This window comes from Strix aluco, chromosome 11 (assembly GCF_031877795.1).
Source record: "Strix aluco isolate bStrAlu1 chromosome 11, bStrAlu1.hap1, whole genome shotgun sequence".
NCBI lineage: Eukaryota > Metazoa > Chordata > Aves > Strigiformes > Strigidae > Strix > Strix aluco.
Genome location: NC_133941.1, coordinates 3,169,672 through 3,444,280, shown reverse-complemented (window position 1 = coordinate 3,444,280; position 274,609 = coordinate 3,169,672). Strand labels below are relative to the sequence as shown.

At 52.1% G+C, this 274,609-nt stretch overlaps 18 protein-coding genes and 1 long non-coding RNA gene across 41 annotated transcripts in view; 6 read left to right on the top strand and 13 right to left on the bottom strand.

The window, feature by feature from the left end:
- PRRT3 (proline rich transmembrane protein 3) overlaps positions 1-1,272 on the top strand; it is a 4,298-nt gene extending 3,026 nt beyond the window's left edge. Inside the window, exon 4 of the mRNA XM_074836268.1 lies at positions 1-1,272. This exon is cut by the window's left edge and continues 505 nt beyond it. Coding sequence (XP_074692369.1) covers positions 1-1,255 — 1,255 coding nt within the window. The 3' untranslated portion in view covers positions 1,256-1,272.
- A 261-nt stretch (positions 1,273-1,533) lies between these two features.
- CRELD1 (CRELD disulfide isomerase 1) lies at positions 1,534-5,054 on the bottom strand. Its single transcript, XM_074836079.1, is given in 11 exon segments — positions 1,534-2,574; positions 2,661-2,804; positions 2,893-2,988; positions 3,099-3,182; positions 3,296-3,391; positions 3,519-3,695; positions 3,808-3,899; positions 3,983-4,093; positions 4,176-4,258; positions 4,847-5,035; positions 5,037-5,054. Coding segments are annotated over 11 exon segments (1,311 nt in total). The 3' UTR covers positions 1,534-2,353.
- A 671-nt stretch (positions 5,055-5,725) lies between these two features.
- Positions 5,726-10,080, bottom strand: IL17RC (interleukin 17 receptor C). The gene is given in 18 exon segments (XM_074836200.1): positions 5,726-6,356; positions 6,723-6,761; positions 6,845-6,940; positions 7,079-7,136; positions 7,206-7,274; positions 7,352-7,464; positions 7,575-7,620; positions 7,693-7,743; positions 7,828-7,856; positions 7,859-8,008; positions 8,108-8,162; positions 8,336-8,395; positions 8,593-8,732; positions 8,899-8,943; positions 9,017-9,128; positions 9,322-9,692; positions 9,783-9,804; positions 9,881-10,080. Coding segments are annotated over 18 exon segments (2,157 nt in total). The 5' UTR covers positions 9,974-10,080; the 3' UTR covers positions 5,726-5,748.
- Positions 10,081-10,428: 348 nt separating this feature from the next.
- Positions 10,429-14,786, bottom strand: IL17RE (interleukin 17 receptor E). The gene is made up of 16 exons (XM_074835871.1): positions 14,680-14,786; positions 14,576-14,591; positions 14,047-14,202; positions 13,846-13,952; positions 13,650-13,773; positions 13,425-13,564; positions 13,269-13,337; positions 13,098-13,164; positions 12,833-13,020; positions 12,621-12,668; positions 12,481-12,526; positions 12,226-12,374; positions 12,077-12,145; positions 11,944-11,995; positions 11,771-11,872; positions 10,429-11,565 (listed from the first exon to the last, which is right to left on the bottom strand). The coding sequence occupies exons 1-16, from the start codon at positions 14,773-14,775 to the stop codon at positions 10,958-10,960; spliced, it is 2,037 nt and encodes a 678-aa protein (XP_074691972.1). The 5' UTR covers positions 14,776-14,786; the 3' UTR covers positions 10,429-10,957.
- Positions 14,787-14,896: 110 nt separating this feature from the next.
- Positions 14,897-16,125, bottom strand: JAGN1 (jagunal homolog 1). Of its 2 annotated transcripts, none has more exons than XM_074836123.1 (3): positions 15,994-16,125; positions 15,706-15,803; positions 14,897-15,596 (listed from the first exon to the last, which is right to left on the bottom strand). In XM_074836123.1, exons 2-3 carry the CDS (start codon positions 15,792-15,794, stop codon positions 15,134-15,136), a joined length of 552 nt encoding a protein of 183 aa, XP_074692224.1. In that variant the 5' UTR covers positions 15,795-15,803; positions 15,994-16,125; the 3' UTR covers positions 14,897-15,133. The 2 variants fall into 2 exon arrangements, with proteins under 2 accessions (XP_074692224.1, XP_074692225.1); XM_074836124.1 differs by having other exon boundaries at positions 16,027-16,051.
- A 41-nt stretch (positions 16,126-16,166) lies between these two features.
- Positions 16,167-18,042, top strand: RPUSD3 (RNA pseudouridine synthase D3). Its single transcript, XM_074836122.1, has 9 exons — positions 16,167-16,241; positions 16,545-16,612; positions 16,686-16,730; positions 16,825-16,921; positions 17,003-17,110; positions 17,182-17,266; positions 17,346-17,472; positions 17,556-17,695; positions 17,780-18,042. The coding sequence occupies exons 1-9, from the start codon at positions 16,177-16,179 to the stop codon at positions 17,957-17,959; spliced, it is 915 nt and encodes a 304-aa protein (XP_074692223.1). The 5' UTR covers positions 16,167-16,176; the 3' UTR covers positions 17,960-18,042.
- Positions 18,043-18,194: 152 nt separating this feature from the next.
- Positions 18,195-22,088, bottom strand: TTLL3 (tubulin tyrosine ligase like 3). Of its 3 annotated transcripts, none has more exons than XM_074835688.1 (11): positions 21,980-22,088; positions 21,792-21,895; positions 21,362-21,700; positions 21,087-21,215; positions 20,888-21,002; positions 20,655-20,762; positions 20,234-20,402; positions 20,010-20,158; positions 19,679-19,925; positions 19,162-19,597; positions 18,195-19,068 (listed from the first exon to the last, which is right to left on the bottom strand). In XM_074835688.1, exons 1-11 carry the CDS (start codon positions 22,044-22,046, stop codon positions 18,352-18,354), a joined length of 2,580 nt encoding a protein of 859 aa, XP_074691789.1. In that variant the 5' UTR covers positions 22,047-22,088; the 3' UTR covers positions 18,195-18,351. The 3 variants fall into 3 exon arrangements, with proteins under 3 accessions (XP_074691789.1, XP_074691790.1, XP_074691788.1); XM_074835689.1 differs by having other exon boundaries at positions 20,234-20,399; XM_074835687.1 differs by having other exon boundaries at positions 19,679-20,158.
- A 672-nt stretch (positions 22,089-22,760) lies between these two features.
- On the bottom strand, positions 22,761-25,098 carry ARPC4 (actin related protein 2/3 complex subunit 4). The gene is made up of 6 exons (XM_074835698.1): positions 24,655-25,098; positions 24,389-24,507; positions 23,913-24,024; positions 23,737-23,832; positions 23,438-23,608; positions 22,761-22,991 (listed from the first exon to the last, which is right to left on the bottom strand). Exons 1-6 carry the CDS (start codon positions 24,655-24,657, stop codon positions 22,986-22,988), a joined length of 507 nt encoding a protein of 168 aa, XP_074691799.1. The 5' UTR covers positions 24,658-25,098; the 3' UTR covers positions 22,761-22,985.
- On the top strand, positions 25,098-27,755 carry TADA3 (transcriptional adaptor 3). The gene is made up of 8 exons (XM_074835696.1): positions 25,098-25,669; positions 25,793-26,043; positions 26,214-26,319; positions 26,530-26,671; positions 26,779-26,882; positions 26,958-27,067; positions 27,194-27,379; positions 27,487-27,755. The coding sequence occupies exons 1-8, from the start codon at positions 25,463-25,465 to the stop codon at positions 27,677-27,679; spliced, it is 1,299 nt and encodes a 432-aa protein (XP_074691797.1). The 5' UTR covers positions 25,098-25,462; the 3' UTR covers positions 27,680-27,755.
- CAMK1 (calcium/calmodulin dependent protein kinase I) lies at positions 27,672-32,506 on the top strand. Of its 2 annotated transcripts, XM_074835691.1 has the most exons (12): positions 27,672-28,607; positions 29,117-29,229; positions 30,043-30,174; positions 30,419-30,493; positions 30,563-30,701; positions 30,812-30,938; positions 31,095-31,170; positions 31,270-31,382; positions 31,474-31,552; positions 31,665-31,752; positions 31,851-31,977; positions 32,055-32,506. In XM_074835691.1, exons 1-12 carry the CDS (start codon positions 27,672-27,674, stop codon positions 32,108-32,110), a joined length of 2,061 nt encoding a protein of 686 aa, XP_074691792.1. In that variant the 3' UTR covers positions 32,111-32,506. The 2 variants fall into 2 exon arrangements, with proteins under 2 accessions (XP_074691792.1, XP_074691791.1); XM_074835690.1 differs by having other exon boundaries at positions 31,851-32,506.
- On the bottom strand, positions 32,452-34,410 carry OGG1 (8-oxoguanine DNA glycosylase). The gene is made up of 7 exons (XM_074835697.1): positions 34,138-34,410; positions 33,771-34,039; positions 33,518-33,697; positions 33,256-33,434; positions 33,042-33,183; positions 32,911-32,960; positions 32,452-32,824 (listed from the first exon to the last, which is right to left on the bottom strand). The coding sequence occupies exons 1-7, from the start codon at positions 34,245-34,247 to the stop codon at positions 32,720-32,722; spliced, it is 1,035 nt and encodes a 344-aa protein (XP_074691798.1). The 5' UTR covers positions 34,248-34,410; the 3' UTR covers positions 32,452-32,719.
- A 148-nt stretch (positions 34,411-34,558) lies between these two features.
- On the bottom strand, positions 34,559-47,309 carry BRPF1 (bromodomain and PHD finger containing 1). 6 transcript variants are annotated; one of them, XM_074835681.1, is made up of 13 exons: positions 46,584-47,309; positions 44,436-45,395; positions 41,896-42,052; positions 40,649-40,780; positions 40,172-40,318; positions 39,013-39,325; positions 37,824-38,135; positions 36,577-36,864; positions 36,335-36,482; positions 35,718-35,854; positions 35,513-35,631; positions 35,233-35,387; positions 34,559-35,166 (listed from the first exon to the last, which is right to left on the bottom strand). In XM_074835681.1, exons 1-13 carry the CDS (start codon positions 47,177-47,179, stop codon positions 34,962-34,964), a joined length of 3,669 nt encoding a protein of 1,222 aa, XP_074691782.1. In that variant the 5' UTR covers positions 47,180-47,309; the 3' UTR covers positions 34,559-34,961. The 6 variants fall into 6 exon arrangements, with proteins under 6 accessions (XP_074691782.1, XP_074691781.1, XP_074691784.1 ...); XM_074835680.1 differs by having other exon boundaries at positions 37,824-38,138; positions 46,584-47,307; XM_074835683.1 differs by having other exon boundaries at positions 34,559-35,145; positions 46,584-47,304.
- A 464-nt stretch (positions 47,310-47,773) lies between these two features.
- Positions 47,774-54,902, bottom strand: CPNE9 (copine family member 9). Of its 3 annotated transcripts, XM_074835692.1 has the most exons (20): positions 54,756-54,902; positions 53,205-53,245; positions 53,010-53,056; positions 52,634-52,737; positions 52,384-52,423; positions 51,669-51,745; positions 51,388-51,451; positions 51,179-51,282; positions 50,993-51,097; positions 50,587-50,628; positions 50,397-50,472; positions 50,270-50,323; positions 50,090-50,151; positions 49,784-49,830; positions 49,502-49,683; positions 49,207-49,334; positions 48,991-49,093; positions 48,856-48,913; positions 48,636-48,709; positions 47,774-48,521 (listed from the first exon to the last, which is right to left on the bottom strand). In XM_074835692.1, exons 1-20 carry the CDS (start codon positions 54,830-54,832, stop codon positions 48,369-48,371), a joined length of 1,638 nt encoding a protein of 545 aa, XP_074691793.1. In that variant the 5' UTR covers positions 54,833-54,902; the 3' UTR covers positions 47,774-48,368. The 3 variants fall into 3 exon arrangements, with proteins under 3 accessions (XP_074691793.1, XP_074691795.1, XP_074691794.1); XM_074835694.1 differs by lacking the exons at positions 52,634-52,737; positions 53,010-53,056; positions 53,205-53,245; positions 54,756-54,902 and having other exon boundaries at positions 51,388-51,476; positions 52,211-52,522; XM_074835693.1 differs by lacking the exons at positions 52,634-52,737; positions 53,010-53,056; positions 53,205-53,245; positions 54,756-54,902 and having other exon boundaries at positions 52,211-52,522.
- A 418-nt stretch (positions 54,903-55,320) lies between these two features.
- MTMR14 (myotubularin related protein 14) lies at positions 55,321-89,521 on the bottom strand. 5 transcript variants are annotated; one of them, XM_074835673.1, is made up of 19 exons: positions 89,366-89,521; positions 89,126-89,271; positions 83,911-84,019; positions 82,814-82,889; positions 82,033-82,093; positions 81,355-81,477; positions 80,748-80,821; positions 77,159-77,229; positions 76,492-76,566; positions 74,013-74,079; positions 72,900-72,985; positions 72,522-72,598; positions 72,245-72,281; positions 70,728-70,798; positions 70,046-70,095; positions 69,687-69,825; positions 66,796-66,972; positions 58,876-59,031; positions 55,321-55,683 (listed from the first exon to the last, which is right to left on the bottom strand). In XM_074835673.1, the coding sequence occupies exons 1-19, from the start codon at positions 89,486-89,488 to the stop codon at positions 55,506-55,508; spliced, it is 1,896 nt and encodes a 631-aa protein (XP_074691774.1). In that variant the 5' UTR covers positions 89,489-89,521; the 3' UTR covers positions 55,321-55,505. The 5 variants fall into 5 exon arrangements, with proteins under 5 accessions (XP_074691774.1, XP_074691776.1, XP_074691778.1 ...); XM_074835674.1 differs by lacking the exon at positions 55,321-55,683 and adding an exon at positions 55,692-58,635; XM_074835675.1 differs by lacking the exon at positions 58,876-59,031.
- Positions 89,522-91,188: 1,667 nt separating this feature from the next.
- On the top strand, positions 91,189-101,805 carry LHFPL4 (LHFPL tetraspan subfamily member 4). The gene is made up of 4 exons (XM_074835679.1): positions 91,189-91,633; positions 100,820-101,056; positions 101,256-101,272; positions 101,539-101,805. Exons 1-4 carry the CDS (start codon positions 91,228-91,230, stop codon positions 101,545-101,547), a joined length of 669 nt encoding a protein of 222 aa, XP_074691780.1. The 5' UTR covers positions 91,189-91,227; the 3' UTR covers positions 101,548-101,805.
- SETD5 (SET domain containing 5) lies at positions 96,838-174,546 on the bottom strand. Of its 3 annotated transcripts, XM_074835672.1 has the most exons (26): positions 174,351-174,546; positions 147,856-148,030; positions 143,933-144,038; positions 142,839-143,050; positions 142,460-142,518; positions 141,864-142,051; positions 140,775-140,813; positions 139,008-139,250; positions 133,993-134,141; positions 133,550-133,667; positions 133,011-133,120; positions 132,479-132,725; positions 132,188-132,268; positions 129,510-129,779; positions 128,342-128,662; positions 126,483-126,725; positions 122,828-122,957; positions 121,317-121,570; positions 118,751-118,807; positions 116,797-117,264; positions 114,934-115,220; positions 111,831-111,964; positions 107,252-107,325; positions 103,241-103,313; positions 100,365-100,583; positions 96,838-97,645 (listed from the first exon to the last, which is right to left on the bottom strand). In XM_074835672.1, exons 2-25 carry the CDS (start codon positions 147,924-147,926, stop codon positions 100,387-100,389), a joined length of 4,131 nt encoding a protein of 1,376 aa, XP_074691773.1. In that variant the 5' UTR covers positions 147,927-148,030; positions 174,351-174,546; the 3' UTR covers positions 96,838-97,645; positions 100,365-100,386. The 3 variants fall into 3 exon arrangements, 2 of the variants coding, with proteins under 2 accessions (XP_074691773.1, XP_074691771.1); XM_074835670.1 differs by lacking the exons at positions 96,838-97,645; positions 100,365-100,583; positions 103,241-103,313 and adding an exon at positions 104,697-107,051 and having other exon boundaries at positions 174,351-174,545; XR_012624659.1 differs by lacking the exons at positions 96,838-97,645; positions 100,365-100,583; positions 103,241-103,313; positions 107,252-107,325 and adding an exon at positions 113,137-113,237 and having other exon boundaries at positions 174,351-174,545.
- Positions 174,547-175,080: 534 nt separating this feature from the next.
- On the top strand, positions 175,081-184,374 carry LOC141928282 (uncharacterized). Of its 2 annotated transcripts, XR_012624714.1 has the most exons (4): positions 175,081-175,541; positions 176,043-176,123; positions 183,234-183,468; positions 184,045-184,374. It is a non-coding gene; the product is annotated as an uncharacterized LOC141928282 (long non-coding RNA). The 2 variants fall into 2 exon arrangements; XR_012624713.1 differs by lacking the exon at positions 175,081-175,541 and having other exon boundaries at positions 176,019-176,123.
- LOC141928281 (SRSF protein kinase 3-like) lies at positions 175,922-185,289 on the bottom strand. Its single transcript, XM_074836247.1, has 11 exons — positions 185,244-185,289; positions 184,958-185,066; positions 184,342-184,429; positions 181,994-182,081; positions 181,635-181,741; positions 179,865-180,027; positions 178,572-178,648; positions 178,018-178,125; positions 177,518-177,587; positions 177,340-177,432; positions 175,922-176,109 (listed from the first exon to the last, which is right to left on the bottom strand). The coding sequence occupies exons 1-11, from the start codon at positions 185,287-185,289 to the stop codon at positions 175,922-175,924; spliced, it is 1,137 nt and encodes a 378-aa protein (XP_074692348.1).
- Positions 185,290-189,368: 4,079 nt separating this feature from the next.
- PLXNB1 (plexin B1) lies at positions 189,369-273,249 on the bottom strand. Of its 5 annotated transcripts, none has more exons than XM_074835789.1 (38): positions 273,188-273,249; positions 250,033-250,094; positions 231,565-232,708; positions 226,863-227,045; positions 226,318-226,446; positions 224,475-224,575; positions 223,671-223,803; positions 222,826-222,982; positions 219,874-219,982; positions 219,672-219,780; positions 218,209-219,066; positions 217,650-217,775; positions 216,439-216,561; positions 214,284-214,377; positions 213,718-213,884; positions 212,557-212,708; positions 210,590-210,695; positions 208,808-208,944; positions 208,012-208,188; positions 207,664-207,832; positions 206,302-206,544; positions 204,772-204,948; positions 204,297-204,445; positions 203,810-203,910; positions 202,765-202,982; positions 202,406-202,584; positions 201,614-201,680; positions 200,917-201,063; positions 199,746-199,923; positions 198,798-198,901; positions 198,058-198,142; positions 197,297-197,463; positions 195,919-196,079; positions 195,532-195,679; positions 194,785-194,849; positions 194,620-194,695; positions 194,152-194,226; positions 189,369-193,424 (listed from the first exon to the last, which is right to left on the bottom strand). In XM_074835789.1, the coding sequence occupies exons 3-38, from the start codon at positions 232,696-232,698 to the stop codon at positions 193,320-193,322; spliced, it is 6,609 nt and encodes a 2,202-aa protein (XP_074691890.1). In that variant the 5' UTR covers positions 232,699-232,708; positions 250,033-250,094; positions 273,188-273,249; the 3' UTR covers positions 189,369-193,319. The 5 variants fall into 5 exon arrangements, with proteins under 5 accessions (XP_074691890.1, XP_074691891.1, XP_074691894.1 ...); XM_074835790.1 differs by lacking the exon at positions 273,188-273,249 and adding an exon at positions 260,433-260,499; XM_074835793.1 differs by lacking the exon at positions 250,033-250,094 and having other exon boundaries at positions 273,188-273,210.
- Between the last annotated feature and the right edge of the window lie 1,360 nt (positions 273,250-274,609).

Below are 274,609 nucleotides of genomic sequence, written 5' to 3'. Positions count from 1 at the left end.
GGCCCAGCTCCGGGGGCTACCGGCGCTGGGGGCTGTGGCCGCCCTGCAGAGCATGGTGCTGGGGGCTGCCGACCTGCTCCCACCCCGGCTCGGCCCCACCGCTGGGCTGGGGCTGCAGGCGCTGGGCTGCGGGGCTGGGGCCCTTCTGCTGCTGGGGGGGCTCTGGGGGTGCTGGCGGGTGCTGCGGGCACCCCGGGAGGGTGGCGGGGGGCCGGAGCCACGACGGGGGGCCCGGGCGCTGCTGGCAGCGGCAGTGGCGGGGCTGCCGGTCTGTGGGCTGCAGCTGTACAGTGCCCTGTGGCTGCGGGGGGTCCTGGGCTCCCCCGGGCGCTTCTCCCGGCCCAGCTGGGTGGCACAGCTCTGGCTGCGAGTGGGCGAGCTGGGCACGGCGCTGGCACTGCTGGTGGCCGCCGCCGAGCCGCTGTGCTGCCGGTGCCGCCGCCGCAGCCCCGCCGGCCACTCCTGCTGGGCCAAAGCGCTGCGGTACTTCTGCGCCGGCCGCAAAGCCGAGGCGCCCGAGTACCCCAACAACTGCTACGACTGGGCCGGCGGCGGCACCAGCAGCACCGGCAGCACCGGCCCGGAGCGGGCACCCGCCAACGACATCTCCAAGAGTCTCATTCGCAACCCAGCGGAACAGCTGCCTCTGCGGGCGCTCAAGGACAGCAACGAGGCCTGGGCGGCTGCTGCCGGCACCGCTGGGATGCCGGGGCTCAGCCCCAAGTGCCCCAACTCGGTGGCCGCTCGCTCCTGCGCCGCCTTTGAGCGGGGCTCGTCCCCCTCGCTGGGCGAGCTCGTCTTCCGCCCGCCATCCCCCATCGACCTGCGCCGCAGCATCGACGCGGCGCTCTGCCGCCGGCACCTCCTGCACGACGGCCTCTTTGGGCGGCCACGCCGGGGATCCGGCACCTCGCTGCACGGCTCCCCCGCCGGGACCCCTGGTTTGGGGCGCATGGTACGTTGCAGCTCGCTGACGGAGCTACCGGCCTCCCGCCAGCCTCCCGGTACCGTCACCATCACCGTCACCGCCTCGGCCAGCTCGCTGGAGAGCAGCTCCCTGAAGATCAGCTGGAACCCTTGGCGCCACGGGCTCTCCTCGCCCGACAGCCTGCCCCTGGACGAGGCACCCAGCCGGGCCCCCCTCCTGGTGCCCGCCATGCCCCCCACTTGGGAGCGTGAGGGCCCCCGTGGCTTCCCGGCCCTCGGCAAGGCGACGGACACCCGCAGCCTCTCCAGTGACACCATCGAGCTCTGAGCTGGGGAGACACAAGGACGGGCAGAGACTGCAGGGGGGTGCAGGGGGACGAGCCCTGTGTGGGGAGCCAGGGGTGGGGGGGGAGTCTGATCCTGCACCCCTGCAGGGTCAGGCAGGAGCGGGGAGCTGGGCTGGACCAGCTCCATTTGTGCCAAACCAGAGAAATAAAAAGTTTATGTCAGGAGGAGGCAGCCCCGTTGGCATGCGGAGGTGGCAGTGGGCAGCAGCACCCCCAGCTCCCCCCCCCCCCACTGCCCACCCACCCTGAGCAGCCGAGCTGGGTGTGCAGAGCTTTATTTCCTGAGATATGGACACACAGACAGATGGGCACACCCGGACGGACAAACCACGGACAAATGCAACGGCCACGCTCATGCATCAGGCAGAGCCCCGCCCCCCCCGCCCCTGCTGCTGGCTTGGCACCCTGCGAGCAGCGAGGGGCCCCCGACCCCCCCAGCCTGGGAGGGGAGAGATGGGCTCTGCCCAGGGAGGTAGGGAGGAGGGGTTGGGGGGGGGCAGCTCTCCCAGACCCACAGCTCAGGGCAGAGGGAGGACCCAGCCCCCCGCTGCCCCATGGGGAACAGTCTCACGGCAGTGCAGGGGGCAACAAGGTCCCCTGTGGCCGGCAGCCCCCAGCCTGGGGGATGCTCACAGGGGAAGCAGCAGTGCCGAGCTCTGCCAGCATCATTGCCGTGGTGCCAGAGCACCCCCAGACCTGCCCCCACGCCCCCTGCCCCCGCCAGGCCTCCCTCCAGAGCACGAGGGGCTGGGGGCAGCATGCTGTGCCCCCCCCCCACTCCAGCACGGTGCCACACTGCCTGGCATCACCACTCCGGCCGGAGAGGGCTGCGCAGGAGCCCCTGGGGATCAGGGACTCCCTGGGGATCAGGGACCCCCAGCTCATTCTGCGGCAGGGGGGAGAGAGGGGTGGGGGCGAGACCCTACGCTAATGGGGGGCTGGGGAACGCATGCAGGGCACAGCACCGCGTGCAGGACTTGGCCTCAGCAGCCAGCCCCTGCTTTGGGGGGGTGCCCTGCGCCCCAGGCTGAGCCTATGAGCCTACACGCCCCCCCCTCCTACACCCAGCAGCCCCAGAGCTATCTGCCCTTCATGAAGCCATCAAGGACGCGGTCGCTGCGGTCGGAGAGCCAGTAGCCGGCCATGGCGGCCACGGCACCGATGAAGATGGCGGTGAAGACCATGTCGCCCTTGGCAGCCAGCGTGGCGAGGGCGCAGATCATCACGCCGAAAAACATCTGCTGCAGCACCACCACCTCGTCCTCCGTCACGTCGTCAAAGAAGCCCTTTTCCGGGGCGTCTGCGAGGACGGTGTTTGTAGAGCGGGGGGCACGGCTGAGCCCCCATCACCACCACGCCCCCACCCCGTACCCCCTCAAGCCGTACCGGGGGGCTTGTCCTCCACGCAGTGCCCGTCCCGGCGGACGTGGCCGCGGGCGCAGACGCAGCGGTAGCTGCCCTCCGTGTTCTCACACACCTCCTGCGCCCCCGTGCACACCGGCTCCTCGGCGCTGGCACACTCGTCCACGTCTGAGGAGGGGAGGCAGGGTTCAGGCAGGGTTCAGGCAGCGGGGAGGCGGGGGACAGAGCCTGCCCCCAGCCCACGGGAGGCACTCACCCAGGCACTTGGCTCCATCCCGCCAGTAGCCCTTGTTGCATTTCTTGCAGCGAGCCGGCCCGGCGCCCATGCAGCCGATGCAGGCTGTGGAGCAGTCTGCGTGGGGAGAGGAGTCGGGGTCACCGCCGGAGACCCCCTTCCCAGCCCAGCAAGCGCCAGGAGGGAGCCACCCACATGGAAACCAAGCCCCCCAGCTCCCGCCTGACCTCGGCACTCGTAGGACCCCTCCGTGTTGACGCAGAACTGGTTGGCTCGGCAGTGAGCCATCTCCGTGCCGCACTCATCGATGTCTGGGGGAGAAGATGGGGGGGACCGGACAGCCCCCGCTGAGCCCCGGCTCCTGCGATGCAGCGCCCCCCCCCTCCTCGCCTGCTGCCCTCCCCGGTCCCGCCGCAGCCCTCACCGATGCAGCGGTGCTCGTGCAGCACCCAGCCCCTCTTGCAGCGAAGGCAGCTGGAGTCCTCCGGCCCCGTGCAGCGCCCGCACGCCCGGTAACACTCTGCGGGCAGGGGAGAGCAGGCATGGGCGCAGGCAGGGGGGGGAGCTGCCTGCACCCGGTACGAGGGCAGCCCCCCGGCCACACAGCCCCCCCCACCTCTTCCCCACCAAACCAGACCCCTACCTACCGGCACATACCAGGTGGCTCTTGTTCCGTGAGGCCTCGTAGTAGCCGTCGCCGCACTCGGCGCAGAACGGGCCACCGTAGCCTGGGCTGCAGACGCAGAGGCCGGTGCCGCGGCGCGTCCCGTCGCCGTCGCATCGCCCGTTGCCGCTGCAGGGCTGCTGGGGCCCGCCGGCGCAGGCTGCGCGGGGAGAGAGCAGACAGCTGGCAGACGGGGTGGATGGGGAGGGCAATGTGCCAGGGGGGGCTCCTCCAGCCCGGGCACCCCCCGCCAGCACCCCGCAGCTACTCACGCTGGCAGTCGGGGCCGTAGGTGCCGGGCAGGCAGCAGAGCGCCAGCCTGTCCACACACAGCCATTGGAAGAAGTCGGGGTGCTGCTGTCGCCTGGGGAGGTGTCACATACGGCGCTCAGCCCCCTGCCATCCCCCTGTGTGTCCCCCCTTGCCGTGTCCCTGTCCCACACTCACTCGTGGAACCACCACTGCTCCACGTGCTCCTCGCTCCGCTCCAGCAGCTGGTGGCAGGCGAAGTCCGAGGGGGCGCAGACACCCTCCAACACCTCCAGCAGACGGGTCTCGCTGTGGGGACAGGGGGGTCAGTGCAGGGGCAGTTGGGCCCCCCCAGATCCCCCCCACAGCCCCCCACCTGGGGGGCACCCACCTGTGCTGGTACTTGGCCAGCTTCTCCTCCTCCCAGGCCGTGTTGCCCCCGCCGAAGCCTTCGTGCTCCGTCCGCTCCAGGCCCTGGGTACGTCGGGGCGAGGGAGGGGGGCAGCAGCACAGGCGTGGGACCCCCCGATAACCCCCCCTCTCCCTGTAGGGCCCCCCTGGGCCGTGCCACCCTCCTCCCCCCAGGGACAAGTCACCCCAGGGACCTGCCACCCTCTCCCCTCCCCAAAGCCCAGCCGCTGTGCCCCCCCGGGACCCCCTCCGCTCCCTAGGGATGCTGTGGCGAGTGCCCCCACCTCACCAATGTCCCCCCAGGCCACCCCCCCGCTTCTTTGGGACCCTGTCACCTCCTTGCCCGACCCCCCTTCCCAGCCACTGCTCCCACCGGGCCCCCCCACCCAGGATCCCCTTTGTCCCTGCTCACCCATCACCCCCAGCCTGCGCCGGGCCACCCCCCAGCACCGCAGGCCGTGTCCCCCACGTCTGTCACCCGTGGGCCCCCCCCACGTCATTGCCCCCCGTCTTCATACCCCCCCCCAGGCCCCATCACCCTCCACGTCCCGCCCACGCCACAGGCCCGTGTCCAGTGTCCCCCCGCCCCGATCCTGTGTCCCCCCCCGACCCCCATCACCCCCCCGTGTGTGTGTCCCCCCCGCCCCGCACCCTGCTGAAGCTGTCGGCGAGGCCGCGGCAGGCTCGGCACGGCTCGGCGCCGTCCCCGTCCCGGTCCGGGTGGGCGCGGGCGGCCGCCAGTAGGACCCCCCCGAAAAGGGCGGCCCCCAGCAGGGCCCCCCCCAGCGCGGGCCCCCCCCCGCCCCGCCGGGCCGGTCCCGGCAGCAGCGCGGCCCCCCGGGCGCCGCCGCGGCCCCATCCTGGCCCCGCCCCTCCCGCACCACGTGGGTCCCGCCCGCTGACTCAGCGCCACCGCCCCCGCCAATGGCCGCACCGCCCCCCCGCTCCCAGCCAATCCGCGCCGCGCGCCGGGACCCCGCCTTCCCGCGCCTTAAAGGGGCCGCAGCCAAGGGCGATCCGGATGGGTCGTGGCCCGGGTGACTCCGCACGGGGCGGGAGAGCATTCCCGGAACGCACCGGCCCCGCTCCCGCCTGGCCTGGGCGAGGCCCTCAACCCCCGACCCGAGTGGGCTGTTCCCCATCACCCCCCCACAGCCACTCCAGTCCAGGTCACCTCCCCCCCTCCAGCCAGACTGGCCCAGTTCCCTCTCACCCCCACGAACTGGCCCAGTTCCCCACCACCACCACCAAACTGGCCCAGTTCCCCATCATCCCTCCTGAACTGGTCTAGTTCCCCATCATCCCTCTGAACTGGCCCAGTTCCCCCCCCACACCAAACTGGTCCGGCTCCCCGCCATCCCTCCTGAACTGGCCCAGTTCCCCATCCACCCTCCAACCACACCAGCCCAGTTCCCCTTCACCCCCCCACCCAGCCCAGCCCCCTCCCCTGCCCCCAAACCCCCCCATCACCCCTCTCCAGTCCATCCCAGTCCCCGCTCTCCCCCCGCACCGCAGGGGCTGGACTCATGCTTGGCAAAAGCACCGTCACCGCTTTATTCCCCGAGTGCCCTCCGCAGCCCCTCGGCCACCGCCACCACGTACGGCTCCGGCCACCGGCCCCGCCGCCGATTTGGTCCCGCCAGCGCCCGCAGGAGACCCCCCGTCTCGCTGGGCAAGGCGAAGGCAGGGGCTGCCCGCAGCGCTGGGGGCACGGCCGGCACCGAGGCCTCCAGCCGGACCACCACATAGCGCCCATTGCCCGCCGCCAGCGCTGGCATGGCGCAGGACAGAGCCGCCGCAAACACCTCGCAGGGGGCTACGTTGGGGACATCATCGGGGCCGGGGCCGTGCCGGGGGCCGGGGCTGCTTTCAGCAGCCCCGGCCCCCGGCACGACCCCGGCCCCAGCGTCCCACTGGCATGTGGCAGCCACAGCCGCCGGGGAGAGGAGGAGGATGACGGTGTCACCGTCACGCAGCGCCCGGCGATGCTGAGCGTGCAACCAGGGTAACGGCCCCCAAGCCGCTACCCCGCTGCCACCTCCCGGAGCTGCCACCACTGTCAGCCCCAGCGGGCGCAGGGCCGCCATCAAGGCACACGCCGCCCGCTCTGCCACAGGCTCCGCCGCGTGCACCAGCAGCGCCCGCCGGCCTTGCAAGGGGCCTGGGGGGAGAGTGTGTGGGGGGGTGTCATCATAGCCCGAACCCCCCAGGTACCCTGTACCCACCCTCTGGGGCAGCCATGGTGGGAGGCAGGTTGGGACCACCCACAATGGGGGGACAACCCCCTGCTCGGTCCCCCAATCCCATTATCCACCCTAAGGGACAGTTCTGGTGAGAGGCAGGTTGGAACGCCCCCCCAAAAGGGTTCCCACCCTCTGTTCTGTCCCCCTAAACCCCTACTGGGAAGAAAGTGGGGACCAGCCCTGATGGGGACCCTCCCTGCTCCGTCCCCTGACCCCCGCAGGGAAGGCACAGACATCCCTGCCCCTCCCTGCCCCCCGAAACCCCAGGCTCGCCCCACGCTCACCCTCGGAGCCATAGTCAGCCCTCAGGGACTTCAACCAGCCTGTGGGGAGGACAGGGTGGTGAGGTGGGGTACCAGAGGGGGGGTCCCAGGCCAGGCACAGCCCCCAGGTGGGCACCGCTCACCTTTCACATCCTCCTTCTTCAACAGGAGCAGGAGCAGGAGGCAGGTAGCCCCCAGCAGCACCCCCATCCACACCAGCGCCCAGCGGGCACGCAGGTCTGCGTGGCAGGGGTTAGTGTCCACCGAGGGCCCCTGGCACCCACCGAGGGTTCCCAGCATGTGGGTCCATGAGGTGGGTGCCCTCCCTCAGCCCCACACCGGCCTCCCTCTCCCCCAGCGTGGCTGGGGACACTCACACTTGTGCAGGGGACAGGCCCAGAGCGTGACCCCGGTGCTGTTCTCAGGGTGCCAGATCTGTGGGCACGGGGATATGTCAGATGCTGCCCGGTCCTTGCCCGCTGCCCACCAGCTGCCCGCACTGACCTGCCTGCACTGTCCTGCCGCCACGTCCTGCCGCAGCTCCTGCTCCAGCAGCCCGGGGTGCCCCGCTCCCTGCAAGGCAGCAGGGGTTGAGCCGGCTGTGCCACCAGTGCCACTGCCACCGCGACACGGGGGTCCCTGTCCCTCACCGTGGTGGTGAAGCTGGCGAGGGGTGTGCAGGTGCCCCGCTCCAGGGCGCACAGCGAAGCGTTCCCCCCGTGTTCCAGCAGCAGGACGTCGTCGGGGCGGCCGGGCAGCGCTCCTGGGGACGTGCCAGAGGGCTGGGAGGGGGCGGCGAGGGGAAGCCAGGGGGGGTCACCCCCCAGCCGGACCCCCAGACTGCCCCTGCCCTCCCACCCCAGCAGTACTCACGGTCCCGCAGGCACTGGATGAGCCGGACCTGCCCGCCACTCCACACCTGCCCCAGAGAGTGGGTTAGCAGGGCCTGGGGCTGCCCGTGGGGCAGCCGTGGGGCAGAGGGGTGTCCTACCTGCACGCAGAGGTTGGGGTGCGGCCGCAGCCCCCCAAACTCCTGGTGTCCCTGTGGGCAGAAGGGATGCTCCGTCAGCGCGACTCGCATCCCCCCCCACCCCGTGCACTCAGCACTCCACAGAGCCCCACTCACCTGCCCCACGGCGGGCTGCTGAAGGCCGGTTGGCAGGGCCCAGCAGGCACCGGCTGCCAGCACAGCACCAGCTCGGCCGGGAGATCGCAGGGGGCTGAGAGGGAGCATGTCAGTGCCTGGCTACCGACGACGTGCAGGACCAGCTGGCTGCGCGCCCACAGCCGCTCCCAGGCCTCAACATCTGTGGTGGCACCGGGACAGGGGTGTCACACCATGCGGTGTCCCCTCGGGTCCCCCTGCATCCCGGCCACCTCACGCCCCAGCCCCGCGGCGCAGGTACCGTGGGAGAAGGGGCACAGGGTGGCCCGCAGTGGGTCCTGGGTCTCCGACCAAACCTGGTAGGGGGAGAGAGAGAAAAAAAAAAAAAAAAAAAGGATTTGGGGTGTCCATGCTGTGACCACAAGCCAGCTGGCCCCCACGGGATGCCGGAGGGGGACATACGGTGCCCGGAGCCCCTCTGCTTTGTGGCAGCCCTGCCACCCCCTCCGGTGCCCGCCCAGGCACCCACCTGCAGGCAGAGGCAGGGCAGCACCTCGTCGGCCGGCAGGCTGTAGTTCATGGGGCTGCTCTGCCACCGGCAACCAGACATGGGTCACCCCGTGGCAAATCACCCCCCAGCAGGGTCACCCGCTCCCAGGGGACCCTCTCCCAGCACCCTGCCTGTAACACAGACACAACTTCCCGGGGATGGGGATGGGGATGGGGGGGCAGCAGCCAGAGCCTGGCCAGCATGGGGCGGGGGTCAGGGAAGGACTTCATGCTCACCGCGGTCACCGCACGCTCCGGCCCGCTGGTGCCGTGGCTCTGGTTGTGGTAGAGCCAGAGGGTGTAGCTGTGCCCCGCCGCAGCCCCCTGCACCTCCACGACCACCTCCTTTGGCGCCGAGGAAACCTGCAGCCTGGGCACTGCGCCGGAGGCGGCTCAGGGCATCTGGCACCGCACGCCCGGCACCGTGGCACAGGGCACGGCACCCCGGGGGTCACCCTCTCTCCCAGCATCCACCGCCCAGGGGATGTGCACCAAGATGGGGGGATCCCGGCGCTGCCACGGCTGGGGGACACCAGCACCTACCTTGGCACTGGGGGACAGCAGCCTGTGCCGCGGGCCACGAGCAGTCTGTGGGGACAGGGGGTCAGCGGGCAGGGGGGGACAAGGCCACCACAGCGGGGCACGCAGAGGGGTGGCTCACCTGGCACCCACTGCCGCTGGCTCAGCCTCCGGTGGCCACGCGAGTTGGTGTACGCCATGACGTGGAGCTCAGAGCCCAGCGGCGCCTCAAAGCACCGGAAGGTCACCCAGCCCTGGGCAGGAAAACCACCACCGCGCTGCGGCGAGGCAGCGGCACCGCCGGCACCCACCTCATTGGGGCACGGGGAACAGGACCACCGTGCCACAGAGATGCTTTGGTGCCAGCACCCACATCCCCAGGCACCGCAGTGCCCGGGGACTGCCAGTACCGGAGACACCCACCTCCAGTGCCCCACGTCTACGTACCAGGGATCGGCCGGGCAGCGCCGGGGCCAGGGGCGCCCAGACCTCTATGGCCACACAGCGGGAGAAGGCGTACGCGTGGCCGGAGAGCAGCAGCAGCCCGGTGATATTGGGCTGGGACGAGGTGGCCCCCTCCACTGGCGACCCCTGTTTCCCCTCACCGCCATCCTCTGTCCCGGGGATGCCCGACGGCGCGGGGCGGTGGGGCTTGCCGGTGCCGGTACCGGGTGGCACGGCCAGGCGCAGGCGTACCTCCAGGCAGGGCGAGCAGGCCGCGGGCCCGGTGCAGCGCAGCGCCGGCTCCAGCCGCAGCCGAGCCAGGGCCAGCCCGCGGCCACGTCCCGGTGACTCCGTCCCACACAGCACGTCGGTGTCTGCGGCGGGGGGAGATGGAGGGCGGCCATAGGTGCGGGGCCCCACGCCCCGGGTGGGCCGGCGGCCGTGGTAGTGGCGGTGGCACTTACCCAGGAGGCGGCAGACGAGGCCCTGGGGGGAGCCGGGGGTGAGGCTGGTGGCGGTGCCGGGGTGCCCAGCCGGCCGTGTGCCGGCGACGCCAACCCACCTGGGTGCAGGTCAAGGTGTCGCGGGGGGCCCCGCGCCCACCCGCCACCTCCCCGACCACCAGCAGCACCAGCAGCTGCCCCAGCACAGGCATGGCGGGGCCGGGGCCGTGGGGCGCCCCGGCCCCACGCCGTCCACTCCCGCTAGCCCCGGTCCCGGTCCCACGGGCCCCACCGCCGCCGCCGCCGGCTCCCGCTTCCTGCTCCGATCCCGGACACCCGGGTCCTAGTGCGGCGACCGCCCCGGGGTGGGGCCTCCCCGCTCCCGCACCGACCCACGGACGCTCTCCGGCCGCAGTCCCGGCACTGCCGGAAAGACTCGGGGCCCCACGGGGCCCATGGCGGCCCCACGGCCCAGGCCCGCGGCCTGCCCCACAGCGTGGGCACGGTGCCCAGGCTGGCCCCACGGGACGCGGTGCGGCAGCAGTGCCGGGCTGTGCCCTGCCTGGTGCGTCCTCTTGCCCCCACTGTGCTGCAGGGGGGCACCGGGCAGCCCCCACCCGCCGTGGGGCACCGGCTGAGCTCCCCCCACACCATACGGACAGCGGGGCAGGGTGGAACAGTGTCTTTATTGTTTCCATCCCAGACGAGCTCCTGCTGACGATGCGGGAGCAAGGAGCAGGGATGGGCTGTGCCCAGCACCTGGCCCCCCCAGCCCCCGTGCCCCAGGCAGGGCAGGGAGCCCCCACCCCACTGCCCGGCTTCTTCCAGCACCGCCCCGGCCCTTCGCCCCGCTGTGGTGTCCCAAGGGGCTTCGCCGGGGGTCCCAGCTCGCCTCTGGACCACCCTGTGTAGAAATAAAGCTGCCCCTGCCCAGGACAGCACCTCTGGTCCTGGTCTCAGGAGCCCGACCAGACACTCGTCCCACTCCCTGCAGCACATCCCATGGCCAGGGCCAGCCCTTCTCGGGCCCCTGCGGCACCCACGGGCACCCCATGGGCACCCCTCCTGCCACCGCAGGCAGCACACTCAGCCAAGCCCTGCACCTCCATGACGGGGAGGCCCCTGCCCTCACCGGGGGGCTGTGCCCAGCCCCGCCGGCCCCGCAGCAATGCCCAGCTCAGCCCCAGCGCGGGCACTCAGGTGCCAGTGGCCACCCCGGGCGGCCGAGGTGGGGGGCTGCTCTCCCCAGCGCCCGCTTCCAGCAGCCGGTGTAGGAGCCCCCCCACCCTGCCCCGGCAGCAGCGGTGGGGGGCCGGGGGGCTGCCCCGCAGGGCACCCAGTAGCCCGGGCAGCTGCCGGGGCAGGCGGTAGGTGGGCAGGGGCCGGAGGGGCCTGGGGACATCGCGGGGGCTGCAGAGGCGGCTGAAGTAGGCCAGCACCCAGCCCCCGCCGCGGCCCGCCGCCCCCAGCTCCCCGTGCAAGCAGGCCATGGCCGCCCCAAAGATGTCGTGGGCATCCCTGGGGGTCCCGCCGGCTGCCCCAACTCGCCACCGGCGGAAGAGCCGGGTGCTTCCCCGGCTCCAGAGGAGGAGGACGGTGCCGCGCTGGCGGCCCACGCGGCCCCGCTGGGCGTAGAGCCAGGGCAGGGCGCCTGCCCGCCCCACGCCGCCGGCTTCCCACAGGTCCAGGCGCACGTCGCAGCCCAGCCCCGTGCGCAGCCGCTCGGCCAGGGCGCACACCAGCCCCAGGTGCTCCTCCGAGTCCGGCGAGTACAGCAGCAGCACGGGTCGCCCGCCTGGGGCACCTGTGGGATGGAGGGGACAGAGGTGACAGTCCTGCCCCAAACCCCCTGGCATCCCCTGGGGATAACCCAGCACCCCCAAAGGCATCCAAGCATCCACCATACCACCCCAGGACCCTCTTCAGCCCAGGGAGCCGGCACTCCCTGGCACCCCCAGCCCCACAGCCACTGCCCCCCTCATCCCGCAGCCCCCCTGGGTGCCCCTCACCATCAGCCGGCCTCCAGGCGCCACGGCAGTTGAGCAGCAGCACGGTCACCACCAATCCCAGCGTCAGCGCCAGCCCCAGCAGCCCAAAGTGTCTGCGGGAGACTGGGAGAGGGGCAGTGAGGGGAGGGGGTGTCTGTGCACCCTCCCACACACCCTACGGGACCCCCACTCACCGTCGGGACAGAGCAGCTGCTTCCGAGCAAAGTGCACATCTGAGCGCCACACCTGGGGAAGGAGCTGAGTGAGGGGGGAGCCAGGTTGGGGTCCTCCCCCGTGATGCGGGTGCCAGTGCTGGGGTCACCTTACCAACACGCAGCTGCCCAAGACCTGCACTGGCAGCAGCAGCGCCAGCTCCCCTGGGGCAGAGCCCTCCGGCTGCAAAGCACAAGGGTAGGGTCAGCTCGGGTCGGTGTCCCCCCCGCCCCGATTTCCTCCCCCAGCCCCACATCGCTCACCCGCGTAACGGTGTAGAGGGGGGCCTCGGGCTCGCACTGCCCACCCCGGCGCTGGCAGAGGGCTGCGCTGAAGGCTGCAGGGATGCTGGAGATGAGGTGCAGGCGCAGCTGCAGCCCCCAGACGCTCACCGAGACGTTCCAGGCAGTCTCTGCAGCCACCAGAGAGAGGGGGGGGTGTTTGCGGGATGCCTGAGGGGATGAGGGGTGCAAGGGGCCCTGGGGCAGGGCAAAGGGCCCCCCACCCACGGGGCTCACCTGGCTGGTGGGGACACTCCACGTGGCTGCTGTTGCCGTAGGAGAACTGGGGAAAGTGGGGATCAGCAGAGGGACTGGGTGAGCCGCCACCACTGCCCCCCAGACCCTTCCCACCCACCCACCCACGCGTGGGGGCTTACCCGGAAGCAGAGCTGGGGATGCACATCCACCTTGTCCAGCGTGTATGCCTGGAACAGACAGGGAATGTGTCACCATCCCTGACCCACACAGCCCATGGACACCCCAGCACCCACCTGCTGCCCTCAGGGGACCCTGGGGTCCGGCGGGTGCCCCAGTCAGGGGCATGGCCCCACAATCCTCCCCATGGCACCCCGAGACCAGGACCCTTCACCTGCTCCTCCTCGCTGGCTGTGGAGTTTGGGACGTCGTGGCAGGGCGCAGTCTCGGCCGCCACCTCCCTCCAGCACAGGGTGGCCCGGGGGTGCAGGGGACAGCTGGCACTCAGCACCATCGCCATCTGGTCCTTGCTGCTGGCGCTGTAGTCATGGAAGCGCACCGAGGACCACAGCTCGGGGCCATCTGCGGGGCAGCGTGTCAGCAGGCTTGGAGGGGGGGGACACCCCTGGGACCCGGCTCCCCTCCCCGCGAGCACTCACAGGCTGCCGGCTCTTCACGGAAGGGGCAGCGCTTGCTGCGTGGGCTGTCATGGTGGAGGTAGGAGGCCTGGGGGAGCAGAGTGGGGTGGTCAGGGCAGGATGTGCCCCCACTGCACAGGCAGAGACAGGCAGAGAAACGAATCCCAGTGGCCACAGGGGAAGGCGACACACCTCGATGCACAGGCAGGGCACCAGGAACTCGTACGGCAGCGAGACACGGTGGCCCCCCGGCACCAGCACCTGCAGGCACAGAGGCAGCGTCAGCCAGTGGGGAGCGCAGCCCCCAGGCCGGGATGGGGGTGGCTGTGGGGGGGCCAGAGCCGTTACCTGCCGGTGGAAGGGCCGGGGCAGCTCCTCACACTCGAGGGCCAACTGGTGGCACAGCCGCACCATCAGGGCAGGGCCCTCGGGCACCCACACCTCGATGGCCCGCGCCTCGGGGAGCCAGGCGTGGGTGAAGGCAGGCCCTGTGGAGCAGGCAGGGGCGGGGGGGGGTCAGCCAGCACCAGCATCCCCCCCGGAGACACCCCCCGGGGTCCCTCCCAGCCTCACCGGGTGGCTCGGCGGCGACCAGGCAGCTGCGGCTGAGGGCCAAGCCTCGGTCAGGGATGGTGCGGAGGGACACGAGGACCTGCCGGCCACTCTCCACCGGGAAGCAGTCGAACTGCACCTGCCACTGCGGGGAGCGGGGCCGTGAGTGGGATGTGCCACCCCACCATCCAGCCCCGCCGTACACCCCGGGACTCACCGGCGAGCTTCCCGGTCCCCGGTGCCGCCGCCACACCTGCAGCCAGCCGGCCCGGTTGGAACCCAGCTCCAGGAAGTTGAGCTGCAGCCCACGGACACCACCGAGCTCTGCGAGAAACCAGTGTGGGGTGCTGACACGGGTGGGGAGGACAAGGTCCCCCTTCAACCCGGCGGTGTCCGGTCCCGCCACCCCTGCCCGTACCTGCGGCGGGGAGGGCCAAGCGCACCCGCAGGCAGGGCTGGCAGGGCTGCGCGGGCAGGCACAGGCGGGCCCTGCTCAGAGCCAGGGCGGGCGGTTTCAGCGGGGGCCCGGCCCGGCCCGGGCGGCGGCAGCGGGGCCGGCTCAGCGTGCTGTCGGCTGGCGGGGGGAGAGCGGAGAGGGGCGGCCGTACACCGGGGGGTCCCGCCTAGCGCGGCCAGCGGGAGCCCCCTGCAACCGGGAGCCCCGGGAGTCCCAGGCAGGAGGGGAAGTTCTGCACACCGGGAGTCCCGGGGAACAGGAATCCTGGGGACGGGGGAGCCCCCGGAGACCGGGAGTCCCAGGCGGGGGACGGAGGACGGGGGACGGCGGGGGGGAAGTTCTGCGCACCGGGAGTCCTCGGGAAGGGGGAGCTCCACGCCGCAGGACCGGGATTCCCGCCCCCCACCCCGCCCTCCAGGACCCGGTAGCCGCGGGTCGGGGGGCCCCGCGCTCGCAGCCCTTCCCCGATCGCGGCCCCGCCGCTACTCACCGGTGGCCCGACACTCCTGCAAGCAAAGAGACGGGGGGTGAGCGCGGCGCCGCCCGCCCCCCCCGCCGCGCCCCCCACCCCCCCGCGCCGCCCCCGGTGCTCACGAAGTTGGCGGAAACCCGGAGGCGGGTGACGGCGGCCCCGGCCTCGGGCAGAAGCAGCAGCGCGACGGTAGCGGCGAGCAGCACCGGTCGCCCCATGGCCGAGCCGCCGCCGCCGCTCCCCGCCCCGCCCCGGGCCGGCCCCGCCGCATTCCTCCGCCGGCACGTGCGGCCCCGCCACCCCCCCCGCCCCGCGGCCGGGCGGCGCAGACACGCGTGGGAGCGTGGAAGGGACTTTATTTCCATAGAGCAACACGCGGAGGAAGGGGGAAAGGGACCCTCCACAGCCCGGGAGCCGCTCCCCACACCCCCACGCGAGCCCAGCGCCGTGGCGTGGCTCAGACACGCACATTGGTCCCCGTGGACGCCCCCCCGCCACGGGAGCTGCGCCAGCGCTGCCCCACGGGGCCCGGTGGCAGAGCTCCAATCCCCCCCCCAGGAGCCCACCCGTCCCCGCTCATTTCTTCTTTTTCTCCTGCGTGCTGGTGAACCAGGAGTCCAGCAGCTTCTTGCTGTAGTAGAGCTGCCAGCCGTGCACCTGGGCGGCCACCACCACCACCAGGTACATGACGGAGACGGCCGAGAAGCCGAAGATGAAGCGGTACGCTTTGCCGTGACGGTAGAGCTGCTGCGCCATGGGGAACATCTCCATAGCGCCGTAGATGAGGGGAGCCACGGAGAAAAGGCCGGTGCTGATCATGGAGAGGACCAGGTAACTGATGTTGTTGCGGGGGAAGGAGAGGAGGCCCAGGAGGGAGGGCAGGATGCTGAGCAAGTAGGGGTACTCCCACTGGTAGGGCATGGCCACCTGGTCGTGGGGCAGCAGCTTGAGGTGCCCCACACACATCTGGGCCAGCAGCAGCAGCCAGATGCCCACGTGCGTGTAGATCAGCTTCTTGATCTCCGATTTGAGGGCCACGCTGGGGAAAAGAGCGCGGGGCCGTCAGGGCCTGCTGGGGGGCGCGGCCGCTAACACACCCAGCGCCCCCGGGGGAGGCCACCGGGTCCCCGCGGCGGCGGGACACCCACCTCATCTGGTAATGCGAGGCCACGCGCTCCCGGTGCTGGAAGTCGCTGCCGTCGGTACCAGCGGCGCGGGGACCCCCGCGGGAGGCCATAGTGCTATCCTGGGGAGGCACAGCGTCAGGCAGGAGCCGGCCCCCCCGCCACCGCCGCCCCTCGCTCCCCCGGCGCGGCCCCGGGCCCCACCCGCAGGCTCCAGCCCCCCGGGGCCTCCCTCCCGCAGTCACCGCGTGACTGCCCCGCCCGACTCCCCGGGACACCCCCAGGGTCCCCCCCCCCCCCGCCTTCCCCTACCCGCTACGGGCACCGCACCCCGCCGCGCCCCACCGGCCAGCGGGACGCTCTAGGCCGCTCTTCCGCCTATCTATGGTCGCGGCCGCGGGCTCCGAACGCCCGGGCGACCGCTCTAGGCGTCCGGGAGGCTCAACTCTATGACCGGGGCGTGGCGCTCCGCCTCCGCGCAGGCGCAGTGCCGCCATGGCGGCCGGGGGAGCGGCTGCGCGCGCGCTGGCACGCGCCGGGCACGGGGCGCGCGCCGCGGGGTCAGCGGGGCGCGGGGGCGCGCGCGGGGGTGCGGGGGAGCGTGTGGGAGCGGGGACGTGGGGCTGGACACGCGTGAGCAAACAGGGGCTGGGGGCAGAGGGGGTGCGGGGAGAGGCGGGGGGTGCGCAGGGGGGTGCAGGGACACGCGTGGGGACAGGCAGGGCGGGGGGTGTGGGGTCAGATTCGGGGACACGAGTGGGGAGGGGGGGACGCGCAGGGTGGGTGGCCAGGGAGGGTCCCGAGGAGGGGCGGTCCCCACCCGTGCTCCCACCCGTGCTCCCTCCCCACTCCACCCCCCACAGGTCGGGGCGGCCGCTGGGCCCCGAGGAGACACTGGGGCTGCTGGAGGCCTCCGTGGTGCACCAGGAAGGTACCGGGGGTGTGGGGGGTGCTGGGGAGGGGTCCAGCGGGGGTCCACATCCTGATCAACGTCCCCTCGCCAGGAGCCCTGCTGGCGCTGAACAAACCCCCCGGCCTGCCCATCCTGGGTGAGTGTGCAACAGGGGATCTGGCTGGGAGTGGGGCGACTTGGGGGGGCCCCCTGGCCACTGACACACCCCCCCACACACACCTTCTCCCCAGGGCCCTCCGGGGAGCTGAGCCTGACAGCGCTGCTGCCGGCGCTGAGACGGCGCCTGGGCCTCCCCGCTGAGCTCCACGTGGTGAAGGCTCCCACCAGGTACGGTTGTGGGGTCCCGGGAGGGGGTGTCAGGGGGTGCCAGCCCCCCCCTTCAGATCTCAGAGCTGCCACGTCCCCCAGGGAGTGTTCAGGCCTCGTTCTCCTGTCCGGCTGCCGCCGTGCCACCGAGCAGCTCCAGCAGTTCTTCTCCGATGCCCGCCGCAGAGGCCAGTACCCCGCCACGTACCGGTGAGTCCCGTCCCCCCGCCGTGTGCCAGCACGGGGGGGACCCGTCCCCTCCTCACCCCCTCTCCCTGCAGCGCTGTCACCGTGGGGGTCCCGGCAGAGGCGGAGGGCGAGATCCGTGTGGGGCTGCGCTGGCAGCAGCAGGGTGACACTGCCACGGTAAGGAGGTGCTGGGGGGGGGCGCTGGGGGTGCAGGTTGGGGGGGCGCAGAGGGGTGCTGAGGGCTGTGCTGCTGTAGGTGGTGCCAGTGCCGGTGCCGGGGCGCCGCAGCCTGGCCAGGAAGGAGGTGAAGAGCACCCTGACACGCTACCGGGTGCTAGGCGCTGCGGGGGGCTGCGCCCTCCTCCAGCTGCAGCCCAGGACAGGTGAGTGGCCCCCCAACATCCCTCCCTGTGCCCCCCACACACCGGCACAGTCCCACTTACCCCCCACCTCGGTGCCTCCCCAGCCTTCCCAGAGCAGCTCCCGGTGCACTTGACGCTGCTGCTGTGCCCGGCCCTGGGTGACCACGAACACTCGTCCCGCGTGGGCAGGGTGCTAGGGGTGCCCTTCCTCCTGCCCCCCGAGGCCGCCCCGACCCGCACACAGGTACGTGGGGGAGGGGGGGGGGGGGGGCAGGGGGCTCAGCACAGCCCCCAGGGACCCCACTGAGCTGCCCCCCCTCCCTTGTAGGTCCTGGATGAGGAGCTGCTGCGCCGGTTGGGGCTCTCCCCACGGCAGCTTCGCCGCCTCCCGCTCCACCTCCATCTGCAGCAGCTGGTGCTACCCCAGGGCCCGCTCTGTGCCCCCCCGCCGCCCCCCTTCCTGCGCACCCTGCGCCAGCTGGGGCTGCCTGGGCACCAGGAGCCCTAGCACCCACGGGGGGGGACCCCCACCCCAACCTGCTCCCCCTCTACCACCCCATTAAATCCCCCCCTGCTGCCGGGGTGGCTCAGCGCCTGTTTCTTTTCTTGGCACACGTCAGATACGCGCCCCCCGCCGTTCCCACAGCATTGCTGGGGGCACCAGCACCCCCCCACACCCCAAGCAGAGCAGGTGACAGCAGCCCTGCCATCACCCCTGTGCCTGACCTGGTTCCCAGCGCCGGGGCACGGCCGCATCGCCCCCGCCATGGCTCCGGCAGGCAGGAGCGGGGGTGTCTCTTCCTGCCCACACTCAGCCCCCAGCCCAGGAGCTGCCCCAGTTCCTGCCCGCAGCCCTGTCCCTGCCCACACACAGAAAGAGGGTCAGAGCCAGGCTTCCTGTCACAGACGTGTTTTGCAGCCCCTGCGGGGTGTGGGCTGGGTGCCCCCAAGCAGCGATGGGGTCTGGCTGGGGTGGGGGGTTGCTGGGTGCCGCCGTGTTGCCGCAGGCAGGGTGCTGGCCCCTCCTGGGTGTCCTGCAGCGTCACAGCTCTTCTGCGTCCCCCTCGGAGCTGCCCTGTGCATCCTCCTCGCAGCAGGGCTCGGCTGCCCTGGGCAGGAGCTTGGGGTACAGGCGCTGGGTGCCAGTCCAGGTAGGCGCAGCACCCCAGCAGGAGGGGAGGAGGGTGGAGGCTGGCCCGTGGGTCCCCAGTGGCTGCCAGGGACTCCTTGGGGTAAGGGCACGGGTGCCCTGGGCAGGGGACGGACACAGAGCTGCGGCAGAGCTGCCTGAGGCTGCCTGAGCAGGCAGCTGAGCTGCCGCAGCCCCTGGCTCCCGGCACAGCAGTCTGGGGGCTGTGGTGGTGCTGGGGGGGCAGAGCCGGGGGGGCAGCAGCGGCTCCATCGCCCCAGAGGAGGCAGCTCCCCCTGCGCTGCTCCCGGCTGGGGGACCCCGGTGGCTCTGCCCCAGGAGTTGGGGGGCACAGGGGGCTGGGGGGCACTAGGTGCAGTCGAGGGGGCCTTGCCCTGGTATCGGTGCTGTGCAGGCTGGGGTTTCCTCAGGCAGCAGCCTTCCACCATCAGCTTCAGCCCCACGTACAGAGGCACGGGCACGGCCGTCTGCAAGGGGACATGGTGGGGAAACACGGGCTTGGGGTGCCAAGGGGGTGCCTGCCCCACAATCTCTACCCTCCCACACCCCCCCCAGCTCACCTCCTTGTAGATGAGCTCAAAGGCACCAGTGGGGCAGGCGGGGTTGTCCCTGCGATCGATGACCACATGCAGCATGTCCCGCTGGACGCTGGCACAGAGCCGGCTGGTCACCGCCGAGGAGGGGGCCATGGTGGGGCTGGCGTTGATCTCCAACAGCCAGGGCTGGCAATCCTCTCCGAAGACAAAATCAGCCCCGTAGAGCTCAAAGCTGCTCTTGCGGGACCCCACCTGGTCCTGGGCGCTGCGCAGGGCACCCACCACCGCCGCCTTCATGCCGGGTACCATCACCTGGTCCCAGGCCTCTGTCCGCCCCACCTGAGCCAGATACGCCTGGAGCTGCTGGCAGGACCAGATCTGGTCGGGGGGCAGCTGGGGGTGCTGGCCCCGCGCCGGCCTGCACTGCTTCTGGATGGAGACATTGCAGAGGTGCCGGGCGCTGGGGCAGGGAGAGCGGGGCTGGGTTAGTGGGGTGCCAGCAGGTGCTGGGGTACCGGGGTCCAACATGGGAGGCACTCACGGGTCCAGATGGTGCAGGGAGAAGGGCTGGGAGCAGAAGCGCAGGTAGCTCTCACGGTAAAACCAGACGGTCAGCGGGTTCCAGTCGGTCACCAGGAACCATTGCCGGATATCAAATTTGGTGCCAAAGATGAGCAGGGGCCGCTCCACGTACTTCTGCACCACCCACTTGCCCGCCCGCGCCAAGGGTGCCACGCAGCCCCCCGCCAGCCGCAGCACCTCCTCCAGCCGCGCCACGCAGACGATGCCTGGGGGGAGCAGGGGGGGGATGCGGTGATGGTGGGGCCCCTCCTCAGCACGGCGTCTGTGCCTCCTGCTTCCCCCAGCCTTACCCCTGCCGCGGGATTTGGCGCCGGGCTTGAGGATCCAGACGTTGTGGTCGCCCTCCATGCCGAGCTGGGGCAGCCGCTCTGCCAGGCACCGCAGCAGGGCCCGGCACCGCTCCCGCTGCGCCCCGCTCAGCACCAGCCTGGCCGCCTCACTGCCGGGGGGGGACACACGAGGGGCTCAGCGCCAGCCCCGCCACAGCATCCCCCGTGTCCTGCTCAGCACTCACTGCACCACACGGTAGTAGTCCTGCAGGAAGCGGTCCCTGTCGATACCCGTCGTGGCAGGGGACTGGGGGTCCCCGTCGATGTCCTGGTGCCCCAAGCTGCCCAGGTGCTGCCCACAGACCAGCAGGGCCTCCTCCACCAGCTGGGGGGACAGGGAGGTCCCCGGTCCTGCTGTGGATGGCATGGGATGAGGGACATGGCTCCTAGGGACCCACTGTGCCTCCCTCAGGGCCAAAGCACAGAGCTTTCCCTAGGGATGGGTGATGTTGGGTGCATGGGGATAGGTGGGGGCGGGGGCAGAGCACCCATAAGGGAACGGAGGGTCCCAAGTCACAGCACCAAGCCCACAAGCTCCACCCTCAGACATGTCCCTGACCCTGAACTCCCCATTGTCCCCCACAGGCCCTTCTCCCCGCAACTCACCTGGCCCCTCGCTGGATTTCAGGGGCTGCTCCATCCCCACCGGCGTGTCCCCAGCCCTCTCCAGGGCCACTTTGAGCAAGCTGCGAGCTGCCGTCAGGCAGAAATCCTCTGCAAGGTGGAGGGCATTGTCCCCACCCAGTCCTGCACAGGGCACGGGGGGGACCAGGAGCACAGGGGGTGGGGACAACAGGAGGGTGACAACCCTGGGGGGTTCACACCAGCCCTGAACTCACCGATGAAGGCTTGCCGGTCATCCACAGCTCCCAGCCGGTAGCACCGGGGGAAGAAGGTGTCGGGGTCGGCTTGGTCAAACCAGGGCAGGTTTCGCAAGTTGAGGCACAGCCCGTCCTGTTCAGAGAGGGGTGGCAGCCCCCACTGGACCCCCCTCACCCCCATCGTGTGTCCCCCCCCCCGGGGGCTCCAGGCTCCCACCTTGGTGGTGAAGGCGCCCACCCGGGCGTAGTGGTTCACCAGCTGGTCCTGCCGCAGCAGCCGGCAGTCAACGGCATCGCAGCGGTTGGTCCAGATGAGATACGGCACCTGGTCCCGCACCAGGCGGGACTGCGGGAGGGAGGGGGCCAGGGTGAGGCACGGAACCCCCCATCCCACCCTCACCCCCTGCCCCAGGCTGGCCCTTGCGCCTGGGGGTCCTGGGGGAAGGGTCCTGGGGACTGTGGCAGAGCTCAGCCCTGGCCCTCTGGGCTAACCATGAGGTCGTGGATGCCATCGGGGTCCTCATCCCACCGCTCTTCCTCCTCCTCTTGCTCCTCCTCCTCCTTATCGGGTGGCCATGGGGAGCACCGGGGCTCTGGGGTCCCCAGGGAAGGCCGTGCCCCACAGCATGCTGACCCTGGCTGTGGGTCCAGCGCTGCCCCCCTTTGCTCAGCACCATCACCTCCTTCCTCCTCCTCCTGCTTCTCCTGGCTGACATGCTGCCGCTCTGGCCAGCTGCCCGCGCCGGGGAGCTTCCTCTCCACCCAGCCCCGGGCCCGCAGCAGCCTGCGGATGACGGGGTAGGGGCCCTGCACCGTGAAAATCTTCTTTTCCTGGGGAGGGTCCCACCAGCTCAGCTCTCTCCCCTCAGCCATCGATGCAACATGGTGGGGGGGCTGGGGGGTGTGAAATCAGGCCCCTCACCTTGATGGCCCTCTCCACGTGCAGCCTGGCCCTCTTGAGCCTCTCAGGGTCAAGCGAGGGGTGGCGGTAGCCCCGGTGGCCAGCGGTGGCAGGTGCCACACGCCCTGCGAGGACAGGCCTGGCTGACCCCACTGGCTCCAGGTCCCCAGCCCCGCGGGGTGGACAGGGAGGTGGGAGAAGGCGCCTACCTGCCTGCCGCTGCCTGACCGACCCGGGGGTCCCCGACACCATGTTGACTGACCTGCCGAGCCTCATGTGCCCCCCCAAGACAACTCGCTCCCCTGCTGTGTCCTTGTCCCCAGCCTGGCAAGCCTGGGGACAGCCAGGACATCTTTTGTTCTGGCAGGCCCCCCCGCCTCGAGCCGAGCACCGTCCCTGCTCAGGGGCCTGCGTGCCCACAGCACTGCTCTCCCTGTGGCACCGTCCCACAGTGGCCTGAGGGCGAGGGGAGCTGCGGGTGGCCCTGCCTCCCCGCCAGGTGCCAAAGGGGTCCCCAGTCCCTTTACCCCACTGGGGATGGAGGTGGGGGCCCAGCGCAGGATGCAGCCCCCCCCACACCTCAGCACCGCTGTGATGGCAGAGCCCTGGGCCTGGCCAGCACCCTGGCTCCACCACCCCGAAGGGGGGACAAACACCAGCCCCCCCAGTGCTAAACGTGCAGCCCCCCTGTGCCCACCCCTCGCTGCCTACAGCTCCCCCCAGCCCCCCCCACCCTTCTGTGCCCCACACCCAGAGACACCATCCCCACTACACCCCCCTTGGTGCCCCCAGCTCCCCTTCAAGCCCTTCCATACTCCCCCCCCAGACACCCCCATACCCCTCCTTTCTCATCCCCGGACCTGCCCGCACCGTTGGGGCCGCTCCCGCTGTTTGCCGTTGCCATGGCGCCCTGCCAGGCCCCGCCCCCCCGCCAAGCCCCGCCCCCCCGGTGCTGCCGGTGCGGCGGGAAGGATGAGGCGGAGGCAGCGGTTACAGCAAACGAGACCGTTTAAAAAAAACGAGACGAGACAGGGGCAGCGACCGGGGCCGCTCTGCCGCAAGCGGGGGCTGCTCCCAGCACGGCCGCCCGGCCCGGGGAGGGGCAGGCGGGGCCTGGCCCGGCCGTCCTCGGTGTCGGGGGGGAGCGGGAGCAGGCGCAGGCACGGTGCCCGGCGGGCACAAGCGTTGGGGAGCCACGGGGTCCTGCACCACGGCCTAAAACTGAAAAGCGAGAGGAGAAGAGACCCAGCTGTCAGTCCCTGCCCGCCGGTGCTTCTGAGGCCCTGACCACCCTCCCGGTCACCGGGGAGGGAGGTCAAGGGCAGCTGCTGCTCACAGAGATCCATGTTTTCTGCTTCTCCCGCTGCCTCTCCCGGGGCACTGCGCGTCCAGTCGCAGCAGTCACCGAAAGGGCCATGTCCGCCACGGCTGCTGCCCGCTGCTGAGGGCGCTCTGGGGGTCTCAAAAGCTGGCACTTCATGAGCAAAAGGGGGGTACTGGCACCCCTGGGATCCTCCCCCCCTGTTCCCAAGGTTCCTTGGGCAAAGCGTCCCAACCGTCCCCGCAGACAGGACAGGGGGTTCTAGGCACGAGGGCCACTCCGGCTTGGAGCCCCACATCCCGCTCCTGAAATAAGGGACCCGCCTCCTCCCATTTCAGAGCCTCACGTTCTTGAGGAACTCCTCTGCCACGATGCGGGCCCTCGCGTTGACAGAGAGTTTCATCTCGCTGATCTCCTTGTCGATCTCCTCCATGAAGTGGATGACAAAGTCCACCAGCTTGTGCTTGTACATCTGCTCCGTGTGGAAGTTTGTGATCAAGAAGCTGATGTCGTAGCCCTGGGGAAAGAGAGACGCACCCTGGGGATGAGCACCCAGGCCAGTGACCATGCAACATCGCGTCCCAGTTCCGCACTGGAGAACCCGTCGGTGCCAGGAGCTGCTTTGCCCCCTCCCTGCCACCTCACCTCCACGGGCTTCCTGCGCAGGATGAAGAAGTTCTCAGCCCTCATCATCATGAAGCGCATGAATTTGTGGCATAAAATCTTCTCGATCTCGTCAGCCTGAGGAGAGGAAAGGGAAGCGAGTCTTCCCCCGCGCCGGGCGTGAGCTGCCAGCCTGCTGCCCGCACCCCCCATCTCACCTGCTTCACCGCGATGCTGACGCGCACAGAGTTGATGGAGCCCTCGATGAGGACCTTCTCCTTCTCGTTCCTGCTGATGATCACCGGCTGCAACAGCAGCTCTTTGCTGCTCCTGTGAACAGAGGAAGGGCAGGGCAGGGCTGACTCAGAAGGAAGCATTTACTGGTCAGAAATGGGGATGGGGAGTGCGCAAGTGGGGAGCCACAAGGATTGCAGAGACGTGGAGGTTTTGCTTCATGCTGCTACAAGACGCTTTTTGCCTCCTGGAGGAGCCCATCCCCAAGATCCTCTCTCGGTCCCAAGCCAGACCCCCTCCTCCCTGCCGTTCCTCGGCTCCCTGCCGGCACCAACCCTGCGACTAAGGGGCGGCAGCCGGTGGGTGCGGAGGCCTGCGGGCTGCCCAGCGAACCGGCAGCACGGCGGCAGGGCCCGGGCGGCGGCCCTCTCCCGGCGCCCCTCCCCTCTCGCTCCCATACCTGACTTCCACCTCGGGTTTGTTGTGCCGCTCCACCACCTGCGAGGAGAAGTTCTCCAGGCACAGCGCGGCCTGCAGCGTGGCGCGCACCGCGTTCAGGTACGGGCGCAGCGTAGCGGTCTGCGGGGACACGGCGGCGTCAGCCCCCAGCCCAGGCCCCGCCGCCAGCCCCCCCCCGACCTGAAGCCGACCCCGACCCTGCTCACCGCTGCCCCCAGCCCCCTGCAACCCCCGCCCCCTTCCCCAGCCCGGCGCCCCCCGCCCTACCATGGTGGCGGCTGCGGTCCGGTCCCGGCAGGCGGAAGTGGCCGGTCCCCTCTTCCGGGATGCGCGGGATCTCCCACTGCGGCAGGAGGGGGGAGGCGGGAGGCTCCTTGCCGGCGCCGAGGGCCTGAGAGGCGGCGCCGAGGCCTCTCCGCGGCACAGAGCGAGGATAAAGAGGAGCTGAAGAGCGGGCGCGGCGGCGGCGGCCCGCGGCGGCGGCGGGATCCCGCACGGCTCCCCCCGCGCCTCGCCGTGCTTGGTACGCTCCTGACAGCGCTTCCATATTAGGGAAGGGAGATGGAGAGCGAGTCGGACCAATGGGCGGTGGGCGCTGGGCGCAGCTGGGCCAATGGGGACGCGCGGGGCGGGGCGCCCACCGCCCACGGGGCCCGGAAGGGGCGAGCGGCCTAGGCCCGGCCCGGCCCGGCCCCGCGGCCATCCCGCCGCCCCCGCCCCGCGGCGCTGCCCGCCCGCCCGCGGCCCCGCCGGCGCCTCTCCGCCCTCCGGGCCACCTCAGCGCCCCGGTGCAGAGCTCCTCGGTGCCCCTCAGCAACCCGGTGCCTTGTTCCCCTCAGCGCCCCCCCGGTGATCGCCCCCCTTCCCCGGTTCCCCTCAGCGCCCCGGTCACCCCCCCGTCGGTTCCCCACAGCGCCCCGGTGATTCCCCCCGCCCCCATCCCCGTTCCCCTCAGAGCCCCGGTGCCCTCCGGCTCCCCGTAGCCCCCCACTCCCTTTCCTCTCAGCTTCCCCTGTCCCCAGTTCCCCCACAGCACCCCGTGGTGGCCCCCCCCGGTGTCCCGGTCCCCGCCACCATGAGCGAGCTGAAGGATTGCCCGCTGCAGTTCCACGACTTCAAGTCGGTGGACCACGTGAAGGTGTGCCCCCGGTACACGGCCGTGCTGGCCCGCTCAGAGGACGACGGCATCGGCATCGAGGAGCTGGACACGCTGCAGCTGGAGCTGGAGACGCTGCTCTCCTCCGCCAGCCGCCGCCTCCGCGTCCTGGAGGCTGAGACCCAGGTGCCGGCACCACAGCCGTAGGGTGGTTTCCTCGTCCCGCTCCCTCCCGCCGAGGCGGCTGCCTCCGGTCCGTCCCTGCCCAGCGCCGGGTGCGGGACCCGACGGGGCATCGTTCTCTTCCAGATCCTAACGGACTGGCAGGACAAGAAGGGCGACCGGCGGTTCCTGAAGCTGAGCAAGGACCACGATGTGGGCACCTCTGTCAAACACGGGAAGCCCAAGAAGCAGAAGCTAGAGGGCAAAGGGGGCCACGGGACCGGGCCTGGCCCTGGCCGGCCCAAATCTAAGAACCTGCAGCCCAAGATCCAGGAATACGAGTTCCAGGATGATCCCATTGACGTGCCTCGCATTCCCAAAAACGATGCTCCCAACAGGTGCGTGGGTGCTGGGGGGTGTTGGGAGCAGCCGTCTCCGTCCTTGCAGCGCCCGGCGTGAGGGCTGCCTCCAGCCCGAGGGAAGAGGTGCCCTGGGAGGAAGGGGAGGGGGGTGTCAGCTCCCGCGGGCTCCCCTGCTGCTGTCCCCCACAGCTCATCCATCCTCGCAGGTTCTGGGCATCGGTGGAGCCGTATTGTGCTGATCTCACCAACGAGGAAGTCAGAGTCTTGGAGGAGCTGCTCAAGCCGCCGGAGGATGAGGCTGAGCACTACAAGGTGAAAAGCTCCCGAGCCCACCCAGTGCCTCCCTCACCCATCCCCTACCCTCCCTCCCCGTTCCCTCCCGGCCCTCGGCTGCTCTGTCCTCTCCCGCGCCTCACGGCGAGTGTTCACAACCTGGGGATGATGCCATGACGCCGGGTGGGGGGCGGGAGGCGGGAGGCGAGGGGGGGGCCCTGGGAGCTAGGCTGAGCCCCGCTCTTGCAGATCCCACCCCTGGGGAAGCATTACTCCCAGCGCTGGGCCCAGGAGGACCTGCTGGAGGAGCAGAAGGATGGAGCCCGGGCGGCAGCCGCTGCTGACAAGAAAAAAGGCGTCTTGGGGCCGCTGACCGAGCTGGACACCAAAGGTGCCTCTGTCCCCACCCAGACTTTACCCAGGGGAGCCGAGCCCTGACCCCGCTGCTCATCTCTGCCTGTTTGGGGTTGTTTTGTTCCCTCTCCCGCTTCCTCCCAGACGTCGATGCCCTGCTGAAGAAGTCGGAAGCCCAGCACGAGCAGCCGGAGGACGGGTGTCCCTTCGGGCCCTTGACGCAGCGTCTCCTGCAGGCCCTCGTGGAGGTGAGTGGGCTCCGTGGGGCCGTGCCACGGCCTGCGGCAGCGCAGTGACCCTTCCCCTCCTGCTCCGCTCGTTAGGAGAACATCATCTCCCCCGTCGAGGATTCCCCCATCCCTGAGATCGCTGGCAAGGACTCGGGAGCCGACGGGGCCGGCACATCTCCCCGCAGCCAGAACAAGCCCTTCAGGTGAGCAGCCGAGCCGTGATGCCTGGAGCTCGCCGGCGGGTGCTTTGGTGGCTTCCCTGCCCCGGCGAGTCGCGGGGAGCAAAGGGGAGCAGGGGTGGGCTGCAGCTGCTTTCCGCCCCCCCGCAGTGTCCCCCACACTAAATCACTGGAGGGACGGATCAAGGAGGAGCTGGTCGCCCAGGGCTTGCTGGAATCGGAGGACCGGCCAGCCGAGGACTCGGAGGACGAGGTGCTGGCCGAGCTGCGCAAGAGGCAGGCGGAGCTGAAGGCCCTCAGCGCCCACAACCGCGCCAAGAAACACGAGCTGCTGCGGTGAGAGCGGCAGGGATGGGTGGGCGCACGCAGGCAGGGACAGGGGGGGTTGTTTGGTGGGGATTTGACACCCGTGTGTGTGTGTGTGTGTCCCTTCTCTTTCCCAGGCTGGCCAAGGAGGAGCTGCACCGGCAGGAGCTGCGGCAGCGTGTCCGCATGGCCGACAACGAGGTGATGGACGCCTTCCGCAAGATCATGGCCGCCCGGCAGAAGAAACGCACGCCCACCAAAAAGGAGAAGGACCAGGCCTGGAAAACCCTGAAGGAGCGGGAGAGTATCCTCAAGCTGCTGGATGGGTAGCGGGGGCCGAGGATATCCCCCCCCCACTCTGCTGTGGACCTTGGGGGTGACAGTGGACGTGTCCCTGTCACCCCCCACGAATGCCCGGGGCATCCCCACCCAGGTGATGGGTCCTGGCTGCGGTCCCCCTGCCCAGGGTGGGACCCCGTTGGGGGTGTGGGGGGGTCCCTCCTGGGAATGGCCCCCCCTCCCCGCCCCGGCCCGTGGCTTCCGCTCCCGCGCTCCCCGTTATTCTGGGAGGGTGACATCAGCCGGGTCGCCGCAGGGGACAGAGGTGGTGGCTGCTGCGGTGCGGCTCCCACGGTCCCGGGGAGAGGAAGCGGGGTGGGGGGGGAGCCCGGCCCCCACGGGAGGGGGAAGGGATGGGTGGGGCGGGGCACAGAGGGGGGGGGCGCGGCCGGGCTCTCCGTGTACCGGTGTTTTCTGCAGTCGTGCGTGGGCAATAAAGGCAGCCCGGTGCAGGCGATGGTGTGGTGGCCGTGGGGTGTGGGAGGGGTCCTACCGGTGGTGGGTTCAGCCTGGGCTGGGGGGAAACTGGGTGGTCCCCTGGGGAGGAGCGGGGGAAGTGCCGGCGCTGTCCCGCATCCCGCTGTGGGGAAGTGCCCCACGCGTGTCCCCAAGGCCCACTCGTGTCTACGCAAAGGACCCGCTCGCATCCCCGCAACAGACGCACTTGGGGGGGGTGTGTGTCCCCCCCGCCGCCACTTTCCCAGCACCACGCGCGGCCCCCGCTCCTCGCCCACCCTGCGCCCCGCGGTCACGCGTGGCCACCCCCCCCCCTCTCTCCAATGCCCCGACGGCCTCTCATTGGCGGCGCCTGGACGTGTCCCCGCCTCTCCCCGGTACGTCAGCGCTGTCCGGCGGCGCCGCCGCGCCGGGAGGAGTCGCCGCTGCTCCGCGCGGGGCCGGGGCCGCCGCAGCGCCGTCGGTAAGGGCGGGGCGGGGGCGGCGTGACCACGCGTGGAGCCGGTACCCACGCGACCCGCGGCGGTGCAAGGGGCGCACACACACACACACACACCCCCCGCTTCGGAAAGCGCAGCCGCGTCCCCACGCGTGTCCCGCACGGGGCGGCTGTGCCCGCTGACACGCGTGCGGGAGCCGTGGGTGGGGACCCCCGAGCACCCACGCGTGTCACTCTGCCCCTCCCGTTGCCCGACCGTCCCGCGCCCGCCCTACGGGCGGGCGCGGGGCAGGCGGGCAGCGGGAGGGGCCCAGCGTGTGTCCCCCGTGGCGCACCCCACGCCAGCATTCCTGCGTGGAGGGAGGGGGGGGCTCCCCGTGGGGCCGTAACACAGCCCCAGACCTTGTCCCCATCACGATGACAATCACTGCACGCATCCCCTTAGCACCCCGTGTCCCCCCCCACCCCCCCATGTCCCCTCGCCACACAGCATTCCGGCCCTGCTGACACCCAGTTCCCCACTCGTGTCCCAGGTCGAGTGGGTGGCCCCACAGGCCACCATGCCGCTGGGGCAGGATGGGCCCAGCTGGAAGAAGAGGACCGAGGACATTCGGCACATCTACGACTTCCGAGAGGTCCTGGGCACGTGAGTTGCAGGCTGGGGGGGGGGGGGGGGGGGGGTGTGTGACACCAGTGACAACCCACTCGTGGGGCCCAATCCAGCCCCTCCGGCTTTGCCAAACTCACCACGTGGAACCACGCCGGCTCAAATTCCGGCCTAAGTTGGGGGCCACGGCTGGGCCAGAACACGCCGCTGGGTACAGGCAGGGATTTGCGGTGCTGCCTGCTCTGCCTGCCACCTCCCTCGGGCGCTGGCTGGTCCCCCCCCCCGTGCCAGTAGCCATCCCGCCGTGCCGGCCACTGTGCCCAGGGTGCCTGATGGTGGTCCCCCGGCTGGTCGAGGGGTGCCGGGCCGTGTCTGAGGCTCTGTAAGGCTCTTAGGCTGGATTAGTGGGTTAATTAGGACAAGGCTTAGGCCTCGGCGGGGCGCGAGCACGCTGCCCGCCACCTGCCTGGGCACTGCCTGCGGCTCTGCCCTGGCTCCCACCGGCCACATTGGCCTGGCCCCCACCGAGCCGGGCAGGGTGGCCCTGCTCACCCTGGGTGCTGCGGGATGGCACAAGGCTACCAAAACCCCCCTGGGGGCTCAGCCCTGGCATGCCATGGCCTGATCCTGCCTGCTTAAGGGGACGGTGCAGCCGCTCCGGGAGGGCTGGGGGATGCCGACGCTCCATCCCCGGCAGGGCCCATCTCCGGCCGTCCCGGCAGGCGGCTCCCGCTCGTTTTTCTTCTATAAATAGCTGGACTTTCTGCCCGTCGCCATGACAACTGTGGCACAGCAGCGGCGGCTCCCCTGCCCTGCTCACCCCTTGTCCCCACTCCTTGTCCCCCACCCCAGGGGGGCCTTCTCCGAGGTGGTCCTGGCGGAGGAGAAGGCGACGCGGAAGCTGGTGGCCATCAAGTGCATCGCCAAGAAGGCGCTGGAGGGGAAGGAGACCAGCATCGAGAACGAGATCGCCGTCCTCCACAAGTAGGGGCTGTCCCAGCGCCAGGGTGGGGGTCCCGCTCTGTGCCCCCCCGCCCCAACACCCCCAGCATGGCTCCCCGCTGCCAGCACCCATCGCCCGGTGTTATCGGCAGCGCCCAAAATAGCCGGCGGCGCGTGACGCCCCACGGGGCCGAGCCCGGCTGCTCCCTCTGTCCGGTGGGGGCCGGGAGTGGGGGGGGCAGCTGCGAGCCCCCTCACCCCCCTGCCCTGCGCCTCCCCCCCGCAGGATCAAGCACCCCAACATCGTGGCCTTGGATGACATCTACGAGAGCAGCACCCATCTCTACCTCATCATGCAGCTGTGAGTGACGTCGGGGGGCCCGGGGGGGCCCGGCGGGGCCACGCTGACCGCTGCTGCCCGTCCCCGCAGGGTTTCGGGGGGGGAACTTTTTGACCGCATTGTGGAGAAGGGATTCTACACCGAGCGGGACGCCAGCACCCTGATCCGGCAGATCCTCGACGCCGTCAAGTACCTGCACGACATGGGCATCGTCCACCGCGACCTGAAGGTGAGTGGCGGCGGGGGGGACACACGCGCAACCCCCCCCCATCGCGGTGGCGGGGAGGGAAGACCCCGGTGTCACCCCTCCCTGACCCGCCCCCCCCCCTCACCCCGCAGCCCGAGAACCTGCTCTATTACAGCCTGGACGAGGACTCCAAGATCATGATCAGTGATTTCGGGCTGTCGAAGATTGAGGGCTGCGGCAGCGTCATGTCCACGGCCTGCGGCACCCCCGGCTACGTGGGTGAGCGCTTGCCACAGGCTGCTGTCACCTCGGGTGTGGGGTTGGGGGTCCCCCGTGGGGTTGGGGTCCCCCCCTCACTCCTGCTGTCCCCCCCTCACTCCTGCTGTCCCCCCCTCACTCCTGCTGTCCCCCCCTCACTCCTGCTGTCCCCCCCAGCCCCCGAGGTGTTGGCGCAGAAGCCCTACAGCAAGGCGGTGGATTGTTGGTCCATCGGGGTCATCTCCTACATCCTGTATGTACCCCCCCTCCTGCCCCCACCTCCCCTTGGCAGGGGCCTGGCCCCCTGAAGCCACCCAGGGCCAGGGTCCCCCTTCTCGCCTGCCCCCCCCAGGCTCTGCGGTTACCCCCCTTTCTATGACGAGAACGATGCCAAGCTCTTCGAGCAGATCCTGCGGGCCGACTACGAGTTCGACTCACCCTACTGGGACGACATCTCAGACTCGGGTGAGCCGGGACCACTGGGCCAGTGGGGCAGTAGCCAAGGTGGGGTGGCGGCGGGGGCAGGTGCTTACGGCTGCTCCACGCCCCGTCCCAGCCAAGGACTTCATCCAGCACCTGATGGAGAAGGACCCTGGCAAGCGCTTCACCTGTGAGCAAGCCCTGCAGCATCCCTGGTAAGCGGGGGGTGGGGGGGAACCTGCTATTGTCCATCCCTCACCCCTCTCGGCTCAGCCCATAGCAGCTGTGGGGCAGGGGGGCCCCTACTGACCCCCTCTCCCACCCCAGGATCGCCGGGGACACGGCCCTGAACAAGAACATCCACCAGTCGGTGAGCGAGCAGATCAAGAAGAACTTTGCAAAGAGCAAGTGGAAGGTGAGCGCGGGGTGCTGGGAGGCTGCAGGGGTATCAGGGGGGGCTCTGCCCCCCCCCAGGCACCCCATGTCAGGTGATGGACGCTCTGGGGTCGGCAGCAAGCCTTCAATGCCACGGCGGTGGTGAGACACATGAGGAAGCTGCAGCTGGGAACCAGCCAGGAGGGCCCTGCACAGATGACTCCCACCAGCCCCGGCGAGCGATTGGTGGGGGGCACCAGTAATGGTGAGCCCCGACCCCCCCGTCCATGTCCTGCCCCCCCTGGGGGTGCCACCAGGCTCTCACCCTGCTCCCCCCCGCAGGGTCGGACTGCGGGTGCCCGCCCATGAGCAGAGCTCATCGCCTCCCACCAGACTGAACACGGCCCTGCGTGGCCACATCCTGGGGGTGGGGGGCGGGGTGTCCAGCCCTGCCTTGGGCACAGCGTGGGGTGGGGGGGCCCTGCAGTGCTGCAGCAGGGTGGGGGACGGGGTGGGGGCCCCCTGCCCTGCCCTGCCCTGCTCTCCCCGGATGTGTGGGGCTGCCCCCCCACCACAGACTGGGTGCAGAGGGGCAGCCCCCAGGAGCCCCCCCCCTCTCCCCAGCTTGGGGCTGTGTCCTGGGCCCCCTCCCACAACCCCCTCCCTCCACCCCACGCCTGCCCTGGCACTGCCCCACCCCCCCCCCCCCCCCCACCACTCCAAGCATGTTCAAGGAGAATTTTCCAAATGGATGTTTCTATTTTATTGCTTGTAATAAAGGCAAGAGGCCAAGATCACTTGGCTCGGCTCTGTGCTGGGGGGGGGGGGGCTGGACGCAGCCTTGACCCCCGCCCCCTGGCCTCTCTGCCCAGGGCAGCAGCTCTCCCCAAGCAGGCAGGGGGACAGGCAGCTGCCCACAGCCCCTGTGCATCCCCGGCTGGGAGCAGGCGCAGTGATTCCCCCCCTGCAGCCGCTGACCTGGGGGCTCTGTCCCTCCTGGGGTGTCTCTAGGGGGGCCCATCCCCACGGCTGTCCTGGCCTCGGCCCCCCCCAGCCCGCTCCCGGCTGCCAGCCAGCTCCTGGCCCTTGCGGAGGTCGGCGCAGAAGAGGACCTGGCGTGGGGAGAGGTGATGGGGTGGGCACGGGTGGGGTGGGGGGCGAGGGCTGAGCCCCAGGTGCCTGGGAGGGGGGTACTCACTGCCTGAGCCCAGCCGGCGCGGGGGCCCCACAGCCCCCGGAAGAAGTCACCTGTGGAAAGAGGGTGAGCACTAGCGCTGGGGGCCACCGTCCCCGTGGGTCCCACATCAGGGGGCCCAGCCCTGCCCTCACCGATCTCCTGGTGGGCGCGGGGGGTCAGGCTCCTGCCGCCCAGCGCCACGCCGTAGCGCTGCCGTGCGATGCGCCAGACGTGGGTGTCCACCGGCACCGCCTCCGCCTTGTCCAGGGCCATCAGGCAGACGCAGTCGGCAACCTGCCGCCGGGCAGCACCGTCAGCCCCTGCCACAAGCTCCCGGCTCCCCGTTTCCCCCCTCCCAGCACCCACCTTGGCGCCCACTCCGGGCAGGGCGCACAGCACCCTCCTGGCCTCGGCATAGGGCACGGCGCGCAGCCGGCGCAGCCCCTCGGCACCGAGCCCTTCGGCGATGGCCCGCGCGCTCCCGCTGACAAACTTGGCCCGGTACCCGAAGCCCAGCGCCCGCAGTCGGGCCTCGGCGTCAGCTCCTGCGGGGAGTGGGAGGACAGCGTGGGGGGGACGTGGGTGGGCGCAGGGGAGGCCGTGGTGGGGCGGCGGGGCGATGGCAGACCTGCGAGCGCCGAGAGGGAGGGGAAGGCGTGGAAGGGCCGGGCGTCGAGGCAGCAGAGGCGGCGGCCGAAGGCCTGGCAAAGGCGCTCGATCATGGCGGTGATGCGGGAGATGTGGTTGTTGGAGGTGCAGATGAAGGACAGGAGGCACTCGACGGGGTCCTGCCGCAGCACCCGCACACCTGACGGCAGCACGGGGTGAGGGGACGCCGGGTGGGTGCCGCCGCCGTCCCGCTTCCCGCGGGGCCACCTTACCTGGGAAATCATGGGCCACCTTGCGGAAGAGGGGGTCGGCCGCCCCCCAGGCGCGGTACAGGGCCGCCAGCCCCACGTCCAGCTGGAAGTAGTCGCGCAGGATCCGGTCCGTCTCCGCACCATCCAGCTTCGTCGCCTCGGCGGCATGCCCGTCCTCCTCCTCCTCCTCCCCGTACACCGTGTACCAGAGGCGGTCCCGGTCCTGCCTCAGCGTCCAGACGCGCCCCCCCAGCACCCCCGTCCAGGCTCCCGGGCTGCTCTCCCACCACCTGCCGCACACGGAGCACGGGGCGGGGGTCGTGGCCCGGGCTGTCCCCACCGGGCTGGGCCGGGGGAGCGGAGGGGGGGGGGGGCCGGTTTGGCTCACCGGAACGTCTGTCCCGCCGACAGCACCAGGTCCAGGCGCAGCTCGGCCGCCGGGCAGGGCAGGGAGCGCCACAGCGCCGGGCGGGCGGACGGGGCGTCCCGCAGCGCCATGGGGGGAACCGGCTGCGTCCCCCCGCCCCACGGGCGCGCTGGGGTCAGGCCCCGCCCGCCACCCTTCTGCGCCGGTTCCCCGCGCCTACCTCCGCCATGGCGCCCCAAAACTCCCCCCCGCCTCCAGGGCCCCCGCCCCACGCTTCGCCCCGCACCGCGGCCCCGCCGCTCCCCCACCACAGAGCTGCCCTCCGGGCAGGCAGAGCGTCCTCCCGCCGGCGACGCTCTGGCCCCACTTCCGGTCGCCCCCGGAAGTGCCGCCCGCACGTGTCCGCCCCGTTCCCGCCCCGCGCCCGCAGCGGCCGCGGCTCCGCAGCGGAGGTTTATTTTCTAAGAATCAATAGATTTTTCTTCCTTCAAAATAAATACAAACAACGTCCGAGCGCGGGGCCGGCCGGGGGTGGGGGGGCAGCACGGCGGGGCCGGAGGAGGGGACGGCCCCGGGGCACGGCAGCGGCGGCCACAACAACGTCCCGGGGACCCGCGGGCGGGCGGGCGGGGTGGGGGGAGCGGGCACCGGGAATGTGAGAGGGAGCGAGGGGGGAGCCCTCCTCCCGGTCCCCCCGTCCCCCGGTGGGTGCAGACCAGCTGCACCGGGGGGGGGGGGGGGGGGGCGGGTGTTTCCCCGAGCCCCGTTTGCCCTGAGATAACGGCGGGGAGGGGGGGGCGGGCGGGCGGGCGCGGGGGGCAGAGGGGAGGGGGCGGGGGGCCGGTTCAGTCGCTCTCGCTGGAGTCGCTGCTCTGCTCGCCCTGCACCTTGTTGCGGTGCTGCATGGCGCGGTGGTAGGCGATCTGCACCGACTTGCGGATGTTGGACTTGCGGCCTTCCAGCATCTTCTCCTTGTCCAGGTCCTGGTTCACCCCCAGCGGCACCAGCTTCGTCCGGGGCAACCACTGCCTGCGGGGAGCAGGGGGCCACCTCGTTTGAGGGTTACAAATCGTCTCCGGATACACGCCTCCCCCCCAAAAGGCGCCCCGGCCTTACCAAGTGCGCTTGTTGTCGAAGAAGAGGACAAGGTAGAGGTGCTCGCGTGCTTCCTGAGTCATCTGCTCCCCCAGCTTCAGCACCTCGAGGGGGGGCACGGGGATGGGGACACCGTGGTGGAACATGCCTTCCCGCGGCATCTTGGGGTCGATGATCTGCCGAAAGAGCGGGGAGGGGGCTGAGAAGGGGAGCGGGGACCCCAAGCGCCGCTCTGCGGGCGGGCGGGGTGGGGGGGGGAACGGGGGGGGGGTTTGGGGGGTGCGTGGCCGGCGGTACTCACCAGCGCTGGGTAGGAGGGGTACCCCCGGCACTTGGCCCACACCAGGTCCAGGGCATCCAGGGAGGAGTCCTCGTCCTCGGACAGCCACCCCGCGCCGCGTCCCATGCCCTTGCGCACCACTGTGAGGGGAGGGGGACAGTCAGCTGCCTGTCCCACCCCATCTTTCTTCTCCCCGAGGGGACTCCCCGGCCACCGCAGTACTTACTGCCGTGGCCCACGCCTCGCCCCGTGCCCACGGAGTAGGACTCGTTCTCCGTCCCCGACGTGTCCTCGCTGCTGTCCTCTGGGAAGTTCACTCGGGAGAAGGAGGGTTTCCCTCGGCCCTGCTTGGAGGGCGTCGTGCTGCCGAGAGAAGGAGCAGAGCTGGTGGTAGGAGCCACGTTGAGCTTCCAGAAACCGCTTTCTGGGCTCACGGGCTCCAACCACCGGCCTCGGCACTGGGAAGGACGTGGCAGGGGTACCAGGAAGAAAGGTGGGATGGTGCTGGCTGGACCCTCGCCCTATTTCTCCCGGGAGGACCCAGAAGACGAGCACTGACCCGAATTAGAGGCGCAGGCAGGAACCTGCTGGAAGGGCCAGTGCCGCTGCGCCGAGGGAGAACTCCCTGGTTCATGCTCCCTGCTAGCCCTTTGCTGCACACTCACACCTTTAGGCTTTACATTACAAAAAGGCACAAAACCTGCAGCTTTTTAGGGTTTAGCAGCCGGGCTGCGGGAGGGTGAATGAGACAGATACCACCAAACAGGCTCCTCGTCCAGTAACTCGAGGCCGAGAGCCGCCTGCTGCCAGCCTGGGCAGCCCCGCCCTCACCGGAGCCGGTACCTGGTACGGTCTGAGGCAGCGCTGCTGCTGCTGCTGCTGCTGGACTCCGAGTCAGAGCTGCTCCGGGGAAGATTGCAGTCATTGCGATACACCAGGAAACTCTTCTTCACCGGCTGGTTCCCGCTGCTGAAACCGTTGGCTGGCAGGTCTGCAAAACACCCCCCCAGAAGAGCGTTAGGAGCGTGCGGGACCCTGCCACGCATTCCTGGCTCCGGCTGCGTGGGGGCAGCTGCCGCACGCACCCATGGGAGCGTCTTCAGTGGACTTATCGCTGTCGCTGTCCGAGCTGGAGCTGGGGCGTGGGCTTCGCCCCCGTTTCCTCTGCCGCTGGGAGGACCCCATTATCGGGAGCTGCGGGGGCCCGATGGGGCTGTTCCCGTGCCCGGGAGCGATCTGGCTGTCTCGATTCTTCGGGGGGCGTCCCGGACGTTTTGGAGGGCCTGCCGTTTTAGGGTTCTTCTTGGAGAAGAGCACTGAGGTCCTCCTGCCAACTTCGTGTGCTGGGGTGGAAGAAGAATTAGGACCCAGACCTGGAAGAGGGAGGAGAAGGTGTCAGCTGCAGCCCATGGGACCTGGCAGGGACCACGTGGCAGCGGCATCAAGGAACAGCTTCATTTCTCGGGAACGTTCTCTCAGAAGATTCTCCATCCCGAGCTTTGCCATGCCTGCGCCCTCAGGGTCAAATTATCCAGTCTGCTGACAGTATAAACTAGATGGGGACATCAAAGAACACCCCACCAGCCAGGGATGCCCTCTTTTCTCCCAGGCAGCAACCTCACAGGAACAGTAGTCAAGAATAGGAAGTCAGCAGGAATAAACCTTTCCCACAAGACGCAGCAGCTGAGGAAGCTCCACTGCACCCTTGAAAGACAAAGGCCCAAAAATGCTCCCTGCTCGTGGAGGAGCTGCTTTTCCCGGTGCTTAGGGAGGGCAGGACTGGGATGCAGAGGTGGCAAACCCCCAGTGACCCCCTGGCAGCTCTGCCTGGAGCTTTTGCTGTGCTCCCCCCACAGAGCCCAGCTCAGCATCCCTGGCCAGGCCAGGGAGCTGGTGGCTGGCCCACTGTTGGCTCCCAGCCCCGGGAGGGTGTTTGGAGCCCCCTCCCATGTCCCCCAGCAGGAAGGGATGCTGAAGGCAGCCTGCTCTGTAAACACCCCTAGAGAAACCAGGCAGCATGGCAGGGCCTGGCAGGAGGAAACATCCATCTCATGCCCCACATCACGCAGCTGGGGCTCACAGTCTCTGGAACAACATCCAGTTCCTGGGCCACAGGGGAGGTGAGCTCACCGGGTGAACACTGACCCCACACTGGCGACCTGCCGACCCTCCCCAGAGGCAAACGCACACCAGGCTGCAGCTGAGGCTGTTCCAGACGCAGGAGGTGGCCTCCCTCAGCTGCCAACCCCCTCGGCTTGGCTGCCCACGCCTGTCCAAAGGCGGTTCCTCCACCACTCCCCAAAACTGGTAGTATTCAGGGGGGAACCGGTACCTTTGCCAGTCTCCTGGCTGCTGCTCTCTTCCGCAGCGCTGTCGGTCTGCAGGTCCTTCTCGCAGGGGTTGTGTGACTGCAGGACTCCCCGGGCAGAGGAGCCGTGCCGCTCCAGTCCGTCTCGGCCCAGGTCCCGCGGGTGAGCGAGTTTCCGCCGTAGGACCGTGATCTCCTTCTTGATCATCTTGGCCCGGCGGGACCGTCCTATGCTCTGTTTGCCAGCGTTGACCTCATCCAGCCGCTCCAGCAGGATCTTTAGCTGCTCCTCTAAGGGGAGGTGCTTCTGATTCTCCGAGAGCAGCAGCCGCACATCTTCTGGGGAACAAAGAGGAGCAGATGGATGAAAGAAATTGGGAACTCTTTGGAGCTCCTCTACTTGAAAGGGCAGGGGGGCAATCCAGGTTCCCTGCTGGGGTACCAAACACCTCTGAACATGGGAAGTTACCCTAACAGACCTAGAGAAGGAGCCCTGTGTGAAGCAAGCCAGCTGGGACTGCTGGGGAAAGCAGGCTGATCAGCAGCTTGGAGGATACCGGGGCTCCCATCAGCCAAGGCAAGGATGCAGCAGGAAAAAGGAAGGGGGTTGTAACAGGAAAAACAAGAGTCAAAGGGGATCCTGAAGCATTACAGCGCAGGGGAGTTCCCCTGTCTGAGCCTGTCCCATGCTGGAGCAGGGAGAGGGGGACCCTAAGAGGACCCTTCTTTGACAAGCTGTTCCTGGCGCTCAGAGATAAGCAGAACCACAACCAGTGAGATTTGGCTGAGGGGTATCGGGAGCCGTGTGGCAGCCAGCAAAGCCCACAGCTGGGGAGACTGGGGGGAGCACACAGCTCTGGCCAGGGGGGAGTCAGTCCTTCCAGCCGGGCAGCACAGCAGGAGCCTCAGCAGCTCACAGCCAGGGCTGGGGCACGGGGCGAGTGACAGCACCCCCGATGCTGGCCGGGAGGCCACATCCCAGGCAGCTGCTCTGACCAAGAGGAGGACGAAGGACCAAGGGACTGGCAGGACACGCAGACAAGCCGCTGCCTAGAACCAACTTTATGAGGCCGATAGCAAAGCCCCCGTGTCTGCAGGGAGCGGGGACACACAGCCCAGGCGTCTGACTGAACCTCCCGTGAGAGACAGCTCAGACCCCCAGGTGCCCTGACTCTGCCTGGGCTTTACCCCAGGCCAGGGGATGAGTACCCACCGTCCTCGATGTCCTGGACCTGAGCCTCTTCCACCGTTACACAGTGAGGGAAGTGCATGCCCGTCTCAAAGTCAATGCCCATCTTCTCTGCCTGCCGGCGAGCCTGCCGGAGAACTGCGCCTCCCTGCTCCCGCAGACGGATGGCTGCCCGGTAGAAGATTGTGTCTTTGGCATTGTATTTCAAACAGTTGTTGATAATTAGGTTGAAATCCTCCTCAAAGTCGTCGAAATTCAGATAGCGATAGGCTTCTAGGTTTTGTTTCATTGTCTGAAAATCCATCGGCTTCTTGATGTGATCCAGGTAGTCCGGGACCTGCATGAGGAAAGAACGAGAGCTAAGAGCCCAGGAGCCATTAGTTAGCATTACCTGTTCCAAGAAAACAGTCATTAGAGGAATCAGGTATCGCTCCCTGTGTTCTGCCCAAATGCACATCGGGGAACGCCGTCTGCTTTTGCAGCTTGAGGAACAGTAACGCCTCCGGACTCGGGAGCCCATGTGCTGTGCTCAACCTGTCAGAGCAGTTACGCGCTCTGAAGCGTTTTTACGGCTCCAGCGCACACGCCAGCATCCCGTCCTCTCCTCCTGTCTGCGGGCAGCTGGGATCTGGTACGCTACCACGGCGTTCCCCGGGGCGGAAGGAAGCCGCGAGCGCAGCCCCCGAGGGTGAGGGCGAGTGCACACAAGGAAAACAGAACCGTCCAGGCAGCAGCAACGGCTGCAGGTGGGCTCATAAAACCTTCCTGCGCATCTCTTCCGACACACCTCCCTGCCGACCTCAGGAAATCATTTCTCTTGCCCCCCTCAGTGACAACTTGGGGGTCAAACCCGTTTCTGCACTGTGTCACCTCGCAGAGGCCTTCGTGAGGGGACAGGTAAGAGCGTGCGGCCTGCCAAGGGCCAGCATTCTGCCTTTCCCAGCAGGAATCCCCCCAGCTGCCCACAGACACTGAGCGGTCGCCAGCAACGCGCGCAGAGGAAGAGGCGGGTGCTGTGCTCCCGGCATTCGGCTCGCCCAGGAGGGGCATCGCTGCCGGGATGCGTGAGCCAGCACCAGGCTGCCCGGGGAAGCTTCCGGACCAGAGCGTGCCCTGGGCAGCCCTTGGCATGAGCAAGGGACAGGTTTGAGTGAAGAAGAAATCTGGGGGAGGGGGTTCTTACTTCGTAGATTTCTGTTACCTCAGACAGAGGGACCGGCTCGCTGAAGATGTTGCCCGTGTCTTTCTCCTGCAGCTGCTCAAGGGTCTTGCGGAGGAGGATGAGGAAGGGCGTCAGCTGCATTTCCAGTGCCACCTGCTGCACTTTGATCTGAAACAGAGGAACAGAGCGGGGCTGAGCCCCCTGCCCGGTGGCCAAGCGGTGGGGAGTCCCCGGGAAGCAGTGGCGCAGTCCTGCAGGACTCCTCTCCTCGTGCCAGGGGTAGGGACTGCACCTCAGCCCCGTCTCTGGGGCGCAGAGGTTTAACACACCGACTCCAGCACCTGCGCGTCCCACCTCAGCCTTGCGGAGCAGCCACCTTCGCTCAGAGCCGCCGGGGCCGGGCGCAGCGCGATCCCTGCGCACACCCTACAGCACTCTCAAGAGCCCATGCTCATGCCCACCCCAGCAGCACCCCAAGGAGGGGCAAACAATCGTTACCGTCTCTCTCTTGAGCTTCTCCCGCTTGCGTATGAGCTCCACCAGCAAGCGTGCACGCTCTAGGTCATGGCGGAGGCGCTGCCATGACTTCAGCTGCTCCTTCAGGGCCCAGTTCTTATCCTCAGTGTCTCTCTGCGGGAACATCAGAGACCATGAGCTGATAGGAGATGTGTTCCCATCTCCACCTTCCTGACAGTGTGCTGGGGCTCTTCCCTGGCAAAGAGAACTGGCATGCCTGACCCGCCGGTTCAATGAAGGTCCCGGTTCCCTTCTTGTAACCTAGGTGGGTGACTCAGAAACACTCCGACCTTGGGGCAGAGCTGAATACCTGCTCCTTGGCCACCAAGTCCTTAAGATGCCAGGACGTGAACATCCCAAGCCTCTGGAAATACTCTTCCTGACACGACTTGACTGCCTGCAGCTGCTCAGGAGCACAGAACAACAATACCAGGGTCTGTGCTGCTGCTCAGAGCTCTGGCAACAGCACAAAAAGGGAACACGGCTCTGGTTGCTTTTATTTCTGGAGCACCAAAAAATGCCAACTTTTATTCTGCCACAGCCAACGATGAGCAGAAGCAGTCTCAGCCCTTCTCCATAAAATAAAAATGAGAGGGGGCAAAGGCAGGAGAAATTCCTGCCCAGTCACGGCCTTCAAAGGGCTTAGAAAGAAAGATTTAGAGCTCAGACGGGGAGCCAGAAGAAAAAAAATCTTCCTCTCTGGCACCAAAGACTTCACATCTGTGAAGCGCTAAGGGCTGAGGCAGACAGTGGGCTGGAAGCAGCACCCACAGGGAGCGCTCCTGGAGTGGTTTCAGAAACTGGAAGTGAGGCCTTGGTTCCTCCCAGACTGTTTCTGGAGATCTCCAGCCATCTCTCTTGACACTTGCTGACACAGCAGCCTCAGACTAGAGCCATTTCTGACAGGTTTGCCATCGCCGCCGGCTAAACGCGGGCATGAGGAAGGAGCTAACTTCTACGCGGCAGCGTGAGAGGGCAGGATTCCCTTCCCGTGGCAGGCTGCCAGCGGCGTCGCTGCCTGGCAAATCTCTGAACGCCGAGAGCGGAGGAGAAGGTGAAGCAGCAAAAGCAGCTGGGACTGCCCTTTTCCTCATTTGGGAGCTCGTACCCCCGGCCCCGTTTCTGCACCCGCAGGCACCGCATGCAGCAAAGGTTTTTGAGCCCACAGCTCCGAAGGCGCAGGAAGCACGCGCGCGCACCCCCACGGCACCCCAACGAGCAGCCCTTACCTGGTCGCAGTTTCTTTGTGACTGCAAGTGTGTCTGAAGGCGGCGGAGCAGAGGGACACCGTTGCGGGACTGTCTCTTCAGAGTCCAGTAGCTGTGCAGCCTCTGCATGAACTGGCTCTTCCTCTGGATTGTTAAACGGTTTGTAATCTTACTGAGCCTGAAGAAGGGAGAGGAACCACAGACCCCATCAACAAGGCAAGCCTGGCTGCTGCAGGAGAAGCCCTGGCTGGGGGAACGTAGCAGCAAGGCCACCCAAGAGCAGCCGAGAAGCTCCTCGAGCAGAGAGCACCCTTTCCCGTGGCAGGAATTTCTGTGACACCAAGTCATGCAGGGCAGCCACCCCTCTGAGTCAGCCGCAACAGAGGACACCAGGAAACATCCAGCCTTGCCTCTCCAAAACAGACTTTTCCTTTCTATCTCCTGCCAACCTCTGGGCAAAAGCCTGGAGCAGGCTGCGCCAGGTCGGGGTACGACACAGCCGCATTGGGGGCTGGACCTTTAACAGCTCCCACAGTCCCCGAGACTGCGAGCGTTATGGTGCTGCTATCCCAAAGCCACTATTTACCCAGCTGAGGGTCACTCGTGGTGATTAAATGTTACCAATCTCAAGCCCCAGGGAGCCCGTAACTTGACTAAACCTGGCAAAGCATGAGGAGGGAACAGCACAACACGAGATCCCATCCGAGCTAATGAAGGACTACCCTAAACAGCCCAAAACACCACAAAAGGGATTTTCCTACTCTCTACAACAGCAGAAAACCTGGAGGGGCTGGGACAGCCTCATTCAGCAAAGCCAGACGGAGACGCCCTGCTAGTGCAGAGCCAAAGGGACAAACCCCCAGCGTCTCCACGTCTCACAGGGACAGCTCTTGGCGGGGGATGACCCGACCTACATCAGCCTCAGCTGAAGAAGCTGGAGAGAGCAGCCTCATGTGCCATCGCCGGCCAAGCACAGCTCCCACAGGAAGACATTTGGCATTCTGGCAATGGTCCTTGAAGAATAATTAATCCCAACAGGAAGGCCTGGGGAGAGGTTAACAGCTTCTAGCTCAGTGTGGGTTTTGCTACGAGCGCAATGATAGCAGCAAGAGCCTGCAAACCGCCTGCCAACGCGTCCACACGTAAGAAAAGAGGCTCTGGCTATAGAGCGAGGCCCGAGTGAGCAAAAACATAAGGTTAGGACACAAACAGACAGTGGCAAGAAGCCAGTAGCTTTGTAGCAGAGACCTGCCTCCACAAGTCACCAGAACGCTGCCCAGAGAGCAAAGCCCGTGGCTTCTGCGTGCTCCCCTCCGACCGCACAGGAGATGGTCTCGAGGGCCCGCAGGGAAGCAGCGGTCCCACATCCCTGCGCTGTCACAGCCCTGCTCGATGGGCCGCGGGGCATCACAGGGTCATGCCCCCGGCACAGCTCCCGCCGCGGGGAGGAGGAGGAGAGCTCAGCAGCTCAGGGGTGGTGGTTCACGACCGCAAATGCAAACGCTTCCGTGCCCAATCTGCGCTTCAACTGCACGATGCCAAGATCCAAAACCATCCTACGCTTCTACCTGCTTTTGCACACTGACAAGGACACCCGGTTCTAAACTGTACTAACAAATTCTCGCAAGGCTCTTAGACACTCTAGTTTCGGGATTTGCACGCCAGCCCAATGATCAGGCCGTAGCAAGACGCACGGCGGTCACACTGGTAACTACCGGGTGTTTGTGCCTTCCCGTGAGCCCTCGGGGTCGGGATGTGACAGAAATACGACCCCTGGCAAGGTCTCAAGTACCTTCCCGGCAGCACCTGCGCTGCCCTCGTGCTGTGAAGCCAACCTCACAACAGTCGTGACAGTCGTGCCCCTCGGCAGGCAGGAGTCCTGCTCCTCTCCAGGACTGTGCAGAGGTTTCTGCGCCCTGCTGCCGCCTGGCCCTGCTTGGACAGGCAGCACCGAGGCCGAGCTGCTGCCTGCAACAGGCACGGAACACCCAGGAAACCCCAGCAAGGGGTAAGCAGTTGCTGGGATGGATGAGCTGTGCTCAGCAGGGCACAGGGGTCCCAGTATGAGATCTCTCTGCTCCAGAGCCAAAACAACCCCCGGGGTTAGCCCGTTTCCCAGGCCTGAATTGCTCCCACACTTCCCTCTTCTCCCCAGCACAACCCCAGGAGAAAACAAACCTCAGCAGAAAGGAGAGCAGCCCCCTCCTCCCTCCCCAGTTTACTCCAGTGCCTGAGGTCAGCACAACAGGAAAGGAGCGCTGGGAACCCCCAGCTGCTTCCTGACGCATCCGGCCAAGTTCGTTCTCTGTCATTAAACTAACAGCAGCTATTTCCTGCCCCGTCGAGGGCCCAGACACCTCTGCGGGGCAGCGCATCGCCCTGCCTCTCTGCAGGACTCCCAGAGGAAACCACCAACAGCCCTCTGCAAGAACAAAGCAAAAAGTACCTGGGAAAAAGGTACTAAGGAGAGGGAGAAGATAACACCCATGTGGAAAGCAGGACATGAGGCACAGAGAAAGGGAGAAATTTCTCCACAGCCGAGGGAGAGCAGCAGGTTGTACCTGTGCGGGGGGATGCAGGGCACAGAAACCACGGGTGCTGCGGCTCGTTTCTCCGCCAGGATCTTCCGCGCCTTCTTCATCTTGATCCTAGACTTGGCCTTTGCTTTTTTGACTTTCTCCGAGCTCCAGCCTTTCCCTTCCTCCTCCTCCTCCTCGTCTTCCTCTTCCCCCTCGCTGTGGGAGAGGGCGGGAAGCCTGCGCACGGAGCCTGGCGGCGTGTGGATGTCGCAGTAGGCGGTTTTGCGCACGCTAAAGGAGGTACCGTTGGCCCCTGTCTCCCGGACGGGCTCCATCTTCATGTACAGCCCGGCCTGTTGGGCGCAGGTGACGTGGAAGGCGGTGTAGCAGTTGGCTTTGTGACACTGGATGCAAGCCCCGGAGCCGCGCTGCTTGCAAATGTAACAGGTCAGCTTCCAGCGCGCGGGCGGGATGTGCTCGATGCTGTCGATGGGCTCCAGGAAGACAGTGTTGGCAAAACAAACCTCCGGGATCCAGAGGGCACAGACCACGTGTGCCCAGCGCCCGTCGTCCGTCTGCTTGAAAGCGCCCCCCTTGTTTGGGCAGAGGGCACAGTCCACGGCTCGCGAGGGTGACTGCAGGCACCGTCTGCAGAGCCACTGTCCCTCGGGGATGTAGGGCACCCCGTAGCACTCCTGGTGCACAGCCAGGTTGCACATGTCGCAGAAGAGGATGACGTTGCTGTTCTGACACTCCCCGTCGTTGCAGATGCAACAGACGGCATCCTCATCCACCAAGGCGTTTGGATCCCCCTTGTTGTGGCTCTCAAAGTAGGACTCCTTCTCCAGCCGGTCCATCAGGTACTCAAAGATCTCCTGGGGAATGGGACTCACGCCTTCGGTCTTCCGCCGCTCGTTCATGATGTCCAGCCAGATGTAATCTTCCTCATCCATGTCGTACTCCACCTCCTCATCCAGTTCCTCTGCCGACTTCTCGATGTACCTGGAAGGACAGCACGGGAGGGTGAAGGCACAGCTGGCGGGGGCTCAGAGCTGCTGAACCCTAACTCCTGCAGGCCGTGGCTGAGGAAACATTTAAAACTCCGGCCAAGCCATAAGTCAAAATAAAAACCCAGAGACACGGCAGAAACGTGCAGAAGTGGGAGGTGCTGCTGCACCCTGAGCAGCGCAGTGGCACAACAGCGCGTTGGGCACGACACTGACAAAATAACACTCATCTAACGCGCAAGGGACGGGCCTTGGAGACTCATCAGCGCAAGATGGGAGCCTACACGAGCCACCAAGCAGGTGCCAGATGCTCTGGAGACAGCGGCCTCATGCCCAAGACACAACAGCAACCAGGCATGCAGGCACCACGTTTCATTAATTCTGGCAAGGGCAGCTGCTGCCCTCTTCTCTTTCACTCCCAGTTGTGGGACAAAGGATTTTATTTAGAGAGGAAGGAGCTCGAACCCCAAAGCTGCTGCTCCAGCAGCTGATGGCAACTACCCCCCACCATCGCAGCGAGCGGCACTGCAGACACCTCGGGGGGTGGTTTCTCTTCTAACACCCTGACACAAAATAACGTCGTTATCCTGCCACTGGAACGCGGCGCCAGTTTCTCAGGGCTCGTGGCAACCAAGACAGCCAGGGTGGCTGCACAGACCTTACTTTGGTTCAGTATTAACTCCCTGCTTGAGGTATTACTTTGGGCCACTGCGCTCGCCAAACCACCCATGGAAAAACCGTGGGAGAAAAGACACGTTAAGCCCACAAACACACACATCTTATGGGTAGACCTCGGTGCTGGGGGGCTCTAGGGCTATCCCAGAACACCTCTGAAGAGCAGTGGGGAAGGCAGGAGGATGCACTTGTTTTTTGTTATAACTCTACCTGCCGTCCCAGCAAGGGAAGAGTGCGCAATCCAACTGCTGGCAATGACCTAGGCAGCGACTGAGAGCTCTGCAGGCGCACAGACCCCTCAAAACCGGGGTGTGACACCAGACAGAGCCCCGAGAGCCTGAAGCCACGGGACGACCAGCTCCACGAGACCCGGGAGAGGCAGACAGAGGCCATTTCCATGAGCCAGGGGCAAGTCGCCTGCGCTGAGCGGGGCCGATTCCGCCTCCAGACCCGGGGTACAAGTCGGAGCTGGCTCTGAGCCTCCTCGCGCCCCGAGCACAGACAATACCTGTAGTAAGAGGTGGGGCGAGGTGGGGCGTCGGGGGTGTCCTGCTCCAGCTCCCGGTACACCACCTCGGGGAGCTTGGGGGTGGTGCCGGCCGAGGCATTGTGGTGATGGTGGTTGGAGTCCTTGCGCTTCTCCTTGTTCTTGTGCTTGCCGGATTTGGGCGGGACGCTCTGGGTCTCCGTGTTCTCCTTATTGCTCCCGTTTTCGGGCACCTCCTCGGGAACCTCCTCGTCTTCGGACACCACGTCGAGGTTATCGAAGATGCTGATGCGGTGGACGCGGCCGTGCAGGTCCACCTCCACCATGCGCTGGGCCTGGGCGTAGGTCATCACCTCCCGGCCCGGCGACTGGGAGGTCTCGGAGGGGCTGGGCGACTGCTTGTTGGCGGCGCGGGCCTGGCGCCCCTTCTTCTTGTGCTTGCGCAGGGGGGTGTGCTGGGGCGGGGGGGGGTTGTCGTGGTCATAGTGGTAGAGGTGGTACTCGATCCCGCTGTAGCTCTTGTAGATCTTGCGGCAGGTGCCCACCGGGCACTCGTAGGGGGGTTTGGTGGCCCGCAGGTTGTGGCAGAAGGTCTTCACGTCGAAGTCTACGCCCATGGCGTCGCCCGCCCTGAGCGGGGCTGAGGGGGGGAGGCTGAGGGTGGGGGGGGACGCTGAGGCGAGGCCAGGCCAGGCCGGGCCCCCCCCGCCCCGCCGCCCACCTCCCCGGGCCCCGGCCGCCCAACCGCCCTCCCCTCCCTCCGCTCCCTCCGGCCGCGCTCACCGGCCCCGGGGCCGCGTTCAGCGGCCGGGCGCGGGCGGCGGCTCCATGGGCGGCGGCGGCGGCGGCGGCGGCGGCGGCGGGCCCGGGCCGGGCCGCAACAATGGAGGCGGCTGCGGCGGCGCCTGGCGCGGGGCGGCCGCTGGGTAAAAGCGCCGCGACGCCCTTAGCAACCGCACTTTCGGCACGGCCGGGCCGGGCGCGGGGAGCGGCGGGGAGCGGCGGGGCGCGGAGATGGCGGCGGGACGGCGGAGCGGGAATGGGCGGCGGGAGCGGCGACGTCCCGGGAAGGCCGGCGGGAGCCGGGTCGCGCCGCCCCGATCGTGGCGAATCTGCCGCTTCGGATCACAGGAACCGCCACCACCCACCGCGAGCCCCGCCCCGGCCCCCTCTCCCCGCCCCGGTGCCCCCGGTTCCAGCACGGCAGCAGGCCCGGTTGGAGCAGTTTATTTACAGTCGGTAATGCGGTACAGACCCCGCCTGGCCTCCCGGCCCGGCACCCCCCGGCGGCGGGGCAGGCTGTGGGGCGGGCGGGCCAGCACCGGGGCGCCGGAGCCGGGGGAGCGGGGAGCTGGCGCTCGGCCGGGCGGCAGGGCGCGGGCAGGAGCGGGGTGCAGGCAGGAGCGGGGAGCAGGCAGGAGCGGGGTGAGGGCCCCTGCCCTAACTTTCTGGCGGGGGCTGGGACCCCCGGCATGCACCCAGCCCCGGGGTCGGCCTCCTCCCTGGGGAAGGAGCCAGGCCGCCCTCCCGGGGAGGGGGGGACACACGCACCCTGCCCCCAGCAGCCCGTACCCAGGCACCGGCCCTGCCCGCGCACGGTCTGAGCCAGCCCCGCTGTGCCGGGGCGTTGCTGCCGGCCGGGGACGTCCAGCCCCGTGGTCTCGCCGCCAGAAGAGGAGGGTCCCAGCCCCGTTCAGCAGCCGCAGCAGCAGGGGCCACATCTCCACGGCTAAGCCCTGGCCACCGCCAGAAGAAAGGTGCCACGTGTCCTCGCCCCACCAACTGGCCCCACAGCCCACGGAAGAGCTACTTGGGGTCCGCCCGGCGAGGCTTGATGTCGCGGGTCTTCATGTAGGAGAGCAGCTGCTCGGGGATCTCAGCCAGCACGTCCTTGGCCAGGCGGGCCATGCTCAGCACCTGGTTTCCCGAGTCGTCCACGTAATCCCGAAACGGCACAAACTTCAAGGGAAAGAAGTTTGAAGCCCGGTTGGGAACAATCCTGCGGCTGCGGGGGTCAGCGAGGGGCTGAGCATCTCGTGCCCGTGGTGGGACCAGGCTCGATGCTGGTGTTACCTGTACAATGTCCCTCTCGGCGTAGCGTCCCCGGGAAGACACCCGTACCTCGTCACCATCCAGCTCCTCCATAGCTGGGGGGTGACAGCCGGTGTCACTGAGCCTTGGTGGGGCGGCCACCCAGGACGGAAACACCGTCCCTTCCTCTGGGATGAGGCATCCCGGAGGAAGGGACGGTGTTTTTGTCCCCCTCCCCTGGTGTCCCCAAGCCCCAACTCACCCTCAAACTCAGCCGGACCCACTCCCACGATGATGATGGACATGGGCAAGGCAGAAGCCTGTGGAGCAGAGGCAGGGTGGCAGCTGGGGCAGCACCCGGTGTAGGGTGAACTCACAGTGACGAGGGTGCACTCACAGTGACAATGGCTTCCTTGGTCTGCAGCATGTCGGAGATGACGCCGTCAGTGATGATGAGGAGGACGTGGTACTGCGAGCCATCGGTCACCTGGGCGGCCGCTCTATGGGGACAAGGGTCCCTCCAGCAGCCCCATCAGTGTTGGGCAGCCAGCCCCACTGTGGGACCGGTGGCATTTGGGGACAGCAAAAGGGGACAGTGTCCCCTGGTGCTCACCCAGCCACCTGGTTGATGATGGGGGCGAAATTGGTGGGACCGTAGAGCTGGACGGTGCGCAGGCTCTGGAGGTAGGACTCCAGCACGCCCTCGATGCCAGCACAGCTGGGGTTGTCCGCGTTGTTGTTCTGGGGGATGGGGATGGGCGCTTGGAGGGGGACCACGGCTCCCCGTGTCCCCCCCCAGCTGCGGGATGCTGGGTCAGGATGCGTCCAGGGCGGGGGGGAAGCACCCTCCCTCCACTGCCACGCTGCTGCGGGCACCCCCACCCCGGTGTTCCCACCCCGGGGCACACCAGGGGGAACTGGTGGGAGATCTTGCCGTCGGGTGGGAGTTTGGCGCCGAAGCCGTAGGCGGGGAAGAGCTTGTCGCTGTCATAGTCCTGGATGATCTCCCCCACCGCCTTCAGCGCCAGGGCGTAGGCGCTCAGCTGGTAAGGGCTCGCGTAGTGCAGCGAGGTGGGCTGCGACGGCATCCCTGCGGCACAGCGCCCGTCGGCACCCACCCCCGTGGCCGGACCCATGGCCGTGGCGATGGGGACAACCCCCCCCCGCTCCCCTGCACCAGCTGCACTCACCGTTGGAGGCCGTGAAGTCGATGGCGACGGTGAAATTCAGCTGCGTCCTTGGGGGGAGAGCGAGGGAGGCTGCCGGCCCCACGGCGTGGCGTGTTCTCCCCGCCCCGGGACCCATCGCCTGGGCCCCCCCTGCTTCCCCAGCCAGCACCCCCACAGCCCAGGGCCACCATCCTGCACCCCCTCCCCAGCCCCACCTCCCCCTTGTCACCCCCAGGCTGCACCTGTGCTGTCACCACCGTCCTCGCCCCGAGACCCTGGCCCATGGGGGGTCTCGGGGAGCTGGGGGACACCTGGCCCCCCACTCACCCGCCCCGGATGTAGTCAACGAAGGTGAACTCAGACTCAACGGAGAAGGAGAGTAGCGTCACCTGTGGGCACGGGGGGGTCAGACCCAGACCCCCCCTGCCTCAGCAGGCACAGCAGGGGGGGATCAGACCCAGCCCCCCCACCATGCAGGAGCTCCAGAAGCACCACAGCCCCACTCACGGTGCCAGAGTTCACATATTTCTTCTTCTTGCATTTCTTCCTGGGGTTCAGCACCTGTGGGTGCAGGGGTGGGTCGGCCTCGGCATGGGGTGCCCCCCAGTCCCCCGCCCCAGCCCCCCCACCCTACCTCGTACACTGTAAACTGGCTCTGCGCCCGGGAGAGCTCCCGGTAGCTGGTGGCAAACTCCCCAATGAAATCGTGGCTGTGGGAGGAGTGGGGGGGGTCAGCATGGCTGGGCACCCCGGTGAGGGGCACCCCGGGAAGCGGCAGCAGCGACACCCTGATGTCCCCGGCCACCCCACGGGCACGGCCTCACCTCCCGTCCCGGTCCCAGTCGTACACGTCTATCTTCACCGTCCTGAAAGCGAAGGTGGGCAGAGGATGAGCTGCCAGCCTGGCTGGCAGGGTCCCCCCCCAGCTCCCCTGGTTTGGGGACACCCAGCCCCACAGCCCACCCCGCAGCAAGCACCCTGCCCGCCGGTTGCTGGCAGAGCCGCCCCGCCTGCCTGGCCTGCGTCTCTGCCGGGAGGGAATCGGGAAATTTGGGTCACGGTGGGGGCCCTGGAAAGGAGGGGGGATGCCTTTATGTAATTTGGGTTGCAGAAGAGGGAAAAAAAAACCCAATAAGGACCCAATTCTGAGCTGCCTGCTGCTGCAGGGCCAAACCCATGAAGAGATGCTCATACCCTGCTCTGGCCCCACGGCTGCCCCCGTCCCCGTACCGGTCGTAGTCGCCGTTGCAGAGGGCGCGCACGGGGATGGTGAAGGGCTGCCACACCGGGTTGAGCGTGTTCTTCACCACCTCCGTCTTATGGCAGATGGTGAAGCTGCGGGGACAGGGCAGGGTCGGGGCGCGCCGTACGGTGAGGCCGGCCCCCTGCCCGCCCCACCGGGCCCCCTGCGCTCACGTGCCGTCCTCGTTGCTGCGGTAGAAGACGAGGAAAGGGTCGGATTTTCCAAAGAAGTCCTTTTTGTCCAGCTTGTTGGCACACAGCTGCATCGTGACGATGTCCTGGGGATGGGGACCGTCACTGCCGGCTGCCTCCTTGCACCCACCCGTGGTGTGCATGGGGCCATGCAGCTCCCACCTCGCTGCTGCTGGGACATTAGCACTCACCCGGCAGTTGCTCAGCTCCTCGGCCAGCAGCAGGATGGTCCCACACCGCTTTCCTGGGACCCCCCTTGAGACCAGAGGTGCTGGGTCAGCTTGGGGACAAGGAGGATGGGACGGGGACAGGAGGTGGAGTTGGGGCTCATGTCCCATGGCTGGCACTCGGCAGCATGGCTGGTGTCCCCAGCCAGGGACATGCAGGGAGGGCTCCCATGGGGCAGGTGGTGGCTGGGGACACGGTGTGGGATCCCCCACCCCACCTCACCCCGCCATGGGGCATGACTCACGTGAGGGCTCTCTCCAGGCGGCCCCGCTGGGACCCGATCACCTCCCCCAGCGCCACGAACGCCTGACCCAGGAAGTCCTGCGCCCCGAGCACAGCGCCGTGAGGCCCTAGGAGCTCCTGACACAGCCCCCCCACTACTCACACCCACCCCTCACTCTCCCAGTTGCACCCAGAGGACCTGCTGCCACCTTGCCTCAGGGCCACCCCAAGTGTCCTGAGCCCACCCTATGCCCTAAGAGCCAGCCACCAGCCCAGGACCCATCCTGCACCCCCAAGATCACCCCAGGTGCCCACTCCACGTGCCCTAGACTCATCCTGTGCCCCCAGAACCACCCCACATGCCCTGGACCCATCCCTCCAGAGCCGTCCCACATGCCCTGAACCCATCCTGCACCCCTCAAGCCACCTTACACCCATCCTGCACCCCCAAAGCCACCCCCACGGTGTGTCCTGGCCCCATCCTGCACCCTGCCCCACCAGGCACCCCCACGAGGGGCCGGGGTCCCAGGGCAGAGCAGGGGCTGGTGCATGGCAGGCACCTACCTTCTGCCAGTCCCCACGGGGCACGGAGAGATGGAGAGCGGGTTAGAGCCCTCCGAGGGGCACCTGTCCCCCCCTCCCCAACAGCACCCACATGGGGCACAGCCTCGGGGTGCCCCACTGCAGCATCACACCGGGGCGTCACCACGCGCTCCCCTGGCACGGGCTGCACTCACCTGCTTTAAAATGGAGCAGCTCTTGGAGTCCACGTTGTAGCTGGTGGTGGGAGAGCAGAGCCCTGAGCCGGCGCCCGTGGGGGTGTCCTGGCACGCAGCCCCGCTTTCCCACCCATCCAGGCTTTTTGCTGCTGTATCCTTATTTATTATCATTATTTATTATCCTTATTTATTACCGTTATTTATTACCAACTCGATGCTTTGGTCCACCCCGAGTGGGGCTGAGCCCTTCCCTGGTTGCCCTACTCACACGTCAAAGCGGAGGTTTTGCTTCTCCTCGAAATAGTAGTCGAGGACGAACTTGCGGACAAAGTCGGGGTTCAGGGTGTTGTCGATCACCTCGGTGCGCCCGAACTGCGGGGAGAGGGGTGAAGGTGGGCCCCCTCCCCAGACCCCTCCCCATCACAGCTGCCCCGGCACTAATCCTGGTGGGGGATTAGTGCTGCTGGCGGGGCCATTTCATTAGTGTGGACTCAGAGATCATTAGTGTGGACATGGGTGGCCATATGGGCTTGTTTAACCCAGCCAGGGATTAGCCAGGAGTGGGGGGGGTACTGGGGGTGGCAGCATCCCTGGCACGGGGCTGGGAGCCTCCCCAGGGACCCGGCGTGAGGGGCCACGCTCACCTCCTTCCACTCGCTGCTGCCTGAGCCCTGCACGAAGAGGACCACCACTGTGGAGAGAGGAGCAGAGCTGGGCTGTCGTGCCATACCATGCCATACCGTGCCGTACCGTGCCGTGCCGTGCTGTACCGTGCCGTGCCGTGCCATGCCATGCCATGCTGTGCCATGCTGTGCCCCCTGCCCGGCCCTGCCACCCACCTGGGTCAGACTTGGAGAAGGTGTCCATGTCCAGCAGGTTCCTGAGGGGACAGAGCCAGGTGTGAGCCACCCTGGGTGCCACCCCACCCAGCCCCGCAGCGGGTCCCCGTGTCCCCCCCCCACCCTGCCCCGATCTCATGATCAGAAGGCCGAGAGCCCCAGCACCCTGAGGAGCCACGCTGGCTCCCACCGAAAGGTTCGGCAGGACAGCGGGGCGAGCAGGGAGCAGCATCTCCAGCGCTTGACGATGATTGAACATGACAGGGAACCCATTTAGAGGATGAAACCTTCCCCTGTGCCGCCGGCACCGACGGAGTGCCCGCCGCACCCCGGCTGCGGGAGCGCGGCTAATGGCGGGGCGCAGAAGTGAGAAGAAAGGAGACACTTGGAGCAGGGGCTGGGCAGGCGGTGGGGACCAGCTCCGCGCCCCCGCCACAGCGATTGATCCTTGTCCTTTGCGCGGTGTGACACCGGAAAGTACCGGGAGCTGCGACCGGTTCTGCTGGGATCCTTCCTGCACCCCCGGGGTGGTCGCACAGGGTGGGCTGGGGCATGGCTGGGGATTGCGGGGTTCAGCCAGCTCCCCCGACCCCAGAGCACATCGGGGAGACACACACACACCCCCCCCGCCCCCTCGAGCTCCCCAGCAGCCCTGGACGGGACTGAGCCCGTGGGGGGCTGCAAAACCGGAGCCTGCCCCTGCCCTGGGCTGTCTCCGGGAGCGAACCCCGGAGCTGCCAGGCCCCGCAGCCCCTCTGCCCGCTGCCCAGAGGGGCTGGCAGGGAGGGGGCACGGCAGCCCCTGGCCCAGACTGGAATTTGCAGGGCTCAGGGGTGGGCCAGAGCTGCCCACCCGGGGAGGGGGCTCCGTGGGGAGAGCTGCAGGCCTGCCCTGACCCCCGGGCGCGGGGATGTGGCCGCCCGGGAGGCCGGTGGTGCCGGTCCCTGCGGGCAGGACCCCCCGGCCGCGGGCAGCGAGGGCAGCGGTGCCTCTGCCGGGCTATATTTAGCCGACGACAGACAGGTTCAGCAGCCTCTACTTGCCCCGCGGACCTCGCCAGTAGCCAGAGGCACCGAGCGGCACCTCTCCCACAGCCCCCGTCCCGTCACGGGCCGACACTGACCCCACTCCCAGCCCAATCTGACCCACACCTGGCCCTGCCGCCTCCCACGGGGCTCACGGAGCCGGGCAGCCTGCCTGCAGCCAGCCCCGGCACCCCACGCCCCGCCAGCATCGCCCCGAGTGAGGCCGTCCCGCACCCCAGCCCTGGGGAAGGGCAGCCGTGCCCGGTGCCAGCATCCCCCGGGACCCCACGGGTGACAGGAGAGCAGAGGGGGGCGTTGGGCACACGCCGTGGCACCGAGCGGTACCGGGGAGGGGGGGGTGGGGGGGGGGGGGCGAAGAGAGGGGGACCCGCAGCCCACCCCGCCCCGGGGCTGCCCGTCGGGCAGCGGGATGCTGCGGGACACGGGCACCCCGCAGCTCATCCCCGCGCGTTTCGCACCCACCCGTGTCCGTGCGCCGGCCCCCGCCCCATCTCTCCCGGCTCACCGGCAGGACACGGTGAGTTCCACCTTGGTGCCCGGCACGTTGCCGGCCGCCGGTTCCAACGCTCCCGGAGACGCCATCCCCGCCCGGGCACCGCCGCTGCTCCGCGCCGCCTCCTCCCGCGCCGCCGAGGCGGGCGCGCCCGGGGGCGGGCACGGCACGGCACGGCACGGGCACGGGCACGGCGGCCCCGGCCCCGCCGGCAGCACCGCCCCGGGCACCGGGAGGGGCGGCGGTGGGCTCGGCCCCGGCGACTGGCCCGACCCGCGACGTCCCGGCCCCGGGGGAGCGGCGGGAGCTCAGCCCCGGCTCCCGGCTCGACTCAGCCCCTCCCGCCCCGAGACCTCCCGTCCGGGGCCGCGGACTCCGCTCCCCCCAGCCCGCTTCGGTGGAGGCTCAGCCCCGACTCCCGCCCCGCCGGGGGGGTGCCTCCCGGTCCCGGCTCGGTGTTATTTCAGGGCCGCCGCTCCCGGAGCGTGGGCCGGGCTATTTATAGCCAGCGGCGCCCCCGGCAGAGCGGCTCCCACCACCCCCCCCCACCCCAGCAGCTCAGGGAGGAGGCAGGAGAGGCCACAGCTCGGGTGTCTTTACTGCAGAGACTTGTCAGAGCCCCCTCGCGCTCCCCCAGCCCCAGGCAGGGGTGGGGGGCAGCGGGTGCCGCAGGTGCCCGCACCGGGAACGGGGTCCCGGGGCTGGGACCAGGGGGACCCCGGTAGCCCCATTTTTCCAGCCAGCGGTCCGGGAAAGGAGAGGTCAGAGCGTGCTGCTGCCTCTCAGTCCCACGCCCCGCACGAACTGCTCGAGGAGGCCACCGATGGCCCCCGAGGGGCTGGGGGACACGGCCTTCAGGCCGATGGTCCGGCTGTAGCTGGCCAGAAAGGTGGAACGCACTTCTTCCAGCCGGGACTCGCGGTCGCTCGCTGACACCAGCCTAAGAGAGAGAGAAACGGGGAGGTGAGCGCCTGCAGCCATCCCTGTCCCCAGCCCAGCTCTGGGGGCAGCAGGGCTGGGGCTCGGGCCGCGGCGCCATGGGGCTCAGCTGGCTCCAGGGGCCGAGGCAGCCGCGAAAGGCTCTGGCTACAGCGGCCTCCTTGCCCAACCCAACCCCACCCAAGGGTCTCCCATGGAGCCTCCTGCTCCTCCCTCCATCTCCTTCACCCCCTCCTTGCCCAGTTTCTCCCACCACAAGGCCACAGTTCATACATTTGGCCAAGGGGGTGCTGGCTGATGTCAGCCCCCACGCCAGCTCCCTCCCCTCCTGGCACAGCCTTCCCAGACTGAGCCTGGCCATAAGCGCCATTCCCGGACAGTCGCTTCCAACCTATCTGCGACCGGCCCTCGCTTCCAGCAGCCTCTGTGGGGAATAAGAGGGGGCAGACAAGGTGACAAAAGCCCCAAGGAGCGCTCCGGCTGTGAAAAGCAGAGACACAAGCGGCGTTTTACTTCTGCTCCCCAGCACGGCTGCTCTGTGCAAGCAGGAGGGCTGCCTGCAGAGTAGGGCACAGCTTCCCCCGGGACCCGCTCTCCTCTCCAGCTGATCCACGCAGCTGGTTAGGGGCGGAGGGAAAAGAGCAGAGGGAAGGCAATATTTCAGCCGAGGGAGCAGGGGAAGGCAAGATCTAGGGTTCAGGGGCAGCTCTTTCAAGCACTCTGGCCTCAAACGGTCCTTGCTGCAGCGCCTCTGCGACGTGCCGGTGGTTCCCAGAGAGAGTAAGACATTCCTCAAAGGTCACTCCAAGGGCACAGCGCAAACCTTCCCCATAAAAAATTCTCTTTAATCTCTCCAGCGCCTGGGCTGGCTATAAATTGGCACAGCTCATTTGAATGGAAGTGTTAACCACCCACAGCCAACAGCTTCGGTCCGGAAACAGCAGCAAGAGGATATGGTGGGAGGCCTATAAACAGCAAGCGATGCCGAGGCAGCCAATCGGGCCGCTGTTTACGGTGCCTGATAATAAAGAGAAGCCAGAGGGCAAAGGAAAAAGGCAACATACCTAAACACATTAAAAAGATGCTTTTTGGCAACCTAATTAGGACGTGGAGCTCACAAACCTGCTAGCATTAAAAATAAGCTACATGAAAGCAGGACTTACTTGCACCCGAGTACAGTGATCTTATGTCACAGGCAGAGGTAAGCGAGGGCGTGCAGCAGTTAGGTCCCACATCTTCTGGCTCTCGCACCTCATCACAGGGCAAATTTTGTATTTAGGCTCTTGGATTTCTTTCACCGAGTGAGACGCTCCAAGGTGTAGGGTCAAGGAGCCGGCCACTGCCCGACCCCGAGCCCTGCAGACCAGCTGCACCACTTCGCTCTGAGCAGACAGTTCAAGCGGGGAGGCAGGTCGTGCTTCCCTGCCAAATCCACAGCACTCTGCCCCGCTCCACTTCCTACAGCCTGCCCGCTCGTCTGCAGCTTGGGGTGCAGGATGAGAGGAGGCTGTCAAAGCCCAAGCTCGAAGTAAGCCCTGACAAGCCCCACACAAGCACAAGGAAGTAGGCTGTGAAAAGCGTACCTTCATCAAGCTGCTGCCAGCTGAGATGTAAAGTGGGAACTTAAATGGAATTTAATTTTCCAAAAACTCATACTGTGCTGGGCTGCGAAAAACTGGGATAAAACCACAATGGGCTCCTGAGCAAACAGAGCTGATGCAGAGCAGAGAGAGAGTGGAGGCCCTGGGTTAAGTTCAACACAACATCCTTGGCAACTCTTCATCCCCTCCATACAGGGCCTGGTCCCAGCCCCCGCAGTCGAGCAGTCCCCAGCCCCCGAGCAGCCCACAGCTCCAGTGAAGAGCTGAACAGGGCAGAGCACTCGCAGCATCTGCTGCACACCCAAGGGGGAAGCACCACCGCTGCTGTTCCCCTCCCTTTGAAGCCAGATGCCCCCAGCAGCCAGACTCCAAACCACATGAGCCGGCAGTCTCAGCACAGGCAGATTCAGAGCTCAACTTCAATTCACATTTCTCTACTGAATTCCCTATTCTGATGTTAGATCCAGCTCCAAGGGCAGCAACAACTCGCTGGCGATCAGTAGACACCTAGCACAGCCAGGTTCAGGGCACAGTAAAGCAGTCACTAATTCCGATGCCCATTCTTCAGTCCCTTCTGCTCCCTCACCCATCTCCAAACAACTGCAGGAGTAGTTCAGCATGTCCTCATGAAAGGAGGAGAGTAAACCTGGACAGGCCATGTCTGACATCTCTCAAGATTTTTTGATCTGCCAATTCACGGGTCTTGTAGCTTCACCGTAACTCGGGGGCAGCTGCTCTGCTCAGCAGCACAGCACCCAGCCACATGAGAAGGCGAGCCAGGACAGCTAGCCTGTCTCACAGGAGACCTTGATTTTCAAGTCGCTTGCCCTCTTGCCTCCAGAGCACGTATTCAGATCTCGGTAAGGGACCGCAAACCTTTGGCAGCACAACTCTAGCACAGCTAGCTAGCGGCAGCCCCTGATCTGCCATTTCAGTTTCTTGATTGAGAGTTTGCAGCCTGAAGGCACAAGCCAAGGTTCTCCTCTAACAGCAATTAAAGCACCGTCTCTGGTCTTTCAAGCTTCCACAGAGGTGGCTTTCTATTTGGGGAGGAACATTTGCCTCCCAGCCGTTTGACACGGCAGGATGCAGGATCTCTGCTGCTCTGCACTGGCCAGACACAGAACCTGCAAATGATGCTGCGTGTGGTCAGACAAAATTATGGTTACAGAAAGAAAGCCCCGCTCTTACTGCAGCAAGGATCTGACCCCAGCAGGGAGATGGAGATGAGCACGATCCAAAAGCAAGAAAATCTGGGTTACCAATCCCGTCCCGACAAGCACGCATCCTCAAACGCACTCAGTTATGCCCAAATTCAGCGTCTTCAGGGAAGAGAGAAAAGCCTCTTCTTCCTACCGAAAGCAAAGAGCCCCCCTGTCACTAGGCAGAGAAAATGCCAGTTTCTTGCTGAGTTCAGCGTAAGCAAAGAGTGCTCAGCGACTGAATTTGTGGATGGAAAGCATCAAGGCAGGGAAGACGGGACAGTTTGTCACGGGCTCCCAGGCTTCTTCGAAAGTGCCAGGGTGATAAAGTTTCAGCGCTCACAGCCAGCTGAGAGACCCAAGGAGAGATCCTGTGTTTGAGACACTTACAGGCAAGTGCTAGGGAACTCATCCGGGAAGCTGCAAGGGAGAGAGGCGTCTGCGCTCAGGATTGCCTGCTCCCGAATACTGCCACACCCTGTCACCATCTGCCAGCTGCCAAAGTCTGTGGAAACGGAAGATCCGGGCAGAGAATGGTCCGCCGATCTGGGGCAGAGAGAGAGGGAGACGGCGCGATCAGTCAGGTCATTCAGCCACATGCCTTTTGCTAACGCTGGTGCCAGGGGCCCGCCGGGCTGACCGCCAGCAGCGCCTGTGCCAGCAGCTTTGACACTCGGGGACCAGGGTGCAACATGCAGCTCTGGCTGGGCCCCAGGCCAAGCCTTTCCTTTGAAAGCGAGGGGAAAGCTGAGCTGGCTGAGGCCGACAAAGCAGCAGGAGCGCACCAGGAGCCGGACAGGATAGAGCCAGCAAGCAGCAGATGGCCATGCAGAACTGTGAAACCCGTTAGCGAGATGCAACGGCGTGTCCTGCCCTGAATCCCTCACAGATGCAGACGTCATGCTGTACAAGGGGCATCCCCCTGTCGCTTGTCGCAGCTGTTAGCACATCCCAGGGCAGCAGCAAGTCGTATCAGAGAATCAGGTTGTGACTTGGTTAGTGTTGAGAAAGACTTCGAGATCCTTGGTCCGACAGCCGTTAGAAAGCAGATCGCTCCCGAGGCATTAACACTGGATCTGAACAGAGCCAGTCACTGCTCAAGATGTTCCCAGGGCACTCCCCCTCCCAGCATCTGAAGAGCTTTTCATTCCTGTGTTAGAATGGACTGCCCCAGAAACCAGGTGGCAAAACATCTTTAGGATAGGAAAAGTAGTCAAGGGAGGATAATTGTTTGATGTATGCAACCTCCCACCAGGAAGGGAGGAAGCATGAAATCCGATCAGTGAATCTGAGGAGTCCCTCCAAAATCTCAAAGAAGAGGGCACAATCAATTGAGATGAACCCAGAGCTCTTGGCTTCCGAGGAGCAAGCAATTACTGTGTCCCGCTGCACAGCAGAGCGTACATAGCTGGAAGCACAGCCTGTGGCAGAGCTACTCAATTACACTCTACCAAGATCTCCTGGATAATTTATCTGAGATCTGCTGGGCAGATAGCAGTGCACCAGCTCCAGCTCTGCTGGGCCAGGTACTTGCATGCTGTCTTCACAGCTAAGAATAGCAGTGGCGCACTGCAGCTGCTCCCCAAGAGACCAGGAGAACAGCTAGAAAGACAGGATCTCCCACAGCAAGAAGGACCTCAGCAAGCCTGGAAGGCGAGGATGGGGGAAAATGCACAGCAGGAAACCTACCCGCAATCTCAATCTAATTTCAAGCCTGCCGTTTAACTAGTCTGATCAATACAGCCAAGTTTGAGAAGTCTGAAACACGGTCCTGAGCTGTGGTTGCACAAGCAGAGAAGGGGAAATCACAAAGCTCCTGGCATGTCAGCTTCCCATCATGGTGCTGACGCTGCAGTTTGGGGGTAACATCACTGTCAGGAAGTTCAGGCTCTAGAAGGGCATCACGGCAGAAAATAGGAAGAGCAGAACTTCACCTGCCTTGCACAGCTCTTCTTTGGCTGCTTGATGAACTGAGGAGTGAGGTTCAGAGTACTGGCAGAAGCCTTTCTTGCAAAAAACGGATTTTTCCTAGAGCACGTAACGCTGCAGTAAGAATGAGGGCATTTCACTGAAAGCAGAACTGCAGCATTCTCTTATACTCTCATACTCTTAAGAAAGACCTTTTGGAGATCAGGCAGGGGTAGCCTTCCCTGGGATGCAAGGAATTCGTAAGGAAAAAGGACATCTACCCCTCTCCCTGCCTTTGGAAGATAAAGCTGAGGAAGTCAGTGTGATGGAGAGCAGGCAGAGCCTTTGGGCCGAGAGCACGGTGCCATGCTGGGAGCACAGTGCAGGAAGCCAGGGAGAGGCATCAAGGAACACTGCTTCGGTGCAGAGGGAAGAGGAGGGTGTCATCTCCCTGAGAGTACAGCATAGCCAGACAAGAAAAACAGGAGTGTCGCACGCAGTGACAAGAATTTGAGCTAAAACAGTAAAGAGGTCTATAGGCAATGGGCTTGGGCTGAAAGTAGACATGGTTCTGTCAGAAAAGTAACGAGTTGCTGAACAGAGAATAGGTTTGGGGCCAGGCAGAAACACAGGTTTTAAAGATGGCAAGTATGGATGGCAGAGGAGGGCTTGGGCTACGGCAAGATCTCCAGTGAAGGTGAAGAGAACCGAGCAGAGCTGTACAGTTCTTGCAAAGGGAGAGTAGTATCAGCAGCCTGCCTAGGAGACTACGCCCACGTGGCAAGCAACGGAATAAAACGTGAACCAGGGCCCCAGGGACAGTGAAAATGTCCCTCTGCCCAGTATTATCAACCACACTGGTCAGTCAGATGAGCCTGTGCTAAAGAAGGTGAGCAGAAAATTTTTTCCTGCTTTGGGTATATGGCCTCAGCTTCCACCTGCTGGTCACCTTCCATGGCTGTCAGCTAAGATTAGACTGATCTTACACCAGCTCTTGGAGGCAGATCAAGTCACCTCTTGAATCCTTTCTTGGACAGGCTGATAAAAGCATCGTGTACCTCCCATGAGACTGACTCTCAGTGGCTCTTTAACCCTTCCTGGGGTCCCCGACCCTGTCAAGCAGCTGTGCAAACTTAGTCAAGGTACATCTAACCTAATAGCACAGGAGTCCAGGAGCACAAGGCAGCCAATTCTGTGTCTCACCTCCAGGCAGCCAAATAAACACTTGACAATTAATTGAATAAACCGATTGACTCTGCAATGAGTCCAGGTCATCTCTCTCCTGGCTTAGATATCTGAGCCTAGCCAGCAGAGCTGAGATATCAAGCAGACTTTCCCCTCTATCCCTAACGCCTTCTCAAGGGAAGGCTCCTGAGGAAGTGTCACAACTAACAAGCATCTCGAACAGCCTCGATAGACAGCAGGGGCCAAGGCTGGTGAGTCAGGCGGGGAAGGCATGGCATGGGAAATCTTGTGTTTGCACTGCAAGGGCAGCAGAGCTTCTCAAAAGCTGAGCTTGGCTTGAGACCAAGACCAGATCTTTACAGTGACTGTCTCCCAGTGCAAATCCAGTCAATGCTAGAGGTGAAAGTCTTCCTGTTATTTCTACCCCTGAGGGCTCCTCGTAAAGTGTTGCTGCAGAGGCCCAAAAAGCACTTCAGTGAGAGCATGTCAGGGCTGCTGGGACACCAGGACCGGTCCCCAAGCCTGTAAGAACAACAGGTTTGCAGCATGTTACGCAGCCGTGCCAGAGGCTGGCTAGCTGCGAGGGCAGCACGGAGGGTCTCGGGAAGCAGCCGGACGACTACAGCAAAGCTGACACGGTTAGGAGAGATGAGATACAGCAAGTCTTCAAGTCGCTGCCTCTGCCACAGACATCTAATGGCAGACAGAGAGAGAATGAAAGTGAGCTTCACACCCCCACCTCTTCAGGTCCACGAGTGGGAAGAAACTCCCTCAAAAGTGCAAGATTAACAAAATTAGATTAGCAAAACAGAGATGAGCTGCAAGCTGTTCCTTCACACAAGGAAGGACCTCTAGCAGGCCGTAACTGGCAACTCCTAGCCTGGAACGGTTCCCTTTAATTAGGTCAGTGCTTGCCGTGCAACATGCTGCACAAGATAGAGTATTTCAGAGCACACGGACACTTGCCCACCAGAGGAGAGCCAATACCGGAGGCAGAGCAACAGTCAGGGATCCTTCCCTTTCTCAATACATAACTGAGACGAGTGCCAAGTGCCAACAGCTAGGCTCTCATCCTGCCCTGTGCTGCCCCCGCTCACCTGCCATATTTCTACACACCTAGGACTATTTGGGAAGCAGCTCACTTGCCAGCATATGCTCAGTGCCTCAAGTTGAGGTGTTAAGTAGGTACTGTACGCACAGACAGACTGTGGCAACCTGGAGTACAGGGCTGCCCTTCCCACCTTTGCGTGGGAAATGTTGGCAAGGAGTACTTGGCAGCGAGCTGTACCGAGAGCCCTGGCTGAATCCCAGGCAGCTATCTACAGGCTGTGTTAGTGCCGTAACAGCCTGAGCAGCCAGTCCTCTGCGAGCACAATCATTTCTGATTGCAGCACAGTCATGTGCCAGCTGGCAAGCCCATTTTTGTGGCACAGTTGTGCAATAATTCCAGAAAACATTCCTGTAAACAATTCCTGTCCTGCTGCGGCCGCTACCCCAAGTTGTCACATCACAGACAGAGCTTCCAAGGCAGACGGCTCTAAGGAGCAAGACAGTGCGCACGCAGCCTTATCATCACCAACTGAACACCCAAAGCCAAGGGACAGCAGCTTCTCTGTCCCTCTCTGCACTCCCTCCAACCCACAGCTGAACCGTCTGCAGCCCTTGAATTAAGGGAGTTCTCCGTGGCTGTTGCCCAAAGCAGATCCTCCACGATTTACCAAGACTTAACTCCTGCAGATCTTGACTCTTCAGATCACAGTACTTTGGCGTTTGTTTAATTGACTTAGCAAAAGCACATTCAACCAAAGATTATCCAGCTGCTAAGCCACATTAGTGTTATGTGCACACATGCTAAATCCCTGAGACAGATACAGGGTTTTTCTGCAGTGCCGTGGGACACTTAGACTATTAGTGTCAAACGCAAACACAGAATATAGTTTGCAAGCCACTACCCACTTGCACGCAGGGAATTCCATTCAATGCACGCTATCTGTCACACGCAGAGCTCTGTAGAACAAGAAGCACCTTGTCCTGCTCAGGAAATAATCTATGGCAGCATTTTCATGCATGCTTGCCCTCAAGCAGATGTGCTTGCTCTTACCATTGTGTTGGGATGAGCTAGAAAGACTGCTAGGAATTTGCTTTCGCACTGCTCTGCCTAACAAGACCCATCCTGGGATTTACAGGTACCCAGGGCCTCTGGATCAGAGCAGGACTTGGAAGACTTGGCGATGGCAGCAGCAGACTGCTGACACGGCCCAGCCAGGAGAGGGATTTGGCTCCCACTGGCTGACTCCGCTTTTGCAACTCTTTCCTTTAGGACACCCCAGTTCCCCTCCCAGGCCCTGCTCATCTCTATCTGCTGCCTTCCCTTCCCTTCCTGTTCCCTCTGGAGCTCCCCTGCCTGCCAGCACCTGGACTGAGGTGTTTACCTGAACCACCTGAAGGGTGCCTGCTGGCATTTTACAAGCAACCATTTTTCCTCAACTGCTGCTGCAGTGGTTAAGTGTTTTGTTGCTATGGCCACACAACCAGAGGATTAGGAAGTCAAGTACAGTAGTTTCTTCATCTTAAGAGCCTTGGGTGTTATCCTGCCAGCAGCACAGTAGAGATAAAGGTATTTTTGGCAGCCTGATTGGTCTCTGTGCTCCAGCCTTTCCATCCTAGCCCCCACCATTTTTCAGGGGGTGAAGGGACAGAATGTACCTATTCCTTCCATCACAGATACACTCCTCCTCCACCCAAAATGGGACTCATCCTTTCCTTCAGGATGGAAAATGGTGGCTGAAGGTACTGCAATATCCATTACCTGCACGGAGCTCTCCAGACAAATTCAGACTAACATAGTCCAAGGGGGGAGACCAAAGTCAAATGGAGTGACATAAGCCCTCACTCTGAAGAAAACATACCATGTTCAGGCCCCAAAAAGTGCAAGCCATGTCAGCACCTGCCAAGGCAAGGCACTGCTCAAGTCCTGAACTAGTAGAGCTGTTCGCAGCGTTACCCCAGGGAAGGCAGGTGGGGTCTGACTGATCTGGCAATGGACTGGGAGGCAAAGGAGCACGAATGTGCCAGAACACTTGGGTTGAAAGACAAGCTCAGTTCAGCCGTTGCCTTGACAATTCCACCCACTCCCTGCAGGGTCTCTAGGCTTATTTCCTCCAGCCTGCACACTGAGCAGGGCAAACCCGGGTGACACCAGAGATGGAGAGCACACAGGTGCTCAGTCTCCACCCAGCACAAGTGTAGCAGGCTAACTGTCCTTGCATGCAGCTGATTTCACCACGTTGGCTTCACAACTGATTCCCTTCTCCCATCCCTGTGGTTCCAGGCTGTGCAAGGGCTTTGCTCCCCTTTTAACCCCTATTCCCCCATCATACACTTTTTCCTAGCCCAGCCCTTCACACTGCCTTGTTCACAAAAGTTAACAGGGATTGAGAGTGGACTGGTACAACTTTGCTGCGTTGAAGGGTTATAAAGGCTTTGTGCCACGGTAGAAGCTATCATGAAGGTCAGAAAAATGTTTATAGTGGAATTCACAGAACGTTTACCTCTTACAATGACAGAATACTGCAACTTCTTCTCATGGGTATTTATTTGGCTTTTTCCCTATGCCAAATAAATACCCATTTACCCAGATATACCCAAATACCCAGAGCCCAGGGACTCTGGGCTGGAAGTAACAAGCTTCCCCACCGTGCCTGCCTGCTGCCTCAAGCCCTGGGGATGCCAGTTCTGAGCACCAATGGGCACTAATCATCCAAAAGCTTAGACACCTCATCCAGACACAGCCAGAGGAAAGATAATTGCTGGCTTTACCAACTCTGGGCCCCTGGAACGCAAAACTCAGGGATTGTGTGCTCAGCCCCTTCCCATGGTGCTCTTCTGCCTACTCTGTTTCTCCTCTTTGCTCTCGCAGAGTCAGGCTGAAGCTTTATCAACTGCTTTTTCCACAGCATTGCTGCAAGCTTGCTACCAGCCCAGCACTGGACAAGCCTGTCAGGTCTTGGGAATGCCATGAGACCACACCCAGGAACTGTGGCACTACTGTTGTGAACAAAAGCAGCCCCCGAGACAAGCTGTTTTCTCTCCAGTATTTTCTTCTCTTCTTGGGAGATTTGTTTCATCTTACAGAGAACGCAGAGGTGGACTCCAGCAACAACTCAAAACCATCCTATTGATCTCTTTCTCTGGGGAGAACAGTTAGCATCAATTATGAAAATCGTCAAACAGTGATTTTTCTCTGGAATCAAGAAACTTGGTAAGTCAGTCTTATACATTTTCAGTGCTTTACTTGTTTGTCATTTTATTTTCCATGTGACGAGAGAGCACTAAAATTTGGCTGGTGGCTGCTTCTGAAGGAAATCACTAGAAAAAGAAAGACTCACTGGAAAACCTGCAGAGACTACAGAAGCGTTTGATGCTGTTAACAGCAACCTCTTATCTAAGAGCCTTTTTATCCCCTGTCGGCCTAAACACATGGTGTTTGCTCCACAGGCTCTGTTCTTTCTTCCCTAGCCTAGCTCACTGCTCGATTTTGCCCTAACACAGAATCAGACTCCAGAAGGGTGCCAGAATATCCTTTGTTATGGCATGAGATTAGGCTCAGGTCCAGGGTCCCCATTCCCTGGTTGCCCAGCGGGAACACGCAGCCTTCCGGGCTAAATCCTTTGTGCCAGCACAGCGCTCGCAGCTTGCTCCCAGCAGATTCTACCTCTGCTCATCACCAGCACCCAGAGTTTTTTTTTTTTTCCCACCCTGCAGTGTCAGGAAGGTCAGCAGGTGCAAAGGGAGACAGGATAGATGCAGAGTGAGGTCTGCTTGGTTTGAAAGGCTTCCTCCCCCCTCCCACAGCACAGCCATTTCAAACCTCTGTGGATGCATTGGACAGAGAAAGTGCTGTGAGCTCCAAGCATGCAGGATGCAGAGATGCCAGAGCTCACAGAGTTGAGGCATGCGATGAGGACAGGCAGAACAGACACTCAGCTGTTATTGGCACAGTTCCTCACTCCTCTAAACGGGCTGAGGCAGGAGTTCCTGTGTTTAGTGGCCAGCGTTTCACACAAGGCCAGGCTAGAGAGGAACAGGCCTCCTGAGGTTTGTTTGTAGATACAAAACACGTGCTCCAGGGTTCTCAGAGCTACACCAGTGCAGCCCTGAGCTCCCTTTACCAGATCCTCATTTTGCTGAGAAATGCTCTACTCCGTCCCATCTCACCTGGATCTGGGCACTTCCAGTGGGCTGCTTCCAATCCTCAGGAAGTTATCAGAATGGGTTGAGGAGGAGGAGCTGGAGGACTTGACCTCAACTATCCCTGCGGAAGGCAGCCTGTCTTCAGACTGCTGCGCCCTGCTCCAGAGCACGGCTTGTGGGGACGATGCACAGCTCTTCCTCCTGTGGGATAGAGGACTTGGGTGAGAAAGCCGCCTTTCCCACACACTCCAACTAGGAAGCCTTTCCACAACAGGCTGGATTTTATCCCAGCAGCTACAAGCTCTTGCTCCCACTGAACCTGCCCTCCTCCCTCCCAAGGAACCATGAGTCACGGGTAACCGCTCAGCGACGACGGGGGTACACTGAGCTCAACCCATCTTAGCCCATTCCTTTATGATCACCATCCACGTGACCTGGAAATCGGAGACAGGAGAATGCATCAGCCCACACACATACAGCGATGGCTTTGTTTAGTCTAGCTGTAAAAATGCCTCAAGCAAGGGGCCTCCCAGCAGGGAAAGACCATTTCAATCTGCTCTAACTCTACAGAGTGTATCAGCCAAGGAGCTCAGCCCAGGTGGGCGTTCGTGCGCACTGATGAGGGTGACAGGGACACGACATGAGTGTTATTTTCCATTTTAGTGATTCTCTTCAGGCACCACTGACCACACTTCTGACCACGTGCTCAGAGCTGACATTCGCTCCAGATGTAGGTGCATTTCAGACCTCTCCCTGCCTGCACTGCCTGGAATCGCTCTGGCTTCTTTTCTAGCCAGCACATTCAGATTTGGGCACAGTTCACTGTCCTTTGCGGCATCAGGCCTTAGCTCACAGCACCATCCAGCTACATGCCAAACAAGCACAAATATTTGGGACTAATTCACATCACTGCTGCTCTGCCTTCAGAAGATTTTCTTTCTTATGTCAGGTTTGGTTTTTTTTCCTGTAAGAGTCCTAAGAATTTTTCCCCTTCCAAAACCACAGTGAATTGGACAAAGACCTCCCTATGTACACAGGTAAAGGAAAAGTCTAAAGCAAACAAACTCAAGGAGAAAAGACGTTGTTCTTCCTGAAATCTGGAGAGGCATCTCAGCTTTGACTGAGATCTTGAGCACTGTCAGCAAGTGCAGTTAAAGACAGGTTCACTGTACAGTGGAAAGCATGATATCCTCTCCATTTCTTGAAGTGTGTCCACCCTCAAACATCACACCACAGCCTCTCTCAAGCATTATTCATCTCATGTTATTATAGCTGCCAATATCTCCAAGCACAGCCTGCAGAAACAGGCTTGTACAGCTAAAACCCAAATGCCTCTCCCTGCAAGGAGACCTCGAGGCCACTCGTTTTCAGGACAACACAATGAAGCACATCCCCTCCTCTCCCCGCTCATGCTATGCACAGTCCAGCTCACCCAGCTTTTAGCAAGCCCTACCTGTTCTCCTGCCTACACAGCCACAAAAAAACTGCAGCAAGGCATCCATCACCAGTCCCCTCGCTAAGCTCACTCATGGCAAGGCTCACAACCTTCCCTTCCCCAAGCTCATGCCCACAGCATGGGCCCAAACCACCCCCGTGGTAGCAGCAGCTAGTCCCAGCACAGTCTGATGTCTCCAATAGGAGTGAAAGCAAACCAGAGTTAGAAAACACGTCACAATAATCAAGCCCTGACACACACAAGCGCAACAAACCTCTTCCAGCATGCTCTGGCCACTTCACACCTTGTGAAAAATCAGGTGTAGGTTTTGTGCTACAGGATTTAGTCTGCATGTTCTGAGCACTCAAAGCAATGTAAATGCTTCCAGTTTACTACTCTGCAGCCAGGCAAGTGGAAAGTTGTTCCCTACTTGCTGCAGCCACTTTGCTGTGGATAGGTAGGCTCTGTGTGTTAAAGAGGACTCTGTGCTGCTCACTTGGCAAATGCAGTTTGGGACTCCCCATCTCCATTTTGCGATTCTGCAGGAAGATTCTCTCTTCCCCTCTTCAGCATTTTATAAATTGAATCACAGCGTGCTTTAGAAGGGCTGCTGCCACTAGCGTGGCTGAAGGCTCAGTCCCAGAGGACTACCAACTGCCTCCAGCACAACCCAGATTTAATTTAAAATAATTGCAATATAAAATAGCATCTTCACATGTGCTGAGGGAGAAGAGAGAAAAATTAAACTGTGAGGGGCAACCTTACAGCAAGGTTCCGAAATCCCCAAACAGCACCAGAAACTCCACAAGCAAGCACAACGCCCGCCGCAGAGCAGCGGTCACCAGACACCTTCCCCACTCCCCTGCACCCCCTGTGTGACCCTCTATCCATAGGGAGCCCCGAGAATTTCACATTCTACCCCAGAAGTATCTCGAAGCAGGACTGCAGGCAGCAACCTGCTTCCAGCTCACACACCTTGTGCTGTTAGAGGGGCTAAAGTTTACAGGGGCTTCTTGGCCACCCAGCCCACCTACCACTACCTGCAGACACTCCCCTGAATAATCTCTTCCATAAACTGATTAAGCTTCACTTTAGGGCAGCTAAACTATCTCCACTGTTCCCTGGGGAGGCTGCTGCCAAATGTAATTTTTCTGGTAGTTTGGATTCATCTTTTAAAAGTAATAAAATCCTTTCTGGATGAAGTTTAACAGCGAAACTGGTGAAAATGAAACAAAGCTGCTTTACTCTCATCAGGGGACAAACTTCAGGAGTATCCCCGCAGAGCCTGACAGTGGGGTGGTCTCCAATTTTTGGTGCAGAAGTTCTGTAGCACAAGTTGCAGCAGAGCCTCCCTCCGCTTTAAGGAACCCATGCCACAGAGAGCAGACCTGGAGGGTGAGGGATTTCAGAAATATCTTTTCTACTGTGCTCAGAGCCTGCCCCTTTTGTTCTGCAGCCCACTGAGTGGTTATCTCCTCACCATGCTGCTTGAGCCTGTGCTCCTGCTGGCATCAGCTCCACCGCTTCATACGTGAAGCTCCCAGCTGCTCCAGGGGAACTTTCCATCCCCAGGGAGAAGTCGCTGCTCAGACTTGTGGTGCTGCCTCGGTCTCTCTGCTCTAGAGAAAAGAAAACAGAGCTACCTGAAGACCAGCTTGGTCTCGCTGGCTTTCTCTCCCTTTAAACAATACACTTCCCACGTGCCCTGGGGCCGCGTTCTTGTGAGGCCCCGAGGGAAGCATACCCATTTGTAGTCACCTTGATGCCGGGAACCCAAGCCCCCAAGTGATCAACCATTACCAGCACCCAGGGGTGCTGATGCTCGGCAGCAGCACTCACTGAGCATGCAGATCTCTTCCAGGGTGAGGCCAGGTGGCAAACTCTTCCTTCTGGGGAAGGAAAGACAAAAGTTACCTCAGCCACGCTTCAGGGCTGCGGGGAGGCTGGCCACAGCCAGATCTCTGTAGCACACAGCAGATCAGAGCAGGGGAGAGCTAGCTGTGCAGGGGCAGAGGGGATGGGGCCGATGTGCAGTATCCGACTCTCCTAACAGTCCCAGCCCACACACCCTGTGCTTTGAGAAGGAGGCAACAGGCTGCAGACAGACGTGTTTATTCAGAGCCTCCAGGGTAGGCTTTGTTTCTTTCTGCCCCTCCTGAAATAGGAAGGGGTTAATGTTTAGCAGGTCTGTTAAAAACCAGCTGCCCCCCCCCCCCCCCCCCCCCCCAGCACTGCCTGACAGAGCAAAGCCTGCTTGAGCCAGAGCACACATCTCTGGGTTCATCCGTGCTAAAGCAGCCACGGACAGTCATTAAGCAGAGAGCACATTTCAGCATGGACAGTTTTTCAGAGCACAACATGGCCACCTCACAAGCCTCGGCCCCATTTTGCAGCCTTCAGAGTGCAGAATAAATTAAAGAAAACTGGGCCAGGACACCAGGGCTTCCATCTCCCCAAAGAAACAGCACTGACAGGCTCCCTGGCTCTGCAGCCCATGCAGCAGCAGGCACAGGCTCCTTACCTCTGCGACTTCACAGCAGAGAACTCCTCAGAGGTGATGTGCTTCAGAAAATTGAAGCAGAAAAAGAAAATCTGAGCAAAGGGAGAGAGAAGAGCGGTTCAGGAATGAACCTGAGGCTCCACGCAGCCTCTTATCTTGGTGGGGAGGTGCTGGCAGGAAGGAGATAGGAAGAAATCTGCAGCTACCAGCCTCCAACGTGCCATGGGCTGCCACCATCCCATCCTGGGCCTCCTCTGACACGTTAAACTGACCCTCTGTTCCCTGCCGCAGGGAGGCCCGGAAAGGAAGGTGTACAACAAGTCTCCTTATCAATGCCTTGCACACATGCTGCAAGCACACGGCAGGTATTTATGCTATCAGTGCAGAATGGAAAAGAAACAGCCCCCAGCAGCTCCTCATACACCCAGGTAAGCAGCAAACCCAGCAGGACTAGCAGGGTTTGAGCCTCACGCCCCAGCTCAGCACCGCAGCTGGATCACACCTGGAAGCAGGAGGTCCCTGCAGCGTCTGCGGTCCCCCAGTCTGCTCCGTGGCATTCACCCCACTGGGGCTCTGCCACCCCATCTGCCCGCGCAGAGCTGAGCCCTCCTACAGTGGGGAGCAGGGAGGGTTAGAGACAGCCGTGCACCCCCTTTCCTGTCGCAGCTATCGACTCTGCTCATGGCCAAGCAGGCAGCAGAGCAGAGCTGCCAGGCTCGAGCCAGCAGAGATCTGGGAAAGGAATGAATGGGAGGAATGATACTAATACAGGGGTCCTGGACTCATGAAAAATGGAAAATAGGCCAGGGTCCTGGCTCTGCTGTTCAGAGGCAGGGGATTCCCTGGGGAGATGACAGTCTGAGGAGCAAGAAATTAGCAACAGGGTTAGACATACTCCCCACCTCTTGATTTCTATCCAAAAAATGATATCGCAGTGTACCGTAACTATAGTTAGAGCAATCATTTTTTGCTGTTAAACAGTGAAAGATATGAAGAGAATTAGTTCCACTAACCCTAACTGCCCCCCGGACCCATCTGTGCACCCACAGATACACCCTGCCACGTACTCAGGCCGGATCCTGCTTCATGAGCCCACCAGGACATGCAAACCACATGCAGCTGCAGCATGCAGGCAGGAGGGCTGGCACTCAGGACAAGCACACAAGGCTACACAGCTTTATTTCCAAGCTCCCAAGCAGTCACACGCCTTAAGCATCCCTTCTCATTGCCGAGCTGACAGAGCAAGTCCTGGCACCCTTTCACCCAGGGCCTGAACACTAACGGCACAAAAAGGGAACTGGCAGGACTGACACCCACCATCCAAACTGTAGGCTGAGGGAAAAGCATTCCCACACATTACACATGAGGAAGCAATGGGGCAAGGCTCCTATTTTGTATTTTCAGCACCTGAACAATCTTTTTAGAGCCCAGCCAGACCACTGATATTACCAGAAGTAGGCAGTGAATGCTGCTATGGGAAACAAGTACCCTGAAAACAAAAACCAGTGCTCAGCCACTGCCCCAGACCAGACACTCACCTCTTCTCCTTTACTGAGTCGATCGACTAACATGTGCCTGGAAAGAGAGCAAGGGAAGCTCAGTCACATGCTGGCAGCCAGAATCAGCAGAAGAGCACAAGCTGTCCAGAATGCCAGATGCCTGAGCCTCCAGGTGAAAAAAAAAGGCATCAGCCTCTCTTGTCACAGCTCACTGGGAGCTGCCCCAACATCCACCTTTGGTTGTGAGCAAACCCCCTGAAGGCTTCTCCCTTGCTGCGCAGAGATGCATTATGTGAGTAAAACTTAGTGTGCCTACCCAAAGAGAAACCAGTCATAGGCCACTGTCAGGTAGAGGATCTCAGAGGGCTCCAGGGACACGTGGATCAGCCCATCCTGCAAAGTGAATCAGAACATCCTTCAGGTAACAGCCCTGGGGATTGGGACTTGGGAATTCATGATCTACTGAAAACTGTCATGGCGATCCAAGATGCCCAGCTTCCTCTACCTGCCTGTGATACCACGTCTGATGGCAGGACAGCATGTTGGGCTCCACATCAAAGCCAATCCACACCATCTCTGAAGCCAAGATAGTCAAAAGGAACATTAACTGCTCCACCACCACTTCCTGGTGACACAGTCACTCACCCTCCAAACAATCACCCCCAGAAGCAGAGTGGGTCAGCCAGGTACTCACAGCCCATAAGGAGAGGCGCAATAAGGAGATGAAGAGAGGAGTTCGATCCCAGCCGGATATACAGTGCACCAGGAGCCCACTGTCATCTGTTCCAGGCAGGGGTAGGAAGGAAAAGGGAAAAAAAAAAAGGATGTTGCAACATGAACAATGACTTTTCTTTATGGCAAATCTGAGGAGACAAGCTACCCTCCATCCCTACAGCCCAGGCTCAAGAGCAGAGCTCAGCCACCAAGCCAGAACATTTTGTCTTGAATATGGCAGCCAACAAATTGCTCAGAGTGTCCTGGGTTATCAGCAGCCCCAGCTGATGTGCTGTCCTGGTCCTGACAGCTGCTCAGGACATGAAGTCACTAGGCATGAACATCACTTTGCTACCCAGAACATACACGCACCCAGTTGCAACCCACTATCACAATCTATTCCCACATCAGAGAGAAACCTGCTCCAACTGAACGCTTTTTTCAGTCTCACCAGCCTTCCTAGTAATACATATTGAGCAGAGGCACACACAGGGCACAACTCCTACGCTCTCCAGAAAATTTGGCGTGTCCCAACACAACTACTGCAGGAGACTCTGTCGTTGGCCGTGCTGCTGGAGCCAAACACGGCTCCTTCTATCTGACAGTGCTAGGTACAACTTCACAGTGCCCAGAGGGAATGGGATGCCAAGACAGGGCGGTATACACCCTTCAAAGCATTGGGGTGTGATGACAGAGGATGGAAGGGGCTCTTAAACAGACACCTAATGAGACCCCGAGTTGGGGGAACAAAATACAGGTGTCCAGCAAAATAAGAGCAAGAGTCAACAAGCAGAGGAACAAAGGTTTCTTCTCTTCAGATTTAAAGTAGTAAAACATTAGGGTAAAGTTTTCAGATATCCCTCCATCCCTGGGAGGAGAGGGTTTTCAAGGAATCAGCAAGTCCACCTCTAAGAGGGGAGCTGGAGCCCTGAGATGCTAGAACTATCACCCGGCTTTGAAGAGAGAGTGAAGCTCTCTATAAAGTGACTCTTCTGTATTGTGAACTGATCCACAGCAGCACTAATACCACCACCTGCTCTCCCAGACAGTGACTGCTCCAGTTAGAGCACTGGGAGCAAGGAGCCTGCCTTACCATCACTATTGATGATGGAGATCAGCAGCTTCAGGTAGTTCTGTGTCTGTTGTACAAGGTCCCAGCTCTGCAGAAAAGAGAAATGTTGATGGTAAGGGTCTGTCCACAGCAAAAGGCTGCTCTGCAGTTCAGAGCCTGCCATGCTCTTGGCTTCTCTACCCAGAACAACAGCAAAACAGAAGTAACCCTGTGGCCATTCCTCAGAGCGACAGACCTCCCCCTTGGTGCGCTAATCAATCCCCCCATCCTCTGCAAAAGGCGCTCTGGTACAAAAGACCAGGCAGGAAAAAAAAATTAAAAATAAGAAGGCCATCTCTCCTGTCTGCCTGGCTGGCACAGAACCTGCTTGCCTGCAGCCCCAAAGCTCCAAGCAGACCATGCTCAGAGAGACTAATGTGAGCCAGCAAACACCTGCTGAGCGCTGACCCAGTTCCGCAGCCCCCCCGCACGTGTGCACTTAACCAAATGGCTCAGCAGCCATGTTACAGCTGTGTACGTGATGCAAGGAGCATGACAGGGTGAGCAGGCCAAGGTCAGCAGCCCGTTCCCTCAACCCAAGCACATTCTCCAAAACTCTCTGGCCCTTGCAGACGGCCCCAGCAGGCTGCCTGCAGAGGGCTGACCCACTCTCAGTGCTCCAGACAAGCACTGGACTTCTGCAGCAGCACCCAAGTAGCAGCAGCAACACAGAAAGGCTCTGAACTCCAGCACTAGAAGAGGTGCAGGTGAAAAACAGAACACACAAGCGTGCCGCTCTTGTCATGAGAAGATGCAGGGAATTTCAGTGGTCTGATCAAAGGCAGAACTAGCTCAAGGAAAATAGGCTATCACCAACACGGAAAAGGCAAGGAGAGGGACACACGTTTCATTGTGACAGTGGTAGTGGTATAAGTGACATCTGACTGCAACTGAACACTTGCTGTGTGCTTGTATGTGTGCACATGCACGTGTAGCCACACTTCAGACTACTGTCAGACAAAGCACACATTCCTCTGCCAATGAAGCCTGCACAGCAACAAAAGAGTAAGGAAATGGGGAACATACTCAGCCTGGGGCAGAAAAACACATACTTCCACAGTCTTTTATCTGCCCAATTCAACCCAATCTTGTGCTTATGCCAGAAGGAATCATCTAATCATCCGGTCTGATCTCTCTATACCACAAACCAGAAAGTTTTGTTCATTTGCCCCAAATACAGCCTGAAGCTTGTACTTGGCAACATCTCTGCCCAGAGAAGCACCTCAACTAGGGGTGACAGCTCATCACTCCTTTGGCAGCATGTTCCAACAGATCATCCTCAAAAATAACACGCAAGACTGCTTTTCCGTATTTGAAGGTCTGATTTCAGACTGCAGATATTGCTTCCTGTGCAGCTTTTCTTGCCCAGATTGAAGAGTGCTTTAGAATTAGTATTTTCTCCCTGTGAATGTACTTACACATTAATCAAGCCAACCCTCTATCACCTTTGTGATTAGCTAAACAGACTGAGAACTTCAGCTTTAAGTGAAGCACCTTCTCCAGTCTCAGATCACTTCTGCATCTATTTATTACACCCTCTTCAATTTTTAATATCCTTTTTAAAATACGGGCTGCTCAGTATTCTAGTGAACAAATTTCTAGCCATAAACAAGCTGTGGTCCCATTAGTTCTGCTTCAACACCGCAAGCTACTTTTCCGTGATTCTGCTTATGCTGGCGCTTAAACATTATTTACATCACTGACTGACAAACGCTGGCCCAGCACAGGGAGCTCTGCTCGTTCTGCGCTGCTTCCAGCCACAGAGCACAGGAGCGTGACATGCTCCAGCACAGTCAATCATCACAAAACCTGGGGGGATTGGTAGGCCCACTGATGTGTGAAATGGAGCACACGAATCAGCAGTATTACGTGATGCTCCCTGGTACAAACAAAGGTAAACCTTGAAGCCTGGGCAAGCAGAAGAGTTCAATTATCATTTGTGATGCTGTCACAGTAATAAGGAATGGAGACAGGCTATGGTCAATTATGACCTTACACTCTTCTCCCATAGAACAGGCACCTTGCACGCCCCTGAGGAAGGCACCTAGTCACTTGGCTACTGCTCGCATGCCTCTCTCAAGACTCTCCACAGCCAAGGAAGTCTGTCTGCTGCAGGCACGTGCTGAGCTAAGATTGCAAACAAGTAATACTGCTTTCTGTTTCCTGGCATGCTCCTTACCTTTGTTAGCAACATATCTCCCTAATGGACTGCAAGCTTTACACAAGCTACAGAAAAAGAGTTGACGTTACAGTCTGCTGCCTCGGGACACACCAAGCCACGGGGCTTTTGGGTAGAGGATTTCCACTGCCATTCTGAACAGTCAAGTAAGCAGCTTCGCTCCCACTGGGATGGTATGAAGTGAGCCAGATTACGGCAACGGGAGCAAGTCAGACTCCAAATCTTTACTGATCTTTCCTGAATGAATCTCCGACCTCCTCCAGAGATAGCTGCTTTGCTCACCTGGTACTCGCTCCAATCAATATTCAGAGATTGGGTCAGAGAGACTGGGATACTTAATGGAGCATCTACGTAATCCTGCAGAAAAACCCAAACACAATTGGTCAGAGAAAAGCCACGATGTGAAGGCAGCGAGTTCCAGAAAAAACAAACCAACAAATGCCAAATGGCGCATCTAGAAGAAAATGTCTCAGCAAAGCATCTTTGGATGCAAAAACCTGAAGTAGTAAGAATTAACTCATAGCCTCTTAGGAGGACTAGTGGACAAGAGGAGCTTTTCTGTGCTCCCAACAGTGAAAGTCAGGGACAAGGCATGTTAGTTTCTGAATTCCTGTAGGGCTGCACCACTCAACCATTTCCTTCAGCAGGAGGCAGAATATGAAGACGGAACAGAGGATATCAATAAAATATCAAATTCAAAAACAGGAGCAACCCATACCTGCCATGAGAGGTCAAGCATCCTGGACTTCAGGATAACGATTCATTTATTTTACATACGAGTTTTACAATGAATAATTTAGTACATTCATTATCTCTTTTGTTTGTCCTTTTCATTTCCTCCTTGTGATCAGAAATAAGCACATCACATATACACCATCACTCAGAAATTCTGAGGCAAGACTTAAGCCCAGTAAAGCCCACAGCTCTCCATTTTATAACGCTCATGTACCTGTTTCCAGTTAAATATGAGACCTTCAGCTGTATAATCCCGGTCTTTGTACTCCTTAAAAAATTCACAGCCTGCAAGAAAAAGAGATAATGAACCGTTCAGCTAACTGCTATCTAACAACTGAAGTGCCCTGTGGGATTGGAAGTGCGGGCAGCCTGGGGCTCCACAGCACCAAACCAATCAAAACTGCTGCCTGCGGGAAGAGAAGGGCAGTAATCATCAGTAGTGTGCAGCACGGCCTCCCAGCAGCAACAACCCAGAGCACTCAGCAGTGAACACACTCACACAACAAAGGGCAAACTCCAAACACACAGCAAATGTGGAGTGTGAGGGACTGATTTAATTCTTTCCCAAACAAGAGGTTTCACCAAGGAGCTGCGCTTCCCAGGGCCACTGGTTTTTGGACAGATCTAAGGTATCAGACTGACACATTGAGTGAGAAGGAACCAGCAAAAGGAGGTGTTGGCAGAGCCCTGGGGAAAGCCAACTTTCACAGGGCATCTGCTGCAGGTAACAAGAAAGGGCTTTGTCAGAGGCAGCTGTGATTGCTCTCACATTTAAGTCTCCTCTTTCAAACACCTGGATTGCCCTATCTGAAGGAAGCAGGTACATAACCACTTCCAAGGTTTCCCCCAAGCTCTCCCCTCCTGAAGTGTGTCCTTTGGCTCTTCTCAAACAACTATTTGAAGTCTCTGCTGCAAACTGCAAGTCACTTAGTCACAGCTGAGCAGCACCATTAGCACTGCGGCTGCCTGCAGGCTACACGAAACACCTCTCCCAACATACTGTGTAAGCCCCAGCAGTGCCACAGTGCCCACATTACCACAACACCCCTGTGCCAGGCACTGAACACAGGCAAGTCATGAGTAACTTCAGTGGGAAAAAAAAAACATTTTTTAAAAAAATCTTTGTGCAAGGACAGGACTGTCAAAAACACACAGCCAGGAAGCAATCTGTCAGTTGAGATTTAACTCCAATTAAACAACAGCTTAAAGCAAAGAATGGTGGATTATAGCAGTAAGTACTGGCATCTACAAATGCCAACTACCAGCCAAATGAAAAAGAGGGGTTTTCTGCACCGGAGAGCACAAAAGCTTCTACAGATACCCCATTTTAATCCAAGTCTTTCACCCTAGACAGTCATTACACTTTGCTGGGTAAAAAAAACTGGTTGGATGGCTGAGCCCAAAGAGTGGTGGTGAATGGAGTTAAATCCAGTGGTGTTGTTCCCCAGGGCTCAGTACTGGGGCCAGCTCTGTTTAATATCTTTATCGACTATCTGGACAAGGGGATCAAGTGCCCCCTCAGTAAGTTCACAGATGACACCAAGTTGGGCAGGAGTGTTGATCTGCTTGAGGGTAGGAAATTCTCTACGGGGGGATCTGGACAGGCTGGATTGATGGGCTGAGGCCACTGTATGGTTCAACAAGGCTTTGGGTCACAACAACCCCCTGCAATGCTACAGGCTTGGGGAGGAGTGGCTGGAAAGCTGCCTGGCAGAAAAGGACCTGGGGGGGTTGGTCGACAGCTGGCTGAATATGAGTTGGCAGTGTGCCCAGGTGGCCAAGAAGGCCAGTGGCATCCTGGCTTGTATCAGAAATAGCGTGGCCAGCAGGACTAGGGAAGCGATTGTCCCCCCTGTACTCGACACTGGTGAGACTGTACCTCAAATACTGTGTTCAGTTTTGGGCCCCTCAGTACAAGACAGACATTGAGGTCTAAGGAAGGGCAAGAAAGCTGGTGAAGGGTCCAGAGCGCAAGACTTATGAGGAGAACCTGAGGGAACTGGGGGTGTTTAGTCTGGAGAAGAGGAGGCTGAGGGGAGACCTTACCGCTCTCTACAACTACCTGAAAGGAGGTTGTAGCAAGGTGAGTGTTGGTCTCTTCTCCCCAGTAACAAGAGGTAGAACAAGAGGAAATGGCCTCAAGTTATACCAGGGGAGGTTTAGATTGGACATTAGGAAAAATTTTTTCACTGAAGGGGTTGTCAAGCATTGGAACAGGCTGCTCAGGGAAGTGGTTGAGTCACCATCCCTGGAGGTATTTCAAAGACGTGTAGATGTGGCACTTAGGGACATGGTTTAAGTGGTGGCCTTGGCAGTGTTAGGTTAATGCTTGGACTCTATGATCTTAAAGGTTTTTTTCCAACCTAAACAATTGTATGATTCTATGTCTGGACACTGCCTCACTCAAGACAACAGGATCTCAGAATAACTTTAGATACAAATTACAAAATAGAAGTTCTTTCAATGCAAACCCAGAAACACTAATAAGAACGTATCCTGGCACGTGGCCAGCCACTAGAGGGGTTGCTAATCCTTAAATGTGTATGCCTTAAATTCAACAGAATGCCAACATTCCACTATGGACCAGCACTGCTCAAATCAGGCAACACCTGCAGGGAGAATTTCCAGTTTTATAAGGTTTACCTCTAGCGTGGCAGTGGAGAGCTGCTAAAGGAAAGCAGCTGTCCCAGATGGCAGAAGAGGAAGGACCACTACCAAATACTGCATACAACATGAGCTCCCCATACAGTAACAACTTGACAGCTTAACTCTACACAGTCACTTCTTCCTCATTCTTTACAAACCCTACAAGAGATGTGTACGCTGTCTCTCTCGTGTTCTAAGTTTGGTGAGGCATACAGCAGTAACATATACCTGTGCTGTGCGCTACAGAAACCAGTAATACTCTTATTTTTGTACACCTCAGCAATCTGCAGAGCAGATAAACTTGACAGAAATCTTCATGCAGCTTCTCTGAATTGCCACTACTTTCTGAATATAAGGAAGTACACCTTTTTTTCAAAAAAATAAAATGTTTAAGGGCAACAACTAGTAATCAAGGAAAAGTTTGGGTTTGGATCACCCACAAGTTTTGTTGGTTTTTGTTTTTTGGTCTTTTTTCTCCCTTTCTTTGTGTGCAACAGAGAAAGGAGAGCCCTTTCTTGCAGACAGAGCTCAAGCACAGCAGTCTCACGTCAATCCTATCACCGAGCCCGACATCAGCATGCAGCAATATTCAGCTCATCTTTAAGAGTGCAGCAAGTGACCCAGCAGTGGTTGCTAGGCACAGGGACTAATATAGCCAGGGAGACGGGCTGGAGCGATCTGCATCTCTGTCGTACATTGCAGGCTCAGGTTAACAGTTCTGCCTAGCACTGGGGATATCTTAGAGTGGTGCTCTGGAACACTATGACTAGAAAATACTCTTACGAATTGGGGTTTTACATAACGCAGAGCAAGATATGTTTTGCATCAAGTAGCAGTTTGGAGTTGCAAGGGTGTCAAAGGCCATCTTAACCCCAGCTCCACCTCTGGGACTATTTCTCCATGCTTGAATTAATTAGAACTGCTGAGAAATTATTTTGCCACCTCAAAGAGTGCCTAATGCTGACTCACACTCCCAGAGCATCCAGATTTGTTGCACTGTTCTCAGTATAAAAGAGCTTCTCTCCAGGGGGAGCATGGAAAACATTCAGCAAGCCACAGTCATTTCACCACACACACACACACAGAAGTAGTTCCCAGTCCCCAGTAACGGATTGTCACCTGTCCCTTGGGAGTCCCTCTGGACACCAGTCCTGTACCTGGATATGGGATGGAGAGAAGCGTGAAATCAGCATAACGTTGAGCTTTGTCCACCTTCTCAGATGACGTCACACTGCACAGGACAAGAGGAAAACAGGAGACATTTGTAGAGTATTTTTCATGGAGAGACTAACACCCTGAAGGCTACCTGTCACATCTCCCTACACAATGACTTGACTCATTAGTGAGCAGGGGCAGAACTTACTCAACACATCCAAATGAACAGGTATAGCCCAAAACCACTAAAGCTTCCCTCTGAAAGAAATACCAGGAGAAACGACACCCTCTGTTCCTATACACAAGCAGAGGGCTCCTTTACTCTCCCCTTTCTGAAGGCGTGACTGTCACGTCACTGCAAGCTCTACAGAGAAAACGTACTCAGACTGCAGAAGACAGATGAAAGCAGCTATCTTGCCCACTGATACACCTTTCTCTGGCCTAAAACCTTGGGGTTCTTTTTACAGCATCAACTAACTGATCCTGCTGTAGTGCTCTTCCAGGGACTGCTCCCAGGATGCTGAACACACGCCCAACAGCAATTCACGTGTAAGGGCCACACTAGCTGTAACCCAAATCCTGCAGAAAAACAAATGAACCCAGACTCACTTCAAGCCAAACTTCACCTTCTTGTTTTCCACCATCAGGTCACAGATATATCGGACAGACAGGTATCGAAGCAGCTTGATGTCGTGCCCTCTGACTTTGTCAAACAGCTGTGAATCTGCATTTCTGCAAGACAGAACAAGGCAAAGCAAAATGAGCATGGAAGACTGACCACACTGAGTCTGATTCTTTGCACAATACTGCCACAGTTCTTCCCTGAATCGCTTCTAGCCATAAGCCGCATAGCACAAGCCTTGTCTCCACAGGTCACAGTCAAACTCTGCAATGAACTGATACTGCAGACTTTGTGCTTAGGGTCCCTCCCCACGTCTCAGTCCGTTCTGCAACAAGCATGTAAGATACAGAACAATTTCTCCAGCCCGGAGATGTACTTTTTGATGAAGTAAACACGTCCGATGTAATTCAAACATCTTTTAAAATGGCTCTATATATTCCTGTCTCCAGCCCTTCCCTCCAGCAAGAGATTAGCAGCTTCAGTTACACTGGGTTCAGTCAGCCATTTGCATTCAAGACTCTTTTTCAAAAGAAAGGAAAGTAAGACTCCAAGTTTAGTGATGGTTTCAAGCCTGTACCCAAAGCCCAGCCTAGAAAAGAGCAGAACTGAGTGGCTGAGGCAGTTTTGGTCCAAACTCCCTCTTCCCCATTGTTATGCATACAAACCTAAGTGCAGAATCTTCCTCTGAAATATCTTCTGCATCTGCCCAAGCATCATCAGAACCTCCTGCAAGGAAGGCATTAAGAACTGAAGCTTGTGTAAACCAACTCAATCCCCAACCTGACAAGACATGCAGATGCCTAAAAGGGTCATGGTTTGGTGCCTTCTCTCTACACATAAAGTGCTGTCAATAGTTCCCCATATTTCCTCTTCCTGAAAAGCCCCTTTTCTAACATAGCCCCCTCATCATGGCAAAGGATCTAGACAGGTCAAACCCATTATTGATAGTCAGAAGGACACCCCAGTAGTGCTACACAGTGCTTTGTCAAGCCAAGCTTCAGCTCCCACACTACAGACACCCAATACTCCCCTGAAGAGCTCACCCTAGAGTCCAGTATATCTCGCCACTGGCAGGATTTGATTCCCAGCGATTAGCCAAGCAACAGCAAGTTCTTATCCTCTTTCTTTCATTATTCCCACCCTTGATGTTTGGGAATCAGTACCCTGAATCCTTTGGGCTGCTTTACTTGCCTACATGCTTCCCATAACTCACTTTTCAGCCTCAAGTTCTTTTGTCACTGCTTCTTATGAGCTATGGCGCTCTGTCCTGTAGCATGGTGCTCGGAAATGGAGATGAGTTTCAGTCTTTGCTCTATTATGCAGGGTCTGACAGAAGCAGGTCCACACTAGAGCTCTGCATCAGCTCTCAGGAAGAGCTTGCTCTCGGGTGTAGGTCACTGTCCCAGCACTGACCAGGCAGAGAGCAACAAATGGCTCCTCACTCACCTGAGAAGATATAGTTGTAGCCAGTGCGTCCATAGAGCTCTCCCCAGCCGGCCAGCGTTGCTGATCTGCAAATATGCTGGAGGAAGATTTTGTTATTAACCACACATGCTCCAGGAGTCTTTCCTTTATCATGTCTCTGGCCTATTTGCTGTCACGTCTCATAGAAATGGTTGGTACCTACAGCTACCGCCTCTCAGCAGTCTCTCCTGCAACTCTGGTCCAGATCGAGTTCTCCAAACACATCAAACTCCCTTTATCTGTAGCTGGTTTTTAAACCACATTTTCAACTCCAGCTCTCCAATTCACTCATACAGTCCATTCCTGCCAAGTTAGCAACATCCATGCTCTGTTAATACCCTGCTTGAGCCTTATTTCCACATTCCTGTGGATAAGATTATGGATGGTCCCAGTAGGACTCCAGGCAGTTCACTCCTGCAGAAAAAGGTCATCAGGTTCGATGGCTTCAGTCAAGCTAGATTAAAATTGTCACAGGTGTGATTTTACTATTCACACAGTGTTTCTAAATTGAACTAAGAAAACTGAATTAAGCTGCTTAAATTCTAAATGAGACTACTCCTACAGGGCTTCAATACAGTTTAAGTAATCCACATAAAAATGAATCTAATTTCACTTTCTTACAGATCCCCTTGCAGACGAGCCCACACATTCATAAGACCATTTGTTCAATCTTGCCTCCCTGGGGAATAGACAAGGGAAATTTCTCTTTAGAGAGAAAAGTTACTCAAAGGGAGCTCACTGCTGGGAAGAGTAAGGGGGAGAAAGCGACAATAGTTGTCTTTCCCTTGTCAAAGACCAAGTATCTTTGGTCCTTCAGAAGGGACATACATACGGAGAAAATGTTAGCTCGTTGGTGCAACACTCATGACATGGTGGGGTAAAATAGCCTGAAGTCCCCAGAGATGATTTATGCAGCCTGGACGGCAAGTGCTATCTACTACTACAGGCTGCCTGCTCGTAGCCAAGAACAGATTTTTACAGCGTTCAGAAAGGTGACAACCAACTGAAGATGTGGCTGCGCAGTTTAAACGGCGGGGAGAAAGGTCATTTTCTAAGACAGGTAACCCATAAAGCTTTACCTTTCCCTTGTACAGGATGACCGGGCAAACAAATCGTCCTCTACACCTTGCCATCTTACTTCGGTTGATAAGGTCCTGCAGCTTGCCAACCTGCACAGTGCTCTCAAACCTAGAGGACAGAGATTTGGTTCAGTACACAGAGCATCTTCTCACACATCTTTCAGCGAAGCTGCTACAGACACCCGGGGCTGTAATCCTCATCCCTTTCACCTAGAAGCCAGCTCTGAAGCTAGCAAGTGAGAGGACACTTCTTTAAGAGTTGCTTCTGCTGCTATACAACATATGGATGCTTTTCTGTCTCCTTTTCTTTATTTTGAAAGACCAGCTGCACAGAACATGACAAGAAGCATCTTCAGGAGCTGGCAATGTAAGTAACACCAGAATGGTCTGCTACAGACTAATGTGGATTACAAATGTATGTTCTGCTTTCTTCCCCACCACCTTTCCATCCAAAAGAAGCTCAGCACTACCATCAGAGTGAATTCACTACAGAATGTTAATTTTGCAAGGAAAAATAAATAAAATGGAGAATAAAAGCTTGAACACCCAATGAACCTTAGTTCTGGTCACTCGAGCATTTGTGTTGCTGGCTACTTAGACAACTGTCTGTAAATCAGCTAGTGGGTTGAATGGGATAATTAATGTCAGCCGCATCTGCGTAACTAAATTTTGTTTGGTTTTCTGGTTAAAGTTAAAACAAAAACGTGTTCCAAGTTGGACACATTTTGGAAGCAAGTTAAAATTGCTGCAATTTGTCCAAGTACCAGTTTATATTTGATAGGAATCCAAACTGACTTCTGAACTACACAGACCTCCAGGAGGAACCATCAATGCAGGGAGGACTTGAGCTTCCACAAGGAATTGGAGAAGCAGCCAGACTGACATAACAGAAACCAGATGAAGTCTAGACACATAAAACTGCATGGCCATGCACTTGAGATGGTTAACAAGAATTCCCAGTTAGCCCTTTCCCGTAGTGGAACTCAGTAGAGGAGCCTAGATGAACTGGCTGATCTCTGGATGCTCGTACATTACCAGCACGGTAAGTCTGAAACAAACGGACAAATAAGATCACAGGAAACTCTCAAATGGAAAGGAGAAGTACCAGCATTACTGAGCTGAGCTAAGGCATCTGATTCTAGTGATCTACGCACAAAAGGCACAGCAAGATGATTAGGATGGCCAGGGGACAGTCTATGCTGCAAGAGAAACCACCGTGGATTGACTGGCAGAGCAGATGAAGCGAGGACACAACAGTCTATGCATTAGGGTGAAGGAGAGGACTTACAACAGCGGGGGAGAAGAACTCAAAGGCAAAGGACAATGCTGGCATAAGAACAAATTAATACCTTTATGCTGGAAGTTAAAAGTTGCTAAGCTTCAGAATCAGTGAGAGTGTGGAGCAAATTACCTGCAGCTGCCATTCTGGGAAGGATTAAAAAAATGAATCTATTATTAACATCAGAATTGATCTGTTTATGGAAAATATTACACAAGGTGGTGCCAGTGGAAGCAGGGAAACAGCAAACAAGATCTTAAAATCCTACTTTTTTTTTTTTTAAAAAAAAGGATTCAATTCTCAGAATCCATAGTGAGGCTTAAGGTTTTTCACGGTTCCCTATATACACAACTATTTTGGCTGTCCAGCTCCAAAGAGCTTTGACATATACCAGAATTTAAAGAACAAGAACCGAAGCTAATCTTCTTTACACGTTGTGGACATGAAGGTGCTAAGTGCAAAGACATGAAGATGCTAACACAATATACTTTACATGGCAGTACATTAGACTACGTGCAGGCATGAGAAGCCCGTACCCCATCAGCACAACACAAACCCTGCTCATCGCTGTCACTGCAAACAGTCAAGAGCTCCACAATCTGCTTCCCTCCTCAGAGAGCACGTGAGTAACACACCCCACAGGAACAGCCTGTGAGCAGTTTGAGAAGAGATGCCTTTGTGTATAACTCCCAATACCAAACTATTTTGAAATTTTGAAAGATTCTGATGTATAGATTTGGTTGTGGGGTTGGTTTTAAAAGAGATACATCCTGCACTCTGCTCCAGCTGTCCTTATGTTTCCTTTGCAAAAGCAAATACAGGGGGAAACCAAGAACTTTAATATGATGTTATCAGAATAGCTCTGGGGGACTGCTATGTCCAGAAGCTGGAATTCAGCAAAAATCAAATGCCTGGAAGATCCGAAATTATGAGAGAAGCATCTCCCCAGGAGGTGAGACAAGACAACAGGTTTCATCTCTCAGCACACTGTGCTTCCCCAGAGAGGTGTCGCAGCACTGGGGAATGAGTCCGAGCAGCTTGGCAGGGACCTGGGACACGGGGCGAGCGGGAAGCCCAGCACCCCGCTGGGGTCATGGAAGGAAGAACCCCTCTCCCAGGCTCCCACTCCTGCTCCTTGGGAAGCTGGCACGCGCAGCAGAGAGACCTGCTCTGTGATCCATCACAGCTGTGCTACAAACGGGGCTCTCGGATGGTCTCAAGAACCATCATCAGCAAAGCTAGAGATAAACAAGAGCTAGAGAGAAACATGGCATGTAAACACAGTTGTACCAAGACTCCTGTAGTAAAGGGAAAGGCTGCTCTGAAGAACAGGTGCAACGCTCTTACAGGGACAAGTGATTAAATGCAGCACACGTAGGAGTAAAATCTACTGAAAAAGGTTCAGAAAGCAGAGCACTCTTCAACAGCAGTGTGGAAGATCATCATTAAAGCTGCTTGGCACAAGGCAGAGAATGAGGTGGAAGGAATGATGGGTATCTTAAATTTTTCAGTCTTTCAGGTGTTTTGTGTTTGTTTTTTTTTTTCTTCAAGAGTTTGTTTTCCAGAAGATACTGCTGGGCAACCTTACCTCCATAGTAATTCCCTGTCCACCCACCCCCTAAAATCAGACCCCAAACCTGGATCTTTTTAAATGCAAGGAAAACATTTCCTGTAAGAGCAAGCAATTGTTTTGGCAACTGTATATTTTAGACAGACCTGAAGCAGAGATACTTCTCTTTGGGTAGCCAAAACAGCATTGGAACCAAAGCATTCCTCTCACATTGTTCAATTATGTGCAACTGTGATCATATGTGGAGTGCAGACACATAACAGGATCGTCAGGTGAAACCAAAGACGTGGCCTTGTCTGAGATCTGGACATTTTCATCAAGCACGATCACAGTAACTCTAAGACAGCGAGTAAAAAACTGAGAGCATCCCCCCATTTCCATTTCCTACAGCATCTGCCCACTCCTTCTGGGGGGACATCAGAGATTTCCCAGCACAGGGAAGGCACTCCTGGCCAACAGACACGCTCTGCTACTTTCTGTGGCTCCTTGCGAGCAGCACCAAGGGGCATAAAGGCCAAAACCATACACCAAATTCCTCCTGCACCTGCCCAGATTTCAGAGTGCTGTTAGCAAACTTTGACGAAGCAACACCCTTTCTTCCCCCAGCTGCCCAGTCACAGAATGAACAGGATGAGGAAACTGATCTGGGTTAAAAATATCCTTTTTTTGCTGGTTCCCTGCATGGCTTTAGAAGCAGCTGTACCAGCAGAACCGATGGGGCAGCACAGAGTTCGCATAAGTGAGAACTGCTTCCAAAAAACCTTGGTACTCTCAGAGGTGTGAAGCATCCCACAGGCTTCAGGGGATCTTACCAGCTAATTAAGAACATTACAAAGATGAAAGGCAGCCAAAGACACTCAGTCCTAGAGGGAGTGTCCCGTTCACTGGAAGAGGTTCTTGCATTCTGTAACACAAGAAGTGCAACAGTCTCTATTTCATAATTATTCTATAGTACAGTGATGAAACTAAAAACTGGATTTGTCTAAAAGTTACTTTGTGGCTTTTACAGAGATTATCACCCAGAAATCAGGAGGAGAGGGATGATAAAGGGTAGTCTGTTTCTGTGACTCTCTGGGACAAATCAAGACTTAGAAAGAACAGTATTTGAAAAGTTAATTGCCACTGCTGGCTTGCAAAGTCTTGGAATAAAATACGGTACCAAGTGTAAGTACACTTGTTTGGAATACTCATCAGAAAAATTAAGCATCCTTTCCTCTTGAAAGAATGTGAAAAACAGAAGCATTTGGTTTCTCTTCCCTAAAGACACTCCCAGTTACATTTACTGCGTCAGACTTCAGTTTCCCTTTTTTTGCAGCCAGGGGTTTAATCGTTTCTAATCTGATCTAACCGTTAAGCAGAAATTCTCCCACCTGGCAATCAGATGTGCCTGTTTTCCAAAGACCCCCTCCTACAGCACTCGGCCCACGTGCCAGCATGGTTTGCCTTCCTCAGACAAAGCAGCTGGACATGCGAGGGGAACTCGGTGACCACCCTCCTTTTGAACACGTTACCCTTGTCGTGGACACGGTTAAGACTGCAAAATTGCGTTACATTTTGTTGGAAGAGAAGATAAAAAATGAGAGGCTGCCGTTAGAACTACAGGGAGAAGCTAATGCTCAGCCAGAAGGGAGACCGACATGATTGTGGGTCAAAGTCCAGAAAGGCATTGGCTTAGACTTGCACTAAACTGCAAGCAAGCATTTCCCATTAACTCACTAAACATCAGCGCCCACTGACCCACATACCGGGGTGGGAGCAGACTATTTCTGTTGAGATTGTCTTGTCTGTCCAGCCCCTACCAGCCTCCCCTGCCCCAAGATACTCTCCAGACTAAAATTTCTCTAATCAGAGGCCTTCCAGCCAGACCACTGGCACTTCATCAAGACAGGGAGAGCATCACACAGTCCTGCTCCCAGACACGAGCTCTTTGAGTCTCTGGGCGAGCTGCAGCACGGCAATCATTAGGATCCAGGACTGTGCTCAGGTGTACGCGAGGACAGCACGCAGCGGAGTTGGGCACCCTGTTCCCTTCACACCCCTCAAGGTACAGGCTTAGCTTAGCAGCTTTCACCAAGGAAGCCTAAGAGACTTGGGGAGCCCGGAGGAGCTCCACAGGAGCTTGGCAGCGAAGCGCAGCCCTGGCAGGCAGCGAGGGGTGTCCCGGGAGCGGCGTACCCGGCGGCTGACACCGCCGGCTATAATTAGCCGCAGCGCAGCCTGGCGGGGCTTCCCCCGGCCGGCGGGAGCCCCGGAGTGGCAGCGGCTGCCGCCAGGCGTGAAAGTTCCCCAGGGCAAAGCGCGAAGCCGCCCCCGCCGGTTGTCAGCCCTACGGGACGGGGGTCGGGGGGTACCGGGGGGGCCCTTACGGGTCGCGGCCGGCGCCGGCGTCGCGCTCCAGGAGGACAATGTGCCGCGGGTAGTGGGCGCAGATCTCGCCGTGCGCGTTGGGGATCACGCTGTAGCGGTAGTCACGGCCGAAGAGCTCCAGGCACCGCCGCTCGATCCGCTCCACCTGCGCACAGTCACCGGTCAGCGACCGCGGCGCCGACACCGCTCCCCCGCAGCACCCCCCCCCCCCGCCCCAGTCCCGACCCCGGCCCCCACACCTTAGCGGCGGCACCGCCGCCGTCCTTGGCGCGGTACTGTGCCCGGGAGAACTCCAGCAGCAGCTCAGCCAGGGCGCGGTCCCCGGAGCCCGCCGGGGGGCAGCCGCGGGCCGCCGCCGCCATCCCCGCCCCGCTCACCACCACCGCCGCCGGCCCATGGCCCCGCCCACGCCCGCCGCTTCCGCCCGATACTGCCGCTTCCGGTCTGCCAGCCAATCACCGCCGCGCGCGCGCCGCGCCCCTTCCGCCCGCCCGGGAGCGTCATCGAGGTGCGACGCGCTCCCTGTCGCCGCGCCCCGTTCACGTTCCGGGGCTACCGAACCCTCGCTCTGGGCTCCCTGATTCTCTCCCCACCCCACCCCCCCTCCTCCCCTCCGGTCCGAGCCTTGGTGCGAGCCGGAAGCGGGGCCGGGCCCGGCGCAAGGGCTGGGCCCGGCCAAGGCACCGCAGGCGTGGGGCGGCCCTTGGGGACCGGGCTGTGCTCCCCAGCACCGGAGCTGCAGCGAGTGGGGGGTGGCAGAGCTTTGCATAACGCAGGCGTAGGCCCGCAGAGAGACGGGGCGAACGGTAGCAGGCACCGCTGAGCGGGTCTGACCGTGGCGCTTGCGCGGGCATGCTCTTCATAAAAGTCCCGAAACGGGTTTTAATTAAAAAAAAAAAACCCTTCCCGGGGTGTGACCGCACACACAAAGCCAGTCGCAGTGGCAGCCGTGCGGTGAACGGTGCCACGGGCCCCGCAGGGAGCGCTTGGAAGCGGCGGTGGCTCGTGTGCCCGGGATGGGAGTGGGATGGCACCAGCGCCGTCGTGCAGGCACAGAGCCAGCTTGTACCGTTCGTACCGGGGTTAACCCGCCGCCGTTACACCGCCAGCAGCACGCAGCAGACGGCTCCTTTGCTCTTGCAGGGGAATACAACGTTTATTTCACCTGCCTGGGTCTGATTTCAGCTTGCGAACCTTGACAAGCCATGAACGAGGATGATGAGGCCTCTGGAGCGTTTTGTGAAAGCCAGTGAACGCGGTGCAGCTTAACTGCTTTGAGAAGAAAACTGGCCCGAGACACTCTGGTCTCTGCCGGTGTTTTGGGGCCAAGGGGAGAATTTTGCAGGGCACCTGCCAGCGGACGCGTGGCTCAGGCCGGCAGCCCGCCCCGCCTGGCCTGGCCCACGCGTGTATCCCGGCCTCACGCTGTCAGCGCTCGCGGGAGGGGCTGGACCGGGCCCTGCTGCTCCCGCAGCCACACCGGCAGCCACCCACCGGCTTGCTCTGGCCCCACCAAGCGGGTCGGGAAGGCCGGCTGCCCGCCCGGGGAGGGGGGGGCGGGACACGGGACTCCTCCGCCCGCTTCGGCCCAACACACCCTCGCGTGCTGGCGTTAACCGGGGGCCGTGCCCAGGCGCTGCCGCGGGCGGGCCGAGCCGGGGAGCGGCCCCGGTTGGAACGGACTAGCGGGGCGGGCCCGCCGCCACCGCCTCAGCCCCCACCTCACCGACTCGCTCCGCACCCCGCCGGGCGGCCCGAGCCCAGCCGAGAGCTGCCGAGCCGAGCCGAAGGGGCCCGATCCCCCCCGGGCGGGCTGGGCTGGGCTCCGCAGTGGCGCGAGGAGGGAGGGAGGGGCGGGGGGGGCCCGCGCGCCCGCGCGGCGGGGGCGCGCGCGGGGCGCAGAGGCGGCAGCCAAGATGGCGGCGCGGGTGGCGCAGGGGCCGGCAGCCCGCGGGCGCGCCTAGGCCGCGGGGCCCCCCCCTCCCTTTCCCCCCCCTTTCCCCCCATCCCGGGCGGGCTCCCCCCGCCGTCGCGGCCCCCCCCCCTCCCCCCTTCCCCTCCCTCCCCCCCCTCCCCCTCCGGCGGCGCGGCGGCCGGCAGGATGCTGCCCTCGCAGGAAGCCTCCAAGCTCTACCATGACAACTACGTGCGGAACTCGCGCGCCATCGGCGTGCTCTGGGCCATCTTCACCATCTGCTTCGCCATCATCAACGTGGTGGTCTTCATCCAACCCTACTGGGTGGGCGACAGCGTCAACACGCCCAAACCCGGTTACTTCGGGCTGTTCCACTACTGCGTGGGCAGCGGGCTGGCGGGCCGGGAGCTGTCGTGCCGCGGCTCCTTCACCGACTTCAGCACCATCCCCTCGGGCGCCTTCCAGGCGGCGGCCTTCTTCGTGCTGCTCTCCATGGTGCTGACGCTGGGCTGCATCACCTGCTTCGCCCTCTTCTTCTTCTGCAACACCGCCACCGTCTACAAGATCTGCGCCTGGATGCAGCTGCTGGCAGGTACCCACCGCCCCCCTCCCCCCTCCCCCCCCCCGATGGATATCAGGCCCCGAAGGGTTTTCTCTGGGTATTTGGGGGGGGCGGGATGCGGGGTTCGCCGGGATGGCAGTGCCGAGTGCGGGGCAGCGAGTGCTGGCGGTCCAGGCGCTGGTAGAGGGGCCCCTGGTCGTGGGGAACGCTAGGGTTGCTCAAAGAAGCTGGGATGGGTCCAAGCACTGCGGGGACACGGTTCCAGGAACCAGCCCAGTGGCTTCCTGGGACACCCAGGCCAGGCACTAGCCCTGACAGAGTACTGGGAATGGGCACCAGCTTGGGGCATTGGCACCCAGGGCTCCCCAGGCACTGGTATCAGGGCCCCTGGCCACAAGGAACACCAGGGTTGCCTGAGAATCGTAGAATCACTCTATGATAGAATGATAGAATGATTCTATGGTATCAGGGCCCCTGGCCACAAGGAACACCAGGGTTGCCCGAGAAGGCTGGGCTGGGTACAAGTACTGTGGATCCATAGGACATCCCAGATGGGAAGCAGCCCCAGGACATGCCAGGGCTTCCTGAGACACCCAGGCCTGGCACTAGTCCTGACAGAGCACCAGGAAGAGGTTCCAGCTCTAGGCACTGGCACCCGGGGCTTCCCAGGCAGAGGTTGGCTGCAGGAAACATCATGGTTGCTCAAGGAAGCTGGGCAGGGTACAAGCACTGCAGGGCCTTGGGGCATCCCAGCCAAGAACTGTCCCCAGGGCACCCCAGGGCTTCCTGGGACACCCAGGCCAGGCACTGGCAGTGACAGAGCACCAGGAATGGGCATCAGTTCTGGGCACTGGACTCCCCAGGCAAGATATGACCCCACGAAAACACGGGGCTCCCTGGGACGCAGAGGGGAAGCTGGATCAGGGACCCACCTCAGGGGGCCCCAGAACAGGCACCAGCCCTGGGACACCTGGACAGCCTGGAACACCCCAGGACAGCCAGGCCAGGCCATGGAGCACCCCAGGGGAGACCCTGGGCCAGGGACCAGCCTTGGGGGCCCCCAGTAAAGGACCAGCTTTGGGACACCCTACAACAAGGGCTGTCTCACAGAGTCAAGGATGCCCTAGGGCACCCTGGACCTGGGACCATCCCTCTGGGAACCCAGATCCCCCAGGGCACCCCACATCAGGGACTAGTCTCCCTGTCTACCCACCCTCAAGGACATCCCTGAGCAAGCTCGTCCCCAGAGGATACCCACTTTAGGGGAACCCCCAGCCCCTGAAGGGACCCTGTCACTGACAGGAGCCCATGCATGGACCCCCCCTAGCCCTGCAAAAGCACCTGTGCACAAACAGACCATCCAGCTTCCCCTTAAAGACATGTCATGTCCAGGCCCCCCCTCCCTCCAGCACCATGAACAGGCTGTGAGGACAGACCTTCCCCAGCTCTCTGCACAAGGAGACCCCAAGTACAGCACTTCCCACAGAAGGACACCACCCATTTACCTTCATATTTCCTCAGAAGTGACCACAGGCTCAAGTCCCGTCATTCCTCCCAAAAGTGGTCCTGTCTATAGCTCCTCCTCAGCTCCCTCCACAAAAGAAACTCCACCATAGATGTACCCCAACACCCTCATAGACTCACTCCTCAAAGGGACACCATACAATAACCCAAACTTCTCCCCAGAAAGGGACCTGATGCATATATTGATAAGGATCCCAAGTGTCCCCTTGTGCACAGACCTCCAAGCTGTCCTCACAGATGGTCTGTCCTTTTGGGAGAAAGGCCCTGAGAAGAGATGCTGAGCTTCCCCCAGTAGCGGGACCCTTCACCACATGTGGAAAGACATGGTGTTACTCCCCACTGCATACAAAGTGTGAAGAGACCCAGAGCTCCCCATATTCCTTACAAAAGAACCCCAGTCTGCCCCCCCCCCCCGGGAGGAGGGCCCTGGTCATTGATGTGGGAGGATACAGCCCCCCCCATGCTAGGGGCTTGCAGCTAGCCCAGCTTTCACCCTTGCAGCTGCCTTGGGCTGGAAAGCCTGACCTCTCCTCACCCAGGACCCCAGCCAGACCTGGAGCTGCTTTGGCTTATCGGGAAATTCCCTCATCTTTAATTTTCCCTGTCCCAAAGGTTTACTGGTTTCAGGCAAGCTCAGAGCCCAAATCCTACTGATCATCAGCAGCTTAATCAAGTGGCTTGGAGCGCCTGGGCAGTGCTGCTGCTGCGCAGGGAGCTGCCTGGCGGAGGGCACCGTACTGAAGGCAGCCCCGGGCTTCCTCCCCGGTGCCTCCTGTCCTTCCCCAGCTCAGGCTTGGGTGGCCACGGCAGCACCCTGCTGCTGTCACCTCTAGGTACCTCTCGCCCTGCTCTGGGGCTTGTCCCTGCTCACACTTTGCACCTTGCGGCTACACTTGTGTTGCTCACAACTGCACTTGTAAGAACCCTGAATGCGTGGCTTGCTGGGGCCGTGGGCCAGCTCTCCTGGGCCCCAACTGGCCCAGGCTTGGCTTGGAGCTCTCCCAAAGCAGAATGGCTACGGGCCTTTCTGTGTCGGGGAAAGTCCAAGGCAGCATTAACAGAGACTTGACCATCCACCCTGCCCTGAGATGCGGCAGCACCAGAGAGTTTCTGTCCTGCAGGAGAGGCTGGTGTCACCATGAGGGAGGGCCAGGACACAGAGGTGGTCGGGTGGTGCTTCCCAGCAAGAGGGACCCTCGTCTGGGGAGGCTGGGCAGGGCTGAACTTCCCTGGACATATCAGAGGCAGCCACAGGTGGATGTGTTTTACCTTGTGCGTGGAGAAGGAGCTGCCATGACCCATCATGGGCCAAATCCCACGGGCAGGGCAGGGACGTGGCCCGATGCAGGCTCCGTGGTGGCAAGCTTCGGAGATTCACCCACCTGGGAAGTTGGAGGGATGCGTGAGAGCAGAGAGCTTGGAGGGGCAGAGAAGGGAAAGGCATTCCTTCTGCCTCGGTGAGATTTTAGCTGAAGGAGGACTTGCACCACTACAGCGGAAGCAACAGCAAGGTCCAAAGTTTCATAGTCTCACTGGTGAAAAACAGGGAAAAAAGGTGAAAGGCAGAGAGATGGGGCAGAGGTGGGTCCACCCTGTCCCTACGGGATGGGCAGTGCAGAATACAGGGCTGCTGAGCGAGGGCACGAATGGGCTCTTGAAAAATCAGGAGCTGGAAGTTGGGGGAGGAGGAGAGGAGGGGTGATCAGGAATTCGGTATCTCTTTCAAAAAAAAAAGTTTAAATTATCAATGTCTAATTAGCGGACAACAATCAAGGAAGGGTTTAATTAGAGCTTCACAGAAAGCTCCAGCTCAAAAGCCACTGCCCCCCTAGGAGTAAACTGGATCTAATTAAGAGGAAAGACTGCTTTATTGCAAATAGAAACATAGCCATCTGCCCTGTTCAAAATCCCAGTAACGCAAAACTGGAGATTTTGCTAAATCCTTCTGTTATAAAACCAGAAATAGGCCTTTAACATGAACACATCAACAACTGTATGACTGACAGCACCCTGATGCCACCCCAGTCCTCAACATTAATGGAAGAGCTCCTTCAGAAAGTCCCACGGGATGATGCTTACTTGAAGAAAAACGAGCTGTATGGGTGATCCCTCTCGTCCACCCTCCGTGGAGGGCAGGTACAGGAGCGAGGTAAAGGCAGCTGGGCTGATTTTGTGGATGTCTCAATGCCAGCGACCTCTCTGGAGACCAGAGCACGGGAGCACACTTACACCACCACCACCACGCGCTGAGGTGGCTGCCCAGGAGCCTGAACATTTCCTCTGATTCCCTAATTCTCTGCTGTAACGGAAGACCTGGTCACCCTGTGAGTTAACTCCGAGCTTTGAACAAAGTTGTCCTGGTGTCCGGCACTAATGCTGGAGCGAGAGACCCCAGCCACCTCCGCGTGACATCGCACCCACGTGCCTCCGTGAGGACGGTCACTCTGAGCAGGTCCAGGGCTCTGTTTTCAAGCAAGGGCTTTGGTTTTGTACTTACAATCTACTGAGGATCCAATAGGCAGCCAGCTGAGCTCTCTTGCGCGGAGGAAGTGCCTGCCAACGTTTGAAGGTGTTTCCCTGTGCTTCAAGCCTGGCGGTCGGTGTGGTGACACCTCCCAGCTCCCTTGGGCCAGGCTCAAGCGCGACGCATGGGGCACCTTCCACCCCAGGCCGTGCCACTGGCCAGGGGGTTTGTCTTTATCGGTGGCACTTTGGAGTTAACTGTGCCATGTCCAGACACCTTGCCCGATGGAGAATGTCATCGTACATATCCATCTCAGCCCTTTTCTCCCTTGGGAGCTCTTTCAGAGCTACACTCACCTCTCAGATGAGCTCTTCCCAACCACCAGTGTGTGAACTGGGAGCAGAGGCAGAGCCTTGATCAGCAGCTTCACTGGCTGCACCTGAGCTGCGTTTGCCACCACCTGAGTTGGGACCCCTGCTGAGCCATGTCAGGATGGGCTCATCTTCCCAACTGGGACTTGCTGGAGAGACAGCTCCTCTTGGAGAGAGTTTGAGGTTTCAAAAAAATTGTTTTCACGCATATAAAAGTCATTCATTGAAATTCTTAATGAAAAAATGAGACATAGATACCACTGCTCCAAACCAGTGAGAAGCATAACTGGGACAGCTGCTGGGAATGAGGACGAAGTAGCCTCAAACCCTTTCTCTGCCCAAGGGAGAAATATCGCCAATATATGATCTTCCAGGTGAATCGCTTCCACCTGCTGACCTTGCAGCAAAAAGAAGACATCACTACAAAAAAACTTTGCATTTGCTGAATTACCGGCTTCTGGCCCCAAAAAAGCCTTTGCTGAAGATTTCTTCTCTCCTCCCCCTGCCACTCCTGTCATGTAGCGGGGACCCTCGTGTCTGTCCAGCGCCTTGTGCTCCGCTGGAGCCGGCCCTGGGCTTTGCAAGGCAGCGTAACCCTCCTGGAGTAGCTGTTAATGTGCCTCTGGACCCGCAGGGAGGGCCTGAGCCGGGCGTTTCAGAGCTGCTCGTGTCCTGGAGCTCACATCCCTTAACTCTTGTTCCAGATAAAGTAACTGTCAGTTCTGATTCATACGAACTCGTAACTCTATTCTGAATCCTGCTGATTTTTTTGGCTCAGAAACAGCCCGTGGAGCAAAATGCCATAAGGGAGCTCCTGTCTGTGTAAATGGCCAGTGCTAGCCATCCTGAGCACGCTGCCTTTAGTTTTCATTTATTTTTGAGGGATTTCTATTTTTAGGAGGGCCGGGGCTGTGTTTGTCCCCTTTCCTTTTAGTGCTCAGTTCTCAGGTTTCCTACAGCCACTCCAGACCCCAGAGTCACAGCACAGACCCTGTTTCCAGCGGGGGTTTGGGGCTGGTGTGATTCTGTGAAAACTAAGGCGAGAAATGCTGGTTTCTCCAGGGCCAGAGCCCCAGCAGGATCCCGCAGGCAGCCCTGCAAACTGCAGCCGGTTCGTCCTCCCTCTGCATACACCCTGCCCCGGTGATCACCAAAATGCCCAGTATCAAATCTTGTCTTTCCAACGGGGAAAACGCTGGAAAAAGGAGTTGGAGGCCAGGGCGTGGGGGAGGGATGGCAGCTCTGGGGTGTGACAAAGCAGCTGGCAATGGGGACCGGCACTACACCTTCAGAAGAACAAGAATTAAAAGCAAAATGGACGGGAGCTGGGTTATATTTTTCCTCTTTAATAGTGGCTCTTGTAGGAGTCATCACTTGGTGTTTTTCATGCGGTTGCAAGGCGTAGAAATAGGCTGTTTTAAAGAAACCCAAGGTTTTCCTGAGGGTCTGCAAGGGACCTCGGGGCATTTGGAGGCAGGTGCTGTCAGAAGGGTGCCACGGGCAGAGGGACGGGCAGGCAGAGCCCCATCCTCACACCCTTCAGACCTGCTGCAAGGGGCTTGTTGAAGAGGGCAGCGCTGAGGCCAGTCGACCATATGGGGATCCCCTCCTTGTTCTTGCTCTGCATGTCAATGTCGCTCCTTGCTACAGGCATGGGAAGGTGTTTCCAGGACATCGGGCAGCCTGGGGACACGTGGAAAAGGGAATTGCTTGTGACAGAGCAGAGGACTCAGTTTGCTGCTGGGGACATGTAGGAGAGGCGGGAAGAGGGGAGCGTTGCGTTGCCTGCCTTCGGTGGTGGTGGCACAGCCACGGCCACTTCCCAGGGAGCTGCAGTGGGAAGAGGCCGGTCACCCTCGGGCAGAGGTGTTGGGGTACATGTGGTGATTTGGGCATGCTCCTTTGCTCTGGTAGTAAATCTGTAGTTTAATTCTCTTTGGCAAACAGGATGTGAGGTCCTGGAGTTGCTCCGTGGGCCAGGGAACAGGCTCCCCTTGCCCTGGTGCCAGGGCAGAGTGGACACACGGGGACAGGAGGGACCAGGGCAGGCAGACGCAGGCTAGAGCTAGCCCCAGTGCTCTGACAGTGGCCATGGCTACCTGTCCCCCATGGCTGCCTTGTGACAACCTGCTGCACCGGTGGCTCCGGTGTGTTTTTCCTGTACCTTTTTGAGCTGCTTTCACCTTAAACTCTGTCTCTTGGATCCTCCACAAGTGCTGTAGCCCTTCCACACGTTAATCTGCTGCCTCCTGCATCGCTGCCCCATCCTGCCATGTTTGGGACCTGCTGGTGTCCTGGGAGACCCTCACACATGCAGCTGCAGTGTTTGCAGAGCAGCAAGCTCTGGGTGAGCTCCTGGATGCACCTGGAGCCCAAATAAATGCTCAGAATTGCAGATGAAATACCGATGCTTGCAGAGTGCAAGGAAAGACCCGGGAGCTGCTGTTCTGCTCCTGCGAGGGACTGACCGAGGGCCATGCATAAAAGCCGGGTGCCTGCCCAAGCCTTTGCTGGGTCAGGTAAAATTAGCACCTGATTTTTTTTTTTTTTTCTTACATCTGCCACCTTCTGCCACACTGGAGCGTGGCCCTTTTCTCTCTCGGGCTGTCGCTGAGGGCTGCTGCCCACCCAGGAGTGCTTTCCTCTGGCCTCACCCCGCACTTGTGGCTCTTTTCTCCTCCTCACTGATTTCAGCAGAGCTGTTACAGCTGTGCCCATTTCCAGGCTGGGTCGTGCCAGCCTGACCAGCACTGTCAGGGCAAAATCACCCCCTCGCCGGGGATGGCCACAGAGCTCCTTAGTTTTTTTCACAGCTGCAGTGCACCGGGAGCTCAGTGGATCCTAAAATCCTCTTGGCATCTTTCCTGGGAAGACTTTCTGACACAGATCTGCCGCTTCTCCTCATCTTTAATTCAGGCCCTTGGCTGAATTAAATGCCATCTAGCTCCGAGGTGCCCAGGCTAGCAGGCAAGCTGGGTTGCTCCTCACCATTTACCGTGCAGCGCACAGCGTTGGTGCCGATTATACATTTCCTTCCAGAGGGGATGGTTTTGGGTTGGTCCAGTCCCAGTGGGCAGGGAGCTCCCCCAGGCGTGGCCATGCTCGGCTGGGAGTCCCCGGTGACAATGTGCCAGAGATGCCAGTTTGTCAGCTCCTCGTGCAGGCACCGCGCCGTGCGGTCATGCGGTGCCAGGGTGGCACAGGGGCTGTGTACGGTGGTAAATCAGCTTGCAGAGCTCATTTCTGTCTGCAAAGATGCTTTTACCGAGCAGGTTTGTAATGTGGATGGAGGAGGCAGAGACCAGGCAGCAGCTGTATCAGAACTAGCGTGGCCAGCAGGGATGAGGAAGGGATCTTGCTCCTGTACTCAGCACTGGTGAGGCCGCACCTCAATGACTGGGTTCAGTTTTGGGCCCCTCACTCCAAAAAGGCCATTGAATGACTCGAGCGTGTCCAGAGAAGGGCAACGGAGCTGGTGCAGGGTCTGGAGCACAGGACTGATGGGGAGTGGCTGAGGGAACTGGGGGGGTTTAGTCTGGAGAAGAGGAGGCTGAGGGGAGACCTCCTGGCCCTCTACAACTCCCTGAAAGGAGGGTGCAGAGAGGGGGGATGAGTCTCTTGAGCCAAGGAACAAGCGCCAGGACAAGAGGGAATGGCCTCAAGCTGCGCCAGGGCAGGGTCAGACTGGCTCTTAGGAAGGATTTCTTTGCAGAAGGGGTTGTTGGGCGTTGGAATGGGCTGCCCAGGGCAGGGGGGGAGTCCCCATCCCTGGAGAGGTTGAAGAGTCGGGTTGACCCAGTGCTGAGGGATCTGGTGGAGTTGGGAACGGTCAGTGTGAGGTTAATGGTTGGACTGGAGGATCTTCAAGGGCTTTTCCAACCCAGATGATTCTGTGATTCCATGGTATGACGTGCCAGTGCGTGGGCTGCTGAGGGCGACTCGCCTCAGTGTCCCTGCCCTTTCCTGCGGAGAGCAGTCAGCTCATCGGGATGTGAGGCCTGTGCCCAGTCCTGCTGAGAAGCCCTGTGCCAGCCTGGCGCTCGCTTTTCCCCACTCCTGGGATTTCCCTTCCCTACCAAGAGCAGTTAAAAGTGCACTTCAGCACCCCGAGAGCTTGCCAGCTGGACCACCAGCTGCCTGGCCCTGTGTGGCACACTTGTGCCTGACAAGGTGTTTGCTGTCCCTCCAGCAATAAGGGACAGGGAGGTACTTTGTTACTTGTGTGGGCTCAAGCCTCTCGGTTCTTCCCTAACCCAGGACAAAAATCCCTAACCTAGGACTCCCTAACCCAGGACAAAAATACTTGCAGGGTACCCCAGCCACTCTCCGACATCATTAATATTTTTAGCCTTCGCAGCTGATACAGGGAGCCTGTAGTTAGAGAAAAATGTCGCCTCCTTACCTTGACAGTCATGCGTTTTGTCTCATTTCCCTTCCCATTCATCCCGGAGCTCCCTGACGTCTCCCCGCACACGGAGCACACGGGACGGAGACGCGCTGGGAGCGGTGCCTGCAGGCTGCGAGGCGGTCGGCTGCGGGGGTTCCTGGGGACGGCGACTCTCTTGGCAGGCAGCATCCCTGCCTGCAGCGTGCGGGGAGCTCCTGCCCACACTCGGAGAGCCTGCAGTGAGGAGGAAAACCTGTGGGGAACCCCCGATCCTGTGGTTGATGCTGGAAGAAACCAAGACCTTGAAGTCCCCATGGGCGTGTGGGCCAGGTCTGGGGCAGCCACGTGCAAACGCCGTCCCCTGGGGCAGCGGTGGCTGTCACCCCCTGTGTCTCTTGACTATCGTGAGGTCACGGCGCTGCTACCCCCTATGTCTGCTCTGACGCTTCCCCCTCCTCTCCCCCTTGCAGCTCTCTGCCTGGTGCTGGGCTGCATGATCTTTCCCGACGGCTGGGATGCAGAGACCATACGGGACATGTGCGGGGAGAAGACGGGGAAGTATTCCCTGGGCGACTGCTCCGTGCGCTGGGCTTACATCCTGGCCATCATTGGCATCCTCAACGCCCTCATCCTTTCCTTCCTGGCCTTTGTCCTCGGCAACCGGCAGAACGATCTGCTGCACGAGGAGCTCAAGACAGAGAGCAAAGGTGAGCGCTGCGCTGCCGGGGGGTCCGAGCCACAGCCCTGGGGGGGATCCCAGGTGGGAATTAGCCTGGAGGATCAGCCCCTCCCAAGCGAGGGTCCCACAGGCTTAACTGCCACCTGCAAAGCGAGGCAGGCTGGGGAGGGTGGGAGCGGGCTGCCGAGCACCAGCCCGGCCTGACGCCCTTTCTTCTGTTTCCACAGATTTTGTCGGCACTGCGGTAAGTCCTGAGTGTCACTGTCCTGTCCCCTAACCCTGACCGTGTGGCCTGTCTGGCTGTGACCGTGCGGGATGGGATGGGATGGGATGGGATGGGATGGGATGGGATGGGATGGGATGAGGGGGACGGCAGCTGTGCGGGCCAGCGGCGACAAGAGGGCGATGGGGAAGGGAGGCAGCAGGGATAGGCGTGGGCCATACTGGTGGTACGATGGCGCGATGAGGCCTGCCCCATGCCGGCCCCGACCCGCTGTGCTCTCCCTGCAGAGGATATAAGGCCGAGAGCCCGCAGCAAGACCCTCTTCCCACAGCCGGCAGCCTGGGCGCTCCCTCCCTGTCCTGCCCTTCGTCTGCTGCCAGCGGCCACGCAGTGTCCCGCGCTGCCCCCCGGGCCCCGCTGCCCGCGCCGGGGACGTGCCGGCCGCTCACCGCCTCCACAGCCACCTCCATGTCCACGCCGGCACCGCCATCCCACGCACCCCGCCAGCTCCGCACCCCCCGCCGCCTGCGGGCCGCCGCCGGGGGAGGATGCCCCAAACCCGCTTCGTTCGAGAACAGCGTCCAACTGCGGTTTTGTTTCAAGGAAAAAACACTCTTCGAGTTTTTAACAGATTTCTACATTCCCAGGACTCCCAACCCGCTGCCTCCCACCTGAACGCGCGCCCAGTGATGCCCCGTGCCGGCTGCTCCGGGCCCTGGCCCTCTCCCCGCTCCCATTTTGTACAGCTCCGTGATCCTGTCTCCACAGCCGGGGGACCCAGCGGCCGGGACGAGGCCCAACCCCTACTTTTATGTGTAAATTCATATTCTCTAAACAGGGTAAAGTGACTCAAGCCCCCTCGCCCCACTGTCCCAGGACACACTGTCTCCCGGCACGTGGCCGGGGCTGCAGGCTGCCGCTCGCTCCCCCCAGCACGGGGACTGCGGGGGCCTCGCTGCTGCCGGCCGCTGGGACACCTGACTTGCGCCGCCGCTGAATGTAAGCCCTGGTAAGTGGGAGCAGCTGAATATACACCCCCCCCCGGGTGGGCGCAGGAGGACCCCTCCGCCAGCCCCTGCCCCGAGCCGGCCGCGGGCTATTGCCAAACGCCTTCCCTCCCCGTCCCCATACGGTGCTTTATCTCCACTGGTCATGGCAAGGCTCTCCCTGCCACGCGGCGTGGCCAAGGAGGAGGGACCCAGGCACTGCTGTGCCCACCCCGCCAGCCTGGCCGTGTCTGCTGGCCGCACCTCGCTGGCCTGCGGTGATGGCCCGCGGGGAGCCGGCGGGCGGCAGCTGCCCGGGGCAGCGCTGAGCCCGGCAGCCCGCGAGCACAACCCAGCCTCAAACACACCCATGCAGCACCCAACAGCCGGCACCGACACCCTCCCTGGCACCCAAGAGCTGGGTTGTGGCTCTGCTGGCCAGACTGGGGTGGGGGGGGCTTCCCAGGGTCCCGGCCGCCGGGGGCTTGGGTTGCCACCGCAGCCCTTGCAATGCAATAAAGTCCTCAGCACCGGCCACGTCTCAGTGCGAGTAGCCGGGGGCTGTTTGCAGGACCCTCAGTAGCCGGGGGCTGTTTGCAGGGCCCTCAGCTCCCCAGAGAGCGACAGGTTGGGGGATCGCGGCGGGGTCCCTGGCAGAGCTGGACCCAGGCACTAGACAAGACCTGGGAGCGGGGCCGAGCCGAGCGTGGGGAGCAGAGCGGGACCAAGGCCCCAGGAAGGGCAGCCCTGGGTGTAGGAGCCGTGGCAACGGGGCAGGGCCATGGCACATGGAGTTTGGCAACGAAGGGAAGCATCGCCCAGCCCAGCGAGCCGGGGTGCCCGGGGCTGGCGGGAGCAGGTAAGTTGCGCCCCGAGGCCCTGCGGGGTGGCAGTGAGGGATGGAGCTGTGCCAAAACACTGGCTGGAAGCCAAAGTCACCTGGGACAGCGTGTCCTGGCGGCCACAGCCCGGTGGTGCCCGCGTCCCTCTGGCAGCCACCTACCTGGAGCAAGGCCGGCGGGAGCCCCCTGTGCCCAGCAGCGCCTGGGTCTTGTCAGCTTGAGTGCTGTTGCCGGCTGAATTGGAAAAACAAATGAAGAAAATCAGTGGAGAAAGGAATACAGTAGCTGTAATATATCTGTATTTTAGTACAAAGTTTGATACGGTGTTTCACAAAACCTTATTGAAAAATATAATTCAAACCAGACGAGCTCGGAGCCCTGTGGTGTGGGGAGGATTGGGACGGGCTCCTCCAGGCACTGCTGATAAAGATGAGATGGTTTGCAAGGAGCTCGAAGGAGCCGGTGTGTGGGCACCGGCCACGGCACGGCTACACGGGGTGGGGAGAGCGGCCGGGTTGGGCCTCAGAGCTGTGGTGGGGAAGGGAGGGTTGGGAACCCATCCTGCACCCTGCAGGGCTGACTCTCCGTCCACACAAGGGGGCTCTGGGCAAAGCGAGGCCCTGGGGAAAGGGTCTGTCCCACCCCGTGGCAAGGCTGGAGGTGGGGTGGGGGTCCCATCTCATCGCTAGTTGTGTTCCAGCCCTCCCCTTCTGCCCGTCCCCGGGTCCCCACAGAGCACCACGGGCAGGCTGTCGGCTCGGGCTGACACAGGCTGGTAGGAGCCTCCTGAAATAGAGCAATTTCCCACGTCTTGATGGAAAAACAACGCCCATGGCCCATCAGTTCAATGCCAGGCTCTGGAAGAGGGGCAGGGGCAACTTCCCAAGCACGAGGGCAGCCTGGGGACCTCTTGGATATCTGGAAAGCTTTGGCCAGCTCTGGCCTCCCTGGTACAGGACACGCTCAGAGCCCGGGTGAGCCCCATGCAGGCACACGGGACGGAGGAGAGGCTGAGGGCTGGGCTTGGTCAGCCTCTGGGAGAGGAAGGGACAGCTTTGCTGCTGCCCACGGCTGCATCAGGGGAAGGCACAGGGATGGAGCCACTCTTCTGGGGGATGCAGGGGGACAGGACGAGCCACAAGACACCGTCCCACAAGGTGTTGGGGCACATTTTCATGGTGAGGATGGTGGAACGCAGGAGGCGATGGGCACCTTTGAGGAGCAGCACCTGGAGGCACAGCTGGCAGAGGCTCTGCCCACCTCAGGCTTCCTAAGGAAGAGCTGAGCAGTACAAAAACTGAACACCCCGAGCACCAGCACAACCAGAAACCAGGTGCAGGGGACATCCTCCCCACCATTCTCCTGAGCCAGCAGAAGAGCAGCAGCGCAGCCACAATCTCACAACCCCAGGCAGGAAGCTCAGGGCATTTCCCTCTCCACAGGAACGGCGGCTCCCAGAGCAGCCCCTGGAATGTTGGCAAAAAGCAGAGCTGCAGGGCTGCTCCTGCGAGGTTTCATCTACACTGCAGGGACAGGGAAGAGACACCAACATGCACCCCCCATCGCCCCGGGCACCAGCACTCAAGCTGGTAAGGAAACAAAAGAAACTTTCAAAAATACTGTTTTTCAAGTTAAGTATTTTTATTATCAAAATTATTACATCTCTTGTGAAAGTTCAAATGTTACAGCATGGTGTAAAAACTCCACTAGAGTAAGAAGCTACAGCCCCCACCTTTCCAAGAGCTTTCCAGGGTCCCTCCCTCCTGCCCCCCTGCTGCGCCCGAAGGTGCCGGCGCCTCTGGGCAGGGCCCCCCCGGCCCCCTCCCGCTGCCCGGCAGGGCAGAGCCCGCCTGCCCCGTGCTGTTCAGAGCACGGAAGGGGAGGCTGCACCCCCAGGGCTAAGCCGAGTGAAGTTTACACCTATTTTATACAGTATACAGACACCCAACTGTGGGGTGACAAGTTCCATCCCAACACGCTCACAGCCAGACAGTGTGAGAAAGTTACTCTTTGTTTCAATATTTTAAAAGTCTCCCCTAGGTTGAACAAACACCTGATTTCAACTGTGAATTAGAGAAACCTGTAACAGTCCTAAAAAAAGGAAGAAGACTGTGCATCTGAAAAGACAGGGGAGACAGACTCACAGCATTATGTTATCCAAGAGAAAGGAGAAGTTCCACTGCAGCACCAGGGATGACACCTGTCGTATATTAGCTAACCTACTATGGTTATAACTGAATATAAAATTAGATAAATAAAAACACGCCCGATATTACAGTAAACAAGTGAGAAAGAAGCTGGCAATCGTATGGAATCGAACAGACAGCGCACTGTGTCTGGGCTGGCTCCGCTGCCACGCTTGGCGGGTGACGGCGGCTGGGAAAAACGTCCCGCAGAGCCAGCGCCGCGCCGGAGCCTCTGGCTTGGCCCAGCCCGGGGTCCCCACCGAACACCCCTACAACACCCCCTCTCCGCAGCCCCCCGTTCCTCCGCCAGGCAGCACCCTCCCACCCTCCACGTGCCGCAGCATCACTTTTATTTCTCGGGGTCCCCCGGTCACCCCGCAGTGTGTCTGCGCACCGGCAGCCAGAGAAACACCCACCCTGTCCCAGTGTGGTGGCAGCACCGCCCCAGCGACGTCCCCGTTTCCCAGACCCGCGAGGGCCGTGGCGATCGCGCCCCGTCGCAGCAGCACGCGACAGTGCATCCCAGATCCTTTGCAGCGACAGGCACACGCACTCCAACTCCCACCCCCCCCCACACCCCCCCCCAGCCCCTCACCCCGTGCTAGTTCACATTTGCGGAGACTCTGTTGTCCTGGAAAAAGCTCCGACCGTGGCAGTCGTGACCCAGGCCCAAAGGCAGCCGTGTGCGCTCATCTGCTTGTGACTGGAATGATCGTAACGGATTAAAGCCCTCCCCAGAACACACTGAGAACCTGACCTATAAAGAGAGCTTTGGGATTGGAGTTCAACTTCCCCCAACGTTTTCTTTAAACTGCTTTCCTATTCCAAAAGATGTCCGTACTGCGTGAGTGACTATGGCCATGGGCACGGACAAGAGACAGAGGCTGCACCACAGTCATTGCACTTGAACCATTTGCCTTTTTTTTTTTTTTTTTTTTGCAATGTACCCAACACATCAGGGAACAGCTTTGCTACAGTCTCTGCCTCAGAGAAATCTGTGTTCTCCTACAAGGCCAGAGGCCAATACTGCTCACAAATCTCACCCGTGCATATCAGACCTCAGCCTCTGACCCCTGGCACCCCAGCATCAGGTGCAAGCTCCCAACACTGGCCCAGGAGCCACTTCCAGAGGTGACTGGAAGGAGCTATGGGCAAGTTTTGTCCTCCTGGAGTCCAGGCAGCCCTAGGAAAGTCCTGTTTGAGTCTTTACTCCAGAACCTTGAAGCTGCTGAAGTCTGTACTGATGGACACTGCTTCCCCCGCGGTGCGGATAGTGTTGTGCATTGGAAATCACGGCCCCCCGGGAGCCCTGGTAGAGAACAGACTGCCCAGAATTGGGTAAACTGATAGTCCGCAAGTCTGACTGTAGTGACCTAGCACTTTGGGGAGCGGAGGAGGAGCCTGACGTGCCCGTGCAGGGCTGGGAGCCCGACTCGGAGGAAAGAGAGTCCACAGCCGACTGCTGTGCTGGGCTGGCAGCAGCAGCAGGGCAGCTCTTCTTGAGGAGGCTGCTGCTGCCGCTGCCAGAGTGCTGCTGGCTGCTGTAATACCCCGAATTCCCTGCAAACAGGGCAGAGGAGTCTGTGGAGAGCGAGTGGGCAGGGCTGGAGTAGGAGGTGGAGGAGAGGGATGTTTCTGAGGAACCGTGAGAGAGGCTGTGTCCTGTCCTCTGTGCTGCTGTTCGATAGCTGTATCCAGGAGAGGGAGTGAGGTGGCCTCTGTAGGGGGAGGAACTCTGCTGGAGAAGGGTCTGCGATTCTGCCTGGGGACTGTCAGACTGCAGGAGCTGAATAAATTGGTGGGGAGAAAAAAAAAAAAAAAAGAAAGGGCACATCAGACTGACTTCCCCATTTCCTACCTCCTTCTCATGCCGAAGGTGCTTAATGTAGCAGGACTGGGAAGAACTGGCAGCCAAACCCAGTTTCCCCCCTAATCCTGTTAAAAGCTTTATTTCAGAATAGGCAGATAATATAGGAAAGGATTTACCTGGTAGCTGTATCGAGAAGGACTGTAAACTGCTGGTCCTTTGTGGGCTTCTGGAGTGTCTCCTTCTGCTGTGTCTGCAATGTACAGGCAAGATGTTAAACCTCTGGACCGAGGCCACAGCAGTTCCCTCTCAGAGACACCTGCACACACCCCAGCCGCCTTGTTCTGCATCCAGCTATGGCTGAGACAAGAGAGGCTTCACCAGCCATCAGTGTTTCAGAAGCTGAAGAACCCTAGCAAAAGGCAACTGGAAAACCTTAACGTGTATAAACCAGCCAGACGCATTAGGAACTGCTGCTTCCCTTGATCCAGCTCCCTCTGGTTTAGCGCAAAGCTCGCCTGCCTTGGACCAGCCTATCTGAAGGGGCACACTGGTGACACCACAGACACAGCCTGGGCTCCCGCGGCTCCTCAAAAGGATACAGGAGGCAGAAGATAGTTTCTAAGGACTCAGCAATTCTCCGCTTGGCCTCGGTCATAGGAATCCGCACGGGCTACAGTTACACAGCTGGGGAGATAAAACTGGCCCTTCCGAGTTTCACTAAGGTCAAATGCCGGGTTCTGCACTTGGGCCACAACGACCCCCAGCAGCGCTACAGGCTTGGGGAGGAGTGGCTGGAGAGCTGCCAGTCAGAGAGGGACCTGGGGGGGTTGACTGTTAATGAGTCAGCAGTGTGCCCAGGTGGCCAAGAAGGCCAATGGCATCCTGGCTTGTATCAGCACTAGCGTGGCCAGCAGGGACAGGGAAGGGATCTTACCCCTGTACTCAGCACTGGTGAGGCCGCACCTCGATGACTGGGTTCAGTTTTGGGCCCCTCACTCCAAAAAGGCCATTGAATGACTCGAGCGTGTCCAGAGAAGGGCAACGGAGCTGGTGCAGGGTCTGGAGCACAGGTGTGATGGGGAGCGGCTGAGGGAACTGGGGGGGTTTAGTGTGGAGAAGAGGAGGCTGAGGGGAGACCTCATGGCCCTCTACAACTCCCTGAAAGGAGGGTGCAGAGAGGGGGGATGAGTCTCTTGACCCAAGGAACCAGCGCCAGGACAAGAGGGAATGGCCTCAAGCTGCGCCAGGGCAGGGTCAGACTGGCTCTTAGGAAGGATTTCTTTGCAGAAGGGGTTGTTGGGCGTTGGAATGGGCTGCCCAGGGCAGGGGGGGAGTCCCCATCCCTGGAGGGGTTGAAGAGTCGGGTTGACCCAGCGCTGAGGGATCTGGTGGAGTTGAGAACGGTCAGTGTGAGGTTCATGGTTGGAGTGGAGGATCTTCAAGGGCTTTTCCAACCCAGATGATGCTGTGAGATGGCTGACAGCAGGATCCTGCTGCAGGTTGTCCTCAAAGGCAGATCCAGACGCTGCCGAAGAGCGAGGTCCTGTGCTGCCGACACTGCTGGCACCCTGCGGCCGTTTTGGAGATTCTGCTTTACGAGTCAGTTGAGCTGCTCCAAACAGAGTTACTCTTAGACCTCAGAAATGCCTGTTTGTGAAACAGGCCAAGATGATGAAAATGCTTTGAGGTTTGAAGCGTACCAGCAGCACAGTACACACTGATCCACCTTAGTTATGTGAGAGATCAAGAGGAATAAGCATTGTCTTGACAAAACAAGCCTTTCTAGCACCTGTATCTTAGAGGCTGGCTGAGCTTCTTGTCCTACCAAATAACTGAGCCTGAACGGAGCCTGAACTGGGCTAGGCAAGACGTACTCACGGCCAGCGACCCAGCCACTTTACTACGTGTGTTTTTCAGTCGTTCCTACTGTAACCATGGGGTTCAGCTGGCGAACACACTTTCTTTAGCGGGGAGTGAAACTGGTGGGACTAGAAGATTTCACATCAGAGCTAACATAACACGTCTGAGACAGAGCTGCTTATCTGCAGCATCTCAGGGATTCTCAGCAGCCGCGTTTGAAATGCCTCGGTGAAACAGTGTTGGTATTAGTATCAAATTTATACGACAGATGTGTCTCAGCCATGAAACAGGACCCGTTGCCTTGGTCTGCTCTGTACTTCTGCCAGACAGGTCTGGCTTTGCACCAGAGGTGCTGGCAGGAGCGCCAGTGTCAGCAGTGCCCGTGGCTTTGCTGTGGTTGTGCTCTCTGTGCTACATCACAGTTGCTGGCTTAGCTAAACAGGAATCTGGATAGAGTTGTCTTGTCTGCTGTTGAGGCTCAGAAACCTCCTTCCTCAGGGCACAGGACCTGCACAGAGACCGGGGTGTGAAGCTGGCAGCGCATGCCCTGTGACACCTTCCATTTTCTGAAACGGCATCTGATGCATCAAGTAGCTGTTTGCTGTAGGTGACATTGAGTCCTGCACAGCAGAAAGGCCAAACTTGGAAGTTCGGGGCATGTTTTGTTAAGCAGTCATGCACAGAAGAGACTAACTGTTCAATCCGGGAGATTGTTGTGATTAACAGAAGTTGAGAATGAGAATCAGAAGAAATCTAAAGATTTCTGGAATAAATTGTTTCTTAAAAGGCCAGGTCCACCAGCAGGGCTGCACAATTTACTGGCAGTGCCTGTTCACAGAAAAACACCTTGACAAGACTATCAAAAGACTAAATTACAAAGGGTAGATAAACTATAACCTTCCTGAATTTGCTTTACGTAAACTTAAAAGATAAAGCCAACACTTCCCTTCCCCATTTCTAATACCTGCACAAGAAAGGACATAAAGAAGAACCGCTTTTTTTTTGGCGGTACTGGCCTGTATCAACCTAAAGCACATATGAAGTGATAGCTTTAACTGAGCCGTTGCAATTCTCAGGAGTGTGGCATGCACACAAATTCCATTTCATTCCTACATGCCCCATCAGCAAACCATCCAAGTTTGGGGTTTTTAGTTCCCCTCATATTATTGTCTGTTACAGCATCAGGTGAACGTGTATCTTCACAACTCCTACAGGTGACACCAGGAATGGCAGGGTCTCGGCCACTCACGTTTCACTAAGGAGATCAGCAACTGGGGGAGGGGAAGGTGGCGTGCAGAATCTAAAAGATCTACTGAAGAAATTACCAGAGTATGCAAAAGAAGAAAAAAACCCACATTTTGCTGCGTTTGGATGAAAGAGACAAAAAGACTTTTGTCAGCTACAGCATTAACTTTTCACAACTTGGAGTGGGATGGGTTTTATGTAACAGAGAAGAATGGATAGATGTAGACGAGAGTTTAACTCCAGCCTAACTCTTGGGTGAGACTGAAGAGACAGATCTGTACAGATTGCAGTGGGCAAAAGGTCTATTGCAAGAGCCTGGATTTGCCTACCCTTCTAAAAATTAATCACCAAGTATGAGAAAGACAGGAAAAAAAGCCCGAGTTGGGGTCCCATGAAACCATGAAATTTTTGATAGAGGATTCCCTCTCAAGACTAGATGAAGAAAAAGCGTTGAGAAGAGATGCGCTTAGGTGTACAAAAATAGGAAAATCCCAGATGAGAGGCCTGATTTCAGAAAGTGGTCTCAAATATACCTTCCCACAAATGAAGAAAAAGAATCTGATTTGGAATGAAGTAAACATACCTGCCCCAAAACACTCAGAAATGAGATACTCCAAAGGCAAGAGTTGCTGTTGCTGGTGAATTACCCAAAGAGCACCTGGGTTAGATGCTCTAGTCTTTCCATGTCTAAAATACCACAGGACTAGGCTCTGGGTTCCAGAGATTCAGATCATCAGCAGCTGCAATCAGAGCAGCCAGGAGTCTCTAACTGAACAGTCCTCAGCTATGGGGAAGTAAGGGCTGACAGCAACACACAGACCAAGTTATTTAAATATGATGATCCACTGCTCTAAGTCCCAAGTACGATAAGGGTTCTAAGGGCACTACCTTCTAGGTAAAAAACAATCATGTTCAGAGACTGCAAAATAAATAAAAGAAAAATAATTCCATTTCACAACTGAGAAATTAAGCAATGATGAAGTGGTCTGTCCATCTCTCAGAAAGTCACATCTCACCTTTAGACCACAGATGGATAAAAGAAGGGTATAATTTCAGCTCCAGTTACAAATACTGACCCCACATGCTACTTGTCAAGGACAACGCTTTACTCAGAGAAGAACTGAATTCATCTCAGTACGGAGGTGCACTTCACAAAACTGACAAATACCGTAACTCAGGGAATTAAGTAACTTCAAAAAGAGCTGAAGTAAGGCTTGGAAGCTAAATTAGTTCTTAGCACTGCCTAAAGCCTACACCTGCATTTTAGTGTGATAATACATTTATCTGAATGTTCAGCCAACCAGAATTATTAAATGATAGCACTTTCATCCCCAGTACACAGGGGCACTTGAGGCAATGCTGCTTAACCCATCTGTCCAAGGACGAAGACGCTGTCCCTTCCAGAGCCAAGATGCAGATAGTCCTGAATCCAAACCCTGGAGAAACCTGGATGTCTTCCAGGTCTAACAGAAGAGGGATACAAGCTCAAGCAATATCTGAATAACAATAAAATATGGTTTGCAGAAAGCTATTATAAGGCATTGATAATGTTAAATATGAAGGTGCAACTAACTTCGTAGACAAGTTTGCAAAGTTATCCGAGCCCATCATTTCCTACCAGCCAAGTGTTCAAACGTTTCATCTTCCTACCTGCATCTCTCTCAACAGCAGTGTCACAGGTAGGTGAGGATTCATTTCTCTGGGATACCTTTGCACCACTTCGTAGCACCTTCTCAAGTATACCTCGGCCCTCTCGAAGCCTCTCCACTGACGTTGGGACCATCCTGCAACAAAAACCCAGTAACCCCTGAGGATTGTTATTATAGAGCCGAGAGCGACGTGACCAACGCACAAGGGGGCTGTGGGGTCCTTGGTATAATCACAAGACAGTTTTGTCTTTAAAGTCCCTGCTTAAATTCATCAGTATGATGTTAGTGCAAATGCAAACCCCTATCATGGAAGGGTGGGATCAGAGACCACCAGCTCTCTATAGACAGATGAGGAATAAACTTCTGAACTGCTTTTGCAATGTAAATAACCTCCTGTGGGATTTTAGACTGCCAGTCACTGGCTACCATGATAGCACTGCCCTCAGAAAAAACAAAGCCTTTACTCTTTATCAAAAACATGGTATAAACATCCAGTTCAGTAGATCACCTGATTACAGGACACCTTCTCCCAGAAAAATTGTTTTGAGATTCAACAGCATTTTGAAAGTCCTGATGTTAAGATTAGATGCAGTTATTGCATAGATTACTTTTATTCAAGCTAAAAAGAAGCAAACCCAATGCCTTTCTGATAATACAGTGTCAAGACAGTACAGTCAGATCATGCAATGTTCCTGGAGCAGAGCTAGCTTGGCCATTTTGCCCATTAATGCTACTTTGTCCCATTTATTTTGTAACGTGAAAACTCTCCGCTCAAGGTTGGTGCTAGATCTTGTTCCATTACATATTACAAGTGTCTGGTCTGAGGGTGAAAAAGTGGTGAAGTGGCTTCCCTAAAGCCAATCTGTATAAGAAAAGCAGAGCCACAGACAAACCTCAGACCCCTGGGTCAATATTCAATCTACCATGCACAGGACCATCCAAATCTCTTTAGAAATATGTGTTTTAACCTGTAAGATAGTAGCACCTTGACCAGGGATTCACAATGCCTCTACCCTAGACACTGAAGAGTGTGCGCCTTAAAAATGCCTGAATTTAAATATTTAGTATAATATTAAATGCACTGCACACCATATAAGCATGCAGCTTAACACCATATTAACAGATTTCTGTATTTATTTTTTTCTTTTAAAATATATATTGAAAACTGTGCTTTACATTAGCTTTTTTATTTATTTATAAAATAAATAGCCCAGACATTGAAGTTCACCCCTCACTGAAGCAGAAGGGAGAAGGGGCCAGAGTTCACACCTCATGGAGGTGAATGGGGTGAGGGGGTGAATTCACACCTTCGTTGCTGCTATTGTTTTGCTGGAGACAGTTTTCTGCAAGGCTGGTTTTACTGGGCAGCAGCACATCTGTTTACATTGTGATGGCTGTATCTTGGCAACTGAAAGAGACAGAAACTTAATTTTTTTTAAATGAAAGCTATTGGCAATTATTGTAGAATTCAGCAAAAACCTGGACAACTCTAAAAATTAAGGCATGTAAATTTTAGTTCCCACCATTTTCTTCTGTCCCTAATATTGTATTATTGTGAATGTCTGGAAATGTATCTGAAATGTAAGCACTCAGAGTTAAAGATGAAACTGGTCACAGCTTTAACTCAGTAACATGCAGTTTCTAATATATTTTTTTAAAAGTAGAAGGTGACTGTATGTTTGTTAGCCTTGCCCATTAAAACACAGAAGAACAAGAATTTAAAATGCAGCAAATCTGCTCAATCCCATTTCAAAACGTTATCAGCATGGTTTCAACTTTATATCCAGTGTCCCAAAACAATACGATCTTTATTCCCACACAATACTTACTCATGAAACCATGTGAGAAACTGAAGCCAGAGCACCTGCTGAGGAGCAGCAGATGAAGCTCATAGAATATAAAACTAGAGCATGGTTGCCACCTCACCCTGAACTAGTTGTTTTTCTTTCAGCTAGGTTTCTCTTTCACCCTTTTACAGGCAGAAGGAAGTGGCACAGGAGGAGAAGGGCACGGGATATCAACACTTGCACAGAGTATTTGATTATAAAATGCTGATTATAAACTAATCACCAGCTGACTGCCTCAGCTGCAGCCAGTCCCAACATCTGGCAGAAGGTCACCTGGTAGGGTACTGTCAGAGAGGTACAAGACAAATGATTTCTATTAATCTCCCCTTGAGGAGTGACAGAAAAGGGAAGGAAACAGATCTTATTACTCCTGCAAATTCACCCAAAATGATGTTTCTCAAGCACTTTCAATGCAGACTTCATACTTCTCACTACCTTCAGCATTGCTGAGCATCTCTTCCCTTGCCATCCCCCTGCCATTACACGGAGCAGTGACACAGCTGTGTATGTGGAATATCAGCATTAAGGTAAGGCTTTCTGCACCAACAGAACTTGAATACAAAGCAGCAGAGCCAGTGGACTACACAGCTCCCATCAGCACAACATCCTGACCGTCACTGCATTGACACTACAATGCAATACTCTGCATTTCAGTGCTGCAGTATTTTTTTTGGACCAGATGTTACTATCAGGTTCAAAAGTTTTTGAAGACCAGCCTTTCCCCTTATCAAACCTTCTCACGGTAACATGGTAAAGGTGGGTTTTCCATGCCTTTGGCAAGCCACCGACTGCTGTCTGGTAACTGCTCTTCAAGCTTTACGTGCAAGGCACTAGGAAAGCTGAGTTGTTTCACTGTCCCTGCTTCTCACATGCAAAGCTTTCCTTCTGAATAGGAGTTGACTTAGTACCGCTCATGTCCAAAAGAGGTTCAGCAAGAAAAGACCTGGATTAAATTCTCATTGCAAGAGCAAGACCTTCAAACCTGAGACCGTAAATGTAAACTGGTGGAAGAGAGAGACAACTGTTTAACTTTGTATCTTTCAAGACAGATTTTTGATATCTAAACCAAGAACTAAAGGGCAGGCTGAGAAGGCTGCTGGTATCCTTCATGGTTGTTTAGCAATTCCAAAAGAGAACAATGCCAAGAGACCCGACTGAATCCATCCAGCTGCACAAATTGTTATGGAAACGCCCCTTGGAGAGTTTGGTCCTTCTCCGTGGAGCAATCTCAGACTCGCTTGGAAGGATAACACTCACCACCTACTGCTGATGTTCTCCTGGGATTTGCTGAGTGATGTTGAGGAACTAGCCCCCCTCGAGTCTGGTGGGCTGATGTCCTCTACATGAGGCAGGGAGGGATGAGAAGGGGAGAAGCCACTTTGTGGGGAGGACGGGGTTCGTACTACGGAGCCCGGCAGGCTGTTGCCATCTGTGTCAGTCACAGAACTGCTGCTGCCCTGTCGGGTAGGAGTCCCTGTACATCGCACTGAATCGCTGCCCTCCTTGGCTTCTTGTTTCCGCTTGCGGTATTCTAGTAGAGATACCTGTGAGAGAGAAATACAGCCATGACTCAGGGAATGCAACGGATGAGGATAGGGGGAGGAACACGCCCACACACCATTAAAAAAAAAAATCTATTTTTCTCAGTTTGCAGATAAAAGGTACAGTGGGATTATAAAGTCTTACTGAATCTGCAGGCACTCTGGAAAAAGAGCTAAGTGGTACAAATTCGGACCACTCATCGACTGCCATGCTCACCCACATTTTTCTCTTTATGACCAATACTTCAGCAGAAATATCTAGCTATTTGCTTCTCAACCAACCTGGAATTTCACAGTAATTCAGTATACGCTTACATATTCCAGCATCAAGCCTCTATACCCTCCTCCTCTCAACATCCCTCACTCTCTCTCTGGTTTGTGACGTTACATAAAATGTGTATCAGTACACCTCCAAAACAGGTGAGAGCCTTCTTCACAGAACTCTTCAGAGTCCTGTCCATCCGTACTAGTTCAGCCGCATTAATACTAAAACCTTGGTAAAGCCTTGCACAGAATTTTAACCTGCCTAAAGCAGGTTCCCGCTACGGTGATACCACAAACTTCCAGTGCTACCACCTCAACAAACTACTTTTAGAAAAGGTAGAATATATTTTGTGCAAAGCAGTCTCAGATTTGTTCAAAGACACGGACCAAAAGGTCCCAGATAATGCAGTCTCGTAACACAGGGCCAGCAGAACCAAAAATACACAAATATTTCTAGCTGAGCACTTACCTTTCAGTGTGCCTTCCCCTTAAGAGTTACTACGGGGCACAGACCCATAAAGGACTCACAGAAGGCAGCTCTGCTGAAGAATTTATCAGCTATGACTCAATGCCTATATAGAAGGCTTTACACGTTAAAATACTGAACAGGGTATTTCCAAAAGTAACTCAACATACAAAGGTTTTAAGATAAGTGTAACTTTAAAAGAAAACCAAAGGGAAAAAAATCAAAACCCTCCAGAAACGGAATCTTTTAGTCCCATGCGGGTCACCAGCATGCAACTAGAAACCAATATGCATTTGCTTTCTTTAAATAATATTCCTGTGTTTTTAGTTTCAAAGAGCTAAAGTTTAAGTAACAACCTTCATCTACTTTTCTTGCAATGTCAATATGTTTCCATATTAGTGGAAATACTCTAATATGTTCTAATAAGCAGCCCATGTTTTCTTCTGAAACATTAGACTTGCTTTTCTGGTAAGACCCTTTTCATCCTGATAAGTCACACCTCCACCCACTAGCACAGCTGCACTGCGTTATTGCTCTGGGTCTTGTCTCAGTTTAACAACTGTTTATGAAAGCTGCTAGCATCGTGCTCCCCTTTCTGTGCTCCCAAGAAGAGGTATTTTCATCACAGTCTTTTTCTTCCACCTCTGGCATAAAAATCTTACCTAAAGGGGAGCTCACTCTCTTTTTAACAACTTTTAGACTGTTTTCATCCAGGCACTGGATGCCTGGATTACTTGTCCAGACTATATTTTAGTTGGATTCTGCTCTCCTCATTCTCCCTGTCAGTCTTTCCCACTGTTCCCACCCAGGTTCCTGCAGTCGAAGAGTTTCTTTTACAAGACTACTTGCCTTCTTCCTTTGTGGTGGATTCTGGGGAGCGGATCTGACGCCTTCACAAGCCCTCTCACCGCACGGAGACATGGATCCATGCACCGTCTCTTTAAGCAGCCCAGACTCGTGTCTGCTGAAATATCCTTCAGCAGGAGAGCTGCAGCATCCTGCTTCCGAATTCATTGGCTTCCTCTCTCCCAAAGGAGCAGACCCCCGCAACAACCCATCTACACGTGGCATAGCGTTCAATGGGGAGAAGGCATACATTAAATTAAACTCTGTCCGAAAAGCCTGATCAGAGCTTCGTAGCAGCATCTGCGCTTCCCCACTTTTCCCTGGGAAGTTCATCTCTGAAGTAGAGTTTATGGAGGGTTGTGGAGCCAGATCTGAGGATCCAAAGCTGAGCAGCGACGGCCGTTCTGGGCAGGTGTTTGCACTGGAATCCAGGTACCCACCCTTCAAATCCAGGTCGGATCGGAGGCAGAGCTGGAAAATCCGAGAAGGATATAGGAGAGGGGTGGGAAGTCAGGAAAAGGGTCAGGCAAAGGTGGGGAGAGAAAATTAAGTCAGAAAGTACTCTGTACAATGCTAGTTTACTGCTTTCCAGTTCCTTTCTGATTACCCCTTTGGTCCTTTCCTGCACTTTTTTGCTCATTCCACAGGGGAATGATTGAGACTAAATAATAACCAGTTTAGCTGTCCAGAACAAGATGCTCCTTCCCCTTTAGCAGTCTCACTGCAGCAAGAGGATAAGGCTCAGCGCTAGCCCCAGGCAGTCAGTGAAGAAAACCCCAGCAAATTCAATTGCCTCATAAGCCCAAAGTTGATGTTAACACATAGTACTAGCTAGGTTCATTATGGGGAGAGAACAGAAAAGATCTGCTGTCTATTTGCTGTTTTATTAGCCAAGTTCTCGACTGTCCCAAGTCAGCCACTACTAACTTCCTAACAATAAAATGCTCAGGACCTCCAAGCCATTTGTTTTCACTTATTGTGAGCTTTGGAAATCTCTAACAATAGTACATTCATTTAATTTATACTGCATTTTTACATTTTACATTCCTTAACAAAGCCATAACGGCATCATCTTGGCGCCGTCACAGTTTCTGGAGCACTAGGCACTGACACAACAGTATATCCATTCATTTACTTGAAGTGCCAAAAACCCTCCAGGGAAACAGCATAATCATCTCCTTCACCATGTTAATATGTCAGGATCTCAGACAATGAGCATAACTGACAAGATTTCATCCTCTTTGCAGGACTACAGTGCTTAGGGAAAAACACTGCAGCACCAGGCACCAGCTCTGCCCTACTGCTGCTGCTGAGGATGTCTCCTCTGTTGTATTACAGCTCCAAATAATCTGCCACATTGGAGACGAGCACTATTTTCTACTGTGAAACAGTCTCTGAGCAAGGTATTTCACCTGATATTTTACAACAGGCCAGTAGGTAAACAATACACTACTTTCTGGCATCTTCTCAACTTTTTAAGTCTGTGGGTGAACAGGTGATAAGTCAAGGCTGAAGAGAGCAGCTCAGGTGCACCACTGTGTCCTCATAAGTCAAACCTGGTAGTGAATGCTTTCCCTTTCCTTCCCCAGTAGTCATCTTGCTGCTGCTGAGTAAATACCACACACCACTTATCTGCTGGGCCAGGACTGAAGTTGATTATGATATTTCCGGGGTCTCCAGACCTTTTGCCTTCAGCTCAGTAGCCGAGACATACCAAGTCTCCACACTGCTGTTTCCCACCAGTGTCAACAAGTAAATAATAAATTCCAGTCTTCAATTTGTTTGCTCTCTTGTGATAACCCTGAAAACTCTCCTCAGCCTTACCATGACTAATGCTCCACCCTTATTCCCACCTGCCTCTGCACTTCTCATCCCTCCCCTCCCACCATGGCCTCAAATGCACGCACAAACACACACGCTCCAGCCTCAAACACAGTTGAGATGGTGTGATAACTACCTCAGGTGACATGGACTCAGGCCTATGCGCAGGGGAACTCTCAGGGGAGGATACATTCTAGAGGAGGGAAAAGCATCTTGTTATTCATCTACTTCAAAAAAGTCAAGAAGCAAAACAAATTCAATTAAAAAACAAGTGCAGAGGTTAGCAATGGCTATTCTAAACAAAGACTATCCCAGGAACTCGCCCCAGCCTGGATGACAACGCTGTTGGTCAAGCGGTTTCTAAAGCTTTCTGGAAGCACAGAGACAGGACTGGTTTACTGTGTTTCATGCTATAACTTAGTACCCAAAACAGAGCACATAAATGTTAAGAAAAGAAACATCTTGTTCTTTATATTTCTGATGCTGTCAGAGTTTTCACCATGAAATATAGAGAAAGCCATTTATGGCGTTTAGTCTGAGAACATGGGAGAGATGGGAAGCCTGCGTTTGCCCAAAAGGTAAAATAAAATCCCCCAAACACTACAGTGAACTTACGCAGACATTATACTAGAAAACAAAAATGTCTCCTTCAATCCACTGTGGGCTACCTTTCCAGCTAAAGCCAAGAGAATAGGTGTGAAGAGTGTCAAGAGAATAGCTTTATGAAATGTCGTAACATATCATCTGAACACCTATCAGCGGAAGGCAGCGCGTGCATGTGATACCATGGTTGAGGCCTCCTTCCCAAGCATTTTCCTTTCCATGCTACTGAGCAGCTTAAAATAGAATCAGAAAGGAAGGTCTCCCAGAGGTATGTTGCTATCAAAGAAATATGGCAGGAGTCACTGCCCTCCTCAGAAACACTCAGAAAACTGAGGAATCTCAAACTTCTTAGCTAAAAAAGCTTCTGAAACTCCACAGAAAAAGTAGATGTATGTCATCACTCTTCTAGTCACTCCTATGAATATGGGAGGGGCTAAGCATCCTCCAATTTGTTTCCAATCTAAGAAGTCCCAAAACTGAAAAAACTCAGTCTGTAAAAACCCAACCAACCAGAGCTTCAGAAGCTTATGATACAAGCTCTTCAGAGAGCAGTAGGAAATCAATCAAAAAGAAAGTTTCTTAAAAGCCACAGCTTTCAAAAATGTATTGCCAGGATGTCAAGCGACATCCGCTCGCTTGAAGAAGCTTGTGAACTGATGGAAGAATCTTTCTGCTGTTCTCTTCCCACAGTGCCACAGGACTGCAGTATAAAACTTTATGCATGGGGAGATGTATTCACTCCAATTAGAATTGATGATAACCAAATGAAACAGACAAGACATTAAAATAGTGATATTATGAATAAGCTGCATTGGGGGAAATATAAAAGTTTCAACAAAGAAGCCTATTGTCTACTGAGCTGTTACACTCTTTTCAAGCGGAAAAAAGGTAAAAGGGGCAAATAAGTAATAGATGCCCAGTGAAATCCAGGCTTCCCATGTCTTACATATGGCAACAGAAATAACCAACACCAAGGTGGGACAGGAAATCAGTGACTAGACTGTGGAGGTCCACGGCAACACTGCCCTGATCTGCCATGTCAACCAGAGCAAAGGTAAGGATCGTTTCCAATCAAGCTCTGGGCCTGGAATGGTCTTTCATCTCTCTCCTCAACGCTCCACAATCTTCCCTGCTAACCTCTACAGATCTGCCTCTCAGTCAGCTTACCAGAAAGGGCTCTCCAAGAAAATAATCAAAGCACACTAAGCTAAGAATACCACAGAGGACTGTCTGCCCTGTTGCAAAAAAAGGGAATTTTAGTAAAACAACCCCTAGTATGGAGCAGCCTGTCACTGCACAAACTATTTTTTACTGGTTTTAACTGGCAGACTGTGAGCAGCTGGCCTGAAGAGTTCAATTTTTAAAAATGAAAATATGCAATGTTAGAAATGATATTAGGATGATCCCTATTCACAGGCACAGAGCAGTAACATGAAGTGGAAGGCCCTAGCTGGATGGATGCTGGTAACTCTCCCACAGAGTTTAGAGCAAGGGAAACCACCTACACAGCCTGCTCAGTACTTCTGCACATTTTTGCAAAAGGAAACTATCAAGAAATCAAAGGTATAAAGTATTTTCCTTCTACCCAATCAAGGGAAAGGAAAACCAAAGGATATAGGGGAAGATGATGTCAAGTATTTCTACCATACTTGGCATTACTGAAAACTGTTTAGGGAAAGAGGAGCCGAGGATTATCAGGCAGCCTTTGAGAAGTGAGCACTGTTGCACTCTTTGGAAGAGGCAGGAATTGGAAGCCACATTGGCACAGAGATCTGAAAAGATGACTAAAGAACACTGAAAAGCCTGCAATATTTGGGAGCTACTGTGCAGAAATGGAGAAAAGAATTAGGCTAATGTTACTGATAGCTATGAAGTGAGGGGAGGTTGGGCTGCAGCAAGGTTTGGCATTTAATACAGCAGGAGATTTGGCCAGAAGTGGAGTAGAGGAGAAAGGCAGCAGTGCTCCTGAGTCTGGCACTACGATGCTGCTCAGGAATATAGCCACATACTCAAAAAAGGAAGGTGTCCCTAGTGCTACCTCTGCTGCAAATATTGCAATTCCTCTCTTTTTAGCGCTCCCAGTCCCTGGTCAGATTTACCTCGAACTGTAGTGGAGTATTGCAGCGACTAGCAGCCAGAGAAGGGATCGGTGAGAACATGATGCCATAACCGTTGCGACTCTCCTCCTCTCCTGGCAGCGATGAGCAGGGTGTAGCCAGCTGTGGGCTCGCTGAGCCAGGAACTGAAGGGATGGGAGGCGGAGGGGTGACAGGAGACAGCGGCCTCAGCAACTTCTTAACATTTTGCTCCATCAAGTAGCGAGACTTCCATTTCTTCAGGGGACTTAGCAAGTCTGAAAAACAAACTGAGCTGAGCACAGGGCTAGACCATTAATCTTAACCAATAACCATATGCAAATCACACCCTGTCTCCTTCCCCCTACTCCCAGCCCAAATGGAGCCCACGAGTCTCCATTGTGACTACGAAAGATTCCTAAAAATTAAGTACCTCTGAAGTACTTCTATACCAGCCTTGAGACATGTCTGGATACTGATAACAGAACAATACATCATCAGGAACACACAGTGAACAAGGAAAGGAAATATTTCAACTAGAAGTAAGCACAAGAGGGAGCTAGGGGAAAGGAAGACAGGAAGGGATAAAAAAAGAGGAGAGAAGAGTGGAGGAGAGGGGTCAGAGGACATGTCAGTGTCACTGCTCTGAACAAATGACAGGCAGCTCAGTTATTACCTGAGCCTAATAGTTCCCTACAGGCTACGTCAACACAGCCCAAACATTTCACTCCCACAAAGGATTAATGCCTTTCCCTCAGGCCTACCCCTATTCAAAATAATATCTTTTTTTGATGCTTGGGGTTTTTTTAAAAAAAAAAAAAGAAAAAGGTATTCAGTAAATTCGGCAGTTCAGTTGTTTGCTTCTTCAGCTCTTGCTCAGGGATGTGTATTTATCGGTTCTGGCATTCTGTTCATTTCCTATTCATCTAACTTTTCAATAATCGATTCTGCATTATCTGTGTGTTGTCTAGCTTCCTGTCTGTTGTCCTTGGAAAACTGATCCCTGACTGGGCATATCTTCACCGTCTTTCTCTGTAGAAAGATTCAGACACAATATTTAACCATTCTGCTGCTTTACTCACAGATTTCAGCTTCTCCATCTTTGAGACTTACTTAATCATTCGCTTATTACATACGTGCCTGTGAGACTTTGCTATATCTTCCTATAGTCAGTAGACATTTAGTTGTCCATCTAACAGCATCCTGCTGAAAAGAGATGATATTGTACTCTTTTTTTTCTTTCTTTTTTCCCTTCTATTGGACAAATGATCACATGGCACTGAGTTTGATGATGCAAGATAAAGTGATTATTTTTTCACACGAAAATACTGAGAAACTTTACATATGCTCAAGCGAGAATGGGTCTACAGAAATTTGAATGAATGGCAAAGTAACATGCTCACCTGCCATAAAGCTGTGCCATCAAGCAGCAGTACACATTTAAGATCTCATCCTGTATAGCTGCATTTGTTATTCAGCAGCTTCCCCAGTTTCACTCAAGTGCCCACGCTGCCCTGATGGTGCTGAGCACTTACCTGTGTCATCTTTGCAGATGCTGGAAGAACTGCTGCTCTCGTTACTTTGGTATAGACATTGGGTTCTGTTCTCTTGCGGAGCTGGTGAGGTCTGAGTCATCCCCTCTTCCAGGGCTTGTTTGATCCAGCGCTGAAACAAAACGACACTACATAAACGTGCAACCCCTCCAGTACTTTCTATGTAATCTTGCAGGATGCACTCCAGCTCCTACACTCCTCTGCAGCAGGGCAGGCTGGTCACAACACTGACAGCACCTCCTTCGCCTGCGCTCAGACAGGAACCCCTCAGAGCTCAGCTGTTAGCACTGAGCTGACCACCTACTGTGATGGGGCTGACTATGTGCTCTTGAGGAGATTCCACGGATCAGCAGCCTTCAGCAACAACACAAAGATAAGTGAACAGCATATTACAAACAGATCAAATGCAATACTCTGGCAGCTAAAAACTATTAAAAGCAATCTTAATTAAAAGGAAGATAAATACGTTGAACTATCTTAAACCCCTGATTTTTGCAAAGAAGCTGCTTCCTGCCCAGGAGCACACCCACACCGTGCCCCTGCTCCACTAAGGCATATTAGAGCTTAATGTAGATTCTGCTCCAACAATGGCTGAGTTTAATCACGTAACAGTTCTTCTAGGACTGTGCTCACTGCCAGAGACAAGGAGCAAAAATATCCGATAAAATCCAAGCAGCAGTTTTCAAAGGGGCTAAAACAAGAAGAGAATAATAAAGGCAAATCTTTTATTCAGCTACTAATAAAAGAGATACAAGTCACAGTCGTCTTCTGAACACAGACAATAAAGTTTCACATCTCGTGCAAGTGAACGTGAAGTCTCAGCAAATCAACTGCTGCAGCGGGTGTACTAGCCCTGCCTCTTGATACAAACTGACTCCTGATGGCAGGCAGGAAACCTTTGCTTAATTTACTATAAAAAATAACTGCCACAATATAAGGGAAAACACCCAGGTGATTCAGTAAAATGACACCAAGCTGCGGAAAAAAATAAACAGTAATTTGCATTTGTGTAGTTTACCCAAAGGACTCACTTTACCAGCTTTTTCTTCTCCCAGAGAGGTTTAAAATCAGAAGTTTACCTTTCAGTAATCCACAGTTCATCTGCTTGCCAGCAACGTGTATCCTATTAGAGATACACGTATACATCTTACGATTCCTCAAAGATATCATGAAAATGCATCAGAAACTCAGTGGCCACAATCCTCAGAGTGAAAACTTCAATGTGAGGATGAAGAGCAGGTGACAGGATCTAGTCTGATGGCCTTCACTACTGTACAGCAGATGCTTCTTCTCTGTTCAATTATAACTCAACGGATTCCACAGTGGCCACCAGGAAAAGTGCGAAGTGCCAGCCAGTCTGGAGCACTTGCTATCTCACATGTGGCAATGTGATCTGACAGCCAAGTTGCTGTACAATGTGTGATTAACGTGAGCAGGTTATACAGTTCAGTTTCCTTGCGAGGTTCAGACATTGGCATGCTGTGGATGCAAACTGAGATCATCAGCTGAGGTTTTTTGGCATAGTCCTCAGTAGTTTAAGGAAGAGGCCTGCTGACAGTCCAAGAAAATACACACGCTATTTCAACAGCCTTTATAAATCAGCCTTCCTGACTGAGTAGTCAGAAGCAGACAAGACAAAGATCAGGTCTTGAGAGAGCCATGTCATCAAGTTCTGGGCCATTTCTAGATCTCAGCTGGCTGAAAAGGAGCTCTTCCTTGTGAGAGTTTTCTAAACATTCCTGAACACGAGAAGCAGACTTTTTCTACATCTCCAGACTGTTAGTGATAAAAACACTGAATGCTACCAAGTGTTTTCCATGAAAAAGCTGGGTAACTCCTACAGAGTGGATGAAACCCCTTACTAGAACAGTTATTGATTATTTACCTTCAAAAAGTAGAAATTTAACAAATTACTTCCTGCAACATCTATTACGGACCCAGAAGCTTTCACTATTTTATTAGTTATTGAGATAATGGAACAGCAGCATACTTAAGTTTTCAGATAATGCCAACCTGGGAGAAACAAGAACATGCCAGAAGACAGTAGTCAAGATTTTCCTACTAAATTGGGAAATGGATGGGGAAAAACAGGACACAGCTCAGCACAGGCTAGAACAAAGTACCATATAAAGCCAGAAACAATCACTTCTAAAATTACAGGCTAGAAAACTAATGGGTTGTTCTAACAAACACAGTAAATCACGAACTGAACATGAGTTTAAATCAACCTGTCAAAGAAAAATCTGTCATCATACTGTGATGCACAAAATGGATATGAGCTACAAGACACAGAGCAACTTGCTGCTTTGAAAATGTCCCAGCTGCAACACAACATCCAGTTTTGGACACGCAGCTTCTGGGAACATATGGACTAAAAGAAAGTCATCCATAGTGAGACTAGTTCATTCCCTCTCCAGCAGTGAGAATTATCATATGACTAGAAAATAGCCAAATGTAGCAAGAGATTGGAAGACTTGTTCCATGATAACAGTTTTCACTGAATTGTGAGCTCGCTGGCTAGTTGTACAGCAAATGCACCAAGCAGAGAACTCGGAATAACTCTGCCAGTTTTGCTCTGGATGCTTTTCTCTTTCCTGAGGCTGAAAGACACTGTTAAGGTTCAAAAAAGCAGCTTGAACCATGAAGTTCTTAGCTTAAATATGCTTGGGGAGATTGCCCAGGCACACGAAAACAAACATGGTTTTGTTCACACGAGTATATAAGAAACCATCAAAAGCTTTACCTATGAAGGAAATACCCAAGAGAGACCTTAGCTTCTTTTTGTAGGTGCGTGTTAGGGCATGAAAACAAATTGGCTGAAGGTGGAAAAGGTAAAGTCCAAAGTTTCTCTCTGGAAAAGCTCCCTCAAAGGAAGGCAAAGAGACCAGGACATGGTACCCGACTTTGAAAGCTACCAAGACTGGAAGATCAGAAAGGATTTCCATAAAATTAGATAGATTCTGACAGAAATCTGACTGAGCAAACCAACCTGAACTACTGTTTCCCTGCGGATGGGTAAATGCTACCGTTTACTGGCCACATACCACCCCTGGAGGAATGAAGTCCTCAGCTGGGCTCCATTCAGGCTTCCTGCACAGCCACAAGTTATTTGTCGTAGACAGACAAGTCTATGATCCCAAACAAAGAGCTGTGGGCTTGCTCTTGTGAACAAGCAACTCAAAGCTTTGCTAAACAACAAAGGCTCTCCAAAGACAATGGTTCTTGACTGAGGCACTGTATTCTTGAGGTCTTTTGCAACACTGTCCTGTTCCCGCAATGCCAACCACCCTCTGACTGTGAAAGTAGTAACATAAAACATTCTAAGGGCAACAATTAAACCTCCTTGAATTGCATGCGCTGGATAATAAACAGCCACTGCAGATTTGAAAGTACACATTTCTAAGAGGAGAGTCACAGAACAGTTGTTCTACCATGGTGAAAGGCAAGGATGAAGACTGAACCCTGGCTAGGAGAGGGTCAGCAGTCATAGCCTGGAGACTGATCAACACACCAGGCAAGGCCAGCTCAGCAGGAACACTTGGAAATAGGCTCAAAGAGGACACAACAACTTTACAAGGGTGTCACTAAGAGCTTGATGAGTATATAGCCCCTGAAGGTAAGACATGAGCAAACATACCTTTTTACAGGAGCTGTAAATTCCATCCAACAGAAAGGGCCTTCGACGTCTCTCGGGGTTGAAAGGTGAACCAAAACGAATGTAGTGTTTAGGTGTGGTACAAATTAGCGGGGAGTGGATGAGACCTGGCAACATATTCAGGGTAGTTGCCAAAACTGTTGGGTCTGTAGTAATGCGCAGAGGGCATTCAATAGGGCACTCCTGCTTTTCTGCTTTGTCATTCAGCCATTCGGTAACAAGATACTGAAGGAGAAAACACACATGTCAACGCAACTAGCACAGGTGAAGAAGAAAGGCAATATGGCAGAAAGGAATATGGGGAAGCAATGCTCAGGTCAGCCCACATGCTAAAACGTCCCCCCTCCTCAACAGGATGGAACACAGCCAGGACTTCCCTCGTCAAACCCAATTCTCATCTGTTGCAGGCACAGCAACAGGTAACCCAGTTCTACAGAAGTAGCTCAATTTTAAGCTCCATTCATCTTATTAGAAGGTTCTCCCAAAACTTGATCGCCTTGTTCAAAACTAGTTTCCAGCTGCAAGCCTACATGTATTAATGGCTAATTTATGCCCAGTATGTGGCAGCTGCTCACTAGGCTTCTGCAATTTTTCCTCCTTTCCCTTACAAGTTTCTCTCAGCTTGTACATTACAATCCACAGTCACATTCCCTCTTGGTCTTCAGTTCTAAGCTGAAAGCTAACTTCTTCTACTTTGTCCTAAACAAATACCCCCCCAACCTGTCATCCCACCCCATCCCAAAAAGATACTGCCACTGATTCCCACACCAAATGCATTTTTATGCCATTCTAAATTTATTTTTAAATTCCAACTAATCTTTACTACATAATGGCTCCACTTTTCTCTCTTTGTTCTCTTGCTGGTATACACAAGAGAGCCTTTGTTTTACTATCCTTCACAAGATGCAACACCCTGGTTATTCCAAGGTGGTTTTGTTGGGTTTTTAAGCAAGTCTCACTACACCTCTATGCTGCTTGATTTAAGGTAACTTTCTTGGTTGACAGTCTTTTTCTCCTTGCTCCTAAGACACTGGGAATATGCAGAAAACTTATTTGAGATCATATGCATCCAACCTTCTCTAATAAACATCCTTTCTTTTGGGCCCAAAAGCTAGTGCTCTTTTCCAAACTATCAGCATCTAGTTTTTAAATGGCAGCTACCCCACCAGAGTTGTAACAACCCCTTTTGCACGCTGCTGCCAAAAGCTTCCGCTAGCTTACTGCACATGGATCCAAACACATCAGCTCTCCCCATCTTTCTATTAGTACCTTGTTACCCTGTAGGAACAACACAAACAGCTTGATGTCCTCGTGGCCTTTGCCAGCCATCTCCCAAGCCTCCCATTCCCCTCCACACCAGCACTGAAACATCTGCTTTTTGCTCTCCTCACCCAGGGCTCAGCCTCTATCACCCAATTCCTTATGCTGCCAAGCCCCTCCAACCCTTCTCTCCCAGGGGCCCTCAGGCTGGAAGCAGTTTCTTCCCTGCATACACAAAACCGTGTCATTTGCCTCTTTCTAGACTCTCTGATGTACCCAAAAGTGAAATCCTTCCTGTTGCACCTGTACCACCCTGTTGGTATCTAAGGCCTACGTAGCTTGCTGTAAAGATCAGCTAATTTCTTTTTCTGATCTTTGTGTGTACAGGGCTGAGAGAAGTCAGATTCTGAACCACAATGAGGGCTCTTAGCCACTACAGAACAAATAAAACCAGTAAATATTATTGTATCACATAATTCCAACTATTCTGAAGAACTCTTTCCCCTGAGCCATCTTTTCCCTAAAGGCCACACAAAACCTCTTCTTCCCCCGCTCCAGTTTGAGCACTCGATCATATTTACCTTTTTAGTTTTGGGGTACTTTACTGCAGCTCGATTAGACTGAGAGCCTGCAGCCAGGACAGCAGTTGGGTCAGATCCCGTCAACTGTCTGCCTTCTCCTGGACCTTCTACATTGCTGACATCTGTTGTGGTTACTGAGCTGGCAGTGCTTCCTTCCTCTGGGACAGCCTGTGTGAGTTCAGCTTGCTGGGAACTGGCTTGTTTCTGCCTTCTCAGTCTTTGTGCTGAACTGGTCCGGTATCGAGAGAAGCGACTTTTTGGTCGGGGCCTGGAGGGTTTTGCTGGAGCTGGCTTCGTAACTGCTTTTTCAGGGACTGCATCCTACAATAGAAATTGTCATTAGTCCGAGCACCTCTAAGTATTCCTTTTCTCTGCATACAGAATCAAGGACTGAGATTTATTTATTGATACTACCTGACTTCAAAATCTGCTTGGACTCTGTATTGTCTCATAAGATGGCTTTGGGGACCCTTCTAGAACACTGGCACATTATCCTTTTGTCTGCTGTGTTCTTAAAGGGGTCAACCAGAACACTGGTCTTAAGGAAGAAAGCAGCAGTATGAAACTTGCTGCTTTTCTCAAGGCAAGTGCTCTTACTCCTGATCTGAGCTGACAGGTATCATTCCAGACAAGTATCTGGGCAAACACATGCATTCAAAGTAGACAGGGCCAAAAAAACCAAAGAAAAGGCGAAAGAATTCCTCAATCATTGCAGTTACACATTCAACTTAAGCTCATGCCAGCACAGAAGGGGCCCGCTTGGTGAAGGAGCCGGGCTTGTTCAGCCCAGAGAAGGCTTAGGGGGACCTAACAGCAGTTTTCCTACATCCAGACTGAAGCCACCAAGAAGCAGCAGTGGGGCATCAATGTACATACACTGGAATGAGAGGTTCAGACCAGATACAAGGTAAAACGTTTTCACCATGAGAACAGTCATGAATTGGAAGAGGTTTCCCAGAGGGACTGTGCAATCTCCATCCTTGGAGGTAATTCAAGACAAGACTGGCTAAAACCCTGGCCAAGCTGGTCTGACCTCAGAGCTGACCCTGTCTGACGCAGAATGGACTAGAGACCCCATGAAGCTCCTCCCAACCTGAATTATCTTATGATCAGATACGCTGCATGTGAGCTTCGTACAAGCTATTAAGCAGTCCTGTCTTTGTCTTACCACTACTTGTGAGGACCGTCGTGTGTTCACCCCAGTACTGCTGTTACTGTTGGAAACATTTGCAGCAGCAGCAGCAGCACTAAGTGCTGAACTTCCATCTTCAGTTTCAGGAGTCTCTGTTTTTATTTCCTCCAGCTCAGGAGCTTCAGAATTGATGTTGATTTCAGCATCAGTGCTGTTACGGTCTGATGGTTGCTCACGTCTCCTCTTTCTCTTTTCCAAGTTTTCAAACATGTGCATGATTGCTTCTACCTTCCTGTCTTCCCGGGACTAGAACACAAGAGTAAATTTAAGTCAGCACTGCAAATTATGCACATAAAGAGGAGGAGGCAAGAACAGATATGGGATGCAGCACAAGAAGGAAAACAACTGCCAAATAGCAATGACAAGAGCCAGAAAGGGGACAGAGAGAAGTAGTTCTTTTCAGATATTTGCATTTTTCAACATGGCAAATTTCCCAGAATAACAACAACACAATCATGTGTTCATAGAGTAACTAGAAGAACTAGACTTTGTTCTTAAATAGGACCACTTAGATACTACTGAATTATATTTATAAAATAACCACAAGGAAATGCGTAATTTTGAAGAACTAAAAACCATAAGAGAGAATAAATAGAGTGAAGACACGACTTGGAAACCAATAGACCTACTCGCTAATGACCAGACATTAGAAGCAAACAGAAGCCAGAGGCAACAGAAGTAAGTGAATCAGTAATTTGCAGCAAGTATAACACACCACACAAACTGACTAAAACGATCCAGATTCATTCCTTCCCTGATGTCAGGAGATCACCCAGCTCAAAAATCAAAGCTCTGGTCTAAGCAGCTTACATAGTGGATAAGAAAAACAGAACATGAGAGCACAGAGAGGCAAAACAAAGGTATTTATTAGGTAAACAGAAAGGACAGAAAATCTTATCACCTAGCTGTGTCACAAGTAATTGGTAATTATGCACGTAAAAGGCCCAGTACAATAATGCTGCAGTGACTGGCAAAAAACTAGGCTGAATCAAGTGAATTTTAAGAAGTGGGGTCAAGTGCCTTCTGAGACTTGTCATGGAGGAAAAAGTATCTTGAAGCACACAGCAGTACTCAATCACAGCAGCCCAGCCTTTAGTTTTCTGTTTGAAAATATTCGGCACACACAAGAAATTAAAGACTGAAAAAACTACAGATACAGGTATTTCCTGGTGCCAAGTATAGAAAACTGAATCTCATTAAAGGAGATTAATTGGTACAGCACACAGGAACGGGGCTTAAAGGCTCATGGGAAAATAACACTTCACTTAGTCTTCTTGAACTATGCTGTCCAAGAAAGAGATCAGCTTCCCTGCATTAAAATGAAATCTTCCCTCCAAGCTTAAGGCCAGCCTGATGGATGACTGCTCTTATTCAAATCTCAATAGAAACTGACTGCTTTATCTTGCCTGTTCTAAAAAAATCCATGAGATAATCCAAGGATCTCTCTGCTGAATGGCCCTCGGCTCTGCAATTTGCGGCACTATCTTAACATTTAAAGCCTTCTCAGGAAATTTACACATGATCCATATCGCTGGTTAGAGAAAGACGGATGATTTGATAAACAAGCGAAAACCAGGGAACTCCGAGCTCCAACATGTTTGTTGGCTGGTAGAAAGATGGGAGCACTTCTTTTTTTCTTCCTTGGGTTTTCGGTTGTTTGTTTTGCTTGGTTTTTGGGGTTTTTTCTTTTTCTTTTTTTGTTTTGTTTTGGTTTTTTGTTTGGGGTTTTTTTGTTTTTTTAAATTAAGTAGAGTCAGAACAGCTCCATTCACATGCATAAAACATTCTAATCCAGGGAGCAATTCCAGGTGCCGTAAGAAGCACAAGAAAAAAAAAAATACAGCTCTACTCAGTACAGAAGTCAGCTGAGAAGGGACTGTGTTATCAAAGATCCAAGAGCACTAAGAAATATTTTGATCGAGAAGACTGATTACAACAACAATTTGGGAGCATAAAGGGATTTCCTAATACAGAACATAGCAAATTTTGTTGACTTCTGCCAATAGTGCTGTTGGTCTACCTCTTACTAACTTTTGTCACTTGATCCTTATCCTTTTCCCAGGAGGCAACATGTTTATGAACCCATACAGGGAACAGATAGTTAACAAACCTTACCCAGCAAAACTCACCAAGTTTTAAGGAAAATCAGGTTCTGGTTCATCATATGATCTAGCTGAAGATGGCCCGCTCACTGCAGCGGGGGTGGACTAGATGACCTTTAAAGGTCCCTTCCAACCCAAACTATTCTATGATTCTATATGGCTTCATAAATTCTTGTAGTGGCAATAAGGAAGGGCAGCAGGAACATAAAAAGGGTACAATTACCTTTTTTGAATCTGGTGCTGATTATCTTGTTAATGGTATGTTTTAGACTATAGAATAGCCCTGAAAGTAACACTCAAACTTTCCATCAGGAAACAAATCTGTTGTATCCCTTCTAATCTGCAGTGCCCTGACATAAATCCCGTGATGTAGAGTCAACCTGGGTGTTGGTTATTTTTTGGTTTGTGTTGTTTTTTTTAAAATCAAATCACCGAAGACCACTGACAGTTGGAATTTGTCTTGAAACAAGTGAAATAACCAACTGGACCTGTCAGGACTTGCTTCATGCAATGACCAAAGGGGATGACACCCAGACTGAGAAAGGTACTTGCCCGTCGGTTATGGACCAAGGCTCCCTGTTCATCTACAGGCTCCTCTTTCTCCCCTTCTTGTTTCTCCTCCTTCTCTGCCACCTGAAAGAGAAGCCCAGACTGAGTGTGTCAAACAAAATCCAGTACTGTTTTAAACTTATCAAGATTCCTATGGTAATCTAAGGTGCAAGGCTTAAAAAAGGCCTCCTGCAGTTTCTTTTCTGAAGGTGCCAGTGCTGTATTGGATCAGATTCCACACCATAATGATAAAAATATATATAATGAAGTGTCAAGGGTTCTACAGGGTTTTACCTCATTGTCACTGACTGCTGCAGGTCCCTCAGGAACTTCCTCTGTTTGTTGACTGCTGTTCTCATCCGATGCAATGCCCTGCTGTTCCATTTCTAGTTCCTTTCGACGGGCTTTTCGCCGGCGTGTTTCTGCCCCAATCAGTGTGCCTAAAACAGGTGGAGGTAGGTGTTCTGCAGCATTTGGGCTACGTTTCTGCACAGGGCAATTCCGGTTCCCCTTGTGACACGCACAGTCCACTTTATAGTTGCTGCTCCAAAACACAAACATAATTCGTGTCACTCTTCATTTCTCAACCCTCCTACAGAGACATTCAATGCATCTCCTACTAAACATCTCACCACGTGCCAAAGCAAGGACAGCAGGCTACCTTATGGCCTCTATTGTAGAATATGCCAGCAGAACTGGACAGAATAGCCGGAAAATGCAATTCAGTAGAAAACGGAGCAAAATGTAGAATGCGAGGAAAGGGCTGGAGGAAGATGTCCAGTCCAGGAGGGCAGTGGAGAGCTCCTGGGCGAGGTGAAGGACTCACCAGATGTTGTACTCATAGTCAAAGGCGATGGTAACCTCTGTGTCCTTGGCAATGGTGGCAACAGCATAGATACACAGGTGGATCATCCCATCAGCAATCACATGACGAACCTTGTTAAACAAAGTAGAGAGAAACTAACATCTCCACAAGTTGCACTTCTTAATTGCAAGAGGGAAGCCTCCTTCTGCAAAGCAGCTCTTATCTATTCCATGAATAATTATCCTAAATTCTCCATAGGGAAAAGCCTGCTTCACTGCTCGTCTCACCCTGTGATTTTTCACTTAAACTTGCTACCACCTGCTTACCCTGTCACGCTGCAGCCAAAGGGAAGCCATAAAAGAAACCTTTTCCTTCCAAAGAAAAACCTCATATTCCCAAACTTTCTCATCTTCCAAGTATAAACCACCAAATAAGCAAGAGATGCAGAGAATTTATCCCATTTACTCCATTTTAATTTGACTATTGATAAAAAGGGAATGCACTAAGCCTGTATAAAACACGTCATGTGCAATTACAGTGATGGTGAAGAGAGAATTTACCTCTGCATTTGGAGTGCAGGAACGCCTGATGAACCTGGCATCATTACCAAAGGTGCGGGCATCAACACACATTTCAACGCCATTGAACTTGGAGTAGAACAGCACAAAGGGATATGGCCTGGGGAAGTAACAGAACGTCTCAATCCCAAAATACTCAATTCCCATGGCACTTATAACAGGTATCCCTCACTTCACTGGAAGCTGTGCTTCCATCAGTGCTATTGCTCTGGACGCTTATGCACTTCCAGCATCACAGTTTATCAGATCTACTTCAGAGGGTTTTGGTCCATAAGCAGAGCATCAAGCTGAGGTTGTATATTTGATTTCACATTTCTACAGATGGCACAGCTGACAAGGGCCCTGTAAGTGTGCATTATCCCTCAGAGACACTAGACTCTCTGTGCCATGATGCTCTCATACTAATCACTTCATAGTACTCTTACTTTTTGAAGAAATGCCCATTGACCTCGAATTGCTGTCGTAACATAACCTTCCCTCGATACTCAATTATAAGGGTATCTAGTGCCAAGTCTCTTGCTGCCCTCAGGATCTTCCGGTGCTTCTGAACCCGAGTCACCCGTCCCAGCTGCAGCTGTAACAAAAACCAGAGCAAAATATGAGAATTTAAACCAAAGGCCTCCAAACTGATGAACAATATTTTACCTACATGAAAAGAAAAATTACTCCAGTAGTAACGTACAGAAACTCTGCCAGGGGAATATATTGTTTATTCTGTAACAGTTTAGTAATGACCAATGACCTTGATAATATTTATCAAAAGCAAAGAGTATTTATTGCTTCCATTCAACAGTAAGTCCCACAAATCTATCACACCAAGTATTTCAGCCTTGCAGCTAGGAGGCATAACCAGACCTGTCAGCTGCTGCTAACAGGGAACTGCTCTGCAATTATGGCCACTTTCACAGCCAGAATAATTCAAATCTTCCCTAAATTGTGGGTTGTCACACATTCAGAGGAAAAAACCCACAAGTTTTTCCTTCTGCAGAGGACGGTAAATTCTAGCTAGCAGGCTAAAGACTTAATCTGGCAATTTCTGTCTCCATCCAGAAACTTCTCATCTGCCTCCTCAACTAGCGCTGCTGATTTTTTTTTTTAACATGAAGAAATACATTTTTAACTAAGCAGTGACAGTTTGCTGAATCTTCTTTATGTTGAAGTCTACCACACTATTACAATGGATTTTCCCAACAATGTGTCTTGACAGTATGAAACCACATTCTTTAAGCACAGACGTCCAAACACAACACATTTTACGGAATAATGGAAGGGATATTATAAGTGCTAGGGTATAGGAAAGACTTCTTCCATAAAAACAAAGTACTTTTCTTGCTTAACAGATTGAACCTCTCTGCAAGTAAAAATTATGTGAAGATGGCTGGCTGCCTCACCACAAGAGCTGTGCCTGCACTTTCCTAAGCATGCTATTCACTGCTCATAAGGACCTGGTTTTGATACTTTTCCGGAGTGAATGGAGACATAAGTGTTCTTACTTCAGTAATAATGACAGTCATCTATCTAAATTAGACGTGAACCACAGTATTTTATTAAAAGCAAACTCCCAAATTTTCCTGATAGAGCTCTCTTGTTAGACACAGCTACTGAGCAGCCTGCTCAAATGGGTAAAAATCACATTAGCTTAAGAAGGGGCTCAGTCTGGACAATGACAGAACGCATGACGTTCTAACTTTGTGAAAATTAAGTTAATGCCTTAAGGCAGCACTCAGCACTGGGAACCAAACAAAACCCTCTATACTGACTGTATAAAGTATTGAACCTTTTTTTCTGTAGCAATCTTGTACGTGGCTCTGAATTAAACCTCTCTGGGAAGAAGATTACTTTCACTGTTTTAGTATTACATTATATTGCAGATCTTGGAACAGCCAGTACAGTAAGGTCTATTTATTGACTTCTCTCACTCAGGTCCAGGATAGAGACAGCTTTACAAAAAAATTCATTTGAAACCTATGTAGATGGGAGTAATGGTCTTGTTATTCCAGATCTCCTCCTAGAGATACATCCAGTGCTACATTTATCATGCCTATGGGGTATATCTTTTTCATACCACTGTATCTGCTGGCAATTGGAAAAACCTGCATGTATGTATCAGAAGACTCTGAAAAGCCTCACAGGGTCATCTCTTCATGTCTTGGGTCCTAATAAGAGGTCACAGAGGATTCCCCAAGCCCACTAAACTGGCATAACGAAACATGTTATTTTCAGACTAAGCAGCCACACTGCTGGCCCTGATTTCTCATCAGCAAACCCATGACACAAGTGAACTGTAGGGTAAGACTGTTTACATTGCCAAAAGTAGTGGCTAAATTATTTTGAAAACATTGGATACACTTTGGACTATCCAGCTGTGGTAACAGAGAATAAAGAAATGGGACTAGATTTGTTAGTGTGTGACAGAAGGAGATAAGGAGAAAGTATCTGAAGTTAGAAGATAAATCAGGACTGAGACACGTGTGTCTCCAGTTGAATAATTTTGTTTCTACACTACCACTTGTCTGCTGTTATAATTAGTTTCTCATCCAAGCTGGCCCTACGCAGGAGGGTTGGACCAGACGACCTTCAGTGGTTCCTCCCAACCTCAATTATTCTCCTACTCTATCAAATTCTCTTAGTAGCTTTCAGAGATGTGAGTTAATGTCTGGTAGCCTTCAGTCTCAACTTTGGCCCATGACTGTCCACCTGATGTTGGAAAACAACTTGGGGAACACAGCTGGGATAAGGCAGCGTGGTGGGAAGAGAAGAGAGCTCATGAAGGACAGAGAAGCTCTGCATCTGTAGAATTTAACAATCATCTGAGTTTAGTAAAACTGGAATGATCTCATAGGTTTTCTGATAAGACCCTAGCTCAGCTTGTTTTCATTCTCTGAATTTGGAAATATGAAGAGGATTAGCTGCCATGCTTTCATGTGTGAAAAGAACAAATGATTTTATTCATGTCATAGGCTAGGGATTGCTGACTGCTAATCAGACAGAACTGTTCTGATATGTTTGCAGAGCAACATCTGCATAATACTCAGTGGCTTTATTTTATAAAGGCCCTTTCGCTCTTCACTTCAGAATGTGAAATCAATCAGGGGTTTGAGCTCAAGTCAGCAATTATCAGAGGCAACAACGGGCAAATACTGACCCTGGGTTTGGTTTGGCAACAGCAGGCAGAAAAGTGATTCACAGCTTTCAGTTTGTCAAGCATCTGGCAGCAGCCAGCACTAAGATGATTTTACTCATGACACCGAACAGCTTCGTATTTTCACAAGTTTCCCTTTGCATCATTAGGACAGTTCAGAATTGATTTATCCAAAACATTACAGTGAATAAAATCCTGTACCCTGCGTGTATAACTCTTAACCCATCTTTTCCTACTCCTCCTGGCTTGGGGAAGCTTTTAGGTCACATTTTCTTCTTCTCTCTCTTTTTTTGAGTATGTATTTGCATCATTGTTTACCCAAGCCAAACAACTCCCTCAACTGGGAGGGTATGCAGGGCGTATAAAACATTTTATTTTTATTCCTTTTTCCTCTCTCCAGAGTCTTCATGGCCAAATAGAGCAGTTACCATACCCATCATCTACACACAGCTGCTATCTGTATATTGACACAACCTTCTTCATTTTTTTCCTAGCCCAAAGTACTATTTCCTTATCTCCCAGGAAAGCTATTTTTACCTCCAGTAATGATATCTAGTTAAAAGACAACTGATGCAAACCAAGAAGCCTTCTCAGTTTGTCTAACAAAGATGAGACAAATGAGTGGAACAAAAATATAAAGCACAGGATGAGAAATCACGCACTCCACACCTGTGCAGGCTATCTTCCTCACAACACTCCACAGCCATCTGCTGAGCAGAGAAAACAAGGACATAAGGGCTGACAAGCAGCAGCCCGGGACAGCCACCTGGTCTTTCCTCAGTATTCAAGAGGAACTACAAAGCCACAACATCCCTTTATACTGCCCCAGCATGCGCAATGATAGGTACCTACCTACAGCTTGCTTAGAGTAACTGCAGCTCACTAAGAAGTTCTGCAACTTTCTATCTTTTTGTTTCTTTGGGATATATCGCATTTGGAGTCTTCTGATTTGGGATGCTGGCCACTTTTCCCTGTGGGAAAACCTATGTCTGTACAGGGAAGGGAGAGGGCAAGAGAGCATGACAAGAACAAGCACATTTATGTATTATACCTTTTATAATTATCTGTCCTGCTGTACTCTATGAAAGGAACAGCATGTTTTATCAGTTATTTCAGGACTTTTCCTAAAACTCACGTGAAGGAGATAGAAGAGTTTACATTTAGACTCAGAAAATATTAAGAATTCTAGAGAAGCAGAACTTTTTCTTCCCTACAGTTCCTCAGTTGCTCTCTTTGGGAAGGCTACTCACATAGCCAAGTAGAAGTATTTCTCCCCAACCCCCACAGAAGTCTTATTATTGCAGAACTAGAAGCAAGGGTGGAAGGAAGTTGGGTTCAAAGTCCTCTTTCTGCACTCTCCCTTACTGGCAATATCTGTGCTCTGCCTGATGTGCTTCACCTACATGAAAGCAGAGGGAAAGTGGGAAGGAGCACATGAACTTCACAGAGCAGTGAGTCAGCTGATATAAACAAGAATGATTCAAGCACAAACATATACCTGATATTCAGGTTTCTGACTCTGCTCCCCTTCTACAGAAGAGGTGCCCCACATATGTTTTGGAGCCCGTCCTTTTCAGTTGCACCTATCTCCAATCTCCTGGACCAGGAAGTCCTGCAAAGCCTGAACTGACTGGGAATGCTGCTCTCTGCTCAATGAAGCACGGACCAGATGAAACATCAGCTGAGAAGAGTAGTGGGGAGGACATACACGACACAAATACATCCTTTTCCTGTTTCTCCTTGTCTACATACACTCCAGAAAGCTGGGAAGACACTAATCACTGCCCATCTTGGAAGAGAAAAGTTAGGGAGAGACAGTTCCCGAAAATCAGTTGTAGTTGTGCAGTATTTGAAAGTTACCAGAGTCCAAATAATCATCCAAAATACTGAAATAATGTTGAAAGGTTCTTTAAAACAGCTTTCTACACAACATGAGCCAAAGAAACAGTGGGGAGAAAAGAAAAAAAAAAAAAAGGGCAGGAAATTTCCCATCTCCAGCAAGTGATAGATCTGGTTCTGCCTCAAGCCATTCAGTGATCAAAAGTATTTATGGTACCTGTGAACCACATTACAGAACTGTACAAAATATCCCCAACTTAGCAACACTGATTTGGTTGAATGCGAGTATTTCTGATTCTGTTTTGGTCCCGGCATCTCTTCTGTTCCCTTTTATATCAAATCTCTGCCTATTGGTCTGAAATTATATGACCAGTTACGATATTGTTCGCCCATGTCCACACCTTATGTCTAGAAACCAGAGGACCTGACCTACCCCACTTCTGTCACAACGGTTCTTACCTGCATCTGGGACCCAATAACAGTATTATTGCAGGCCAACTCTGTTTTGTTGATTGTGTCTAGCATAGCAGTTTTGCCCACAAATTCTTTATTAGAGTTTAGATGACGCTCCAACAAGTTCTGCACATCAGCGCTGTACTGGTTAGTAAAGGCTTCTTCATACTGATCTGTCCACAGTCGTATTCGATTCTCCCAGCCTTCAGCTGTGTTTTCATCCAAGGCATGCGCTTCAGAAGGTGAATTCTGCAAACAGCAAAGAGTGAATGGCTAGCACACAACCTATCCGCAGTGCTCTGAGCGTATGAACAAGCTACAAAAAAAGACAAATCTATTCCAAGCTAAGAAAGTGTCGGTTATGAGGAGACCTTTTTCAGAACCTGCATCCCCTAGAACGCTGGACAACAGTGCCACTTATGGAGAACTCTGTGCAGGACTAAGACCTCTTGAGAGTTGGTACTTGTCACTGCTACATACAAGAAAATTAAGCTAATATATGGCCAGAAAAAGTTTAAGTCACTTTGGAAAAACAAGCAGATTAAAAAAGCAAAGGAACAGAACACACAAAGGCAAATAAATCTCATGTAGGCTTGTCCTACAGTCAACCCACTCATGTCCAACATAATGCTAGATGATGCTGACTGCATCTCAATCTTTGCAGTGACTGATCCAAAAATACTTCTGAACCTTCTAGCTAAACGGTCATCAGGGTTTCAAGAAACTGAATGTAGAGCATAAGCTAATAGCCAGAGGGTTAAAACTGCAAGTCCTAAGCAATGCAAAGAAGAGAGGGCAAAATCAGGTAATCTACGTATACCATCTTGTAAGGGAGGGGAAAAAAGAAGCTGGTAGGAAAAAAAAATTAAGCTTCATTCTTTACTTGACAATAGTTGAAATAATTCAACAAACAATATTCCAAAGGTCAGTAACTCAACTGGCTTCATAAGGGACTGAGACATACGTGACACTGAGGTATTAATGACAAGGACTGCTAAAGAACAATCGTTATTTTCATCATATATATTAAAAACATTAAGAGTCTTCATGCATTTTTACCCTCTCAAGGCACTTGCGTACTATAGAGATAGGTGCAGACAGACACACACCACAGGACTGTCCCTTTTCCTCTGAGCCACCTGCTAGAAGCCACTGTCAGCTACACTACTGGGGTCAGATGGGACTGAGTGAACTTTAAGGCACCTCTTGTGTTTCTAGGAACACGTTTAGCTCAAAGTACAAGTCTACCTTTTTTGCCAAACAATCTTTCTATCAGATAGCCACACCTAGCAGTATTGCAGAAAATCAGAGATATAAATAAATATCGTCCCACCCATCCCTAGTAAGAGGATGTGGAGAGAAACAAAGCAACACTGCTAGAGACTCCCAACATTAAACTTGTGTACTACTCTGATGTCCAAGCTTAAAATAGCTTTGACGCAATCAAATGATAACTGACCGCACAGAAGAGCGGCCACAACCAGTTCTACATCCCTTACATCAAACACCTCACTCCCAAGTGTCATGAGTCAGTCATATCTCTTGGGACTGGAGGACATTTCCTTACAGAAAACTATCTGAAGCAAAAGAAAGGTTCAATGGTTAACTCCTGTGATACCCTTTTGAATAGGCCTGGTTGTGGTGCTTGGTAAGGCTTGAAATTATTCCGAGGCTGGTCCCACAATCAGAAATTCCCCATGCAAACCAAGAGAGGCACAAAACACAGGGCAAACCCCCCCCCCCCCACCACAGACTGTTCTCAAGTCTACTCACCTTCATCCTCAGAGACTTTCGTGAGCCCTCTCGAAAGGCCTGTCCCCCGAACAAGGAGAGAAAGAGACAAAAAATTAAGTATTACATATTTCCTCAGAATTAGCATCCCAGAACCAGACTAGATCTTACTCCCACAGACCAGCCTTTAACAAAAGACGGCAAGAATTACAGGAGGACCTACACAAGAAGCAGTGGACTTGAACAAAAAGACTGCAATGCAAATCCAGTGGAAACTGCTAAAAAGCTTGACGTCCAGGGTTTCTCAACTAAAAAGGCCTGCCTCATACGTAGTAAAAAATCTCAAGATCAAAACCAAAACTGTCCTGAGTAACCCCACTTGCTTTGACAGAATAAAGCGCCAGCAACAGAATCAAGCTGGTTCACAACAAAGAACCTGAAGACCTCACATGGGCTTCTGTTCCCAGTCTTTTATTTAATCAGTGCCTACCCAAAGGAACTTCAAGGGAAACCTAACCTGGGGAAAATCACGGTAAAGCTAGCAGATGATGGGAAAGAACCAGCTGCTCACACGCTTGCATTCCAATATAAGCGATCCAAAATTATTTCAGTCCCCAAACCCCCACAAACAAGACAGTAAAGTCATCCCTCAACAAATGTTCATCACTACCTACATAGTTTTCCACACAGGCACTATCTCTGTCCCTGAAGAACAGTGCCAAGAAGCTCTGCAGCCCAAATTCCTTAACACAGCCTGCTAAGAAATGCCATGCTCCCTTCATTCTTCATTCCATTCACAGACTGCCCCTTTGCCACAAACAGACAGAGTCCAAAAGCTACTTCCCCAAATCCTAATAGAGTAGAAGGGAAAATATGTAATCAAATCCAAGCACTGAGCATGAACAGACAGCGTTGGGAAATAAGGGTGGAGTTTGAGTAAGGTAATTTTTAAACCAACAGCCACATACTTCAGCAGGTCACAAATACAAGGCATCACATTATTACACCAGAAAGAGCAACTCCTGACAGGACAAAAGTTTCTTGTCTACTGCCAGCTCGCCAACCTGCTCTCAACAATACTCCACACAGCATTTGGCAGGAACTGCAGCAACCTCGTCTCACTCCACATACCTTGATCTTTTTGGCCTTCGGAGCAGTGCGAGCTTTTTCTGTACTCCTCTTCCTCTTCTTAGGTTTGCTTCTACGGACGCGGTTGACAGTCAGCGTGATGCTTGTAGGGGTGTGCTGCGTGGCTGTGTACAGCACTGTAGAGGGAGATAGCTCTTCATCCCAGCTCTCAGTTGCACTGCTGTCCCCACCTATAGAGAGGAGTGCCTTGTTAGCAACATTTTTATTCATTCCAGAGAGAACAGATTACCCTTACGTTCATTTTCATCAAGACAACTTGAAGACCCTATATAGCTCTTCCTTGAAAAAACTGTATCACCTCAGTTTTCCCACCCAAACTCTGAACAGGTCTCCCAAACTTCTGATATCTCACAGAACAGCACTGATTAACATTTCCCTTTTCTGTTCACAAAACAATCGGATTTTCCCAAGAGCTAACTGAGGTGAGGTGGAAGGAGAGGAGAAAATCCCAGTGGCTGGGAAGCAAAGAACATTAGCAGGAACTGATCACAGTTAGATGATTACAGCAGCCAAAAGACAAAGGTCTTGTAGAAAGAAAGCAAAAGTCACCGTTATCAGAATTACAGCCTCAAGCTCACCTGACACGTTGTCCTGCTTCCGGCGGCGGAGTCTGATCACCTTCCCCCTGCTCATTCCTCTGCCAAAGGAGAATGCACAATTGAAGCTGGTTTGTAGGAGTAAAGTCACTTGAAATTCAACAGGATGTCACAAGATGCGTGCCCTCAGTGGGGCCCAGGATGATAAGAACATCGATTTAACATCCTCATCTCCACTCCTGGTGCCACCAACACTTGTCAGGCTGACAACGCAAAGGAGGAGGGTCAATACTGGGTAAAGCACTGGAAAGAACGCTCCAGTTAGCAAAAGGAAGTCCGTCCCACAGCCCAAACGTGACACGGCTCGGTATGAGAAGTCAACACAAGGAGCAGTCCAGATCTGCACTGCACCAAAGCTTACCTGCACTTTTCACACTTGAGGAGGAAACCATCTTGGGAGACACTGCAGTGGCACCAAGTAGGAATTGATTCTCCTTCTGAGGAGCTCTCACTGTCCCCGGAGTTCTCCTCATCGGGCGAGTGCAGGCCGTTCAGTTCTGCACGAGGTATAATGGTCTGGACAGGAGGAGAGGCTGGCGGCGTTGGAGGAGGAGGGGCTCCATAATTATGATCCTGAAAATGAGTATTTGCAGTACTACTTTTAATGTGAAGATATGATGCCTAGAAACTGAAGTCCCAAATCCACAGTTCCCAGGTTATTATTTAACAGTTGGTATAAAATGGTAGTCTGAATTCCTCAATCTACCAAGAAGGTAAAGCAATAGCTCTGAAAGATGTCAATGGTTTTCTTCTGCACCAATGAATTAAATTCAAAACCTATGAAAACAACTAGGCAATTTCAACATTAACTGTTGTACTGCTAATAATCCAAGATGACATCAGTGGTCAAACACTGGAACCAGCTGCTTAAAGACATTATGGAGTTTCTGTCCGTTGAGATATTCAAAACCCAACTGGACACAGTCCTGGGCAACCTGCTCAAACAGGGTCAGCTTGAGCAGGGGGGGTTGGATTACATGATCTCAAGAGGCCCCTTCCAACTTCAGTGATTCTGTGACATCCCATTTGTCCCATAGTTTCAAGCCATGCTCCCACTCTTCCTGACTGTTCCTTGTTTCTCACAGTTATAAGTTACCATTATGAAAATCTGTGCAGTTGAAACAAGTACAAATAGTGCACAATAAACCAAACGGGGCATAAAATTACCACCAGGAAAATATTATATATTCATACATATTCACACTTCATTCATGTGCTTCATTCAGTTAAAAATCTACCACCTAGAAACACTAATAAAGCTTGCTATAGAGCATGCAAGACTTCACAAACAGTAAACACACAAATGCAAAATGTATGGCAGAACTCAGCTGTAACTCAGTGTTCCCTAATAAGCAAGCCAAAACTCCTAAGGCTTACAGGCAAAGAACTATGGAACAAGGAGAAAAGCGTACAGTAGACAGCAAAGAGCTGATTCACTGCAGAGAGAGTACTCACTGCGTAAGGCAGCCCGCGATAGCTGTGTTTCTGCGTGGCCCCATAGCCGTGGCTGGAGTACACATTCTTCTCACTGACAGCTGGACTAGCTTCCACAGACTCTGGGCTGCAGAAAGGGCCAGAAGTAAAACCCATCAATACAACATCATTTTTTTTAGTGCCAGTATTTTACTGCTCTTTTCTGTTCGACACATGAGCTCAGAATGAAAAAACTTCATGAAATTGAGGTGTTATTATGCGCTTCAGCAGGCATCATGTGTGTAGAAGCTGTACAGGATGAACCTGCTTTCAGAGGGAAGGAACTCAGTAAGGGCCACCCTGGATAACTCATTAAACTGGGTCTTAATCTGGGAAGTTTAAAAGATAATTAGCATGTAAGAAGCTCAGTTTCCTTATAGTTGAGGAAGTTGGGTATAGTTCAGCATTCACATCTGAACTCGGCCAGCCTAATCTCAAAGCCACTGAACAGTACCTGCCATGTTATCTCTGCAACAGCTTATTTAAAATAGCAGCTAAGCAGCTTTCCTGCATCTGCACTTGTTTCTCTCTCCCTCAGATACTAATTGTTAGCCGAATCCAACATCCTGTGATAAAGTCTGCATGAAACCTGCAGCTGTCCGGACAACAACTATGAGGAGCTGGAGATTCCTGTCAGAAAGAGGCAACAAAATTCATGACCTGGATAGACAGTGGCCACAGTCAAACAAGATTCGCCCTACGCTTTCTATACAGCAACCTGGTGTGCAATGTGCTGAACAGGAAATTTGCTGCTGAGGTACAATGCACTCTTTCACCACATGGTGGTGAAAAAAAACAGCGAAAAATGAAAGGTATATCCTTAGCAGAAAGCTGCAGAAACCCTACTCGGAGAAGGGACAGCTGCAATTCAATGCAGGGAATATTAGATAATGAGGCTACAGACAGAATACCAGCAAGGAAACGCACTGTCTGTTAGGAGATACAAGTCAGCTAACCTCGGCACGGATCAGAAATAAGGCCCATAACAGAATACAGCAGAATATTACCAAATCATGTCTGCAGGTGAAATCATCTTCAAAATTACAGCATGGAGCTGAGCAAGCAGGAAAGAAAAATACAGGAAAGGAAGAACTTTACCTTGGACCTCTGCAGCTCTGGCGAGATCTCGCAGGATTCTCAGTGGGTCCTACATTGCCAGCGTGAATCAGGCAGTACTCAATCAACAATGGCCAGTGGTCATGTGTGGGGCAGTCAGTGTTTAGGCACCACCCAAGAACACTAACCCCTGTGCCCTTTGGACTTCCTAAGAGCTCCTGAAATCTCTGCTGCACTGAAGTTTGCCCCACCCTGCCACTAAACCCAGTATACTCTCCAGCCTTCTGAGCTTCTGGCTTATTCTGGAGTAAGGTGGATCTGTCTTTGCAACATAAAGGAGCAATAATTTATTGTACAAAGAACCGCAGAAAGTAGAAGACCTTAAACCTATGCGAACTGCACTTCCTAGCTCAGGATTTAGGAGCACGACATGGCAAATTCAGTTGGTTTTCAACGTAACTACAGCCAGCTAAATTGTCAAAAGCAGGAGATAGAGGTGGTGATACCTCTCAGAGGATATCCTTCTTAATAAAAGACACCGTGTAGAGCTTGCCACATAATCCAGCCTTGCTGGATCTTTGCAACAGTCCTTTAGGACTTCTAGATTGGTACAGAGTTAAATCCATTCAGGTTTAATCGTATTTTCAGAAACAATATTTGAAGGAAAAGAGCCTAAACAGTCTAACCAGCAGATCTGTCCTCTGTCCAAGTCACCCACATTCCTAACTACAGTCATCCTGGAATACCAGCAATACTGCCGCAAGCATTAGTAATAAAACTTCAAGATTGTTGGTGCAACGGTGTCCAGGGGCAACAACGCTGGGGCCCATGCTTCCTCAGCAGCAGCCTGCCAAGGAGCTTCAACAACATCCAATATGCAGTCAGACTAACGCAGCAAAACTATGCTGCAGCCTCTGTGTCACCCTCAGATGAACACAAACACCCTTCAGCATTTTCACCTCTCCTCTGTATCAGAGGCCAGGGGAAGATGCTAAAGCTCAGCCTGCAAAGAGGGCCAGCTAGTTTTCCTTTTACCTTCCCACTGCTTTTGTGATGCACATCTCTGAAATCAATCCCTTTTAAGAGACCCCAGGACTTCATACATCAAACTAGTAGAGTTTCAAAGGAGAAGTGGAGGATAGCCTTAACTTTGAACAGACTCACGAAGGACACTTCAGCACTAACGGGGCATCAACGCAAAGCCTGGAGAATAAAGTCCTGGCATTCCCAATTTTTAGAAAACACAGAGAAACCAATTCAGAAATCTTCAAAAGCCTTTTTTCAAAGCACTCTCTAGACTAGCCTCAAGTTGGACCTACAAATTTCTTACAACCAGGGAAAAAGAAAATGCTTTGCAGAAGGTTTACAGTCTTTTTGATATTTAAATGTTACAAGGGACATGCGTAGATATATCAGGCTCTCTTCTCCACATGCTCAGCTCTGAAAGCAAAGTGCCTAGTATATGAGTAAACTATTTAGCACTATTTCTCCTGTCATAAACAGTTTAAAATTCCTGCATGTTGAGTCTTTAAAGTGCTGGTGTGGGAGAAGCATGGTGACAAGCAATACTGAATGTTAAATCTTGAAAAGCGAGGGGTTGTATACCCACTGCAGATGAGTGACTTACTAGTTTCTGACTCCCCATTAAAAAACAACATGTAAAAATATGGGCTTTAGGAGGGAATGAAGCATCACGAGGAAGAACGCCTAGAATGGGGCCAGTGCCAAGACAGACAAAAAAGAGCATTAGCAGTCTTGCAGAGAGCGCGACTGTGTAGTCAAACTCTGTGCATAGTCAGATCAGGGCAAGATGGAAGGGAAAAACAATGATTCATACCGTAGCCCACTGCTCTTACAGCTCAAAATTAGTAAGAGTCCAGAGCAATATCTGTTCTACACTGATCAATCTGGCACACAGGTAGTTGCACAGGAGGTTCCTTTAAATAATACATGGGGGAATCTATCTCCAAAATGCCCTTTGTAAATTTTTGTAAAGCATGCTACAGTCCATATTTCAAAGAAGGATGAAGGAAAGCAGGAGGTAGAAGCACACAGAAATAACTTGAGCCCTCCCTCTCGCCTCCGACAAAAACATAGTACTCATCTGAGCTGACATCATTCTAACAAGGGTTTTAAGAAAAGATCACAATGCAATATTTTCTGGATTTGAAACGTTCCCGACTCCTGCAGAAGCAGAGTCTTTTAAAAGAAATGTTAAGTCCCCTCCAACAGGCCTCAGAGATAGGACTGTGGCGAGAGCCCTGCACAGGGTCCTGTGGTGGGGACCCTGAAGGATTGCCCGCTGAGGTGTGCTTCTCGGAACCTGCTCGGGGACAGAAACAAAATAACGGTGTCTACACAGGCTGACACTGTCTCACATCTCTAGCCGAGCTTCAAAGGGGTCCAGAAATCAGTCATGTAAGACTGGTACTGAGTCTGAGTAGCTAGTAGGCTCTACTGAGAGGGAGGCTCAGCACACTGATCCTTCACATAACACAGCTTTTGGACAAGGAGCTGGCTTGTACCTTGCTGACATCGAGCATGGGTACAGCAAACACACAACTGTCTGCACATGAGTATAGACTCACTAGCCAAGCTGATAAAAACCCCATGGTCGAGTGCCTCACACTGCTGGAATTCTCCTTTTCCCCCCGTTCTCCTGTGTCAAACTTAGCAACTTCTGTAACACTGTGTTAAAACACTCTGTCTCTGCATTCATCTCTCACACAGCCAGCTGACCAGCACCCCCTTTCTCCCGAATGGAGAAAGCACCGGCACTGATCCTGCAGCCCCACTCCAGGGCAGCCCTCTGACACCCTCCCCTCCTCCTCCGTGGGGTTAACACTCACTCCGATCCTGCAGCCATGTCGGAGTAGGACGTATCTGGTGTGGTGACTCCCAGAGGGATTGCAATGCTCATGACGCCCGTCGGGGATCACGGAGTCCAGAGGGCAGCGACTGGCCGCTCCGAGGGCGGAGAGGAGCCGCAGAGCCTCGGCCAACACGTCACGGACATGGGGAAACCTACCGGGGTAGAAACAAAGCATTGCATCTCTGTTACAGGATGAGGTCCCCCTGTACACCCCTAAAACAGGCTTTCATAGCAAAAGAAAAGCAGAAATATTTTCATCAGTGACACACCACATCATTTTTACTTCATTTTCATATGCAGGGCCAGGGAAGAGGTAGATAGTCGTAGTTTGGTGGGTTTGTTGTGTTTTTTGTTTCTGTTTTAGTTTTTTTTTACAGTCTTGGACTGACATACAATGTCATAAAGCCGATAACGATAGTTCCTCCCCTCCCCCAACTAAACTTAGGACTAATTACCAGATAAGCAATCTATTAGCTCCTTCTGCATATAAGCAGCAGCTGTCACCTATCACCCACAGCCCTCCATCAGCATTTCCTAACTCCTTCCCCAAACAAGTTGCAGGCAAAGCCCCATCTGGGAGGACAATGAGACCGAGCTGAGGTGGGCTGAGCTGAGACCTCTTGCTTGAGATCAGCTTGTATTTGCATTCACTAGGCCCACGGCACGGGCAAGTGTGACCGGCACGGTGGCTATCCCCCGCCACCGACGGCCTCCCCTCGACGAGCGAGGCCTGTCCCGGATTCTGCACCGATTACTCAGTCCGGCAAGCCCTGACGCAGCGGGCTCCGACTTTCCGAAATCCCAGCTGACACCTCCCCGCAGCAGAGCCACGTCAGACATCTGGGCGCTCGCGCATAGGCCGCTCCGATGAGAAACACGGCGGGGCCATTGGCTCGGTGTGGGGAGCCGGGGTGACTCACGGCGGCATCACGGGGCGCAGCTGCCGGCATGGCCGCGCTGGGGCTGGCGGGGAAGCCCGCGCCCAGGCTCCACCTTCCCCGCTGACCGCAGCGTTTTGCTAAAGCAGCGGGCGAAATCGCCGATAAACGCAAACTTCCAAGGGTCAGATGGCGGACGGAGGTAAAACGGGATCAGCTCCTCGTTATGTAAATAACCCCAATAACACAGACTTTCATAAAGGCGCTATTATTCTACGCAGCTCTAAAGAAAACCCCCACAATACAGAGCAAGGCTGCATTTCTGCATGTGGCAAAGGTAACTCCAAAACCAAAGAAAAACGGCAACAATTCAGTCACCCTTTCTGCGTGTTAAACTTTAAGGGCAGCCTTGAATAACTTTCCGCAGTCTCTCCCCGGGCTCCGACAGCACAGATGAGCCAGCCTGCCCTCGCAGCCGGCCGTCACATGCTCCCCGGCATCTCGGCGGCTCTGCCAGCAAACCCTCCTGGGCTACAGAAAGGCTGTGAGCCAAGTTTTCCTGTGGGTAGTGAATTTCTCACAGGGAACTGCCTTTAGACACCATAGTCCAGCCATTGTTTAACACACAAAAAACCCCAGAAACACAAAAACACACAGTCACTACAAGGGCAAATGAAGGAAGAGCGACAGAGTCAGAAAGTTTAAATGCCACACACTATATTGCCTTTCCCTGTCTCAGAAGGCAAGCCACTTCTCTTAGCACAAGGAAATATTTTCCTTCTTCAGTATACATCCCTAAGAGAAATCTTTCTGATAGTACGACAGGCATATAGTGAATTACAGAAGTAGCACATAAAGATTTCGAAGTGGTCTGTGGCAATTCCCTGTTATGCCCCAAAGCAATGATCTCGAGGGGAGGTGAGAGATGAAAAAGAAAACAGGCAGGACTAAGCTCACAAGCAGCTCAAACTCAAGACAGCTCAGGTGTCCTTGAGTGTGTTTTCTGAAGAAATAAAAAGAAAAGGACCTTTAGGAGTGTCTCATTTACCCTTTCTCATGCTTGTGACAGAATTGTGATTTCTACACTGACACCAGATGAGACAAACTGCTGCTAAAATACGCTAAAAGCTATGGACATCAATCCCTGCTTCAACCCAGTCACATAAAACTCTGGCACAAGGTTAAAAGAAATAGGACAAGTTTCTCAGTGTCTGAAGCACCCTTTCCTTTTAAGGGACATAGAAAACTCCCCTTCCCACCCCCCCACTCTTTTAAAATACTTGCTTAGATTTTTTTTTCTCTATTGATCTCTTGCCTTTGCCATGACCATACCCAGCTGGCAGCAGCTTGAGATTTCATCAGGACAAATTCCAGCCTCCTGCCTGCTTGTGACTCAGCAGAACAAGAGGATTTCAGGTGCAGCTTCTGGACTCAACAGTCACAGGATATCTGGTCAGTCCTGGGGTAACTGGGACAAATTTTCAGCCACTTCTCATAGGAAACCCTCTTTCTGTCCACGCTGTACAAACACTGTCACACTAAAACAGTCTGGTAACTCCCACTTTTGGGAAAGAGATTACTGGAGAAACATGAAATACCAAACAGAAAGGTTAGACAAGGCGAATTCCAGTTCAGTCGCTTTTGTGTTGGCCCAGCAGTACTTGCCCAACCATCACCCATGCCCGGATTTTGCTGTTTGTTGCTGCTGTTTTATGTGCACTTTCAACTCTGACAATGTAACATTTAAAATGAATTGCTGAGACCAGTCTCAAGTGCTGTCCAAGACCACAACACCTTCGGGCTAGATTACAGTCTGGTCTTCATGAAACTTGGCCTGGTAACACCCAAAACATTATCCTGCACAGAAAATACTGGGGTTGAGATCAAAATGTTCACCCATTGAACAGGCCAATTTCCTGTATATACAATCCCCAAGTTCCTTCCTACCTCTCCCCCCCAAAATACACAGCTGCACAGGAGAAAAAAGTCACACCAAGTTCTCTCCAGTGCCACTGGAAGTTTTTCTAAAATTCAAGTTCTTAATGCAAATTTGATGAGCTTCAGACCACAGCACAAACCTATCTCCCTTATGATACAATTCTTCTTGAAATCAAATGAAAACACTTAGTTTAATGGTCTAGTAGGTAAATAATACTTAGCTGGTTTTGAAAATGTAGGATTTAAAGATATATTTTTTTTTCCCCCACGTTTGGCATTTACACACCTGCCTCCTTAACTAGTCATCCCAGTATAAAGATACCTGGTCTTCCCCAACATCATCAGAACAGCATCCACCTGCACAGCCACCCCAGCGCTGGGATCCCCAATTTTCACTCAGCACAGGTCACAGCCCAAGGGACTCACCCACCTTCAGACTAAAACCATAAGTGGTTGCCTTAGCTAAAATGTGAATATATGTTATTCAGTTATTTCAGGTAGCATCCTGTATCGACAGAAAGGACCGTAATAAATCTAAGCTGGCCAAGAGAAGGTTATGCAACACCTGCTGTAACAGTAAATTTAATTTTCGAAACTCTGTTTAGGATGCAACAGCCGCAGCGCTGCGTTGGCTCACTTCCACAACCATTGCCATCCATGCTACAAATAAAGCAGATGCAGAAAATTTACTGCTGGAAACTCTTTTCATTACTTGTGGTGTTAAAAGTCAGTATTAACAGGGACAATCAAAGCATGGTCAATCAAACAGCTCGCCAGCGCTTCCTCCCTCAAGATGCGGTTGTTCCTGTTTCCACTAGTGTCCCAGTCTCACAGACACCTCTGGGCACCCGTGGTGTGCAACGCTTGGTGACAGACACTACAAGGTATTTGTAAGCGCCATGAAAAATCTACCCCCAGACAAAAAACCCTGGGCACAGCCTCACAGACTGTGTGTGTCACCTAAATTCAGATGCCCACACTCCATCACCACGTGGTGCTGCTCAGGGGATGCTGTACGATCTCCGGGGGGACAGAGCACTCCCCTTGCACCCTCCCACAGTCAGACTGAAGGGTAAAGCAGTTACCAAGCGGTGGAGGACAGAGAGATTCAGCCTGTTTCTCCGCAGCATCAGTGCACATCCGTTGAGTCTGTGTCTACAAACGGCTTGAAATATTTTAACGTTGGGCATCCAGTGTCTCATGCGTTGCCAAGAATGATAAGGAGATAACACTGGGACAAAACACATTGCGGACAAACTGAGAAAAGCCTTTTCTGATTATATACAACTTCAACATGTGTGCCAGGGCAGGAAGGACAGGGAAATCCCCTCTGCCTGCACTGACAATGACCACTTCTCACATATCTCTTGTTCGCAGATAGCGAAGTACAAACAAGCGCTTCCTTTACCACTCTCCACACCTCCCAACAACTCCAGTTACTGAAGTCCCAAAACTGGCCACAGATCCAAGACTTCTGACAACCCAGGATTACTAGTGTCCAAATGATAACCGCCATCCTCTTCTCCATGCTCAGCAACAGGCCTACAGGTCACCTATATGGTATGAGCTCTGTATATAATGAGCTGCACATCTTGAAGCTTCCCAAGCTATTACCAGTCGCATCAAATTCAAAGCACGTTTTTCTCCTGCATCTCACACTGCCACAGGCCAGAGCTGGTGGCAAACTGGAAATAGCAGCTCTGCTGTGCAGCCTTCCTTGGCATCCTCTCCATCAACCTCATCTGGGACAGAGCCAGAAAATTCTGACCAGCTCATACTTACGCTGTCATCTGCATCAGTAGCAAACCACTCTGCAAGTGGAGCAGTATAAAAAGCATTAGCAGGCTTACGAATCCTATTGATTCATCTCTTCCTCGGGAAATTTCAGAATAGCCAAAATCTATGGGACATCTAATGTAAACATGAAGTGCTTCAACCACCATACTGTAAAATTCCTGTTGCATCAGCCAGAGCCACCCAAATACAAGCGCAGTCCACCCAAGCCCAGTCAAGCGCTGCCCGTCCTTTCCAGCACACTCATAAACCTCGTGTCAAGGGCAGATCCTCACAGAAGGGCAAGCACCTTTAGTGAGAGCAGAATCGGATCAAGGGGTTTTACATTTAAAACAGCTAGCTCAAAAAAAATGCAACAAATTCCTGGAATTTCAAACGTGTTGTTTTATAAGGACACCTACACAGAGGCTGGGGCAGAGCAGACAAATCCTGAAGTCATTCAGCTCCAGCTTATTCTGAAACACACAGATTCCTAAAAGTATTTGAACTGTGCCTCAATTTACCAATACAAATGCTTAGCTCTGCTCTGAAAACAAGCTGGCCTCACTAAGCAGCAAGGAAACAACTGTGCCAGTTTTAAAAAATGAAATAATGATATGAGTATTTACAATTATAATTAGTACCATATATCACCTGCCAGCTGACTGACAAAGCAAGACAGCAATCCATCCATCCCACCGGGTCTGGGAGGACTCAGTCCTAGTCTACAACAGAAGGGATCAAAATAACAGGCAACACAAGTATTCATTACTAGCTACGTATGTATACCATGATAATCAAGTTATTGACAAATATAGCGCAATCATTAAAGATTTATCTGTCTTAGAGCTTTCTTAAGACTCTCTCCAGTTTTACATATATGCAAAAAGAAATGCCTGTATGTACACATTTGGTTCAGAGTTCATCTTGCTCTCCGGGATCTGGAGAACCGTGACAAAGCACCGACAAGCTCTTACAACAAGAATAACAACATATAAAAATTGTTAAGAGTCGAAAAGCAACAACCCAGCAAGACCTGATCCTGCTCACCCTGCTGCACAAAACCAGGAGTCAATGATCAGGGAAAGGCAAGACTGCTGCTTTTAGGACATGGGTGATTTCAAACAGCTTTTGGTATCCATGGGCCTCTCCATTAGTCAAGTTGTTCTATACAAGATATGAAATCATATTAATGATTCTCATTATTCTTAAGGTACTTTATGGAAGCACTAGAAACTACCTCAACACATGTTTACAAATGCACCTACTTAGCTAAAGTCAGCGTGATGAAGCCATTCAGTGAAGGCTATGTAAGCCACGTTTAAAACTAAGGTATAAGTTAAACTGATTTGAAGAAATTCAGTAAACAGATGGAAACTAAAAATCTTTTGATCAAATTTACTTAAGCTAGGTTTAAGCTATTTTAAGGCATTTTTCATCATGCTCATCCACGGGATTCCATCATTTTATCTGATGAAGAAAACATCAATTTTAGTTAAACTCCTCTGCAAACTACACCCTAAGGGACTACAAATGATGACAGTGAGCAACTGAAAGAAATTAAACCATCAAGCAGAGAAATTACGAAATGCAGAGTCAAGTATTCTCAGCAACTGACCCAAGACTGCAGAGATTACTCAGAAAAGCAGAAAGAACAACCTCAAAATTTTGCTGCTGCTTCAGCAGTCAAGAAGTTATGCAAAACTTCTTTCTTTTGCAGACCAAAAAAAGAAAAAATCCTCTGTTTTTTTTGGAATCACTAAGGATTTCACCTATTATGATGAGAAATAGAAGAAAAATAAGAGATAAAAGAAGGGCGGAGAAGACTTTGCCTCCAGAAATACCTTCTACTGGACAATTCAACCACATTCTTTACAGTCCAATACACTCCAGAGATGGAGGCATCAAACGAGGGTTTGTTTGGACTTTCTTAAAACATCTGATTTGCATCACGGAACCTTACTAGAAAGTTTAATTTATATTGATTTGAAATTGAAGAGTCACACATAAGGATAATTCCATAAACAAATGCATGCCAAATTAGAAAGGGGAAGCAAATTACAGAGTAGCAATGATCCGTGGTAGACCAAATTATTCTGAGGTATGTTTATAGAGAGGTAGCAGGCAGACACCAGGAAACTTTGCCTGTATCCCACACTGATGAGAAGGGACCCAGCTGCATTTGTGTGGTCGGTACACAGAGTCTGCTGAGCAGGACCGTGATAATGAGAATGTTTTAAAGGAGTAACAACCTCAATGTAAAGCAAAAAAGGACTATCCCAACCAAGAATTTTGTATCAAAAGTCCTCATAATTTTAAGGGCCATAAAGAGAGGAAATCTTCAAGAAGACTTCACAAGACAGTACTTTGAAAATCTAGCAACCTATATGAAATGCTAAGACCTTAAAAATGTTAATCATAAAAACAAAACTTAAAGAATAATGGTAATAGTGGAGAAATTCAGAAAAATCTCATAGACTCAGAAAGAATAATTGCTGATCCCTTTCTATGCTAAAAACATCGTTTTACATTGCCTCTACCTCACAGCATAACGAGTCATTGGTGAAGATGACAAATTCTTCAAACACTGAAGCACCTCAAATGATATTTTCAAAAGTGAAAGGAAGGCAATCCCCTGAAAACACTTTTATTTTTGCAATACTGTTTTCTATTCTTTCCTGGAAGATATACAGCAATACAAGAGAAAAAAAGAATTATACATAAGAGCCCACAGAAATTATACAAAAATTACCAAAGTAAATGAAACAGGAAAGAGGAGAAACATCCCTCTTTTCTTTCAGTTCTACAAACTTTTGATTTGGGACAGTCATGGGGGAAAACTATTCTGCAGCGAGGGGAACACATCCTCATTGCTATGCTGGTTCTATACTGTGAGTTTGTCGCTCTCTCTTCCCACAGGGTGAAGGAGAACAGTCAGATGTCTGTATGTCACAAAAATAAGAAAATGCAAACAAAAAGATTCAGAACTGATATTTTGAGATTAAGGGCTTGACAACTAACCTCCAGTGAATCCAGCTGTGGCAGCTGATGGTACTGCTGCAATTGTCCCCTCTAAGCCTTTGCCAAAACAGCTGGCAGGAAGGAAACGTTGCCATGTCTCATCAACTGCAGTTGATGCCAAGAAGACTGGACTAAAAGCAGAAGCAGGTAAAAATACATATTCCCTTTTAGATATGGTTATATGGGCAATAAATTTCTGCAATGGGGCAGAGCAGGCAGCTAGGAACAGCAATACTGGAAACACCACTGCTCAGTCTGCCACACCTTGTCCATACAAATCCTGTGTTTTCAGATTCAATATAAGAGGCCTGACCATACCAGAAAATCGCTACAGTTAAAATAAGACTCAAGATTAATTTAAATAATATAAACAACATTGATTTAATCCTAGCAGACCAGAGTGTTTCCTTGTTCTAAATTTTGTTGCTTGTGAATGTAGTAGTATTCATACGAATGGTTATACCTATGTAGCTATTAAACTTTCCTAAGTAGACAAACCCTAAATTAAAAAGGTTGAGAGACAACACCCCCCACCAAAAAGAAAAAAAAAAACACCTTTAGACCTTGAAACTGTGATTTGAAGGTATTTCAGAGAAAAGCCTATACCACATGTAAGGTCAGAGGCAAACAGAGCAATAAAGGGCAATAACTAGGATCAAATCCAAACCCAGAGAATTACAGTTCCCATGAGAATCCAGACAGTCCAGAGTCACGGGAAGTCGCTGAATATAGAAGGGGAATCAGCAGAATTTACTGGCACAGAGCAGCGTCCCGAAGTTGCAACCAGTGGAAGGCTAACCACAAACAAGTTGCCAGGGGTAGGATTGCAACCTCCAGTCCTAGAATTGGAAAAAAGATTTCTCCATAATCCCACTAAATACTCTCTGCCTCGCAGGTCTGGCTGTACGTCCTTTATACATCTATTTAAGGCCCCCACGTGACGAAGGCTGCCTGCCTGGCCACTCCCAGCCAGGGCAAACAACCCAGCTCCAGAAGAGACTCCAGCAGCTTCCAAGGCAGACGTTGCATCAGCCAGGTGTGCAGGAAACGGCGGGGATAAAGCAGCTGTTGACGAAGGGGCTCTCGGACGGAGGCCACTTCAGGAATCCCGTGGAAAGGACGACAGGAAGGAGAGAGACGCTCCGCACACAGAACAAGCTTCATCGGCTTCAGAAAGCCTTTGTGCTGGGGCTCCGGACCTGGCCTTTCTCCCAGAGATGATGCAACACTGAGGAACAAGGTCTGTGCCAGAGAAAACTATTCACAGGCTATGCAGATGGCAACGCGGCCAAAGGCTCTCGGATCAAAACACGCCGGAGCCCATCCAGGCCCGGTGAGCCCCCCCCCCAGGCCTCCCTTCGTGCCCCCCAGGATCCTCCATTTCACAAGCCATCTCGCTCCTAGCGCAACCACAGCTTCAGGCAGAAAGAAGGCCCTTATGATAGAGAGAAATTAGGATAAGGGGGTTTTAAAGTCCTGTGAAAAATCACAGCTCGTCCTCTGATCTGTTAGAGGGAAGATACTGGGGAGAGACTGAGCTCAAAGCCTCCTATCTCCCAGGCGGGGATCCTCCCATCATCGCAGCTTGCCAGCGCACGCCTGAGCTCCCCAAACACGTACGGCAGCTCTCCGCTCGCCGGCAGCCTCAGCCCCGCTCTCACACACCAGGAAACCACACAGGGACAGCCTGGGCAGCCATGGCAACACCACACAGTGTGGCAATTATGGAGCCGAGGCTCCCAAGTGAAGGTTCAGCCTTCCTTGCCATTATAGGACTTGTTTTGACCCTCCTCCCCCCCTTGCCCAAAACCATCACCGAGTGCCCTCCCAGCTCCAGCCTGGCCTCTGTGGTTTGTGACCAGCAAGTTTTGCAGCCTTGCACCTGGACTCGAGATCATGCAAGTACATTTTTCTCTGTGTTGTAAGGAAGTTACTCCAGGCTTACGTAATGCTCTTGTGCCGCGTCCCAACAAACACCAGTTTGTCCAACATGCCTCGAGTGGGAAACTGGGCTACAAAAACACCTGCAATCTGCACTGCACACAGCAAGAGTCAGATCCATTTACGAACTGAGCTACGTAATCACTGTTAAGCATTAAAATCCAGTGAATTTTAGAGGATTTCAGCATTCCTCCAGCATTGTGGCAGGTTTCAAAGCTCAGCCCGCTGCACTGCCCCACCACACCCCCTTTTCAGGGACATCTTTGTAGGAAACGTCACTGACTGTGGCACTAACCTAGGCACCAGTACCCAGAGGCACTCTTGCTCGTTTAAAACGTTTCTGGGACCCCCAGAAAATTCACACATTTCCTGCAGATCCACTTTTCCCAGCACAAAACCTGTCAGAGAGCAGACAGAGTCAGTAGGACAGTGGTGGAGAGCAATCACAAAGGCCCAAAGACAGCACATCAGCCAAAAAGCCTTATTTACTCCTCTTTTTGGGGCTTCCACCCACTTGATGATGCTGAATTATGTTCAGGAGATGTTCTTTATTGTGGTTCACTTTTCTGGCTTACTTGCATCTTGTGTTATATTGTATTTTTGCACTGGCAATGCATGTGCCGGTCCCAAAACGCAGGTGATGCTGACATGGCAGGATGACATGCCCTGGCTCTGCGTGTTGGGTCCTCTGTGCATGGTGGATGTTCACCCAATTGCAATGTTACAGTAGTCAGATTTACAGAATAAGCCATCAGCCAACAATATAGTGGACCTTCAAGCTTTAAGGAACATAAATTTTGCTAAGCTATTTTGAGAAGTTTTTGGTAAAACAAGATAATCAAAGACTTGCTCTTACAACCATAAAGATGAAGGGGCAAAACTTAGGAAGCTCCCAAACACCTGCTTCATAACTGCTGGCAAGAAATTACGAGCTCAGTGGTACAGACAGTGCTGAGAGCCACAGTCACTTTTCTGACTAGCCCATTTTTTGTTAACAAGATGAAAAGCAGATAATCAAGTTGAACGCATTTTCAAAGTAAATGCAGATGACCAGAAATCAGCAGTCAAAAACCTGCAACCAGTGACTGAGTAAAGACAAGTCACTTAAATCAGATTTATTTCTGGTGACTTGCAGATAAACTAGTAATTTCTTCCTTTAAGAGCTTCTTCAAGTGCACAACACTATAGCCAACCACCTTAACTGCTTGTGGGTGGTAACACCGGAGTACTGACATCAAACAGTTGGCCAAGAGGGCTTGTTGTAGAGCTCAGAGGAAAGCGATGCTGAGTGAATGGTTCTGTAACACATCAATAATAAAACGCTATCCGCTACCACAACCGCTGGCTTTTTTGAATGCTGAATTATGAGCAGAGTAATATATTGAGGACATTTTCATGATTATCACAAATGCAACTAAGCACAGGTATGAAACCAAGAGGTTGAAATGCGAGAGCTGCTCATGCTGAAGAGACTAAGAACCCTCCTCCAGCAGGTTGTCTCCATCAGCCTCTCGATGCTGGGGAGAGGGGGATGACGACACAGCAGAGAGGGATGGCAAGGAAGGGAGGAAGGTTTCTCTACTGCTAGCCTTCCCAACCCCTTTTGTGTGTAGCACTTTCTGTTGAGTCGCTTCTGCAGGTTAAGACAGATAGGGCTGTCTGGACAAGGTGAGTAGCAGAGGTTGCTGCACTAGATCTCGAAGCTGGAGGCCTTTGCTTTACGCTGTGTAGTGCCCCAACACGTTTCTGCAGTTTGCTATCCCTTTAGCCCTAAGCAAGGAAACTTGCAGTTGCTAGACAACCTCTTTCCCACCTCAGAAATAGCTCCATTTGTGTGACAAATCGATAGGCTCAGCATTCAAAAAGCTGCAGTTTTGAGCTGCCTCTTCTTCCTTAGGACACAGAAGGGTTTCCTCACAGCACAGCTGCAGAGATGAGAGCGATGGGGCTCCTCCCTGGCCAGACCCAGCGGAGGAGAGGAGAGGCAGGAATGCAGCCGTGCAGGAGAAGAGGCAAGAGCAGCCCAGGTAGCCCCACGTCCTCCTCTGCGCAGGCTAGGACAAGCGCGCACACAGGCAGGACCGATCAGGAGAGCTTCTACCTGCACAAAGCAGCAGATTTTGAGAGCTACCAGAAGGGAATTTAAGAGCTCTGCATGTCTGCAAAGGCATCTGGAACAAGGTAATCTATGGAACGATAGAAACTCAGCAGCCATCAAGGGAGTGGTGAGATGGTCAAACACAAATAAGAAGAAGAAGCACGATCTGGAACCATTACCGACCTGAGTCACTCAATTCCCCAGGTGAATGTACAAAGTGAGGGAGGAGCAGAATCACTGAAGTACTCTCATTTGGATGGCATGAAAACCAGAAAACAAGTGCCATTAGAATACTGCTGCTGACAATTATATAATATTGTTTCAAACGTGAATAAACTTTCCAACTAAGTCCAGTTAACTTGAGACGGAACATCCCACATTAATTTAAGAATGAAACCTACCAGGAGACCTTGTGCTTACTTTGCCTCTCAGAGGAATTGTAATCATATTGCCATTGTGCAATTTTTTAAAATACTGTTTCTAAAAAAGGATGAAAAAGATTTACAGACTTCTGTGGTCAACTGGAATTCAGAAATGCTCATCTGAATACAGTGAGTGTACACAGTTACATCAGGGATTCTCTGTAGAGGCTTTCAGAAAGCCTTACACATATCTTAAGCATCTGAAGCAACACAGTACGGGAAAGAACTGAGTTCCAACGATGCAAGCCACAAGGCATTAAATTTCAGAGTTCCCTTCACATCTTATGTGTCTCATGCAAGGCAGTATTCTAGCACCAGGTTAACTATTTCTTCTCTAAATTCATCTGAATTTCATGATCTTGGCTTTGACTGCGAGTGCACGTACCTGAACTTATGCCAACTTATCACGGCATGAACTCTTTAAAAGATTCTTAAACTCCAGTGTCAGGAAAAGCGTATTATCATCATTAAAAAAAAATTAAAATCACAATGTATTTTCTTGGGAAATAAATGAGTTGGGCTTATTTTAAAAGACTAAGATGAATGTTTGCTCCTTTCCCCTTCCATGTAAACCGTTCCAACGTTTAATTGTCATTGCTAAGAAACTGTACTTCAAGATTGAATTTGTCTAACCTCAGTTGATATTGCTATGCCTTTGTCAGCAAATCTCACAAGTTCTTTTAGAGAAAGATCAAGTCCTCTCTCAATAGTCTTTTCAATAAGCTGAGTAAGTTGAGCTCCTTTAAGCCTCACATCATGAAGCTTATTTTCCAGTCCTTGGATCATTTCTGCAGCTGTCCTTTGAATTCTCTCCAAATACACTGGCATTCTTCTTGAAGCATGGAAACCAAAATTCAATTCCAGTATCAGTCTCAACGTTGCTGTGTTTATAAGATTACTTATTTTTGCTTCACATTCTTTTCTCCCACTTTTTTTTTTTCTCCTCCGTATGCCCAAGAATCGCATTAACCCTTTTAAATAAAATACTGGCCCAAGTACCATGTAGAGGCAACTAGCTGTAAAGACCTTAAAGCCCTTTGAGCTACTTTCCAAAATGCTGTTTTGCAATTTATAGGCGAATTTGCAGTTTTGCTAACAGATGCATCACCTTGCAACTGGATGGATTCATATCTTCTGTTGAAACGTGGCAAAGCAATTCAGAGATCCCTAAACATGCTTTATTATCCCACTAATGTGTCTCTGACAGAAGCTTTATCAAATATTTTATGCCACCCAGATAAAAAGATTCTAAAGAGTGGTAAATTAAAAGCTGATTTCATCTCACAACCTTCTATAAAGCAAGGTGTGTCCTCTTCAAGTTACAATCCCAGACATTTTAGACCTCCACTGTTAATGCAATTTCTCTAGCACAACCATTTCTAGTGTCAGAGTACTCTGCCTTCTTCCTCCTAACTCCTGCCCTCTCCACCCAATCCAGGCATGCCCCCTACACCTCCTACACCCCGTCCAACTTCCACAGAACAATCCAGATTGGAAGGGACCACTTAAGGTTAAACTGGCTGAAACCCCCTCCTCTCCCCAAAGCAGGGCCAACTTGGATCAGGTTGCTCAGGGCATTGCTCATTTCTTCTCCAGGGCCACTAACTGTTTGTGTAACTATGCATTTTGAGGCCAAAAATAACCTTCTGATGATCTGACTTTCCACCTAACAAAAGACTGGAAAATCTCACCTAGTCATTTCTATACTTGGCATTGCAGCTTACGAACGAACTAGACCATGTTTGTCAAGCACAGCCTGAAAAATAACGTATGGATTTATCACAAATCTCTGGGGGGAATTTAAAATCATGCAACAGCCTGCAGCCTAGACGTCCCCAGGCAGCACCAACCCAAGCCATTAAGTCTTCACAGTGAGCCCAGTACATCTGTAGTTCTTACAAAAAAAGTGTAAAACTTTTTTTTTAAAACTTAAACTACATCAAACACTTTCTCAGAAGCCTTTGAAGAATGCTTCAAACTACCCAAGTGAAGATCCAGCTCTAACCGTCCCTCCGAAGGAGACTGTTCTTCCACTTAGGTGACTTCCACTATAGGTGACTTAAGATGTTAGCTTCCCCAGTATCATGAAACATGTATTAGTGGCGAATGGATTGATACAATTTTAAATGTTATTTTCCATGTCCACAGTGGTAAGATTTATCAGCACCTATCTTTGTCAATACATTTATTTAACAACACACTCACAGCATCTGTTTCCTTGACTACCTAAATAATGATGTCCATCATCCCTTGATTAAAACAGAGTATCTCTCAACTCTCACAGGCCAGTTTCTACAAAGCTCACCAGTTCTTGCTTCAGTCACTAACAAGAATTTCCCCCGCCTCTCCAAAAACCCCATAATTATATAAACAAAGGACTAATGTGGACATATATTTATCCATACAAAAGCATGACATAGTAGTCAAGTTACCCCCTTTCCTTAAAGAATAGCTATGTGAAATCAAAGCGACTAAGAGCAGAGCTAGATTTAACGTAACAGCATGAACTACCACACTGAAATTAGAGATGTTAGCCAAGATCCTGTGATCCTCTCGCCTTACATTCTTCCCTAAGCATCAATTTTTGGCCCTGTCAGAGATGAACAAAACCTTCAGTCTGACTCCGGAGAGTCACTCTTGTTCTCACATTTCGCTCCCTGGTCTCCTGTCCTGGATTATCAGTACTGTATTCCCTGCCAGCAGCAAGGAATCTCTTTAAATTTGGAAAAATTGTGGAACAGAATTAAAAAAAAAAAAAAAAAAAATCCCATCACATGAGTAAATGAGGCTTGACAGCATGATGGATGCTGCAGGTTCACAAGTATGAAGGCACTCCTAAGAAGATGGCTTGTGCCTGTTACAGCTTCACATCGCATAAAGACACTGGTTTGCCGCATTCAGGAGAGAGATGCTCAACTATTTAGATTGGATGCATTTTATATAAGACTGAAGATGACTAAGTCACAGCTGGACAGATTATGTTCTAGAAGCAAGCTACGTGCTCCTCCCTGTACCTTAAACAGCAGCATTTCCTAATCTACATCTTTTCTCCTTTCTCTTTCAAACACAAGATGCTGAGTTCTCCCAAGAAGAAAAAAAAAAAAAAAAAACAGCCAGAAAATATTCAGGGCAACGTGCTTTAACCAAGAGGAATTTCACATGCACCAGTCATCGTAGGGCCAATTTGATTTTGTCATTATGGAAAAACTGAGAACTATCAAGACCTCAGCTGGGTAACAGTTGGATAGGAGAATGATCTCAACACAGGAGGAAAACAGCACAGACAGGAATTATCTTCCCGAATAATGCAGATAGACTTTGTGTGCACTAGGCATCTAAACACAGTTTGCCAAGATACTCTGAAGGCCCGTTCACATAGTTTATCAGTCCTGATGGCTACAAATCAGTAGCAACATTGTTCTCAACCCAAACTATCGTGGAGCATTACAAAGCTAGTGAAAACAAGCAGGAAAAATACCCTGGCTCATACTACCACACTTCCCCATCATCAACTCATACAGGAGGTTTTTTCACCTGTATCCACTACATAATGTACTCCCCATCACATCTATTAACAACAGTATTAAAACCACCAATTGCTTTACTGAAAGAAACCAAAGGCATATACAGAAGCAACACAGCACTACAGAACACGGACACGTGGGCAGAGGTGAGGGCTGGCAGGGGGTGAGACAACTACCTAAAAAAGTCCAAGAGAAGCAATTTGCACCGCTAGACCAGGAGTCAAAAAAGTCCATGTTTTACCTCCACGCTGCCTATAAGATGCCCTATGCCAGCTAATCCCCCCTTCCCCCCCCCCTTAATTTTCCTACCAGTAAAATCAGTATATTTCTTCTGAGATGTCACAGTGTTTCTACACATGAAAGCTAGAGCTAAATCAACAGATCTAACCAGAACAGGAGCAGGGACAAACTGCCCTGACAGAATTGCATCTTGAACTTTTGGGTGGAAAAACACACCTGAAAAAAAATGTAAATCACTGTGGCCATTTCACTCGCTTCATTCACAGTCAGTACAGGCTAAGGACCCACACATACATCCCCGGGGAGAAACAGCATCCCCAAAAAAAGGGGATGATACAGTTTAACTGGTGAGATTTTAACCTAATCTGAATTACACCTTCTCAATACTAACAGAGCTCCATAGCAAGTCCCATTGTTCAAGATGAATTTTTACACTGTAAACGCACACATTTCAGTAACAACCACCCTTCTTAACAACTTAGGTAGTTTTGTTTTACAAAATGTTGAAAAGTTTCCATCATTTTTCAAATATGTGTCAAGGCCATTTACTTCCTCCCTCACAACCTTCTCTTCACATAAAACTGAAAATTTCAGAATTCCTTGCAAATATTACCCTCACACAGTGACTCTCATGGAAACAATCTACTTCACTATGACTCAGAAAAAGGAGAGATGCCCTAAACCCTGACATGGGAAGAGCAACAGAAAGCTATAAACTTTGCTTGCAAGAACAGCCTGCTCCTAAATCACCCCCATCCATCTCTGCTGTGTGACATGGTTTTAAAAAAACAGAAGGAATTTTCAGTCAAAGGATGTCACTGAAAGGATCCTGGTTACATTTGCATACAGCTCTGCAAAAACCAGAGAAGTTACATCAACATTTGGACATGCCATTTCATTCTCCCTGCTCCTTCAAGGTCATCTTCTCCACGTGCAATTCAATAAATTTCTGCTGACCAGTTTCAAGCTGACAGTCCCAAGCTGCATCCAAGAAAGGCCTAACTAATGATTGCAGGTGTCAACGGACAGTCTCACTTTTAGAATATGTTAGCACTTTATTCTTTATTAATTTATGACTTCTATCTGCCTATGTAAGACTTAAGAAATACTAGAGCAGGAAATAGGAACTGTGACACATTAATTTCATTCTTACATTCTCTGGCAGCTTGTAGGGAAGGTCTTTTCCCAGTCTGTGAATTTTTCATCTTCTTACAAATTCTGTATCTGAACTTTTCCTAAAGGATACTCTGAACCCTCTGTGGCTGAAGAGAACCCACCAAAGAGTGGACTTGCCTGATGCAAGCACTCCCATGCTCTGCTTCTGGAATTTCTCTGACACACACCATCCTCCAAGTGTTTCAGGAGCTAAGCTGGAAAGGTAACAAGCACCACTCTTCTAACAGTGATTTCCACAGGTGTGTAAGGGATGCCATCAGCTTGGGACTTTGGCATCCAAGTGCCACCCACATCAGGCAGAGCACCCAAGAACCACCTCTCCAAAGAGGACCATCGCGGGCAGCATTAAGGCATTTCCTTTACGTATCTCTCAAGTCGTAGTTTTAATCTCAGCAAAGATCTTCCTCAAAGAGACAGGTCTGGGATGGCATACCCCAAAATACAACATCTACTAATTAGTACAACCTTCCACCTTCTGCCCGGCCACCGTCAGATAAAGGATGTGTCCCAACCCTGGATACTTAACTGTGGACACAACCGTTCAGACGAAGTACAGAGAACTCTACCTACGCATGTCACCCTCCTGCTCACGCGGGTACTCAGCTACCATGCTGCAAAGTCAGAACAACTGCTATCGGCTGTGAAGCATAACACAGCAAATACAATCTGCTTAGTTCCTTTATTGCAACATGATTGATTTGGGGCTATTTGTGAAGATTTTAATTAAATAAAGGATTACCCTCACAACAGATGAGGTTTCTTGCTTATGAGACATACTGCTCATGCCCAACATGAATTTTCTCCACAGCAATATGCATTTGGAGATGTCACAACATGCTAACATTTAAGTAACTTTATTCAAACTCAAACAGCCAAAATGCTGTCTCAGATTCTACTGGACCAAATAGTCTCACTAGGTACAAAACTAAAAGCCTCAACACACAGTGAGCAGACGGAGCAACACACACTGGGATTTGCAGCACACAGACAACTGCTCTGTTTCAAATATATGCTGCTATATAACAAAGTGTTCCATATTAAAGAAACAGGATTCAAGTTTCTGCTGCAACTGCCCTTGGCTGAATTAAATTTTTGCATTGTTCCAGTCACACTCATGTCTGTATACATTTTCAGCAAAGCTAGATAGAATTCACGTTATTTTTTCTTTACTACTACTTTTTTATAATTTGATTGACAATGTATCCTCAGTAATTCATAATTTTCTGCATGCCTGGATCTCTCTCAAGTCATAACGACTGGCAAGTAAATGCAAAGTAAAGACTTTCTAATTCCAAGGTTAAAAAAAAAAAAAGGATAAGGACTATGGTGTAGTATTTACACAGATTTGTAACAACTGCATACTAAGTAACATTTTGCCATCTTTCAAAATAAGACATCACTTCCGCTCTCTGCTGTATTTACTTTCTGCAAAAATATACCTACAAGAATTTGTTGGTTTGAAACAGTTAAGCACCATGTGTAGGTTATAACGCCATTCCACCATCACAGATCAAGCCTACATTAAAACTCACACCTGACCAGCTTCCCAAGCAAACAAGAGCAGGCGAAAAAAAGACTACACCGCAAATTTTCAAGCAGAAAAATCTTATGTTCATCTAAAGAAAGTTCTCCACGCACAGCAACCAAGGGCACAAACCCACCGCTTCACAGACTGGGCTACTATCCACTGTGTGGTGAGCACTCTCCTTTAAAAGGAGTGTGAAGTTACAGGGACAGCCTGAGCTGGCCACACTGTGTGCAGCCACCGAAAGGCGGAGAGCCTGCTCCCCTTCTCCGGTCCCCACCACATCCTCTGCACTTCCACCCATATGCTCTCCCCTATTTATTTTGTGAGGGCTCTGGATGCTTGTCAAATCTTTTGGTGAGCCAATTCAGTTCACTATCTTGGCAAAAAAATAATCCAGCAAAAACCAAAACATAAAATAATCCCAATGTAGCTTTCTGCTGGGTTAGCAAGCTGAAGGAGTTCAGAAAAGGGATCCAACAAGAACCAGAGCTGGCAAACAGAAAAGGCAGAACGCCCCGTTGGGTAGGAGAAGAAGGGGGAGCAAAACTTCCCCCATTCAGCAGCAGAGCTGTGGGATGTACTCAGCTGTCTCGCGTAACTTCACCCGGAGTAACCTCACTCGCAGGGTGCAGTTCTGCAATAGTTTCAAGCTGACTTCAGTTGGCACAGCTTCAGCACAGCCTCCCCATCCCTTTTTGCACTGGTGCTAACCTGACCCCACAGTTGAGCAGTTCAGGCAGAAGCCAGCAGAAAACTCTTACTTCCAAAAATGAAATGCACTTGTTTTTCATCATGGTGGCCTTCCTGAATAGTTCACTACTGCGGCAAACATGTGCCAGAAGAGAGCCAAAAGTGGGAAGGAGAGCAGGACTGTGGCAGCAGCACGTTAGGTCAGCTTGAATTGCCGCGGAACAGTATCACTAGTGCGCACCAAAAACCTGCACAAAGCTGTATCAAGAATATACAGCGCATCACAAACACCCATTCCAGTTTAACACACACATTTCCATATACAAGCAAACCCTGAGGTGGATATTAGAACTGCACAACAAAGCCAGTTTGTGGCAAGCTCAGAACCTGACTTTCACCCTACAAGTATCCTTGTTCCCTATTAACCTCCAGGGCATCTTGAACTCCAGAATCCTTGAAATTCATGAAACTGCAAGAGGACTTTGCATCAGAAAGCCAGTGTCCTCTACAGTCAAGCAGAGCATACTTAACTTGATCAAGCAGTCGTCTTCTCTTCAAAGGTTCACTTCAGCTCTATTTATACAGGAAGCTTCCAGATCTTTGCTGTGGCAAAAGTTAATCTACAGCCACATTACTGAAAGCATTCTTGCAGCATGATTATAAGTTATTCCAACCTAATGCCACCATAACACAGGAAATAATTTGTTTTAGTGTCTTTAGTTAAAGGCCACATGAATGCAAAAGGCTCACATATTCTTCCAAGTATCTATAAATTGATACTGCAACCCAGGTTGAGACATGCTAACTATTTTAAGGGCTCCATGCTGAACCCCCAGGGCACTTCAGTTTCCTAAATCACTGGTTCTCAAACTTTTCCCAGTGTATTTCCTTCCTGCCTACAAGCATGGATAAGTTCCCACCTCCTCACTCTCTCCAATAAAAACATCTGAGAAATGCTTCCACACCAGCATCTGAAAGGGGTACCAGTCCTAGAGAGTGACTGAAAGCATTGCCAGAAAGATGTAATTTGGGCAGAGGCAGAGCTAGGAGACAGGGCCACGCTGAAAAATACTCCTCTGCTCCTATTCTCTGCACTACCTGGAGCTGTGATGAGAAGTCTGTCTTCCCAGTCCCATCCTCCTACGAGCTATCACCTCTGCAGCTCCCATATTCTGCTCCCAGAAGCAAGCTGCGTCTTTCCCTCCTCCAGTCTGAGCAACACTGTCTTACATGGGCTTCCTTATCCAAATATTTCCATGCAACACAATCCTCCGGCCACTTATTTTCATGATTCAAAGTCTATGCAAAACCAAGAGACTGCATTATCTGACACTAACAAACTAAAACTCCAAGCTGCATCCTGACTTTTTTTTTTTTTTCCTTTTACTGCATCACCATCAGCAGGCATGTTCTGTTAAAAAGTTTGATGGCCGGGTCTCACACGCCTTCCCTATCAACAACTTGCATTTCAAACTGCTCACTTCAAAGTCAAGAGGATTCTTTCCAGTATCAGAACTTCAAACCGTCTTCTGGGCTGCTGGCACAGTCACTGAAAAAGTTTTGTCCTGTAAATCAGCAAGGCTGCAGAAGAAAACCCTGGTACAAGCTCCGTAAGGACAACAGGAATAAGCCTGAGTCACTAAATGAGCAGCTACCAAATCCAGACAATATCTTCTTGTCAATGTGTATGATTGCAATTGTAACCATGCTCTAAATATGAACACATCAAAAGCACCGTGACCTTTCTACTCTGAAATTACTTTGAAATATTTTAGGGCTTAAGCATTTTGGTTTTAAAAACTCACATTCTGTCTCAAAAGGCTGCTTGTAAGTGAAAAAATAACTAAGCTCATTTAGAACAGGATGAATAAGCAAAAAAGTCTGCTGCCTTGAAAACTGCATAGATCTGACTGCTTGGGATACCTCCCCTTTGCTAAACTTAGCCCTTCCATGACCCTCGGGGAGGAATGCAAGACCTGTCTACGTTATCAAGTTTATAAGGATTAAACTTTAGCATAAACAACAGATCACTTCTAAACTTCACTCTAAAAGCCAAATTCCTGACTATTTCTCAATGCCACTCTTCTGTGTTCCTCCCTCTTCATTCCCCCTTTTTTCTTTCATGTTTGGTGAATGTGGGACTATTAGATTCCTGACCACAAAAGAAATTACTTCTCCTGCTCACTAAAAGCTTGCCACTCAGACTGCTGACAAGTCCTCCCACATTTTTCCACCTTGAAGTCTGAGCACATCAGCACACTTTTCTGAATATTTCCCATATTGCTCATTAAAATAATTGGGTTTTGTGTGTGTTTGGTAGAAGGAAAATAAAACTCACCAAGAAAGCTTTTCTTTCTAAAATTTATTATTTAAAAATATAATTTGTTTGTTCTACTGTTTAAGCATTTAAATTAGATTTAAGGATCAGAAAGTTGCAGATTTACAATTTAAACAACAATATTGACGCTCCTATAGGGCTTGTGGCAACAAAAACTAGCATTAAGGCTATTATTCACTGCAGATTTCTTCTTCTGGGCTACAGCTTTTCAAGTTCAGACTCATCAGTTGAAGTGAGGGAAAAATCCCTTTAGCTATTTTTGTTACAGGAAAATAATACTTCACCACTAGCTCGGGCAAGGGGGAAGGGGGACGATGAACAAGAATCTCCTGATTTGTCGCGTAGATCATCCTCCAAGACAAAGAGCATCTTTGCTAATTATAGAAGAAAAAAAAATTTAAACTAGGAGCAGTTGAAAAACTGTTTCTCAGCATGCTCAGTGGGCATTAGCTGCGATTTCAGCAGCTTAGCAAGTCCCACCCCTGCGTGAGCTCAGCGGGGAGGCCAGGAGCACTGCACATTCTCCCTGCTCAGCAGGGACAGGGGCCACCGCTCGGCTGATTTGCTACAGGAATACTGGAAAATTGCCACCAAAATAGCAAATCCTGTGGAAAAAAAAAAAAAAAAAAAACAACAAAAAAACAACTAACAACCAAACCAAGAAACCCCCAGCAACTTCAATAAGGAATTAAAAAAAGTGGAAAAAAATAACCTCGGCTCCCACAGTTTCAAGATGTTGAACTCCTGCTGCATTACAGTCTGGGGCTTTTTCCATGATCAAAATAAGCAAAAGGTTTAGGCTAAGCCAAATTTATACAAAACTGTCTCTAACAATATAAGTGTAAACTTACTGTGCACCATCTCTTGCCACAAGTCAGTCACGGAAGCCAAAGACTGGCTGTAGAATCTTTAACAGCTTTAACATCCATAGCTATTTTTCTTTTAATTTAGAAGAGGAAAAAAACCTACATAGACAAGTAAAATGCAACAAAGTCTTTATTTTAAAATCAAATAGCAGCTTAAGTTTCACAGGGGCAACTGAGACCTAGTATCTCACATACCATACATTAAGCATACATTTAACACTTTCAACTGAAGTACTGCTACTACATCTTGTACACGTACAAAAACCTTTGCCTACTGCAACCTTTCTTATACACTGCACATAACACAAGATTTCAGTGTTACACACACAAGCAGCACCAGAGTAAGAGCACAAATATGCTTCTGTAATACAGTGATATTGCCTTGAGAACAATGATTTTTGAATTTTCAAACCTCTGAACACTCATTACGTTTATTTTACTATTGCCAGACCAGATAGAAACATTTTTATCTCATCACATCATTCAAAACAAGTTTGTAAAAGTCTGATCATCCAAAATGGGAGAAAGAATAGACCAGTCAGACTAATAAATTACATGGCTGGGATATCACATGTTTAGTTCTTGCATGCTCTGCACCTGGGAGTTTGAATCAAATATCCTTTTTTTTTTTTTTACTTCAGGAAACATTTGGAAAATTTAAGTCGATGGCTGTTGGTTGTTTTTTTCCCCCCAGAAAAAAAAGCATAAACCTTTGCACGTTTTGAGATGCCAGTTCAATGCCCTCTCTTTCCTATGAGTTTTTCCAACTTTGACCTATTACTTTTCCAAATAAGATCTGGCTATAACTGAGTCCTCTTCCTAAACAGGGATTTAAACATATGTGGGATTTCACCGCCCCACCCTGAGGTGGGGAAATCTCACACATTATCTAAGGAATATTACTTTCAGGTCACTTTGGATATGACAGTAAAACGAAAGGCCGGGGCCTTGTCAGAGCAGTGCCAGTTATTCAACAGGATGCAAGGCAGCAGACTAATTCCCCATTATAACATACAGAGAGACTGTAAACACTGTACAGAGAGACTGTAAACAAAGACTAAGGGGCCACGAAGATCACTTGCTGTATTTATTAAAGCAAGGAGCTAGCTTTCATACTCACAGAATCCCAAGTTCACTGCTGTTGCTATGTCACTCCATGCCAGGCAGCAGATAGCACATTCAGCCCCAGTGACAGATGCATTTTAGGTGGGTTAGAAGTTGCACACCCCACCTTGTGAAACAATTCGGGTGCTACAGATTCTCAAATATAAAAGCTACTCAGAGTTTGGCATCTACCACACGACTGCTGCCAGTCAAGCGGATTTAAGGGCATATATTTTAATCTCTCTCACATTATTCTGGTCCTGGAATTTCTGCTTCAAGCTCATAGTAATTCTGAGTTGGTAACTCAGGCCAGGGTAAGGGGCTCCCCATTATAGGTGTTAGTTTACAAAGACGGCAGTTGTTTTCTCATGCTAATGTATTCCCCTTTCCCATACCGCATACCTCAACTAACAGTTTCATCTTTTAACAAATGCACTGGAATATGCTGATAGCTCCAACCTGACAACACAATATCATACAGACAGCGGCCAGTGCCAATTGGTTAGTTAAGAAAGGCACTCATTCTTCCTTCAAAAAAAAAAAAAAGGAAGCTATTGCAGTCAAGTAGACAAAGTGTGGATAGAAGCTGGCAGATTCCACAATACATAGTCACGTCAAAAATGGCCTCCTGCAAACTGTTCCTTCATCAAGCATTTGAGTCAACTGAAAGAGCGGAATCTTCCCCATTATTCACAGGAGTTTCACCTCCCTATTCCACAGCAGAGCAGCATTTTCTATACATTTTGACACACAACCACCTAAAAAGCGCAGAGGATAAATTTTACTCTGCAGCAGAGGGAAAGTCTTCTCCCTGCTTTCTGTTTCCAGTCCCAAAGTTGAACCGGGCCTTTATTTTGACTGTTCCCTGGTCTGTGAATGGAAAAATCCCTCCTCAGCACTAGCAGGCTGGTGTCTGCTGCACACACCCACTGCACACAGCAGAAATTCCAGTCAATAAGGCAAGTGGGGCCCAGGCGATGGAAGGGGAGGAAGGAGACATACAAACAATAAGAAAAGCATCTGGCTCTGTTACTGGCTGGAAAGGAGACGGGAGTTCAAGAGAGACACGACTGCAGCCTGCACTTAACAGAAAGATCATATCAATTCTCCCTGTCCTACTTTTCACACGGACCAAAATATCTGGAAAGGGTAACTCAGTGTTTCCAGCCCACACTTTAATGCAATTCCATTAACAGCGATGAAACCCACCTTGTAGGTTTTTGTCCCACTGGACCAAACCGTATCCCCACTTCTGCTTTGGACCTGTGGAAATGGCCCAGAAAGTAAAGCCCTTTGCTGAACATGAGCCAGTCATCTCTCCACCACCACACTAATGGAGGCTGCTCTGCTGTCCTTCCCTGGAGATAGCAGCCAAGTCTACTGAAGCTTCTCTCATAGCAACCAGAGCTCCAGAGCCAACAGCAGCTGCTGTCACTGCCTTCAACGCTTACCCACAGGATCCAGAGCAAAGCAACACCCTCCTCCCTGCACCTCTAGAGCAAAAAAACCCAGAAGGCTGGCGACAAGATGACTTCCTGGGTCAACCACAAGAAGGAAAAAAAAAAAAAAATCCTAGTATTTCCTATCCAAGTGAAAAGGGGAATCTCCTATTTCTACTGCAGAAATAGGAAATTCCTTTTCTGGGTTTAGGTTCTGGCAGTAACACCCAGTCAGGGTGGGGGAGGAACCGCCTGAAATCCACGCTGCACCGGCACACCACCGGACAGCACCAGCAAGTTGTTCGAGACCCCGCTGCCCCCTTGGCAGAAGCGGGAGGCACTGGCCCCCTCGCCCCTCGCCCTGGCCCGGCCGGACCCTCCCCGCTCCCATTACATCATGGCCAGAGCCCGCAGCAGCCACCGCAGCCCTGCAGCACCCCGTGCCCTCCGCAGACCCCCCCCCCTCCTCCACCCCCCTCCGGGGGATCTTAGTTTCTGGCAAAGGAGCACGGGGACAGGGCCGGGAAGCGGCTGTGACCCCCCCCGCCGCTACACCCGTCTCCACGCTTCCCCAGGGCCACACGCGGCCTCGCACCTCGCCTCCCTCCCTCCCCCCGGGGCCGGCGAGACGCTGCCCGCCGCCGCTTCCCCGCCCGACCCGGCGGTGAACTCCGGTCACCGGCACCCAAGGACGAGCCGCCGGGCGACAGTGACCTTGCCGGTGCCGTCAGAGAGAAGGCGGCGGGGATCGGAGCGGGGCCGGGGGAGATGGGAGGTGGGGGGGGGGGGGGGGCGGGCAGGGCGGGCCAGGAACCCACCCCGCGGCGGCCACGCGTGACGGACGAGGAAATGCAGGAGAATCCGCGCTGCAGCCACCAGCACCGGGCGGGCCGGGAGCGGGGGGTTACAGGGGGAAAGACGCCGCACGGGCACCATGAGAAAGCAGAAAATGCAGGTCAAACACCGCCTCCCCCGAGGCCCGGAGGGGCCGGCAGCTCGGGGCGGGCAGCGGCGGCGGGGACAGGCAGCGGTGGCCCGGAGGAGGCTGCCCCGAGACGGACAACGACCCCCGAGGCCCCTCCGGGACAATAAGGGGGGGAAAAAAAGGGGGAGCGGAACAGGCCGGGCTGCAGCGGGGCTTCCCCGGCGCTCGCTTCCACCGACAAAGCCCCGCGGCCAGGCCCGGCCCCAGCCCCGCCACCACCGGTCCGAACCCGTCCGCCACGGGCGGGAGCGCACCACCGGGACCGCCATGATGGCCCGCGCCGCCGGGCCGGGCCTCTCCCCCGCCGGTTCGGGTCGGGCCTCCCGGGCCGCTGCTCCACTGCCACGGCGGAGCCCTGACGTCCGGGCTCGCAAGGCAGGGCAGGGCGGAGCGTCGGGCCGCGGCCCGCGCCGGGAGCCCCCCGCGGCCGCCCGCCCTCCCGCCCCGGCATTCCCTCCCGCCAGCCCCACCGCCGGGCACGGCCGGTCCCCGCCCGCCCGCCCGCGCCTACCTGGCCGGCCCGTTCCCCGGGCCCCTGCAGCGGCACTAGGCCCGGCTCAGAGCCACGGCGTCTCCTGAGCAGCCGGCGGGAGCGAGCCCTCGGCAGCGGGTCCGGCCCCTCCCCCTGGCAGCAGTAGCGGCGGCTTCTCCCCAGGCCGGGCGGAAACGGCACTGGGCGCACGGGGATCCCCGGCGCCGGCGCCAGGGGCGCCCCGGACACGCCCACCCCCGCTCCCCGTTGGCTGCCACGGCGCTACGCCCCACCCCGCCGGGCCTCCCGCCGCCCCGCCCGCCCACGCTTGCCATTGGTGGCCTCACCGCCCGGCCCCGCCTCATTGGGAGCCGCGCGTCCGCCCCGCCGCTCGCCCCACGGTTGTGGCGTCCCATTGGCGCGCAGAGCTGCCAGTCAGCGGGCGGAGGGGAAGGCGGCGGGGGGGCGGGTAGGCGGCCGCCAGCGTCGCCGCGGTGCAGCCGGGGCGGGCTGCGACAGTGGCTGCCGGCCGAGCCGTGCTACGTGCCGAGGGGCGGGGCCGCCGCGGTCCGTCACCGCCCCCGCCGAGGCGCCGCGCTCCGCGGGGTAACTCCCGCGTCGGGACACGTGGCAGAAAGAAGGGGCGGCGCGGGCGGCCGGCCGGGATTCCTGGGCGGCAGCCGCCGCTGCGCCGCGCATGCGCGGGCCGGGGCGGCGGGAGGAGGGGGGAAGGCAGGGGGGCGCAGAGGGCATGCGCGGCGACGCGGGGCCTGCCGCTCGGCACGTCCGCGCCGCGAGGGGAGGGGGCGGCCGCTGGGCCGGGGTCCCCTCAGGGGGCCGGGAGGGGCAGCGCGGCCGCCGCCCTAACCCCCCGCGGGCGCGATCCCTCCGTGGCCGCCGGTGCTTCCCCGTCGGGCCTGGCGGAGCGCGGCGCCACCGAGCTGCTCCGCCCCGGCGGCTGCCCAGCCCCCCCACCCCCGCGGGCAGGATGCGCCGGGACTGCCGCGCCCCCTCAGCGGGGTGGGGGGAAGAGGGGCCAGCGCAGCGCTGGAGCGTGGGCCGGCTGGTTCTCCGTCCCCCGGGCCCCAGACAAAGGGCGCGGGGCGCTGACCGCGGGGCTGCGTGAGGCGGAGGAGCGGCCTCTCGGCGGGAGGGGCGGCGGGAAGGAGGGGCCGAGACCCGCTGGGCCCAGCCGAGGGGCTCTTTCCCGTGCTGGTGCCCGCGTCTCCGGTGAGCGGCGGGGGAGCGCACCCGCCACGGCTCCGCGGGACGTGCTGGGGGAGTCAGGCTGGCGGCCCCCTCCCGCTGCTGGGATCGCTCGGAAGAGGCTGTGCCGCGCGCCGGGGGTGCCGGGCGGGCGAGCGGCCGCCAACGCCTGAGGGACGGCCCGGCCCCGCCGCCATCTTGTGCGCAGCGCCCGCCGCTCCCGCCATGGCGGCCCGCCCGGGCCCCCGCCGCCACCCCCGCGGGAGGGGCGGTCCCGGCCGCTGCGGCGGGGCTGCGGAGCTGAGGGGAGGGCGGGGAGCGGGGGAGAGGCGGTGCAGGTGCCGTGGCGGGAGCTGCCGGGCAGAGGCGGCGGTTCCCCCGCAGGGCCGGGGGCGAGGGGCCGCTCACGGGGCGCTCAGCCACGCGTGGTGCAGGCACTGGGCGGCTGTGGCGCGGCGCTCGGGGGCATAGTGCAGCGCGGGCAGGAGGAAGCTGGTGAAGGGGGTAACCTCGTGTTTTGTCCAGTTGTGTCTGTCCACCAGGATGCTGTGGAGACTGCGGGGGGAAAGCCTGGAGATGCGCAGAAGAGCACCTAGCAAAGACAGTGTAAGGACAGTACCTTAATTACACTTGCAGGACTGAGAGGCTACCGCCCCTCACCTCACACAACTCATCCAAACCACCCTGAAGGGTCCCTTCCTTCACCTTTGAATCTTCCTCCCTATACGCTTCACCTGCCCTTGCAGGTTTGGCTCTCGGGTGTTTCTCAGAAATCACCTTTCCAAGCCAGTGTTAGGTCTCCCCATTGCTGAGTAGTTCTTCAATGAGAACATGCCAAGAGTGACAGAGTGTTGCCAGAACAGCCATGCCAGAGCTGTTGCTGCTTGTTCCCTGTGCCTGTTGGCATCAGGCCATTTCAGTGCCAGAGCTTGCAAAACACCAATGTTAAATTTGTTTTCTGCCTGCTAGCAGGGCCCAGAAGAGTGTCACTACTGACTGAGGAGCTATCCTTGTCCCCAGGAGTACATGGTGTAAATGTAGTGATTCAGGTTAGGCATGTGTGGTCAGGCCAGTCTGGTTCACACGGAGAATGAATATAGACCAGGAACTAGTTTTGACTCATTTCTTCTGAGCACCATAGAAGGAATGAGTGTGAACAAGGGATGTGAATGTGCAGTGAGGTGCTTCTTGAACTGCAGCATGGGTCAAGGGCTCAACATTGACTGAATTGTGGGTAGGCTGGGGTGGGTGAGCGTGAAAGCAGAGAAAGAGGAGGATAGACTAAACTGCAGGATGGAGTTGTGATGCCTTGAAGTCAGAGACAAGGATTTCCAGCTTAATGAGTCAAAGGGAAAGGAATTGGGGGGAATAAAGCAGAAGAGTTGTTACAGTTGGGTCAGAAGACTAAATATAGCAGCCACGGATATGAGTGTCCCATTCCTGATCATCATTGTTCCCTGCCAGTGAACGGGTGAAATCCAGCCAGTTACACACTCTTCAGCCTTCCTGGCATGTAGCTATTTCCTGTTCCTATTTCCATTCTTTCCAAATCCAAAGGAGAAGGAATGGAAATGTTTTCCCTGTTGGGTGTTTGCTATGACCGTTTTTCAGGATTTTGCATTCATTCCTGGAACACTCCTGGATTGCAAAGGTAGGCAGGGCAAGGAGTGTTACTGCTCTTTATGCAGTCTCCACTTGTCTTCTGTCCCTGCTTGTAGGCTGCGTTGTGTAACAGAAATTTTGGGGGTTTTCAGTGTGAGCTGAGCAGGAGTGTGTCAGAGACCCACAGTGATTTTTAGAGTAAACTTACTCCAATTCTTACCTGGCCTGCTGAAAAATTTTGTTGACTTGTTCCAGGAGAAAGCAATTTGAGGAGGAATTCTTCCCAGAAGTTCAATAATACGAGCAACATGATCTAGACAGAGAGAGGGAAAACACATCTAGATACAACAATTGTGACACTTCTGTCGGTGAAATGAATAAAACTGATGGAGTCCTACCATCATCTCTGGAGAAATATTTCCCAGGTTGAGGATCAAATAGACGCTCCCCAGTTGCCATTTCAAATGCCTAGAAATGGAGTCGCATTGTTAATTCACTAACGGACTTGGAGTTTTTCTGCCCCATTAACTGATAGCACCGATTTCCCTTGCTATCACATAAAACTGATCCTAAAATAGGGAAATATTCACACTGATTTGATCTGTACCACGGTGAGACAGCACCTTTAGCTCTATCAGGATGTACGTGCCTGATTCAGTCAAGCCTACGAGTTAACATACGCGGAGTATAAATTGCCTTACAGCGTTAACTAAAGAGTTTCAGCAGCAGCATATTTTTCACTCCAAAGTGCCTGAGTGCAGACAGCCCCATTTTTCTTCTTAGCAAGGAAGTTTTGCTTTAAGTGCAGTGTGTGTAGGTGGGTGCTGCGGACGCGCTGCCCCTGGCCCGTTAGTGTCAGTCACCTCCTGCGCACGCACAGCGTTGTCCCTGCTCCTACCAGGCAGCCTGTGCTCCAGATATCCGCGGGAGTGCCGTAGTCTAATCCAAGAAGCACTTCCAGGGCACGGTAGGGCTGGGTCTGTATCTCCTTGGAAAATGGCTTGTACTGAAACAGAAACAAACTCCCTTTGCTGAGCGTCCGGAAACGAGTAACAGCAACACTTGTGCTCACGTGCTTCCCGCAGAGCGAGGAGGACGCTGCGGGGCAGAACCGAATACGTGTTCTGAACTCTGCGCAGGGCACGGCAGGCACGTTCTTGGCCCCACTGACACCAGGGTGAATTTATCTCCCAGCGCTGAACGTGGTTTTGAATTTCCAATTGTAGGGACTAACTGCAAGCTGAAGAAATGTCTAAAGTTGGCAGTGTCTCCAGGAGTACAGTGCCCAGCTCAGAGCTGGGAGTGCTGAATATAACACCCCCCGAAATCAGCATTTCTTCAGCACACTGAAATAGCTATTCAGCTGTAAAAGGACAGACAAGCAGGGTGGGATGGAAGGAAGCACACAGCATCCCATATCATCATGGGACTGAGACTCAGAGCAAGACTCACTGTCCAGCATGCGCTGCCCAGATCTGCAATTTTCACTTCTATGCTCATTAAATCAGATTCTTCCAATCGATCACCTCCTAGATGGAAAGAACAGAGAGAAATCGGGTCTTTCCAAACCAACAGCTATGCATCACTTACCACAGGAGAGGCATGAATGCCTGCCTTTGAAGTTTTTCAGCCTAAAAGGTCCCAAAATGCTTTTTATAATCAATAAAATGCCACCTCTGGTTTTTGAGGAAACACAGAGGAAGAGCTGGTATCCAGTCAAAATCGAAGAGGGTGTTTGGGAGGACAGTAGCTTGGCGTGGAGCGGTGTGACCGTGTGTTCCTGTGCTGCTGCAAGGCTCTCGCACCGAGGTTAAATTACTGTGGGCCCAGAGGAGAACACATTCTACCAGCACTAGTCAGACACAAAACATCTGTAATGCCTCCTTAGCCCTGAGCAATCCCGGCTGTCACGGACCTTGGACACAGCCTGCTTGGCAAGCACCGTAAAGGTTACATTTTCATATGACCCCGGAAAAGGGTGATTTTTGGTTTACTGCTTTACAGTGAGCTGTCAGTCTGTGCCTAATATTATGCTTTTCTGCTCCAAGCAAAAGACTCAGTCACTAATTTAGCATTCCCTGATTGCCCTGGAGTTTGAGAGACAAAACAGCACTGTCATGGGAGAAATGCTCATGGGAGAACATTGTGTGAGGATAATATAAAGGGTCTCATTGCTGGGAGATGAGCTGATCTCTCGAGAAACTCTCCAGCCCTACATCTTATTCAATATTCACACCATTCTCTGCAAATAAATTATGTCTCCAAAGGCCCTGAAGATTAGCAGTACATACAAGTCTCCCACAAACCTCGGAAATAGGGGAAATAAAGAGGAGAAGTGTCATGCAGCTTCCTGATCAAACCATTTTGTATGTAAACCTTTCAGCGGCTGAAAACACTGGACACAAGGGAACTATCCTGTACTTAAAGCCGTAAGAATGAGCTCTGAGGTCGTGGTGGGGCTGTTAACAGTTCCCTGAGATCTGTTGTTGTCCTCCACACAAACCTACCTGCAAGACCACGGTTCTGTAGGTGCCCTGAGTAGCTTGTAGCCACTCAGCCCAATGTTTGTATTAAGCAGAGACAGGAGAGGCCTCTCAGCAGCATAAGCTGGCTGCGCTGTTTTGTACCGGCCATGTAGGAGATGGGAACTTATTCCTAAGATATCTGTACCTGCTGCCTCTGTTTCCCTCCTGGCGGTAAACACACAAGTCCCTTTTCTTGTTAAAACCACCCTGGAGTGCTCACCTGATCTCTTTAGCCTCAGATCTGTTCTCTGGCTGCAGTCGAACATATCGGGCTGAAGCCTTTGGAGGCTTTTGTCACATCCGTAGAGCAAGACGTTCTCCGGTTTGATGTCCGCATGGATGATGCGGCAGCGCTTGTGCAGGAAGTGCAGCCCTGCCAGCACCTGGGCGAGCAGGCAGCGAGTCACGTCAGCAACGCGAGGGTCCCCACAGCCTCCCCTGCCCCCCCCGAGCAGTCAGGCACTGTGGGTACGCAAGTTGTGGATGTTCTGGCACGGAAGGGAGAGAGCACTGATGAAAACTATCTGCAAGGAATTGTTTCATTGCACAGCCGGAGCCTCCCGTGCTCAGCATGCCGAGTGAGAGGAGGCCCGGGGAGCCCAGCGGGGTTGTTTGGGGAGGTGAGGGTGACACGCAGCAGAAGGTGGCGTGAAAAGCCACAGAGATCAGCATGGATGGGCAAGCCCGGGAAGGTGGAAAGAGGCTGGGGCTAGGAGGAGGCATTGCAGTCACAAAGCTGAACTTTCTCCGGAAAATCACTCCTGTTTGTGTGGTTGTAGCATCCTTGGACCACCCTGCCTGCCTGCTGATTATCATTCCAGTGGAAGTTGGGGTTGGGGGACAGTTACAGAGTGACATGGCACAGGAGGGCATCCCATCGTACAAGGAAAGAAAAAGAGGTGCAGCACAACCCAGACAGGAGGAGGGAGAGACCATGAGTGAGTGTGTGTAGAGAGGACTTGAGAGCCATGCAGGAGAGCCATGTAGGGAGAGAATGGCTTACGACGGAGCAGGGAGAGTCTGGCCTGTCATGGGGGAGAGATAAACAACGCCCACCAGAGAGAAACAGTCGCTATCAGAAATCAATAACAGCGAAAAGGCTACTGGGAGAGTTACATTTGTTTTTTAAACACTCTGGTCAGTCATAAAGGGCTGGCAAATACTCTCTGTATTATCAAATTCTATTCTGGGATGAACACCAGCCCCAGGGAAATAACCAACCTTAAATGGTAACTATGAAACACGGGGAAAGATTTAAGTAGCTAAACTGGAATGAATCAGAAGTAAATACTGCCCCAGAGCTGATCTGAAGCGGGAAAAAAGATTCTGAGATTTTACAATTAAAGCAGATAAGGGAATGGATCAAGCAAAAGGCTTGGGTGTGAAATGGGGCACAGAGATTAATTTTTGTGTAACTTATTCAGGTGTTAATGGAGCTTCTTTAGAGGAAGAAGAGGCTATTCCAGAATAGAGGATGAAGGAGGAAGCTGTTTTCATTCTTAGTCTCCCTAGAAGGGCACAGGAATCAGGGTAGCAAATCTTCATCTTGGCAAGTGTGCAGACTTCTGATAAATCTCAGCATGAAAGGCAAAATGTAATTTTAACTATTTGGAGGCCTCACTCAGGTTTCCCATTCCTTAGCTATTCCCAGCCAATGCATAAGAAACGCAGTTTTCATGCTCTGTTTGATCGGCACACCACATCCTTACAGGGGATGAAGGAAGAGTTGGCTCTGAGCAGGAAAACCTCAACATGGGTGGAGGACCAGCCAGCTGAACCAGCAATTTAGAAAGCCCTGGAAAGACACCAGCGCTGAGGGAGACGTCGAGCAGCCTTTGGTGCTACCGAGCAGGAAGCTGCTGGACCTACCAGCGCTACCCGTGGCTGGATACTGTGGAGTTCGTGGCAGATGACCCCGGGATGAAGATTAAAGTGGGTCTCCCAGAAACAGTCCCTTGGTGCCCCCACCCCGTTCCAGCTAAATTCTCACCTGCTGTAAAGATTTTTTCACAAAAGGCAAGGGCAGTCCCTGGGCTGCGTAGTCACCCATCAGACATCGCAGGGAAGGACCCAGCGCCTCAAACACCAAGCACACATGTGGGAAAGAGTCAGGGATTTGCTAACAGAGAGAAGATGCTACCACCAGCCTTCTGCCCTTCACCAGAGCAGCCAAATATCTCCTTATCCAACCTCTCCCCTCCAGCCACCTCCAGGTGCCCCAGTGTAGCTACTGCCTTGCTCATCCTCCTCACGGGAGCACAGCGCTTGGTTTTACACCATCCTGCGACTCTTTGAGGCAGGCCCAGGCTTTGCTGACCCAGAGCTGCAGCACTCTCAGCAGAAGGATATGGAAGCCGTTCTCTCCAATCATTCTGAAGTCGTCTAACAAACAGATGATGTTTTCTCCTGCCCGGTCCTTCTTCTTCATACAGCTCACCTGAGGGGGAGGATTCCAAGAAAGCTGCGATTACAAACATATATATGCAGAAGGACATCTTGCACCCGATTTAGCCTGTTCTACAGACTTTCTCTTCCAGGAGTTGGTACTTCATGACAAACCCCATGAAAGCAGCATCAGGAAAACCAGGCTCCAAACACACAAGCAGAGTCTGTTAACCAAGGAATGAGTTTCTGTGTGTTGTCTAGCTCTTGACCAGGTTGGACCATCACCCTTACAGTCTCCGAATAACTCAAACTGATCCTGCTAATAGTGTCTAGCACACTTCCCACTGCTTATTCTATCCCATGCAGGCCCAGAAAGTGCTCCTGCTTGTGCTGGAAGGGGATTCCCCCAAGACCACAGCTCCCAGCGGCGATGGCCATCCATTTCCTTTGTCCTTCCGCAGCCTCTGCTCCTTGTCCTCAGAGCGGGGGTGGCTAAGAGCAGCAGGCTGGGACATCACCTTTTAAAACACACCTTCCCTTCAGAAATTTCTCACAAAGGGTTGCAGAGAGGCAGAGACCTCGTGGTTGTCTTCAACCACTTGAAGGATACCTGTCCTATGGGGTAGAGAGCCGCTTCCATGTCTGGAGGAACCCAGTGAAATGGGCTGCTTTGGGCTGAAAAAAGGCCAGTTCTGGGCAACTACTGCAGAGGTCTATAAGATACAGAGTGGTAGTGAAAGAGGTGAACACAGATCTTTCAGACAAGAACAAGGGAGCATCAAACCTAGCACTTAGGAAGTTGAAAAACAAAGCAGAGGAGGTGGTTCTTGACACAGTGTGTGGGTAATTGGTGGCAGTTTTTGTCACAGGGGGCTGCTGAAGCCCGCATGGACTCACAGGAAAGCAGGGCAGGTTTCTTGAAGGTAAATCCACTGAGAATAACTGCCCACACAGGCATCACCCTTGGCCCAAGAAATCTCCAGCTGGAGACTGCTGTAGGCCAGGGGAGCATTCAGTGGAAGCAGCACCCTGTGCTTAGCTTGTCCTTACACCCATCTGGATATCTGCTGCTGGCCCAGGGTGCTGGGCTGGGTGAACCCTTGGTCTGCCCCAGCACAGGTGCTCTGGTACCCCCAGCTCTCACAAAGCGCTGATCCTGCTACAGCAATTCTTTTTTTTTTTTTTTTTTTTTTTTTTTCCACAGCTATAAGCATTGGGATTTTGGTTTGGAAGGTTGTACAGATGCTGGATCTGCCTGCACCAGCGCGGGGAGGTTTGTGCTGGCACAAGAGGTGAGCAGCCGTGGAGACCAGATCACCCCTCCCAGCAGCTCTGCAGGCACCGACCACCCTGCACCGGTGGGAACAGCCCTGGGAAGCAGCTGCATTCTGCTGAATGGGAAGGCGTGTCTTTCAGAGAGAATTAGTAATAAATCAAGGGTAAGGCTCAGTCTGTGTGCAGGATTGTGCTGATGTGTAGAAAAGCAGCCCTCTGATTAAATTAGTGCCACTTGGTGCTTCCTCTTGCATCACTGAGTCTGGCTCACGTCCCTTTGGATGGGACCTACAGATTTACAAGTATGAACTAAACCTTTCTCAAACCTGTTGGAGAAAGGCCTCAGAGTAATTTGAAATGCAAAATTTAATGGCTTTTACTCATCTAAAGCTGATGTAACTTTGTATTTAGGCAAACTCGAAGAATTGTAAGCATGAGCTTTCTAGAACTAGCAGGTCAAGCCATCTTCAAAGGCAACTAGCTGAGACCCAGATACAGGCACCTAATTACTACATCCATTAGCAAAGGCAGGAGGAAGCTGCCTGACTTCAGATGTTTCTCACATTTTTGCTACATCCTGCTTTCCCCCCCCGCCCCCGATACTTCCTTTTACTTCAGTATTAGTGTTGTGATAGAGCAATGCCCTGGGAACAACACAAATACAGTGGACACGCTCCCATCTCCTGCTTAAGAACATTACCACCTTTTTCTGTTGATTATCTGCCTTAATCTTTCTGCAGGTTCCTCCTATTTGCTGGATTTCAGTCTCAACTGAAAGAAATGGGCTGACAGGGCGAGTGGGACCCAGCCAGCATGTTCCAGTATGACAGGAGGAAGGAGGAGGTGCCTGTTTCAGAGGCCAGTGCTGAGTCAGAGTGATTTCTATGAATTCCCTAACTGTTTGGTTTTTTTCCTGATTCCCACCTAACTCCTCAGACTGAGACCCAGAGGGAGAAGGGACCATGAGGCTGATACTCAGACCTGAACTCAGCAGCTGTCCCCGTGGAGCAAAGCACAGAACTCCAGAAGATACATACGCAGCGGAGGAGAGCGACCTCGTCCTGGGCAGCCTCAGCGAAGCCTTCCCTGCTTTTCAGGACCTTTACAGCTACGTGTTTCTTCCTCCTGGGAAATGAATCACAGCTGCCAGCCAACGCATGCCGGCGTGGCCCCAACCAGCAGCACCTCCCCTTCTCCCAGCCACCCAGCACTGGGCTCCCCTGGGAGGGTGCTGCCCTCCTGCAAGCAGCCTTGCCCTGCAGCACCCCAGGCCTGTGGGTGACAGTGCCGGTGTCTGGCAGCACAGCTGCCCCCCAGGGACCAGTGAGGGGCTGGAGAGAAGACGTCAATGCATGTGTACTGCAGGGTCTAAATGAGAAGAACCAGTGCAGAGCAAGGACTGATGCCATCTCATTTATGTTCTCTGGTTTCCGGAGACCAGCTCTGCTCGTTGCACCCCACCGATCTCGCTGCCAGGTTTCCCTGTGCTCGGGGGACGCTGATGTGCTCTCAGGCTTCTGTGAGAGGGGCTGGGCCTGCCCAGGAGTTCACCCACCGCTTCCCAGTGCCCTGGAAGGCCGTTAGCCCCTCACCTCACATCCCAGGAGATCAGCCACCCGTTCCCAGCACCCCAAAAGGCCGTTAGCCCCTCACCTCATGTCCTGGCACAGCCAGACGGTGGCAAAGGCGCCGCAGCCCAGCTTGTGCAGAGCCTGGTATTGCATGTTGAACACCTCTCCTTCCCGCACAGGGTGGTGGCCTCCTGCAGGGACCATCGCCAAGAGACATTACTGACCTCTCTAAATGCTCTGGGACTGAAAGAGCAGCTGAGGACAACCATCCTTCTGCAGGAACGGCCGGACAGATCCCGGTGGCCTCCTCTGGCCTGGGAAGAGCCCGGCACGATCTCAGCTCTGGAGCTGCACGCCCAAGGACTGACCTGTGTGCTGGGCTGCTGGCACCTCCTCCTGCACCCGCTGCTCCATGGCCTGGCAACGCAGCAGAGACTGGCACCGGTGGTGCGATCTTCAGCACTTTTATCCTTTAAAGAGAGTTGGAACGCTGCAGGGCAGCCCTACCTCTGCCACGTGCTGCGCACGTTGATTCCCTCTTCTACTCCTGCTGTCCCCTCGCCTCCTTCCTTCCCACCTGCTTCATCAAGCGCCTGGAACCAGGCTGTTACAAACACTATTGGCACTTCACGGAGGCAGGGATTATTTTAAGAGGCCAGAAGAGGAAAGCTGGCAGGCTGGGGCCACGCAGGGATCCTGGCAGTGTGTGTGGCTGGGCCAAGGCCAGGGCCAGGTGGGAGTCTCAGGTTTCCCTGTGCCCGGTGTGGATTTTCAGGGGCTTAGCGGGGACTGCGGGATCCCCTCCCGCCGCCGGGGAAAGCACCAGCTCCCCATCCCTGTCCCAGCTGAGGAGGGGACACGTCTGGGCTGTTGCTGGCAGGAGCAGCCTCACGCTCCAGATGGGTGTGAAGCAGAACCTGCATTTTAGACACCACAGTGCTGCACATCTGTCCGCAGCCCAGCCCCGGGGTCGGAGCACGGGTTTATTTTATCACTGACCATCCCGTGACGCCCTAGCGAGAGGCTGTGACGGAGGGGGAGGCTGTTCCCGGAGTTTGTTACTATGACAGCCCGAGGTACAAACACCGAGACAGTGTAGATGGACTGATGCAACTGCTGTCCCCCCACCCCGCAGCACCGGTCACCTGAAATAGCAACGCAGAGCCCGTGTTGCTAATGGAAATATCCATGTAAGTTGCTGTAGCTGGGGTACTCCCAACCCAGCATTAATAATTTGAGAATATCACTTGCTGTGTAGCTGAAACTTAAGGTTAACATGCATTGCCAGGTGATAATGATCCCAGTAGACCATTAGCACGGGTAAAAATATTGACCTTTAAATCCTTCAAATCAGGTCACTATAGCTAAATGTTCGGCTGCACCAGAGCGTTTTCAGAAATAGTTACAGTGGGCTGGCAGTGGTGGTGGCAGCAGGAGCCACGCAGCGGGGAGTTGTTCTGGGACAGTAACATCTTCGAGGTGCTGAGACAGAGGTGTGACTTCCTCAGAAGACTAAAGTTTCTTTCCCCATGCAGATGCTTCTCTCCCAGCACAGCACCCAGCAAGCTCCCAGCACGGTTCTAATTAAGGGTCCGACTGCGCTCAAGACTCCGATCCTGTCAGGAGCAACCCAGATTGCCAGAGCTGACGTTGCTCCATTCACCCAAGCCCGTACAGCAGTCTGAAAGGAGCTCAAAATCCCTCCACCTCCTTATATTTTTACACCTCTGACTGTGGCATTCACACTGTCCAGAATCGGTCTCTTTTAGGCATAAACCTCCAGGATGCTGCATGTTTGTGTGGCCACTCTTTTCAGCAAGTACTTACTAACGTCTTAGCTATGAAACAGAGATGAAATCCAAATTTTCCATATTTGTGCACAGACTGAGCATATCAGTAACCTCACAAGCTCCTGCACTGCCAGAATCTGCCCAAACCCTCATCACCCTCATCATTAGGAGAGCAGGGTCTGATCTGAGAGCCGGGCAGCAGCCTTAAAGGTTTTATGATACCGCTCACCCTTCACCTGCCAAAAGAAAACTCAAGAGCGCGTGGAGATGGGAGTTCAACAGCATCTTCCCTAGGTGGATTGTTATGGTAATAGGAGATTTCGGTGGGAAAGCAGGACCCAGAGACAGGCTCAGAGTGCAAAACACATCCTAGCACTAGGGCTGATGGAGCTTTTGGGCAGCTCACCGGGCCCTGGCGTCCCTCTCGCTGCGGAGGCGAGGCAAGTCAGTCCTTAGGTGTGTGAGACTTCCCCTCCATCCATGCTCGTTAGATGGATGCACTGGCAAAGGATGAGGAGCGTTGCTATGCAACTTAGTATAGGAGAATGAAACATACTTTTCTAAGCTTTGTAATAAAGGATAATCAACGCTTTGAAGTTCTTCATCACTTGATGACTTTTAACGTTAAAAACAACTGTTATTTTGTCATTTAAAGCTATGTTGCGCAGAACCTACTGGCTTGCTGCAAGCCTGGACCAGGTCAGAGACCTTCAGCCTAAAACCATAGTGGTCTGTGAGAGCTGGGGGTGGGGAGCAGTGCTTTGCCTCTGGCCTGGGCCCCTCCGCTGAGCTGCACCGGGAGCTGCCCACCCCCAGTCACGCCTGTGCCTCTGGAGTCGCAGAGCTCACTGGAGCCACGCGTGCCTCCATCTTCTGCGCCGACGCAGACCTGATGAGCCCTCGCTGAGCGCAGCAGCATCCCCGCGAGTTGCAACGTGCAGCGTAAAAGCAGCCCCGTCAGCACGTGGGGTCCGAGCCCCAGCGACCCTGCACAGACTTACCCTGCAGCAGCTCGCAGGCAGGGTACGCCGCTCCGTTCGTCAGCTGGCTCATTCTGGAGCTCCCCAAAGTGAGATACCAGCTGGTCCTGCTCTCCTTTTAGTCTGCGCTACCCGGGAGGGGTGTCCTTGAGCAGACCAAGCTTTCCTGCATCGCTGGATGGACGTGGCGAGGAGCAGGGCAGGGTATCGGATCACAGCACCGCTTCTGGGAACAACCTTGGCTTCGGGATAGCAGGAGCCCTAGGACAGCTGCGGTGGGTTCACTTTACTGCTGGCCTCTCCCTGCCTCCCCCGGCTTCCCTGGCAGCAGGTCTGTCAGCTTGCTGTGGCTCCAGTCTCCACAGCAACTATTTATAGAGGGAAATTCACAGCTCTACTGAGATGGAAAAAGAGAAATCCTTCCCCTCTGCTCCCCCATCCCCAGAACCATGGGGCTGCCTGGCCCTTCCCACCGCTACCAGCACCATCTCGGTGGGACTCGTGGCCCAGCCTCGCTGCGTGGCACCATCACAGTGGGACTCATGGCCCAGCCTCTGCCGTGGCACCGTCACCTGCTGGGCACAGCCATCGCCAGCCTGTGCCTGGCAGAGGGAACAGGCTCCCCAGGCCCACGCGTGGGTCATGCTGCCTGCCCTGAGCCACCGCAGCCTCCCCCAGCCATGCCCACAGGCAGCCCAGCACCGTTGCAGCGTGGTGCCAGTGTCCACAGAGCCTCTTCGTGGAGGGCAACCACGGCAGCAGCATCCTCCCTGCAGCCCTGCTCACCCGGCAGCCCTGCCCCAGCGAGGTGGGACCTGAGCATCCCCACAGCACCGAGGTACAAACCACCACATACAATAAAAATAACTTTTTTTTTTTTTTATGCCGCAGCCTTTTACCAGAGCAAGGCCTGCCCTGGCCACCTCCTCGCTGGGGCCCTGGTGTTGTACAAGCTCAGGTTTCCTCATTGGGACGGCAGAGACCAATCCCCAGCCCTGAAGCAAAGTGTTGATGCTTGCCCAGCCGTTGCTCTGTGGCACATCTGGGTCCGAGAGCGCTGCTCCCCCCGGGCTGTGTCCCCTCCACTCACCAGCCCACCCTGCACTGCAGATACCAAGGGGGGGGGCGGCAGCAGCCCCAGGCCAGGGGGCAAGTGATTCGTAACGCCACAAGGCCAGTGTGGCCACACACATGGAGGGAACGCGGGGACTAAAGCAGGGACAGCACAGAGGTGAGAGGGGAGGCACAGACTGTATCCAAAACTCTGCTAGTAAAGGAACGGATAGAGGAGCCAGCTTTACATCAAAGAACAGTAAACTCCTTTAAAAAGGAAGTTTTGCTAATTTAGGAATGCTGGTTCCTGCCTCACGTTGGTGGGCAGCAGCGATCACTAAAAACTGTACCTTAAGCAACCCCCTCCCCGCTTACCCACCATGGAAAACCACAAGCAGAGCTGTGACGTGGCCCAGGGCCCCACTCCCGGCCCAGCTCCTGCAGCAGGAGACGGGAACGAGCTCTGGGGACGAGCTCTGGAACAGTAGGAGCTAGCAGTGGAAGGTGGCACAAGGTTAATTCCAAGAAACACAATTGATATCTCACAGAGGATGGAGGGGGCAGGAGGGAAAAGCCCCACACTGCTGGGGCTCAGGAGTACATAGTTCGCACTGTGGGAAACAGGCTCTAGGCAGTTGCATCATCATGCAACAGAAGCATGACACGCAGGTTGTATATTAAAATTTATTGAATTATTGTGTAAGAATTCTCTTTATTAAAATCATTTGGACTCTAAACTGATTATTTACAGACAAAACCTCTTATATCACCAATAGATTCCTACATCTCAGAACAGTATCTACAAACAGTTATTACACTATGTAACAAAATTCAGATTTTTTTTTCAAGCTTTTTATATTAATTATTAATTCCAATTTGGGAAAGACAGTACCTCGGGTGCTCTGAGTAGAACTCAAGGTGTGGCAGGGCATAAATGCAGGTCAGGCCATACCGTAGCAGACAGAGAGACACCAAGTCACAAGGCTGGGAGAGGGCAGAGTCACCAGGACAGAGGACTGGGAGAAAGACTTAGAGCAAACGCACCGGGTGTTCTGGAAACCAAAAAGAATCATCCTGACAAGAAAGGCACCAAAAAAGCAGCATCTCGCTGCAACCAGGGCACGCCCTGACAGAGAAATGGCATTCCACCGAGGCAGCAGCATCCGAGAACCCTCTATTTTAATTTTAAAAAAATGAGCCATTATTTCTACAAAAAAAAAAAAAAAAAAAAGCAGCAGCTTCCAGGTACAGCCTAAATTTGCCACCAAACAGATGAAAGCAAGCGCCTTCACATCGACATCGTGTGGGTGCCAGCTACTCCTGGTCGTGCCAACAGGAGACATTTAAATACACTAACGGATATTTATCTTAATACTGATCAGTTCTCGGCGTTTCATCCAGACCACGGTGGAAGCAACTTTCTCTGACTGCAGTACAAAAGAAATCTTAGTGCCTGCCATTCAGGAACGTCGCCTTTCCGCGAATACGATTAAATCACTGTGGCAGGGCACTCTCAGCTGGTGCCCACAGAACTTGCTACCTGTAAGAAAACAGGAACATCCAGAGAGGATTCTCTGTCCTTGAGAAGAAACATCCATCTCCAGAGTGTCTGACAGCTGGTCATGGAATCAGCAGAGACTGGAAGAAACTTGGAAGGATCGTGAGAAATAAATAAATAAGTCTTCCCTGCAATAGGGAGTTTCATAACAAAACCTGTTTTGTGCAAATTTAAATGCAACAGAACCCTGTTGTAGTAACGGATTTTGCCACAGGAGAGGGGCATGGACGGAGAGAAGAGGGGCCATGCCTAAACACCCGAGTTGATCCCAGCGAGGGGCTTTCAGTGCGTGTCCGCAGTGGGGAGGGTGCCGGTACCTACAACACCGAGGACAGGTGGTGGGAAGAGATGGGCACTACCAGCTTTTTCCCCTCTCGCTGCACCTGCGCTGGGCAGTGCCTCCTGTCCAGCTATGCAAGGACAAGCTCAAGATGTTAAATAAGTCAATCACCTACGTTTAGCTCTATTTTTGATTATTGCTCTAATAAAAGCAGACTTTCACAGATACGCTCAGAAAAAGCAGATCATTTCCAGCATCCAGGAGCGCTGCTGAGAAGCGAAGAGGATGTGGAGCCCACTTACCCTACGGGCCAGGTCACCCCCGTGGGCAGAGGCACCTGGGCTCCTGTCACTACGATTCCAGGAGAGCCACCAAGTCCTCCTCCCTTTGCCAATGTGAGGTGGATTCAGAATTAAGCCCCAAGCCACCCTGTTCTGGGAAAGCACAGAGATAATTCCGCAAAAACAGGGGCAGACAGTAACAGTCTGCAGAGCCATAAATCCAGCAGGTAGCCTGTGGCTCCTGGCAGACACCCAGCAAGTCGGAGAGGCCACAAACTACATGGTGCTGCCTGGGGCAGAAAGCCCATCTGTCACGCACAAGGGGACAACGCTACTCTGCCACCGTACCTGCACCTGCCTCGCACCAAGGAATCCCCTCCTGCACTTCCTAAGGCTTTAATGTGCATTGTGTCTGCTTTTCCCCATCTGCCAGTCCTTTCCTCCACCCAGCTTTTTTGGGGGCTGATTTAATCAGAGTTGGTCAAGACAGAGGTTTCAGAGATGCTAAATTCCCATAAATGTATTGGAAATGGGTGGTCAGGCTGGAGCCAAACCCAAACTGGTGCCCACCTGGGGAAGGGGAGGCAAACTCTGCCCCCCGCTTTCTGCCTGGCAGCAGCCAGCCAGCCCGCTGCTCTGTAGAGCAGGACAGGAGCAGGAGGGGGCACAGGGATGTTGCCGTACTCTGGGCACACAGAGCACTGGGAATACTGCTGAGAGAGGGTCACAGGAGAGAGCTGGCTTTGTAGGAAGAGAAGCCAGCATTAGCCTGTTGTTATATTGCTCAGAGAAAAGTTTTGCAACTGCGCAGCCCTCGCACAAAACCACAGGGCTGATCTGATAGGCCTGGAATTGTTGCCCTATGCAATGGAAAGAGAGGTAGGGACGTGATCCTGCCGTGTTTTAGCTCTGGTCCTGCCTGGCCCACGCAATCACCACCTCTGGGAAGTGACAGAGGAGTCAGACCTGGCTACCTGCCCCAGGCACACAGGACATCAGCGTGGAATGAGCAGCGGCGGGTGAGAATGAGTAGGGCACCCTTATAAATAGGAATTTACTCCCACAAGGGCAGAGTACTCTGTCTGCAAGGTGTAGGAACTGAGGAGGGAGCAGCAAGGAGCTGCCCAGTGACAACAACCTTGTGCTTGTGCCTGCTCCCACCTCTCCTTCCTCGCACGAATCGGTCCTGCTTGCAGGACACCTGACGCTCTAAGGAACAACGCAGTTGTGCTTCGTGGCTCCTCGAGTTCAGAGCTCACCAAATAACCCTTCTTTGTGCCACAACAGGACAGTCTGGGAAGTGAAACCATGAGTAAGGTGTAAGGCGAGCCTAACAGAAGGGCACACAGCTAAGCCTTGAACTGAGCTGTGGGGGAAAAAAGCAAGCTGCTGTTATGACAGAGACATCTACGAGTTATCCCTGCAGACAAAGCAGTGGAGAAAACTTTGCTCCAGTGCTGACAGACGTATGTCAGTAGAAGTGCACAGAGATACTTCTCCAAGAAAAGCTTTGTCTCAAAGCCACAAAATTAAACATTCTCCTTTAGCATTTAAATACATTAACTTTCTGAGAGTATTTACAAGTCCAGTTCAGAGCAGCAGAACAGCTAGACATCGGAGGAAGGGGAAGTGGCACAAGGCATTTGTTGTGCTTTTCCAAAGAGCAGGGCAACCTCTGACCACAAGGAACCAGGAAGATGGATCCCGGGCTGGGTCAGCGGAGACGGAGACGAGCCAGGCAGCGACTCTCATGCACTGAATTTGTCCTGAGGGAAGGGCTGAGGGGGTGCTGCCCGTTTACAGCAGCCCCCCGGGCAGGCGCACATGCTGGTGAGCACTTTGCATCCAAGCAGGTGTCACGCACGAGCTGTCAGAGACCAGAACACTGGGGAGCGAGAGGCCTTCGCCATCGGACACTCTCCTTTCTCCAGCCAACATCCGGAACCAGCAGGGACGTTGCTGCAAGGCAGTTTCTCAGGTGGGATGCTGCAGGAGTGCTTGCTAGCTGGGGACAGAGGTTAGCACAGGTGTTGGCCTGAGGAAAGCTTCCTACATCCCCGCTGAAGCGAACGGCTGCAGCAGGGGAGTCTCCCAGCACCAACAAGGGCATCCGAGCGTGGCCGAGGACTCCACAGACACAGCACTCCGCGTTGTCACCTGGATCTTCAACAACGTCGCTTGGAAACTTGGCACGTTCACGTAACATCTGTAGGAAGGAGCTGTGTGGTCCCCCTGACAGTCTGCCAGAGGAAAACCAAAGTTTGGGTTGGTTGTTTTTTTTTTTTTTTTTGTTGTCGTTTTGCTTTTTAAAAGAAAAAACTGTAAAAAAATATTCTCTGAGATGCAAGGACGCTTGTACTTTGTACTGCCTTGGCCATCCCTGTTCATGTCACCCGCGGGTTCCTTGGAGAATCTGGTTCCAGTGGCAGCAGGACACCCTGCGTGTAGCTGGGACGAGCACTGTCCCCGTTCAGCCAGGGGAGAGCAGTCTGTCTGCGCCTGTCACAAATCTGTGACTTTATTCTCCACAGCTGCTGCAATCTGTTGTAGTCTATATCCAAGCTGCATCTTCTGTGCTGTTGGGTCTTCTTCCAAGGCAGTAATGATCTGCAATGAGACAGAGCTGACTGTGCGACCTCTCTCCAGCACACACCACTGCCAACCACCTCAACTCCATGCACAGTGGAGAGCCCCAAGCTGGAACCCAGCATGCTCAAGACTAGAGTGGGTATGTAGTAATTTATCTCAAACTAACCACAAACTAAGTACTCTGGGTTTGTCCTAATAACTCATACACTTCATAGTGCAAAAAGAATGCTAAACTTCTCACCTGAAAATGGTATCTTTAGTAAATCACAGAATCATCAAGGTTGGGAAAGACCTTGTAGATCCTCCAGTCCAACCATGAACCTCACACTGACCGTTCCCAACTCCACCAGATCCCTCAGCGCTGGGTCAACCCGACTCTTCAACCCCTCCAGGGATGGGGACTCCCCCCCTGCCCTGGGCAGCCCATTCCAACGCCCAACAACCCCTTCTGGAAAGGGTAAAAAAACTTCCTAAGGGTAAAAAAACTTCCTAATAGCCAGTCTAAAATGAATCTGAACTCACTGCATTTCATTTTTAATTAAGTTAGAGATAAGTCCTTTTCTGTGATTTCCTCCCTCCCTCTTTTATAAGAATAACTTATGACATGGAAGTTAAGCATGCCAATGAAACACTACACAGCATTGTAGTAGTCCGGTTGCTCTTAATAATTAACTTTTGGAGGTTTTTTTAGTTGGATGGTAAAAGGAGAAGGGCATGTTCATACCTGCTGGAAACACACACTCACCTGGTCATAGTACTTATTGATGTATTTGTACAATTCATGTAGAGCCACCAGGGAATTGAGGTCACCTGAGTAATTCTGAATAAGAGAGGAAGTTAGATAAAACCGTGTGACACCTAACAATTGTCCTTCTAAATTCTGTGTCCTCACAACTCATTAGGAAATGTGCCTGTTGCACTACACAACAGGAAAGGGAATTCACCACTAGTTCCTAGTGAAGAGGGAAAAAAAAAAAAAGATAAATAAAAATCACACATGCTCCTTGCCCTGAATCCTTGAGTACACTTCTCAGTGCTAGCTGGGCACACCCTCACCCTCCTCGTGGTGCCACAAAGCAGAGCAGCTGCTGGGAATGGTCAGTAGGTCTGAGCAGAACTGCAGACAGCTGGAATATCTCATCTTTGCATTACTAACTTTCTCTTGCTGCACAGGTGAGGGGCCAGGGTGATTTCTGAAAGAGTTTTTATTTACCCGTGATAGCTCAGCCAGGGCAGAGTTCATCTCCTGGTCACTGGCAGAGATGGTCTGACGAATGTCTGCGTAATACCTGTGGAGTGGTACACAGGCAATTAGTGAATTGTTCCTATAGCCTCCTCCTTGCTGCTTAAACTACGACTCCTCACATTCTCTGCTTACCTTTCCACCATCTGCTTGTAGCGAGGAATGTCCCGGGCATAGAGCAGCTTATTGATCGGAGAGTCCTTGAACATCCAAAACCAGAATTGATTACAAAAAACTCCATCATGCTGTGGACTAACCTTAGCGGGTAATGCCATCACTGCTTTTTTCTGTCATGCATTCAGGATCAGGAATTTTTATCCTCTGCAGAGAGGCACTTCAAATACCAGGCTCCCTTCTAGTAATGCAGTCTGAGGAACCGTGAGATGTGTTGGTGGAGGTACCTCTGGGATCCCTAATCCAGCCTTCCACTTGAGCTGGGTGATCACCAGTATGAGATCACATTGACTATGGCACAGCTGATTCTTGAAATCCTCCAGAGATCCACCCATCCCACCTCTGGTGACCTGTGCAGGACTGTTCCACCCTCAGTACAGGGTGAGTAGTGGTGGTAAAAACCTTTTCTAATAGCTGATCTGAATTCCCCAAGATGCATCCTGTGACTTACACTGTCTGCCACAGTCAAACAGAGTTTATCTCTGTCCCCCAGGTAGCTGTAAGCTGTAAATAAAGAGCAGCCCTCAACAACTTCTGTATGTTAAACAAAATCAGCTCCTCTCTCCTCTCTTTCCAGGAGTCCCCACCACTCTCCAGTGGCACATGGGAGCAAGGATGGGCCTGGCCTACGTAAATATTATTGCCTTCCCAGGGCTGCGCTGCTCAGCTATCTGCACCAACCATGGTCCCTCCTCCCTCTGTACTCACCCGCCCTAACTTATGGTCAGCTATAGTACAGGAGTCCATGAAGGTCTGTGCGATGACCAGGAGCACAGCATCTACATTATCCGACGTCTGCACATCAAAAACAAACTGGGGATTCTTGATGATGTTGATCCAGAACCGCAGGGGCAGGCTGCAGAGGACAGAAGCGCAACAGGGTAGTAGCAGAGGTACCAGCTACGGTGCTGAAAGATACTCTGCACGTCGCCACATCTCCCAGCTTCGCCCTCCCAGCAAAACCAGCTTTTCACACCGCGCTTGGCTGCCTTGTTTCCCCGTTTTGCTCCTCCTCAAAGGTGGCTGTCACTTTGCAGGTGATCAGCTCTAGACAGCTCAGCAGTGCCTCCTCCGGGGCCCACAGGAACACTGTACCTGTTTGTCTTCCAGATATGGATGGTCTCGGGGTCTGCGATCCCGTAGTGTATCGCCTGCTCATCCAACAGGTCAAAGAAATATTTGACTGCCAGAGGGACGGGGCGGTTGGTACTGAGGATCACCTGGAACAAGTCATCCACAAACTTCTGCAGAGTGCCCTGCGGAGAACCGAGCGGGTCAGAGTCAGCACAGGCAGAGCAGAGTGGAGAGCCCAGGCCTCAAGCAGGTGAGAGGTTACCCTGCTCGGCTCAGCAACCTCCCCCTCCCCAAAGCCACCTCCCCTCCACTGCAGGGAGCGGCAGCAAAGGAGAAAGGAACCCCCGGTGGTTTCTGGAAGAGAGGCCAGGGAAAAGCTCATGAACAAAGCGAAACGAAACACAGAGGGGAGGCAGATGTACTCAGAGCCATGGCAGGTGAATCACAGAATCATTCAGGTTGGAAAAGACCCTTGGGATCATCGAGTCCAACCATCAGCCCTACTCTACAAAGTTCTCCCCTACACCACATCCCCCAACATCTCATCTAAACGACCCTTAAACACATCCAGGGATGGTGACTCCACCCCCTCCCCGGGCAGCCTATTCCACTGTGAAGGGGATTGCTGCAGGGGAGAGAGCCTGCAACGTGATGGGATGGCCCTGAACCATAGGGACTGCTGGTGGGGGGGGCTGCTGGCTGCCAGCAGCTGTGTTCAGCTGGGCAGGAAGACGGAGAAGGGGTTTGTTCAGCAGCAAGAAGTTCAGTGAATGTGGGAAAAACACAGGTACTGCCTGGCAAAGCGCCTGGGCTGTCCCTTGAGGAACGGTACTACTGCAAGCAGGGCACTGCTGGGGAACCTGGATGCCAAAAGCTGACCCTTTCTTAAGAAAAGAGCAGAGGGACAAGTTCCTGGGTCAGTTTTTTAACAATGACACTGGAATAAAGCAAAAAGGAGAATGTGAGCAGGCGCTATGCCTGATTTATGACTGCAGCTGAATCTGTACATGGCTGGTGTGTACTATCAGCATCATCTTGCTGCAGCAGGTAACAGGTCAGTCCTATCTTCTTGGCCCTGGGTGGGGGAAGGTGAGCAGACATGGCAGTCCAGTGGACAGTGCTGCAGAGCACAGGGTACCTGGGTTTTTTTGTGGGACACACAAAGACAAACATGGGATGGACAAACCATTTCTCACTCTCCTAGAGGCTCTGCAAAACTTAACCCATTAGTAGGAGTAGAAGTTTAGCACTGCAGTGCTGGGATCAGAGGGAAAACAACCAGCACATGCATCAACCCAGGCAAAGGGGCTCTTTATCTTCATACACATCCCTGCAACCTGCCAGGGGATACAAAGGAAGGCAAGATCCCAAGCCCAATGCAATCTGTGCTGCTTCTCACCTTCATTGAGAGCAGACGTGTCAGGTAGATCTCTGGGATTGCCTTGGCTCGCTCCCGATCTCTTAAGCTCCCACGCCGATGCTTGGGAAGCTCTGGCTCTTCTGTTGGTTTTACCAGGTGCCAAAGTTTGATCCCACCTTCATCTGCATCCTCCAGCATTGGTGTTTCTAAAACCAGCAGTTGTTTACAAGGTGAGTGTCAGTTCTCTCACAGTAGAGCTTGACCAGGTGAGCCCCAGGGAAGCAAGATTTCCCAGCATGACAGAAACACACATGGGAAGGAATCTCTGGAGGCCTCTATCCAGCCTTCTGCACAGAGTACAACTGTTGTAGCACTACAGCAGGTTGCCTTTGTCCACCCAAAACCTTCAAGGTCTTGGGAACTTCCCCAGGCAAAGATCCCCCCCCACACCAGTAGTCTGTTCCAGGGCTGCACCACCCTTTTGCTGAAGAAGTTTTTTTCCCAATTTGAACCTGGTAAGCTGCAGCCTGTGGCTACTGTCCCTTGTGCCACAGGGGTACCCACAGAGCTGTTTGCTCTGCCAGGCAGGAAGGTAACTGCCTGGTGTCCCACTACTTGGGCCACGCTCAGCACTGGAGGCTGTTGGGATTCCTACAAGTTGCAGACTTGCACTGAGCCCTAGAGAGTCAGAACTAGAGAATTATGCTTATCCTGTGTTTTCATGCCCAGCCTGACTTTCCTCTGCTCTTTTCTCTCACCTGCTATAAAATCATTTTACGAGAACAGGACGTCAAACTCACTCTCTCCTGGGATGTAATCCTGATTCTCCCTATGGATATGCTTGGTCAGGCGTGGGACCAGTGCCACTGTTGCTCCATCAGGCACCTGCACACAAGCAAAAATCAACATTCAAAACAAACAGCATATTTCTCATCAGCATAAGTCAGCAAGTGCTTGTAGACCAAAACAGACTATACCATTACTAAAAATAGGGACGGAAACAGGGATTTTGGGGCACCATCATTGTCTTTCCTGATGGTGGAAGAATCTTGTTTGTACCAGTTAAAAGAAACTGATGCGCAAAGTATGATGAAGATGATAATACTCAGGGACTGAGTCATTCACATCTAGAACACGTTGCAGCAAAGTATGACATATTGGTGCGAGATACAACACGTTGGTGTAAGGTAGTTAAAAATCCCCACCTTCCATTCCTAGAAGCTACTTTGCAGATCAGTGTGCTGTCACCTGCTAACTGATTTGGGCTGGAACGTGAACAGATCCAGCAACATTGTCTTCATTGCAACATGAACTTGTGTGTCTCCTTCCAAGCTCTACCCCTGCCCATGTTGCAGGTACAGATTAAGGAGGGGGCTATGCTTGTCAAAGTCAGAGTGCAGGCCACAGCACTGACTTAATCAGAATATGCTGCTGCGAGAAAGCTCCATCCTTTTGACAGTATCCACCAGGAGCCAGAGCCACAAATAGAGCGTAACAGTGTGTAGGTGAGAGACAAGGCAATGGTAGACTGAGTTCTGACCTTGTAATGCTGAAGAGTGTTCAGGCGTTTCCAAGTTCCTTGAACAACAGATGTCACATCCTCATCAGACAGTATCAGATGACCTGCCAGCCCTGATCTCCACTCTACAGCCATTAAAACACAGGAAAGGAAAAGATGAACTGTTAATCTCTGAAGTCTGGTGTGCTTCAAACCTGGTTGACCTCATTATGCGCCCACTGATCCTCACCAACATTTACCCATTTCTATTTCACAGACAACATAACCTGAGCAAGTGCCTGCAACAGTGCTGAGTCCTGCAGTCACAGGACAGTCTCTCTGAGCACAGGGACAGGCAGCCTCATGGTCTCCCAGGTTCCACTTGCCAACTTCCTGCAAATTCTGTCAGACTGTCACTCTTCAAACAGGGGATTCAAACCACAAATATGCACCCATAGTCCTTATTAGCTACTCTTCTCCCAGTACCTGCTCATCTATAAGTGTCACCACTATTCAGCCACAGCCAAAGAGTGAAGAAGGTGGAAAACTGAGTGGTTTCCCTTCACAGTATAAGTCCTACCTTTCATTAACCACTGTGAGCAAAATCCTCCCTGACGCAGATTACCAAGATGCTGCTTATACACTCCACTGGTGGGAAAAACCCGTCTATGACTAGAGCATCTCTGTGCCGCACTCAAATCCTCCTCCTCTTCTACATGTTCTCTATGCTTTTTTTCTTTTTGCCAAGTCTGGCAAAGAACACCATGAAATGGAAGGGGCTGGACCCACCTGCCTCTTTCCCACCCCTGCCCCTTGCTGTTAGCCTCTTCCCATGCCCCGTTGGGTCCAGGCAGAGTGCAAGATCCTTGGTCAGTGCCTCTGCACACTCAGCAGACAAACGCCATGCATGCCAGGGTGCTGGGCACAGAGAGCAAGCAACGCCCTTTTCCACCTCCTCACTGAGTTTTGGCACCAAGGAGTTCTGCTCACCCAGGTCCAGGGTGTCTGGGTCTGGTCGGTGACAGTACGGCGTTCCTTTATAGATCTGATCGAGGATTTTCTCCTTCACCTGTGTTATGGTGTCACAGTCTAGCACTTTCGCAGAGATCCCTTGGGAGTCCTCTGCCCCTCCTGCAGCAACTCCTGTTTGTGTCAAAGCATTTAAGGTCTGGGGAAGAAATGAAAAGGTCACAGCTTCTCAGCTGATAAGATTACATCTGACACATTTACACCTTTGATGGTTGGCATTAAGGCAAGTTAACAGCTAGTCCTTTCACTGGAAGAGTTTCAGAAAAGAAAACATCACAGATGTTAAACACTGTCTTCTCAGTCTTGTGTCAGGAAGCCAGTTCAGCAGTGCTGAGGAGAGGCTTCACAGAATCATCTGGGTTGGAAAAGACCTTGTGGATCCTCCAGTCCAACCATGAACCTCACACTGACCGTTCCCAACTCCACCAGATCCCTCAGCGCTGGGTCAACCTGACTCTTCAACCCCTCCAGGGATGGGGACTCCCCCCCTGCCCTGGGCAGCCCATTCCAACGCCCAACAACCCCTTCTGCAAAGAAATCCTTCCTAAGAGCCAGTCTGACCCTGCCCTGGCGCAGCTTGAGGCCATTCCCTCTTGTCCTGGTGCTTGTTCCTTGGCTCAAGAGACTCATCCCCCCTCTCTGCACCCTCCTTTCAGGGAGTTGTAGAGGGCCAGGAGGTCTCCCCTCAGCCTCCTCTTCTCCAGACTAAACCCCCCCAGTTCCCTCAGCCGCTCCCCATCACACCTGTGCTCCAGATCCTGCACCAGCTTCGTTGCCCTTCTCTGGACACGCTTGAGTCATTCAATGGCCTTTTTGGAGTGAGGGGCCCAAAACTGAACCCAGTCATTGAGGTGTGGCCTCACCAGTGCCATCATGTACCATCATCAATTTTATCCCCTTATTTCTAGACACAGAGCACAGCACATACACCAGATTACTGTGGTGATGGCTCCTAGCAGCCTAGGGCAAAAGTGCCTGATTTAGCAGAGCTCTTGCCCGTCTGTGGAGTTGTGCTGCTGGGATAAACCTGGCTCCCAGGAGACAGCAGCAGGATGCTGCACTTTGGGAGCAGAGACATTCAGCCCTGTCGCATCAGAGAGCTCAGAGGGGAAAAAAAAGATTTGGTGCTTACCAGAGTCCGGTACTCCAGGTCCTCTCTCAAAAGACGGTTGTCATTCAGGGTATATTTGGCTTTCCCTGTCACCCAGTCGACTGGCCCTTTGTCCACCTGGTGCTTGATTCCTCGAAACAGCATGTAAAGGGGCTCCCCAACAGAATCCTGGCACAGAAAGGAAGGAGTCACCTGAGAGAAATTCAGCTTGCTGCTCCCAGCAGAGCTTGGAAACATGGCCACCCAAGCAGAGGAGGAGTGGGATGGAGGATGCAGCAGTTAAGCCACAGCAGGCAAAGACAGAGCCTCTGCCCACAGCTCCTGCTCCAGGCACAGGGAAAGCGCACAGGCCAGCTACCAGGTGGAGGCACAAGACCAAGGTGTTGCTCTGCCTCAGTGTCACTAGTCTGAGAGACTCTCCTTGCCACCCCCTCTCCAGGAAGGGAATTAGATCAGAATCTGTCCTCCCCACACACAGACCAGCGTGTCTCAAGATAGAGGAGCCGCATGATCTGGAGAAACAGCCTCGAAACAACGAGTGGTATTAATGCTGATTTCAGCATCCCTGTCCCCTGTGAACAGCCCAGTTCTCTCATTCCCCACCCTGAGATACAGGATGACTCTGGCACTATTTCAGCTATGAGCAAGGCACAAAGCAAAGCTGTAGCTGTCTCCCCTCCTTTGGCCCCTCTACACCACAAAGGGACAAAGAGCTCACCCTCACGAATGTGTACAGGCAGATGGACATCCAGTTGGTTAACAGCTTCTCTACCACTGTTTCTGTCCTGAAAGAGAGCGTGAGGTTGGTCAGAGGAATACGGTGTAGAGCAGGGATGGATCTGGAGATAAAGATCACTGCCCTTGAGAAAAGAGCACACTAAATGATGATACAGGATCAAGGGAGAGGAAAAAAGGACTTCAGAGACCACTAAGGTTAATGCTTTTGATACCCCTTATTTGAGGCACTTTTTAGCCTGAAGGAGGCACCAAATTACAGAAGTGGAGAGACAAGCAAGCAGGGGACACAGAAAAGCCTCTGGTAGGTTTCAAACAAGGGAAATTTGTTCAGATCAGAAGGATGTACCAGACAGGAGGCTAACGGGGATTCGAACACAGAAGATATTTCAGTTTAGCTTCCAAACATGACATGACCATGAGCCCAGGGACCTCTAAACAGCAAAAACAGATAGGCAGACTTGGCAGAGCCCTAATACCTGAACACAAGGAGAGAGTTAATGTACAGCAGCTTCAAAAGAAGAGGAATTTGGGGTAGGCAACTCCAGCTTCCTACTCTTTTCACTCCTTTCCTGCTATATTCCCTACCAATTGCTGACTGGAGAGAGGGGTATTGTTACTGCTCCCTCCTGGTTGATGTGTGTTGTCTGGACACACACTGTGGCCCATGCCATGATGTCATCCTACCCACCGGAGTTTCAGAGCTTCCAGCTGGGCAGAAAGGCTCTGTCCCCGCTCGGGTAGGTAGCAGTGGGACCACGGCTGGCTCACTCACCTCCGCAGCATCAGCTTGGGGTTCTTGGCCACATACTGCTCTACAAGGTCATTGAGGAGTGTTTTGAGGATGTCGGTGAAGTACTCCAGCTTCCCATGGAGCGACACAGTGAGCAGTGATGCCACGTAAGCCCGGTCTCTCGGAGAAAAAGTGCGCTGGACTTCCAGAGTGTGGATGAACTGGTGGGGAGAGGGATAAACCAGTGTGTGAATCTGCTGAAAACAAGGCAGTCACAGCTACTGGCTCTTGGAAGAAGTAGTGCTGCAGGGAGCTAGTCAGGAATGACCTTGAACAGACACTGCCACCAGCAGTGTGGCCCTGACCCCACAGCAGGCTGCCAGCAGAGAGAAACACATTACCTTGGTGAGGAAAAGCTTGCTGTTGAGCAGGTTGGAGAGCTGGACCAAGCCCTGCTCCACAGTTTGCCGCCGGCACTCAGGGATGTCCAAGTCCCTTTGCAGCGGTGACTCACGGTGGCCCGGGAAGAAAATACGCTCTGCGTAGGACTTGTAGTCCAAGAAGGGGATTCCTGTGCCCACAAGGTCACTTGTGAGGTCCATCATCTCAGTCATCAGGTCTGAGAGAAAGGGAATAGCCATGAGGTTGACAACACGACACACAACTGATGGTGCAGAGCATAAGGTGAGTGCAGGAACTAGGGCCAGCAGGATGGGACTGAGGAAGAGGAAGGATGTTTCCTGTCAGAAAGAGGCACATTGAGGTCCCATTGCTAGAATAGTTAAAACTAGACTAGGCACTGGGAGAAACTGCATGAGGAAACTTCCAGCCTTGGGGAGGAACCAAAAGGTGAATTTGGAGATTAGCCTCATTTACAGTCGGGGGCTGGCTTCCACTTTTATAAAGAGAAAGCCACTGTTCAGCACAGATCTGTGGTTACAGGCATTACCCACATTAGACACGAGTATTAGAGATCTCCTGCTCCTCCCTGCTTCCCTCATTAGTCACAGATTAAAGCCTGAGTCCCCTGCACAGCTTCAGAGCCCCAGGTCTCCCACAGAAAGGCTCACTGCTGTAAGCAGCTGAAGTACAAGGTTTGCGGGCCCAGAACACAGGTTGTAATGCAACTCGCCCTACACAAAGACTGGGCTAGCTGTGTCCTTAGCTCTCCAAGGGTGCTGTCTTGACTTTTAGCTCTTCATCTGAGCCTGGAGGATGTAACTACAGAATCAGAGGGGTCTGTATAGATCATTGTTTTCTGAATTAAAGAGAAGAATTAAAAATGAAAGAATTTGGCTATATGTTTCAATGCACCAGCACTGGATAAAGTTATTGCCTCCTCTGAGCTACCCGTACAAGTATGCAGGAATGGAAAGAGAGGTAGGGCTGAGCATGGTTCTTCAAGCTTCCCTGAAGCTGCAAGAACCTAGGAGCTCAGTGACTGACCTGTGAATTCCTTTTTGCATCTGTCTCGAACACTTGTTTCCAGATTTTCCAGCTGGATTTGAACTTTCTTGTAATCCCTCAGAGCCTGTTTGCTCTTCCTCCTGCAATAAGAAGCAGAATTGTTCCCAGCGGCCCTAGCCCAGGGTCCGTCCTTGGCAACTGTTGTGTTGCTGCCAAAGACTCTAGAGCAATTGGTGTTGAGGTGACTTCTACTGAACATCATCTTTGCAGGATACCCGCGTTCTGTAAGCTAGAATTGTCTCTTGGAGCACCTGTTAGGTGTGGTCTCTGAATGAACGACAGGGCAGGCTGTGACCAGCAGGTGCAACCTGCCTCACACATCCACCACCACCAGCAGCTCAGAAATTGGCACAAAATAAAGAAAACTGGGACCTTGTTTAGGCCTAAGATGTCCACGCTTGGCTACATCCACTGAATAACATTGCAGAGGAACTTAAAGGCCTCATGCAATGGCAGAGTTTCTTACCTGTATATGAAAACGATGACCAGAACAATCAGTGCCACGAAGGATGCACCAACACCCAAACCAATCTGTGCCTCCAGCGGGAAGGTGAGCTGGCTTTCAGTGTCATACTGCACTCTACCCAGGAGGAAGTTCAGGTTTCCCATCTGGACCTGTAAGAAAGCATGTGTCACGATGGAAGTTCAGCGCAGCAATGAAATGCAAAGCCACAGGGCTTCTGCAGAATGGGTACAGGTGGCACACAGCTCTCTAGCCAAGCTGTCCCACAGCACAACTCCTGACTCCAGCTATACCAGTTGTTTCCAGGCAATGTTCGACACATAAGAGTAGAGTTGAGAGCAAGAGCAGCAACTTGACACCCCTGTCCCCCACCAAGGCTTCTGCCTTTCCTCCCCATCCCACTCCCTGCCTCCACCACTACTTCTTGCTTGTGCTTTGACAAACGACAGGATTTCCTGCAGTACTGTCCATTCCCTACCGTGAACTCCGGGAGCAAGTCTGTGCCCTCTCGCTTCGTGCGGTGCCGCGGAGCTGGCTGCTCAGAGGGAGGCTCACAGTAGAGATGATTCCTTGTTAGTGTCTTCACCACACAGATTCCTTCCCCAATCATAGCCATAACTTCATCCTTGGAAATAGCCAGATCTAGATTTTCCCCCTGGAACAGATGTGGAACAGCACATCAAATTGGGGAAAAAACAACTCTGCATTTCCACGGCTCCGGAGAAGATGGAGGAGACCAACGCCATAGGATGAAAGCAGCCTTTTTTCTTCTCTGATTAGGCTCACATCTGAATTGGCTGCAGAAGTTCATTTTGCAAGCTAAAAAATTCACTTGAATACAATTCAAATTATAGCTCTCGGACCCACACCATGCTGCAGAGCTAGTTATAAATAGCCTGTCTTCTTAAGGCTCTTCAGCCACAGCACAACCAAGCTCAGCTCTTCACTCTGTGTGTAAATGCACACACACTGTGTATATATTTTAAAAGGCAGTCTCATGTCAGTTAACCTAAGCCCTCAGGTGAGTCAATCAATGCCTTTCAAAGGTATAACACATTTATGCTATTGTTCTTATCTGCTCCATAAATCTGCTTTGATTTGGGGGGGATTAAGACTTTTTTTTTAATTAATAAAACCATACCAACTGATGTTAATTACATTTTTATGTTTTAATACTTTCTAAGCTGAATCCTGCAGCAGCGTTTTCCCGCTTTTGCCCAGAGCTCTGTCAGGGTATCCTGACAGGTTGGTAGATCAGCCTCCTTGCTCTTTGAAAGCTTGCATCTTGTTAGTTCTCTTTCAGTCTCTTCAAATTACCCTACCTCTCCAAGATGCATTCAATACCAATGACAGCAGACTAGACATTTCTAGACTAGTACACCCTCACAGATTTTACTCATTATGCAAAAAAGAGCAAGTGGATAAAGTGCATCTCCAGCTGCAGCCATTCGCTTATTTCTTAATGAGTGCTGGACTAGAAAGTACCTTTCCAGACAAAATAAATACCTCAGGGTTTTTTTTTTCTCACATGTACAGAAAAAACATTAACCACTCTGTCCTTCCGTGTCATCTTCAAAGAATTATTTTCTTACCTCCACCTAGTAACAGGTCTTCCCTACTGTCAAGATTCTTTTACTCCTAAGTTACTTCTAGAGGAATCTTAAGAAGTTATGAAAAAGCCAGCAGCTGAGAATAGGGTGTGGGATTTATTTAGTACTAGTATCTCATATACAAGTAGTTTATTAGAATTAAAAATAAAAAAGCACAGCAGTTCCCACAAGCCCTGTGAAGCCCTTAACTATGATTTATGGGCTTAAGAGGCTTTTTGATGCATTGTTTTCCCTCTTCTTATGTACCTTTACTCATAGGCCAAAGTAGATGTGCTGTGACTGGCTGTAAGCCTGTCAGATGCTTTAAAACTTTGGATGCTGCATGATACCAATATAAACACTCTGGTTAGAAACAACTTTTTATGAGGAACATTACTTCCAACTAGTTTTTGTGTTACCTCCACAGAGATGACGCTTCCTGGCTTGTGACGATACGGTTTGGCAGGATCTTCAGCATTCAGTGGTTTTAGGATGGGGTTGACTTCATAAGAGAAGGGCATGGGATGCAATGAGTTGAAATCAAAGCTCAAATTATCCAGAATAAATTCCAGTTTGATATGGACACTCCGCAACAGCAGGTTAATGGCTGGAGTTTTGCAGAGAATCAGGTAGGAGGAGTTAACAAGACATGGTTCTTCAAACTAAATGTGAAAGGCAAAAAAAGCGTCAGTAGTGAAACACTAACGCCTCTCTGGCAGCTTTGCAATACTTCCTAACCCTGAGCAATCTGGGGCCAGTCTGCATTCCTCTTATCTGGAGCAATGCCAGAGGAACTCTGCTTAATTGTAGAGGGAAAAATCCAAGATCTGAGGAATTCCCCATGTTCCTCTAAAGTGAGTTTTCATAACACTGGTTTTGTTGCAAGTACCCAGGTCTCAGCAGTGGGAATCAGCTCTGACATTCCCCTGGCAGCAAATTCTGGAGAGACATCAGCTTTAGATCTCCCTGTTCTGACAGAGTGGGACCAAATCCATTCATCACAAGGCTGATTTCCTAGCCTGAATGCTTCTGTAAAAAGTGTTCCTTTGTCTGTTGGACATATTTTATACATTTGGTGAAAGTATTACGAGTCAAATTTTTGTCTTCTCCCCTACAGCCACAAATTCCTTCCTAAGAACATGGGCAAAACCAGCTATTATTGATGCATGTGCATCAGGAGCATATTCTCCCAGTTTATGTACAGGAAGCCCTCTGTCATTTGCACTAATAATGCAAATCCTTCTTGTACTTTGCCTGTCAAACACCCTCTACCTCTACAAATTCTGCTACGCACTGTGACCTTGATAATCACATCAATACCTCTGTACTGATCCAACTCAGGACACTGGCAGCAGGAGAGCAGAAAATGTTGGTGGAACTGGTAATTTTACTGAACTCTGCCTGGTTTTGTACCTCAGAGAGAGCCCAGGGGCTATAGAGGTGGACTGAACTATGCAAAAGCAAGAGTCTGGAGCATGGCCACACTGAGCCACACAAGCTCTCTAGCTCAGCTACAGATTTGTTCTCCACACTGCCCTGCTGTTTCTGTCCCCCAACGCAAGTCCTGCACATCTCTAAGCAGAAGCAGACCCAAACTCATGGAAACATTTGTGAAAGCACTTAACCTCTCAGTCTGGCAGAGAACACTTCCACTCAGCCAAGACTGTTGGTACAATCCAAGTAGGTAACAGCAAGTGGGGGGAAAAGCCCTAGGGAAGGAAGGCCACCTCTCCAGAGCACCTCATGCACCCTCAGCTCCACCGAGCACGGGGCCACGCTACCTGCTGGATGCTGCACAGAGCGTCCTCAGGGCACTCGGTGTCCGGGATGATTCTGCGCCATCGTCCCAGTCCTCGGCGCCGGCGTTCAGAAGGAGAAACTGTAACTCGGATCTTCGGTTTCTGTACAACATCCAAGTTGTATCCATGAACTCTGAGCACTCTCCCTCCACTGAAAAAGAAAAATAAACCTATTATTTGTTAGCTCTGTCTTGCCCACGCTCCCACCCTTCTGCTTATGCTCATTCCTACAAGCCTGGCTTTAATCCAAAGTGCAACTCAGACAGCTGGTGGTGCTGTAGAACCTCCCTCAGCACACAGCCCTGGGGAAGGTGCAGTCAGTCTTTCTACCTGAGGAAGCTTTTAGGTGGCTCTGCAAAAGTGATGTTGGGATCCAGAGTATATCTGAAGAGGGATCCTTCCAGTCTCCGCTCTCGGTCCCCGTATTTGATAGTCACTGGGAGTTCTGTGGATACATTGCTGGGACTCGTCTGACACGCCAACTGATCCTCCGTCATCTCGGAGAGGCTTGGAGAGACAGAAGAGAGAACAAGGGATTAACACGGCCACTTCAGAGACAGATTTGATAGTATTATGCCTTGCTCTTTGCAGACAGTCTGCAAACTTCTTCTGGTATTTTCTTAAATTTAGTGCTGGAAAGTCTTGTGCCTTATCTAAGCCAGCAATAATTGCTGGGCAGTTGTCAGTGAGCAGCATGTGGACAAAAAGCAGGTACAGCCACTGTCCAGACTGAAAAGACTGGAAGCACACTACCAAGGCACATGCTGTCAGGTGTATGTGTCCCTGGGTGCACGAGAACAAGCAGCTCTTAGTGTCAGTCTGCCAGAGCCAACTGCAGTCCCCCATCAGCAGAAGCAGACCTGGCAGCATGGGGTATAGTCCTGTCAAGAGATGGGCAGAACAGAGGCCACGCAGCACTGTTCACATCCAAGGGAACACAGGCAGGGATGTAAGATGGTCAAGGTTGCTGCTGTGACCCTCAAGGGGAGGATCTCCTTGAGCAGAAGTGAGCAGAGCTCCAACAGCCTGTATGAAAGGGCTGAGCCAGGCAGCAGCACGCCCTGCAGGGCTCTGGGAAGGACACGGGGCAGCGCACAGCCAGCACATCGGCAGGCTCGGATCTTACATGTGGCAAGGGAGGTCTCCAAGCAGGACACTGATCTCACTAGGATGCCCCGTCAGCAGCTTTGAGCCCAGAAGGGTGAGGCAGGTTCCTCCCGCTTTGGGGCCCTGAGTTGGAACAATGGATTTCAGCTCTGGGTTCTAGAAGAGGAGGGGGGGGGAGAAAAAAAAAAAAAAAGGAAAAAAGGAGGTGAGTGATAAGGACCTCAAAAGATAAGGCAAGAAAATAAAACAGCAGAACATGTTCAGTGTCCTCCAGTGCTCTGAAAATAGAAGCTATAGATCCCAATCACAGACAGGCCTCAGCTAGGGCCCAGCAGCTTATGGAGCAAAGGCAACAGAGGAGTGATCAATCAACACCAGCAAGAACCAGGAACTGGGGAACAGACTTTCCACGGACTGCTAAGGGGAGATGGATGCTGCAAACAGCAGAGCTGTGGGCCTCACATGCAAACCCTAGGATTAACCATTCAAAGAGATTGTTCTGATCAGTAACTGGATTAATAACTCAGGTTAGGAAAAACAAGGTAGCAAATAAATTGTCTGTTTGTCTAGTAGATGAGGAGATTACCAGCAGGGAGCCCTAAGAATTTATGTTGAGACATGTGCTGTCAAACATACTTGTAAGGTGACCTGTAAAGGGGAAATGAAATTTGATAAAATTATTCAGAGTAACAAAAACTTAGTACCACTAAGGAGCTGCAGCAAAATTTAGGGGAAGCAGGCAGAGTGGCACAAGTGAGTCACTGCTGATAAATGAAGAGCAAGATACACAAAGTGAGAAGGAGCAGGGAGACTACAGCAAAAAACCAACCCAACCATAAGTACACAGTTGTGAGGTTCGAAATAGCTCCTGCCCATTCCAGAGTGCCTTGGTACCTACAACAACTCTACCGGCTGTAAGCACAGATCTCAACAAACACACACCAAGTGGTAGGAATTACTGGGAATTAAGAAAAAAGACTTTTAGGCCACAGTAAAAATTCCTTTTGCACTCACATCTTGAACCTCAGTATGCAGATCTCATCACCCTGTCTCAAAATGGTGATAACAGAACCAAAATCCAGAGAAGAGCAACAAGCATAATCCAGTATATAAAACGGTTCTATACAGCCAAAAATGGAATAGCCTAAGACTTTTCAGGTATCTCTTTCCCCTTCCATGGGAGAGGGAGACATGGAACTAGGTACATAACTTTGATATCTTAAAGCCAGCAACTAGGAAATAATATTTAAGTAGTTTTTAGATACAATTATTCAATTTTCATCCTTGCCATGCAACTTACAAGTAATTAGAAATGTGTTTTAAAAACAATAGGAAACATTTCTCCATATAATGCACAGGACTTATTGCCACTAGCTGCTGAAGGTCAGAAGCTAAGTGTGTTCAAGCAGCAATTTGCAAATTAATAGAAGTCAGAAGTCTTGGTAAGATGTTAAGTGATCAATTAAAAAAAGTCTCTAAATCAGAAGCGTACCCTGTATTTTTCCTCTTTCTTTAAATGTTTACTAGTTACCATTGTAAAAAAAAAAAAATAAAAATCACTAGACTACAGAATCTTTAATATTACCCAGTACAGCTGTTCTTATAATCTAAGGCGGTGGGGAGAAAGAAGCAAAACAAAACACCCCCAAAACCACCACCCAACACAACCTCCAGAAAAATCAGGTAAAAATACCAGCAGCAAGCACCTGGTAGAGTCCATTAAGTTCATGCAATAGACAGCCATTTGGCAGAGATACTGGAAGAACGGGGAGAGGTATTAAAGAAGCAATAGTTACGTTACCTGATAGGTGAAAATATGCCCAGAAACTCCACGTCCTCCTCCTGGCACTTCCACCACAATGTGCCCAAATCTCTCCGTCCAGCTCCCGCCAGTGACGCATACGATGCTGCAGGGCAATCCAAGAACAGTGTCACACCGTGGAAGAGCAGATGAGCTGCATCCATCGCATCATGTCCTACAACCATCTAGCAACCACAGCTCCCTTCTTTCAGCCTTATCACATGCTTACAATATACAACCAAACATTGAGAAACACCTTTAAAAGCTGGACTAGGTGCAGCAGAAAAAAGCAGGGGGCACTTCCAAGCAGGCCCATCCTATCCAAAATTACTCCTTCTGGGACAGACAGGATGAAGCCCACTGTATCACAGATACATGAGGAGGTCAAGAACTCTGCTACTGCCCAGAGCTGATCCAATCAGTCACATCCAGGCTAGCAGCGGGTCAATCCACACAGCGCTGCGTCTGATGAAGAAGAAAACTCAAGACTGTAGGTTTATCTGGCACTGGTCTTCATCCAGTGGCCTCTGGGCCCAACCAGTTCCCCTGATCTGCCCCCCCCATTCTTCCCAGCTCTTTTTCCAGCTATAATTTGGTATGGGAGATGCTGACAAAGTGAAAAGCCAGGTTGTACTTAGAACAGGGCAGCAAGGAATCCCATGTTACAGCACTGACCTGCTAACAGAAAAACTACTCTGCAGGAGACTTCCCAGCCTTCCTACACAGTAGGAGATTAATTTTGTCTGGGCCTTGCTCAGGAGTTGGTTCCAGGTTCACAGCTATATCCCCTCAACCAAAAAGGCTCAGGAATTTGAACTTGGGCAGCACAGTCCCAAGCCAGGACCCTGTGATGCCAGGTGATTTACAGATACAGAACAAAGACAGTGCTAACCCCAGAAAGATTATGCTCTAACTCTAGGATGAAAACAGAAAGCAGATGGATCCAGACAAACAAGGCGCACAGACAGGACAACACTGCTCAACACAGCAGGCCATTTCCCAGCAGGATCTTACCTGGCTCCCAGAGGGAAGGGTGCTACAACTACTGCTACCATGGAATGGAAAAATGGGTTTGTGACAGCTCTGATGAGAGTTTACTCACAATTGCTCTCTTCTTCTCCTGCTGGTTGCTTGGCTCCTCTCCCTCCCTTGTCCAAGGCTCCCACCTACCTGCCCTGACACAGGCCAACTACATAAATATTCCTTTCTCCTTGCTTCCTAGCTACCCCCCAGTCACACCTCTCACTACACTGCCTTGTTAGATGGTCCTGCCTTGGCCAGACACAGCAGCTACCCAGTTCTCTATCACTGACATTAGCTGGATTCAGCAGGTCAGGTCTTTCTGCTTCTCATCCTCCTCTTAGGCACTATTTTTACAAGCACTGTGTGACCTGCCAGGCACTCCCAGCCACCAGAAGAGTGACATGGGGCCCACCAGGACTCCATGGTCTGTCCCTGGTTGAGAGTCCTTTCACTGTGTTTGTTCCTGGGAGGTGGAAGTCTGGCTGGCAAGAACAACAGTCTAAGGGTGTGCCCACTCAAGCAGAGGGAAAAATCTGTGCCGTACCTCCAACCACACGTTTCCATCCTCACCCTGTGTTAACACGGTCAGGATATTTTCCTAGCAGTGATGCTTGCACAAGCCAAGCCCTTTGCTTTCCGAAATCACCCTGTGACTGGGAGAGACACCCACGAAACCACACGGTTCTGAGCCTGTGACTCCCTGACCTGGCTGGCAGCGTGGTCGGGATACAGCAGCGCTGGTTGTATCACCTCGTACACAACCTTCTCTCTCCCAAGGTCACTGCCTGAGTAACTAATCAGTGACCTGACTCAAGGGCACTCCCTGGGGAACGGGCAAGGCTCAATATCTACTACAGCAAAGGCAACGACATCTGAGGCTGGTGTCAGCAGCCAAGGGAAAAGCCAGCGCCTGCCCCTGGGAGGTGGTTTCACAGATACTCTACCTGCTAGAGATCTCATACTCTTGAGCATCTACGGCACAGGGAATTCCTGCAACAGTGACAGTTTCTGCAATGTCTTGATGTTTCTGCCCGAGGTTTGAGCCAGTGATGGTGATTCTAGTGCCACCTTCCACTGGTCCAGACAGGGGGTACACCTGCAAAGACATCCGCGCATGTGTAAATGTCACAGTATCTCAGACCTCTGCAGTCTGGCAACTGATCTACAGCACAGGGCCCTTCAACTGCCCCATTACAAACTCTGCCTGGTCGGGTCACTGCTGTGGACTTTTACTGGCTTGGACTAGTACCAGGTTGCACCCTCATCAAAAGAAAGGCCATAAAGAACAGCACAGTCGGAGCCTTCTTTCCCATACCTCACTGTTGCCAGCAGTCCCCCCTACAAGTGATAATCCACTATAGACTCCTAAGGCAAGGACTGCCCTGCTTTGCCTTCTCATCAACACGCTGACCACTCCATAGGCCATTTCTGCTGAAGAGTGGGAATGCACAAGCCAATACATGTTACTAGTATTGAAGCAGCAAGCACCATTCCCCCCTCAGCATCAGTACGACAATGAATTGCATGCTGCACAAACGTCAAAGCTCCGTCCCTGAGCAGCATCCAAGATAAACTAAGACAAGATGCAGCACATGGATGTTGTGTGCCACTGGAGGGAGGACAAGCTGACAGCAAAAGGGACACATGGCTACAGACACTTGTCATGTGGCAGTTAGCAAGAAACATTTAAAATAAACAGACAAAAATAATTAATTCCAATAACCTGTCATGCCTTTCCCATCCTTGCTGGGCCATTATCATTAGGTCTTACCCTCCTTTGCCCCAGGGCCAACCTGTTTCAGGGTCTGGCTCAGGACAGTTGGAGGATCCAATCTGTGGACCGTTTCCCAGCTCCTGAATGATTTTGCTCCTTCTAGTGTGCCAGTTTCAGCTCACGAGATACAAACGCATCTTTCCCCACTGTTCTCTATCAGCAAACTGAAAGCCCAGCATAAAAGTCTAGCATCCTCACACCGAGGGATCACAGTAGAATAGGATTAACTTGCTCTCCAGATGGCCTGAAGCTGCACTGTTGCTGCCCTTTGATTTCAATGGAGAATGGAGCCCTCCTTGCCCCAGGTGCAGTACACTAGCAAGTTACTCACAGAGTGAATGAGAGGTGCCGGACACAGGTCTTCTATCTCTTCCTTGCAGGAGCCCCTGAAGATACAGCTGGGGTTGTCACCTCCACACCATACACAGTTGTACTTTGAGTCAGCTGTTTGGCAGCGGCTACAATCAGTGTGTCCCACAGAGCAGTTGTAAAAAGTCACTGCAAAGGAGAAAAATTCAGAGGCATCTACAAACAGAATCACAGAATCATCTAGGTTGGAAAGGACCTTGAAGATCATCTAGTCCAACCGTTAACCTAGCACTGACAGTTTCCAACTACACCATATCCCTAAGTGCTATGTCAACCTGACTCTTAAACACCTCCAGGGATGGGGACTCCACCACCTCCCTGAACATCCCCTAAGGCACAGAATAATCCAGTAACCTGGCATCTTGCACAGAACCCTCTTCTCCCTCCCCCGTGACAAGCAACAGAAACGAGGCTGTATGTTTCCCTGTGATAGGACTACTACAGGTGCAAAAAGCCTCATCTGAGAATTTCTCAATCCTCTTCCATTGCATCTGCTGTCTTTCTGCCGGGGAGGTGTTGCATTCCTACCGTGAAGATCTGCAGCACTGTCCACTCGAAGGTGTTGTCGCCTCTGCACAAACACCACAGCGTTGAATTCGAGTTGGGGCGCTGTGTAACTGTACTGCAAAGACACAGAACCACAGAATCATCAAGGTTGGGAAAGACCTTGAAGATCCTTCAGTCCAACCATGAACCTCACACTGACCGTTCTCAACTCCACCAGATCCCTCAGCGCTGGGTCAACCCGACTCTTCAACCCCTCCAGGGATGGGGACTCCCCCCCTGCCCTGGGCAGCCCATTCCAACGCCCAACAACCCCTTCTGCAAAGAAATCCTTCCTAAGAGCCAGTCTGACCCTGCCCTGGCACAGCTTGAGGCCATTCCCTCTTGTCCTGGCGCTTGTTCCTTGGCTCAAGAGACTCATCCCCCCTCTCTGCACCCTCCTTTCAGGCAGTTGTAGAGGGCCAGGAGGTCTCCCCTCAGCCTCCTCTTCTCCAGACTAAACCCCCCCAGTTCCCTCAGCTGCTCCCCATCACACCTGTGCTCCAGACCCTGCACCAGCTTCGTTGCCCTTCTCTGGACACGCTCGAGTCATTCAATGGCCTTTTTGGAGGGGCCCACAAAGACCATCAAGGTCTTAATAGAGGCACAAACAAGCCAGCTGAGTAGGTAAAAAGGACCAGCATCCATCCTGCAAAGTGCACCGGCACATACAGCCTACACAGGGCTTCCTGTGAATGCCGCCAAGGCAGCATTAGCTGGGGCAGTGGCAGCACAGGCCTGTCCTCACTGGTTCACACAGTCACAGTTCTGATCTAGAAAAAGCAGCATTGGTTCACTAGGATGAACACTGAAAATGTATGTGTGCTCACAATACTTATCTAACTTCCTAACTGAATTTCTAAATGGCTAATTCCCATCTGCAAGCCAACTGCTCAAGCTGGCACTTCTGCCATTTCAGTAGAGCTGAAGATGGAGGATTGCAATTGGTCTGCAGGACTCGTGTGCATGACAGCCTACATTGTTCCTCTCCCTTAACTATACAAGTTTGTGAACCAAAAATGTCACCACTGCTTGCAAATCTTGCCCTAAGCAAAATCCACACATCATCCAGAAATGTACATGGCTGTTTTAATTTTGCCTGTTAATCTTACCATCCCCGGCTAGCTTCCATCACTAAGAACAAAACAGGTATCGATAACATTTTTCTTTTCACAAAAGAACCACCCTCACAGAAGTCACAATCCAGAAAACCACGAACAACAGTGCCTCGAGCTAAAGCAGAAGTGGCACTGTCCTGGCAGGTTGCAATGAGTGGTGATTCAGAGATGGCATCATCTTGTACTACTGCAAATGCAGCAACGGGTCGTGTAGCTCAGACGGTGCAATCTTTCTCTACGTTGAAGATACCAGTACTGTCAGGCAGCAGCATCGCAGATGAGGGCCCCATACTGCTAAATATTCTACAAATATTTTTGCAAAATATGCTCTTTTCTCCTGGTGGTTTCACCCCAGCCAGCAGCTAAGCACCATGCAGATGCTCGCTCACTCCTCTCCCTCAGGATGGGATGGGGAGGAGAATCGAAAACAAGTAAAACTCATAGGTTGAGATAAAAAACGTTTAATAATTGAAATAAAAATATAGTTGTAGCAATAATACTAATTGTAATAAAAAGGAAGATAACAAAAAGCGAGTGAAATAAAAGCCAAGACAGACAAGTGATGCACAACTCAATTGCTCACCACCTGCTGACTGATGCTCAGCCAGTCCCTGAGCAGCAATCCACTCCTCCCAGCCAACTCCCCCCAGTTTACATACTGGGCATGACATCATATGGTCTGGAATATTCCTTTGGCCACTTTGGGTCAGCTGTCCTAGTTGTATCCCCTCCCAACTTCTTATGCCCCTCCAGCCTTCTTACTGACAGGACATGAGAAGCTGAAAAATCCTTGACTTCGTTAATTTTCTTCCTAGTGGCTAGTATAGTGTTGTGTTTTGGGATTTAGTATCAGAATAATGTTGATAATACACAGATGTTTTTAGCTGTTGACCAGTAGTGTTTATCCTATCCCAGCCGAAACCAGAACACCCCCGAAGAGTTTGCCTTCCAGCCTGCTGTTTTAGTGAGCAAAACCAGCAGCAGTGTGAACTCTGAACTGGCATCGTATTCCAAGCACTCACCTGGTTCATCTGGCAGGTGATATAACAGAGGGACTGGTTTGTTTCTTCTCCTTCCACATAAGCATCCATCACCACTGTCCTCCCCTCCAAATTCAGGACACACTCATAGTCCCACTGCTGGTCCTGCAGAGAAGATACACATGGCACCATTTCTCAACTATATGGAGCTTCCTGCTACGGGACAGCGTACTCCTGCCTCCCCAGTACCTTTTATCAAGCCACTTACTGGGCAAGCAGCGAGCTCCTCTCATTCCCTTTGTTATGCCAACTCTATGCTATATTGAAGGGCTCTCTATGCTGTCACTGCCTCCATGTATGAAAGGTAAACCAACTCAAAGCAAAACACCTAGAAGGGAGCACGTGTATGTCAGTGTGGTGAGAACTCAGCACAGGAGGAGGAATTAAAGAAAAACCATTGAGACTGGTTATGCCTGTGTATCTCTGTGAAACATTAGCTTAGAAATGAAGAGTGGAGTCCACAGATTAGGGCAGTGCATCTCAAAAAACACTGTGTATTTTTCCTCTCTCTTTTCTGTAAATCTTCCACTGAATTGCTTAGACACTTCCTATAAAAAAAGGATGGATATGCATTTGTAAGCAGCTCTGCTCCTCTGAGGAGTGCAGTATATCAGGTTTAACATATAAAGTAACAATTAGTCTGTGGGCTGCATGTTCCGAGGTGGTTGTTTGTAAAAGGTTACTAAATCAGTCTTCTGTCTTGAGAAGCAAAGAGAATTTTTATCAGAGGCACACCCAAGAAACATAGCTTTCAAGGGTGGTTTTCCCCACTGCAGAAGTTTCAGGTACGACAGGAATAGCGACATTAACAGGAGCATGCCAGGAAGGAAAGGGAACAGATGGCTTATCTTTAGCTGATGGAGACACAAACAATCAGCAGAGATTCAGCAGGAAGTTATTCCAAGAACTATCATCTACAGTGCAGCACAGGTGCAATTTAATCCAAACACATGCAGATCTTCTCCAGAAGGTTGATGCACACCTGTACTCTCCCCTTCTCTAGATGGCCTCCTACCCACCAATAAATCCAGCTATGTAATTCTTTATTCACAGAAGTAGGTCATTCCTCTAGGTTTTCTGCAAACAGGAGAAACCTAGGCAGAGCCACAACTGTCTTACATGTATTTTTAGCAGCCCAAACAGTGCTCTGCATCAATGCAGTTTCTCAATGCTAATGGCGTTGAGCTGACTACCTGATAGAGGTGGAAGTTCTTTCCCAGCAGGGTTATCTTCCTTGCCACGTTGACCGGAAACAACGAAGATCCCTGGATTCCCTGCACACAGGGACACGCATCTGGACCCCAGCTGAACTCTTCGTTCTGAAAACAAACACAGGTCTTTAGAGAAAGAGACCTCCATGGATCTGATACAGAGAATCAAAGCCTAACATGCCAACAGAGAAACAAGCCCTGCGTGAACGAAGACACGGCTGGGCTTCTTTATCATGAAGTTACAAGAAAGCAAGGCAAGAGCCCATAAGAGGTGAACAGCAGAAAGCTGTGAGTATGCTGGACATCACAGCGGCTGCCACCTTGCTGCTGCCTTCAGGCCGTTTCTACAAGACCCAGGAACCTCACACACATTTTTCTTCCTCAAGCTGCCCCTTCTCAATCTGCACATTACAGAGATTGGCTTCTCCACCTTCAGAGGGCACAACCTCTCCTGTGTGCTCAAATACCAGACCAGCAATCTGTATGAAAATTAAAAAGTGTTACAGCCTCAGACCGTGAATTCCAAAGCCCAGCAACTTACTTCCTCCCAAAACTCAGGGGCATCGTACTGATAGTCGAGATCAGGGTAGAGGATCCTGGGAAAGTCAGGGACATCCCTCTCTGAAGAATCACCATCACCCGACAGAAGAGTAGAAGCTGAGAAGGGAGATGTGTCATTCTCAGCCTGCAAATCCATCCAGTCCTCCGTGTCCTGGAGCTCTGTGCCTTCCTCCAGCACCCAGTCTGGAGGAGCTGATGATGGGAGCTCTGAAACAGGTAGTTCAGTTCCCAGCAATCCGGGAGAGTCATCAGAGGCAGCAGGGTCCCCCGGCACCTGGCTGGGGGTTTGGGGAGATGGGATGGCAGATGTCAGTGCCTCTGTGGTAGGAAAAGAACTTGAAGGCCACTTGAAACTGGTGACATGAGGGGAAGGTGTTGCTGCTGCTGCAGACGTGTGCAGAGGGCTACCCCCTGGGGTGGTGGGAGGGTCGGTGTGCCGTGGCTCCTGGGCTGTGGCTGGCTCTTCAGTGGGCAAGGCTGCGTCATCCAGGTTTTTGGATGGACTGGTGAGGACAGATGCAGCAGGAGAAGTTGTCTCTGGCACAGTGACAGCAGGTTTGTCTGCTGGTGGTGGTAGAGGGGATTCTGTGACAGCCTGGAGAGAGGCTGCTTCAGTTGAAAGAGTCAGGTAGGTATAGCTGAGAGTTTCTGTAGGCTCAGTTGTCGTATCCGAGGCTGTGGAGAACGTGATGGGGTTGGGCTCTGTAAGGGGCACCGTGCTCGGTACCACACGCACGGGAGGAGTGATGGGTTTTGTGGCTGTGGTTGGGGCTGTGGTAGAGGACTTGGTGAGGGGAGCTGCTGAAGAAGGAAACACACTTGAGGTTGGGATCTGGGCCTAGAGAAAAACAATGTGGTGGGGTGAGAAGAGAGAAAGAAACTGAAGAGAATAAAACCCAAGCAGAAAAGCACTCCATATTACTTCCCATAGCAGTGTTCACAAGAGGTTGCTTCACCCTCTGGATTTCAATGAGAGCTGCATCTCGTGCCACCTTGTCTTGGGATGGGACTGGGGAATGGTCACAGCACAGAAGATCCAGCAACATTCCTTATTCCCACAGATGCCTGCGCTTGTCTCCGCTCAGAGGGAGGTCTGCCTGCCTTCATCCCCCACAAAACTACAAGGCCATCTGTGGCAGCCACAAACTGGGCATCTGTTCCAACTCCCCACTTGCAGCGTCCCTGCCAGCTTGCTCTTGTCCCTTGCTTTGAAAACACAGGCTGGATAACCCCAGGAGAAGGGTGACCTGCTTCCTCTGATGGCACTTCCTCAGAAACCTAGCAAGGCCTTGTAACACTGGGGACACAGAGCCTTGTGTTGCTCCAACAGCTTCCCTCCTTGCTTGATGTGCCCAACAGCTGCAATTTTACCTGAGATCTGACTCACTGCAACTCGCTGAGGCTGTTATAGCACATAGGACTAGGACTGAGTAGGAGACGCACCCTTTCATTGTAGATAATGGTTCCTTCTTCACAGGCTGCTTTGTGGGTGCAGAGGTGTTGCTGGATGCACCAGTTACATCCCCAGAGACTGCTCACACACTTCTGGCACCTGGAACAATGATAGAAAAGCAGCTGCTAAAATGACCCAGGAAGGGACAGCCACCCTCCCTATAACTACAGACAAGAAAAAGCAGGTGCTCACGGTGCCGATTTCCACAGCAGGGCCACTGCAGCACAGTCATAGAAAGAGAAGTCCACAGAAGCAATGAAGATGTCATGGAAACGCACTACGAGCTTTATGGTGACATGATCTGAAAATGAAAATAAAAATTTCTTAGAAATGGAGCCACTATAAGTCTGCCATACTGTTAAGAGACACAGGATGCTTTAGGAAAAAGACTGTCAAACACAAAGACAGATTCCCCTCCGTGCTTCTAGCATCTCAATCACTGGATTACTCTATGGACACTAAAAACACGTTGGACAAGTTTGTCAGGAGTAGTTTATGACAACTCTTTCCAACCCATGGGAAGGAAGACTAGTCTCAGGATCCCTCTGTCTTTATCTGCTATAATTCCACTGTCATCTCTGTATTAGAGGAAGACATAACATTCCAGGCTCAAAGCTGATTGTCTTCTTTTGTTATCCAAAGGCAAACCAAACCCTTAGAACTGACGTATCCTTCACATACTGCCTTCACCTTGAGAGCTTTGTTCTATGTCCAGACTAAGTGAGTCAGTGAAAAGGTTTATAAGACTTGTAATCTCACTAGCAATGACTGAAGGCTTATCTGCTTTGAATCCAGACCTCATGTCAACTACAAGCCTCAGGATAGCCCAACTCTCTTTGGGAAGAGACTATCACTGTTTTCGGATAGACCAAACAGCTGCAGAGATGGTCAAAACTTACTGCAGCTGATAGCACGAGCCTGAAAGAGATATTTTGCATATGACAGTACTAAACCAGCTAATTGATCTTGTTTCAGACAAATGCCCCCAACTCTAGAGTTGGGTATTAGTTCTCCAAACAATGGGAACATACTGCATGCTCTGCTCAACTCCAGAAGCTGCCATTTCTCCAAGACAGTTTGCTATAAAAACAAGAAGCTTGTCCATTGTTCCTCTCGCAGAATTCAGAGCTCCTCTTGCAAGCAAGCTCTATTCACAACAAAACAATTAACTTGTCTGGTGAAAGATCAGTCAGGCCTAAGCTGAGTTTCTGATAGGATGACAAGCAAAGCAGTATGCAGGTAAAACAGCCGACGATGAGGTGTGTGTGAAAACCCACAATTAGGAGAAAACAAGGGTATCATATGCAGCTGGAGGCAGGAGTCACTGCAGTCCTGTCAACTCCCGTCACTGTCACAGAGGTGATTGATTTGGCAGTGGTGGAAGGGCTAACACCTTCCAGGATTTCAGGGTTATGACACCATATTTATAAATATTCCTTTCTCCCAAAAGGTCATTATTTCCCATGACTGCCAATAATGCTGTTCAACAGTACAGAAGATGAGGTCGAGCACTTGTGAATTGAGAGCAAGAGTTTCTGCTATCAACTTGGAGCTCAACAGCTTAAAGTGAGAGATGAGCTGGTAGGCAACTTTTAAAACAAAGCTGGAAAAAAGGCAAATATTTTAGTGAGCTGAGAAAAGTATTGTAAGTAGGAATAGAAAAGTGCTGGTATCTAGAGACCTGATGAGACCTCAGAAAACAGTGTATGATTCTGGTTACCAGCTTCAAATTCATCTTAGCAGAACACAGAAGCCGTGTAGAGAAGAGCTAGCAATACAGTGAAAGGAAGTCTGAGTACCGAAAGAACACAAAAATTGGCACAGTTGACACGGCAAAACTCTGTGCTAACAATGCCTGGCCATAGTTCCCCGAGTGGGATAAGAGCTGTGGAAGCAAAAGGACAACACAAATAGATCAAACGGACACAAGCCATCCATGAGCAAGTTTAGGCTAGAAAACAGAAGCGACTTGTTAAGCCTCAGAGATGTGGTATTAAAGCAACATAAGTAAAGCATCTATGGAGCCCTGAAATAAAAGCAAGACTGACTTACAAAGGAGTCAGTAAAAATATCTGAAGCCTGGAACAATGAGAACTAGACTGTGGCTTTATCTACACTGATTTTCACAACTGTGCTTAAATTCAGGCCCACATTTGCAAAACTACACAGGGAAGCCAATCCTGCCCTCTCTGCCTGTAGTGGCAGTGCATGAAGCCCTCTGTGCCTGACCACCCTGAACGGAGACCCGGTCAGTTTGTTCCAGACTAAAGCAGTATGAAAGCCAGATATAATATTGTAAATAATACTGAAAATGAAGGAGTTTGAGATTGAATGAGTGTGTTAGCTGGGTTCTGCCGTCACGTTATATCCATGGAGATTGCTTCAGACCTATTAGCCAGCTGCATACTTGCATGGAAAATCTGTTTAGCCATTGAGGTGGATTGTGTGGAATGCTTCCCAACTGGCACCTGCCTTTTACTTCACATGAACAAGCTCTTTAAAGAGATCAGCTCATCAGAGCTCACACTGACGGGCTGGGTAAAATCCAAAGCAAATCCTATAAACTGAGAACTTTTCCAGGTTCTTTAGAGTGGCCAATTAGCAATACTCATCCAGTTATTGTTACAGTAATAGAAGGCTGACTATATATTTTCTGAAGTTATGTTGCATTGTGGATTCATTTCCAACTTTAAGGACTGTGAGTCTCTTCTTGCCTTTCCTTACATGAGAAGGCTCTCACAACTACGTGGATTTTGAGAAGGTTTGCATTTTGCTTGATTTAAATAATAAAGCAGTATTTAAGAGAGTTCTCTCTCCAGATTTATGACAAAGCTGCCAAACCAGCCACCACTCTAGACTGCATTTCAGATCATACTCAGATTTGCATACAACCCTTCAAGCAGGATCTCCTTTCCAACTACCAGAATTTGGCATTGGAATTTGGCAACAGCCCAAAATAGCACAGGATGTGTGTGACACACAAGTAGAAAGCAAAGAGATATTATGACAGAATGAAATGAACACCTGCTAACAGACTACATACATTCATGGCTGTTAATCCTGGCAATCTGATGGACCTACAACATGCTTTCTCCCAACAATGTTATCAGAGCTATCATGCTCCATTTACAGCATTTCACTGACCTGCTCCTGTTGACAGAGCTGGTGCTTGGCTGGGATCTGGAGAAGGACACATGATTCCTGACTCTGTCAGAACTGCTGGGCTTTCATAATCTTCAAAGTAACATGAGTAAAATTCTTCCTCATGCAGAGAAGGCAAGTCCGAGATAGCCAGGAATATCTACCAATTCAATAATATCCAGTAAATAATTTGCCCTCTACCACATTCTTTATTTCATCTAATTTTCTGGTTCTGTTTTTTCAAAGTAAGAGCCCCATAAAGTAGTTATCTACATACACACCCAATTTCCTATAATGCCTCTAGGAGTGACTGTTCCATTCATCATCTCTTGCTGTTCCCAAACTGAACTTGGCATCCACCAAGCCATTGGCAACTTCCCCCTTTGCTCAAGTCTCTAGCAAAAGACAGATTCTTGCCACCTCCTGACACAATGACAGACTTCAAAACACTGTAGCACCTTCTTAGCTTTTCTGCCAGCTCTCAGATGCCAGACTGAAGCCATAATTTTGGGTAGCTCCTTTCAGATCTTCCTGACAGCAAGTGTCAGAAACACTGTGGAACCACGGACATGGACACCTTAGGGATACTAAGCCAAGGAGGGACCCCACCCAAGCAGCCACCAAATACTCCACAATACCTCTTAGCAGGCAAGGACATTTAGCTTTATGGGAAAACACAATAAAATTATCTCCTGATACAACCAAGCTTATATGAGGCAGACAACATGTGCTTTAAGGCTCAGTGATTCAGTACCCTACTGAAAGCAACAGGAAGACTTGCAACTCCTCAGAGTTTGCAGGGGACTTTCTACAGGCTTGAGCATCATCAGAGGATCATCTCCACTCACATTTCTCTTTTCCTCTCTGCTGATATTGGCTGGAGTTAGTGACTGGACAGACAGACACTGCTGTGTAGAGTTAAAGCTCCAGAGCCACTGCTCACTCAACCTGGAGCGCAAGCACTCAGAGTGACGGCTGCACCTGCAGGGAAAAAGCAAGAAGCCCTGTGAGAGATCTGTGCAGCCCTAGCAGGACATGTGTGGCTTCCAAGCTGGCTGCCTCAAGCCTTGCTAGAGTCTTGGGGAAGTTGCTACACAAGTCATGGAAATCCCAGCCTCCCACCACTGTCAATAATAGGATGAACTGTTGCCAAAATATAGAGGGATAGGTGCTTTTTGGGCTTCAAGGGTTGTAAATTAGTTCCTACAGCGTTCTACAGGGAGACAGAGCCAGAAAGCAGGCAGAAACCATGGAATAAACCATGTCTCATTAAACAACATCAGCAGGGGAGCAAGATGTGAGAAGGAGTGCTAAATAAGAGAGTGATACCAGCAGAAGAGATAAGATAGTTTCTCTACATTTGAAATGAGGCAGTTTGAGCTGCAGTCAAACTAAACCCAGGCTGAAATCCACTGGACAGGAGTGTTGTGAGTAGTGACCAAAGGCCCAAAAAGCAATGGAAAGATACCCTTGTGTGCAACTGTGACTGCTGGCAGTGTTTTAGGGAGGCAGACATATGAACGGAGGTTAGACTGTCCCATCAAGGAACTGAAAATAAACTAAATCCAGACATACAGACATAAGAAAGAGTGTAAATGGAGACAAGCCTTAACCCTCCCAAATCCTTGCAGGTGAACAGGGATCTATCTTACCGTCCCTGAAGGACACACCAGCCACAGTAAGGGTCTTTCAGTGCCAGACAGGATTCACAGTCCAAGTACAGGGAACATTCCAGTATGGGAACCTTTACCACCTGTCAGAGAAAGAAATCAGTGAAAACACAGCACACACAACACCGGCCCTAAGTCTATGGCTGTTTCTGCCTAACTAGCAAGTCCTGTCATCTGCACGCTCACTGAAACAACTTCTTAATCCCCAATACTGCATAAAGAAAAAAGGAACATGTTTCCAGAGTCCATCTGAATGGCCACTTCACATATTGGTGAGGGACATGTAAACATGAGGCTGTACAGAGGCAAGCAAAGTGTATTGCTATTAACAGCTTATCTGTGACACTTTTTGCAAGAAGGAGACTTTAGTGATAAAACTATATTTTAACAAAATGGATCAAAGAATAGCAGACTGAATACCATTCACTCTTTCGCTTTTCTGGACTCTCATGGGACATCATCTCTCCTGACATGCAGGTGACTGAACCTGGAGACAGCAGCTCCAACTGAGGCCTCTGAATGCATGTGCACTATTGCCCAGAACTATCATTTGACTGAAAGTAGACCAAGAAGCTTTGATCAACATGGAACAAAAACCTTCCCCCATCTGGGGGTAAGTTTTACTTACAAAACACTTCTGCTCCAAATTACTATCCTTGCTGATTTCAGCCTCTTGCCCTTCCTTTAATCTGCTACTACACTTCAGTCACTGCACTGGCAGTTACTTTAAAATACCAACTTCTAATCCTTGACCTACTACTTTTGCTAAGTATGTGATGTAATTTGCATTTTTTAATTGACAGAACAATTACTATTAAGGACGTATTTCAGATTTCCCTAATCTTCTTCCACTCACATACTTCAACAACTCCTTTGAAGTGTTACAAAATTTCTGAGTATCTCAAAGTGCACTGGGGGTGCCGAATAGAAGCAGCGGTTTTCCAGCGTGCTCTCATTTTTTGTTCTTTCCTTCAGAGCAACTCAAGGGCTGCTTTTTCCTTTGCTAGGAGGATCCTTTTCTTCCCAACTCAAGGAGCTGATATGAGTGGTATTGCACAAATCCTCTCAAATAAAGTATCCATAGCTGGATTTCCTGTTCAGCAGACACCAATATCCCAAGAGCCTGAGGCATCGCAATGCCTCTTCTCCTCCAACCGCCACTGGGCACAAACAGAATTACAGAAAGCAGGAGAAGAGGGAAAAGTGTCTTGCATGGTTCTTATACAACCTGATTTAATCTACAAGAGTTATTATATACCTGATCAAAGCATACCTCTGCTATCTGAAGACTTCCCACCTATTTCTGCTTTTTTATGTTTTAACTGATTAAAAACAGAAGTGCCACAATTTTAATTACACAAAACCTCCCTTTTCTCTTTTTCTTCTTTCTCAAAACCAAGACAGGTCACATTACTTGTGAACCCAGAAGGCTCACGTTGTTCTGCTCAGATGGAGATGTAAACTGTGTTGAGCAGGAACTGTTTGGACAACAGCAGAACCCAGGAATTTGCAGTCCCTTGTCTTCATGCCAATAGAGCAGCCTTCTATAGCCTGCAGTTCACATTCCTCCATCACTGCCGACACCGCCTGACTGATTTAGTGAAATGCATATGCAAACAGGCCATGGTTTAAGGTAACAAGACTTCACCCACACTTCCTCCAGCTTTTGCAAAAGGCCAGTCTCCACCCCTGTAAGCCAGGCTGGCAGGCAGCTGCTGCCCAGCACAGGCTTAGCTGTTTCTTTGCCTCCCCCACTCCCGTCAGTAGTTTGTCTGGACTTCAGATGCTTTCAACTGTTCTGTGGAAGGAATTTTATTGCTCTTACCATTGACTGAGTCATGACAAAGAGGTGCTCCTGCAACTGGTCAAACAGCAGGTCTCCGCTCACCATGCTATTTAACTGGATAGCTAAAGAAGCGTATATATGTGCATCTCCCATTGCTCCTAAGTACACCTGCAAGAGAGTCACAGTTGTATGCAGGCAAAGTATCACAGCAGGCGTTTGGGGCACCCGGCCTACACCAGGAACAAGCTGGAACTGCTGCCGCATGCAAGGATTTCAACCTCTCAGCAAAATCACAGTGCAGTCACCTCAGCCACGTGAAGCACGTGCCTAGCAATACCTGTGGAAGCCATGTAGGATGCACCAGCCCTGACACTGGCAGATGTAACCAAAAGGCAACATGACCACTATTTGGGGCACTCACACTCTCAGTCAGTACAGTGTGAGAGGAGATCATCTGATAGTAACAATCTTTAGTAGAAACCTGACTTCCCAAGGGACAAGAGAAATTGCCTTTTTTCCCCCCTTTCACCTGAGCATCCCTAATTGTTTTATCGTCTTTGCTTCCTGTCACATCCAGATCATACCTTGTGCAGTCTCCCTCTGCTGTCTCCCAGAAAAACAATGGTGTGGCCATCTTCCACATTCACTGCCACAGCTGTCAGACGGGCCTCTGTCTTCTCCAGGAAGGGGGCTGCTTCCAAGGGTACCCGGCTGGCCATTGGGCTGGGAGTGTGGTCAGAGCCACAGGGGTATGCATACAGGGTGTCCTTTTTTGGGGATTGGAAAGAACAGGGAAATCAGTAATAAAAAAAAAAAAATGGATACAGGGAATATTAGCACCTTTAACACTTCCCATCATCCCCTTCCACCCAAATTCCTTAAACAGGTGCCCCAGTGGTGAATTCAGCTTCAAACCCCTCTAAGCTTTTTTTACCGAGAGTGAAAAGAACAGCTTGTAAGAATTAGTTTAGGCGTTCTGGCTGTTTATACCATCACAGAATCCTGAAGACATTTCAGCAAGTCCATTCAGCATCAGTAATGAAATGCATCAAAACTCTACTAAACTCTTAAGTTCTCCAAAAAACGTTACTGGCTATATATTTCCATGATACAGCTTTGGGCAAGATTCATTGTATTTTTCAGGACGAAACAAAAAGATGAGAATTCCTGCTTCCAGTACAAAAACCACCTGGTCACAAGCATCGCCTCCACAATTAACATGGTTTTGTTGTATCACCTACAAATTCTAAGCCTGAAGTAGAATCTCAAAGCATCAGGACATACATAAACACAGGGTGGGGCACAATCCGCTCCGAAGTGCTTACTAACTACACACAGAAATCATAGAGCATGTATAACCAGAGACCCACAAAAAGTCAAAACAAGAGTCATCTCTGCACACTGCTGTGATTCTTCCGAGTCTTGTGAGATTTCTGAAAATTATCTCCACAGCACTGTGCAAAAACAGTCATCCTTCTGTTCTAGTTAGATCCCTCCCAGTCCCACCAAACCTTCACTTACTGAATTCTAAAGAGAATGAAAGCTGCCAACTTATTTACTATTTGCATGTGTAGAGAGAAGATACTCCATTACGATTCATCTTTTTCCTAAGTAACAAACTCAGTCTTGTCTACAGTAGTTCCTCTGTTGCTTTATATCTTTCTTGACACCTTGTTCTGTGTCCACTTTAATTTTACAGTATCATTTTGGAGACTGAACACAGGATTGTTCAACCCAACAATTACTATTAAAACCACATTTTTTAATCGATCAGTGGCTTGTCTTCAAACAATGTGACTTTGTGTAAACTAATGATTTTCATCATGAAATCCCTTATGGATAACATTTTCACCCTCCTCTCCAGGCCCTTACCAATTACTCTTACAAAGCTGCATGTGGAGCAGAGGCATTAACTGCACAGCACACACCAACTCAGCTCCCTCTCTTGCCTCAGGCAACATGGTTGAATTTAGACTCCTTGTGAGCAGGGTTACGTATTCCTTCTGTCCGATGTCCATGGCTTTGCATTTGGCAGCACTGAGCTGCACGGTACCACGCAGCACCAGGCAACGGAGCTGCCCCCGCCGGAGGTCAGCGATAACGGCACAACGTGGCATTCTTGAGGCATCTGCTTATCACCTCTTGCTGAACTCATGAAAAACCTGAGCCTTTTCCCCCTTCTCCTCCCATTTCTCTGGTTTTTTTTGTTGTTGTTTGTTTTGTTGGGATTTTTTTAATACTTCATTGCTTCCTGGAGAAACTAAAATTGATCAGGAGCTTTTGACAAAGTCTATGGAAATCCCACGGTAAAATATATTTAACCTGCTGTCCCCTTCTTCACTTTTCACATGTATTGCTATCTTAGCATGGAAGCAAGGCTTGACACAGCAATTCCACGTAAGGAACCATGCCAGTTAGACTCCACACTTGGCATAAGTCTCTGACTTACAGCCTCAGAGGAGATTACAACTTTTAATGATGGTTAGTTTTTACCATCCTCCAGGCTATCATACATTTTTAGTGACAGATACGTTTTTCTTATCAGCTCTGTCATTTGATTCTTAAGCTTCTTCCAACCACCTTCTTGCAACTTAAAGATTTCTATTTCTCCAGTTGCCCACTTCCTATAAGATTTATTAGGAAGTGGGCCACAACCAAATTTCCATACTTGAAAGCATCAAAGTGTTTATTTTGAATGGGATTCTAGCTACCTTTTGCAACCTTTGTATCAATTCAGACAAACGCTGGAGCCTAATGACTTCACTACTGAGGCTGATTTTTGAGTTTGCTTAAAAAACCCCCACATACCAGTCAGAAATAATTGTGCTCAGCACTGCTGTTACCTATACGTGAGATGCCAAGGGCAAGTCACTTCAGACACGATGTTTATCTACCATAAACCAACGTGACCTGTGCGAGCTCTCCCAGCACTGGCACTGCCTGCCCGTGGCCTCGCAGGGACTGTCTGCAGCACAATTAATCACAGTCAAGAGCTGAAACTTGTTCCATTCTACAGGATTAAGACCATGATAATTGTATAAAGTGCTTAAATAAATTTACACAGAAGCTGTTTGAATTGTTTTCAGTAAATAACATCTTGGCAACGTAGCAGAAAATACACTTCAGGGATCACCCAGTGTCCTACTGCGATGCAGCCCGTTTGGACGAAGCTGCTGCTGTGAATTTTGGTGTGTTTCTCACATTGCACAGGTAGGAAGCAATAATAAGACAAATTTATATCTATGCATGACGAGGACTGAAAGCTTGGTGCAAAAGGACAAGTTGCATACACTGAAAACTACACCCACAGAAGATATGCAGCCTTCCCAAGTCTCTCAGAAGTCACTAACAGCATCTACATAGTCTCCTGCATCTCAAGACTGTAGCAAACTGAACAAATGAACTGGTTCTGAAATTCTTATAAAAACAAGCACTTTTTCCAGTTGAAGTGATTGCGTTGAACTGTAAAACTCAACCTTAGCCTCTCCTGATAGGCTAAAAATCAGAGGCAGTGCTAACTAGGGAAAAGGGCATACCTTGTGCGCAGGCTGGTTTGGAGGCAGAAAAACGTGAAATTAATTAGCATTATCCTTACATACAGCACAAGCTGCCACCATTGAAACTGAGTTAAAACTGTTCCTGCATAAAATGCTCATTGACAGCCGCTTCCACTCAGCACTGAATGGGGCAGGCTGGAGCTGGCACAGACCCTTACGTGTTGTTAGATACAATCTTAATGACAACCGCTACCACGTACTGAATAGTGAAGGATAAAGTTTGTTAGGACATTTACATATCATTGGACACACTTGTTAATAAGATGCCATACTTTAAGTCAGCCCGCTAGTGCCAAACTGTGCAGCTGGGACCCTGGGATCATGTGCCAGGAATCACATAGCAAAGACTGGCCTTTTTCTCCCACCCTGTGGGCCCGCTTCTCCACTGGCTCAAATGGTACAGGGGGACTCTACATCATTTTGAATGAAGGATTTTTCTAAACTGCTCACATCAATTTGACATTTAACTCCCTTAAGCTGCGCTAAAAATCACCTGTGACAACTCCTTCCATGAAGCTCTGCAAAGGACACATGGAGCATGGCTAAGAAATACAGTGAAAGCAGGACATCAAGCTGGGTAGTCTCTTGCTTCCTGACTTTTACGTACTCCTCCTGACCTTACATTTGTCCTGCTGAAGTCTGCTCTTCACCCTTTCCTTGTCCACAAGTATTCTGCAGTCAGCTTTAGCTACAGAAAGGAAAACTGTCATTTTAAAACTGGCTTTGGACTGCACATCCAAACTCAGTGACTTCCAAAGCTCTGTGGTACCACTTTGCCTCTTCCCAGCCTTGTGCTACAAAGAGCAATTATCTGGACAGCCTGTTCTGTAGAAGAAAGGCACAAGATAATATGCTGTTCTGCTAAGGACTAGCAACGCCCTTGATGAAAACAGGCTACTCGCAACCACAGAGCCTTGTACCCGGACACTGCGTCCAGCACCGCTCCAGGAGAACGCTGCTGCTCTGTGTTTGTGTCGCTGACCTCAATACCGCAGCACCAGCCAGTGTGGCTGACAGACTGCAAGGATTCAGGGTCACAGCCACTTCAGTTCACGTTTTTGTCCTGCAACATCCCATCATGCCTTGGCCATAGAATTTAAAGGAGGATTATCACCTCTTACAGCTCTGGAGACAAAGAACCACCAGGTCAGAAGGTCTTCCTCGGGCACAAAATTTTGCAGGACTAATAGGAAATGAGGATTTTGTGACACCTGGTTTTGGTTACGTTCTTTTCTGTTCCTGGGTGCCCTTGCAGGAAGCTGTTGTGAGGTGCACCTCACCATAAGCAACAGGGACTCAACACACCCCTTAAATTCCCTTCCCAACATACAGGCGCACATGCACATACTCCTCTCCATCCCTGAAGTGCAGACCAGGAGCTGAAGATACTGATAAAGAACAACCCGAACCGCAGGTTCAGTGTTCTTGCCTGGTATTGCCAGGAGACAGGCCTTAGGGCCAGGTCACGCTAGATGCCCTCCCCACTGCCACATACAGTGCAAGAAAACCTGCCCACACAGGGCAGAGAGCAGCAGCAGCAATGACATAGACTATACTTAAACAGGATGCAACGGTTCTTGCGTTGCGTTGCTGCAGTAGCAAAGAAACAGCCTGAACCCAAAGGCTTTTAACCCATTTCAACATCCATCTGTGGGAAACAGAATACAAAGCAACACAAGAACACTCTGGAGACTATTCTATACCCTGGCAAAGGTGCGAAGCCACTTACCGCTGGCAGCTGGACACAGTTGGAGCTGACATCGTATTCAATATATGCCACTTCTGTCCCTTCTTCTGACTTCCCATCTCTCATGTAGCAAACGTCCCTAGTCCAGTTGGTCAGGCGATCCACCTCCTCCATTGTGTAGACACAGAGTGCAGACTCCTCGCTCAGTTTGCCAGACGAAGCTTGCCAGGCAGAGAAGGCTGCAAACAACACTTCTCCCTCCGTGTCCAGCTGCCCCTGGGCCAGGCCTTTTCCCGGCCGGGTGACATAGGCTGCTTGCAGGAGGCTGTATGTATTGGCTTTGCTCTGGCAGAGAAGAGGTAACTCCACATACGAGTAATAATGAGAGTCATCCAGGCAGATTCGTGAGATGTAGGTCTTGTACTCACGTGATTGAGATTTGAGGTCCCGACGGTAGAATAGGAAATAGACGCTCGAGCGATAAGTGAAAGATTTAATGAAATGGTGGTTGTACTCTGAGAGCCGGCCCACAGCCAATTTTGCTGTTTCTTCATAGGAGAAAATGGAGTGAGAGTCTGTTGCTTGAACATCCCCTCCATGGGCCCTGAGATTTCGGGTAGTGATGGGAGGAATCCCTCCTCCAACTCCTCGGCTAGTGTACCCTCGTCCAACAAACAGCAAGGGCACCTCATCCTTTGAGTAGGCTATGAGTCCCACAGTGGTGATATTGGGATCATTGGCAGCAACGTACTGAGTGTCACCAGGGCTCTCCGGTCGGAAGAGGACGTGGTCGATGGACGTGAGGCTCCTCTTCTCACAGATTCCCTGGTGCACGCTGCCACACACGATGAGCTCCTTCTGCACTGCGTTCACTAGCAGCAGCTTGTTGTGATTGTCAGTGTGGTGTGCCTGAGGGCACTCCAGCTTTGAGACCGGGGGGAGGCAATCTTTACTGTCCAGAACTGGTCCAGTCTGAACCACGTTCTTCAGCAGCAGGTCAGATGTCAGCTGAAAGAGAAAGTTGGTGGCCCCCAAGTAAATGGTCCCAGATTCCAAGTCCATAGACAGGTGGAGGAATTTCGTAGCATTGCGCGAGAACGTGACATACTGCAGTCCCCGTGGAATTGCTGCTCCCAAGAAACAGAGAACAGGGAGGAGGAACGTTCCCAGAGGCATGGTAAACACTCTGCAAGAGAGGAAAAGCTGTTATAACTCCTCATAAACCAGGAGTGAAGATTAACACTCATCAAAATCCTTCAATGTTATTATGAGAGGTAGGCAAAGAGGACATGGATAACCACAGAAAGCAGAGAGCTAGACACAAAGAGTCAACACAGGACATTTGCAGAAACACCAACAGAAAGAGGCCTGCAGAAGTATCAGAGACTTCATATCAAGATGACAGGCATATTCAGGAGAAGCTGGACTTGATGTTCTTGGGGGCTTTCCCAGAGACTGCTGGGTGGTACTGGGGAAAGCTTCTCTTCACACGCCCAGAACTTGTACTAAACTTGCTGAATAAACAGTCCAAAGCACAGATTCATCAATCCAGGGACACAACCTAAGGAGAAAGGTCCTATCTGTGCTGTGACAGAGGTGTTTCAAGCATGAAGTTGATCACTACTCTTGTAAGATCAGAAAAAGCCATGTTTAACCAGGCTCCTGCACTACTTGTCCCTATGATGCTGTACTGGAAGTTCTCCAGGACAGGACCACATTCCTACAGCAGCCAGCACATCACACACTTTGATAACGAGCAACACCACAGTAAAACAAACCACTGTTCAAGACAAACACAACCTGCAGGACCATTGTTTAAATAAACTGTATCTGGGATCCCATTCAGAGCAAGCTAATAACCCCTTTGCTCTGTATTTAATCTAGATAGCATAATTAATCCTTCTCTCTCTTATCACTTATGGCTATCAACAGCCTCCTTTGGGTGTAAGACTCTTCCACTAGTGCTTCAAAAAAAGCCTTCCCATGCCATCTCCCACACAAGCAGGACCTGGGTGCCAGGATGAGGCCTCTAGAGAGTCTGTCACAGTGACTCCCAGCCACCCCCCGGGGCCACCAGTCGACCCTCCCAGCCCTACTAAGCCAGTGCTGGTGGGCCCCATCTCCTTGGTAGGTGCAGCATGTCCAGGCAAGGGGGAGACCACCTTATCCTGCTCACTCGTTACTGGGCTCTCTGGGGAAGAAGTCTCTTGCCGGTGCTCTTCTCTCCACAGCACCTCTACCAGTACTGTAAAAGGTGATCGAAACACGCCTGCTCAGTGGGCGAGGCTCCACTCCTTCCCTGTCCCATGCCCCACAGTGCAGGCACGGCCAGATGGGGTGGGTGTTAGACTCGGGGAACCACCAGACCTGTTCTGCTCCTCTCCAGAGGAACTTTAGAGGATCATGAGGATCAACCTCTCTTGAAGTCTACCACGACCCACCCAAGCCATGCCACAGATGGGAACAATCATCCTGAACAGCATGGAGAATCCCACAGCATGGTGGAAATGTGGTAATAAGTACCTGCAACATTTAGATTAATGCTTTCCCCATGGAGAAAGGGCAGCAGCTGCAAATACTCGTAATTTACTATGAGTACCACTTATTTGAATTGAGAAGTAGGTGGTGATGCAGCTGTGAATCTATTCCCTTCCCTCCCTCCCTCTTGCAGACAAAGTATCAAAGCTACATGCAGCTATACAGATGCCAAGCTGAGCCAGAGGCTCAGAGCTGATGGGTACAGTACCTCTTCCACAACTGGCTTGTAATCTACTGTGCTCATTTTGGCAACTCAGCTCCTCAGGGGTGATGTTAATTTTATAGTTAAAGCTAAGAAAACTATCATCACTTCCCTCCTACAGCATCATCCCTCTTGGATCTTCTTGGTAAGCTGGAAGTGCTATTAGCCCAGAAGTGCTTCATGCACAGAGGTGGAAAAAGATCCGCAGCATTTCAAAAGAAGACTACCCCAGCATTTACAGCAGGACTTAGCCAATTTAGGTCACACACTTCTTACCACACAAACTGCATCTTACACTCGTTCTGTACAACATCCAGGTGTGCAGAAAACACAGCAGCAGTGGTGAGAGCAATAACTGTAAGACTCTAGATCCATCTTTTATTTCACCACTATTGCAACAGAACGCCCACAAAAGTCTGTTTTCCAGCTCCTTTGTCAGTAAAACTGGCATCTTTGCTCTACCAAAAGACCAGTTGAGAGGATTAGTCTATTTGTGAAATCCAGCGGATGGAAGGTATTATAAATACAACACATTATTAAATATAGGCTTTGTGAAGCTCTGGAAAAGCTCCATTTCACATGGTTATTGTAGGTAAGTAGGTAGTACTGTCAGGATATACCCGGACGCAGGAATGCTGACTCTAAGCTGGCAGCTTTCCCCCAGAGCACACAGCCACCAATTCACACCGTACCAGCACTGTGTTTAGGTTACGTGCACACTAGGGCTTTTGTTTGCCCTGACAGTGGACACTTAATGTTTTCTGCTCTTGCTGCTACCAACACACTCTGCTTCACCCAGATTTGCAAACAGCACTGAACTAGCCTTGGAGTCTCTTCCAGGGCGATGACAGAGGTCCTCATCACGCAGGAGATGTTATCTGCGAAGCATGATGAGGGATATTTATGAAGTCAACAAGTAGATACATGTAGACTGAAGGATGGAGCTCTAACTTGACTCTACCACCTTGGGTTTACATCAGCAGAACATATCTTGCCCCAACTCTAACATGCAAGTTATTTTTATGTATTCTCACCATTTTTATTGCAGAAAACTTTATTCAAGGAACTCCTTAACCACACAACTGTCTTGGCACCTCTGCACTGCCATCATGCAGACATCACCATGGCTCATGGTGCAACTCTGTCTGAAGTCTCCTCAGTTTCAAAGCTTAAAATGCCTGCAAACAAAACAATAGGCTGATGACCATCCAACAGCAGGAGCTTGACTACATCGTGACAGTGCCACACTGACATGGAGAAGAGAGCCTTTGATCTGGAAGCAGCTGAGGATCACAAGACATCATTACACTACACTACTTACAGGAATCTCTAATCTTCTTTCTAGCTAATGCAACCTTCCTATGCCAGCACTTACACGGTAAAATCGGCATGTGTCTTCAGAATTTATGAATTCTGAAATACTGGCTTTCTGGCTAGTGGTCATGCCTACAAGCTGCAAGGTGCTCTGTCCACCACATACCATCACTGATGACTGCTGGGGCAGAGCTAACACTTACACATGCCACCAGTACTTGAACTCAAAACCCAGCACATGACACCACTTTAGCAACACAGATCTTTTTACGAGCTCTTTGATCTGTAGTTGAATCTCTCCCTAATGTTTCACTGAAAAGCACTTTACCTATTGGAGCACCTATACTGGAAGGAGATGGAAGAGCAACTCGCCCTTCATTCCAGCAGACCATAATCAAAAGCAGATCTTGCTGTGGTCAAAGCTCTGTCCTGAAGTTGTTATTCTTTCACTCACCAATATCCTCCTATAAGTCACTTTGTTAAGAGCTAGTCCTCAAATGTGTTCCAGGTAAGAAACTACTATCTAGTCCTCATGACTCTGGGAGAACAGAGGGCATCTGAGAAGACCAAAAAAAAAAAAACCCAAAACCGGGTAGTACAGCATGTTCTGCAAGCTAGATCTAATCGCTCTGCGCAATGGGTAAACACTGAATATAGTGCTCTTTGTTGCTCTTTTCTGAAGAGCCATTAACAAATGAACTAGTATTTATTGCTATGTAAGCAAACATACATTAGAAATGAGCACAACTGTGTGGCTATCAGTAGCTAGAAGCATTCACATCCTATGTGAAAACTGAGAGAAAAAAGCCAGCAGTGTCTTTTGATTCAATTTCTCAAGTTGTTTCCCAAGCATGAGCATCACTGCCTTTTTCATTCGTGCTCTTCAGTTAAGCCCATCACAACCTCTCTGGGAGGACAGGAAGGAGGAGGATAACCTACATTTAAATCTGATGGTTTCATGACAGGCTATACTACTGAGCTCTTTATGGATTTGCTGAACTGTTCTGCTTCCTGTACTCACTGCTAGTGTACAACACAGCTGTTACAGACAGATTGCACTAAAAGTGCGTAGCCTTTAATTAATTCTGAAGGCAATTGCCAAGGCTTAAAGATTCTTTTTAAATATTCCATTTTTTTAAAATTCTTGTTAAATAGGAAAATGCTCCAGACAATACTCTGAACATTGCCTCTAACGCACTGTAAAATATTAATATCCAAATGATACTTCTGAGTTTCATTTATTTAATCTGGATCACAACAGAAGGCTAGAGGATTAGTCAGTTCTGCCACAGAATATTTATATCACATCCACAAAACAACAACCAATAACGTGGAAGCAATGGCACTATTTTGTTACTTGGAATATGAAATAAGACTGTGTTTTCTGCAGCACTATTTTTACCTCTCTAATATAGGAGAGGGATACGTGAGGTCAAACACACACACAGGACTCATTTGGACACATTTTAACAGCATATCAACACGTAAAGATTATTTCAGTCCTTACAGATGATTTCCCTAATACCACATCCTATCCCCCAAACATGGAGAGGTCATATAATGTTCCAACTTCTAGGCTAGATTTCATACTCAACACCAATCCCAGCAGAATTATCCTTGGAAAGAAGTAGGTCCCTGAAATTTGCACCTGCAATTTCCACTGTATCATCTGCAGAGCCAACCCACAGTGAGAGCACTAAAAGATTTAAAAATTAAAAGCATAATTCTTCCAGCTGCACGATGACCCTTGTGCTCCAGCACATTCAAATCACCCAGCAGTAGAAAGATGACCACCTCTGTGTTTTCTGCACAAAAGCCCTGAATTACAGCCCCTTCTAAGTTTCATATGCTCAACAGAGACTTGCTGTTTTCTGCTGTGAAAGATGACATTGCCATTAAATAATTTTTTTTTTTTTGAGTCTTATTTACTACTACCAGGCCAGTTCCTTGCTCTGCTGTTTAAGAACACTTGCAGCAAGCAGCTCCGGCAGAGATGAACACAAACCTCTGTTTTCCAAGTAAAATTGACCCCAAGGAGAATCCCAAGTCCAATCCATCCTGATGGAGTAGGACTGGCACAGACAAGGGAGCTCTGTTATACCGGAGGTGAGTAACACCAAAGCTGAGGTCAAAATAACTTAAAAAAACACTCTAGAGACAAAAATATCAAATCTGAAACAGTGAAAGAAGGTGGCAGAAAACCTGTACTTTCAGGCTACAGAATTAACAGCATTATTAGATAAACACTTGGGAAAAATGTGTTTTCTAAACCCTTGATAGTTACTGCTGACCATTACAACGTGCTCTTCTCAATGGGGGTTGAAGAAGTTATACTAAAACAATGTTGCAGAAAATATTTTGTCAACTTTGTGATACTATTGACATTTTAATGATGCTTATGCATTGTCAGAGTTCTTTGGAAAAAAGCTGTAGAAAGTGCTTCTACACCCCTGGACCTACCAAAACATTAATTTTAGCCACAGTGGAATTAACTGATGGTAGTGGCCAGGTATTTCCCCTAAACAGCTCTAGCACGACTGATCTTTTCTCTTGCACACATGAAAAAGTGTTATAAACACTAGTTTAAGCTTCCAGTACAAATGGCCAATGAAGAGTTAATGACGAATACGGTATTAAATAGTGAACCTTTTCTAAATCAAGACAAACTACACAGACATTCATAAGGAACATAAAGCAACCACAAGCTGCTTGCTGTTCAAAGAAGCTTTCTTCATAGATATTCTGTGATTGTAAGTTGAGGTTTGACTTTTCACTTTACCAGCCACTCAAAACACTAAAAAAATATGAACTCAAGTACCATGTCGTATATACATCTTTAAAAGGGGAAATCAAGTCATCTGTTAGTTTCTTAGTATCTTAACACAATCAAAGGATAACTTTCTGCCAGTGTTACACATTTGAAGATTAGAGTCCCTCAGGATCTGCTCCAACTTTCTGCGTAATCAAACCACAGAACACCTCTAAACAATCTCTTATTCTAGCCCATGAGCTCCTTGGCTAAAGTCTCTCAGTGAAAGCAGATTTTTTTTTTTTTAGGCCTCCTAAATTACGGAAACTACCACCTTAACCCAGCAAGCTGCTCCCTGAGGGTTATTCACCCCAAGTAAAATGCCTTGTCATTTTGTCTAACTTTGCTTGTCACACGATCTCCCAAGTCAGAGAAGCTTCTCGTCACTTTTTGCATGAACAGTTTGAAAACTAATCCTCCTTCTTAATCCTCCTTGGGCAAGGAGATAACAACAGCTATTCTAACTCAGACAGAGGTCCACCTATACAGAAACCCTGGCTCCAGCAACAGACAATAATAGATGCCTAAGAAGTAGTATAAGGGCAGACAAGCATATAAAGCAATCCTTCCCCTATACATCCTGCCAGCTTTGGGCTTTCCTGAATCACAGATTGCAGCCATGTGTAATCCTTCAGATGGATAAATTAGGTGGTCTGAGCTTGTTCTGTCAGAAAGAATTAATTTTTCTTGTAGCTCTCTGAGCCCCTTCTAGTTTGTCAGCATTTTTAATTTTTTTTTTAAGGTACATAACCTGAACCAGCATCCCCTTTTCAGAGCACCTGACCCAGACAGGCTACCCCTTTGGCTTTCTAATGCTGCACACAGAGCAAATGTTACTTTCCCCAGTTTGACCCACCAGCCCTCCATTTACCTGCCCAAGAACCTTTTGCTCTTCTAGCTGCCACATCATATGTCAAGTTTGTATTCAGTTGAATACCACCAGTGACTCAAATAGTTTTCCAGGCAACTAGTTAGAAAAAAAAGATCCCGTTCTCTAGCCTTTAATGTGTAAAGTACATCCAGAGAACCTAGACAGGTTTAATCCAGCTGCAACAGAACCCTGCTGGGAAAGCTGAACTCACTGAACTTACCCATCCAATTCAGTCTGCTGAGCAAATCCACTGTTTCTACACAAATCTACATGAATCTAAGCCCATCACCATCCGTAGAAACAAATTTGCATGCAGAAGTTCAAGAACCCAACTGTTGATCAAAATGCAGACTAATATTGGAGCAGAAAGAAACCCCTGCAGTACCGAGGAAATTCCAATAGCAGATTTCCCACTTCCAATTAACTGAGATCCAAAAGCCAGTTTTTAATCTGTTTAATATGAACTAAACTGATTTTAAAAGAACTGTCAGCTAAGACTCTTGAAAAAAAAGTTAAGCTATTGTGGAATCCCTATCATGATTTAATAAGTAGTTAGACAGGAAACAAAAAGTGTTTCCGCAGAGGAAGGTTGTCAGTGAGATCTGCCAAGAATTTGTTCTGCAACCTGTGCTGTTCAATATGTTCACATAAAATCTATGAAGAAGAATATGTCTAGAAGTGGCAAATTATTAAAAAATATTCATCACAGTCAAATTCAGAAAAGACTGCAAGAAGTAACAGAACTCATGCACTCCTAAGTAACTACGCAATATCTTAGATGTCAATAAATACCAAAATCAACACAAAATATTCTAATTACATAAATACAACAGCATCCAAATTAGCTGTTACCACTCAGGAAAACTTTGACAACTTGGCTGGACAGTTCAGCATTTAGTATCAAGCAAAAAGGCAAATACAACCTTCAGAGTGATTAGGAAAGAAAACAGGCATCGCCATTATGTTGTTGAATGCTGCAGGCAGTTCTGGTTCCCACATCTGAAAAAGGAGACAGAATGACAAAAAGGACAACAGAAGATGATCAAAAGCATGGAGCAGCTTCCATATAAGGAGAGATTGAGCAGAGTAGGACTTTGGATGGACAAAGAAACAACGAGGGGGAAGATATGGAAAATTTAAGAGATCTGAAACATGACATAGTGTCAAGATGAAAAATATGGAATAATCGACTACCATGTCTTCCTGTGCAGAAACAAGAGAGCACCCACCAAAATTACAGACAACTTTTCTAAGCCAGTTCAAGAATACCATCACTGGATGTAGAATATTTTAAATAACATCTAAAATACATAATTAAATTGTAGAACTCACTGCTGTAGGAGGTCACAGAGACTAGAACCATAAACAAGTTAGAAGACAGATTATATAAATTAATGGAGAATAGATATAGTCGAGATCAGATGATTAAATACAAGTCCTGACCAAGAAGGGCCCTAAACTGATGATGGTCATATACTGGGAGTCAAATGAGGTGGGGAGAAAAAAAACAAAACAAACCCACCACATTATACATGCCCTGTTTCTTACAGCCCTCATTAAGTGTCTGCTTCTGGATCTTGTCAAAGACAGGATACTGAGCTACACAGAGCTTTGCAGTTTGCCCCAGGATGACACTTCTATTTAAACTTCTTATTTTATAGTACACTTGTAGATTTTATTTATTTTTAAATACTAAGAACAAAACTTTAGCCCTGCCTAATCGCATATTTAGGAGGCCAGAAACCTAACCTCACTGACTATTTCTAAAGATATTATCTATCCTATTAATATTTAGATACCATCTAACTGAATCCTGACAGCGCAGCACAGAAGTTAACGCACAACACGGCAGCGAAGCAAGCGAAACCAAAGCAAAGGCCAGAGCTGTGGTGCACAGAAGTGGCAGAATTGAGTTTAACACACCAACAGCCCCTCTTCCAGGAACAGCTCTTCACTGTCTGCTAAATGTTTGATGGAAACATCTCAGACATGGACTGAACAAAAGAGATAATGTGTTTGCCGAACATACAGCTGAGCATTGGGCTGTGTTCAACAGAACTGCTGTTGCTAAAAGTAGGTCAGGATCATCCGTTCTAACCGGGGAGAAAAGAAAGCTAAAAGCACACCAGACTATTTGGCCAGGTATTACAGAAAACCTTCATCTGGGATTTCATCACTACTTCAAACAGACATGATTCATATTTTACCGGCCTCCACCTCAAACAAGGCACGCCTTCCCAACCGCACTGCCCTCCCTGTCATTAGGGGCACCTTTCCCCAGCCTCAGCCAGGATCCTCCTCCTGTTCTCAGCTTTAGCTCCACAGGCTACAAAAGCCAGAATTCTGCCCTGCACTAGCTGCCTTAGCTACTCTGTGTTGATTTCTATAAAGTAGAAATGCCCAACTGCTTCCTCCAGAAACAGCCAGGACAGCACATGACCTTCTCACTGTAATCACTTCTGCCTTAGAGTCTATTTTCCTTGGCAGGGTGCCCTCCAGAAGGGAGGGAGGAGACCTCCTGCAACCAGCATGTGCTTCCCAGAGGACAGCACCGTGACCCCTAACCAAGCTCTCACGTCCCAGAAGCAAAGGCCAAGCTCCCAAGGCAAGTCCTTTTGCATCTAGTCTGGCCTTGGAATAACCTAGCAAGAAAGGAAAGGAGCTTCCAACGTCCCGTGAAACTCCCGTGAAAGGAAGCAAGTCCTACACGTGCACCCCCAGAGGAAACCATGGTCTCCGTGCCAGCATCAGCCCTGCAGGACTGCACAGTGGAAAGGAGAACAGAGACCTACCACAAAAGGAGTTCACGCTAGCAGTGTTACCGACACACAAGGACCACATCCCAAGCTCCACAATCCAGCTGTTGGATGCAAATCAGAACCATTAAACACTGGAGCCTGCAGACACTGAGCAGTGCAGGGTGCTCCGGCCTGTTCAAGAACAGCATTTGCTCAACACCCCAGAAGTCTTCAATTTTAGTACCACAACAGCTCTATAAAGAATTAACACACCCTGAGTGGACAGGAAGGAATTCTAATCCTTGGAGTTCTCCTTCATTTCAAATAAAATTCACTTTTCTGCCCTCCCCGGTAATCTTCTGGAGAACCATACAGCCTGACAGCAGTTTGACAGTCCTCCCCTATCACTCCAACAGTATCAGCAGTCCTGGCTACAGCCATGAATACAGGCAGTAACATGCAAATAAATTTAATGCAATGCAACCACATGAGTAGCATCTATTCCCTCCCACCCAGAAGAGACAGCAAAATCAACAGAATTCCACATCACTACCACAATCTGCTTGTGGTTTGCCTTCAAACCAAGTTGGGGTATATTATATCTTGTATTACTCAACTCATTTTAAAGCATTACCAGAAATGAAGCTTTGATCAATTAATCTTCCATAAATTAGTGCCTAAGCCTGGAAGGCTGTTAGTAGTCAGCTACAAGCTATTAGGCTCAATATTCTGGTAATTAGGTTACACAGGTCTGCTAGATAATGATCCAGGTTGAGGTGGCCAGACATTTTCTTCCACCTCTGCAAGCCAATACCAAGGCTTTCATAAGGCTAAGAATAGATAGCAACGCACCACGTTGTTCAAAAAGCCTGGGGATCTTCCCAAGTTGCTCATTACATGTATAAAACACAATAGCTCCCACTGCACTACTGCAGAAGGCTGAAGAGGTCAGGTGCAGACTTGAGAGCCAGGATCAACTTCACACCAGTCTCAACAGCCCCGAGCAATGACCCTCCCATGCCAGCTGGGATCTTCATTATCCAGTGCTTCCAAATGGTAGGCCAACATAGAATGGTGGCACAGGAACCATCCACGAAAGGCTGTCAAGGTGCATGTGGTTGAGGAGCCACAGGCTGGCAGCAGCCATGCAGTGTACTCTTCCACCCTACAATCACAGCCCTCCAGCCCAGACATTGTCCACACTTGGAAGTTCTTGTTTCAAGGATAAAATTCAGAGCACCAGACTGCATATGGGTAGGGGTGGGAGGACTACCTACTATGCATGGGCCATCAGGCAATGCTCTTCATTCATAACGCTGTAGGGCCACAATCTGGAGGAGTGAAAACAAGCAACATGAAAATTAAGTGGTAAAGGAAGCAGAAGCTAGGATACTGCAAGATTTGGTACATGGAGACATAAACCATCTGGAGTAAGAGTTCTCCAGCCACTTCATTAACAGGCAGACATCTAGTCACACCTTATCCAGAACAGGGAATTTTATTACAAGAGAAAATTCACCATAAGAAATTTTAACATCATCAAGTGGCGTTGCAACATGAGTTTCTGTTTTTATCCGTACACTTAGACTAAGGAGATCCTAACCTTTTCTGGCAAAATATTTGAGCTCCTGGCCCCGGGCTGAGAAAGCTTCCTTGGTGCTGTTCTAAAGGCACCAAGGTTCAGCACTGGGTACCTGCTCATGGCAGCCATGAGTTTTAAAGGCTTTTCAGTTGAGACTGTTCTCCATCTGGTTTGCTACCCTTTCACCTTCACAGTCTGACAGCCACTGGCTGGGCAGGACTGACTGGCTCTTCCCTTTGCCTTTCAGGGAAGCCCAGACCTTCACCCTAGGGCCACAGAGATGCACTAACAGGTCTGCTGCATAAACTGCAGCGCTAGTCTGAAACGCAAACTGCTATGAACAGGAATTTCAGCCAGTATAACTGGCTGACTGTTGGCATGTCAAGAAAATGCTACCTCACAAGGGTCACCCCTGGGCAGAAGTGCCCAGGAAACAGGAAAACCAGATATACAGTAGTTTGTGAGGAATAGCACTGAGAGTTTTACATCTGAGTGGCTGCTCTTCTGCTGGAAGGAACAGCTAGACAGAACAGAGAGGCTGGTGAGGGGAACAAGGAAAAAGTACGCACATCTGTGTTTGAAAGGACAAAGCATAGCCTGTGGTCAGCACAGTTCTGTTTGCAGACTGTCCCAGTTCCAGGCACCCTTCCTCTGTCATTTTAAGCTATATATTCCACACAGCAAGGACTGTACATTCCTCTGGGAAAAGAAACTCTTTGACTCTGCCACAACATAGGTAACTAATCAAAATTGCACAAAAATGTGGCTCAGACAGCACTCTTCAGACATATACGTTGGCCAAACAGAACAATCAGCCACCTAATGTCAATCCAGGAGGCCACAGTGGGGCTGATACAAGTTTAGCATCATAAAAATGTTTTAAATTAAACCTTCTCAGGGCTTAGTGGGAAATACACTAGTTGAAATCATAAACCAGCTAGGAATAGAAAAGATCATACAGGCTTAAAGACAGGTTCAAACTAAATCTGATCTGGACAGACTATTTGGAGAATGGCAGACAAGTTCAGCACTCACAGGAACAGGCTGAGAGAGAATCACTGCTAGAACAAAACTACTGATGAAAACAGTAATTGAGAAATTGAGAGTGAAACAGAAAGGATGCTTTCTAAATGGTGTAACAACTGAGCCCACTGCTACTCTGCAGTAATGAGACTTCTGGTTTGGGATAGAGACTTCTTCTGGCAAACAGCTGAATAAATAGGTGCAACACATCAAGATGATAGAGGAACAATCAACAGGAAGGGAACTTAAACTCACTCCACTTAGTCCCAGTCATCCCCAAAATGACCCTTGTCCTAATCCTGTATATAATCCACCTGGCTCCTTGGCTCAGCCCCAGGCCTGTCCATACTCCTCATAGCTGTAACCTGAACCCACGACTTCTCAGCCAGTCCATGGAGTGACTTTCACTATAGGATACAAGATGCAGACGAGTCAGTTCCTGTATCCTTGTAAAGGGGCTATAGTTTCCCCAAATACATCAGCTCCCTTGTTTTCAGTCATAACAGCATGCCTCCAGGAATATACATCATCTTAGTTCTGCTAGCAGTCAGCTTTCCATAGCTGTTCCCCAAGGACCACAGCAGCACAATTAGTCAACAAAAAGTAAAAAAAAAAAAAAAAAACAAAAAAGACAGTACCTAACAGCAGAGACCATGTCTCTAGGGACAAAAAGACAGATAGCAGATAGCCCAACATTGTTCTTTTCTTTTTGAAAGAGAAAGGAAAAGTTCAAAGAAACAACTAGAGCTGTTCTGTTCAGTGCCCTCTGCAGATTTAGGTGAGCATCTAAAGCCAAGCGCAAGACCAGACTTTCAAGGGTGAACCATCTAGAAGCGAGCCCTATTTTCAAGTTATTTTTAAATGTTTAGACAGGACCTAAAATAAGACCAGTGTTTTGAGTACTTCTGAAGAGTATGAACCTCATGCAGGCCATGACATATTTAGTTTGAAAATGCTTTGGAACAGGGATTGTACTGTTTATACATCTGCTTATCGCCCATTTTAGCTCAAATTAAGTTACAGTCCATTACCAGGCAAGAAACACTCTTTTAAAGGGGGGAAATTAACACAAATAAGATTTAGGCTATCAGCAGTAAGACTGTCTAACTCAGTAAAACACATACCATCTCAGAGCAGCAGGAACAGTACATACCACTGAGAAAGGGAGAAAGTCAGCTCCTCTACTTAGAATATTTGTCTTCACACCACCCTTCCTAGCCGTGTAGTTTCCAGAAATATACTCTCCACCTCTCTTCAAATTCAAGTCAACAGTATGCAGACTCCCAACAGCCCACAGGCAATGCCTTTAGCAAGTAAGATGTGCATGCAGTACATGACAAGCAGCACAGAACCAGCCTAGAACACAAGTTGTGCCAGTCTGTTTTTACAAGTTTTATTTTTATCCCCTCTCCCGCTCCATGCTGACAAACCAGGTTGCTTGGCGCTGGCATTGGCCTGAAACATAAGTATGAAGTAAGCACATAGTAGCACCTTACATCTCTGAATACTCTCCCAGGCTTCAACAATGTGTAGCTCAGGGATTTCTTGGGATAGAGATAGTTTCTATGCATTTAGTAACCTTCAATATCTCCTTCTTCTATGGAGCTGCCCCGTGTCCTCAATATACACACAGATGTTTGGCATTCACAACATCCTGTGGCAAGAAGCTTCCCAGGTTAACTGCACACATCAAGGACTAAGTTGTTATTTGGTTTTAAGCTTACTACATGCTGGCTCCATTCAATATCTATTCATACTTGTCACGGAATAGGCAAAAAAGGTTGCTCCCCCTCTAACCTTTCCATGCCATTCAGGATTTGAAGATAACTATCACTCATCGCTTTTCAGGTGGAAGAATCCCAGTTTATTCAGTTGCTCTTTGTATGGAAGGTACTCCTCACCTCTGGTTACTGTTGCTGCTGTTCTATTTCTAACAACTGAAGATACACTTCTTAAGATGCATTGGTTTTCCTAAAGCTGCAGAAAACTCCCATACGCTGGAGAAACTAGTGTGATAATTTTAAACACAGTAAGGATTCCCAACTGCTATAGTAAATTACTAGTCAGGTAGTTCTCTGTTAGAATACGCAGCCTAACTTCTTAAACTGAGTTTGCTCAAAAGCAAGTTTACTTTCAAGCCACATTCCTCCAGAATAGAGCGTATTTTTCGAAAACTTTCTCTCCCCATTAGTTCACATTCATACATGAATACTTGGTTTTAGTCACTCTTTTTATCATGACTCTCAAAATCCTGAGTCATTGCTTCCAGAAGTGCAGTGATCCTAACTGCTTTCTACATTTTTGATTATCAGATATAGGACTTCGTTATTTATACACGCTTAGCTCACTAAGCAACCTAAACTTTCCTGTCAGGCTGAAATATCTGGCTTTTCTCTATCCTTTGCCAGTTTCACTATTAGAAGTTAAACAAGCATTTTTATGATGCAGAGATGTAGAAGTGTAACTGGAATTTTTTTTTAAAAAAAGAAAAATTAAGTGAGGCCATTAAAACCCAACAGAATTCAAGAGGGCAAACATATTACCTAAAGTTACAATAGTCAGTGCTAACAGCATTTCAAAAAATATAAAACTACCTCACAATTTAGGGCTTTGAACCATTCTTTAAGGGTTAAGAAGGAACACTTCACCCCACAAACAGCCCATAATTGGTCCTGATCAAAGGGGAGAACCCTCCTCTCAAGGTGGTGGATATCAAACAGCACACAGGACTCAAAAGTTCATCTAATTGAGCCTCTACGTTGAGCCCAGCTATTCCCATCGCTTCCGCTAGATCAGATGGGCAAAGCACTTCGCTCTTCCCAAAAGCTGAGCTTCTAGAATGCAGTACAGGAGAGCTGACCACATCTTCGGTGACATCAAACTATGCCAACCCTGAGAGTTACATAAAACCTGTACCTGGAACATAACACAAAGGCTTATTTTCACATAAGGCATTCACCTGGCTCCAGGTATTACACCTGCACTGCTTTTGGAGGCAAAAATGTAGAAACAGGTTTGGAATGTTTTTTTTTTTTTACCCCACTGTGAATATGTGTAGATCTGCGTTACTTTTCCACTGTAAGAAGCTCAGACACCACCAAAACAAGAATCTGGTTGCTACAAGGTTAAATACTTAAGCAAATGGAGCATACACACCTAGTGAAGAGCCACTCAGCATGCAATGGGAGACATCTGGAAACAGAATTGCAAGACAAGATGCAAGACCAGAGAGCAATTGGATTAGTCTTTCAGTGAAATAGCACATTTGGAACTGGAGCTGGAGTTTGAGGTAGCTATGCAGAGGTTTTACATCACATATGAAGGAAGTATGTGGCCCAGGCCTAGAAATACCCAAACCCCCCAACTATTCTGACCACTTTGCAGAGAGCACACTATACAGAACCGCTTGCCAGGCATAGGAAGCAATGAGAAAGAAACATCTATAGCCAAAACACATCATCACAGTTTACAAAAACGTGCCCTCCACCCCCAAAGGTAAGGGTTTCTCCTGAAAAATTCTTGCCTTGCACGCAGCACAGCAGTTTTATGTTTATCTTTACTCTCAGAAAGAAAAGGTGGTGGCCCACAGAAAATAGGGCAGAAAACCAGCCCCTACAGTGTTTAAAAAGGGAGAGAAAAGGAGGGAAGAAGTAACACTCTCCTAGGAAACCAATTGCTACTTTCGCTGCACAAGAATTAAGTAGAGCGCGACTCAGATAATAACTGTAATTCACATCTCGGAAGTTAGTTTGTTCAGCCATGATCTTTTGCACTTAAAGGTACTAAAAAGCATGTCCTCTAGTGCACTTCTGCTGGAGCACTTTTTCAAAAGGATCTGGACAGAATTAGTTTGATATCTCAAAGAATACAACATACAGACCTCTGTCCTCCCTATGGTCTTTTATTTTTTATGTATCCTGAAAGCATGGATCCAAAAGAGACTGGCCTTAATTCAAGTCATCTCAAGTACTTACTCGTTGCCTATTTCAAACAGCTTTGATTTAGTGGTTTTACTTGGAACACCCAGAGCAACACAAAGCTGAGGAAACCAGACTCGCCAATCTTTGTACATGTGTTATATGTACTCAGGATTTATTCTTGGAGGCTCCACGTTGAAACAGGTTTTCCAAAAACTTGCTTTTTACCATCCAAAAGTTCAATCCAGGTCTACTATCAAACTGAAACCACACAGGCTGCACACACAGAGAAGTCTGGGCTAGGGGTTGCAGTCTGGCTTTATTCATTGTTTTTATTTCTGCTGAGCCCTCCTGCTGCTACAGCTGCAAGTCCAACAAGCAGACATCCTTCTAGGGCTCCTGCACTCCCAGTGCTCTAACATGATACTCATCTCTCCAGTGCAAGAGTCACTGACTCATCTAAATCAGCATCTAGCATCCAGGTGCCAGGGTTTCATTCCCCAACCAGAAGTTCATGTAGATCTCCAGCACCTCATTCAGACTGGAATCTCTGCTGTACCACCCTATATTTGACATTCAAATTCCCATATTCAAATTCCACACACTCACTCACAGAGTGCTTCGCCAGGCAAACTGAAATAGGAGTTGTAACTATCCTGTTTAACAGGAAGCAGCCTGAAAGGAGACATCATTTTCAGGGAGACATTTCTTCAAGGGTCTATAGCTGTCAACACGACAGAGCTCAGCCAGCACAAAGCAGCTCACCACACTGCGTGGTGACTGACAGCCAGATATGAACATCACCCCTGCTCCAGGAGACTGTCTTCAGATTTGGCAACACTCACTGGCCCCTTTCTGTCCATAGATCGCCATCAGAAAGAGGCTTTTTTGGTTTGTTTGTTTCTGTCCGTAGGTTAAACTCATTCCCTTGTACAGAAAATTCAAAGTTCAAAAGGTATTTTTTACATTGCAACAGAGATGGAAGTGAAGCACCAGAGGTGCTGAGAAGGTTCTTGCAAAGGGTGTACAGTGGCCTGACTTAGGTGCCACTGCAACCCACAGGTCCCAAGCAGTCCCTCGAGAAAGGAGGGTACAGCTGGGGAGGAAGACCAAGACAAAGACAAAAACTACAAGCGAATACAGGCAACCTTTGGAGTAAATACATCTGCTTACAGCAGAAATCTACAGATGAAAGCTTCTGTTGAAGAGATGCTCTCTGTCCTTCATAGGATTTCCCTACGTAAAAGGAACACTCCCTTTGCAAAGGGAACAAGCACATAGTCTCACATCCAGCCACTCACTCTTTCCAGTAGACCATGTGCCTTGGTGAACCCACATGTCCAACTAATCACAGGTGGCACAGTTCACCGGGTGGGTTCATTATGCAGCAGCATCAAGAGGCTGCCCAGCAATACACTGGCCACACGAACTGAGATGATCAGGAACAGGGAGGAGCCCAGTGGGCTGCAGCGGTCCCCAAGCATCCCAGTGTTGACTCCCGGCGCGTTTTGCTTACCATCTGGACTCTTGGGAACGTTGAGACACCTTCATTTCTCTTATTGAAGAGTGTGCCTCAAGCTGGAAAAAACAACATAACGTGAAATGCAAAGACTATTTTTCCAATAAATTAAATCCCTGTTGCACTTGACTCCCACTGTGGTTCCCTTCCCCCTGAGAAGGCAAGGTCTGCCCAGCTGCACAAAGTCCAGGCAGCCTTGAGAAAACAATGGGATCTTTTTCTTGCCAGAACGAGCCTTCCTGTTCACCCTTCTAACCATGGCACGGAGGACACCCCCAGTGTGTCTGCAGAGGAGAGGAGTCTGTTGGCATAGCAACAGTACACCCTAACTCTCTGCTAATGAACAGGGATAAAATGTTTTGTTCTCATTAGGAAAAATACAGACACATTCCTGATTGGTGAGTAATGTCTCTGCCTCTGGGAGATTAGCTCAGAGCTGTACAGCCTGAAACAGCCTCCATTCAGCCCACTGCAGTGCTTCCCTTGAACAGCCACTCTCCAAGGACCGCACGTCTCTCAAGGGCAAGCCTACAGAGCCTTCTGTAGCACTCTGCCTTCGGGCCTGAGACAGCTCAAGGCAAGAATAATGAGAAAAGGCTTGACAGGAGCAAACCAGAACAGGCACAATGGGAACACACCCCCTGTCCCTGCAGGAGCAGGGCAGAAAAGCCAGCTCTTGCTGGTGCATTCGCTGCACCTGGGTCCCAAGCTACTGCCACAGCAGGATAGTTTCTCTTTGTGCATCCACCGCAGCTCTGCCTTGCACAGGGCTCAGATCAGCCTGTGACTCCAGCTCCCACTCCAGCCACATTTCCCATTACTGGGCGAGTAAATGGACAGAGCAAAGAGCTGCAATATGCTCGCAGAGCTCAGCGACCATCAAGTGCCTGGGTGCAGAAAATCGAACAACGGCTGCTGCCTACCAGTCTTTATTAGGATTTTGGCACCTAACAATTAGCCAGATCCACTAGCAATAATCATTTTGGCATTTACAGAATATTTGTGCAGATGCTGTTGTGTCATCACTCATTTTTATATCTGGGTGCTGATCCAGGCTACTCTCTTGGCCTTGCAAGAAATAAAGCCTCTGCCCCACACAGGCAATACTGCTTCCCAAACCCTCTCCCCTCCAAATCCTCCCACCACAGCAGCCAACACAGCAAGTGGGAGGATCACAGTACTTCTTCACCCTATGCAAAGAAGATCTGGGGCAGAAGCAAGGCCAGACACCCCATGCACAAACAAAAAACCCAGTCTCTAACCACACATTAGCCATGCTTTTTGGCATAACCTGGTCTGCACAGTGCAAACACAGCTCAGCAGAATTAAACCGTGGAATTGCACTCCGAGCCCATGGTTCATCTCTCCTTTATACTACTACCGGATCCCATTCACCCACACCAGTTCACCTTGCCCTGATTTCAGAAGCTGTTCAGAATAGGGACTGCACACCTTGGTTGTCAGGGAGGACTTCAGAGCATATTTCTAGGGGCTGAACAGGTACTTTAACTCCCTTCTCCCTCTGCTGAGAAATTTGTGCTGGCCAGGATTGGTACCCCACACAGGGGTATACTCAGCTCCAAAGCAAACTGGAATGTGGCAGAGCCCTCTCACTCTCCCAGTCCCCTGCACTGCTGATGAAGAAATGGTGGGATTCAGGCTCCGAGGCAGCCACAGGGTGTGCTCCCAGCACCCACTAACTCCCTTCCCCTCAGACTTTCACCTGCTCTTCCCCCTCTTCCCTCTCCTCAGGGCTTCAAACAGCTCAACTCAGCAGCCCAAAATGGTGCAGGAGGAGAGGGTGGAGTCAGCATCAGGGAAGAAGGGCCCTGCTATCTTATGCCTTTGAGAAACTTGCATGTCCTGTAGGGAATGACGCTCTTTCAACTGCTGCTGCTCTTGCTCAGCCACAAAACCCATATGCTAACCTGTGCTGTGATCTGCTCATGGAACTGCTGGGACTTGATTTCTACTTTAAATCCTCCCAGCTAAAAAATAACTTATTTCAGTCCCTTAGGCAGGAACTTGATTGCCTGCAAAGCCATCTCGGTCTGCCTGAAGGAGGGAAATAAACCCATGATGTTACCCAGTGGCCGGCTGAGCGGCAACAGACCCCAGCCTTGGCCAGCAGCCCCTGTCCAGACTGTGGTGAAGCTCAAATCTCTCCCAGCCCGCCACAAGGCTGAAGGGGCCGGGGTGCTGTTTTCCAGCTTCTCTGGGCATTTTACTTGTTCCAGGCGAGATCCCTCCCCCAGCCCTGGTCAGAAAGGAAAAGCCGTGGGAATGGAGCTCAACACCCCGAGGTAGGCTCACCCCCAGCCAACGAGGAGCGCTTAACTCCCTCTACGCCGGCGGGCAGCCCTCCGCAGAGACGGCCGCGCCAGGGATGCCTTGCTGGCAGGCCCTCCAGCCAAGGGTTCCAGCTCCAGGGCTGGCCCCATCCTGCTCTCCAGGCTGCCGCTTCCCCGCATTGTCAAGCGCTGCACAGGGGTCGGCTGGCTGGCCCCAGTGCCCTCAGCGTTGTGCCATGAGCAGGAGGACAGCCGAGGACAGTCCTGCCACTCACCCGCCACAGTCCCTCACGCTTTCCCAGGACGCCCATCGCTCCTGCTGCCCTACGTTTCAGCATTTCCATCCTCCACCAGCACACCGACAGCAAGCCACGAGAGAAGAGCGCTCTTCCCATCTTTCCACACTCCCAGCAAGTCCCAGAAGCTGCCCACTTAACAGAAAGATATCTTCATCATTGCATCAAAGCACGTTTTCTTCCTTTTGCTCCGTGTGCTGCTCTACGAAAGCCGTGCTGCCGTACAAAGCAGCCCTCTCTCCACGCGGAGCGTGCGGTCAGCAATCAGCCGGCATGTCAGGAGTTAAGTTAGCATTTCCATTCTCCTGACCTGCACCAACGCTGGCTGAATATCGAGCTATTCTTTGCAGCTTGATAAAGCATGAGAAAGCTGAAGGCCTCACACACTCCTCTTTTCACAGCTTGGCCTGCTGCCCACAAGCTGTCACTCCCTGGCACCCAGGGCAAAGAGAGAGAAGGAGGCCAAACTGCAGCCAGCTGCAATGAATCACTCACTCCCCCCGGTCCCCTCCTCCCCAGGGAGCCTGGATCCCTCCTTCCGGCAAGGGGATAATGTCTGCCTGGCTACGCTGGCTTCTTTCACAGAAAAAGCCATCCTTTTCAGGGGTGGGGGGGGCTCCTATTGCAAAAGCTGCTGCCACAGAAAAGCGCAAAGCAGCTCCCAGCAAGACTGAAGAGCGAGGATTTCTGCTCAGCAGCTGGATGGGAACACGCTCCTGCAAGTGTTCAGCACAAACACCACTTAAAAATCTGATGCTGGTCATTTGTCTAAATTGCAGGAAATTCTGGAGGAAGGCTCAGGCACAGAACCTGATTTCATGGAGACTGCTTATCCCTTCATGCCTTGCTTGTGTACTATTTATTTTGGGGACTGATCCCCACTGCAGTCCCTTCCTAGCTTCTTTTCTCCCCCTCACTACACCATCCAGCCTAATCACCATGTCTTATCCAAGCCCTTCTAACCACCACCATCTCCTTATGTTTATTTTGATGGGTTCCATCATACAAACTGCTTCCCCACATTACATTTCATTCTTCATTTTTAACACAAAGCAGCAGAGGGGAATGCATCCACATCTCAGGGTCAGTGGAGTCTGAGACAAAAAACGCAGCTGAGAAGGCACGGGAACACCAAGGTCATCGTGTGCCTTCCTTGTGCTACAGGCCCAAGTTTGGAGAGCAAAGCTTTTGCAAGGTAAAAATGTCAGCTCTTTGCTTTCCGAGGAAGGGGATATTCATTGATAGAACACATACAAACTCAGCCCCTCACTGTCAGCCTAAGCCATGGCACATGGGTTTATCAGGCACATGGGAATCTTCCATCCACTCATTTCTGTCTCGTGCAGAGAAGTTGTTCACTGCACAGTAGACAGTCCCTGCCTGAACAGTCACATCTCTCTCCTGGTACAGAGAAAGAAGTCTTTCTGGAAGAAGAGTTTAACCCCAAGCCGTGCAAAGGTAAAATCTCACTGCCTCCAATGAGAGATGAGAGGTTGCCTTCCCTACAGCACATGCTGCCACTTCCAGCACCCCTCTTCTCCCAGTAGCACATCTGTAACCTTCCCTACCCCAGTGCCTCATACCCACAACAGCCATACAATAGTGTCTAAACCCCCTAAGGCAGCCATTTAGGCTCCCAGTTCAGCATACCTGTCTGCTGGTAGTGTGCTTCAAATTCAGTCACTGCCAGGGCAGGATTATATACATTTCTCTTATCTCTTCCTGCACTTGTGGGGTGAAGGAAGAGTTGCACAGTTCCCACCTGGCAGTCAGTGCTTATTAAAACAGTGAGAAACTCATCAACTTTGTTTGGGTCACCCAAGTGGTCTGTAGAGGGTTTCTTTTATTGTTGTTGCTGTTTGGGTTTTCAAGGTGTTTGTTTTTACAAAATCTGGAACAGCACCAAACAAAATATAGATCATGAAAAGAAACTCACTCTTATATTTTTTTGAAAACCAAAGCGGGAAGGACCTTCGCTATTCCTAAAGCTAATTTCATCACAAACTAAACCAAGTCTTAGAAACGCTCTTTCAGGGACACAAGCTGTCAAGAATCACAAGTAACCACACTGAATGCCATTTTATCACCTTCTCTGTCAAATGACACACTACATATGGATTTATCCCTTATGATATATTTATAACACTAAGATTTCTCTTGCACTCCTATACATCAATAAGTGCCGCCTCCACAACACCTGCAGCTACAAAACTAGTATATTGAAAAGATTATTACACTGAGCATCCATAAGTTAGCAAGCGCTGGAACTCAGGTCACCCCTTGTGCAAATCAAATACAAAACACCCCCTAACTGTACAGACACTGAGTTTCGCTGTGGGAATGCTTGCTCATTCACCGTCACCCTCCTCTCCAGAAGGAGCTCTAAATGCAAAGCTTAATAGGAACAGTTAATATCCCGAGTGTGGCTCTGAGCCATCTGAGCTCTGTAACATAATCAGGTTCATAATGCTCAGAATAGCACTCTGGAGTCCTAGTACAGACTAAGACCTCACTGTATTAAGTGTTGTGTAGATAGTTGTAGTGGTGCTGTTTTCTCTTCTGTAAAATTACTGAGCACCTTATACAGGAACCAACCGTAACCCATATTTTACAGAAGTTAGGACACAGGAGAGCAATGTATACTTTTCAAATGTCTTTTTTTGGCAGCTAAATCAAGTTGGTATTTTCACAGACACACTGAGCGGAGGGAGGGAGGGGAACACTGAGGTTACTCTCTCTCCGGAGCAGACAGGCAAAAGCCCAGTTCAGCCAAAGCTCACTGAGGCTCTTTATGTTCCCATTCAGTGACAGAGGTCACTTGTCAAAGACTGAACCAGATCTGGTACTGGGCTGCCTGCTAAGCACGCTGGCAAAAGGATCTGAGCTATACCCTCCTCTGCAGTTGTTTGCGTTTCTTTGGGAACACCAAAGGTCTGGACTCCTTCCCAGTGCTACTTGCACCGCCTTTGCTAAAAACATGCCTTTTAGCTTCAAAGTAAAATTTGCCTTAAATTCCTCATGCTCTGAAGAAAGGAAGCTCGTACGCAGGATCTATGAAGAAGGTAATCGCTTGTGATTGCCAAAACACTTCATTTACGCAAATTCTAATTTTTTTGGCTCAGATTTCAGGATATTTTCCTACCATAGATACAGGTTACATCCATGTTTGAGCTGATCATCCTGTGATCCTCTTCAGGTTCACATTGCACCGCGGGTGCCGCAGCCTGGTCATGCTTCCCAAGCATCCACAAGTCACAGCTCTTCAATTCATTGATTTTTAAGAAGCACTGGGTCACGCTGTCTGGCCCTCAGTTATCACAGTTCACTAGCTTTCTGCACATTTCTGGCTTAGGAACTGTATGTGTTTGACGTGAGTAAAGCCTAGATGCCTTTTGGCAAGATGCCCGCGGCAAAGGCCTCAGGAGAAAAGTCCACCATTTCCCAGGCTGATACAAATGGACAGGCATCCCCTCGCTTCAACTTTTATTCCCTATATGTGAAAAGACCGAGGGAGCTGGCCATTACAAGGGGGAAAGGAAGAACTGTAGGGTCCAACACAGCTGCAAGCAGTGTACTCAAAGAAGCATGTTACAAAAGGAAACAGAAGTAGGCATCTGAGTACTTACAGCCCTTCACAGAAACAAGGCAAATACCACTGCAGAATAATCTCTAAATATAGGTTGCTCCTTCAGATCTGTACTAGCCTGAATGCCCTGATGCAGTGAGAGAAAACACTATAGGATGGGGAGCAGGAAGGGGCTATGTATGGTCATAAGCAGGAGGAGGCTGTGTATGAAGGAGGACATTCTCCTCTCAGCTAAAAAAAAAGGCCGTGGTTTCAGCACTGTTTTGCCTTTCCTCTACTGTGTTGTTTCCCAGATGAGAGGAATCCCATGGGCACATTGCACAGTGTCTGAACAGAGCCCGTCCTGCCTTCTGCCCCTGGCACGGGGCTCCCCAGGGACTGCTTGAAGGGTAAGGGACACTAAAAAACTAAAGGAGCACTAAAACCATGCCTGCCAAAGCTTGGGTGCCAGCATGTTCTCCTGACCTAAACACAAGTGCGGAGGCAGGAAGAGAAACTTTCACAAAGCTGTTTTTAAACCTGATTTACAGGGATACAGTGAAACTGAGTAGGGTCATGGGTGAGGGGAGATTGAACAAGTTAATAGCTAACCAGCAAGACTGTCACCAGAGACTGCAGCCTACAACAGATTTTCACAGGGAAACACCAAATCCAAAACTGTCACCTGCAGACCAACTGGGAGCTGCCACTGCCTCCGCTCCTTCTGTACCACTGCAATGCAATCACAACTACAGAACTATCCTTCCCAAACTATCTCAAAACTATCTTTTCCCTTTTTTATGTGCCATGAGCTATGAGGATTTGAAAGTCTGGGTTTCGGCAGCTAAAGTAACAGCTGTGAAAACATTGCTGGAGATTTTTACTACAACAGGTGAGAAGAGCCTTCCAACTTCTTGAAAAGGTAGTGAACGCATACAAAGGCAATCCAGTGCGGAGCTGCAGGGACAGCAAAAATGGAAGTCCCACTGCTGCGGTGGGCATTCCCGAGGCTGTCAGTGTGGAAGAGAGGATGAAGCTAGCTGCTGCTTTACCTGTAGTCACCCAGGAGACAAGCCATTGAGACCTACAGAAATTCCAGTGGTCTTATGAAGAGCAGTTTCTAGGAGGAAGATTTTTTCATGAGGATATTCTTGACTATTAGTTGAATAACTTCTTTGTTCCAGGCTACGGCTAAAAAAAAAAAAACCACCAAAGAAAGCCTTCCTGCTATTGCTTCACCATTCAAGACATTGTCATTGTCACCTTTCAGATGTGTAAGCATAAGAGACAGCAGCAGCTGAGCTGTGGTAATTAGGAGGGAGAGATGCACAGGCCTTGTCTCCCATCTTCCTGTTGAGATGCAGTTTACACTTTGGCAGGTTTAACAGTCCCCAGTGAAAATAAGCCATCTGCATCTACTCCAGCAGACCATCCTCATTTCTGAACCCTTCAAACAGTTCTGGAAAAATCAGCGTTGCCTCCCTGCTTTTTATCAGGCCCAAATGCAGACACAAAACCATTAATTCTCTTACAGTAATATAGGAACACTGGCTCTAGACCTGTTCGCAAGACATCTACTTCAAAAAAACATTTCCCATTTTATTCAAGTGTCTGCTGAGTTCAAAGTTACACTGCTCTCTCTACTTGCAGCAGAGAAGCTAAGGAGGATGGGACCAACCTCATCATTCAATTCTATTCACAAGCACCCTTCCTAAGGAAAGCCAATAACTTTCAGAGAGTCTCTGCAGACTTTTCTCCACCACTTTGCACGCTGAAGAATGGCTGGTTGGTAATCCTCTTTTCACTCAGTGAGCACAGACTCAAAGGTTTTCATCCCTCTGAGCTCAGAAATTTCCATTTCCATTTGAGAGAGACGTTTTCCTGGCAGTTCTCAAAAGATGCATTTGTAAAATAGGAAACAACCTCAAGGAATGCTAAAGCAAAGGAAGAAAGCTGTACGTGGACAGTCTTTCTACCTCAGCCAGGAAAGGAAATTCCTTCTCAGCACTGATGCCCCATAAACACAACCTACTCTGCAACTAACAAATACTTGATCAACACAAAGTGACTGGCTGTCCACCCTACCTTGTACAAATACCCAATATTTTCCTACATGTTGGTTTCAGATCAGCTGGGGCAACAGCCACCAAAATCTCAGAAGAAGGAAAATGTCCAGAAACATGTATTTGTGTGTGCATGCCAGAAAAGAAAGGAAAATAAGGGGTGTGTGTCAGATGGCTAGGACAAATTACGGAGATGTGAAGGTATTCTAGTGAAGTCACTACAGATAAGACACACTTGTGTCAGTGTTTAAGCTTGTAGTCCATAGACTTTTGTTGTCTGCAAAGGTAATTAAAAAAGCAAATCTATTGCCATATCTCTAAAGGAAAATGTTTAGAAGTCTGCAAATCCAAAGAGGTTGAAACTTGCTTCTTTCAAGTGCAAAACATTCAGATGGCCCAAAGCCAAGTCCAAGAAAAAAGCCCTAGTCAGTAGCTCAGGAATGCCAGCTCTTAACACAAACCAAAAGCATACAAACCCTCTGGTCAGGCAATTCACAGTACCATCTCCTACCAAAAACTCACTCAAAACTGCACTCTTAAAATTGCAGCTATCGTCCACCTCCTTGATTCTACGCCAGGGAAGCCTAACCCAAGTCTCGCTTTGACGCTCTCCAAAGCAGTCAGCCGAGTGAGCTATTTTTCTTACCTTGCTTTAGGGAATTCCTGCTTAGCGTCTCTGTAAAGAGAAACAAGAAGGCTTCACGCTGCATCGGGCAGGATCCCTTCCATCACTCCCAGCTCCTTAGCAAAGGCATTCCTGAGGCGCACTGTGCCCTAATGAATCAACACAAGCGCTCCAGGTTTCCCCGGCAGCTGGAAGTTGGAATTCTGCAGTGAAGGCAAACACCTCCCCAGCTAAAACAAACACAGCGAGGGAGCCCCTGCTGAGCGCCCACAGCTACTGTCAAAAGAGGGGTGGAGAGAGAAGGTGGGGATCATAAGGCATCTGGCTGACAAAAGACAATCCAACTTAAAGGCAGAAGATGGCCATGAGTCTGGCCCTGACCTAGGCATTCCTCTGTGGAGGCATGTGCTTGCCAAAACGTTTTATCAGAGCAAAACCACAAACTTAATTTTTAGAGCAATGACCATCTTGCCCCTGACAAGGATGGTAGTTTTGTCTTTAAGAGCATTTATTTTAGCATTTAGAACACTCATGTAAAAGATCATGCAAAAATACAGAACAAAAATAGCCCAGTCTTAAACAGCTTATAGCTTAACTCTAAAATAAATGAAGACAAAGAAAACAGTACTGGTCAGTATGAGCAGCAGTCAGCTCAGCAGAACAAGATGACTGCTGTTTCCAGGAGTAAAGGGAGGTGTTTGTTGTTTGGTTGTTTTTTTTTTTTTCTTTTAAAACTATATAACAGAAAAGACCTGATGAAAGATTTTAGAGAAGAATTATTACGTGGGTTGGCATACATTTACGGGCCAACCACCTCTCACACAGAAACCACACCAGTATTTTTCAAAAGCAGCACAAGGAAACAACAGAGGCTAATGTTACCAGACAAACAGCATTGAGAGCCCAACTTCCAGCACTAACATTTGCTAGACTGCATACAAAAAAATAGATGGGCTGCTTCAGTGCCTCATTTTCAGTTGCACTTGGCGAGTAAGAGAAGGGAGTAGTCAAGGCAGGGCTGAAACACTGACAGTAAAAGGAAAGCAAAAGAGTTGATTGCCTCAAATGCTCTTACAACAGGCACAAACCCACCAAGACCTTAAAAATAAATCTCATTTACTAAAACAAAGGCATCTTCCTCAGACACACACCAAGAACTGGAGTAAGCTCCCAGACTTCAACATCTCCCACTCCTGATGGTTGGGAGGTAGCGCAGGATAAGCGTGAATAAACCCCACTTACATCAGACCTGATCTGTACCACAAACCCAAGTCTTCACCTTCCACGGCACTATTTGGAATCCTCACTTTGAGACCACTGTAAGGCATATTTCCCTTCCCACTCCCTTGAAGGGCCACCAGATCCCAGTCTATAAGCAAATAATGCTGCCTTTAAGGGAAATCCTGGTCTACCTACACGTGGTTAATTGAGACACACACATGCCAGGCAGCTAACAGTGCACAGCAGTGATGGAAAGCCAGCAGACCCATCAGTAGGTGAGTGCCAGGAGCTCCCCACCACAAATCCTCCCCTCCAGCCCCCAACAAACAAACTCACGGATTGCTGCATGAAATTCAGCCTGCAGAGCTGTGTGCTGTTTGAGAAGACCCTGAGTGGCAGCAGAGCACTTCGAAGCCCTGGGTCTCAAGAAAGGAATCACAGATGAATGTGTTGGGTGAAGGACTCGTACATATGTATACGTGAAGAGACACAGACACAAAGGAGGGCAGGGCGGGGGGGTGGGGAGAGAGACAGCGAGACTTGTCTCTAGGCCTTGTGCTTATTTTGACCTTTCAGTTAAAGATTCTTCGAAAAGGCACTGTTCAGCCCCAAGCCTGATTAGATGTCTTGGGAAAAACAGAGCACAAAGCATCACACATGAATGAGCACAGAGCCATAATACAATCTTGATATTCCCACCCATCCATATGGCCAAAAAAAGCGAAGTTCTTCAGTGCAAACATTGGCAGCAGCAATATGAAACTAATGTGTTAATTAGCAGACTTCACAATCCAGCACAGGAGAGAGATTGCTGATGTTGGCTATTACACAGTCAATCAGAAGCCAAACAGAACAAGTACCATGTTAGTTAACCCATTCAGAACAAAGGTAATAATTTGCTAATTGCAGGTTTCTGGAGTGAGCAGACCAAGGTCTGTTTTCCAAACCTCTTCTCTCAGAGATATCTTAAAATGTATTTGGTATGGCAAGTTCTCCATCAGTCGTAACTCTTCTCTTTATTAACAGTCTCAACTTAGATGTTTAGCTTAAATTCAGGAAAGCCCACCACCTTGCTTTACACAATGTCAGATTAAGTGAGCTCAGTGATTTGTCTGGCCTTAAAAAAACTAAGTTAGTTTTCAGCCTGTAAACAATCACAAGTTATTCTGAAGCAATCATAGGCTAAACTACAACATTCATCAAATTTACTTCTTGTATAGGGTTTTCACACTGAATGCAAGAGAAGATTAATGAAAGTAGCTGAAATTAAATGCAATTGGAATTAAACACTGTTCCTTGGTGTACATGGGTTCACACAGCAACTGCTTAATAAAACTCTACTTTTCTAAAAAGTTTAATCAGTAAAATAAGTGCCACAAGACAGGTCAGATAGAAAGATCAGCATAATGGTGAAAGAAATATTGTGAGAAACAAAGAAGATTTCATTCTCAGGAGACATCTGAAGTACAAACCTCAAGTTAACACTCCCATAACGAACAAGATTATAACCAGGATGTACCACTTACATCGCATTAAATATTTAGACATAAACAAAGTTTGGGAAGAGAAAAAAACAGGGCTGAAGAACACAACTGCATTAGTCTTGTAGTTATTTCTAAAGCACAGAAAAACAGAAATTAATTATAGCAGGACTAGTCAGAGTCACATAATTTAAGGTAAGACCACTCCGACTTCCTGCCTAACATAGAGGCGCCGTTCCATTTTATCCACTCACACCTCCACAAAACCCATTAAGTGGTTCTGTGAAATGTAGTGGTTTATGGCATCTAGACTAGAGGCCTTTGGAGGTCAAAACATAAGTTCACTGCTCTCCTAGTAGTTTGCTCCAATGGCTCCATCATTCTTTCTGGCAGCAAGGCCAGTCTAATTTCTTATTTGTTTGCTTTTCTGCCTTCAGCCATTAATTCCTTCTCTGCTGGATTAAAGAGTAGCTCCTCAGTCAATTAGGCACATGCTTTAACCAAGTCACATTTCGATAGCTTTTTTAGCAATCAACAGATCGGTCCTGTCAGTCTCTCATTACAAGGCACCTTCCTGAGTGCTTGAACAACTTATAACTTTTTTTTTTTTAAATAGCAATTTGATTGTCATCCCCCCTACCTCCTCCCCCTTCTTCAGGGTCACTGCTTTTGTGAAGCACACAATCGGTAAACGATCAGCATCTCTGGCACACAGAAGTCTATACTTGCCTGTATCAGATGGATGTTATTTCACTAGACCCGTTTTACAGCATAACGGAGGAGCTACAGAAATCATAGACTGCAAAGATTATATCAGCGAGCTAACAGTCAATTAACTGACTGCACTGAGTGTAGGGAGCTCATATCTTTCTTAGTCACCATTTAATCATTTCTCCAAAAGCTCTAAGGAAAACTTCACTACTTGATCCCCATCCTGCTAAAGACTTACGTACTATTCAGGATCTTCATGGAAGAAAATCCCAGCAGACCTGTCGTTTCCAGTCACGGTCTTGAACTTGCCCTCAGCATTGCCTGCCCCTCTGCTGAATCAACATTAGCAGTGGCTTTAGATTTATTTCCAGAATACTGATGAACTATTGAACAGCACATAGCACTGATGCTCGCTAAAGACACCTACTAGGAATACCACTTTCCAACATGTCCCCAGTAACCCATGATTTCAAACACATCAGCCTTTTTTTTTTTTTTTTAATTAAATAATTATGAGGTATGCTGTTGATGTTGGCACAGTTCAATTATTCATACCATTGTACTACTCCAAGTCAAACATCCTAAGAAATACATTAGATGAACACAGTCACCTGCTGCCGTGTACTCACGTGTTTCTTTCCAGCTGGTCTTTCTTTTTATTAACACAACCGAATCCTTCAGAGCTATATATCCTCTGAAGTATACATCAAAACCAATAACTACCCATCTCAAATCTCCCCAAAGACCCGAGTTATTCAAGATCACTGCTTGAAAAGCATTAGTTCCTTGTAGATGTTAACCAGACTCTCCATATCACGAGGACTAGTACCTCCTACTATTTTTGTTCTAGCAGGAGGCCCATTGAACTTCCACCTCCAACCAGTATTTCCATTTAGCGACAGTTCTCACTGTGTTATATGTCAAATGCACATCTAAGTTCACAAAGAGCACAAGGCAGAGAGCTTATGCCCTGCGTGCAGGCAGGAGCCCAGGCCAAGGTTTGGGTGTGGGTCAGTGTGATAGCAGGAAGGGCCGCCCGTTATAGCACTCAGAAGAAAATAATTCCAAGGCAATAGCGTAGAATGAGACATGTGGCTTTTATCAATCTTTAACTTGGTATTTTCAAAGCAAAAAACTTACTTGCCATTGTGAACCCCCCCAGCCCAGCTACTGGGAAACACTAATACCTGGCTGTCTATCAGGGACACTATCCTCTCGGATGGCATCCTCAGCATAGCTTTGAGTAGGAGGAGCATGCAGCCTCTGGAAAACTGGTGGCACGGAAGGCTACCCATCAGTTTTAACAGCAGAAAGTCTGTTCATATTTATGCATGACTGCTCAAGTGAACTGCGTGACTGCTTTTGTTGATCTTAACAATCTATTCTTTCAGTAAGAACACCAGGAGGAAGCCACGCTGGGACTGGGCAAGGGAAAAAACCCACCCTATGGACATAGTGAATGGGACAGAAAATTCCCCTACAAATTCTGTAAGTTTATTTGCAGTGACGCTCTGCATTGACTTTTCTAGCAGCCCAAGCCACACCACAGTAGTCATTTTGACTAAATCTACTTTAGAAATTGATTAGACCATTGATTTTTTCATAGCTTAGATAAAGACAAAGTGACCTTTCCATTCCACAAAAAACAAAGGGAATTAACACATGTAAACAGAGCCTTCGTTTTAAAGGAAGTGTTTTGCTCCCTTAGAAGGGAAGTCCTGTAATGCTTTATTTTTCTTGCAGCTCTCAAAAGATCAATTCTCCTTCCTTCACTTGAGCTTTTCACCCTTATGTTCAAAACAGGCCAAAGGGGCAAGACTTCTCAGAGCATATACAGAAGAGCAGCCTGAAGACAAATACAATACAGATCTTCCTATAGGTCACTGAGTGGTAAAGAAACCAGTAGCAGTTTGTAGACTAACAATTCTAATTCAGTCAAGTAAAGCAGCATCACAGAGGACAGTTCCCAGTAGCACTAACAGTTTCATAAGCACCAAACGTTTAATGCTTCCTCTATACAAAAAAGAATTTCGATAAGTATTCATTACAAAGTGGAATAACACATGTTTATATCGGTTGAAACCATTTCCCTCGTGGATCACTGCACGTATATGATTTCTACCTGCTTAAAATAAACACGTTGCATTTTGGGCAAGGTTCCATTATTAGGACCTTGTGCCTTCTGGTACTTCCTACACAGTGCACTCGGGGATGCAGATTACAATCCTAGAGCTGAATAGCCAGGTGTCATTTGTGTTTTGATGATCCAATAGGCTCTGGCAGCCTGCAGAGAACACAGAGCCTGTAACTGTCGCTGCAGCACCCATTAGGATCACACTGTGCTGGCAGCACTGGGAGGAAGGTAAACAGACCCATAGCCCAATGGCTTTCAAACATTTGGGAGGCAATCGAGGCAAAGGAAAGGATGAAACCTCAGAACTGCAAGTGCGGGTCATTCTCCTGTAACAGTTTTGCTCAGAGCAGCAGCATCCCAGGACTCGCCTGCTGCTGCTGACCACCTGCGCCAGACACAGACACAAACCTTTGATCAGCAACAGAACATCAAACTGCAAAACTACTTAACCAGAAACATTCAAGTTTCTTGGGGCTGTGTGAGCAGAATGCCAGCATGCACGCTGCTCCCAGCAGGACCTCCATCACTGTCATCACCTGGAAGGTAAACACTGTTTAGATATTATTTGTCCGTAGCTAGTGAGTCTGGCATTCATAGATGCACTGTGGTGGTGGGATGCTGTAGATGTATCTGAATAATTGGCTCCAAAATAACATGAGTCTGCAATACCGACATCAGCTTGCCTACTCTTTCTACTCTTTACAACCTTTATTCACAGATTTCTACAGAGACAGCTCTCCACAGTGTTGTGAAGCCTAGTTATGCATTATGGAACAGTGGCCAGTATCAATATGGCTCATTAAGGAAAGCTTCACGATGCCACCACCCTGCACTTACAGGCTTCGGTACCACAATGAAACAGAACAATTCTTTGCGAGACCGTTGATGGCAAGCAGGCCTTCTGTGTTTTGCGGACAGAAAATGAATTTACAAGGTTCAAGTATCCAGAACACAGTCCTGTTACTACAACACACAGGAACAGTTTTAAAATACAATAAGCAAGAAAGCGTGATTGTCAGAACTACCCCAGAAGCCTTTAGATTTGTGGCACTCCGCTGAGCTTGTTACTGAGCCTACTGACACAGGCTTTCACTTCCCCTGCAGATCAGTTCAGTGTTGAGAAGGAAGGGGCCACGGTGTCTTGGGCACTATGAGGACAGAGACTTGACTGTCCCAAGCCCAGAAAAAGCAAAACAGGCTAAATGGCTCTTTCATCTGTTCCTGTGCAGCTGCTCATATGGCCACACTGCCAGCACACGCAGCCCCTACTCCCCATCTACTGCCCCTGCAGAGAGCAACCTTGCAGGTAGCTGCCCTTTCGGTAGCACAGAGAACAAGAACAGCATTTGCAGAGCAGCTGCTCTACCCCGCTGCTCCTTTTTCTTTAGCTCTACATCATCTCAGCAGTGCTGGGCACAGAGCACAAGCAGACACTCCAGCACTGAGACTCCAACTGCCTGTTACTGCGGCCAAGGAGCTCAGAATACTGAGTCACTCGGAGATGGCAGTGCCGCAGGGACTGTTCTGCCTTCTTGACAATTCAAATTTTGCCTATGCTGCCAAGACAACAAGCTGGTAGCAGGCACCCAGGGACATTTTGTAATTGCACATGCACCTCTGTAGGCTGTCACACACCTGGAGAACATTTTCTGGTTACAAATCCCAAGACGACAGGAAAAATCTAGACCAAGGAAACAAAGAAACAGTAAAAGAGCCAGTGCTACCCATTACAGCACTAGCAGTCCCCCAGAAGGCATAGGCATGCAAGGGAACCACACCTCTTGATTGTAGCCATGAGAAAGCTGCACTGACATGCAGGCCAAGCAGCAAAAAGCACTTGCGATCTTTGTCTTAAATCTCTCTCAAGTCGCAGGTTGACATGAAATGCAATCCAAAATCTGTTTCAGCTAAGCCAAGGATCAGAATATAAATTCACAAATGCCTTGGTCTCCCTAGGCCCTTCAACATTTCCACAGTCTCATTTCAGCAATTTCTCTCAAAATGCTAAACTAGCTAAAAAGAGTTGGCAAATAAACAGATCCCCCAGTTGCTACTTCCCTGTTTCCCACAGTGGCACACATCGCTCCCATGCAATTAATTCAGCTGCACACCCATTTTACCATTCTCTTGGGCAGAATCATTCAGTAATGGACTGCAACCTGTATGCAAGAAGTCAAGCAGTAAGCAAATAAAGATCAAAACATTGGTGGCAGTGGGATTCAGAAGCCCAGGAACTGCTTTTGCGCTAGAGATCTCCAGCACGTACATTTTTTGGCTACACTAAAGGTAGGAGACAGCCTAGGACAGGTGAGAAGAGCTCATGACCCTGGTGTGTGGAAGACAGCAGACAGATGATCCTAGAAGAGTTACCAAAATGCTCTCACATACGATAATTTACTATTAGGTAATTCACTAAAAGAATTGCTCTCTCCAGCATTTTAAGAAGGTTAGTCTGATGCAAAAAAATCTTGGGATCAAAGCTAAAAGTGCTGAAGAGAGAGTTGCTTCAGGGGCATTAACTCCAAGCTGTCCAAAACCCTACACCAACTTCAGTCATAACATTATTTCTGACAAAGTCTCATCCGGCAGGAGCATCTCTGAAGCCCTGGTTCCTGTGCTTTAAATTGTTGTTGCATGAAAGACTTCCAGCTGAGCACAGAGCATTTGCAGGGCACTGTCAAGAGCATATTCTGGAGCATTTGTTCAGCCAGCTGTTCACAGAAGTTAGGATTTCTTTATGGAGACTGGAGTACCCAGAAACTCCTCAGTCTCACACAGGAGGATGGGGGCATGGCCACTTGTAAGCAACAGAGGGATTTCAAGAGTGCGGAGTCTCCAGGAGTCACGACCAGAGAGGGGGGAAACAGACTGTGCTCCAGCTGTTAAGGTAACTCCACACAAAGAACAGGGAGGCCACCTAACCAGAATATGAAATGCCGCAGTATAGGAGAGCTAAAGGAACAGAGATTGAAACAAAAATAATTTTGAAACAGGCATACATGGGCAGAAACCTTAAGCTGAAAACACTACTTTCTATGTAGCAATTTTCAGAATTATTATAATAGGGTAAGATGTCAAATATACCCATTCTATCTATAGAATGACATGCAATTCAGTCAGAAAACTAGTTTCATCAGCATAGACAAATGCTTGAATACAATCAACTTCCCCCACCTGCACAGTCCCAGGCACAACTACTTGCCTGCCACAGCAGAGCTGCAGGGAAGGGTAGGACGCAAGAAAGACCGCATTCTCCTCGTGATAACTTCAGTAGCAGTACCAATCCCATCGTTGCAACTCATTTGACATTATGCTGAGATAAGCTGACACGTTTTTTCACTGAAATGCAGAAGCTGCAAAGGCAGCACTGCCTTTAAATTCAGAATTAAGGAAAAGTGCAAAAGAGAATGAGAATGGTGATGGCTTGAAATTCTCTGCACCTGCAGACCCAAAGCTTGTTAGCAACAGCAATCCATTTAGCTAATACATTACAGCTGTGTATCCTGATGGCTCACCACAAATTCTAGGTGGGTTTGGAGCAAGCAGTCACACAACTGCTGAACTCCAGCCCCCAGTACAGAACCAGCCTGGCTAAACCACTGCCAGGAACAAAGATCAATCCACCTCCCACCCCTGAGACATAGGGACAAAAGACTTTCCACATGAGATAGAATGGTAACAGATACAAATAGCAAGATAAAAATACAACGTTCAGATACCTCAAGAAGGGAAATGAACTATCATTTCCTAAAAGAGAGTCGCTATGAAGTTGCAGGAATTTTGAGAGCAGCAGCGCTGGTGCAGAGCAGAGGCTGGGGAAACTCAACCCACTAGTTCCACGTTGATCCGTAGTTAAACTTCAAAGCCAAAAGCAATGCGAAATCTCACACGTCTACCAGGCACAGAAGTGTTCCTCACAGTACTTGCAGCATTTATACTGCAAGCAAATAACTGAAGTTCACATGTGATTAAAGTCTGGCATCTGGGAATTTCCTTAGGATCTATATCATTTGAAGATTCACCTCACATTTTGATCAACATCTAAAATCCTCCTATCAGATCATGCTAACACAAAGTTCTTTTCTACTTCATTTCACACACTCACACACCCCCCCTTTTCTTTTTTGGGAGCAGCAGGCAGGATTTAAAAGTGAAATTCTAACATTAAATTCAGGATATCAGAAATAATTTAAAAAATTGATTCAATCAAAAAAAAAAAATCAAATCCACCTAAACTGACACCATTTGTTTCTTCTTCCCCCCCTGTCCCCCCAAGCAACAGGAGGCAGTGCTTACTTTAGTTAATGAAAAGACGACCTAAATTGCTTCCTGCAACCTCAAAATAGCTCAGATGTCTTAGCTGCTACTTGGCTAAAAAAAAAAAAAAAAATATTAGCAGCAAAAACAAGTCCTCCACATTTATTACTTAAGCAGTTGGGGAGAAAAAGCAGAGCCTTAAAGAGATCATACCAAAGCACTGCGGTTCTTCCATTAGTCAAGGCGGCATGTCGGTACAGGTCGAAACATCCCGCTTCATGTTTTCGCACCTTCGCAGCTTAGCAAGTCTGAGCTCCAGTGACTACAATCCAGGCCAGTTTATTAAGCAGGGGCACACCTCGGGTATCACTATAGCAAACCACAGCATGAAGGCTGATCCTACATGGTTCTAGAGAGCTGCACAGTTAGCAAAAATCCCCCCAGGTGGTTTTCAGAGAGTCCCTAGACTCAGCATGCCGAGGGGGAAGGTCTTTTGGCTCTCACCGCTGTGCTGGAGTGAAGACTGCAACACGTGAGATTACTGTTTCCCAATTGAATTAAGCATCTACTCTGTCTCCTGGAACAACAGTATCATGTCACAAGACCATGCACATGCTCCATGTCTCAAATGCTTGTCCCTGAAAAACACATGCAGGGATTTTCTAAGAATTGTCTTCTGGCACGGAGACCACACCAGACAATGCTCAAATAAACGATCAATATGAATCTTCTCTAAAGACATCATCCCAACCATCAGGTCATCGAAGATGCCTCCATTAATAGGACAAGGAAAACGATACCAGCACAATGAAAGACCAGCTGGCACATTCCCATAAAGGCAAAAGCAGCCCTCCTGTGGTTTTGATGAACAGCGGAAGATGAATCTTTTCAGATACAGTAATCCTGCAATCAGATACTCACGAGAAGTGAAAATAAATGCAAATCAAATCCAGGGCTTTAACAGATTATGGGGAATGCAAAGGAGAATCAGTAGAATGCACCAGCTTTCCAGCACTTGGAGCACAAAGACGTTTCACTGAAGATCCAGGTGAGCAAAAAGGGCACCAGTCCAACTGCTGCTTCCTGAAACTAGCTTGTATCTAGAGGGCTAATTCTTACAAGAAAGCAGGCAGGCTCATGCCTCCTCTGACTGCTACCACCCTGCAAGTTGGGATGAATAAAAGTCCTATCATCTCCTCCAGGATGTCCTTATGCAAGATGGGGAGGGTTCAACTCAGAACTTGGCTACAACAGCCAATTTGAAGTTTCAGGGGAAAAAGCCCGACAGCTACAAACAAACAAAAACAGAACAGATGGAGAGGCAGCCAGGGAGGAGGAGAAGCTGAAGTCCTTGTGAGTTTGCTTTGACGGGCAGCAGGAACAACTGAGACAGAGGAAGATGACAGAAGAGAAATAACGTGAATCTGACCAATTCAGAAACAAAGCTTGTACCACAAAAAATACCAAGCGTTTGTGGGAAGCGGCTGCTTCACCTTCTGGCAAACTTCCCCTCATCTGTTGTTCTCCCTCCCCAGGTGACACAAAAGCATAAAGCATTTCTTCTACTGAAAAAGATACCATGCCTCCCTGTACCCGACACTGCTGGCTAAATGGACCACTCCAGAAAGCAAATAATGGAAGGCAGCAAGTGCAATTACTTTTGTTTTCCTGTTGGACAGTACTGGATAGCACACACCCCACACACAGACAACCTGGGTGGGTGCTTTTTCCTTCAGAGCACACCCAACATACAACTGGCATCGCTTATTTGGCAGGCAGTGTCTCTCCAGGCACATGGGGCCACCTCCAGCAGCACCAGATACTTTCCAGACTCGTTCAGCCCTCGCAGTCTCTGCTGATGCTGCCAGGAAAGCCCAAGCGTGCCAGCGGCAGCAACACTCGCAGAAACAACCCTGCTTTGCACAAAGACTGGCACCGAAGCGAAGGGAATGGCTCTGTGGGCTCCTTACAACCCTCTGTCAGCTATTCCCTCTGCCCTTATATGGGAACATCCCGTGGCCCCGCTGGGAATATGATGCTGTTGGTGGATGTGAAAGGTAAGGCAATACCTGAGCTGTCAGCACACGAGGACAGAATTTTTCTTTTCCGAAAAGCAGAGTCTAGGAGCCCAAACTCTTTAGAGCACTTACGTGGGAGAAAGCAAGAGATTAGAGTGTCAACTGCTGACAGTCTGCACCCACCTTCCTCAAGAGAGTTATGCCGGTAATTTTAATCTTATTAAATATTGTTAATCGTATTACTAACCTAACTCTTTTCACATGTTGGAAGAAATTTAAAGAGAAAATGCCGTATATGAACCACACTATGTTAAATGCTTTCTAGACAAATCTCAATTCAGGGCAAGTCCCTGGCTTGCAGATTCCAGCTCTGCTACACACAGGTGTGGATGAGCATGGAAATAGTCTGCTCAGCACCAGATTACCTAGACATCACCTTCCCTGCCAGATTCTTCTCTGTCCATAACCTGCTTGTTTTCTTGTCCTGGGATTCTGCTAGCCATTCCTGGACTCTCAAAGTGACCCTATTAAAACCTATGCAATTTGATGTCTGATTTGTAACTGCCAAGGGGAAACACCAATTTCCCCATTAGAATGCAAAACCACATAGCACAACAAGCTCAGTGCATCAGCTTCCTCCCAAATCAGGGCGAATGCCTCCACCACCGGCTTGGCTCCCAACATCACACAGACACATCATTAATGTAACACTCACCGATTTTTGCATTTTATACACAATGCATAACACAGGAGTCCTGTGACCTCCGCTCAAAAAGAAAAAGTGAGGCCAGATATGAGCAGACCCACACCCAGCACTCCACCTTACGCAGAAAGACACTTGTTTAGTAAAATATCAACCCCAGTGCTTTACAACACTCAGGATCATAGCCCCTTCCTTTGTAGCTACAGCAACAGCCCAGATAGTCTCTCAAGACTACTCCTGTTCCAGACTGCTGCCCTGAGATAAAGCAGCAGTCACAGAAAGTTTAGATTTGAGAAAAGAAAGATCTCAAATTGCACTGATGTAACAGAAAACACACCTGCTTAGGGGGCCCAAACACTTGCTGCAAACTGTTCAAAAGGAATGCGTTCAAGGTGGAAAATGAGATCTCCAGGAGAACAGGACTTAACCACTCAGTTTCAGTACAGACAGTAAAAATCAATGCTGAAGGGAAAAAGGTGAACACATGGTTTTCCCGAAGTTAAAGGGATTGTATTTATCAGAGAGGCACCTTCTAACACTTTTTTACTGTTGCTGGAAAAAGTGTTGAACAGACTGAAGAAGGCAGACAAGTTAGCCTCCCTCAAGTTAATGATTTAAATGTATTTGTAAGTTAGAAAACAGATGTAATTATTAAGCAACTTTGCTTTTGCTAGAAGGCAGTTATTGCTACCTCTGAGGTTGAAGTCTCGGGAATATAATGATACTGACTAGTAATACTATTTTTTTAAGACACCGCCTGGCTTCAGCCATTGTTTACTGCCACACCATTTGCTACCAGCCCTCAAAACCCCGATACAGGGTTTAGAAGAATTCACTCATCAATCCTTTTGCTGATTAAAAAGTCATCTTGAAGCTCCTCAAATAACATACCCCCTGAGTAACTTGTAGCTCTTCCGCTGTGTTAGAAAGTTCTCAGCATCCTCTGAAAACAGCATCCACATCAAACAGGGACACCGCACTCCAGCACCCGCCCCCACAACCACACCACACAGGTGAAAACTCTTTCACAATCCCCACTTCGAGCATTACAGAAAACTCACATATAATTTTTTCCACGTTTCGCACTGTTTATCCCAACGTGCTCCCGGCGACTTCCAAACAGCTTTCCCAGCGCTGCTGCTCTTTGCCAGAAGACTGTTTCCCCACTAGTGCCTTTTCCCGGAGGCACAGCTCCACCAGTGCCCTCCCGGGCCCGGTCCTCGCCCCGCCACCAGCCCGGTGCCACCCCCCACCGCTCCGCTCCCAGCGCTAGGACGCGGTGGACGTTCCCGGTCCCACTAACCCGCTCTCCCCGCGCCCAGCCGCAACCCGCTTCACCGCCGCTTGCCCTCGCTGCCCAGCCCGTGGTGCCTCCGGGGGTCGCCAGCCCCGCCGCCCGCTCCTCCTCCCGGTAGCGGAGCCGCAACGGCCGGCCGCCCCAGCGCGGGGGGGGGGGGGGGGATCGGGGGGTGGTGGGGGGGGGGGGATCGGGGGGTGGTGGGGGGGGGTGTGTGTGTCTGTGTGCGAGGGGGGGTTACCCTGCCCACCGGAGCCACACCAGCTCGCCCCACCCCGCCAGGCCGCGGCCCGGCCCCGCCGCTCCTGAGGGGCCGCGCCCATCCCCCCACGCGGAGACAAAGCGCGGCCCCCGGGCGGCACCTGCCGCCGGCCGCTGACCCCCGCCAACGCGCCGCCGGCGCCCTCCCCACAACCCGCCCCCGGGCCGGGCTTGGCTTGGCAGCAGCCCGTGACCCACCGCCGTCCCCGCCGCCGCCACCGCCCCTCACCTGCCGCGGCGGCCGCGCCGCCCCGCTCCCTGCCACCCCCGAGCAGCGCTGCCCGCACCGAGCCGCGGAGCGACAGCCCCGCCCCGCGGGGGCACGCGCCACCCCGCCCCCCGGCCCCGCTCCTCCAATAGCAGCCCACCGCCCCGCCGAGGCCCCGCCCCCCGCGGCCGCCCCGTTCCGCGGGGTCCTAGCGCGGGCCGGCTGCCCCCCCCGCCCACCACGCCCGCGGCCGGCGGCGAGACCCCATTGGCTGCCGCCGCCGGCGGGGCGTGGCCACAGGCCCCCCTCAGCGCCGCGGCAGCCTCCCGTCAGCAGCGTCCCGCCAACACCGGGCCCGGCCTTCGCCCGCCCAGCTGGAAGCGGTGTCTGACGGGGAAGGGGCTTCTGTCGCCCCGAAACAACGAGCCTCGGCCCTTCACGAGTCACCCCGAAGCCGTTGCTGGGCAAGCCCTGGTGAAGGACCCGGCTGTGGCAGATGTTCTGGGTGTTACCGCCAAAAACTGTCGTGGCTGCTGTTCCAGAGGTGTTTGCAGCCACTATGTTGGGAGCTGGACTTAAAACTATATGTTCTGGAAGAAATCACAGCATTTCTCTTCTCTCTGTATTTCACAGCAACGTAATTTTGCTGTTTGGTTCGATAAGCCTTTGTGCTTGGCTGTCTTCAGCCAAGAGGTACGAGTGAGTGGGAACCTACAGCGATGCAGTACGGACGGCGCACAGGGAGCAAAATCTGATAGCAAAACCAGTTTCTACTTACTTAGGAATCATCCTGCACACACACGGCATCAGGCTAATGCAGCTAAGATACAGCACAGTTCCCATTTGCAGAGTATGTGGGAACCAGGACACCAGCAAGATTCAAGAATGTGGCAAAAGCATAATTACCTCTGGTTACAGAACAGCAACGTACCATTCCGTCTGAAAGTCAGTGGAGACAAAAGCATCATAAAGCAGAAGTGCCTGAAGTGGTATGTTAGAATCACAGACTGGTTTGGGTTGGAAGGGACCTTAAAGATCATCTAGTCCCAACCCCCTGCTACGGGCAGGGACACCTTCCACTAGCCCAGGTTGCCCAAAGCCCCGTCCAACCTGGCCTTGAACCCTTCCAGGGAGGGGGCAGCCACAGCTTCTCTGGGCAACCTGTGCCAGGGCTTCAACACCCTCACAGTAAGGAATTTCTTCCTTGTATCTAATCTAAATCTACTCTCTTTCAGTTTAAAACTGTTCCCCCTCATCCTGTCCCTCCCCACCTTTCCTGTAGCCCCTTTAAGTCCTGGGAGGCTGCTCTAAGGTCTCCCTGGAGCCTTCTCTTCTCCAGCTGAACCCCCCCAACTCTCTCAGCCTGTCCTCACAGGGGAGGTGCTCCAGCCCCCCGAGCATCTTCGTGGCCTCCTCTGGCCCCGCTCGAGCATGTCCATGTCC

Bases quoted from the DNA above. Each gene is read 5' to 3' on its own strand.
- TTLL3 (XM_074835687.1), bottom strand. From the start codon at position 22,046: ATGAGGCTCGGCAGGTCAGTCAACATGGTGTCGGGGACCCCCGGGTCG. The intron at 21,701-21,791 runs GTGAGGGGCCTG...GACCCTCCCCAG, and splicing joins ACGTGGAGAGGGCCATCAAG to GAAAAGAAGATTTTCACGGT. The intron at 20,763-20,887 runs GTGAGTTCAGGG...TCCACCTTGCAG, and splicing joins TGACCGGCAAGCCTTCATCG to AGGATTTCTGCCTGACGGCA.
- IL17RE (XM_074835871.1), bottom strand. From the start codon at position 14,775: ATGGGGCGACCGGTGCTGCTCGCCGCTACCGTCGCGCTGCTGCTTCTG. The intron at 13,021-13,097 runs GTGAGTGCTCGC...GCTGCCCCGCAG, and splicing joins CCGTGAAGAGCCGGCAGCCT to ATGGCCCCGAGCTGTGGTCC. The intron at 11,566-11,770 runs GTGAGGGGCACC...TCCATCCCACAG, and splicing joins CGCCTGGAGGCCGGCTGATG to GTGCCCCAGGCGGGCGACCC.
- CPNE9 (XM_074835692.1), bottom strand. From the start codon at position 54,832: ATGGCGTCTCCGGGAGCGTTGGAACCGGCGGCCGGCAACGTGCCGGGC. The intron at 50,324-50,396 runs GTAGGGTGGGGG...CTGCACCCACAG, and splicing joins GCCAGTTTACAGTGTACGAG to GTGCTGAACCCCAGGAAGAA. The intron at 49,094-49,206 runs GTGAGCACCAGG...TTGTCCCCATAG, and splicing joins ATCATCAACCAGGTGGCTGG to AGCGGCCGCCCAGGTGACCG.
- BRPF1 (XM_074835680.1), bottom strand. From the start codon at position 47,179: ATGGGCGTAGACTTCGACGTGAAGACCTTCTGCCACAACCTGCGGGCC. The intron at 45,396-46,583 runs GTATTGTCTGTG...CTGTCCTTCCAG, and splicing joins CGCCCCACCTCTTACTACAG to GTACATCGAGAAGTCGGCAG. The intron at 39,326-40,171 runs GTAAGAACCCCC...TTCCTCATGCAG, and splicing joins AGGTAACAGAAATCTACGAA to GTCCCGGACTACCTGGATCA.
- SETD5 (XM_074835670.1), bottom strand. From the start codon at position 147,926: ATGAGCATTGCAATCCCTCTGGGAGTCACCACACCAGATACGTCCTAC. The intron at 143,051-143,932 runs GTGAGTACTCTC...ACTCATTTTCAG, and splicing joins ATCGCGGGCTGCCTTACGCA to GATCATAATTATGGAGCCCC. The intron at 133,668-133,992 runs GTAAGAGTACTA...TTACTTCCCCAG, and splicing joins AATGGGCATTTCTTCAAAAA to GCCATATCCCTTTGTGCTGT.
- CAMK1 (XM_074835690.1), top strand. From the start codon at position 27,672: ATGGGTAGCGGGGGCCGAGGATATCCCCCCCCCACTCTGCTGTGGACC. The intron at 30,939-31,094 runs GTGAGCGCTTGC...TGTCCCCCCCAG, and splicing joins CGGCACCCCCGGCTACGTGG to CCCCCGAGGTGTTGGCGCAG. The intron at 31,171-31,269 runs GTATGTACCCCC...TGCCCCCCCCAG, and splicing joins GGGGTCATCTCCTACATCCT to GCTCTGCGGTTACCCCCCTT.
- PLXNB1 (XM_074835789.1), bottom strand. From the start codon at position 232,698: ATGCCTCTGGGAACGTTCCTCCTCCCTGTTCTCTGTTTCTTGGGAGCA. The intron at 219,983-222,825 runs GTCAGTGAAATG...TTTCATTTTCAG, and splicing joins AGCTCTGTCAACAGGAGCAG to ATCATGTCACCATAAAGCTC. The intron at 208,189-208,807 runs GTAAGATCCGAG...TGTCTCTCCAAG, and splicing joins GGAGACCTCCCTTGCCACAT to CCTCTCCGAGATGACGGAGG.
- MTMR14 (XM_074835673.1), bottom strand. From the start codon at position 89,488: ATGGCGGCGGCGGCCCGCGGCTGCCCCCCGGCGGGCTCCGGGGACCGC. The intron at 82,890-83,910 runs GTAAAGCTTTAT...ATCTTCCTCCAG, and splicing joins TCATCCTGTACAAGGGAAAG to CATATTTGCAGATCAGCAAC. The intron at 66,973-69,686 runs GTGAGGAGATAA...TCTATCCCACAG, and splicing joins GCACAGGCTCAAGCAGCATG to GAGGAAGAGCTGTGCATCGT.
- TADA3 (XM_074835696.1), top strand. From the start codon at position 25,463: ATGAGCGAGCTGAAGGATTGCCCGCTGCAGTTCCACGACTTCAAGTCG. The intron at 26,672-26,778 runs GTGCCTCTGTCC...GCTTCCTCCCAG, and splicing joins GACCGAGCTGGACACCAAAG to ACGTCGATGCCCTGCTGAAG. The intron at 26,883-26,957 runs GTGAGTGGGCTC...TCCGCTCGTTAG, and splicing joins TCCTGCAGGCCCTCGTGGAG to GAGAACATCATCTCCCCCGT.
- ARPC4 (XM_074835698.1), bottom strand. The intron at 23,833-23,912 runs GTGAGATGGGGG...TCCTCTCCTCAG, and splicing joins TCAGCATCGCGGTGAAGCAG to GCTGACGAGATCGAGAAGAT. The intron at 23,609-23,736 runs GTGAGGTGGCAG...CTCTTTCCCCAG, and splicing joins TGCGCAGGAAGCCCGTGGAG to GGCTACGACATCAGCTTCTT.
- LHFPL4 (XM_074835679.1), top strand. From the start codon at position 91,228: ATGCTGCCCTCGCAGGAAGCCTCCAAGCTCTACCATGACAACTACGTG. The intron at 91,634-100,819 runs GTACCCACCGCC...TCCCCCTTGCAG, and splicing joins CTGGATGCAGCTGCTGGCAG to CTCTCTGCCTGGTGCTGGGC.
- JAGN1 (XM_074836123.1), bottom strand. From the start codon at position 15,794: ATGGCCTCCCGCGGGGGTCCCCGCGCCGCTGGTACCGACGGCAGCGAC. The intron at 15,597-15,705 runs GTGGGTGTCCCG...TCTTTTCCCCAG, and splicing joins GCCTCGCATTACCAGATGAG to CGTGGCCCTCAAATCGGAGA.
- OGG1 (XM_074835697.1), bottom strand. From the start codon at position 34,247: ATGGCGCTGCGGGACGCCCCGTCCGCCCGCCCGGCGCTGTGGCGCTCC. The intron at 33,435-33,517 runs GTCTGCCATCGC...CACTCCCCGCAG, and splicing joins CTCCCTCTCGGCGCTCGCAG to GAGCTGACGCCGAGGCCCGA. The intron at 32,961-33,041 runs GTGAGGGCAGGG...CTCTTTCCACAG, and splicing joins CCGCGCCCACCAGGAGATCG to GTGACTTCTTCCGGGGGCTG.
- RPUSD3 (XM_074836122.1), top strand. From the start codon at position 16,177: ATGGCGGCCGGGGGAGCGGCTGCGCGCGCGCTGGCACGCGCCGGGCAC. The intron at 16,613-16,685 runs GTACCGGGGGTG...TCCCCTCGCCAG, and splicing joins CTCCGTGGTGCACCAGGAAG to GAGCCCTGCTGGCGCTGAAC. The intron at 16,922-17,002 runs GTACGGTTGTGG...CACGTCCCCCAG, and splicing joins GTGGTGAAGGCTCCCACCAG to GGAGTGTTCAGGCCTCGTTC.
- LOC141928281 (XM_074836247.1), bottom strand. From the start codon at position 185,289: ATGGAGCAGCGGGTGCAGGAGGAGGTGCCAGCAGCCCAGCACACAG. The intron at 185,067-185,243 runs GTCAGTCCTTGG...TGGTCCCTGCAG, and splicing joins GCCAGCAGCCCAGCACACAG to GAGGCCACCACCCTGTGCGG. The intron at 177,433-177,517 runs GTAGGACTCCAT...CTCTCTGTCTAG, and splicing joins ATATTTCTCCAGAGATGATG to ATCATGTTGCTCGTATTATT.